Source organism: Musca vetustissima, unplaced genomic scaffold (genome assembly GCF_032173495.1).
Source record: "Musca vetustissima isolate MV318-11 ecotype Yass unplaced genomic scaffold, APGP_CSIRO_Mvet_v1 utg17733, whole genome shotgun sequence".
Taxonomy (NCBI): domain Eukaryota; kingdom Metazoa; phylum Arthropoda; class Insecta; order Diptera; family Muscidae; genus Musca; species Musca vetustissima.
Window position 1 is genome coordinate 8470 of NW_026879553.1, and position 272641 is coordinate 281110.

Below are 272641 nucleotides of genomic sequence, written 5' to 3' on the forward strand. Positions count from 1 at the left end.
GATGATGGTCGGAAGAATGCATCAGCTGATCGGTACAATTTGCATGCCCAATGATTGGAACCTCAGTATTCTGTGTCCCGTGCACAAACAAAGTGACAAGACAATATTGCCAACTACAGAAAAATAAGTCTGCTTCCCATCGCACAAAAAGTGTTATCCAACGTGCTATGTGAACGACTGAAGCCAATGGTCAATGACATTATTGGACCATACCAATACGGCTTCAGGCCTGGCAAATCCGCAATTGACAAGTTTTTCATTCTGCGCCAGATCCTGGAAAAGACCCACATAAAACACATAGACACATTTCACCTATTCGTCGACTATAAAGCCGCATTCGACAGCCCTATCCGTTCAGAGGTGTTTAAAGTCATGTCTATGCAGGATAGCTTTAACTGGCACAAGGTCGGTCAGCAGTTAAAGGTCGGAAAGGACATCTCGGAGCCCTTCAATACGGATCGACGATTCAGACAAGGTGTCATTTTGTCGTATGACCTATTTAACATAACCACCTATACGTCGACTATAAAGCCGCATTCGACGGCCCTATCCGTAATGCGTTTGGCATTACTGTTAAAATTAATACGGCTATGCAGGATAACTTTGAGTGGCACAAGGTCAACTGTTAAATTCAGAAAGGTTCTATCGGCGCCCTTCAATATCGAACGAGGATTCAGACAAGGCGACACTTTGTCGTGTGACCTTTTTAACATCCTGCTGGAAGAGGTTATACGAGATGCAAATATGAACACAAATGGTATTCTGTACACCAAACAGCATTTGTTACTCGCCTATGACATCGACATAATAGGTCGAACATTGCGAGCGATAACAGTAATTTTTGAATGAATTGAGAAGGAGTCTTCCAAAGTGGGACTGGCAGTAAATGGCGAGAAAACCAAGCTGATGGTAAGACGTCCAGTAGACTCGGAACAACTGTGAAACTTGAAAACTACAGATTCGAGGCAGTGAACGAATTTATATACATCGGTACTGCCATAAACAAAACTAATAACATCAGCTTTGAAATCCGTAGGAGAATAGTGTTGACCAACAAATGCTACTATGGTCTGAATAAGCAACTCAAAAGCAAGGTCACCTCTCGCCAGACGAAACTCACACATTCTACAAGACGTTGATATTACCCATAATGTTGTATGGATCTGAAGTATGGGTACTTGCTCAAGCAGATGAGACAGCTTTTGGAGAGCTTGAAAGAAAATTTATCCGGAAGATCTATGCGTCGATTGTAAATATCATAACCATGAGCTATACCATCTATTGTCGGACATCGACATTGTCAGACAGATCGAGCTGCAGCGACTACATTGGTTAGATCATGTTGTGAGAATGGATGAGGATTCCCCCTAGCTCAAAAGGCATATAAAACCGAGCCATGTGATGAGTTCACGCAGAAGGTCACAAATCCGATGGAAAGATCAAGTAGAAGACACACGTCGAAACAGAACGGTCTTTCAAATTGGATGAGGTCGGCACAAGACCGACGCGCTAGGGAATCTTTTTTAAGCTCGACTCGATGGAACACTTACTTAGCTGTCTTATGACAGAATGACTGCCACAAGGTAATGGTCCGAATCGATATTTGCTCTTCGTATCGATCGCACTTGATTTCAATTTCTCGTCTCAATTTGATTTCTCGTTGCTTGATCAGGAGAAATCCAGATGGCCTTGTGTATATCGAGATGCTTGAACCTGGTGCTGCTAACTACCATGTTTTTTGATGCCGCGAAGTTGATCCACCTCATGCCGTTGTCATGGAGGTTAAATTTTCCGACGGTGGAACCAAAAATATTGTATCACAAGCCAGCTAAATAGGGCGCGTTAATTCACAACAATACAAATTTTATTCCATTTCATTATCTTATTCGTATACATCTAACTTTATTGTAATTTTACATACTATTTAAATACCAATTATTACAACTAAGAAATTCATATTATGTTTACACATCCGTTATAATTCATATTATTTCATATAATTCATATATTTTCATATTATTAATTCAATTCACTAATCTGTCCTGTCAAGGTTGTCAGCTGTTGATTTTTATTTTGTCAATCTATCAAATGACATTTTATTGAATTGGATGAGAAAGGTGTTTCAGAGATTTCCGCAACTCATTTCAATGGAAACTGTTCCGAAATTGTTGTCCCATACTTTTCCTACTTGTTTTCCCACAAAAACATGAAGGCAAAAACAACAACAAAGGGAATTTTTTAAATGCCATCACACAACCTTTGTTGTGGTCATTCCCTATTTCATATTATTATTCTCTCATATATTTTTTATTGTTTACATATCGTACAAGTGAGAGAGTGAGAGAGAATAAGAATACAGCATGGGTTATGATACCCACATGCATATGTCCCTCCCATGTTGGGCCTATCTATGTCTCATCACATAAGTAATAACTGCAGTGATTACCCTAGTTCTGACATAGGCAATTATGTTAGTACAAGTGTGTACTTGTAAATGTCATCCCGCACACATACACATATGTCATTCATTGCAGGGGTTTGAGGATGTGGGGTGGTGGTGTAGGGAATTTGTATGTATGCATGCATGCATACATTGTCTATTGATTGTTTCCCTTTTTGTCGTGGAGACTCCTAAGGGTTGTTAGAAAAAAATATGTGACATATTTTCCCCTGTGTGAACATAGTCACATAGGATGTGTCATTTTTGTTTTGTACTTCGAATGTAATAAATATTTATTACTATTTAAATATGAGGGTTCTGGTTAATTGAATTATGGTAAAGCAAAGCAAAACATGTTAGCATTACTATGCGGGATTTTTCTCCCTCATCTCAGAAAAAGAAAAAATAAAAAACACTCACTCAAATAAATCATATGACAAACACGCTGGAATTTACCACAATAGAGGGAGAGAGAGAGAGTGAAAAACAACTATAGTTGGTTTTGAGAGTGATTATAATCACTCTCGCCACAATAACAGTAGACAACAGCAGCCCGCCTTTAGACATGTGGAAATGTCATCAATTCTGATGAAATTCAAACAAAAAGCCGAACACACAATGATTTATGCATGCACATTCATACATTGTGTTATGGCAATGCATGCAATGCATAAAAGAGAATTACAGGCGGACTCTCATTTTGCTCTCTCTTCAATAAACAATTTTTGGGATTTGTTTTTGTTTTTTATTTATCACTGAAAATTTAAGATTTCAATTTCATGAAGAGAATAAAATAAAATGCCCTTCAGAGAAGATAAATATTTATATGAGAGAGAGAGAGAGAGAGAGAGTATTTATTTCATTTTGAAGCAAAATAATGAAAGAAACCCGAAAAAAGAGACCCCCACAATGTCAGCAAACCCAAATAATAACCACAACAACAACAATACCAGCAACCGGTTGTACGTGAGTGTGAAAACAAAATATGGGGGAGAAATGTCAACATTTTTGTGATGAAAATGCAATGCAAAAACAACAACAAAAATATTGTTGTATAGTTACATAGTGTTCATCAGCATAAAAAATAATAATGACAAAAGGATGAAAATGTAAGAAACGGCTAAAGTCAAACCTTGTGTACCCTTTTCATCAGATGTTAAATACAAAGGAAGTCATTTAAGGGAATAAATGACATGTGAAAACTTGATGGAGTGAAGATTCAATGAAACAACAACAAAAATATATATTTGTATAGTTATATAAGGTGGAATCAGTTATGACATAGCCATAACGTCATATCAATCAGCTGATCGAACCAAACCTATGTATTCGATTAATAGTGACACTTCAGTCGAATAATTTGATTACCGTAGGTTTGGTTCGATCAGCCGATTGATTGGGTTTATGGTTATGTCATAACTAATTCTACATATATGGTTCATCAGCATGAAAAATAAAATACGAAACGGCAAAGTCGAACATTGTGTACCCTATCATAAGGGTAGGAAGGAAGCCATTAAATTCGATATGGAATAAAATAATTTAATCGATACTAATATATTGACTAATTCTGTGATGCCCTGTAATGGGGCAAAAAAGCCGGGCGCCAAAATGACTTTAATTTTAAATTATACTAGATTTCGGCCCCTAAACTTTCGGTGTACATTAAAGTTCCGTTCCGTTTACTACTTTTTAGTTTATTCAAAGAAAAATGCCGCTTTTTAGAAAAATGATCGGATGCTTACCTTATAAAATAGATAATGTGGCGTAAAAAAAAACATTATCAGTCAAATGGCCAAAATATGTTTTCGATTAATCGGAATTCGAGTTATAGATCCCTGATTAAGATACAAAGTCAGCTAGTAATACATCAAATAAGATGTTACATTACATTTACATATGCCAAGTATTTTTCGACATATTTTAATGGTTTTCTTATAAGAGGTGTTTTTTGTTGTATTCAAAGAAAAATTTTAGATATAGAGATAATTGATCGGATTTTTTGTACTGAAAATGAGGTAATGTTTGCCGTGAAAACGAAAATAATTTAAATATTTTAACAAAATGTAGTTCCTGAAAGCAGATCAATAAAATGTTTTATTGAATCGCAATTCGATATATAGATCCCTGTTGAAGCTACAAAGACAGCTGATCATGAGTCTAATCAGAAGTTAAACTACATTTACATATGTCAAAAATTTTCCAGGCATATTTAAAGAAGTGGATGCCAGGAGTCATAAACCGCACCAAAATAGTAACGTATTGAGAATCGAGAAACTTCTCAACAATCTCTTAACGTGTAATCAGCAAAGTGGAAAAGAGCCTCATAAGACAAATTTATTTTTTCATCAACAAAAACTCGATGATCCGACGGTTTGTGACCATATATTTTTTCAATACATTAGTCGGGATTTAATTTTCACATAAATCAAACTGAGATTTGTCCACCAATTTCAATATTGCTATCCGACATGGTGCTTTATGACGACCCGAACAATGAGAACCGTGACTGAATGATGTTAACCAGTTTTTGTAATGAATTTTAATAATTTCTATCGATTATTATTTCATTTTTAGTAAACTGCAAAATAAAACTTTAAAATTACCTTTTTTTGTTAAAAAAATTAAGTTTAAGTTAAAATTATTCTTTTTCCCCTTTGAAATAGTTTATTTTCGCTTTATTGATCTCTTATAATGTAGTCACATGTTGGATTATAGAACCCTACTACATCAATATAAAGCGCATTGGTCACACATCAAACTGTTGAACTATAATCAAAATATCTAATTGGATTTTTAAAAGCATCTCTAATGGGAAAGCGCATAAATTTTATTTATTAAAGTGGTCTGGTCACACACTGAACTTTAAGCTCACACACAATTGATTTTATTTCAATAAAGATTAAATGAATAGCTTCATTAATACAAACAGAAAATGGTATAGATAAATTTTGGGGAAAGTGATAAAAACTATAAGCTTTTTATTTTTCATAGTATTGTATTTAGTAAATCCCTCGGGTTTATATGGTCAATTACATTGCTTAAATGTTAATATTTTCCTCATAGAAGTGCATAGAAGTTTTCGTTAACCCAGTGGGTTTCATTTGTCAATTCCTTTGCATATATGTCAAATAAATCCTCATAAAGTAGGTTAACCCGGTAAAAAGTTCTAATGTATATGCAGTTTAATATTAACTCGACGAATAGTCTATTTTCGATTTATAGATCCATTTCAATGTAGTCATATGTTGGATTAAAGAACCCTATATCGTCAATATAAAGCGCATTGGTCACACATGAAACTGTTGAACTAATATATTTGGATTTTTAAAGTGGTCTGGGCGCACATTAAACATTAGTCTGGCATATAATTAATTTGATTGCAATAAAGATTGAATGAACTTAATCCATAAAAATTTTGGGGAAATAGAAAAACGCTTTTAGTAAATTTACATTGTATTGGATTTATTAAATATAGTGTGTTAAAACTTGAATTTTTTTATTTATTTTTTCTAGTCCTCGATTCCAATATAAATAACTATACCAATTAAATGTTAATGAATATAGACCACATTTTTAAGAAAAATGACGTTTCACAAAATTCTTATTTATCTATAACGCATATATTGAATTTATGTACATATGAGTAATAACATAACTTTGAATTGCAAACATTTTGATTAGTTGAACAAAAAATAACACTGACCGTCTGGTACGCAAAAAAGAACACACACAGCCAACCATTTTGCTCTACTCTTTATTTTCAATATTTGTTTTATTTTATTTATTTTTTGTGTGTTATTTCTTATCAGAGAAATGAAATGAAAACAGTTGCAAAAACAACAACAAAAATAATTTATTTATAAACGTCAATAAACTAAACACATAATGTGTGTATACAGAGAGAAATAATAATACAAACAAAAAAACCGCACACACAAAATGGTGTCTAAATTGAAAAAATAAAAACATGTGAATGTACATAGTAGTTTTGAATTGAATACCAACATATATTTATGAAAAATAAACAAAAACAAAAAAGAATTGAATTGAATTATGAAAAATAACAAAAACAATTAATGAAGATAAAAATTATTTGGCATATAACAAAAATAATTTCTGTAATATAGTAAGGGACAAATTTTGTTTGGGAGATTTTTAAAAGGCATATCAGTTATGTTAAGAAAGAACGAACGAGAGAAATGTCAATGACCAATTGTCAAATTATGTTGGTATGGCTACTTTTAAATTGTGTTATGTCGTCAAATATTAAAAAAATGAAAACTTATTTGACAATATAAATTATGTATTTCATTTCCCCTATCAAAAATCTTCTTAATATTTCGTATAAAATGTCATTAATCTAAATTCTCAGTTGTGCTGGAATTTAATTTTCACATAAATCAAGTTGAGATTTGTCCATCATCAACATGGTGCCTTATGACGACTCGAAAAATGCTTAAAGGATGAAACGCCATAAAAAGCCATTAGTCGATATTCTTAGATGTGCTGGGATTTATGATGACCCGAAAAATACTATAACTGTGCGTACTGTGACTGAATGATTTTCACCAGTTTTTTTAATGAATTTTAACCATTTGTATCGATTATTGTTTCATGTTTAGTAATGGCTTGGTTTCTACTTGTCAACTGTGAAAGAATAACATATTTGAGTTTACACTTTTTTTGGAAAATCTTCAATGTTTACCATGAAAAAATAATTATCAATTAAAATTATTCATTCTTTCCTTTTAAAATAGAATATAGTCTATTTTCGATTTATAGAGCCCTTATAATGTAGTCATATGTTAGATTGTAGAACCATATTGCATAAATACAAAGCACATTGGTGACACATCAAACTGTTGAACTATGAGAAAAATAGTTCTAATCGGATGTTATTATTAACGTGGTCTGGCCACAACTAGAACCTTAAAAATTACACATTTTTTTTAAATTACATTTTTTGAGAAATCTTATGTCTTTGTCATTAAAATAATAATTTCCAACTAAAGTTATTCTTTTTCCCGTTAAAAATAGAATATAGTCTATTTTCGATTTATAGAGCCCTTATAATGTAGTCATATGTTGGATTGTCGAACCCTATTGCATCAATATAAAGCGCATTGGTGACACATCAAACTGTTGAACTATGAGAAAAATATTCAATTAGATGTTAAAATACATCTCTAAGGGGAGAAACCGCAAATATTTTGATTATTATAGGGGTCTGGCCACACCTATAACTTTACGTCATTTATTTGACAATATAAATTAGGCATTTGCTTTCCCACAGTGGATTAATTTTCCGTATAAAAATCCAATGTAGGGGAAATGTGAATTTTTAAAAAGAACATCAGTTTACTATAAGGTTTATGTAAAAAAAGGAAAAGCGAGAGAAATGTCAAAATATGTTGGTATAGATAATTTTAATTCGTGCTATGTTGTCAAATATTAAAAAAAAAATTATATATAAAAAATTTTCGCAAACTTCATGTCATTTATTTGACAGTATGTAAAGAAAAGAAGGAGATAAATGTCAATGTCCAAATGGCAAATTATGGTGTTCTATACAAGTGATAAAAAAAATATAAACGGAATTCTGCAAAATTCTTGTATCTAACATCGGAATTTTATGAGTACATGTCATTTATTTGAGAACATAAATTAAGTATTAAAATAAAACGCGTTTCATTTAGTCTATAGAGTATATATACAGTATAAAACGATATGTACATTATAATTTTTCGCCGGGTTAACCTCCACTTTGAGGATTTTTTTTTTTTTTTGACATATATGCAAAGTAATTGACAAGTTGCCTATTGACAACCCACTAACCTAAATGTAAACCAATTTTTATACAAAAATTCAGCAAAAAACCATGGTACAATAAAAAGGTAGCCCATTTAGCTCAGCTGATGACTCGATTAACTGCCTACTTGTATTCGATGTGCAATGTTGCCAACCATGTAAAATATTATAAGCAACAATTTGACAGATGGTCGAGACAAAAACAAAGGTTTTTGTTTTGATACATCACCTTATCATTGCATCATGCAAAAAAAACAATTGATAAGTTGCTTCCCAAGTGGATCTATAGATTCCTAATAAAGGAATTAAAAAATACAGAATTTTTATAAAAAAACACAATATAACTAATTATTGCCCTCTATTCTTTTCTCTGTTTTTTAAGCAAAACACTTATTATATTACCATTCCAAGGCTAAAACTAATATCTCAGAGCAAAAATCTGTTAAATTTCCGCGTAAAAAGTCAAATAATCAATTGGTTCAAAAGTCAATCTATAGATTCCTATTTAAAGATGAAAGGTCATGTATTGTCTATACAACACAAAATAACTACATTTTCGATAAAAAAAACTAAGGATTTTTTTTATGAAATACCACAACAAAACTAATTCTTCTCTCTCTGGCTCTCTTCTCTGCTTTTTTGTTTGGCAAAAACATTTTTTACCGGACCAAAGCTAAATCAAAATTATAAGAGCAAAAATCTGTTAATTTTTCGCGTGAATAGCCAATTAGTAAGGTGTTTCAAAAGTCGATCTATAGATTCCTAATAAAGGGATGAAAAGTCATGTATTGTTTATACAAACCAAACTAACTAATGTTTCGATTAAGAAAATAGGATTTTTTTTATAAAAAACCACAACATAACAAATTCCTCTCTCTCTCTCTCTCTCTCTGGCAATCTTCTCAGTTTTTTTTTTTTTTTGGCAAAACATTTTTTTACCGGACCAAAGCAAAATCCAAAATAAAAAAGCCAGCCATCCAGTCAGGTCGTCTTTATTCGCCTAGTCATTGTTGTTGTCAACGTCTTTTTTTTGGGTCTTTGTGTCTTTGTTATTTTTCCATTTCTTTAAACATTTTTCTCACTTGGCGTGAGAGCTCTCCTCGCTATTACTATTACTCTATTGTTTAACTGAGCAATTTTTTCTTCCGATGTGTTGATTTTTTTTCGGCAGATTCTCAATTGAATTGTTTAAAAACCAAGAAGAAGAATAGGAGAAAATAAAATTCAGAGAACACTTTTTGTTATTATTATTTTCCTTCTGTTATTGTCGTTCATCAACTCATCGTTCGGAATTTTATTCGTCGTCTTCGTATAATGGCGTCGTTTGCAGTATTTTTTGTTGTTATTTTTTATTAAACAAAAAAATACAAGGTATCTAGAAAGTTAAACATCAACACTACGTAGTTGTTTGTTGACACTCAGCGGCGGCGGCAGCAAGCAATAACAATGACAACGACAACAATAACAAAATGTAAACAATAACAACAAAAGAAGAATTCTAAATATAATTGTTGTAATAAAGAATTACATTGTTAAATATTAATTGCCCCCCAGCTCCCCTCCAAACATTGGTTTACACAGGCACATACAGTTGTACAGCTGTCATATTACAGGTTAGCGTCAATTTTTTTGCAAATTGTATATTTTTTTTCTAATAACACAAAAAACGTCTTAGAAATCCAATACTCAAACACCAAAGAGAAACTTATGTTTTACATACAAACACACACAGACACACCAATTTTATAAAAAAAAACAAAAACAAAAAAGCGTTTGACAAGTTGCCAGATCAATGAACAAATTATATCAAGGTTAATTCAATCATTCGATTGACATTATCTGCCTGTCGTCGGTATAAGTGCGTTTTGTTGTGGTCATATGTCTCGGCGAGTGTGTGTGTATGTGTGCGTATGTATACCCAAAACAAAGTAAGCATAAAATATCAAGTTTATTTATATTTTTGTTTTATTTTTCTATTTGGGTTCACTACTGTAAATAAGAAAGGTTGAATTGGTTTATATTGAGTTTGATGTGTGACCATAGGGTTTTATAACTCGTTTAGGGATCAATAAAGTGATTTGTGGAGTTCGTCCTCGGACGGCTCACAAGAAAGACGTAAAAAAATTTTAAATGAGTACTACACGCCCACGGGCTTAAAAATAGATTTTTACAAAATGGCGGTTGTTAAGCGTTCGCTTAACTAACACGTGTGTTTTTAAATACGGATAACCTATAAATTACGAGTCGTTAATTTTCGTAAATTTAATAGCAAAAGAAGATGCTTTTCGCTACTATGTGACTCCTTCACAGTAGAAGAGTTCACTGATACACAAGGCTTAGAAGTCTGAACATTGTGGTCAAATTCTTAAAGAAGATCGAAGTCAACCTGCAAAACACAAACCACCATCTATGGATAAAGTCAAATTCGTAGCAAAGCTACATACGGATACATGGCACTAAACCTTCTATCCCTATAGAAAGTGGGCCAACCAAAATAATATATAAAAAAAAAAAAAAAGTGATTTGTGACCTTTTCTCAAAAGGGTTATATAGATCGTTGGTTAAAAGCCACAATGTGTTAAGAAGGCATTACACGATGTTAAGAGGGCATTACACGATGTTCAAAATTATGCGTTTTACAAACGATTTGCATTTTTTGACATATAATCAACGTAATTGGCATTTTAAATGGCGAAAATAATTAAAATTATTTTTTAGTATGAACATAAATCACACGTTCTTTTCCAAAAGCTAAAAAAGCGTGGATTTTAATAAAATCAGAGAAATGATCGAAGTTGACCGGCATGTTAACAGTCGTCACATCGCCCAGGAGCTAAAAATCGACATTGAACTATTTTAAACTATTTACACAAAGCTGCATTCAAAAAAAGGTCGATGTTTGGGTGCCACAAAAATTACCAGAAAAAATAGGATCGATCGCATTTCCATCTGCGAAGCCTTTGTCAAACGGAATTAAACGTATTGTGACGAGAGATGAGAAATGGATCACATACGATAACCCTGTGCTAAAACGAGGAGAGGGGTGAATCACCTCAAACGTTGGACAAACCAGGCCAAGAAGGATCTGCTATGCATTTGGTGGAACTGGAAAGGGATTATTTATTATGAGTTGCTTCCATATGACCCCAAACGCTAAATTCTGATCTCTACTGTCAACAACTGGACCGTTTGAAGGTAGCAATTGACCAGAAACGGCCAGAATTGTCCAACAGGAGAGGTGTCGTGTTCGACCAGGACAACGCTATGCCACACACATCAACAGTGACTCGCCAAAAACTTCGGTAGCTTGGTAGGGACTTATTAATGGATCCACCAAACAGTCCGGATTTGGCATCAAGCGATTATCATATTTTTCTTACATTGCAAAATTTCTTTAATGATAAACCTGTCGGACGGAGCCGACCATATGATACCCTACACAACTACCACGAAAATCTAACTTTCTGCGATTCTATTATCTGAGTCTGGACAATATCTCGCGATATTTGCAACCTCTAGACCGACTAGAGGTCAACAAATATTACTAATATTCAGCACAGTACTTCTTATTACTTGTCCAGATTCCCTTGTGATGTTCGGCTTAAAATTGAGTTATATAGAACGACTCGAAAAAAAAAACAAAACAATTAAGTTTTCGGTCCACTTGATCCCAATATTATTATCCTATCATCACCGAAAATTATGGACATTGTCCTTGACCATAACTGGAATCTCATGGAACAGTTCATAGCGATCAGCGCTATATTTCCGCCCTCCAGTAAGCACGTAAGCACCGATAAATATTTAAGTGTAACTCTCTCAGCCGAGTACATACGACAATATAATTGGTATCAATTTAAAGGAGAATCCCTCCTCCTGGATATACTATCAACTTCTGGATATACTATATACTATAGAATACAAATTTTGTCATTTTCTCATACAAAACTCAGGGTCCATTTGACACGCTAAATATTGACCGATCCTTCTTAAAAAAGGCATGCTTATTCCGTTCCCGTTAACCATGTAAAATTTAAAGATGTTCGGACCATAACTACGACCTGTGGAGCGCCCAGAAAATCAGAGAAAAATAAAGTTTTTGGTCCATTTCACCCCCTAAATATTAACTGATCTTTCCACAAAACAATGGGGGTGTTCATTGGCCAGAACCCATCCTACATGCAAAATTTCGTGAAGATTGGTCCATAACTGTGGCCTGTATCGTGTTTACAAATTATAATGGACAGACGGACGGACACACATGTCTAAATCGACTCAGCTAGTTGAGATATGACGATCGGTATACTTAAAGGTGGGGGGCTCTTGGGGCTGCACAAAGCTATAATACCCTGACAATATAGTAGTGTAGGGTAGTATAAAAATTGGTATCTAGAGAGTATTGTGAAAATCGAGGATCTCAACAACTTTTAACTAGACACAACTTAATCTTTGGTGCGATGTAAAAGCTCAACATCGATTTAATGCATCAAATATAGAATTCGAGGGGATATAGAGGACAAAGGGCCGCCACTTTAAATTGTGGTTAGACAAAATTTTATGAAATTTTCCTTACAAAAATAAGCCAAGGCACAGTCTGGACCTTCGATAAAGATACCGTACGATTACAGGTATTTTAAATGTCCACCTCATGTTGGAGGGTATAAAGACCTAAAGGGTCCATGGCGATTTCGTTAAACTATTTATTTTTTGTGATCTTTAATAAAATCAAATAAAAAATGTGTTAATTTTGCATATAAAGGACCAAATAATTAATTAGTCAAAAGTCGATCTACAAATTCCTAATAATGGGAGGAAAGTCTTTTAAATCATATTCACTTTATATGATGCAAAAAATAATTATTTGTTATTAAACAAAAAAAACAACATTTTTACATTTTCAAATTGTTAATAAAATCTTTTGCTCTCCTCTCTTTTAGCATTTTTCAAAAAAAAAAATTGTTAGCCAAAATACTTTTAACTCGACCAAACTAAAAGCCCCCATAAAACAACAACTAGACCTGACCAAAAACTAATAATAAAAAATATTCCTGAACAACGCGCGCATACACCAACAAACCATCCAGTTATCTCCCTCTCCCCCCTTCACAAAAAAACTCCAAATTATAGATCAAATAAAAAAACGGCAAACTTTTTTTTTAATGTCCAAATACCGATTAGATTAGAAAACGTTTTAATTTTCTTATGGCATTTCAATTTTATTCGGTGTTCACGCACGTGTTTTCAGTTTTCTGTTGTTTTTTTTATTCTTTTGTAGTTGTTCTAATTTCAGCTTATGTAAATCGTAAAGAACACCAAACAACAACACGAAATAGTGTCTGAAATATTTCTGTCTATATATTACTACGAGCAAAAATTCTAAAGACAACAACGACGACGACGACAAGTGGACGCAGCAGCAATGTGCTCAATTTACACACCACACCGAGGCAGGCGGCAAAGAGAATAAAGAATGATACAGGTTTTGGCCTTTCGGTGGCGGCCCCCCTCTTTCGCCCAGCAACAACAACAACTATGCAACTAACAAGAAATGTGGGGAGGGGGAGAGAAAGAGTTTTGACTTTAAAATACAGGTGGAGAGAGTAAAACAATTTGAGTAGTTTTTTTTTTGTTTTTTTGGCGTGTCATATGGTGATCAGTGTTCGCAAAAAAACGGTACACTATCGTAGTGTACCGTACCAGGAACACAAACACTAAAAAAATTTTAGCGTTTGTGTTCCGGTACACAAACATTAAAAAATATTTTAGTGTTACTGTTCCGGAGCACAACGAAATTCGAAGTGTACCGCTGTCGGAGCACTAAAAATCGTAGTGTACCGCGGTCGGAGCACTAAAAATCATAGTGTACCGCGGTCGGAACACTAAAAAATCGTAGCGTACCGCGGTCGGAACACTAAAAATCGTAGTGTTCCACTGGCCGGAACACTAAAAATCGTAGTGTTCCATTTGGCGGAACACTAAAAATCGTAGTGTTCCACTTGACGGAACACTTAAAATCGTAGTGTTCCATTTGTCGGAACACAAAAAGATGTATTTGTTATATTTTATTTTTTTATGAATAAAATTTATATTTTTATTGTTTTCCAATAGATTTAATAAATATAAAACTTTTTATTTTTTCTATATAACATAATAAATATTTTATAACTAAAAAAGGTCGTCTAGTGAAAATTCAATCAGAGGCCAACTCACAACTGAAAATTCCATAATCGATTGTGCTGATCGGAAAAATGTATTGCATAAGACTACCTGTGCAAAAATCATAAAAAGGAAGAATATTCCAATAATGGATATGTATATGAAATTCGTTGTTGATACGGTACCTGTGTGTGGTTTTGTAATATTTATCCCAAAATCATAAAAATATGTTTTCCATATCCGCGTAATTTGTACACTTTTTTTAATGAATAAACAGGTAATTATTATGTTGATTGTGTGACAATCACCAAATTTTGAATATTTTTGCTAAAATTTCCTAAAAGTATGAATCATAGATGGATGCAGGTATAATTGTTTTAGGAAATAATGTTTTCGTACTAACATTTTACAAGGAGATCTCCCAATATTATGGGAAACATCATGTTCGTTGTGTAAATCAATGAACATTTTATCCAAAGCTGAATAATTTTGTCACAAAAACTGGCCAAAATACCTATTTCTGATGGACATTTTCACTTTTGTAATTGCAAATAAAGTTATATTCAGTTTTATTTTTTTTTACTATTTTATCTCATTTTACCTAAAAAAAAAACAGACGTGTATGGTACACTACCAGTACAGTTCAAGTAAGTGGAACGCTACGATTTTTATTGTTCCGACCAGTGGAACACTAAGATTTTTAGTGTTCCGACCAGCGGAACACTAACATTTTTAGTGTTCCGACCAGTGGAACACAATGATTTTTAATGTACCGCAGTCGGTACACTACAATTTTTAGTGTACCACTGCCGGTACACTACGATTTTTAGTGTACCGCTGTCGGTACACTACGATTTTTTAGTGTACCGCAGCAGGTACGCTAAGATTTTCGTTGTGCTCCGGAACAGTAACGCTAAAAATATTTTTAGTGTTTGTGTACCGGTACAGTACGTTATTTTAGTGTACCTATCCACCTTGGTACGGTACAGAACACTATGGAACGGTACCATAATGTTTATTTTCGAACGCTGATGGTGATGTAAACAAGTTTTTTGTTATTAACACACAAACAAAAATACTATAATGAGAGAGCGTTCATCATAGACAGAATGCGAAAGAGAGCGAGAGCGAAAAAAGGTTAAGTTTGGCGTAAACAAAATGTGTGCTGATGATGATGATGCCAATCATTGCTTGCTTTAGCGGTACTTTTCGTAGTAGTTGTCATTCTTTCATTTGCATTGTGTATACAATCAGAAACAGAAATAAAAAGGGTTGCCAGATAGTGTGATTTATTGGGGGTTATTACATGAAAGGGTTTAATGTGTGCCAAAAGCCACGTGACTTGCACATGAATAAAGAGTTATATTTTCAATTTTATGAATATTTTTCTGATATAATAATGACAACTACAACACAAAATTGCAAGAATCGACTAATTTTTACAACGTTTTTCGATAACATAAAGGACAAATTTGTATTGTAGTAAAAAAATTTTACAATCTTGTATTCTACTCTAAAAACTAGACCTATATCGATAACTTTTGGCAGTAGGTTGTGTCACCCAATGAAAACCCAAAATACCACATTACATCCAATTCGATTGAAACACGTGCTCAAAATCCTCATAATGCCGAATAAAGGGGGTACCGTAATATGTTGGCTATACCCATGGGGGCTATACCAAATTGTGGATCGTTGTAAAATGCCAAAAGTCTATCGTAAACATTGCGAGCTCTATGATTTCAACAGCCAGACAGACGGACACACTGCCTTGAAACAGACACAGGGAAACAGCTTCAAGGACCATCACATAGCATTATTGATCCGTTGAAATAAAGAAATCACCGAAATAAGCGTAGGATTTTAAGAAAATAGGATGTCCGATCTGGCGCCCAACGATTACTTCCAAATATTTATTTGCTTTCTTAAAAAAACACACACACACACACAAAGAGCCAGCTTCAAGACATTTGAAAAAAAACACCGAAATGAAAGCCGCATTTGATGAAAATAGGATGTTAGATTTGGCGCCCAACGATTACTCTCAGATTTTCATTCACAGTCATTAAGAAACACACAACCGTTAAAATAAAGACTTCTCCATAATAACTGCCGCATTCGAAGAAAATAGGAAGTGGACCTTTTTCAGACCCTTGAAATAAAAAATGGCGTCCAACGCGAACTAACTAATTTTCATTTGCTGTTTTCAAAAACACACAAAAAAAATCTTCGGGTACCATTACGTAATGTTTTCAGACCGTTCGACATCGCAGAAATAACTGTTGCTTTTGAAAAAAAACTGGCGCCCAACGGTTACTTCCGCGCGCTCTTCCAAAAGTACATACAAAGAACAAAACAAAATAAAAAATGACAAGATAACTGCCGCATTTTAAGAAAATAGGAAATCAGATATGGCGCCAAAAGGTCACTTCCAAAATGTCATCTTTAGGAATTATTGCATTGGAATTATTGCCGCATTTAAAGAAAGTAGGAAATCAGATAAGTATACTCTTATTTGGTAGTTCTACAAATTAATGCTCCCTGAGGAAAAAAATGTTAAAGGTCTTAGCCGAACAGGTACTTTTTGTTGCTAGTTCTTAAAATAAGAAATTTTTCTGGAATATAATAGGTGTACAAATCTACTAGGATCACAAAAAATACCTAAAATGAAATGCATTGCGTAGAAAAAAATTAATACAGAACTGGCACCCAACATTCGGGTAAAATATTTATAAAATTCTGCATGAACTTCATTGCCAAAATTGTTTTTTAACGATAGTGGGAAGTTTTGAAGCCGAAAAAAGGATATTTTTTAACTTTTTTAGGCGATAGAAGCCTTTAAATGCCTTTTTTAGGCGATAGAAACTTAAAGGCCTTAAAATGCCTTTTTAGGCGATAAAAGCCTTTAAAGACCTTAAAATGCTGTTTTAGACCGCAGAAACTTAAAATGCCTTTCTTATGCGATAGAAGCCTTTAAAGGCCTTGAAATGCCTTTTTTAGGCGATAGAAGTCTTTATAGGTCTTAAAATGCCTTTTTTAGGCACAGAAACATAAAGTACCTTTATTATGCGATAGAAGCCTTTAAAGGCCTTAAAGTGCCTTTTTTAGGCGATAGAAGCCTTTAAAGGCCTTAAAATGCATCTTTAGACCATATTTATGTTTTTGATTATTAAGACATTTTATAAATGCATATAAAACATTGATAAAGTTATTAAAATAGTTTGGCCGACTGTCGATGTGAGCTACTGTATTTTTTTTTCATATATACGTATGACCATGTGTGACAATTAACATCATGGAATATGGCAACTCTATTGTTTTGTATCTCGCAGTTTCTCCGTTTGTTTTGTTTGTGTTTTTTTTTTTTGTTTTCTTCTGAAGAAGTTTGTTTGTTTATCTATCGCACTTGGGGGGCAGGATTATTATTAAAAATAAATGAACCGTAATGGAGAAGAGTGGTCGCTCTCTCTCTCCATGTTTCTCTCTTCAAATTGCTAAGTAGTGTGTGGCTCATCTTAAAGAGTTATGAGGCGATTTTTTTTGTTAGAAAATTGAAGAAAAATAATAAAAAAAATATAATGAAAAAACAAACATTTTTAATAGAATTAAAAAATTAAAAACTGGCAATTAAAAAATTATTTAAAAAAAATTGTTTCAATATTTGTGTCATTCTCTTTTGAAATGTAATTTGCTTTGCTTACATATTAACGAATGCTAATAACTATGACTAAGCTTATATTAAAATTGAAATTTTTTTATTTTTTTCTATATAACAAAATTCAAAAAAAAAAACACAACAACACATATATACATACATACTTCTTATTTAAATCCATAGTCTGTATTGATTTTTTTCTTTCCTGTGTTTAAATCTGCATTTAAATTATTTTATTATTTTTGATTTTTTTTTTTTTTGGTTGGTTTTGTATTAAACACACACTAACAACTACACAGAAGAAGAACAAACGTTCGACGTTGTTCTTATAGTATATGCCTGATGATTTGTGTTTTTGTTGTTGTATTAGCGCTTTCGCTTTGCCATGTATTTGTTTAAACAAATACAAAAAAAGAAAAAAATTATCATTCACTTTTTCCCCCTTCTCAGCTGCTTCTTGTTATGTGTATATTTTTAATAGGCAGCAGTGATTCAAAAACCACATGTTTTTTTCTTCGACGTCTACCATTGCCTTGGTATTTTACATAAATACATTTTCAATTTTATTTTTTTGTTAGAGTTTTTTTTAAAATTTTTCCAGTAATATATTTTTTTCAATTGATTAAAATTTTTTTCACTTTTGAAGGAAAACACGTTTTTTTTTGGTTTGACAAGACACTGAAATTTTCCTTGTTGTTGTTTTTTTATTACTTTTTCTGGAACATCATCCACACTGCACTGCACGGCACACACACTTTAAAACTTGTTCTCAAGGGGGTTTTTCTTTTTTTAATTTTTTATATGTAAAAAATATTTTCACAAAAAAAGTTTAAAAACACAAATTTTTAATTAAAAAAAATATTCAAAAAAGTGTGTTATTTTTTTAATTATTTTAAAATCATTTTAGTTTTTATTTTTGTTCAGGTTCTTCTTTAACTCAAGTGGGAGAGAGTACGGTGAAAACGTTGTTTTTGCAACAACGACGCCTTTTGTAATGATTATTGGGCTGTTGTGTTGTCGTCGTAGTCTTCGTCGTCGTGGTTTGTTTGGTTGAGAAAAATACAACAACAAAAACAACAGCAATAACAATAACAACAAAAACAATTTTCAATTCACATTCTGTCGGAGACGCCAAACAACAACGACGACGGCTACGGCATTTAGCGGCGATTGGATGGATGGTTGGATGGACGTATGACTGGTTGTTTGATTTAGTAGTAGTGCTTGTGCCTGTCTGTGCTTGTTTTTGTTATTATTGTCTGCTGGTCGGTGTGCTGTGCTGTGCATGACGGTATTGTTAATATTATGATGAGTTATATTTGAGATATGTATTTTGTTTTTGTTTGGGGACTATTGGGATTTTTCATTTGTGAGCGCTGAGTGGCTGGCTACTCTTTTCTTTAGTGTGTAGTGTTTTCTCTGTGTTTTGTTATTGTTCTGGTTGTGGCCCACAAACAACCAGCATGAACGAACACACAAAACAGCAGTAATCTCACTCGCATACCCCAAAAATAAACAACAAACTCTCCCACCCAAATACAATTCAATCATACTCTCTCTCACTCTCACTACGTCGTACGGTAAAAACAAATCGTCGAGCAGGAACAGGCAGAGCAGCGCTTCGTTTAACACAGTCGTAGACTCTACGAGGCGCTCTACGTCGTAGAGTCTACGATTTGTTTTTGCCGCTATATAACTCTCTCGGTCTCCCCCCACCCACCAAAAAAATAACACAACTATTCCATTCATCGACTATATGTGCATGTTTGTGTCTGTTTTGTTTACCACTGAGAGTAACATAAAAAGAAAAATGAAAAAAATAGTGCTACTATCTCTCTTCTTAGAGCTCTCACAAAATTCTTTCACACACACTCACACGCAGAGAGGACACAAACAAATCATCATAAACAAAACCAAACAAAAAATCCACGTTGTTTAGTGCAAAAAAATATATAAGTGAAGAAGAAGAAAACAAAACAAAAACGACAAGATAACATCTCATGTCTGCACATACGTCACACACACACACATTTGTTTATATGACAGTAATAGAAGGAGAATGCGGGTTTTTGGGGTTGCCACATACAGAGGAATTTAGAAAAGTAAAAACGAAAGAATAAAATGAATATTAAAGTATAATTTAATGGATTGAATATTTTTTAAATGGGAAATAATTGGTATACGATTTTTATATATACACTAGATTTACACTAGGCAAAAAAGTTGAGTTTATGAGATAATTAGGTAAGAAAAAAATTAAATAAAAAAACGTGTGGTTGGTATTTTCATACTGGCTAATAAGTATCATATGTTTTTTCTATATATAACCCAGGGTTTACACTAGGCAAGAAAGTTGAGTTAATATACTAATGGGCAAAAAATTAAAATATATATATATATATATATATATATATACAGTAGCGAGCAGAAGCGAGTACATGTCGATACCTTGGACACTTTTTACGTATAAAAATAAAAGTATAAAAGTAAATTCAAAATTTAAAAATGTAAATCTAAGATTTCTAAGAAAAAAATAAGGAAAACTAAATCAACTTCCATGAACTCACTTTTGCACGTTTGAAAAAAATTTCAGAATACGAATATTTTTTTTAACTTTTGCCGTAGTTTTATTTTTTTAATGTGTCATTTATGCAATTTGGCATATTTTTAACAAATTTTAGTACAATTTCGTTTGAAATATTCTTCCAATAATGTCAAAGTTCGTCTAAATTATTGGTACTGCTACCAATCAGTCCCACCTCCCTCTTTACGATTGGCCCGAAATTATCTTTCGAACAGAGGTCGGGACTTTGTGCTGGCCACTTCGTTAATTGAAAATTTTGCTTACAAAGATATTCTCTCACGAATTTGGACCTGAATTGTGAATCACCGTCCTGCACATAATTAAAATTAGTAGATTATTTTAGGTTCTGGAACGGAGCTATAGACAAGCAAAGTTAAGCCGATGTCGTAAAGGACACATGTTAACAATATTTTTATTTTGTTTTTGCGATTGGTATTATCATACGGGCTAATTAGTAACTCAGCGAAAGAATTCGTGACGTCATCGAGGACAAAGGGCAGCCACTTTACGATTTGGTTGGTAATGCAAAATTTCATGAAAAGAATATAGTTCTGAAAGCGTGCTCGTAGTGGCGCCCAACATTTTGCGATATGGTTAGTAAAGGAAAAAATCAGCAGTTGGGACACTCACTTTGCGATGGAAGATAACATATTTATAGTCCAGGGAGCGTGCACTTCGTAGAGGCGCCCAACTGTCCGACACTAGGAAATTCACTTTGTGATTATTAATAATTAACAATACTCATAGTCCTGAGATCGTGCTCGTAATGGCGCCCAACGCAACAAACGAATTTAAGAGGATATGGAGATGGTAGGACATTCATTCTGCAATTTGTTGCTAATGCAAAATTCCATGAATAAAATATAGTCCTAAAAGCCCGACGCGAGATGGCGCCCAACTGTCTGACACCTTGGTTAATAATGCAAAATATTCATAGTTTTCAGACCGTGCTTGTAATGGCGCCCAAAGCAACGAAAAAAAATTGTGAGGCATATGCGAGGACATAGGGCTGTCATTTTGCGATTTGATTAGTAATGAAAAAAAAATTATGAAAAAAATTTAGTCCTGAAACCTTGATCGTGGTGGCGCCCAACGAAATGAGGCTAACAAGGACTTATGCCAGTCATTTTGCGATTTGCTTGTTAATATAAAATTTCATGATGGCTCGCAACTGTCTGCAAAATGTTCATAGATATCGGACCATGCTTGTAATGGCGCCCAACGCAGCGAAGGAATTTGGTAGACATATACGAGGACATAGGGCAGTAATTTTGGGATTTGGTTAGTAATGAAAAAAAAATTCATGAACAAAAGTTAGTGCTGAAACCGTGATCGTGGTGGCGCCCAACGAGTTCTTGAGGCTATCAAGGACTTAGGTCAGTCATTTTGCTATTTGGTTAGTAATGAAAAAAAAACAATCATGAAAAAAAATTTAGTCCTGAAACCGTGATCATGGTGGGGCCCAACGAAACGAACGAGTTTTTGAGGCTATCGAGGACTTAGGTCAGTAATTTGGCGATTTGCTTGTTAATTTAAAATTTCATAATGGCTGGCAACTGTCTGACTCTTTGTGATGGTTAAGGATAATATTCATAGTATTAGGAAGATGATGATGGTGGTGGCGCCCAACTTAACGAAAGAATTTGTGTCGCTATTGAGGAAATAGTCAATAGATCGTGCTCCTAGTGGACCCCCAACTCAACGAACAATTCCCTTAACACTAGAAAGCCGAAGGCAGTCATTTTGACCGCTTTCCAATTTCAAGTACAAAAGCAACTGTGCATTTAATGACACTTTTTTTTTTAAAATTTGATGATTTTTTTATAATAAGCGTAATTCTATGAGGTACAAAAAGTCACAAAATTTAAAAAAAAAGTGTCATTAAATGCACAGTTGCTTTTGTACTTGAAATTGGAAAGCGGTCAAAATGACTGCCTTCGGCGTTCTAGTGTTAATTTATTTAATTTTTAATTAAATCAATTTTATCACATTTTTTCAGTACGGGAACACACCATATGTTTTCCCAAAGATCACTTTAAAATTCCTTCAATATTCCTGTGTTCTTTTTTAAAGACATGGCAACCTCTTATACTGATTTGTTTGTTTTTTCTTCGTCTAAAATTAAAATCTCAATTACAATTGTCACCAGAAAATATCTGTGACTTGCAACTTTTTCATTAATGTCATTGCTGTTATTGTTGTTACTGTCTCATTAAAAAACATTTAAATGTACAATATTTTTGTTTTCTGTATGTACCCATGTGTATTTTTGTTGTTGTTGTTGTAGTTTTGTTACTTTATTTGTGTTTATTATTATTGTATGCTTTCTTTTGTGTTACTGATTTGTAAACACAGTTTTGTGACTCACTTACGAACAATAAGAGTCTAAACGCAACCAGAGCGTCTAGAGTCAGCGACGGTCGTTTACAGTGTATTTCTTATAGGCAACGGGAAATCGCGACGGCTGACGTTCGCGTCCAGCGGCCTGACTCTAGAATAGATTTAATTCATTTTTGCTCAGCGTCATACTCAAATTTTCTCTCTTGCTCTCAATTGAGTTGCCATATTTTAGGTAAAAATCAGCAGTGCTACCAACATTTCAGTGCAAATTAATACCAAAACATATGGCAGTGCTGTTAAAAGAACAAATATTTTCAAAGATTGTGGACGTTTTTTAACGAATTAATAGTAAAATGGAAGAAAAATTGATCGAGGAAATAAAAAAATACGAAATTTTGTATAACTTGGAATCTCCTGATTACAAAAATACAATCAAAAAGGAAGAAATTTGGAAGAGCATTGCAGAAACTCTCAATATAAGAGGTAAATAATTAAATGTTTGTATTTTTCAATGAATCCTATAGCTTTTTGCTTACTTTAGTCGAAAATTGCAAATCAAGATGGAAGAATTTACGGGACACGTATAGGAAGAAAAAACAGAGGGAAATTGTAAGATCCGGCAGTGAAGCTAGCTTCGAACGTCCATGGAAATTCGCAGTTCAAATGCAATTCCTGGAGAACATCAAGAGCTCTAGAAGGTAAGCTATTAATTTTACGTATTTTATGTTATATACCTTCAACAATGAATTTTGTACGATTAGAACTATTGGAAATCTCACAAACGATGTTGGGACTGAACCGGAGGATATAGTAATCCTGGACGATGATTCTTCGCCGGCACCTTCGACACTACGTCCTCCAATACTACGACCACTAAGCAGTCTTCGGAATGACGTAGTGGAAAATGGAATCTGCGAAGTCTTGGAAGCAGCAAAGTCAGCTTTGGCGGCAAGTGCAGACAATTCTACAGAAAAGAGTAGCACTTGCCTAATGTTTGAATCTCTGGGGAAAACGATTGAGGAGTTAAACTTATCTCCGGATGATAAAGAAGAATTGGAAGATAAAATCTGGTGTTTCGTGAGGACGGAAATAAAATATTATAGAAACAAGAAATAAGTGTAGATATAATTTAATTTTTTTATTTATTATTATTAGGCTTAAGATAACATGAATTCAATTTGTTCTATTTTTTTTAAATACTTATTATATAATAAAAATAAAAAAGGCACTTAAAGGACAACATCTTGTTTTATACACTGGTAAATAAAAAGTTTTTCAAAGTATTCCTTAGGTTAAACACGAAGGAAGTAGATCGGTTAATCGGATTGGGTCTGTAAGAAAGCATTTCATTTCCTTGGGATCCATCATCGGCACTGCTATAATATTTTATATCATTATGAAAAATCAAAAAATTGTGTAACACAACTATAGCCAACACTATTTTGTCCACATTTTCCGGCGAAGAATGAATGGTGTTTCGTAATATCCTCCATCGATTGGCTAAAATTCCAAAACAAATTTCAATGCGGCATCTTGCTCTCGAGAGGGACTCATTAAATTTTCTTTTGTCGGGAGATAAATTGAGTCCAGGATATGGGCGCATTAAGTTTTCCAACAGAGGAAACGCATTGTCACCAACAAAATAGTATGGGAAATTTATTTCTGTTCCTGGTAAATTTTGCGCTATCGGAATGTTAAAATTCTTTTTAAGGATTTTTTGTCCGAATTCGCTCCGGGCAAAAACTCCTCCGTCACTTTGACTGCCGAAAGCCCCTACGTCGAGAAATGTTATCGCATACCTAGCATCACATGCAGCCATAAGAACGATGCTAAATGTTTTTTTATAATTGAAGAACAATGAACCGCTTCGTTGAGGAGACACTATATTAATGTGCTTCCCATCTATTGCCCCTAAACAATGGGTCATACCTGTTTCAACATAAAAACTGTTAGCAATCTGTTTCCATTCGTAAGTGTTTGGTGGAGCTACATATATCAAGTGTAACTCTTCCCAAATCGATTCACATGTCTGGTAGATAATATTTCTGACAGTGGTCAATCCCAATTTGTGCGACCAAGCCAAATATTGGAAGCTACATCCATGTGCTAAAAACCTGGTAAATATTCGAATGTAATTATTATGAGATTCTCATAAAAAAACGATTACTTACAATAGTGTCAATGACAAACGAACCTCCGGGGAAATTGCTTTTCTTTGAGAGTGTCTCTGCAGCCTCTCTTTAAGTAAGTTAAGAAGCAATTTGTATTTTGCTACACTCATCCGAGTGGCTTTGAAGAAATGTTCCTCATCCATTGACTGGATTTGTTTTAAACACGTATTGTAAAATCCCTGCTCATCTCGTGATAAATTTACACGCACCCACCATCTTCTTTTTGATCCCACACTCCTCTGAGCTTCTTTATAATAGCAATAAGCCGAACAAGCTATTGCTACTGCTCCAATAATTTTCCCCAAGTTCCTTGACATTATTGTTTATTAAATAATAAATTGAATTTGGTTTGCACAACGTATAATATTCTGTCACAAAATGAAAACAAATAATTGACATTTTGTGACGCTAGCCGCCAACTCTTTCGTTTGGTTTTCACGCCGGCGAAAAAGTATGACGCTGACTCGTGACTCTCTGGTTGCGTTTAGACTCTAACTCTTCATCGCTCTCTCTCTCTCCCGTTCATAAATTGTCATGCTTTTGCTCTCTATGGGGCTAGTTGATTGTATGGCCGTGTCTCTATATTTTTTAATTGCAAGTTTGTTCGTGTTTTTTGTTTTGCTTTTTTGTTTTTTTTTACAAATGAGTATGGGTATTTTTTTTTAATGTATCTTTAGGTTAGTGAGCTTTTCTTCTCTCGCCGTTGTTATTGTTGTTTAAAATTTGTTTTCTTTTTCCAACACACCAACACTCGGCACACACAGATGTGTTTTTTTCACGTCGAAATAAAGGTAACACTGAAAAAATAACAACAAAACCTAAATTTCCTTGTTGTTGTTGTTAGAACAAAATAAGAAAACAAACAAAACGAAAAAAAGAGAGGAAAAGTAGTGCGGCTCGCCGCCCAGTAGTGTCATTGTTGATCTGGGTGTTTTTCTTTATTGTTTTTTGTTTTGACATGTGAGTGTTTTGGTGTGTGAGTAGTGTGTGTATGTGCCCCTGTCTTTTTTTCTATTAACCAGCGGAGTTCTTATGCAATTAACACTTGCTTCCAATGGGCCGCCAAGGGTATAATTGGAGGGGTAGTTGTGGAGGGGCGATGTTAAATTCCCCTGTAACAAAATGTTCTAATAATACTGGTAAAAAAAATTGCCGCACACAAAAACGTTATTCCCTTTTTTGCATAGTGAGGGAATTAAATTCAATTTAAGACGTCATTGCGAACAGCGAGAGAAAAAGAGAGAATGAAAATAAAATAAATGTAGCACAATGTTTATTGTTGTTGTTGTTTTTTGCACCACAAATCTAGAAATTACCGGAATAATTTGTTTTTGTTTCGATTTAAAAAGTAATAGTTTTGTGTATGACAGCAATTTTTATGGTGGCCTGTTGCCCTAAGATGAGAGTTGCATCTTTGGCAAATGACAGTTAGTGCAACCTTAAATTAGAACGTACACGAGAGCCAGACACTATTACTAAGGTCACACAGTGAAAACGGGGATTCAATTTTAGTACTAGGTAAATGTGATATGGGATAATTTTATTTTTATTAAAAAAAAAATGCAATTTAAAAACTTCAAGGCCAAATTTAATTAAACATATTTATATAAAAGTTCATTTCAGTTATTGTTGATCCCCAACAGCTGATACTTCCTTCACGTGTTGTCAAATGCTATCTAAAGGCGTGTTTAGACCATAATTACTTAATCTTAATTCGTGAATCGAGTTACCAAATCCCATCTTTTTAGACTAGTACTAAAATATAATTTTTTCTAACAAGGGGGTGTTATCAAAAATGATCCGATAATTCGAAAGCTGCCACTTTTGGAGATTTTTTTGAAAACTAAAACATTTTTTGGTCGTCAAAGAAAAGCAATGGTCTTAGACTTATTAAGATTTGTAACATAAGACATGTAGTCGGTCGACTGTAGTTTATTGGGTCCATGAATAACATAAAAATATGATCCGAATGATCCATCAAAACATCACGTTGTCTGATGAGCCCCAATTCCATCTCAGTGGCTGCGTCAAAATCAAACAGTGCCACATTTGGGTCTCAAAAGACCCAAGAATTATTGTCGTATGAACGTATCAAGTTTGTTGCGGTTTTTGGCATGGCGAGTTCATTGGATTTTAACTTTTTGAAAATGAGCTAATATCCGCATTAAGAAAACCTCGAACGCGTGATCTCTTTGTGAGAAAAATATCACAAAAAACGGCCTCTACGTGACCCTGGTTTAGATCGACAGTTACGGCAAATGGATTGCACGCAATCTAAAGTGTCGGAGTTCGTTGGAATGTCCAGATAAATATGTTTACTTTGACCAAAATATTTTTCGATTGGCAATCGAAATCTTGTAACTTTCTTTATTTGGAGTCACGTGAAAGAAGAATCTAAGTAATCTTTGAGACCAGCATGACCTTAATGATGGAATTCCCGAGACTTTTAAGGAACTCAATGCCCTTTTACAGGAAAATTGGTCGGATTGCATTGTTTCAAGACCTTTAAAATGTAATTCGTGAGTCTATTGAAGATGATACTGATCGGTGCCACCATTGCGCTATTAAAGGAAAAAATTCCGTCTTTCGACTTGTAATCTTTCGAAGAGATGTTACCTCTCGAAGGTGGTGATCATATAAGACCAATAAGATCTCGCATTTGGGACCTCGTAAAGGGTAAAATCTACGTAAACATCATCTACAGTCGATTCACCGCACGAATTCGTAAGGCTATCGAGGTGGTTAATAACGCAAATAAGCATAGTTCTGGGAGCGTGTTCGAGGTGGCGTCCAACTTGACAAAAAAATTTGAGAATGTCGATCTAATGCATAGTGGCGCCCAACGCAACGAAATAATTCAGAGGCTATCGCGAATTGTAAGCTAGTCTTTTCAAGACAGTTGCTAGTGGAATAATTTAATTAAAAGACTAAGAATTTCAAGAAAAGAAAGGTGGCGCCCAACTCGACGAAACAATTCGTGACCTTATCCAGGAAATAGGGTTGCCAGTTTGCGATTTGGTTGGAAATGCAGAATTTCATGAAAATAATAGAGTTCTGAAAGCATGATCGTGGTGGCGTCCAACTCTCCGACAGTTGGGATATTACCTTTGTGATCGGTAATAACGTAAAATATAAATAGTCCTGAAAGCGTAGTCGTAGTGGCTCTCAACGAAAGAATTCGTGAGACTATCGGGGACATAGGACCGCCATTTTCGTACGGAACCGCAACTGGCGCCCAACTTAACGAAAGAAATTGAAATGCTATCGATGAAATAGGGCATAGATCTAGGAGCGTGCTCGTAATGGCGCCCAACTTAAATAATCTAATTCGTTAGAGTATCGAGGAGATAAGCAGCCATTTTTCGATTTGATTGGTAATACAAATTTTCGTGAAAATGATAAAGTTCTAAAAGCCTGATCGTGGTGGCGCCGAACTGTCTGGCACATGAAATGTGAATGGTTAAAAATGCAAAATACGCGTAATCCTGGGACAGTGCTAATGATGGCACCCAACTCAAGGAAAGACAGTTTTGTAAAAGTGTGATCGTAATGCCTCCCAACTCTGTCACTTTTTAATGGTTGATAATGGAAAATGCTTATAGTCTTGGCATCGTACAGGTGGCACCCAAATCAACGAAAAAATTTGTTCTGAAAGCGGGTCACCCAACTGTCTAATACTTTGTGATGGTTAATAATGCAAAATATTCATAGTCTTGGGACCGTATAGAAAATAGGGCATAGTCCAGGGAGCGTGCTCGTTGTGGCGCCCAAATAAACGAAAGAATTTGTGAGGTTATCCATCACATAGGGCAGCCATAGATGCTAGTTCAAAATGTCATGAAAATAATATGGCCCTGATATCGAGATCGAGGTGGCGCCCAACTGTTGGGATATCCACCTTGTGATGGTTAATAAATAACAATACACACAGGCCTTTCAGCGTGCTCATGGTGGCGACCAATTGAACCAAAGAATTCGTAGACATAGGGAGACATACATAATGAAAAGAATTTTGTCCTGAAAGCGCGATGACATAGGGAGACATTCATAATGAAAAGAATTTTGTCCTGAAAGCGCGATGGCGCCCAATTGTCTAAATGTTGGGATATTCACTTTGTGATGGTTAATAAAATATTTACTATCCAGTGAGTGTGCTCGTAGTGGCGCCCAATTGTCTGACACTAGGAAAATCACTTTGTGATGGCAAATAATTAGCAAAACGCATAGCCCTCCGAGCGTGCGCGTTGTTGCGCCCTACGCAACAAACGAATTCATGATGCTATCGAGATAATAGGACATTTCTTGCGATTTGGTTCTTGATGCAAAATTCCGTTAAAAAAAATGACCCTGAAAGCGCGTTCGTGATGGCGTCCAACTGTCTGACATTTTGTGATGGATAAGAATAATATTCATTATATTAGGAAGATGATGGTGGTGGCGCCCAACATATTACATCCTAGTTATGCAAAATAAGCATAGTCCTGTGAGCGTGCTCACAATGGCGCCCAATGAAAGAATTCCTGTAGCTATCGAGATAGAGGGACAGTCACTTTGCAATAAATCCTAATCCAAAAATTACTTGAAAATCCCAAAGCATGTTCAAATTGGCGCCCAATTGGCTGGCAATTGGTCTGTACCCGTACTGCAAAAATCTACTAATTTTTATTATTTTTTCCGATATCAGAAAGGAAAATTTTTTATTGTTGTAAAAAATAGACATTCTTGCAGGTTCTGGAACAGATCAAATATTTTTCATTCCAACGCAGGTTCTGAAACAGACCAAATATTTCTTATATTAAGGGCATACCACTTTTTTTAAGCTCGCAATTTAATTTGTCAACTCTTTCGATTTTATGTCAAATTAATGACGTATCTTGGCAAAAACTTCATAGATGCCAGATATGTAGGGCATTTTTGCATATATTAGAACGTAAAACGCCCATAAATTGGTGTTTTATGATCTTGATGACCTATTTTGGTAAACTTAGAGGTGAGTAGAAAGAGAGGGAGGGAGAGAGAGAGTTCCGAACGACTCTCTTCAAACTTCCCCAAACATTTTCGCATATTTTTAAATTGTTTGTTAGGATTTTTATTTATTCTTATTTTTTTTTGTTTAACAAATTGTACACAAGTTGCTGTTTAGTGTGTGTGTTTTTTTTTTTTTTTTTTTTGCAAAATCATAGTACATACATACAAACACATCCACTAATCAACAGAAAATAGCTAAAAGTAGTTTTCAAATATAACCATCTCCTCTATCTGCAAATAGTTCGTGTGTGTGTGTAGTTCTTTGCTTTTTTGTTTTGTTTAAAAATAAAACAATACCTCGGTCTCTCTAGCTCTCTCTCTCTCCCTCTCTGTGTTGCGTTTTTTTTTTTCTTAACGTTGGACGCCACTTTTTATGTTTTAACAAAATTGCGAATGTTATTTTTTTATTGATTGGGGATTTTCTTCTTTTTTTTGTTTTGGCTTTGTTGTTATTTTTATTTTGTTATTTGTTGGCGTTCAACAGCGCGCTTTCTTTCTTGGCGTTGTGTCTGTGTGTGTATGGACGCTAGTTTTTTTGTTAAAACGAAACACGTTATTTATTTTTTCATTTCGTTTGATTTGATTTTGTTTGCGTTCTTGTTAAAGCGTTACGCGAAGAATGCGTTTAGCGTCGTCGTCGCCATCATTTTGTTGTATAACTTTCATTTGTTTTGTTTTTGTTTTTTTTTTTCACTTCCACTAGCCGCGTCCATTGTACACATGCCGACACATTAAGTTTAATTGTAGCTGTCGTCGTCGTCGTCGTCGTTGTTGTTGCCATTGTCAAATTATATTTTTATCTTATCTTGCAAACAGTTGCGAACCTAATTAACCGCATTAATTTGTTGTGCGTTGCCGTTGTTGTTGTTGCAGTGGAATTTAAATGTATTTGGGCATTACCTTTTTGTTTCATCTACGACGACGGATCCCTCACATACCTAGCAAAAATTGCCAAATCAAGAAAAAAAATTAAAAAGAAATTTTTGAAATAGAAAGAGAAAAAATGCTCTGCAATTGATTAATTGTTTAATTTTCCCGCATATTAGTGTAAGGAACAGGACCTATACAACCTATATAGTGATATCAAAGCACCATGTGACAATCTAAATCACATGTTTTATGCAAAACCGGTTATACGTAAATATATCAATAAATAGTTAATATTAATAATTGCCCTGTGTAAACAATAGCAAATGTTGTTTTATAAACCATATGTTTCTTTAAATAATTAAACTGTTTGATTTATTCTCACTCACATGTTTTATGCAAAACCGGTTTTAAGCAAATATAAACTTAAATAGTTAATAATAATTGCCCTGTGTAAACAACAGCTAATGCTTATTTAATAAATCATATGTTTAATAAATTATTAAAATGCTTAATTTATACTCACTCACATGTTTTATGCAAAACCGGTTTTCAGTAAATATAAACTTAAATAGTTAAATATAATAGCCCTGTGTAAACAACAGTTAATGTTTTTTTTTATAAACCATATGTTTCTCTAATTATTTAAAATGTTCGATTTACACTCACTCACATATTTTATGCAAAACCGGTTTTAAGTAAATATAACCTTAAATAGTTAATAGTAATTGCCTTGTGTAAACAACAGCTAATATTGTTTTATAAACCATATGTTTCTTTAATTAATTAAAACGTTAGATTTATACTCAAAACACATTTTTATACAAAACTGGTTTGATGTAAATATAACCTTTAATAGTGAATAATTGTCCTGTGTAAACAACAGCTAATGTTTCTTAAACCACATGTTTCTTGAATTAATTCAAACGTTTGATTTGTTCTCCCCCACATGTTTTATGCAAACCCGATTTGATGTAAATATAACCTTAAATAGTCAATAACTGTCCTGTGTAAACAACAGCTGATGTTTTTTAAAAATCATATGTTTCTTCAATAAATAAAAAAAAGTTTGATTTATACTCATTCACATGCTTTATGCAATCCCGGTTTTAAGTAAATATACACGTATATAGTTAATAATAATTGCCCTGTGTAAACAACAGAAAATGTTTTTTATAAATCATATGTTTCTTTAATTCATTAAAATGTTTGATTTTTATATTCCCTCACATTTTTATGCAAACCCGGTTTGATGTAAATATAACCTTTAATAGTCAATAATTGTACTTAAAATGTTAATAATAATTGCCCTATGTAAACAACAGCTAATATTTTTTATAAATCATATGTTTCATTAATACATTTAAAACGTTGAAATGTCTTAAACGACACTGATATCAAAATTCATCGTTTTATATATCGATGACATTTATTTGACACATACTCAAGAAAGTTGACAATCTAAATCAAGTGCTTTATTCAAAACCAATTTGATGTAAATATAACCGTAAATAGTAATTAATTGTTCTGTGTAAACAACATTTAATATATATATATATATATTTTTATAAGCTATATTTTCCACATAGAGTCAAACTATACAGGTGGCCTAGGCACATGTCAAACTATATGTTTTTAAATAAATTGAAACGTTTGCCCTGTTTAAACAACAGCTAATGATAATTTTTCTTTATAAAACATATGTTTATTTATTAAATGAACCATTGACTTGTCTTAAATGACATATACAGTGATATCAAAATTCCTCGTTTCAAGTAGCTATGACATTTATTTGACATATACTCAAGGAAGTTGACAATCTAAAACACATGTTTTATGTAAAAAAAAAACGATTTGATGTAAATATAACCTTAAATTGTTAATATATGCCATATTTTTTTCGAAAAAGCCATAGCACAATGAATAGGTAGTCCATTTAGCGCAGCTGATATCTCGATTAACTGTCAAAGTGGGTAATTTCTACTTGAATTCGATGTGCAGTGTTGCCAACCATGTGATTATAAGGAAAAATTTGACAAATGATCGAGACAAAAACAAAGGTTTTTGTTTTGATACATCACCTAATTATTGCATCATGCAAAAAAACCTGCCTTTAATCACTACATTGTTTTGTCAAACTATATAGGAGGCCTGGGCATATGTCAAATTTGTGTAAGCCTTGTTGAAACAAAATACTTACTGACATCTTAATTAATTAAAACCGATTTTATGTAAATATAATCTTAAATAGTAAATCATTACCCTGTGTAAACAACATCTAAGCAAAATGTTCCTGAAAACCCCTAAAGGGGAAAAAACATAAGAGGACATTCAGGCTTGGCTTGTTTTATTGTTAAAGAATAAGGGCGTCCAAATTCAAGTTTGACTCTGATATTCCCTTATATTTACAATTCATACGAAGCCAACTTAACCGGGCAGGCCTGAATCCTCGTATTTGTTTCCCCCTTAACTTCAATCACAGCATTGTTCTGTCAAACAATATAGGCGGCCTATGCACATGCCAAATTTATGTAAACCTTGTTTAAGCGAAATACTTACTGACACTTTAATTACACCTTTTAATAGGGCTAATTAATAAGGTCACATGAGAAAGCGAAAATCAGCTGTTATTTCTTAAGAATAATTTCAAATATGTTGACTTTATTTACATTGTCATAATGTGAAACAATTCACAATAATGTAGTTTGAACAACAAACTTGAAAAGCAGCTGAAATGACCGATCGTAGGGTCTACTAATAAAGTTACCCAAGAAGTATTCGAAATCGGAGAACAGCTGTTATTTCTAATATTTTTAGTAAAAAAATAACTTTATTTACATATTCATAATGTAAAGTCAATTCACAATAATATATTTTGAGGGTAAACAAAAAAAAAAAAAAAAAACAGCTGATCTTCCTGGATGAACCAAGGCTTATTAATATGATCACCCACGAAGAAATCAGGATCGGAAAACAGCTGTTATTTATCAAGTTCATAATGTGAAATAATTTACAATAACTGATTTTGACAACCAACTTAGGAATCAGTTGATCTTCTTGGGTGACCTTATTAATAGGTTTTGCCTTTTACGAAGACACTGCACTTACATATGTATATACAGGGAATTTCTAATGGTCACAGTTCGCCTTCGGACGGCTCACAAGAAAGACACAAAGAGTTAATCACGCCTACGGTCCTAAAAAATTACAAAATGGCGCTGTGTTAAGATTTCGCAAAATATAAGAAAGTGGTTACAAACAAGTTAAAAAATTAGGACAAGGCTTCTATTACAGGTCTCTGTAGTCAGGTTTTTTGCACCAAGGCATGCCATATACCCTAACAATTTACACATACCTTTAATCATGATCTAAATACTAATCAACTGATGTTTGTTAGTATACTAATAAATTTTTAATTTGCGCCATAATTTTTAATTTGCAGTTTTAAAATGAAAAAAAATGTGAGAAATATGTATTCTTTCACCCAAAACCGCATTGCATCACATTAGTACTATGCTTTCGTTAATTATTTCAAATGAACCCTGCTGCAAGATGATTTAAAGTTGTACGATAAATCAATGGTCAATTTTGTCTGATTTAGAAAATAAATCCTGATTAAAACTTTAATCAAATCTTATAAATAAACCCGCATAAAATCTTTTCTTCGGATGTCTTGGTTTCTTTTTCGACTAGACCATGATCCATATTAGAGGCGAAATGATTTCACCCGAACTGTCAAATTTGACATAATCGTGTGAAAACGTTAACAAAAAATTTGACAGTTTGAGGGATTTTCTACCAAAATGGCCGATAATACTCGCCTCTAACACGACCTGTTCATTGGATCATGGACTAGACAACTAAATCCACTCGATCTCAAATGTCAATTCTATAGCGTATACGTCAAATATAATCCACTGACGTGACGTTAACGCAAATGAATTGACGTTTGAGATCGAGTGGATTTAGTAGTCTAAACGTAGCCTTACATATTGTGTAGATATTTTATTAAAATATTGTATTTGTTGATATCGTAGAAATTAATTTAAAACACTTTTTAGATTGGAATGGTGTAACTAGATCGGTTAATAATAAAAACACCCACTTGCTTTTGTACATTTCAAAATATAGTTGACAGATTTAGACTGCAATTTCAGAGTTGCATTTTCGCACGACACAATAAATAGGTACTCCATTTAGCACAGCTGACTATTCGATTAACTGTCAAAGGGCATAGTTTCTACTTGAATTCAACGTGCAATGTTGCCAATTATGAGAAATATAAAACGACATATACATCAAGAACTTTTTGCAGGGTTAACCTACTTTATGAGGATTTATATGACAAATATTCAATGGAATTGACCAATGGGTTAACAAAATCCGACACAATGTAAATATATTATTACTACATAAAATTTGACAGCTGGTTGAAATAAACAACACCATACTAAAACGGCATTTACATTAGAACCTTTTTCGGGGTTAACCTACATCATGAGGATTTATTTGACATTTAGACAATGGAATTGACAATTTAAACCCACTGGGTTAACAAAATCCGGTAAAATGTAAACGTACTACTAATGGTGTAATATTATAACAAGCTTACATTTATGAAAAATTCTATTAAAAAAATGCAAAAATTTTCAAATTTATGAAATAAATAAATTAAAAAAAATTAATTAATAGCGGATTTTGAAATGGGAATATATATTTTTATAATTATAACTATTCTTCAACAAAGTTTAAACAATATTAGAACTAGTTTATTTTTCTTTAAATACATTCTGTTGTTGTTGTTGTCATTATTTCTCTATTTGAAATGTGCAATGTGAGATTAAAAACCAAACAAAAAAGTAAATATCAAATTATGTGAGACACGCGCTTTTTGTTGTTGTTGTTGTTAAAGTTATAGGTCCAAGGTTGCAATGCGATTTCAAAGCCACATGTTTGCTATTATCGCAATATTTTATAGTAGCCAACACTGGTGTTGTTGTTGTTGTTGCTGTTGTCAACCTAAGATATACTATACACATGCCAGCAACAACAACAGCATATAAACGCACACCAGATATGCGTATATCTTACCGCATAGGTGATAGATATTTGTATATATACATATGTTTGTATGTGCATACATATTTGTTTATTCAATTCTTAGCATTTGGCCCAGTTTAAAGACGAAATAAAAAAACAAATGTAAAGATAACCGAAAAAAAGTTAATAAAATATAAACGAAAAAATAGTTTTATGGCTGTGTAGCTATGTTTTGGGGGGGAGAGAAAAAAAGAAAGGTGTGAGTTTTTTTTTTGAAATAAATATAACCCTTTTGATATTTATGTGATGGAGCTATTACATTGGTATTATCTTTGATTGTAATGAAAAAAATTTATTATTAACATTTTATTGTCAAAAAAAAAAAAAAAAAAAAAAAAATTATACGTACATTATCTATTTTTTTTTATAGGAAATATTTATTTATTTTTATTATTTTATTACTAATTATTTATTATTAATAATTTAAAATCATAAATATTTGTGTAAACGGCTGATAGACCAATCAGCTGATCGACGACACCATTACGTTACAATTACGTCTATGTAACTGCATAATTTGCTCTCTTGCTGTCATTCTCTTTCAATATGACCGTATGCATTACTCCTGTTTATACGATGGAGCTATTACATTAATATTATCTTTGATTGTAGAGAACATTTACATATACCAGTTTAAATCGACTATTTTAAATAGAACTCCAAAAACACACACTAATTGTTTACACATGCCTTTAATCATGATCGAAATGTCGATCAGCTGATATTTGTTAGTATACATACAAAATTATTAATTTGTGCCAAAAATATTTGTTTGCAAATTTGAAAATGAATAGAAAAATTACAACAATTATAATACGTTTACATGGTACCGGATTACGTTATTCCAGGGGATATAAATTGTCAATTCCATTGCATATATGTCAAATAAATTCTCATAAAGTAGGTTATCCCGGTACAAAGTTCAAATGTAAATGCCGTTTTAGAGCCTCCGAATCTTTCACTAACGGCAGATTAAAATTGCCTAGAACTAATATTCTGTCAGAGTCATCTATTTTCACAAGTTTCAGAGAACGATATTTACATTACAACTTTTTACCGAATTAACCTATTTTATGAAGATTTATTTGGCATATATTCAAAGGCATTGACAAATTAAACCCACTGGGGTTTTACGAACCACCCCACTGGGTTAACGAAATCGAGTACAATCTAAACGGTCACTTAGAGAATAATCGAGTTAATTTTGTGTTGAACCTTCTTTCATTGTGATAGCAAACATTGAGAAACATATTTAGTTTTTTTTTTCAGTCCTCTGAGGTAAATGAACTAAATGTTCAAATCTTTTCAGAAATTCCTTAACAAATGTATTAGCAGGCCAAAAATCGCTTGATATTAATAAAACATATTTTCTTGTTTATAACAACGTAAAAAGAAATTTCCATCTATTTTTGATTTTATGTAATAATTTATATCCTCAGCCGTGGTGTCTGGTGCAAACATTTACATGGTGAGAGTCATAGATATGGGTTTCTGACCGACTAGCACTACTAATACTCACAGGTTTTGGATTAATCACTTCATTTACATCTTTAGTGAGTTTCGTCTCAAGCCAAAATTCGCTTGATATTAATCTATAAAGCCTATTTTCTTTCTTTTATTACGATTTTAAGAGATTTATTACGATTTATTACGAGATATCTGGTGGAAACCTAGAAACAAATGCCATTTACATGATGAGAGTCATAGATATGGGTCTTTGGCCAGATTGATGGTAATTGCTAGTGTCAGCTAGGTAAGACGCATTAGATGTTGGTAGTGAAAATTCCCGAATTTTTAATTCCTTTCCAGACTAGCACTATCAATACTCAACCTTAGTGAGTACCGCGGGCGAATCGCTCGATGTTAATCTATAAAGCCTATTTTCTTTTATAACGATTTTAAGAAATTATCTACTTTCTGAGAATGCAGACCGAAACTTATAACAACTAAAGAAAAATACATTTCCATGGATTTTTTTGATTTTATGAAAGAATTTATAACCTTAGTCGAGGCATCTGGTGCAAATCTATAAACAAATACCATTTTTATGTTGGGAGACCATAGATGGTCTTTGGCCAGGTTGATGGTAATTGCTAGTGTCAGCTACATAAGACGCATTAGATGTTGGAAGTAATAATTGCCGTATTTTGAAGTCCTTCCAGACTAGTCGTTCTAATACTCACAGGTTTTGGATTAATCACTTCATTTCCATTCTGAGTTCCGGGGCCCAATGTGACGCAACTGAAGACTGGACACAATCTGTTTCACTTATATCTGTGATATTGACGAACGCTGCTTGTTGCACTGTATTCCCAAACATAAACTGTGGTTTTGCGACTAGGCACAATTTTATTGGAAGCCTTTTTTTCGCAGACCATTTTGGGTTTCTGACCAAAAGCAGATGGTGACGATACAAATTCATTATGCTCTTGGTACTTTTCAAACAAATTAGAAAAATTATCAAAACCGGTTTGATAACGATGTAAATTAATTCATCGAGTCTTAAAAGTCGGCTGAGCCTTTTCGCCAGGCTTTACAAAAAATACACGCCTTTGTTAGGTCTTAGAAAAATATATTTAAAAATCCATGCCTCTAAAGGCCTTAAAAATTATTTTTTAAAAGTCCATGCCTCCTTAAAGACCTTAAAAAGGCAGATGGTGACGATACAAATTCATCAAGCTGGCTTGGTACTTCTCAAACAAATTAGAAAAATGCTCAAAACCGGTTTGATAACGATGTAAATTACTTCATCGGGCCAATCTCCGTCTTAAAAGTCGGCTGAGCGTTTTCGACAGGCCTTAGAAAAAATCCACACGTTTTATATTTTTTAAAAATCCACGCCTCTTGTAAGGCCTTACAAAAATATTTTTTAAAAATCCACGCCTCTTGTAAGGCCTTACAAAAATATTTTTTAAAAATCCACGCCTCGTGTAAGACCTTAGATTATTTTAAATCCACGCCTGTTGTAAGGCCTTAGAAAAATATTTTTTAATCCATTTCTCTTGTAAGGTTTTAGAAAAATATTTTTTAAAAATTCATGCCATTTGTTAGGCCTTAGAAGAATATATAAGAAAAATCCGCGTTTCTTGTTAGGCCTTAGATTTTTTTATTATTTATAAATTTTTATTTAGTATAAAAAATGTTAAATCTTTTATTATTACTTTATTATCAATAAACATATCTTTTTTATAATAGAAAATAGTTATTGATTTTTTAAGTTCATCATTAATATTTAATATGTTATTAATAATTATAATTAATATTTAATATGTTATTAATAATTATTATTAATATTTATTTATTATTAGTAAATTTTTATTACTAATATTTATTATTAATAATAAATTTATTTCGAGGGGTGCCCACATACCAATCAGCTGATCGACATCACCATTACGTTACAATTACGTCTATGTAACTGCATAATTTGCATTACGCGCGCTTTCTCTGTCACTCTCTCTCTCTCTCCTGCGCTGGCATTCTCTTTAACGTATAACCGTATACATTACTCCATCACAAGACATTCTAATTTTAAACAAACGAAAAAAAGAACACAAATTTTTGGCATTTCACAATTTGGTCGCAGCAAAATATGGGACAATTGATGGTTGTTGTTGTTGCTGCTGTTGTTGTTATTGGCCACTGTTGTTACAAAAATCGCCACCATATTGCACATAGCTAACAACCAACCAACCAAACAACAACAAAAACTCACCAGAAAAGTAGCAGATGATCTGGTACAATAGAGCATAAAAAAGAAGAAGAAGCAGCAGCAGTCACAAAGATGGTATAACAACAACAACTCAAATCACCACCCGGCAACTAAAAAATCTGTATTTTTTCTTCATTTCAGGCATGCCGCCTCATGCATTTCACCGAGATGGGAGGTTATAACTATTTACCGCACCAAGGAAAAAAAGTAGCAACTTTGCCAAGCCAAATGAACAAAAGAAAAGACAGAAAGAAAAGCTAAGCAAAAAAAAGTCATCACACTGACGCTTTGGATGATGATGGTGGCGTTGGTTCGTGGTACATGATGTATGTACATGAACGTTGGCAGCATGGCAGGTTTATTTTTTTTTTGTGTTTTTGTGGGTCTCGTGGTTGAATGATTAGTATATTGTTGCTATTACACACATTCATTATATTTTGTTGTCGTTTTTTCAGTTTCGAGTGCAGGGGAGGTGAGACGTCCCAAAAAACTATAGCCCCACACTATCTGTATCTACAAGTCACGAGTCTATTATGTGTGATTATCATTAATTTAATGTATGCTAGAGGAATGAATACAATACAAATATGTACCTACATATATGACGAAAAACCCCATGTGTATATAGGTTGGTATTTTAAAGTTGTTCTTGTTAGCGGCCACTGCTGCTGCTGCTGCTTCTACCTCAATTACCGGCAACTATTGCGGTATCAACTTAAAACAAACACCAGCAGCAGAGACAACAACTATTTTTTATATATTTATTTATGTATGCATAATATAGAGCAACAAATGATTTTTTTTTTAATTCTAGAAACTTCGTGGAAAGCATGACCATTTAGGTCCTTAAAAAAGACTTCTACTAAAGAGGAAATGGATTTTTCGTCGCCTACTAAATTCTTGTGTCTCATAGCTCATCTTTAATGTGGGCTGAGTGAATCGAAGGACAATCAAAAAAGGCATCCGGAACAACAAATCCTTACAGTTGTTAACTCTGTGATCGCTTTCGTGGAGAGTATGACCATTTAGGTCCTTAAAAAAAGACTTCTACTAAAGAGGAAATGGATTTGTCGCCGCCCATTAAATGCGTCTACCTCATAGCTCATCTTCAATGTAGGTTAAGTGAATCGAAGGACCATCAAAAAGGCAAAAGGCATCCGGAACAACAAATCCCAACAATTGTTAACTCTGCGATCGCCTTAACTAGAATGGCGTCTTCTTTTATTCCATCTTCATTTCATTTGTTACCTTCAAAATTGTAAAGTCTAATTAATAATCGGTAATCATTTACATGGTTGAACGTTAAATGTGTTCGAATTAATGCAAAAGTAGTAAACAACATTTGGAGTAATGTTGGTGTCCATTGATGCTGCATTCATTGCCAAAAAATTCTCAGTTGACTTTTATAACTTTCTAAAAGACTTGCAATCGGAGCTTGGCTTGATGAAAAATAGGAATTTTCATCGTTATCAAAACGGTTTGAGAACTTTTTCAACTTTGTTTGAAAAATATCAACAGCTTGTTGCATTTGTTTCCTCATTGTCGAAAACTCTCAACCGACTTTTGTAACTTTGCCATCAAATCCGAAGCCGTCCTCAAGTGTAGAACAGCTCTGGAAGAACTAAACCATAGCTATCGGTTGTGTTGGGTACCAGGACATTGTGACATCTTGGGTAATGCAAGAGCGGACGAACTAGCTAGACGAGGATCTCAATCCACCGATCTAGAAACTGATGACTCACTTAAACCACCCATATGTCTTTTCTATAGGAACTTTGAGGCATTCTTTGACGAAAAAGCCCGCGAACTTTGGCACAACGAACCTAGGTGCAACGTGTCAAGATCAATCTGGCCGACTCTGTCTACCAAAAGAACGCACTCACTATTGAACCTGAACAAAGCTGAAATTAGAGTGATGACGGGAATCATCACTGGTCACTGCAACATCAGGGCCCTTACTAGTAAATGGGATCTTGACGCAACTGATTACTGTAGACTCTGTGTTGACGAGGAGGAGACGGAGACAATTGAGCATCTCCTGTGTCACTGCCCAGCCCTGGCTTACAGGCGACACAGACTAATGGGTGCTCATATTCTACCGGGTCTCAGCTTCTTCTCATCAACCGAACCTGCTCTAATCTACAGCATAATTAGAAACATAAAATGGTTAGGAGCACATAACATTGGCACGTAATGTTTTTTTCTGTCTGACTCATAGGACCATCGACCTTTCACTCATTCTTCACCCCCTTTAATCTACTACTCTTCTCTCCCCTACAGATCTGTCTTCTTGATCTCTTCTCTTCACTGTATCTTTTCTTGTGGATGATCACAACGGACCTAACCGGTCTCAGAGTGTTGCAGTCACACATGTGACTGCACATCCCCAAACCTAACCTAACCTTTGTAACTTCGTAAAAGACTTGCAATCGGAGGTTGGCTCGACGAAAAATAGGAATTTACATTTTTATGAAAAAGTTTTGAGAACTTTTCTAATTTGCTTGAAAAATACTAAGATCTTTATGAATTTGTATCGTCACCGTCAGGTTTCTGGGCAGAAAAGCAAAAAGCTATGCGAAAAAGGATCCTAATAAAATTGTGGCCGGTCGCAGTTTCTGTTGGGAATGCAGTACGACAATTAGCATCCGCCAATATCCCAGATATAAAGGAAACTGATTGTGTTCAGTTATATGTTAGTGTTGCGTCAAATTCGGCAGCGGAACTCACTAAGGATGTAAATGAAGTGATTAATCCAAAAGATGTGTGTATTAGTAATGCTAACCTGGAAAGGACTTCAAAATTCCAGAATCATCACTTCCAACATCTAATGCGTTTCCGTAGCTGACACTAGCAATTCCTTCCAACCTGGCCAAAGACCATCTATGGGCTCCCACCAGGAAAATGGTATTAGTTTCTAGGTTTACATCAGATAACTCGGCTTCTGATAAAGTTTTGCCTAGTCGCAAAATCACAGTTTCTGTTGGGAATACAGTAACACTATCAGGATCCGCCAATATCACATATATAACGAAAACTGATTGTGTCCAGTCATATGCTAGAGTTGCATTACACTCGGCAGCGGAACTTACTAAGGATGTAAATGAAGTGATTAATCCAAAAGATGTGTGTATTAGTAATGCTAATCTGGAAAGGACATCAAAATTCACTAAACATTACTTCCAACATCTAAACTGATTGTGTCCTATCATATGTTAATGTTGTGTCACACTTGGCCGCGGAACTCACTTAGCATGTAAATGAAGTGATTAATCCAAAAGCTGTGAGTATTAGTAGTGCTAGTCTGGAAAAGACTTCAACACCTAATCACGGAACTCGGGAATCATCACTTTCCTTATCTCATGTGCAATTCCCTTCAACCTAGCCAAAGGCCCATATCTATGACTTCCACCATGTAAATGTTATTTGTTTCTAGGTTTACACCAGATACCTCGGCTGAGGATATAAATTATTTCATAAAATCAAAAAAATCGATGTAAATTTCTTTTTACGTTGTTATAAGCTTCGGCCTCCATTCTCAGAAAGTAGATCTTTTAAAATCGTAATATAAGGAAATATATTTCATCGGTTAATATCGAGAAAGATTTGTTAAGGAATTTTATGGAAAGATCTGAAAATGTATCTCTGCCTTAGATTGCGAAAAAAAATCTAAATATTTTTCTTAATCTTTGCTATAACCATGTAAAAGGGGTAAACACAAAATTAATTCGATTATTTTCCGATAGCCTTGGTCTTAACTATGAAATTTTAGTATAATCTGAAACTTGGTTAAAAACATTCGTGTTAAATAGTGAAATTTTGGGTTCTAAATATCAAATAATTCGAAAAGTTGATGCCAAATGTGCCGCGCAATCTTCTCCTAGTGAGATCTAATTATGAGCTATGTAATACGCTTACATCTCTATGTGAAACGTAATGTAAGTGCAAAAGTGTCCAACTACTTATCCACCAGCAACAACTTCTTTCGGGATCTCAATCTAAAATTATCCACTGCAAAGTCTACTGTGCCACTTTTCACCGCCCATAATCCAAAAATCCTTGGCGTGATCTTCGATAATCCCTTTAATTTCTTCTCGCATTCCATCGACGTCAATCAGAAGGTGAAACCTAGGAATAATGTTCTGAAAGCTTTGGATGACATCTCACGAGTTGAGGATAACAGTGCGTTTGCATTGTACCGGATTCCATTATAGATATGTCAAATAAATTCTCATGAAGTAAGTTAATCCGGTAAAAAGTTCTAATGTAGATGCCGTTTAAAGAAACACTGATAACGATAAACAGGGTCGTCGATCGTTCCATCCTTAATTATGCCCGATCTGGACTTTTTTCCTTTGGTAAAACATAATGAAAATCCTTGCAAACTAAATAATACACTCCGAATTGCAACCAGGTGTGTCCAAATGACGAGTGTCGATCACCTCCATGATGAGACCAGAATGCTGTTAGTCTGGTAACGTAATGCGTTGTTAACTAGACAGTTCCTGATAACATGCTATCTGCCGTGTCAACCCAACCATTACCCAGTGATAGCGGATCCACCTCGTCAACACATCTGTAAAGACTTCAGGCGCTATGAAATATGAAGACAACCAAGACGCCATTTCATCGGGCTCCAACAGATCATCGATAGCTAACGCAATGGAATCCGTGCATCAACAGGCAGTCGCCGAAGCCTAAATTGACTACAAAGTCCTATACACACATCCTCCTACAATTTCGAACAGTAAGATGCTTCTTCCTAGGCAAATCCATTCAATTCTCGCACAACTAACAATTCTCAATAAGTATTTCATCATATTGCAAAACCTAAAAACACACACACTAAAATTGCATCACGAGAATTTTGCTTGTATATCTAAAATTAGCATAACATTTTTTTCATGACTGAAGAAGACAAAAAATATTTAAAGCAAAAGTCACGAGATTTAAATTAAAAATCCATTTAAAATATATTTGTAAAACAAAAAAATTAAGATTTACGTATGCATATTCCGTGATGTAGATATAATATATTTATATTTGTATATTTGTACATGCAATAAAAATTTAAATTTATAAAAAATAAACATCGGAAACATATAATATCAGCAATTTTTTCTACGAGTTTTTAACATTGAATGATTAAATTTCAGCATCCACTACAACGATAATTTCTTGTTTTTGCATATCAAAAAATAATAAAAGCGGGGTTTAAAATTCCATTCGCATCTATTATATTCTTCTATTAATCTTCTAAAGCTAGCGCCCAACGTTATATGGAAAGAAATTTTAATCAAATGATGAGATTAACCGCGAAACTAAGTTTTATTTTAAAGCCACAGGATAAATCGTCCTTCAAAAATTATTTTTTATATTGGCGCGCAACTGAGAAAAATGTTTCCTTGCATGAATACGTCATCGCCTTTCTGGCGCCCAATGGGTAAATTTTTTTCCTTGTATAAATATGTCATCGCCGAAACTTGGGCAAAAAGCAAATTTTGAAAACAAAAATTCTGCTTTAGTTTCCGAAATAGAAGGAAATATATCATCGAAGCGAATACAGTCCATTAAAAATTGATTTTATTTGCTTGCAATGTATTCCTTGGATTTGGCGACCAACGTCATATGGGAAGAAAATTTTATCAAATGATGGAATTATTCTTTAGATATGGCGCCCAACGTCATATGGGAAAAATGTCGTCAAATGTAGGGGTTAACCGCGAAACTGAGTTTTATTTTAAAACCAAGGCAAATTGTCCTCCAAAAATTATTCTGAAAACTGACGCCCAAATGGGAAATTTTTTACCGAAACATGTGCTTATTTTGTAAACAGTTTTACTTTTCGAGATAGGGGGAAATATATCGTCGAAGCAAACATCATTTATTAATAATTGTTTTGTTTGGCATCCAACGTATCCTTTAGATCTGGCGCCCAAATGGGAGGACTTTTTTCTTCGTATGAAAAGGCCCGAGAGAAACTGGAGTTTATTTTGCAGCCTTAATCGATTAAAAAAAACGAATTGACTTATAAGACATTGTCTAAACACACCTTTACTACACAATTTCTCTCCAAAAATGATGATGATTATTATTTATTTTTGCCTGACCATGTACACCTTGTCAGGCCAAAAGCCATTAGTACATTTACATTCATCTGAATTTAAATGTGGATTTAAATTGTCAATTTCTTTCCAAAAAATTATTCTTTTTTGCCTGACCATGTACTCTTGACATTTATAAACTAATAGTATATTTACATTGAACTGAATTTTTAATGAGGATTTATATTGTCAATGTCAAATAAATTTTAATGGAGGAAGTTAACAAATAGACGCAATATTCAAATTTGTCTACATTACTACTTTTAGTACAGTAACGCAGCGCAAAGACTAAAACGAAAACAGCTGATTGTCACATGCTAAATAGGGTAAAACATATGATTTGTTACCATATTGCAAGAATCGACTACATTTCATTACGATAATTTTTTTTCTTTATGATCAGAAAAATAGTAAAAATTAGTGGATATATACAGTACGGGAACGGACTTATAATTGTGAAAATTTAAACATCGAGTCGATTTATAAATCTTTTTCTTAATTTAATTAAAAACAAGTGAAAAAAGCGTTAAGTTCGACAGGGCAGATCTTTGGATACCCTCCACCATAGGTATACTGAAAGGTACTTGAAATGAAAATATAGGGAATATGCCAAAAAGTGGACCTATACCGACAGCTCTACAAACCGATTTAAATAAACCTTATATACCCCAAATATAAATTTCAAAGATTTTTGATCGGTATTTTACATAAAATCTGAAAACACCAAAACGTTGACCGATATTGATTACGCATAGTAGAGTGAAACATTTATATAAAATACTCAAAATACTGCAATTTAGAGTGCAAATTTATATGAGGCTATATCTAAAGGGGATTACATACCTAGGAATTAGCGAATGTTTGGGCTTATCATTATATGAGGGGCTATGCCTAATTAATGACCGAAATAGCTCAATTTCGAACCCAGGAGGTATCATTATATATGCCTAAATGCCGGCGATATATTTCATCATCGTTAGGTTCGAGTTTTTTTTATCACGATATCCTTAAAATGCGGAAAGATTACATCAGACGGCTAAATCTTGGATTTCCATACTTTGTAGGGTAAAAACTGTAAATTTCGAGTAACGAATAATACCCATATTATGGTAGACTAGGACAACACCAACACACAGAACAAATCAGATAACACAGAACAAATATAAAAAGGGGGTTATATGGGGTGAATTTTAATAATTTTTGTTATGGAGATTTGTTACCATATACGACTACAAAATACGTAATTACAACGAATTCGGTTGAAAATTGGAGATACCCTTATATGGGGGATAACAGAAAAAAATTGACCTATATTTATATTTTTTTAGTGGAAAGATTTGCTTCCCTTATAAGAACTTAAAGTACTAAATTACAGCCAATTCGATCGAAAACGAAAACAACCCCCAAAAAATTGAAAATTGGGAGTACTGTTATATGGAGGCTACCAGAAAAAGTGGTCCGATATTTATTTATTTGTTTATTTTTACTGGAGACATTTAGTACCCAATAAGAACCTAATGTACCAAATTTCAGCGAATTCGGTTAGAAAACGAGCTCAAGAACCCCAAAATATCGAAAATTGGGGGGTACCCTTATGCCTAAACGTGAACAGTTAAAGCCCATCTTCGAACTTGACCTGCCTGCAGACAAATTTTGGCGATCTCTCTCAATTCGTTTAGAGGATAGAGTGATTACAACAGACAGACGGACATGGCTATATCGTCATCGAATTTTACACTGATCACGATTATATATACTTTATAGGGGTAGGAAATGATTATATCGATGAGTTACAAACGGAATGACAAAATTGATGTACCCTCCATACTATGCAGGGTAATTTATATGCAGGGTAATTTATACTATTATAGTACGTTTACATTGGACCGGATTTATTAAATCCAGTAGATCTACATTGTCAATTCCATTAAATCAAATAAATCTTTATAGAGGAGGTTAACTCGTCAAAAAATTCTAATGTAAATGCCGTTTTACTGTGAAATAAATAAGGGAATGCAACACTGATTGAAAGAAGAATCAGCTGATTGTCACTTGGTAAATAGAAATCAAACATTTTTTCATAGGAATGTATTGAGGAAATTAAACATTTTTTTTATTTATTTCTTTTTTGATTCTCTTTTCGTTTTTCATGAGGAAAGCAGATTATTTTGTTCATGTTTTTTTTTCTTTTATGTTCTATTCTTGTTATGGTTTCCGGGTAAATATTTTGCATATCGATGAAACATGCCAGACACCTACACAAAACAGTATTTTTTTTATTAATTCATGAGTGTTCTTTTTTATAAAAGAAATTGAGGGGGAGAAGGCGATATTGAAAAAAAATTTTTTTTTTTGTTGCTCTCGAGAATGCATATTTTCAGATTTTCAAAAAATAAAAAAAATTTTTATTGCGTTTGTCATGTGTATATACAAAAATAAAATGCATATAAACTACAATGTATATATGTACGCTTTTTTCTGTGTGTAAACATTTGTTAGAAAATTAAGTTTCATTTACATTTTCTGTTTTGTTTTTGTTGTTGCCTTTTTTTATTTTAACTTCCTCATAATAATGGGGGTCATCATTGGTCAAACAAAAACAACAACAAAAGAAAATCGTGTTGGTACGGAAGTGTAGTAGGGCCACATTGACAGGCTATGATTTTGTTGTCATCGTTGTTGTTGTGTTTTGTTGTTGCTATGTTTATTTTTTCCCGTTATCTATCTACCTATTTTGTGTGTGTGTGTGTGTGGCTTGTTTACATCGGAAATTGGTATAACAAGAATTTAAGTGTATGCAATCGATTGTCATTGGCATACAGAAAAAAAGCGGGAAGAGGAGAAGGGTGCCTTAGACTAGACGACAATGTCATAACACAAAAGCCTTTATAAAGGTTGCTATAGATTGGATAATTTTTTTATGGAAAATATATAATTCAAGGATAAAAAAGCGAATTAATTGGAATTAATAATAATACGTAGAAATAACATAAAATGGGCTAAAATAAAAGGAAATGTTATAAAAATAGAATAATTAGAAAAAAATAAACTTAGAAAAATATTTAAATAGAAAAAAAATAAAAAAAATATATGAAAATATCAAAAAAATGAGGAGTACATTTATATGGTGAGTATTCTAAAAAGTGTAACCATAGTATAATAATTTTAGTAGGAAGATGTGTTAACCAATGAGAACTCAAAATACCAAATTACAGCGAATTCGGTTGAAAAAAATTCGCTCAAAAATCCCAAAATACCAAAAACTGGCCAATACTGATTTTTTTTTTTTTTTTTTTTTGTAAGAAGATGTGTTAACCAATGAGAACCCAAAATATCAAATTACAACCAACTCGGTTGATAAACGTGCTCAAACTCCCCTAAATATCGAAATTTGGGAGGTTAGGTTATATGGGGCCTACACGAAGAAGTGGACCCATATTCATAATTTCTCGTGGGAAGATTTGAAACCCAATAAGAACCCAAAATACCAAATTGCAACCAATTCGATTGATAAACGTGGCCAAATTTCCCAAAATATCGAAATTTGGGAGGTTCGGTTATATGGGAGCTATCGTAAAAAGTCGACAAATATTGATAAGTTTTAGTAGGAAGATGTGCTAACCAATGAGAACCCAAAATACAAAATTACAGGCAATTCGGATGGAAAACCTGCGTAAACTCCCCAAAATACCGAAATTTGGAAGGTTCGGTTACATGGGGACTATCCTAAAAAGTTGACCAATATTAATAATTTTTGGTAGGAAGATGTGTTACCCAATGAGAACCCAAAATACCAAATTACAGCCAATTCGGTTGGAAAAACATGCCCAAACACCCCAAAATATTGAAATTTGGGAGGTTCAGCTATATCGGGGCTATCGTAAAAACTGGGCATATGTTAATAATTTTTGGTAGGAAGATGAGTTAACCGATGAGAACCCAAAAACCAAATTACAACCAATTCGGTTGAAAAACGTGCCCAAACTTTCAAAAGTATCGAAATTTGGGAGGTTCGGTTATATGGGAGCTATCGTAAAAAGTGGACCAACATTGATAAGTTTTTGTATAAAGATGTGCCAACCAATAAGAATCCAAAATACCAAATTACAGCCAATTCGGTTTGAAAATGAGACCAAGCTCCATAAAATTACGAAATTTCGGAGTTACGATCATATGGGGGCTATACTAAAAAGTGGACTAATATTGACAATTTTTGGTAGCAAGATGTGTTACCCAATAACAACCCAAAATACCAAATTACATCCAATTCGGTTGAAAAACCTGCCCAAGCTCCCCAAAATACCGAAATTTGGGAGGTTCGGTTATATGGGGTCTATCCTAAAAAGTGGACCAATATTGATAATTTTTGGTAGATAAATGTCTTACCCAATGAGAACCCAAAATACCAAATTACAGCCAATTCGGTTGGAAAAACGTGCGCAAACTTCCCAAAATATCGAAATTTGGGAATATCGTTATATGTAAGCTACCGTAAAAATTGGACCAATTTTGATACTTTTTAGTAGGAAGATATGTCCACCAAGGTGAAGCCAAAATATAAAATTACAATTCGGTTGAAAAACTACCCCAAACTTCCCAAAATACCGATAGCCGGGAGGTACCGTTACAAGGGGGCTATCCTAAAATGTGGACCAATATTTATAATTTTTAGTAGGAAGATGTGTTACCCAGTGAGAACCCAAAATACCAAATTATAGCCAATTCGGTTGTAAAAAGTGCCAGAAATCCCCAAAATATGGAAATTTGGGAGGTCCGTTATATGGAGGCTACACGAAGAAGTCGACCAATATTAATAATTTTTAGTAGGAAGATACGCTAACCAATGAGAACCCAAAATACAAAATTACAGCCAATTTGGTTGAAAAATGTGCCCAAACTTCCCAAAACAGCGAAATTTGGGAGGTTCAGTTATATGGAGGCTATCCTAAAAAGTCGACCAATATTGATAATTTTTGGTAGGAAGATGTTTTAACCAATGAGAACCCAAAATACCAAATTACAGCCAATTTGGTTGAAAAACGTGCACAAATTAAAGAAATTTCGGAGGCTCGGGTATATGAGGGCTATCCTAAAAAGTTGACCAATATTGATACTTTTTGGTATATCAACAATTTATAAACCTGTCAAAGACATCTTTGACATGTCATATTCTAATTAACAAAAAAAAAAATATACTCATTATTTCATATTCCCAGCAACGAAAAGGAAATGAGAAATAAATTGACGCACTCACTCACACACACACCCACCCAAAATTCTTATCTAGAATAAATTAATACAAAAAAATGTAGGCAAATACCATCGGCTTTTTCATGTTCTACACATTTTTCAACGCATTATCTTGATGTTTAAATTAAAGGAAAAATATCTATTACTTTGATGGATTTTCAGCTGACCGAAAGATATATTTCCTAAAAAAAATTTCACTGTTTCGGCATTTTTTTCATTTCAATTTCAATTAATAGCACATTTTTGTTTGGCGTCTATTTAATTTTTTGAGGTGGCTAGGGTGTGTGTGTGTGAAATTATGACACATTCAATTATGTGTGTATTCGCGTTGTGACATTTACTCTACTTTAGAAAATAATAACAACAACAAGAAAATACCCAAACATATTTTACAGTGGCTACAAAAGGATTTTGATATAAATCGAGGTATATTTTGCGATATTAAAATTGTTTATAGGATATGGCGCCCAACGTAAGTGGGCGTATTTTTACATTTGAAATAAAATATCATGTTCCCAAAGGAAAGCCCCTGCAGATATTGAGGCCTCATGTCAATCAGGTGATTTTTGCGCCATTGAAATCGTTTAGGATATGGCGCCCAACGTTAGTGGGCGTACATTGATATTCGGAAAATATATTCAATTCTCAAGGAAATCTCACTCAGATATAGAGGACTAATGCCAGGCAGGCGATTTTTTTGCCATTTGAAATGATTTTGGATATGGCGCCCAACGAAAGAGGGATCCATATCCTATGTAATTTTATATTCGGAAAATACATTCTGACAAAGGAAATCTCTTTAAGATATATAGGTCAGGCAGGTGGTTTTTGCAACTATTTTATAAGTTTGGGATATGGTGCCCAACGTAAGTGGTTGTATATTTATATTCGGAACATATATCCTGTTCTCAATGAAATCTCCCACTGATATGGAGGACTCATGATGATTTTTGTGACATTCAAATGATTTAGAATATGGCGCCCAACGTAAGTGAGCGTATATATTCGAAAATAAATACTGTTCCCAAAGAAAATCCCCTTCAACGTTCTCAAGAAAATTCCCTTCAGATATAGAATGTCAGGCAAGCGTTTTCCCCTAAGTAAGTGGCCAACTATTTCAATAGTTTACGGATATGGCGCCCAACGACCATTTCCTTTCCTCAGATCTCTTATATCGGGAGTTTGACATTTTTCATTTCACATTTTTATAAAAAAAAAAAAACAATCGAGTCCCTGATAAATATGTCCCCTTCGTTAATTTATTTCAATATTAAAGGGTTTTGTAACATTCCGCAGATTTCCTCAATTTCACCTCGAACGTTTCGTCTCATATTCTCTTCAGTCTACCACATTTGGCACAGGGATATTGGACGAAATCCTTGAAAACCATTGCATTTTAAGAATGGCGCCCAACGACTACTAACTTTCAAGTTGGGTTAAAAAATGTGCCATATATTGGGATATTTTCTCTCCGCATTTGACATTTTCAGAAAATGAGAAAAAAGGACAGTTTGAAGGACGAAATCCCTGAAAAAGATCCCATTTAAAGAAATGGCGCCCAACGACTACCTCCTTTCCAATGGGTTAAAACGTGTGCTATGTATATATTAGGACATTTTTCCTTCCCATTTCATCAGTTTAAAGGACAAAAATCTTGAAAACGATCACACTTAAAAAATGGCGCCCAACTGTAACCCTCATATAAAGGAAGCTCCCATATAATATTTCGGTATTTTGGGGATTTTCGGCACGATTTTCAACCGAATTGCCTATAATTAGGTATTTTGAATTTAAATTGGGTAGCAATTATTCCTACCAAAAATTATTAATATTGGTTTCGTTAGCCCCCATATAACCGATCCTCCAACATTTTGATATTTTGGGAAATTTGGGCACGTTTTCCAACCAAATTGGCTGTAATTTGGTATTTTGGGTTCTCATTGGGTAAGGCATCTTCCTACCAAAAGTTATCAATATTGGTCCACTTTTTAGGATAAGCCCCATATAACCGAACCTCCAACATTTTGATATTTTGGGAAATTTGGGCACGTTTTCCAACCAAATTGGCTGTAATTTGGTATTTTGGGTTATTATTGGTTAACACATCTTCCTACCAAAAATTATCAATATTGGTCCACTTTTTAGGATAGCCCCCATATAACCGCACCTCCAATATTTTGATATTTTGGGAAATTTGGGCACGTTTTCAAACCAAATTGGCTGTAATTTGGTATTGTGGGTTCTCATTGGGTAAGGCATCTTTCTACCAAATATTATCAATATTGGTCCACTTTTTAGGATAGCCCCCATATAACCAATCCTCCAACATTTTGATATTTTGGGAAATTTGGGGACGTTTTCCAACCAAATTGGCTGTAATTTGGTATTTTGGGTTCTCATTGGGTAAGGCATCTTTCTACCAAAAATTATCAATATTGGTCCACTTTTTAGGATAGCCCCCATATAACCGAACCTCCAACATTTTGATATTTTGGGAAATTTGGGCACGTTTTCCAACCAAATTGGCTGCAATTTGGTATTTTGGGTTCTCAATGGGTAAGGCATCATTCTACCAAAAATTATCAACATTGGTCCAATTTTTAGGATAGCCCCCATATAACCAAACCTTCAAAATGTTGATATTTAGAGGAGTTTGGGTATGTTTTTCAACCGAATTAGCTGTAATTTGGTATTTTGGGTTCTCAAGGGGTAGCAAATCTCCCCGCCAAAAATTATCAATATTGTTCGATTTTTGTAGGATAGCCTCGTTATAACCGAACCTCCCAAATTTCGGTATTTTGCGGAGCTTGGGCATGTTTTTCAACCAAATTGACTGTAATTTGGTGTTATGGGTTATTATTGGGTAAGGCATCTTTCTAACAAAAAATATAAATATTGGTCCAATTTTTAGGATAGCCCCCATATAACCGAACCTCCAAAATGGTGATATTTTGGGAAATTTGGGCACGGTTTCTAACCAAATTGGCTGTAATTTGGTTTTTTGGGTTGTCATTGGTTAACACATCGTCCTACCAAAAATTATCAATATTGGTCTACTTTTTACGATAGCCCCCATATAACCGAACCTCCCAAATTTCGATATTTTGGGGAGTTTTGGCACGTTTTTCAACCGAATTGGCTGCAATTTGGTATTTCGGGTTCTCATTGGGTAAGGCATCTTTCTACCAAAAATTATCAATATTGGTAAACTTTTTAGGATAGCTCCCATATAACCGTACCCCCCAATATTCGGTATTTTGGGGAGCTTGGGCGCGTTTTTTAAGCGAATTGACTGTAATTTGGTATTTTGGTTTCTCATTGGGTAAGGCATCTTCCTACCAAAAATTATAAATATTGGTCAACTTTTTAGCATAGCCATTTAACCGAACCTCCCAAATTTCAGTATTTTGAAGAGTTTGGGCACATCTTTCCAACCGAATTGACTGTAATTTGGTATTTTGGGTCTTCATTCTTTCTACTGAAAATTTTCAATATTGGTGTTTTTTAATTAATTTTTTTTTTGCCCTGTGAGCCACTGTCCATAACAGATGTCATCATTTTTTAGATGGGGAGGGCAGGCCATGCCACAGTACCATCTAAATGTGTCACCACACTAGTAGATACAAACAAATTTTTTGTTTTTCTTTGAATAATAATTATTTGTTATTGTATTTTTCCCCAAATTTCACAAATTTAATTATTGTTGTACAACAAATTGCAAGGTGTGAAATGCGTTACTGTTCTAAGCTGTTATCTATTTACAGCTCACTTAACTCTTAATAATAAATTGTCAATTGCACTTGTACTTACATTTAAAGAATGAACGAAAAAACGGAAAACAATAATAGATGAATGTCCTCCTTTTGTTGTTGTTCTTGTTATTGTGTATTTTGTTTTACACAGTTGTTACTTTTTTTCTTTATTATTTATTTGTAAATTTGCCGTCTATCGTTGCACTTTTTTTGTTGTTGTTGTATATTTTTACTCTTGTGTAAACGTGTGTGTAGCCAAGCACACACAACCGTCAGTTTTATTGCACTTGTTTGGGTGTGTGTGTGTACAAAAAAAATTAAACAAAAAAGTTTCAATTGTAAGCTCCACTGTGTGGTGTTTTTGTTATTATTATTGTTTCTGTTTTTTTTTTTCTTATGGAGCTAGACAGCAGACGTCAGAATGTTGTACATGAGGTGTATATTTTTTGTGGGTTGGGGTCGGTTGTCTAAATATTGCACTTGTTTTCGTTTATTATTTTTGCTCAGTTTTGAATGCAATAGATTTGTGGCTTAACTTTTTCACTTATTATTTTGGTTTTTTTTTTTTTTTTTTTTTAACAAAAAAAATTTTGTTTAAACATTTTTAACCTAAAATTTTTATTTGTTCACATTTTATTGTAATTTAGTTACATTTTTTAATTAAACCACAAAAAAAATAAATTTGCAAAATCTCTTTTGCATTTTTCCACATTATTTTTTATTTCATATAATTTCAAAAAAAAATTAAAGTTTATATCATCCATTAAATTTTTTTTATTTTATTTTGAGAAAGAATTTTTGTTGTTTTTTATTATTCCTTTTTTTTTTTTTTGTTTGTTTGGGGCGAAGTAAAAACGCAACCGTATGCTAGCTTGTAAGGCACAAAACAGATTATAAATTACGCCGCCGCCGCCGCTGTCGTCAACAAAACAAAAACACAATGCCAAAACAAAATCAACAATAACAAAAACAAAAAGCTAACAACAAAAAGGCAATGTAGAAAAAATTCGCATCACATTAGTAGTTTGTCTGTTTTTTTTTTCTGTTGTATCGCTGAGAGAGGAAAATCGAGTTGAACAGAGAGAGAGAGAGTCAGAGAAAGGTATCAGTGTTGTCAATATGTCAATGAAATAATGTTTTTTCAACCAAATCAGCTGTAATTTAATATTTTGTGTTCTCACAGGGTAGGAAATGTTCCCACCAAAAATTATAAATATTGGGCCACTTTTTAGGGTTGCCACGGTGACCCAAAATATTCGGTATTTTTGGGATTTTTAGCACATTTTTTCAACCAAATTGGCTATGATTTAGTACATAGCATTCTCATTGGGTAGCAAATCTCCATACCAAAAATTATAAATATTGGTCAACTTTTTAGGGTAGCCCCCATATAAGGAGAGCACCTAAATTTCGGTATTGTGGGTATTTTTAGCACGTTTTTCAACCGACTTGGCTGTAATTTGGTATTCTGTGTTCTTATTGGGTACCAAATCTCCTCAATAAAAATTATACATATTGGTCCACTTTTTAGGATTGCCCCCATATAACGGTACCCTAATTATTATTCGATATTTTCGGAAGTTTGGGGACGTTTTTCAACCGAATTGGCTGTAATTTGGTATTTTGGGTTAATATTGGGTAACACATCTTCCTACCAAAAATTATCAATATTGGTCCACTGTTTAGGGTAGCCTCCATATATCGATACCCTCAATTATTAGGTATTTTGGGGTGTTTGGGCACGATTTTCAACCGAATTGGTTGCAATTGGGTATTTTGAACTCAAATTGGGTAGCAAATCTCGCTACCAAAAATGATCAATAATGGACAAGTTTTTATGATAACCCCCATATAGCGGTACCTCCAAATTTCGATATTTTGGGAAGTGTAGGCACATTTTTCAACCGAATTGGCTGTAATTTGGTATTTTGCATTTTAATTGGGTAGCATATCCCCATGCCAAAAATTATCAATATTGATCCAGTTTTTAGTATAGCTTCCATATAACGGTACCCTCAAATATTCGGTATTTTGGGGATTTTTGATACGTTTATAAACCGAATTGGCTGTAATTTGGTATGTTGCATTTTCATTGCTTGACACATCGTTCTACCAAAAATGATCAATATTGGTCCACTTTTTAGGGTAGCCCCCATACAAAGGTACACTCCTAATTGCGGTATTATGGGAAGTTTATGTCTGTTTTTCAACCGAATTGACTGTAATTTGATATTTTGGATTCTCACAAGGTAACACATCTTCCTACCAAAAATTAAAAATATATCTCCTTTTTTTATTGTAGCCCCCATATAACGGTAACTCACTGATTTCGATATTTTAGGGAGTTTAAGAACGTTTTTCAACATAATTGATTGTAATTTGGTATTTTGGGTTGTTATTGGGTGACACATCTTTCTACCAAAAATGATCAACATTGGTCCATTTTTTACTATGGCTCCCATATAGCTGAACCTCCCAAATTAAGGCATTTGGGGAGTTTGGGCATATTTTTACAACCAAGTTGGCTGTAAGTTGGTATTTTGAGTTCTCATTGGGTAGCAAATCTTCCTACCAAAAATTATCAATGTTGGTCCACTTTTTACGGTAGCGCCCATATAACCCAAACTGCCAAATTTCGGTATTTTGGAAAATTTGGCCACATTTTTCAACCGAATTGACTATAATTTGGTATTTTGAATTCTCCTTGGATTGCAAATTTCCACACCAAAAATCATCAATGTTTTGGATAGCCCCTATATGACGGTACCTTTCAAATTTCGATGTTCTGGGGAGTTTGGGGACATTTTCCAATCTAATTGGCTGTTATTTTTTGGTTTAAGTTTTCTTTGGATAGCAAATATTGCTATAAAAAATTATCAATATTGGTCCACATTTTACGATAGCCGCCATATTGGGGTCTTTGGACACGTTATCCAACCGATTTGGCTTTAATATAAAAAAAAATCCCTACAAAAAATATATACATTGGTTTATGTTTCGGGGTCTACCTCACAGGACGGTACCATACATTATTCGGTAGTTTCTATTTTTTATTTATTTTTGTTTTTAACTTAAGCCACCAATAAATTGCCTACGTTTATTCATCTATTTTTTGACTTTTTTTTTTTTTTTTTTTTTTGATACCGTTGATTAATTTCATCTAAAACAAATTAATTTCAGTTGACAACACTTAAATAAAAGTCAAACAAATTTGATTAAGAGATGAGAGAGAGTGAACACGCGGTGAAATTGATTCATTCTGCACGACACCTCATTGTGTTCGTCTTCGTAGTTGTTGTTGTCGGCGTCGAAGACAATAACAACAAATCAAACAAAAGAATCAAGTGTTGTACACAAAACAATTTTATTGTTGACAGGATATTTGCTATTACATTTTTTCTTTCGTTGAGATATGACATTTACTCATGTATTGTTGTCACTGTTCTCTGAGAATTCTTTTTGTAACAAAAAACAGTGTCAAAAAATTACATTTATAAACCAATGAAACAGTGGTTCAATAGGTGTCACATATTTGATAAATTTAGGTACATCACTTATAATAGAATATTTCATTATGAAAGGATGTACACACTATTTGTTTTGGTTGACAGTTTTGGTAAACATTTTACTTCTTTGATTGATCGTGACCGTTCATATTCGACATTCCCTGAAATATTTAACAACTCTCGGAAATTGGTACAAAAAACTAAAAGTCCAATCGGATCGTGTGTATATCCCTTTAGAATTCTCTAAATTCTTTTTAGATAAAATTTCACCTTGAAACACTGTATACTATACTCGTCGTTGTTGTTTTTATTGCATTCAAGATTCTGATGAAAACAATATCAGTCATTTGAGATACAACACAGAGATACGGCATAACTGTGAAACACGTTGTTTTTTGTTTGTTTTGTTTTTTTGTTTCTTCATTTCATTTCACCGCTAAATTCTTCAATTGAGAAACGAAGAGAGTTCATTGTCATCATGACAATGAGAGATGAACAGATGTTAAGGTACTCTCTCTCTTATTGGATGACATATTCATCCTTTCATCAGTCAAATAGTTGTCAATCGAAGCAGAGTTTGACATATTGGCCAAGGAAAATGTCATTGTTTATTCCCCAAATTACAAAAGAAAAATTGACCACACGGAGAGAAAATAGCATGCATACTTTTGTTATGTTCTGCTGCTGCTGCTACTGAGTGTTCTTACCTATACAACAACAACAACAATGAAGTGTATCTGTATGACGTCGTCTCCCCATTAAGTGCCGTACACACACGCACACACACACAACAAACGACCGAACAACAATAAAAACAATTCAATTTATGTATATTTAATTCTATTTTAAATGACGAAAGATGGAATAGAGATTTTCAATGATACTTACATATGTATGTACATATTTCATTAAAAGATTTCATTTGCATTAACGGATGTAAAATCTCCCGAAAAAAATCACCGAAAAAAAAAAACAGAAAAACAAATGAAATCAATAAATGGCGCACATACAACCTTCTATTTATTTAGGTAGGTTGTTTGGTTGGTCGGTAGGTAGACACACACTTGGCTTACTTCATTGTCACGCTGCTACACGCTAATACATTGATGGGCATTAAAATAGCATCAATAAATATAAAACAAATATTTTCTGTAATAAAATATTTTTTCTACAAGGAAAATTAGTCGATAACAAGTAACGATAGTAAATTTGTTCGATAACCAAATTTTTTGTAGCAGAATTGATCGATAAATATAAAAATTTTTGTGGAACGGCTCGATAACAAGTTTTGCTATAGTAAATTTATTCGATAACAAACTTTGCTGTAGCAAAATCGAACGATGACAAGAGTTTCATTAACAAAATTTTTTTGATAATCAAATTGTGTTGTGCCAAAATTACGTGAAAACATTCGATAACAAAGGTTTCTATAGCAACATTTATCGATAAGAAGTTTTTTATGGAAAAATACTTACTATATTGGCTTCAATTTGCTAAAATATATATTTTATTATGTATCGATAACATATTTTTCTGTTATCGAATAAATTTTCTGTAGCAAAATGGAACGATAATAAGATTTTCGTTAAAAAAATTGTGTGATAATCAAATTTTGTTGTGTCAAAATTACATGAAAGCTTTCCATAACAAGTGTTTCTGTAGCAAAATTGATCTATAAGAAGTTTTTTATGGGAAATATTTACTATATTGGCTTGAATTTGCTATAATAACATTTTTCATGTCTCGATAACAATTTTTATATAGCTAATATCTTCGATAACTAAATTTTCTGCAAGAAAATAGATCAATAACCAGATTTTCTCTATCAAAATTGTTCGACAATCAAATTTTGTTGTGTCAAAATTACGTGAAAGCGTTCGATAACAAGGGTTTCTATAGCAACATTTATCGATAAGAAGTTTTTTATGGAAAAAATTTACTATATTGGTTTGAATTTATTATAAAAAATGTGTTGATAACAAGTATTTTCTATAGCAAATTTATTCGATAACTAAATTTTCTATAGCAAAATGGATCGATTACCAGATTTTCTTTAACACCATTTTTCAATAATAAAATTTTTTTGTGCAGTAATTACGTGAAAATGTTCGATAAAATGTTTTTCTTTCTCTAAAAAAATTGTTCGATAACAATTTTATCGGTAAAATTGTCCAATAACTTGTTTTTCTTACAAAAATTTGTCGATAAAATCATGTTATTAACAAACATTTTCGATAACATGCTGTTTTAAAGAAAAATTTTTCGAGAAAATTTGATTTTTTTCTCTAGGAAAATTCTTCGATAATCAAATTTTATTGTGCAATAATTACGTGAAAGTGTTCGACAACATGTTTTTCTGTAGCAAAATAACAAGTTTTCTTACAAAAAATTTGTGCTAAAACAAATGGTCTGTTCCCGTACTGCAAGAATCTACGAGTTTTTACTATTTTTTTTCGATATAATAAAGGAAAAAGTGTTATCGTAGTAAAAAATATGATAGATCAAATTTTGTTGTGTCAAAATTACATGAAAGCTTTCCATAACAATGGGTTTCTGTGCAAAATGTTATCGATAAAAGGTTTTCCCACAGAGATATTGTTTAATAATATCTGCTTCCATAGAAATAATCTCCGATAACAAGATTTTCTAAAGAAGACATGATCGATAACATTTCTACAGAATAAAAAAAACGATTCGATAACAAAAAATTATGATCGATAACATGTTATTCTATGGAAAAATTCTTCGATAACAAGTTTATCGGCAATAAAAGTATTCAATATTCAACCTTTTTCGATAATAAGTTTTCCAATACAAAATGGTTGGATAATAAGTTTTTATATATCGAAAATAAATTTCGATTACAAGTTTTTCTACAGAAGAATTGCTTGATAACTAGTGTTCTGATGGAAAATTTTTCGATAACATGTTTTACTGAAATATAGTTTGAAAAAAAGTTCTCGTAATACTTTTCTTATAAAAATATCATGCTATTTAATGATCGATAACAATTGTTTTCCCTGAAAAATGTGTTCGATAATAAGTTTTTTTTTAACATCGTTCGAAATTTATTTGATAACAATTTTTTATAGAAAAATTTTGTCGACAATAGAAATAAAATAAAAATATTGTTCGATAACAATGTATTCTACTGAAATATTGTTCAATAACAATGTTTTCTATAGAAATGCTTTTCGATAACAAGGTTTTCTGTGAAATAATTGTTTGATAAAAATATCCTGCAGTAAAATTGTTCGATAACTAATTTCTTTATAGATATTTGTCCGATAAAAAATTCTTAGCAAAAAAATGACCGATAACAAGATTAAAATCGTTCGATATCATATGTTTCTGTATAATAAAGCGCATTTTTCGTTAGAAACATTTTCCGATAACAGATTTTTTTATAGGCCAATTGTTTGAAAAAAAGTGATTTTACATAAAAATTATGTCTTACTGTGATAAAATTATTCGATAACATGTTTTTCTATAGAAAAAATTGTCCGATAACAAGTTTTTTTATAGACTAATTGTAATCGGAAAAAGAAATCCATAAAAAACTTGTTATCAAATCTTTTTCTGTAAAATAATTTCTTATCAAATATTTGTGAACAATTTGAATTATAAAAATATTTTTATCGGGTTTTTTATACTTAAAGAAATTATTGTTATCGATTGATTTTTCAGTATAAAAAAGAACTTGTTATCGACTTATTCTTTAAACAAAATATTATTATACAAGTTCCCAATAGACAAAAATGTTATCGAACATTTAAGAATAATTGTTATCGAACAAGGTTTCTAAGGAAAAAATGGTCATCGAACTAGTTTTCTATATAGAATAAGGTTTTATGGACCTGACGTTTAATAGCAAGCTAAGCGGTGAAACAAAGTTTTCTTTCCCAAAAAATCGATAATTTTTTTCTTTTGATGAACCTTTAAATCTTTATCGATCATTTTTCCAAACGAAAACAATTTTTATATCGATAATTTTTTCGAACGAAAACCTTATTTTGAACATTGTTCTTGTACAATTTTTCTATACGATAAGATTTTTTCCTTTATGAGATAAAAAAAATAGTAAAAATTACTGGATTCTTGCAGTACGGGGACAAACTAATAGTTATCGAAAATGTTTTATAAAATTGTTAGTATAAATTAATTAGTATAGCTATCAAGTTTCTTTGATATAATTTCAGTCATTTTTTCTATTTCTCTATTCGTTTTAATTTTTCTTGGAATTTGGGGGCGGGTTTAAATCGTTATAATGGATAAATGTATTAATCAATAAAATAAATAAACAATTATGTGTGAAGTTTTGTTGGCATTGGCAATTAGCAAGGTGTAAATGAAACTGCTTAGAAATGTGTGTAGACACAAAAAAACTACATAGATTTAAAAATGGAGCATTTTTTTTTTGAAGCATAAAAATGGAAATGTGGAAATTTTTACAACAATTGTAAAAATATCAGGAAGAAGGAAATCATTTTTTTCATTTACAAAACCCAAAAAATTCCATAATTACAATTTGTGAATACTATGGAATAATGCATAAATAAACATATGTAGATACATTACCTGCATACATACAATTTCAAACGAGATCATATCACATGTGTATGTTAATTTATTTTCGAAGGTTGTTTTTGTCCATTTGATGGTTGATGGCCACCAAATTGAAAATCGCACTGGCGCTGAAAACTAATAAAAAATTCAAATATTCCCAGTTTCTTTCTTGTGAAACAATATTAGTTTTGTTAATAAATGCATTTATTTAAATATTTCATATATTGTGTAGAGGGGTATAAAACCATCCATATATTTTATAGAAAGAAAGTTTTTGCATATCGTAGAAATTAAAAACATTCAAATTAAAGTAAAATATTAGCACAAAACCGACATAATTTCAAGACAGAATAAAAATAGGTTTACACTATCACATAAAATATGATTATATGAATCTTCTCGATCTATTTCGTAAATCATTATAAATTCATTATTATTTTCCATACAAAAATGTGGTAAATCTTTTATTTCGATTTATTTTAAAACATAATCTGAATCACATTGCTAATGAAATGCAACACTGGTTTTGCCCAAAAAATACCAATTTTTTGAAGCAATACCAAAACTTGCAAGTGTTCTTAAAGAGTGTGCAGAATAATGAATGCATTTACCTGCGTTGCTGCATGTCAACAAACATCAGCTGACTGTCATTTTGATCTAAATAAGGTGTGTTTTCCTTTGTGATATCATATTAGTCATATATTAAAAATCTACTTACTACTTTTAACTGTATAACAAATTTTCCTTTATGATATCGAAAACAAAAGAAGAAATAGTATTTTCTTGCAGTACGCGATTTAAAACATAAAATGTTGGCATATTCTTTCATACAAACATTGTTCTTTAAGAAATCAATACGCCCCCTTTTTCTGCTGTTTATTCTATTCAATTTTATTCCATTAATATAACTTTTAAGTCAACTAAATTTGATATGTTGCCGTGTCGCCTAATAATTACTCAACTACAATCGATAACAAACATTTGTAGTCTAAGTTAACGGCGTTAAAATTGTTTGTCGTAAGTATAACAAGTAACGACGTTGAACTATCAACGGCACTGAGTTATTGGTAGACAACTGTCGATTACTAGATCCCTAACGAGTAATAGGGATATGTAATAAAGATATAAGGCTTTTCCGGATTAAATTATGATAACATTTGGAGCGTGTTTACACCACAAAATCCTGTACGATTTCAAACGTCAATTCAATTATTTTATGCTTCCCCTGTAATACTACAATTAAAACTCAAATACGCATTTCTGATTTATTGGAGGCCAATTGAAATATATTAAAATTTATTTGAAATTGCCCTATCTTGAATTATTGTTTCATGATATTATGAAACCAGTAAAATGTGTATATAAACAAATAACAGTTGTCAACTTTATATCACGTTAAAACTTTAGGGGATTTTCGGAACTTTGAATATCTTTATTTTGAATGTATCTTTAATTATACACTTTGGACGATGACATTCTGTATGAAACACTATATCATTTAAATGAACTACACGCAGAAATTTTTCAAGAAAATACAGGCCAGGATTTTTAAGGATTTTTTTTTCAGGGACCTTGAGGCGTGGATTTTAAAAGAAAGTGTTTTTCAATGTCCTTCAGGAAATCATTTTTTAAACAAAATAATTCAAAATTCAAATCACTACAGGCGTGAATTTTTAAAGAAATTAATTTTCACGAATCTTCAGGAAAGAATTTTAAGGAATCTATTTTTTACGAATATTCAGAAGTGAATTTTCAAACAAAATATTTTTTTCAAGCACCTGCAGGTGCGGAATTTAAAGAAAATATTTTTTTTCAGTGACCTTCAGAAGTCATATTTTGAAGAAAGCAATTTTTCAAGAACACACAGTTTTGGATTTTTTAAAGAAAATATTTTTCAGGGACCTTAAGGATAGCATATTGGAAGAAAATATTTTTTCTTCGATCTTGGATTTGTATTTTAAAGAAAGTATTTTTTATGGATCAGGTGTGATATTTGAAGAAAATATTTTTAAAAGACCTTCAGGGGTGAGATTTTACGAAAAAAAATCACAACTTTGGATCAAAGACCGCACCAAAAAGTGACTTTTTCTGGATGTAATGACCTCCCTTCACCTAAAATACGGCAATTTTGTTTATTAAAATATCCGTATAGGACGATTATGTACGCTTTTGAGTTTAAGCAGTTCTTGATTGCATGGCTGCTCTGAATGTTATACGACTGATAATTAATTTATGTTGGGTTCCAAGACATAGCAACAAAGTCCTGATTTAGATTAGGCGAGTTTAAATGCGGCAGTTCTTATCATTCTCTTTTGTACTGCGTCTATTGGCTATTTCATTGACAAAATCCGTTTGATCTATGGCGAGATAGTCGGCAACAGAAGATCAAGATAACCTAGTTCTTCGCTGTTGTCACATAATAAGGGGAGAGAGAGATTAAAATCATTGTGGGGATCATAAAACCTCACTTCAAGATTAGATCTCTCACTTCGAAATGGGACTCAAACGGAGAGGATTATTGTCGTATATGTGAAAACGAAGAGGAGCTAGAGACAATTGAACATATCCTCCGTAGGTAGGTTTTTATAAGTTTTAGGTGTTGTGAGACAAATATTCAACTGAGAAGAAAAAAATTGGTTTAACAATTTAGTTCCCATACTTTTGAAATCACGAAATGGTTAACCCATTATTATTTTTACCATAATTATTATTATGGTTCGTTTTTCTGCCATTGTTTCGGTAAAGGAACAATTGTGTGTTTACAAGAACTAGTTCCAAGGCTCTTTTCAGTGAATCGTTCATTTGAACTAGTACAGTGTGTTCGTGAACTGTACAACTCTATTGATTAGGCTAAAAGTCGATCTACATATCCCCTACGTAGAAAAACACGGAAAGCACGATAAGCAAAGCATTTGTAAAAATTCCCCGGATTCGAGTCAATTTGTTTACAACTCCTATCATATTCCATTGAAAAATAATCCTAAACTGTGAAATTTATAATTTACAACAACAAATATATCAAAAAAGAAGCAATTTGAAATAGAAATCCATTCAAGGTTTTCCCACAAAAATAAATACATATGTGTGTTGTGTATATGTCAAATAGTAGTGTCAGATGAAAAAGAAGAAGAAGCAGCAGCAGCACCAATAGAGAAGCGACGACGAAACGAAGAAAAAATTGCGCGAAAAACCATAGCAGACACAACAAAAATATGCTTGTACAAGAACAACAACAACAACGAGACAAATTTTCTTTCTTCATAGCAAAATAAAATAGGAAGAGAGATCATATTGTGAAGGAAAGGAGGGAGTACATAACAGTAAAAACAGAAGCCGAAAAAAATATAACAACAAACCAGTAAAAAAACAGCCATTAACTGTTATTGTAGTGTTGGTGTCATTTGCTTTGCTTGTATACAAAACAGACAGCCAGGCAAAAAAGGAAAACTAAACAAGTTTACATTCGTCGGATTTTTGCGCAAAGGAAACTTTCTTCTGGAAAGCTGTTTTATAATTACTTATCTAAAAGAAAAAAAAAATTTCTTTTTGGAAAAAATGTCAATTACGCTTTGCTAAATGGCCAACTGAATGCAAACCAAATCATGGTAAGTAATTATATATGTATATTTTCTTCTTATTGGCGTTTTTCTTTATATTATTTTTCCCTATTTTGAGGTACAACGAGGTCAATGTTGATAGAGCGAGAAACGAGATATTTTCATTATTTTTTTTTGCTTATGGCTTGGGGGTGTAAGAGGGTGTTCCCCAACTGTGTTTTGTGTTTTTTAATCTGTTGCCTTTTTAATGAAAACAAACAAACATTGCTTTGTTTTTATTTGATAATATAAATATATATATATTTGTATGCCTTACAGATAAAGTAATGCGAAACAATTCAGTCCATGCAAATACTTCAATCCCTTCTCTGTACTACAAGGAGGCCTTCTGATTTATTCCACTTCCATGCAAGGAGATAAAAGAAAACTATGAAAACATGTGAAGACCTTGATGGGCCTTATCAAATATAACTAAAATGTGAATAGCCCTACAATCTGTTATAAGTCTTTATATAGTCCGCCAATAATGGAATTTCTGTAGCAGACAAGATATATTATCTTGCCTAGTAACCAACTACATCACAGGTTAATATTTGAATATAGTAAATTAAATTATTGATAGTGAATCTTGATCTTATTATCTATCCTAGCGTGCAGGAAAACAAAGACCCCTACCAGTGCAATTTTTCCCCCCACACAAGGTTTTCAAAATAGATTTGCCTTTGTAGGTCATTTTAGCTGCTAAGTGGAAGTCCTTGTTGTCCTTGTTTAAAATGATTGCATGTGGTCTGCTCTCTACAATACCCATACTCTATAGGGGTACACACAGCGTACTAAGTACTTGTGTTTTTGTAACATGCAAAATGAAACAAGATAGACCCATAGTTATATTCAATGATGGCAATTTGGGTGGTGGTTGGGGGGAGCCGATAGTCAATGTATTTTTTGGTATTAATTCAGCTGATCCACCTTTAATAGCCAACAGCAATGAAACTTGACAAGGCTATTGGTGTTTGAATCTAGGGAGGGATACTACTAAAATTGGTAAGAATCAATTCAGATTTAGATATAGCTTTCATATATAAAATTTTCGATTTTTTGTAATAATTGAAGGCAAAGATAATGTCAGAAGATGTTAGAACAACACCAAAAAATGTCGGATCGAATCAAATCACAGAGGCCTGACATAAATTCCATATAAAGGGCAAATACGTTAGGTTACACTGTAGGAAAACTGCGAGAATGACATCTTATGGTATGCATTTTCGGGAAGGGTATCGAAAATGATTTTGTGTCAATATTTTTCAGAAGCTCTTTTTTGAATTAGCACTGTGGGGAAAGGGGAAATTCGTTTGGTCCCATTGTAGGAAAACGGCGAAGATTACATCTTTTTGGTTGCTATGCATTTCCAGATCGAAAATATATATTTTTCAGAAGCCCTAACCAATTTTAAATTTCCTCATTGCTCTGACTTAAATTCGATATAATTTAAATTTAGGTGCTAATGGGAAAATAGTTTAGGTCCCACCGTAGAATATCGACGAGGATTACAACTATTTGGTATGCATTTTCTGAAAGGGCATCGAAAATGTTACTAGGTCTATACTTTCCTGAAGCTCTAAACTATATTGAATTTTCACAGTGGCATGATTTAAATTCGATATAATTTAAATTTAAGTGCTACTAGGGAAAATAGTTCAGGTCCCACTGTAGAATATCAGGGTTACAAATTTATGGTGTGTATTTTCTAAAAGGCCATCGAAAATTCTACTAGGTCTACATTTTCCAGAAGCTCTAAACAAAATTGAATTTGCACAATGGCCTAACTTAAATTCGATATAGTTGAAATTTAAGTGCTAATGGGAAAATTGGTTAGGTCACACCGTAGGAGACAGGCGAGGATTGCGTGAAAATTTGGAGACCTTCAGGATGTGATTTTCAACGAAAATATTTTTTCGATGACCTTCAGACATAAATTTTTAAAGAAAATAATTTTTCAGGACCTTCCGCTGTAGATTTTTGTTAAAGAAAAAAATTTTTAGGGTCCTTCATGCGTATATTTTTAAAGAAAGCCTTTTACAGGACCTTCTGGAGTGAATTAAAAAAAAATATTTTTTTAAGAACTCACGGGCTTGGATCTCTTCTTTTTAGAAACTTTCAGTGTTGGATTTTTATAAAAATGGATTTTAAAGAAATATTTGTTTGCAACCTTTGGGAGTGGATTTTTAAAGAAAATATTCTTTTCAAGGGCCTTGAGGCGTTGGTTCTTAAAGAAAATATTATTTTCAATGGCCTTGAGGCGTGGACTTTTTAAAGAAAATATTCTTTTCAAGGGCCTTAAGGCGTGGATTTTTTTAAAAAAATATATTTTTTCAAGAACCTTCAGGCGTAGATTTGTATAGAAAATATTTTTTTCCAAGCACCTTCAGTGCAAGATTTTTAAGGAAAATATTTTTTTATATAATACAGAGGAGATTTAAAAAAACTAAAAAATTTTAAAGACCTTCAGGCGTAGATTTTTATAGAAAATATTTTTTTCAAGGACTTTCAGTCCAAGCTTCATTCGAAGATTTTATAGAAAATATTAATTTCAAGGACCTTCAAGCGTAGATTTTTGAAGAAAATATATATTTTTTTTTTCAAAAACCTTCAAGATTAGATTTAAGAAAAAAAAATGTTTTAAGACCTTTAGGTGTAGATTTTTATAGAAAATATTTTTTCAGAGACCTTCGGGTATGAATTTCAATTACCTTCAGACGTAGATTTTAATAGAAAATATTTTTTCATACGTAGATTTTTATAGAAAGTATTTTTTTCAAGAACCTTCAGTTGTGAATTTTTATAGGAAATATTTTCTCCTTCAGGTATGGATTTTTATAAAAAAATATTTTTTCATGGACTTTCAGTCAAAGATTTTTATAGAAAATATTTATTTCAATGACGTTCAGGAGATTTTTAAAAACATATTTTTTTAATGACCTTCAAGTTTAGATTTTTAAAGAAAATATTTTTTAGGGGCCCTTAAATTGCGGATTTTTAATGAAAAACATTTCAAGGCCTTTCAGGCTTAGACTTTTAAAGAAAATATTCATTTCACAAAACTTCAAGGGAAGATTAAAAAAACGTTTTTTTGAGGACCTTCAGTCATGGATTTGTAAAGAAAATATTTTTTTTAACCTTCAAGAGTAGACTTTGAAAAAACAAATTTGATTACATTCAGACGTAGATTTTTTAAACATATTTTTTTCAGGGACCTTTATTGGATTTCTTTAATTTTTCTTTATTATTTGCCGCCAATTTCTTTCTGTAATCTCATCTATGCTTTATTTTATTTATTTATTTTTTTCTTTTTTTATTGTTTCTTTTAGACACTGCCAAAAACCTTCACTTTGACTTCAAAAGAATTTAATAATTTTGATACAATGTCATTCGAAACATCAGCACAGGCAGCTTCATCATCAAACACCGGCAATCATGTTTCAACAATGAATGCACAACAACAACAATTAACACTTAATGCCGAACAAGAGATTCTAAACCCAAATGCAACAAGTACTTCTTCTTCAGGTCTACAATATTTGGATCAATTAAATCACAACAGCAACAACACAATGCTTTTTAATAATACAGACGCCGCAGCCGCTACTGGTGGTGCTGCCGCACAATTTTCTGAAAACGTTGATTTAATGGTGGAAAATGTTATGCCCGGTATATATTTGACAAAAAATTTCATATCATGGAAGAAGGAACAGTTACGGGCACATGGCTTCACCCATGTCATCATCATTGATAAACACATACAGGAGTTGTACTATCCCAATCAACAACCGGAAATTTTTAAACTTTGTCGCAATGACAGCTCGGCTGATAAGGGTCGTCATCATCATCACACAACAAGTGGCCTACATGATGATTATGAAGCCATCCCAGGAAGTGCTACGCTAAATTTTGGCAAAGATTTTGATGTTATTGATTTGAATTTTGGCGAAAAATCATATCTAACAACAGTGCTACCGAACTGTTATAGGGCTGTGAAATTTATTAACAAGGCGCTGCAATGTGGTGGCACAATCCTAGTAATCGACTGTAATGGTGGTGAACAGAAATGTCTAACCATCATTGTGGCCTATCTAATGTATAAACATAATATTAGTTTTAGGTGAGTTTTTGAAAAAATCCTTATTTGAAAAAAAAAATGATTTTTAAAAAAATTTTCCTTTTCAGTAATGCCTTTGCCCGCCTTAAAGAATTTTATAAAAAAGCCGATTTGGATCGCTTCTATACAAGTCAACTATATGAATATGAACCCATCCTGCAAGTACAACGTGCCCAATCCCGGGGCCACAGCTGTTCGCGGGAATTACATGCCGCCATACTGAAGCGCAAAAAGAATCATGAAGACGATGACAATGTGTTGGCGGCGGAACATCATCTGGAGCATGCAGCAGCAGCATATCCATTTGCCACAACAAATGCCCACACCCTATTGGATAATTGTAATCCCTTAAATCGTTTTGATAGCACTCAAATGGATATGAAATCCGAATCAGATGAGATGCCCCAAAGACCACCTGCTAAATCAACAAATCATCATAATTTTACACAATTTATGTCGAATACAACAACAACAAGAACAGTTGGTGGTTGGTATAATTGGGATGATTATGCCATGGAATAAATTTCCAAAAAAGAAAAAGAGAACAAATATTAAAGCTAAGTTCAAAAATGAATTGTTTAATTTTTTTGCAGATACCAAGTAAAAGCAAAAAGCACAGAGAAACGATTTAAAAACAATTGAATTAATAATTAAAATGCAGGTACTACAGATTAAAGAAATTATTAAAAAAAATAATTAAGAATTTTTTTACTTTAAAAAATATATATTAAGAAAAAAACATTTTTTTTAAATATATGTTTTTTATAAAAATATTTTTTTAATATCAATTTTTTTCAAGAAAAAGATATTTATAAAAAACATTTTTTAACAAAAATCTTTTTTTTGAGAAAAATATTTTTTTATTTTTTTCAAAAAAATATTTTTGTTAAAAAATGTTTTTTTAAAAAATTTTTCTTGAAACATTTTGTTATTAAAAAATATTTTATTTTTTTAATATTAAAGAAACATTTTTTTATAAATATTAAAAAATTTGTTTTAAAAAAAATGTTATTAATAAACAAAATTTTTTTGAGAAAAAATATTTTTAATGAAAATGTGTTTTTTAAAAAAAAATAATTTCTTTTGCTGTAGGCCCTGTATAAATAAAAAAAATCTAAATCAGAAATTGTAAATAATTTTTATTTTTATACAAGACAAAACAGTTTTTTGCTAAATATATTTTGCTATTCAACACAAACTGTTCCATATTAACGGAATGTGAAAGAACTTGGTTGATACTAAATGATTTTTACACAACAAATCCTATTGCAATAGTTGGCAACAAAAAGGGAACTCCTATTGAAAAACAAACAACAACAAAAATAAAATACTTTTAAACTTTAAAAATACGAAGGAACATTTCCATTAAAAAATTGAACTGAACTGAATTTTTTTTGACTTCGTTTTGGAAAACAAAAAATAATTTCATGGAAACTATTTGAATGTTAAACGTTCACTTTTCTTGAACACATGAATTAAATTAACGTTTTAAATTTAACGTTTTATTTTAGTTAATACTATTAATTATTAAGTGTTTCATTAGTTTGTAATCGAGACGGCATTAGTTTAAGATCGTTTTTTTTTTTCAAAATACTTATGCTGTAATTTTATTACTACAAATTATTTTTAATTTTTTCTTTTTTTACTTTTGTTTCTGAAAACACACACACATTTGATGTAAACCATATAGTTTATAATAATATCATTATTTGTTTAATTAGAAACAGTGTTCCATTTCTTTCATTGATCAATTACAATTTTCATCACTAGCGAACAATATATTGCCCATTTCATTTTTGCAGCATAATCTTAAGAGAGATTGATTTATTGTTTATGAAAAATAAAATCAGCAGCGAGAAATTGAAATTGTCAATAAAAAAATTATAATGCATCATTCGAATATATTTTACATACAACAGATATGTATTATGTATAAATAAATAAATGAATTTTTCTATATATGTTCTAAAAATTTTGTATTGTTTTTCATTGAAATTAATTTTGGAGGTGAGGTTATGTTAGATTGGCTTTAGAAAAACATTTGAAAACTATTTTTTTTTTTTGATTTTATAAAGAAAAATATATACCCAATTTGATACAGATATGTTCATGCTAAAATATTATAGCTACAGATTTATGTTGGTCGGTGACTAATAGTGTAATTTCATGTAGAATATTTCTTCTATTGACGTCACCCATCTAGAGTGTAGTATTATATGAAAAACATGACCATTTTGGAAATAATCAAATGTTTACCCAAAAATATAATTTTGGTTTGCTATAGCCAATTTGATATATTGATATATGATGTATATATGGATTTTTTGTTGTGAGATGACCTATAGTGAAATTTTATATATATATATATAATGTATTGTTGAAAATTTTGGTTCATTCTTAAAACCATACAAAATTGACCAAATATATTTGAATTTTGTATAACCTAATATGAATAGTGATTTTTTCATGATAAATATTATATCTACAGATTTATGTTGGTCGGTGACCCATAGTGGAATTTCATGTAGAATTTATCTTCTATTGACGTCACTCATCTAAAGTGTAGTATTATATGAAAAATATGTCCATTTTGGAAAAATCAATTTTTTGCCCTAAAATTTCTGTTTATTTTGGTTATACCCAACTTGATAATATATATTATATATACGGATATCTGTTATGAGGTGACCTATAGTGAAATTTTATGTAAAATTTTTCTTTCATTGACATAATCTACCTAGAATAATGTATTGTTGGAAATTTTGTCCCATTCTGAAAACCATATAAAACCGACCAAAATACTTGTACTTTGTATAACCTAACCTGAAAAGTGATTTTTTCATGATAAATATTACATATACAGATTCATGTTGTTCGGTGACCCATAGTGGAATTTCATGTAGAACACTTCCTCCATTGAAGTCACTCATTTAAAGTGTAGTATTATATGAAAAACATGTCCATTTTGGAAATAATCAAATTTTTACCCAAAAATACAACTTGGTTTGCCAATTTGTTAATTTATATTATATTGATATATATTATATATACGGATTTTTATTGTGTGGTGACCTATAGTGAAATGTTATCTTCCATTGACACATAAAATCAATTGTTAGTTAAATTTTATATAGTATATTTTTCCCATTGGCATCAGCCACCTAGAATAATGTATTGTTGTAAATTTTGGTCCATTCTTAAAATCATACCAAATTCACCAAAAATACTTGTATTTTGTATAACTTAATTTGTAGCGTGATTATTTCTTGATAACTATTATATCTACAGATTCATGTTGTTCGGTGACCCATAGTGGAATTTCATGTAGAATTTATCTTCCATTGAAGTCACTCATCTAAAGTGTAGTATTATATAAAAAATATGAACAATTTGGAAAAATCTAATTTTTACCCAAACACTTTTGTTTGTTTTTGTTATACCCAATTTGTTAATATATGTTATATTTATATATGCTATATATACGGATTTCTCTTGGGAGGTGATCTGTAGTGAAATTTTATGTAGAATATTTCTTCCATTGACATCATCTACCTAGAATAATTTATTTTTGTAGAGTTTGGTTCATTCCGAAAACAATACAAAAACCGGCCAAAATACTTGTATTTTGTATAACCTAATATGAATAGTGATTTTTCCAGTACAAATATTATATCTACAGATTTATGTCGGTGATCCATAGTGGGATTTTATGTAGAATTTATCTTCTATTGTAGTCACTCATCTAAATTGTAGTATTATATGAAAAACATGACCATTTTGGAAAAATCAATTTTTTGCCCTAAAATTTCTGTTTATTTTGGTTATACCCAATTTGTTAATATATATTATATTGGTATATGTTATATATACAGATTTCTGTTGTGAGGTGACCTATAGCGAAATTTTATGTAGAATATTTCTTCCATTGACATCATCCACCTAGAATAATGTATTGTTGGAAATTTCGTCCCATTCTGAAAACAATATAAAACCGACCAAAATACTTGTATTTTGTATAACCTAATATGAATAGTGATTTTTTCATGATAAATATTATATCTACAGATTTTTGTTGGTCGTTGACCCATAGTGTAATTTCATGTAGAATATTTTTTCTGTGGACGTCCTCCACCTAAAATTAAATATTATATGAAAAATTGGTACAATCAGGGAAAAACCATTTTTCCCAATAAATAAAAAAATAGTTTTTTTTTATTTATAAAACTTAAAATACATTTATTTTATTGTTTTTTTTTTAATAAAGAAAATTTGAGAATTCTTGTTTTTTTAGTAATACATTTTGCATAAATGAAGATGGATTAAAATATTTATTGAATCTTGGCTGGAATTTCAACACAAACAATATCTTCATTATTTTGATCTTTCAATTCCCATTTAACCATAACATTCACTTTGGGGTAGGCTTTCAAGACGGGCAGACTGGCGGTATATTCATAGGTTTCACCCTTATCCAAGGGGCATTTGAGACCGCTATCAACACAGGCATCAGGATTTTGCAGATGGAATGGCATTTCAACGCCCATCACCTTGCCATGGACAATGGTTTTAATTGCGGTAACATCCTCAGCTAAACAATGAAAAGAAAAAAATTATTAATTTTTATTATTTTTCTTCTTCTTCTTTTCAGATTCTCTCTCTCCTCCACTCACCCAATGAAAAGTCAATGGTAATGGACACCGTTGAATTGCGCTTCAATATACACTCATTTTTTGTTGTATCACAATCGGAGACAGTGACTTTTGTAAATTTGCCGGTTTTGGAGCCTATAAGAAAGAAGAAAAGAAAAACAAACGGAAAATATTAATTAAGCTTATTAACACGTTCATAGATATAAATCAAGAAGAAAAATCTACTAAAAGCGAACGGAAACAGTGCCAACAATTACTCACATCTTCATTGTTAAGAAGATTACGTGATCTATTTGCAAAAAATCATTAATTATTTAATTAATAGTAGTTCATTTTCTCACATGTACATACATACTGAAAATTTCGAAATTATATTAAGATAAATGCGAAATTATATTAAGATAAATTTGTTGAAATGTATTGTATTAGTATTTCCATTTATTTTGGAAAAACGAATTTTTCTTTTGAAATGTCTACCAAATTTGTTATCACTATTTTAATAATGTTATATTAAATTTAGAGGTTTCAGATAATCGGTGACCCATAGTAAAATTTAATGAAGAATATTTTTTTCATTGACAACTTTTTCTAAAATGAATAATTTGTGGAGATTTTGGTCCAAAATCTATAACAACTCAAATTTGTATAACCTAACTTTTTAAAAAATAATCACAAATAACATTTTAATGACATATATTTGATATATTGAGATTTTCCTTGGTCAGTGACCTATTGTGAAATTTTGTAAAGAATATATTTTCCATTGACAGCTATTGTCTAAAATCAAGAATTAAGGAAAAAATTGGTCATTTTGGGGAAAATGTACAAAAACGACCAACAAGATTGGATTCTTATATATCCCATTTTAAACAGATATTTTCATAATAAATATTATATTTACAGTTTTATGTTGTTCGGTGACCCATAGTGTAATTTCATGTAGAATATTTTTTCTATTGACGTCACTCATCTAAATTTTAGTATTATATGAAAAACATGTCCATTTTGGAAAAATCAATTATTTTGCCCAAAAATATACTTTTGTTTTGGTATAACCAATTTGTTACTATATATTATATTGATATATGTTATATATACGGATTTCTGTTGTGAGGTGACCTATAGTGACATTTTGTGGAGAATGTTTCTTCCATTGATATCACTCACTTAAAATCAAGAATTGTTGAAAATTTTGGTCCATTCTTAAAACCATATAAAATTGACCAAAAATACTTGTATTTTGTATAAGCTAATATGAATAGTGATTTTTTCATGATAAATATCACATCTACAGATTTATGTTGTTCGGTGACCCATAGTGGAATTTCATGTAGAATATTTCTTCTATTGAGGTCACTCATCTAAAGTGTAGTATTATATGAAAAACATGTCCATTCTGGAAAAATCAAATATTATACTTATGTGTTGATATAACTTATTTGTTGATATATATTATATTGATATGTCCGTATATATAGGATTTATGTTGTGTGGTGACCTATAGTGTAATTTTATGTAGAATATATCTTCCATTGACAGCATCGACCTAGAATAGTATTTTGATGTAAATTCTGGCCCATTCTCAATGAAGGTACTAAATCGACCAAAAATGCTTGTATTTTGTATAACCTAATTTATAGCGATATTCTCATGATAAATATTATATCTATAGATTTATGTTGGTCGGTGACCCACATTGGAATTTCATGTAGAATACTTCTTCCATTGATGTCACTCATCTAGAGCGTAGTATTATATGAAAAACGAGTTCATTTTGCAAAAATCAATTATTTTGCCCAAAAATATACTTTTTTTGGTATAACCAAAATTTGTTAATAAATATTATATTGATATGTGCTATATATATGGATTTCTATTGTGAGGTGACCTATAATGAAATTTCCTGTAGAACATTTTTTCCATTGACCTCATATATCTAAAATAAGGTTTTGTTCTAAATGTGGGTCCATTCTCAAATAATGTACTAAATCGGCCAAAAAATCATTGTATTTGTATATACCCAAATTTGAGATTTATATTTGTATGTTAAATATTATATTTACAGACTTTTGTTGTTCGGTGACCCATAGTGAAATTTCATGTAGATTTTTTCATCTATTGGCATCATCTATCTAAAACCAAGTATTATGTGAAAAAACAGGTCCATTTTTGATTAAGTATTTTTTTTTTTGCCAATGTAATACATTTAGTTTTTGGTATACCCAATTTATTATTAATATTATATAGTTAATTATTATATATAACGAGTTTTCTTGAAGGTAGACCTATAGTGAAATTTCCTGTAGAAGATTTCTTCCATTGTCACCATTCACCTATAATGAAGTGTTGTGATAAATTTTGATCAATTCTCAAAAATGTGTAAATAGAAGATTTGCATTTTTTAATACAACCTTAAATACTTTATAAAATTTCCATAGCTTTTCTTTTCACTAAATGTTTGTAGGAAAAAATAAACACACCTACAGACACACAATTGACCTCTTTTCAAATTGTTAATTCATTAATTTTATTTAAATAAAAAAACCTAGACTTAAGATTACATTCAATTAAATGACAATGAAATGTATCTTTAACGTATATTGGGGTGGTTCAAAAAAAAATAAATAATAATAATAAATAAATAAAATAAATATACATTAAATTATTTTTTGAGATCTTCTTAGAAGACAATAGATAATTTTTTTAAATAAATAGCAAGATGTGAATATTTTGTTTAGGTTAACTGGCCACACAAGTCGAAATACAATATTTTTACATATAGCCAGATGGTACATGTATTTTCTATTGATTGTAATTATTTTTCAATTTTTCCTTTTAAATTTTGAAGAGTTGGATCACTTTTTTAAGAACAAAATATTAATTTTGAAAACAAAATTATTTTAATAATTTAAATATTTAATTGACCAAAAATAATTATATTTTTATATACCAGAATTGATACTGATTTTTCATGATAAATATTATATTTACAGACTTCTGTTGGTCGGTGACCCATAGTGAAATTTCATGTAGAATATTCCTTCAATTGGCATCACATATCTAAAATCGAGTATTAAGTTAAAAATTGGCCTAATTTGATTTTATACCCAAAAATGATGATGATGTTCTTTTAAAAATTCAAAAAGTTTTACCAGTTTTGATCTTAAATTTCCTAATTTTTTTATTTTTTCTCTTACAGATCCACCAAAATTTCTATTCACTTTTTAATAAAAAAAAATCATTTATAATATTTACCACAATCGGTGAATTGTAAGGCCCTGCTGCTATCCAAGAATAATCCGGCAACTAGGAGAATGGTAATAATTCCAAATTGTTTCATTTCTTTTTTAATATTTTATTCTTTGTTTTTGTAGATAAATGCACACTTATTTCTGAGTAGTAGAATTACGTTATCGCGAACGTCTCAACACAACGAATGCTAATTTTTAAATGAAACGAAGTGAGTGAGGCTTGGAGGTTAGTCGTCAGTTGTAAAATCGTGATGAACAATGCAAAAAAATTCCGATATCGTTGTTTGTCAAAGCTAGAGAGAGAGAGAGAGCGAGAAATAATCTCTTGGTGTGTGTGTATGAGTTTATTTTTTAAACAAAATTAAATTAAATAAAGAATAAACAATATTCTACGTGTTTATGGACAATGGTCAGGAGATTTATGTTTATTTTTGGAGGCGAAGTCGAGTGGCATGCTGCTGTATTTGTCATCTGTATTAATTTGTTATTTATGTATGTATTCGTGTGCGTGTGGGTGTGTAAATGTTTGTGTCAACAATATGCATTTCCGTTTTGAGTGTGTTTTTTCTTTACTTTTTTCAATTCAATTAATAACACATTTACATGCCCATACATATATATACCTACCTACATTGCTATTAATAGTTTTATTCTTATTTTTTAATACCTTTTGTACGTCAGTCTATTGTTTGAATATTTTTATTCTTGTCTTCTGATTTTTTTTTTGTAATGCAATTGGTTTATCTTTCATTTTGTTGTTATTGTTATTTTTCTCACTTACTAATAAAAATACAACAACAACAATTACTACATATCAGTGACTCAAACAATGAATCGTATTCCACAATAAATATGCTATGTCGTCGGAATATATTCTTATCAAAAAAGGTTCTCAGTGACTTTCGATTGATAAGTAGTTGTCATTGTACGACAAACATTCTCCTTTTGTTTATTTTTTCTTTGTTTAGTTTAACTGACGATATGAAAAATAAAAAAACTATCTCATCAATGAAATTTGAAACCTCTGGCAATCGGATTTTTCGAAATCTTATCAACAAAAAAGAAAAACAAATAAATAAAAATGCAAAAGGCATTATCAAATAACAATAATAATCCAGCGATAATTAAAATCAACAGTCTTGCGATCATATCGATTTGAAATAAATAAATAAATAAACAAAAAATTCCTGTGCATTAAATTCCCCCACAATTCAAAATTAACAAAACAGTAATAGAAACACAATGTTTCTCATCTGGCAATGCTGTTTACATTGACAGTCAACGCATGCTATGTACCAATAGATGTCAGCTTTGTTTACAAAATAATTCACAATAAAATGAATAGAGTTGCCGCATTGACATGAATAATAAATAACATTAAGAGAGAATACTAATGCATGGTTTTCGTCCATGATGCAATAAAAAGGCGTTATATCAGAGCGAATTGGTATTAAAACAGCTGTTTTATTTTATAACGGAGACGATAACAAAATCTAAAGTGCATGTTTGTTTTAGGCTGGCAAGAACATGTAAACTTTAAAGGCTAGAAATTAAGGCGCGTCTAGACTACAGCTTTTATCCATTTCTACTTACATGATCGAAGTTGCAATGTAAAGGAAAGTCAGGGATATACTACATTCCCACCATTATGCGACGCATTTCGACGTTGGTTAAGCGGATCATCAGGCACTTTGGGCAATGTGTTTACAAACGTCGTTACTCGAACATTATTGCAAATTTATATCTACGAATTAATTTTATCCGTGTCAAGGCTCGGAAAAATGGCAGAAAAGGGATGTTCTGGTTCACACAAGATTTTTTGCAGAGCAGATTTTTTTTTTTGTAGTGTCTGACTTTTTTGAACGCTAAGACGCAAGTTATGCCTGTAATAAAGGTACTCTTCATTTCAAAAATCCAAATACAACTATGCTAAATTTGTACTTGAGCCTGTCAAATATGTACAACCAAGCATGCCAACAATATAAATGTTGTTGTTATTGTAAAATATTTTGTTTGTTTACTTTTTTAATTTATTCCAGAATAGAAAAATGAATTTATTTAGATAAGTTTAAGGGCCGGCCAAAGATTTGAAATTCAAAAAAAGTAGAGCAAATGGCCCTGATTTCATCGCTATATGTTTTTCTGTCGGAATCCGAGGTATCAGATATTAGCTTCCAAAGTTCCCTTGGCGCCAATATATTTCTTCGTTTGGAGGCGGTTGTGGAGATCCATCCATTGACGTAATCTGGATCTCATGGTACAACAAAGAAGGTAACCTTGCTCACAGCTGACTAAATTTTTTTTATTTTAACACCCCTCCATTGTCAAAATGATTTTGACATAACTTATGTATAAATATGTATGTATATGTGACAAATACATACATATATTTTTCAGTTACAAAAAAACATTTGTTTACAAATTGAAAACAATGTTTTTAAAATAATTTTGTTCAAAACAGTTTTCAAATAAGTGTGAAAGCTGCAAAAGGGAATTTTGTAACCAGGAGGACCACTGCCGAAATGTAAGCCTTTCAATAAGCATTAATCAGTTAATAATAACTTTAAATATTTTCAGATAGTATGAAATTATTGAAACAATGACGATTTTTATGGTACATATGCGGTTGATCCACACAATTAAATAAATGCTGAAAACATAAAAAATTCCTATGATAGTGAAATAAAATTAAAAACGCTGGTTTTTAGAAGTGCTCTGTATGTTGTATCAATGAAAAGATATTCTTATATAAAAGGGTTAGTGTTCTATCTGGAGGTATTCTTTTACACAGGTTCGGGTTTTCTTATAAGAGATCTGGTGGTCTTCTTATAGAGAAGATGCCTGATGGATGAGCTGGATGTCTTATAAAATAGCTGTAATTCTTCTTATAGTTCTGGAGGTCTTTTAAAAAAGCTGGAGGTTCTTTCAGAGTTAATATAGTTTAAACGGGATAAAGAAGATCTGGATGTATTTTTAAAGCTGGAAGTCGTATTTTTTTAATTTTATATACATATATATTTTTTTGGTATAACAATAGTTTGGTTCGAATTCACATGGCTTTGATCGAACATTGGGGCGGGTGTGAGGTTCACTTTTTGCCTTTCCAAAATGGATGCAAACAGTGCAAGCGGTGTGTTTGGCTTCAAAACCAGTTGATCGAAGGTGATAACCTCACCATCAGTCCCGAATTTTTTTCCGCAGTCTTAGAACAAATTTATTTTCACAGATTTAATGCAACTATCCTAAATAGGATATGCACAAAATTTGACATAGCTACAACCTTGCATTCGGGAGTACTTTCTTTCGGAAAACAGTACATTCTTTCGGAAAAATTAAAGTCCAATATCAAGAAAATCAAATGAAAATTAATTTTAAATTATTCTCTATATTCATTTTTATAAGAATCAAAAATAATTCTGATGGCAGAATTCGTACAATTTGAATTAAATAATTTGGACTGTATACACAAATTAGTACTGTACACAAATTTACCCCCTTCTCTAAATCGAAAAGCCCACAACTTTACCAAAATTTTGAATTTTTGTGATTTTTCTTTTGATATGTGTCGTCCATAATCAGGTCTTGACATATGAGATCCAAATAATATATACCTACTAACTGCATATTAAATATAAGCTCTAAAACAGTGCTGAATTCCTTCATATATAAGAAGTGATAATATTCTTATAGATAAAGCGAATGTCTTCTTGTTGATATGAAAATCTGGCAATACTGTTGAGATATCCTGAAGGTTGCATTTTCTGATATGCGAGAAATGCAACACTGTATTTTTATGTTCCTCTTTTACATCCTCTACTTCCTTCTTCTCGTTATAACCTCCGTGAAATAAAGATCTCTTCTGTCTAAGATAAATTGTATCTGGGTTTTATTTTCGCCATCACAACAGGTTATGGGCCCAGAGTCTGTGAGATCAATTTATCTTAGACTGCACATTGTTGAGAAGAAAGTTTGTTTAAAAAATAATGTCGGCTTCAACGAATTTCGTGATTGAAAAGTTGCTCGGGAGAGAAAACTACACAACGTGGGCCTTCGCTGTAAAAAATCTGCTACAGCATGAAGAATTGTGGGAAACCGTCCAAGGTAGTTACCCGGCAACTGGTTTAAATCCAAAAGTGGATATGAAGGCGAAAACAAAAATCATTTTGTTGGTGGACAAGGTGAACTATGTTCATATTGAGGATGCCGAGACATCAAAAGAGGTATGGGACAAGCTGAAGTCTGCCTTCCAAGATTCTGGACTTACGCGTAGAGTTGGGTTGTTGCGTCAGCTCATTACAACAAATTTTGCAACATGCGCAAGTGTTGAGGAGTACGTAAGTCAAATCGTATCTACGGCGCATAAGTTGAAAGAAGTTGACATGCCCGTGAGTGATGAATGGATAGGAACACTACTTTTAGCAGGGCTGCCTGAGGAGTACGCACCGATGATAATGGGTATCGAAAGTTCCGGTGTTAAAATTACTTGCGACTCCATCAAGACCAAACTACTTCAAGATGTTAAAAAGGCCAACGAGAGCGGTGATGCGGCGTTTTTTACAAGGAAGAAGAAGCAACAAAAGAAAAGAATGCGATGTTTTAATTGTAACCGCATTGGTCACATTGCAGCGGATTGTCACAGTAAAAAACAACCAGACAAAAAGGAGAGTGGTTTTTGCACAGTGTATGTGGCCAAAGCAACCAATGACAAAGAGTGGTTCATTGATTCTGGAGCGAGTTTGTACATGTGTATGCGGAAAGAGTGGTTCAGTGATATTCGGCAATCTACTGTGAAGGAAATTTTCGTGGCCAACAAAGAGAAACTGTCGGTTGAAGGTATTGGTGACATAAAGTTCAAACTCTTTGTGAATGGGAAAAAGATGGACATAACTTTTTACGACGTCCTTTATGTACCGAATCTGTCAGTGAACCTGCTATCAGTTAGCCAAATTATAAGCAGAGGTTATACAGTTCAGTTCCAGAATGACAAGTGTATGATAAAAAGAGGCAGAAAAGTGATAGCCACTGCCACACTTGAGAATAACATGTTTAAATTAGATGGAAACACTGAACAGAAGTGCATGGCAGCTATTACAGATCGTGTTATATGGCATTCTAGAATGGGTCATCTGAATTATGCAGACATGAACAAGACCAAGGAGCTTGTAAATGGAATTCAATTTAAAATGTCGCCCAATGAGAATTGTGTTTCATGTCTTAAAGGCAAAATGTCTCGGAAGCCATATAGACCATCAAATACCCGTACATCTGATATGCTTGAGCTCATACATTCGGACCTGTGTGGCCCGATGGAGGAATCGTCGATAAATGGAGCTAAGTATTTTTTGTGTTTTCTTGATGATTATACACGTAAAGTATTTGTATATTTTTTGAAGGCAAAAACGGAGGTAGCAGCATTGTTTGAGCAGTTTAAAGCCAGAGTGGAAAATGAAACTGGCAAACGAATTAAATGTTTACGTACGGACAACGGCACTGAATATTGCAACAAACAGCTCTCAGAATTATTAAAAAGATATGGCATACAACATCAAACCACCGTACCATACAGTCCACAGCAAAACGGCGTGGCTGAAAGAGCAAATCGCACAATAGTCGAAAAAGCGCGCTGTATGTTATTTCATTCTGGTTTGCCGAAGAAGTTTTGGGCCGAGGCTGTTGCAAATGCCGTTCATGTCATTAATCGCTCCGTTTCTGCCGCTATTGCAAAAAATATACCCCAAGAACTCTGGACCGGTAATAAAGTTGATTTGTCACATCTTCGAACATTTGGATGTCGAGCTATGGCGTATGTGCCGAAAGAAAAAAGACGAAAGTGGGATGCAAAATCCAAAGAATTAATCTTTACTGGCTACTGCGAAGAGACAAAAGGTTACCGTCTACTTGATCCCAATACTCTCATTCTCGTCAAAAGTCGTGATGTAATATTTTTAGAAAATGAATTCTGGCGAGATAAATTAAAGGCTGCGGAAGATAATTATTGTTTTTATAAAGAGAAACACTCAGCTGCTGTTGGTGATGGCACTGTTGATGATGGTACTGTTGGTGATGGCACTGTTGATGATGGTACTGTTGGTGATGGCACAATTAGTGATGGGACTTTTGGCGATGGCAACGTTGATGATGACGTATGGAATTACAGTGATGATTCACAAGATTTTGTCGAGTTTGATGAGACGATTACCAGTGATGATACAGATGTTCAACTGGTAAATCAACAAAATAGTGATGAAACTGTTAGACGTTCCTCACGAACACCAAAACCAATTAATATGAGTGATTATTATATGTATGCAGTGGAGGTTGGTGGTGTTGAAGATCCATTTACAATACATGATGCATTTAAAGACGTTGATGCCAAACAGTGGAAACAAGCAATGAAAAGTGAGTACCAGTCTTTAATGCAGAACAATACATGGACGTTAATGGACTTGCCGCAAGGAGTGAAGCCAATTAAAAATAAATGGGTGTTCAAAAGAAAGCGTGATGATTGTGGAAATGTGATCAAATTTAAAGCAAGATTGGTCATAAAGGGATGCTCTCAAAAGCCAGGGATTGATTTCCAGGAAATTTATTCGCCTGTGGTGCGCTACACATCTATACGCTACCTGTTGTCAATTGCAGCACAGTTTAACCTAGACATCGAACAAATGGATGCGGTTACAGCCTTTCTTCAAGGAGACTTAGATGAAGAAATATTTATGGAGCCACCGGAGGGTATTAAAGGCGATTTTAAAGGCAAGGTCTGCAAACTCAACAAGGCAATATATGGGCTTAAACAAGCAAGTCGCCAATGGAACAAAAAGTTAGACGCAGTTTTGAAAAGCTTGAATTTGCAGCAATCGGAGATGGACCCATGTATTTATTATAATATAAGTGGCACCAAAATATTTTTTATATCTGTATACGTCGATGACATATTGATTTTCTCCAATAATGATGAGTTTATGAAGGCAGTGAAGAAAGAGCTGCAGAGATCGTTGAGTATGAAAGATTTGGGTGTAGCAAAGAATTGTGTTGGTTTACATATAACCAGAAATAGAGAGAAAGGTGAAATATATGTTGACCAGACCATGCATGCCAATGAGTTTTTACGTCGTTTTAACATGGAAGAGTGCAAGCCTATTTCCACACCGTTTGATGTAAATGTAAAATTGAAGAAACCGGAGGCTGGATCAAGAAATCCAGACAATTTACCTTACCAAGAGGCCATAGGATGTTTACTCTACTTGGTGCAAGGATCTCGACCTGACCTGGCATATTCCGTCAACTATTTGAGTAAATTTAATGATTCCTTTGATAAAACACACTGGTCAGCCGTGAAAAGAGTTTTCAGATATTTGAAAGGGACCAAAAATGCTACATTGGTTTATAAGAAAAATGATAATGGTCTTCAGATAAGCGGTTTTTGTGACGCTGATTATGCAGGGGATATATCAGATAGACGATCATGCACTGGATTTGTTTTTATGCAGCAAGGTCCAATTAGTTGGAATAGTAAGAGGCAAGCCACAGTGGCCTTATCAACTACAGAAGCTGAGTACATGGCGATGTCTGCAGCAGTGCAAGAAGCAGAATGGCTTCGGCAGTTGCAAAAACAATTTTTTGGTCATCTTTGTAAAGATACGGTGCTGTTGCACTGCGACAATAAAAGTGCTATAAATTTAGCAAATACAGAAGCTTATCATGGGCGCACTAAACATATAGACGTGCGTCATCATTTTATACGAGACAAGATCGATGATGGATACATTGTTCTTCAATACGAAACGTCAGAAAATATGGTTGCAGATTTCTTAACGAAGCCTCTAACAAAGGACAAGCATGTGAGGTGTGCCAATATGTTGGGTCTATTTTTAGTATAGCCAGCTTTTAGTGGAGGTGTTGATATGAAAATCTGGCAATACTGTTGAGATATCCTGAAGGTTGCATTTTCTGATATGCGAGAAATGCAACACTGTATTTTTATGTTCCTCTTTTACATCCTCTACTTCCTTCTTCTCGTTATAACCTCCGTGAAATAAAGATCTCTTCTGTCTAAGATAAATTGTATCTGGGTTTTATTTTCGCCATCACAACACTTCTAATGAAATATCTGAAGGTCTCCTTATTTGAAAATTCTTATATCGGTTTCCCTCTCTGTTCCCAACGCTTTTTCGCTAATCGGCTTAATAGTTGATGTACTTCATTGAATATTTCTCTTGTCTTTTTCAAACGAACGAAATGAAACACAAACTAATTTTTTTTAAATGACATTCAATAACAACAACAACAACATTCATGTTGTATTTCACCTGCTCAGGTACAAAAAGCACACTGTTGTATTCAAATTTTCGAAATGAGACTACCTTTATTATTTTGCCATGATTTAGAGGTAACTCATACAAAAACGCATACTCGTTGAAAATAGCAAATTATCGTTGCATTAGGAAATTGAAGTAAATTGTAAACCAAAGGGCAACGAACCTCTTTTGCGATTTCTTTGATTTGATAATATATAATTTTTAACGCGTAATTTATGTCATGTCAATTAATAGCCGTTAAAGCCGTTCAGAAAAACATTACACTCGCAAACTATATTTTTTCCATCGTCTGCAGATTTGAGAATATAGCAAAGATAAATGTCAAACATTTCAAAAAATGCAGTTGTATTTTTTGTGGTTCCCTTTAAATTAATAGAAATTAATGTGTGGCCAGAACGCATTAAAAATATCTTCACCAAGACATCATTGTCAATGTGTTGGCAATGCCAGCACAACACAGCTCACATACCAAAACAAAGCTGTACAGCTTGTCAAAATCCGTACACGAAAATAAACAAACATTTTTGACAACTGTGTCTTCGTATTAAAAAAACATAAACATGTTGCCAGATTACGAAACGAAAAAAAATATATTTTATTTATATTTTTAATAAAAAAATTAATACAGATATAAATTAATATTATTGACATTAATTTGTAATTGTTTATTTGATTTTAATTTATTTTTTTTCTAGTAATTAATTATTTAATAAAATTCATACACCTTGTCCATTTTTTGCTTGTCAATTATTTCCCCCCTTTTGATGCAATGTCAATTTGTTAAAGCTGGCAACACTGTTGCCACGTCGTTTCTGCTGTCAAACATTTGTCGTGTCTTCGTTAATACAACAAATTGGCTTTCGCCTTCATTCATTCGTGTTACTTCTTGCTGCAACGAAACTAGGTGCGTGTTTGTGCATTTCCATTAGAAAGAAGAATTCTTTTTTTTATTAAATTAAACAAATAATTGTTGCTTTTTAAAGACAAGTGAAGAGTTATTATTTTCAAATAATAAACAAGTTGTTTACAAAAGCCAACAAATCCACGTAAATAGGCTTATAATTCTTTCTTGTTGCTGTTGTGTGTATTGTGAAGGAGGAGTAGGAGAAGGGGAAGGTGGTGAAAAGTGTGAAGAAATTACAAGTGAAATTTCAATTGAATAACTTTAATTATTGTATTTATGAATTAAGATACTTATTAAAAATGTTATTTGTTTAATTAGAATGCAAGCAATTACGGAAAATCTTTTATGAGCGAATTTTCATTGAAATGAAAATATTGTGTGAGCGTGACGTATGCCACGAAGACAAATCTCCACCGCGCCACCATCATCGTCATCTAATCATCACAACAAGTGATTATTGTACACATTTTACAACTGCTTTCCCCCCAGCTCAATGGAAATTAAATGAATTTTCTATTTCTTTCTATAATTTTCATGTAGGTCTTACTAATCGTTTTCTTTCTCTTTTACAGCTAAACAAACCTCCTAACTAACCCGCCATGGATAAAGTTGTGAAATTCTGTGAACCTGGCCGTGTCTTCGCCAAGGACTCCATCCGTTTGGTCAAACGTTGCACCAAACCCGATCGCAAAGAGTTCCAAAAGATTGCCATTGCCACCGCCATTGGTTTCTGCATTATGGGCTTCATTGGTTTCTTCGTTAAACTGATTCACATTCCCATCAACAACATCATTGTCGGTTCATAAGTCCCCAGCACATAGAAATGGATTTATGTTTTCTTTATTTAAAAAAATAACAACATACAACTTTCCAAGGCTGCATCAGCTTTTTGTTTTGTATCCCAAACAACATCAACAACAAAAATGCTAAATCCGTTTCATAAATGTCTCTTTTTTATGTTATAAGATTTTTATTTTTACTACTATTAAACATCCTTTAAAATACAACAAATATCTTCCGGGTTATTTTTTTTCGATAAAAGATTTAACATAGATCGTTCATAACTTTTTTTTTAATTAGTTAATACTATATTTTTTCGTAGTCTTAAGAAGTAGAGAGATTTATATGAATTTTTCATATCGAGAAAATATATACCAGGAAGTTTAATGACATTTCCCTATATTGTGAGAATTTTGTATTTTCTTCCACCATTTTTTTCCATTTTCTTTTAAGAAACTTTATTTTCATCCATTCAAGAAACAAAAAACAACAACAAACAACTCTTGTGTTTAATTTATAATTTTGTAAAAGATAATAAAATTCAAACAAAAAAATTTAAAAAATAATTATGTGACTTATTTATGGAGGAATGATGTGGAGATGGAGGGAAGATAAGTGTTGTGATAATGAAATTAGAATATAAAAACAAATTGATATGGATACCTCGGAAATTGTACCTCTGCTGATACTTTAGGAGAATGTAAAAGAATCTCTATCGGATTTATAAGAAAAAAAAAACGTAAATGCTTTTAATAAGTTATCCCAATACATCCATATTTGTGATTTAATGTAGTTTTGGTAAGCAATTAATTGATAAAATCCGATCGCTTCATATGAGGGACCGATTAATCCCACCTTCGACTTGATAAAAATATGGTACTATTTTTATGTACAGATTAAATCAAATCGGATATGCCATTTAAAAAATTCAAAAATGTTGACAAAAATATTTGGGACGTACCAGAAGTAGTGGACCGATAGATTCCATTTTCGGACATGGTAAAAATATTTGAATCAAAACGGATACTTCATTCGTATGATTTCGGACTTGAAATTTCTTAAAAAATTTAAAACTTTTTATTAAAAGAGTGGACCGAAAATTCCGTTTTTCAAACATTTAAAATATTAGATTAACCAAAATTTAATTCAGTTAAGAAACTCCGTTCGCATGATTTTAATAAAATTCATTTTCAGCAAAATTTTGATCATTTTGTTTTCGAGGCATCAGTTGAAGTGGACCGATTTTCACATTCCAATTTTCAACTTGATTTTAGTTTTCAGAGGTTAGATGAAAACAATTCCTCTCTTCGAGAGTTATTATGCGCCCCCAGATAGCAAGAAATACAGACAGACGAAATTTTGTAAATCGATTCCAAATTGTTAAGACCAAATCTGAAGATCTGAACCGACGAAAAAAAATTATTTCCTTCTATAGTTATCATGCGCAGCAGCTTGCAAGAGATATAGACAGACGAACAAAAATTTGTAAATCGACTCCAAATTGTCTTAAAAAAACTTCGATTTCGATGTGGCCCTTTTTGTCATAGCAAAATGTATAGAAATAAGGTCCAATCTGAAGATCTGAACCGATTTCGAAACGTGGCACACATCATTTTGAAGTCAATACGCTATGCCCAACATCGTGTAAATCGAAAGAAATATAGGGGCTTTGTTGCAACATTTATATAAAATCGAAAATATATATGGGACCTATATCTAAATCTGAAGCAATTTATACAAAACTTAACACACGTTATTCTAGACTCAATTCAATATGATATGGAAAATTTCGTCGCAATCGGCCAAACCTTCGAAGTTTGGTGCCCAACTTACATAAAATCTGCCAAACCTATATATGGGAGCTATATCGAAATCTTAACCGATTTCAACAAAAGTCAATCTGTACTTAATTCAGAACACTGGACATTTTTGTCGCATTCGAATCGTTCTTCGTCCAAATAAGTGAGCTGTGTCAAATTTCATCTTATTCGGATCATAAATGTTTACAATTTATAATAGAAAGACGGACGGACATGCATAAATCGATTTTTTTCGAGTAATACGGGTTTTAAACCTTGTTTTATATATATGGCATAATAATTTAAAGAGCGAAATTTTTAAAATAATAATTTTTTTTTATCAAATCATTGATTTTTAAAAATATTTTTTTTTTCGAGTCGAGGTTTTGATCTTTTTTTAGCAAAAAAAAAATCAATATAGTGAATGCATATTTTCGCGAATCATCGGTCTTTATAATAAAGATTATTTTAAACTATTTTTTATAATATTTCATTAATGGAGTGGATTTTTTCCCGAATCGTCAATCTTTTTAAAAGTATTTTTTTAATATCTTTTATAATATTTCATTTAAACAGCGAAATTTTAAAATATTTCTTTTTTTAAATCGTTGTTTTTTTTTTTTTGAATTGAATTTGTTACCGAATCGTTGTCGGTCTTTTATTACAATATTTTTTTTACGATTTCTCATAATAAAAATTTAAATAAATTTTCAAAAATATTTGAATTTCCTATACATTCTTAAATTTCCATTTTTAATTATTTTCTTAATGTTTTGTTTAAAAAAAAAGTCTAAATGAAAAGACAAATGATGGAATTTTATTATTACAAAATAAATATGTGCCTAAAAGTATGCAATTAAATTAATGAAAATGAATGATTCTTTACTATAAACGAATCAATAAAAATGAGAAAGAAAAAGTTTAAAATTTAATTGTCCTCCTAAAAATATGCAATAAAATCGACTTTTATAGAGGGACTAGCTCATATAAATTTAAAAACCCACTTTTATAGAGGAACTAATCTATAACAAATATCAATTTAAAAATCCTCATTTATAGAAGAACTATACTATAAAAATATCAATTTTAAAATCCTCATTTACAGAAGAACTATACTATAAAAAATATCAATTCAAAAATTCGCTTTCAAAGAGGGACTAGGGTATAAAAATATCAATTTAAAAATCTACATTTATAGAGGGACTAGCCTATAAAAATATCAATTTAAAATCCCCGTTTTGTAGAGGGACGATAATATAAAAAAATATCAATTTATATAAGTTTTTTAGATGTAAGAGTCTGCTTAGACATGTTTTTATATTTTTATATTGTTAATACTATTTATTGGCCTTTAAGGCTTTGGTATTATTTAATGGAAATAAATAAATAAAAAAATAAAATAAAATCCACTTATATGGATGGACAATTCCTTAAAAAATATCAATTAAAAAATCCCCGTTTTATAGAGGGACTATTCTATAAAAAATATCAATTTAAAAATCCACTTTTATAGAGGGACTAGCCTATAAAAATATCAATTGAAAAATCCACTTGTATACAGGGATTAGTCTATAAAAAATATCAATTTAGAGGGAATATACTATCAAAAATATCAATTTTAAAATTGAATTTTAAAGAGGAACTGTACTATAAAAATATCAATTTAAAAATCCACTTTTATAGAGGAACAATTCTATAAAAAATATCAATTTAAAAATCAACGTTTATAGAGGACTAGACCATAAAAAGGTAAATTTAAATCCCCATTTTGTAGAGGGACGATACTATAAAAAATATCAATTTAAAAATATACTTTTATAGAGGGACTAACCTATAAAAAATAAAAAATACACTTTTATAGAGGAACTATGCTATAAAAATATCAATTTAAAAATCCACGTTTATAGAGGGACTAGCCTATAAAAATACTAGCACTATTCTAAAACAATTTACAAAAGTATATTTGTAAATGATGTTGTCATAATAATAAAAATATTAAATAAAATAAAACATACAATTAAAAATATATTCTCGTTTATTATAATTTGTTTTCTTTTTTGTTTAATACTTAATAATTAAAACACATAAAAATTAAAAATATATATATTATATATGAGTAAATTCATAATAAACATTATTAGGTTCTCTTTCGATTTGCAATTTTTTTGTTTTGTTTTGATGGTGATGTTTTCGTTTATTTTTTTATTTTGTTTTTGCAACTAAAACTTAATCTATGGTATACATTTTGTTTGTTTGTTTTGTATGTGCATATACTAGTATAAATAATTATATGTCGCGTATGTGTAGGTATGTATGTTTGTAAATAAAATAATAAAAAAATAGTATGTTGTGTATGTGCTAGATTTCATGATTGGCCAAAAAAAGAGCACCAGCTCTTTTTTATATCTATTTTTATGTTATTTTGTAGTTATGATCTCATTAATGTGTAATTAAAAAATAAAATGATTTCAAATCACATTTTTAGTTATTTCACTGCTCCTTCTCCTCTCCCTTTCCCCTCCTCTTCCCCTTTTTTATTTGTTTACAATTCCTCAAAGAAGGCCACACGTGCTTTGGTCGAACCAGATTTTAATTTTTTCAATGTTGAATATTTTGTTTCGCCCGCCTTGAGTTGGGCCTCACTGAGTATATCCAAATTCGTTTGATTTTCCTCAATTTTCAGCAGCTCAATTTCGGAGCGCAGTGTTTGCAATTGATTTTGCACCTGTTTGTGTTTCTTTAGATACTCTAAACGGCTGCGTTCAATTTCATTGGTGATCTGTTCCATTTCGCTGTCGGTTAAAATGAATTCTTTGGTTTCAAATTCATTTTCCGAATCCTCATCGCGAGGTTCATCCAGCTGGCGCTGTTGCTCATGCAAATGATGGTGATGTTGATGATCCTCATCATTTAGATCATTGGTTGTTAAATCAACGGCAGCGGTGGAAGATTCATTAATGTCCGCCGTTGAACTGCTATTCGTCAGCGAGGGTGTACTAACGGAGGCGGTAATATTATTGGAAGAACTTGATGACGAGTTAACGGTAATTGTCGGCGGCAGCATACTATCTTGGGAATTTTTACGTCCCCGATTTAAAAAGTTCAGCAAACGGGCTGTTGCCTCCCGTTCGGCTAATTTGGCACATATCAATTCTTTGCGTAATTTTTCCGCCTCAGCTTCCCGTTTATCCTTTTCCATTGTTAGCTGATGAACGAAAAAATCCGCTTCCCTTATTTTCTTTTCCAAATCCATTTTTTCCCTTTCGATTTTCATTTGTCGTTCGCGCAGCCGATCCATTTCACTTTTAAAATGATTCGCTTTACATTCGGTCAACTGCATTTGTTCTTCGTTGACGCGACTCTTTTCGAAATACAGCTCTTTAGTTTCTTCGGAACGTCGTAGAGCATCGCTGGCGCAACGCATTTCCTCTTGCAGCCGCTCCAACTGGGCCTCTAACATATAGCGTTCCTGTTCGGCACGTTCACGCAGTTTCTTTTCGCGTAGGAATTTTTTTCGTTCCATTTGCCGGCGTTGTTTTTCCTCCTTTGCTTGGGCTTTCATTTGTTGTATTTCCATGGTGTCGGGTTTGCGACGTCGCATATATAGGTCGTGATTGCCTTTGCAGAGGTCTAGAATCTGCAAAAAATAAAATAATGAGAGGAAATTTATTTTAAAATCCTTAAAAATCATTCAATTAGAAATTCACTTTTATAGAGGGACAAGCCTACAAAAAAAAAAAAATAATTAAAAAATCCCCATTTATAGAGGGACTAACTAACCTATAAAAAATATCAATTTAAAAATCCACGTTAATAGAGGGACTAACCTCTAAAAAATATCAATTTAAAAATCGTCTTTTATAGAGGGACGATACTGCAAAAAATTGCAATTTAAAAATCGTCTTTTATAGAGGGATAATACTGCAAAAAATTGCAATTTAAAAATCTATTTTTTAGATGGGTTATACTATAAAAAATATCAATTTAAAAATACGATGCGATTGAATCGGTTGGGATTTTCCCTTTTTGCCAATCAACACCAAGTTTCTTTTTTTTTGCTATTTCCTTTCCTACTATTTTTCGCTGAAATCATTGACCTAGCTTTATTTTATGAGCATTGATTTGGTGCAGTGTCATTTGGTGTGTATGCGCGTGAAACTAACAAAAAGTTAATAAGTCAATTAAACGCTGATGACCTTGAAATGAGATAGTGATAAAGCATAAAAAGTAGTTCACATTATTTGAAACTAGAAAAAAAAAACAAAGAAGTTTTAAATATAAAATTTTAAACACGTTTTGTATTGAAATGAAAAACCTAATAAACACTTTTAAATAAATTGCTTGGTCCCTTCTCCTAAAGAATTATGGGGATTCATATGTAATTTCTACCTTTATGTGTATCTCTTTCTTACCATTTTATTAATATGCAAATCCTGTGAATAAAATATGAAACTGGAAACCTTGGCATCCACCAAACGTATGGTAAATTTTTTATCATCAAAACTAACATGGCGAATTTCATTCCATTGAAATGTTGTTTTCGGTGTTAATTTATTGTGATAATCGTAGATATTTAAACCCACTGCTGTTACACCCAGCCACAGCTTGGTTTTGTTCTTATTCTGCAAGAAAAAAAAAATAAATTTAAAAATCTAAAAAAAAATAAAATAAAACCACCTTACCGTAATAGGAAAATAATTAACACCATACATATCTAGATCTTGTGCTATTTTTAAATATTCCATTTCAACTTCATCGCGTGTCATTGGTTCATGGTCCATATACCTTTTTAGACGAAAAAAAAAAATATTTTATAAAAATTTGTTTTCCAATCACTCATTATTACCCACCATGTCTTAATGCGTTCCTCCCACATTTTTGGTGTCATTTGATATTGATCGGTGACCCCCTTTGGCAACAAATCCATACCCTGCAATTTACCATCCTGATATGTTTCAGCATCATATGGCCCGTATTGTACATGCACAGCATAGGAGGCCAACAGAACCGAGGCCTCGGGACGACAATAAATATCCATTGATAAAATACTTTGTTTAACTTGCAGGAAAAATAAATGCTGTGTGATCTCCTGTATCAGCTCTTCGCTAACATTTTCCGGAAAATATTTTGCATAGAAACTGAAAACATAAAAACCATTTGGTTGCTGTTTGATACGTTGATCTTTAACCTTCTTTTCCATTTTCAGCCAGGTGACATTATCCCGGGTATCGACATACTGCAAACCGAAATACCAATATTCTCTCAGACCAATTGTTCGACACACCAGATCAAAAAGATCCTGGCCACTGGCATTTTTCTCCAATTCAAATTCCAATTCCGAGTCGAATGTTATCACCTTGACGGGGAAGACTTTTTTGCTGCGAAACGCCCGCATTCTTCTTTTAATTAGACTTTCCTTCCTTCGTTTTTGTTATTTTCTTGTCTGTCTTTCTGTCTGTTGGTTTTGTGTTGTTGTTGCTTCAATTCATGTCGAAGTTCAATTATATGTTGGTGTTGTTGCCGTTGTTGATCGATACAAAAAATAATCCCATAACATAAATTGTGAACACTACACTAGCCCCCCTATTTCGATCCCTTTTTCGTTTGAACTAAAGGCACTTAAATTTGTAATTGCGTAACATTTATGGGAAATTAGCCGATCTATATCGTTTTTTGTTTAATATTTCTATTTTGTTTTGTAAAAGCAATTGCAAAAAATCAAAAATAAAAACAAAAACAAAACAAACAGAAAAATATTACATGGGGCTTTAAACGAACTGAAGACTAAAAATAAAATACTAATTAGAGCAACAACAAACGAACGAACTACTCCATGGGAGGTATTCTGTGAAAGGAACTATTGGAACTAGTTTTAACTAGTTCATTTTATTTGTCTTACTTGTCGTTGATTCTCGTCAGCATTCTGTAAATGTTGCCACATTGTCTGCTACGCATTGTCAATGATGGAAAAATGCAACGCAAGGCTATGGTTTCTTATTTCACAGAAAAAGTGCAAACAAATTCGACAAGTTGACAATTAAGATTGTCAATTCACTTGATTATATAAAAACGTCTATTTTCCTATAATTTCCTATATATATATCATGGTACAATTATAAAAGGTAACAGCAAATCCCAGCTGATTTGATTCCAATGTAATACTAGTGTCAATATGAATTTGACAAATTATGTTTTTAAAAATCACCCAACAGGAAAATTGGGAACGGATACAATTTGAAATTGTTCATTATTAAATGTGCTCCCGTATTCAATTTACTCAATCTGCCTGCTGGGAAAGTTTGAGGAAGCACATCTTTCTTCAAGAAATAACTCGCTATTCCCAGCATTTTCATATGTGTTACACATATATATGGCAATGGCTCAATTATAGGAAATATGTGGAAGCGATAGAAATATAAATTTGATAGATTTTCATTCATGTTTTTCAATTTTTATTTTGAGGATTCGAAAATATTTCATTTTCAAAATAAAAATAATTTGATGATAATTTGTTTATTTGTTTACATTTTTCTGTCAAATGAGTTGACACTAGTAGAACTTACAAAAACAAATTTCCATGTGGTTGTTGTATCGTTTTTTGTACAACAACACTTGCTGTTACCTTCTATTATTATACCATGTATATATATATATATATACATACATTGGTTGAAAAAATACAAATACTTTCCAGAATAATAGTACGTTTACATTTAAACGGGTTCCGTTAACCCAGTGGGTTTCGATTGTAAATTCCTTTGTATATATGTCAAATAAATCCTCATAGAGTAGGTGAACCCGGTAAAAAGTTGTAATGTATATGCCGTTTAAGTATCGTACAATTTCACAATGCAAAAGTGTGTAAAGGCGCATTTTTATAGCAAAAAAAGAAGAAATTCGTTTCCGAACTATTTTAGCTTCTTTAAAAGATAATCCCAGAAATACCGCCACCAAAATCAATGAAAATATAATATAGAAAGAATGGACTTCGTACATAAAAAGGTCCCGTGAGTACATAAAAAGACCACAAAATTCTGAGAAGTGGTCCTCTTTTACGAAGAAAGCAAGTTTTGCATTTTTGATCATTAAAGGGAAAGATTTACAATGGCTCAGGAGTGGAACTGTGCTAAAAAAATAAAACCTTTTTCAACAGTGAAACAGGGAGGAGGTGGGGTTATGGTATACATGGTTGCATGTCATGAAAATGCGTGGGAAATTTATCTTTTTAGTATCAAAAATTAAAAGACAATTTCATTGACAAAGTACACAGCAACTTAATCTAGGACAAAACTATTATTCACCTTAACTTATCCTGCCTTGTGCTATTTTAAAATGCGCTATGCATTCAAGCAACAAAAGATTTTAGAATAAATTGTTACGACCATCACTTAGTGGAAAGAATAAACAGCCTTATTATGGACATCAATTCACCGTGAATTTATTTCGCTCTTCCCTTTAAAAGTATTCTGAAACAGAACTCGCAGGGATTTTTTTTTTTTGCATTTTCACTTCCCCGTTATTCTGAATCTAGTAGCAAAGCGAAAAATCCGCTTTGTGAAAAAATTACTTATTCTGGATTACAGGGAGTGGGAAAATGTGATGGTATTTTGTGGGAAAATTTTTCGCTAATATTTTATTTGACATATATGCAAAGGAATTGAAAATTGAAACAATCTGGGTTAACGAAATCCGCTTAAATATAAACGTACTATAAAATACCATTGGAAATCCACGGAATGTATAAAGACAATAAGAAATATTTAAGCCGAGTTTGATGCAATTTGGAGGAGAAAAAAAGATGTCTCACCAGAAAAAATTATAAAATAATTGGTCACTTTAAGAATTTTGGGGAGATACAATATCGAAATCAACGTTTATTCATAAGGTTAACAGGTAGGCTTCATTGACTGTCAAATTTATTGCTTGAAGAAAAAATAAACAAAAAATATATTTGTTCGATCCCAAATATATGTGCACATTACTATCATTACGTTTCCCTGAAAGATATTTTGAGTTTTTACCCTGTTCTGGTTGGTATTTCGCGATTAAAAAGTTGGCAGCAAGAGAAGACAAAGGCATGAATTTGCCTTCCGGTTAACCTTCTTAATAAACTTTGATCGAAATTAAATAAAAAGGCGCACAATTATGTAGTGAATTAATAAACTGCGAATTAATTTAATTCAAGCGCAGATTTCTTCTTCGTATTATTAGACGTGTCTTTATATCCGTTCGATGTCATTTTTGTCATAAAAAAATTATTTTATTTGCAATCTGTTGTAATTGTTGCATCAAAACAATAAACAGCTGTTTCACATATCATTGTATGTTGCCATATTTTCAAACTCTAATTTATTTTTTTTAATTACAAAGCAATTTTACAGCGGATTGATATTTCACATTTTTGTTGTTATAAAGTTTAAATAACAATAAAACGTAACAATTTTTAATAAAAAATCAATATATAAAATATTGAAAAATATTACAAAATAAAATTAAAATGGTGCAACACACATTACAACTTAAATTACAATATGGCAACACGAATGTTTTTTTCCATTATCGAAATTTCGAATTCCCATTTCAAATTATTTGCTTCTCAGAATAAGGCGATATTTATTTTATATATTTATTTAATATATGACAGAAGAAGCCTCTACCTACAGAGATACTTTTTGTTATTCACCTACCTTATATTAATTTACCATGTCCCCTAATGGATTTTGGGAAGAAATCACACAGTCTAGGGAGAAATCTCACTTGTGAACATTTTTTGCTTTCACATTCTCTCTCTCGCCTTATTCTGAATGTATTTCTCCCTAGCGAATATCCAGCTAGGGAGAAATCTCACTTGTGAACATTTTTGCTTTCACATGTTCTCTCTATATCGTCTTATTCTGGAATGAATAGGGAGAGTCAAAATGTCATTTTTACACAAATAATATCCAACATTTAATGTAGTATCATTGGTATTTGATTTATTTGTATTTTTTAAATATTTATTACAATTAATATTAAAGATTTAACAAAATGAAATTAATAACTTATTATCGTATAGTTTTTTAGTATCTGTAGTGGCAAATCAAGCCAGCCAGTAAACAAATTAAATGCTATCCTATGGCTACAAACAAAACAAAATATATAATCGAATGCCAAAAAAATAATAATAGTAAGCAACTTTAAATCTGCCCAGAGGAATCTGAAATCTGATTTTTGTTTTCTTTAGTGAAGATGTATACAAAATTAATGTTTGTATGTTATAATAATAATTACGTTAGGAATGTATGTCTATAGTCAGTTTATTCCTCAAATGGATTTAAATTTGAATCATATTGAGATGAGGCCACATCATCTGGTTCATCATCAAAGGGATTTGTTGATTTAGGCGTGGAACGGACTTTCAAGTGATGTGGCTGGCTGATGTGTTGTTGCTGTGCTGAATTTGGTGGTGTAGAACTTTCAAATGGATTTCGATTTATTGCTGTCACCGAGGTTTTCATTTGTATTTCCATAATCTTTGCCGGTTTTGCGAAATCATTACCCAGCGTTTTAATACTTTGAATTTGTTGAAATTTATTTGGTGTTGGGAGATCTGCCATCTGCCTTTTTGATGAAAACACCCCAGTGGATAATTTTTGGGAAATATTTCGTATGGGCGTAGATGGTGCTGGATTGCTGCCATTACTGACCACAGATAAATCCGCCGACTTGGTATCCGCATATTTCTGTGAAATACTCAAACAAACCAAACAACCATTGATTTCCGAATATGATGACAAACATTCCCGATGATATGCATGCTGGCAGAGATAATACACGGACGGTGGCTTTAATAATTGTTTACAAATATCACATTTACTATTACGAAATTCCATGGGTTTTTGTTGATAATCCAAGAGCAGAGATTTGATTTGTTTAAGTTTCCGATCGGCAGCCAAGACATCTTGGAAATTATCAAATGCCAATTGTTTAAGGAAAATATCTTTGGGCAAGGCCTTATTTAGATGCGACAAATTAAAATGGGTGTTGGCGGATATCTTTTGCAGTATTGTCAGGGTGTATTGGGTATTGCAGTGTAGTGTCTTACTTAAAATATATTTAACAAATGCCGATGACTGGGCGGATTGTAAATTATCTTTACTCAAAGTTTGCATCCACATCAAGGAGTATTTATTGGTATCCAAATCAATGGCACTGGTGTCCATGGGCAAATCGAAACAACATTTTAAAAAGCTGCTGAAATTCAAAGCATTCAAACCAAATGTTTCATACATCATTTTAATGCCGGACAAATATTTATGGCTACGACATATGATGAAAATATCATTCAAACTCAGCTGGTGACCGTTTTCCTTAATGGTCTCCATTAGCGAGTGGGCATCCATGCCCGATGATTTCCATTTTTGTAATAGAATCTCAGCCCAAATGATATTTATGCTGGCATTTTTGCGATACTCAAAATCCAAGCTATCCAATACCTGCAGTACCAAATCCTTTTGGCTTAGCAGCAGGGGCAGAATAATTTTTATGAACAACTCAATGGAGGCTGGGATATCGAATTTCTGTGACAAAATGTGTTTCACCACATCCACTGTGTCCAAGGGATATTGTCGCACCAGCCAATTTCCATATTCTGCAAATACCTCCATGGCCTTATCCTCTTTGAGTTGAGAGAAATATTTACGTATATCCTTTTCCTGGCATAGCGAAGACGACTCCCCATCAAACATACCCATACCCATATTGTCACCATTTTGAAACATCTTATTCATATCTCTGGGTAATTCCAAACGGCGATCACAGTTCCTTAATAAATCATAATATTCCTGCGATGCCACCTCCGAGTCCATTAGACTCCTCAGGTATTGTATGAGGAATTCGTTATAGCGAAAATTCAACAACTTACTTATCACCCTGAACGGTGCCACCTGGCCAATCGTTTTGATGTACATATTTACCGATTCCCCAATATCACCGCGTTGCAGTAAATGATCGCCATAGTTAAGGAAAACATTGGCAGCCAAATCGGGATACATAATCTGGCCCTCGACCAATTTCAAGGCAATATCATAAAGATTTTTGTTGTACAACAACTGCAGCTTATAACGCAGCTCTTGGTCACGCAGGGTATATATCATGCCGTCTTTGGTGAAAATCAAACAATTATCAAAATCGGATGTTGGAAAGATGCACTCAATCTCGGCGAGTTCTTCATTAAGTACCATCATGTTATTTTCAATATTTATTATGACTAGTTGGCTGCTGCGCTTGCTGGAATTCGGCGAAGCCTTTACCACAATCAGATGTTTACCAAACCATTTGACAATTTGTTTACTCCCGTTAATGGCAAAACAAGGTCCCCTGCCCTCTATGGTATAACAGTAGAGAGCATCTTCTCGTGCCACCACAAAATATCGTTCCTCACTCGGCTCCCTTTTCGGTTTGAGGGCACAGCAACTCATTGGCGCCACCACATCATCAATGACAATTTTATTTTCCGTGTAATTACCATTTGCCAGAATGCTATAGCAAAACACCCCAGCATCGGAGCACACAAACATATTCAATTCTCCGCGATCCTTACGCAGAAACTCAATACCTTTAATGGATTTCGGACACACCTGCAGGGTTTTGAAATTCCCAGAAATGTCACGGGCCACAATTGATTTGTAAAGGAGTATGTGGCCCTTTTCCAAACCCGCTGCCAAATACAATTGATTATCCATATAATACGAATTCAGCACGGAAACCTTGCAGTGTCTCGGCAAGGCAGCACAGCTAACCGGTATCGCTGGTCTCCTTTTCAATAGCTTCGAAACACTATAGACTTTCAGCATACTTTCTGTGGGTGAAATTTCTTCATGTATGGTCAACAAATCGGAATCATCGGTAATGCAGCAATGATTTATGGCCGCATTGGAAGCCTGAAATGTAATGCATTCCCAATCGCTGAGGAAGACATAAACCATACCGTCGATAGTGCAAAAAATCTTGTATTGCATATTACTGCACTGGGCTGTAACCGAGTCACGTATGTTGACATATTTTGTGTGGACATTCAAGACTTCCAGCTTGAAGAAATTACACATCTTCCATTCGAGCACACCCATTATTGTTGTTTTGTGGACACTGTCAACTTTCCCGATAACTTCTATTGCTATTTCCTTTTACTGGTATTAAATTAAAGTTGCTGTAGAAAATAATTTCCACGTCCAGTTCGTGGAATGGTCACCAGGAAAAATAGTCTTTCTTTTCTTTTGCCTCAATGACTAAATCTCTGTGCCCTATTATCTTTTGTTTGTTTGTGTTTAGCAAAAAACAATAATGACCAATTAGCAAAGAATTCTGACAGTTCTGTCATTTAACGGTTTAATAGGGTTGCCGTGATATCAAAGAAATGAACAAAATATCAAAGAAGATGAAAAAGTGCTTTTACACGAGCTCTATTTTCGTATAAGAAACATAAGGAAATCAGCTGTTTTCAAAGAAACACATTGTCAAAGTAAATTTTTATTTCGTTTATAGGTGATTAACCCTTTGTGGCTTATGTTGCCCACAGGAAGCAAAATGTTTTAAAGCTTGTATTTAATATGTAGCTAGTATATATATATATATATATATATATTCTTTGGATTTCATACGTCAATACCCGAATATAGACAACACATATCAAAAGAAAAAAAATAATTTTTCCGTTGATTCAGTATTTGGTTTTCTTGATATTGGACTTATATTTTTCCCGAAAGCAAAGAAGTAGCGATGCCAAATTTTGTCCATATCCTATCTAGGATAGTTGCATTACATATGTGAACAAAAAATTGTTCTATGAAAAAATTCGGGACTCAAAAGGGTTAAAAACATCCCTTCAGATTTTTTAACACGTTGACGGACAGTTGCGTCTATAGGCGTGCATTTACCAGCGTACAAGTTGAAGCCTAGTGTCATGTTTTCGAATTTCACTTGTTTCTACTGTCCGTCAACGTGTTAATAGGACAGGATATATACACCTGCCAAAAAATATTCGTAAGCATTCATCATACAATTTCAAACTCAAAAAAATTGAGTGATTTGTTGAAGTTCCTTGCAGTAAACGATAAACCAGGATTCCCTACTAGGAAACTCTCTATGATGTCGTTATGAGAGGGAGTATAACAACTGATGTGAGTACTCCTCACCAACCGGTGACATGTAAACGATCCTAGCTTGGCCACAATTCAACGACTTTCAGGCAAACGTTTCCCGGATCCGTAGAGCACATATAGCAGATGGAATTTAACGAGAGAATCATGTGGTTGGAGATTCAAGATTGCATTCAAGTCTGTCGATCGCTGTACAATACTCATGCAAGGTGGCATTTTAGCCAACAGTATCTTTTTGTTGATACTGTTGGCTAAAATGCCACCTTGTCACCATACAAGGCAACCATATGTAAGAATGAGGAGTACAACCTTTACATACAGCCAGTGTATGATCTCTGGTTTTAGTCCCAAAATCAAAAAATGCGCTCAGTGATGCAGATTTATCTGAACAATGTTTTCGCTTGATGCTGTCTGTTTCTTGTTTTAATGGAGGGAGTCTGAATTGGAGTTCCCCCATCCCGTAAAACAATTCAATAGCGAACTTTGCGACAAGACCGCTGTTCCTTTCAAATGCGGTGAAGATTCTCTACTAGATTTTACTATTTTCCTCGATAGTATTTTCGATATCGTAGTAAAAAATAGTAGATTCTTGCAATACGGGAACATGCAAATACAAATTTATAATAATAATTTAATAGTTCTTATTTTTAATAACGATGTCATATTATTAAAAAAAATATTATTAAATAATAATATAAATATGCAAATGAATTGTAATAATTATATTAAATTTTAATTTCTATGTTCCAATATATTGTTTAGCCTCTTAAAAGCAAACTCCCACTCTCTCTCTCCCTCATTGAATTATTTTCTTGTGCTATGGCAACACTTTTTTCCTACAAAACAAAAACAAATGACAGCTGCTGCAATAACAAAATTGCCTGCTGCTTTTGTTGTTGTTCTTGTTGGGTATTGGCATAGAATAGAAAAAAGAACAGAGAAGCATGAACAAAACATATTCCTAAAATTATTCTTTTTTTTTGTTAACAAAAGAAAAATTAAATTGTGAAATACGTTTGGAAATCATTATGGCTGGATTAATTGACAAAAGGTAAGGAAGTGAAGAAATAAAATAAAAAATAATAAGAAAATAAATATAAATGTCTTTTGAATTTGTTCGCAGAAAACGCAGCAGGGAAGATGATGTCTCCTGCGATTCAACACCATTATCGAAACGCATCAATAATTTGCATTTATCCAATTTTGAAGAGGCTGCAGCTGGAGCAGCACCGGAGAACAACAACAATCATATACAGCAGGTATTGAATTGGTGCCACGGACGTGACGAAATTTAATATGTAGATATGTATAGGGAGTACATTTATTGAATGACAAACAGAGGTCCATATCTCGGGAAATATGGACTTCCTCCATGAAAGTCATATATTTTCGTCCGAAAAAAATCCGAGATGGTCCCATTTAAATCTCTAATTAAGAGGTTTACAATAACAATTATATCCGCGAATGTATATACCTTTACATTTTAAGATTCCAATACCTGACCTATCCAATGACTCGACATAAATTATGAAATTGAAATGGCTTACCACAGTGTAGTAGTACGTTTACATTTAACCGGATTTCGTTAACCCAGTGGATTTCAGTTGTCAATTCCTTTGCATATATGTCAAATAAATCCTCATAAAGTAGGTTAACCCGGCTAAAAAGTTCTAATGTATATGCCGTTTAGGATATCCTGCCAAAGACGAGTATATAAAATTAATTTTCTCTTCTTTCTCTCCACTTACAGCACATGTCTAAAGAAGCCATGAATATGCATCACCATCATCATCATGCCACAGCTGCTGCAACAAACAAACCTCATATGAATGGTGTACCAAATGTGGACACAAATAATGCCATGTACCATCCGGAATTAAATAAATCGGAAAATCCATTTTACTATGATAAAAATAAGCTATTACATGAACTACATTTGGAACGTATGAAACGGTGTACGGTTTAAAACCAGAAATACAAAACAACGCGAATGTCTCCAAAATATTTTTTGTTTAGAAACTCCTGGATTAGAGTATTATAAGTTTATTATTATTAATTTTATATTTAATAAGATATTCTGTCTTTCGTTTCAATTTGCATTTTTTTTTTTGTTTTGCATGCAAACACTCACACGCAACTACATTTATATTAATTGCCAAAAACAAAAACCTTTTGTATCTCATTATTTAATCATACTAAATTGAAATATAACTTTAATCTGTCTTTAGTTAAAAAAACAAATCTTACTTGTAAGAAATATATGTGATTAAAACAAATGAAAAATAAAACTAAAAAAATACATTATTATTTTTTGCCTATGGTTTTATTTCAATGTTCTTCCTTATTTGGAGGAATTGCAAGTAATGTGCTTTACATTTAATTTTCCCTATACTTCCAGTTTCACTTCTATAATATATACATTTTTCCTCTCTCTTTACCATTCCCCTTTTCCGATACTTAATATATTTATCCAATTCTCTGAATCACAATTTTATCAGTTTCCTGATCGAAAGCTGACCAAAATTCAAAAATTTTGTCTGTCGTTGGTCATGGTTCTCTCTTCATCGCTCGGCAGTGTTATGAATGAAAGATATTTTTGATCGCGTAGTCGAATTTTCCACCTGTCCGTAGGGGAAAGTTTTAATGTAATGGTCCCTAATGGTGAAGAGATCGAAATACTCCTCATTAATATATTTTTCCAATTTTCCGAAGGCTTGTGCCTTGTTGTTTTCAGAATATACAGTTTTATCAGTTGCTTGATCGAAAGCGGAAAAAAATGGTGTCTATCTATCTCTCCACCTTTTAATGGTTAATTTTTCCGATCGATATACTCATTAAAATATTTTTCCAATTCTCTGAAGTCTCGTCTCTGATCTAGAATTGTACTTTCTGCATACAAGGCATTTTTTTCAAAACTTCCGAAACGGACTTGGAACTCAAATCCCAATATAGCTTGATTTAGCAGTTAAATCGAGATAAAGTACGATAAAGACTTTTGTCTAAACGCTCCTTAAATATTAAGTTTGACAGCTAAAGGCGTGTTTAGACTACAGAGTGATAAAGTGTATTAAACGGCATTGGCAATTAAAACCCACTGGGTTAACGAAATCCGGTATAATGTAAACGTACTATTATGTCTATTTAATTGCTAAATCAAGATCAATTTACAATGATTTACCATATCATATTAAATTCACTCAATATCTCTATTTTTTGAAATCTAATCGAGATAATTTTGAATACAACCTTGCTTTTACTTCCGAAACATAGTGACTCTTCTTAAACTTGCTAGAAAATACGTTATAATTTAAAATAGTTGCATAATAAAATTTTGACAGCTGATCTGAGATTTTTATGTAAAATTGAGATTTTTACCAGAGCCTATAAACAATTTCACCCAGCTATTGAAAGTCAGATGTTTCTTTCTCAAGTCGACTGCCAAAAATTTGGACATTGTTTACGTTTTTATAATGAAAATCAATTCACAATAATGTATTTTGACAGCAAACTTGAGACAAATCAACTTTAAATCGTTTTAATACCGGTCTAAGCAGCTAGTATTTGGTAGCGTGATGATGCGTTCAATGCCACCATTTTTATCGATTTCTGATTGTCCAACAACCATGAACATTTTCGTGATTGCTTGATGAATCACGAACATGAATAGGCAATAAAAACTAATAATGTGTACACCGCTTAAAATTGCGTTTAGATTTATGAAATCCACTCAATCTCAAATATCTATTCCATTAATCTATTAATAAAATCACTCAGCAATCAAAATCGATCAAACCAATAGTAGTCTAAACGTGCTCTAAGACTTAGTTCAAGGTACACTTTAGAAGGTAGCCGCATCGGCAATTTATTATGACATATCAAAAATGCTTTGCAAAAACAAAACGATTAATAAGATTTTCTTACATTCAGATAATGTTAATAAATTTATTTCCGAAAAAAATTTCAATTATTAATTTCTAGTTTTCAATTTATTTCCCTATTAAATTACAGCATTAACATTTTTTGACATTTAATTGTATCAACAGCTGTGCTTTCTCCCCCTCTAACTAGTTCCATCGCTCTTTTCAGTGAATACCGTTTTCATTGCATTTGAACTAGTTCAATCGTTCATTTCAGTGAATATATGTGTGTGTCATTTGAACTAATCCATTCGTGAACTGTACAACTCTACTCGGTTCTCTGCATACGACGAATTGATTTGTGCCCAACCCAAAAAAATTTTTCTTGTTAAAAATGTAAGTAAATTAACAAGAATTCTGGATAGAATTGGTAAAAAAATTGTTAAAAAATAATAAAAAGTGCAAAAAGAATGTGAAGTGTATAAAGATAGCAAAACGCAATGAAAAAAACTTGTGATGCGGAAAAAGAGAAAATTCTAAAGTGAAAAAAAGTTGAGACATCTCGGTGAACGAATGAAGGAATAAGAAGAAGAAGCACAAAAAATACGACAAAAAAATGATGACAGCAGGCAGCAGCGTCATTGGCGGCCGCGGCGCCGCCGACGTTGTAGATAATCATCATGATGATAATGAAGTCGGCAAAACGAATCAAGTTAACAAAGAAAAGAATGGATGACGATGATGACGAGAATACTGAATTTGTTGTGTGTTTGATGAAAAAAAGAACGAATGAACGAGAAAAAAGAAGTGAAATGAAGTGGGGAAAAATGTCGCCTAAATAATTTTCTCCCCCTATATATATTTGCGTTATTTTGTATGTTCCTTTGTTCAAATTGATGGGAAGGAGTGCATAACAATAGAAAATGCTTGGAAAAAAGTGGATATTGCTTTATCCAGCCATCCATCTTCATCAGCTTTTTTTGGTTTATCCACCATCAGAACTTGCCAAAATGCTAGTAACCCACACATAATGCTGCCCATAATGATGATGTTGTTGTGTTTCTTGTTGTTGTTAGTTTAGCAGCAGCAATTGTTTGTTGTTCGCCCGTTTATTCGTTGGGTTTGTATGTATGTATGCTAGATATTTCAATTATTCTTGTGCTAAATTCCTAAAAACAAGTTTGGAAATCAGACTTTCAATCGCAATGCAATGTTGTGAACAAACAAACAGCAGCAAGCAGCTCCTCCCGCCGCTGCTTGCTTGCATACAACAAAAATATATAGATATTCCATTTATGGGTGTGTGTGTGTTTGTTTGTGTGGTCTGACTTTCCGCGAGTTGGGTATGAGACTGTAGGAGTGAGTGAGTGTGTTGCCCATATTAATCGGGTGGGAGTTGGTCGGTTGGTTGGCTGGTGTAAGGGGACGTGATGAACAACAATTGCCTGAAATCGTTAACTATGTTTTGTGAGTTGTAGTTGTTGCTTTTTCTTCTTCTTATTTTCAATTTGTCTCTTTGTGTTTGTTTTTTTGCTTCGATTGGCAGTTCTTTTTTTATATTTTTCTTATCATGTTATCACATTTAGTTTTCCCCCGGACATCGTGTACGGGCTGACTGTCTGACTGCTTGGTTGATTGCTGTGTTATGTTGACTCATAGTAAGATACGAACGACGAAGAAAAAAAGTAGTATCAACTGACAGCTAGGCTAACGATCGCAGTGCAAAAAAGGGCTGGAAAAAATATATTTTTTTTCTGTTGTCTCTCTCTCCATCCCTCATTGATTGATTTGCTGTGTGTGTGTGAGTGTGTGAACTCGCTGAATATTGGGGAGTTTTGTAGAAGAAACGAAGAAGAAGAAATACTAAAAAGAAAACAAACGCAAAAACTTGTGTATTCCATTGACGATCAATTGCGTTGTTGACAACTTCCGATATCTGAATTTCTTCATTTGCTGTTGCCTTCTTCTGCCTGTCTGTTCATAACTCTGTCTGCTGTCGACGCCACAGCTGGCTGCTTTTTCGTTTGCAATCAACAACAAGAACAACAAAAAAGTCTGTGTTGCAGTCGCGCCCTGTGTCATTAAAACGTAGCAATCACACCAACAAACACACAAATACATTAAAATCGTATGTATGTATGTTGCATCTCTGTTATGGATTATATACTTTAAAATGTACTGTTGTATGTAATCTTGTGTGTTGTGTCTCTGGTATTTTATGTGTAGGAGCCACCGCCACTGCCGTATTGTGAAACCCCCAAGTGTTGGATACTTCCAAAAGAAGACAAGTGTCGTATCTCTTTTGTGGTGTCTTCCTCCTTTTCGTATTCGTCATAATGACAAATAATGATGATGATGATGATTGCATGTAAAAGAGTGTAGAATTCAGGAAGGAAGCAAGGAAGCTAATCAGTCCTGAATTGAAGAATATTTAATGGGTGTCTTACAACTCAATTCCCTTTGTTGTGAAATGAATCCAAATACAGTGGTATTTTCTTTTTGTGGAACAACATTTTCTGACTTACGTCTTAGCTTCATAGGTCACGTGCTGTATATATTAATAGTCAAACGACATTCAAAACGGGTTATGAAATAATAGCGGGTCTTTAAAGGTTTTATTTTATGGTGTTCATAGAAAGGGGTAACAACTCTAGTAAAAACAATCAGATTTTTCAGAGGCAGATATTTTTACCCAAAGTATGGAGACACAATTTTTTTTCTTGGAGGACGTGCCCGGTTATTTGTCGCAGATGTTCAAGTACGGGTCTCATTTTAATGCGTAAGGAACTACATTTCCATTAATAGTCCGTTCATCGCTCCATCCAAATTAAGAACGTATTCTAATTCTGGTGACAGTAGAGATACCCAGCGATTTCGTGGAGTTATAATAAAGCCAACTGGCACGGCTTCACAAAATTCATTGAAGAATCCCTTAAGTCCTATACCGCCACCCGTATGTGCCAGAAAGGGTGACATGATGTTCCTCGAAACTCACTGTCCCGTCCAATGAATCGGTTGCAGTATTTAACCGATCTCCGGTACATATTCTTGGCAGCGATCTCCTTGGCGTTGACTTGTCTTGCAGTTCCTGGTACTGATGATTCATCCATCTTAACGACGAGAGTCTCAGCTTCGACAGCTATCTGCCTGAGAAGTCTCGCGACGTCTCTACAGGTCATGGAGTTCGGATCCTCAACCTCGCCAGGTTTAACACCCCGACTCATCATTTGGGAGGACTCACTTTGCTTCGGAGGAGACACCAGGATAGCTACCGTGTTCGTCACCGTAGTGCTAATCACTGTAGGGTCCATGAGTCGTCCCAGAGTTGATTGGGGCTGATTGTCCGCGACTATTTATTTGTTATTCACAGCAACGTTATCCACTGCAACGTCTACGACATACAAGGCCATCGGTCATTCCATTCATTCCGAATACATCATCCAGAATTTGAAAGCTAGAAATAAAGTTCTGAAAGTTTTGGCTGGCACCTCCTGGGGCAAGGATAAAAAAACGTTGGTAACGACATACAAGGCCATCGGTCATTCCATTCTTTATTATGCTGCCCCAATCTGGACTTCTTTCCTTAGTGACGACACACAATGGAGATCCTTGCAAACTATACAAAATAATGCTCAACGAATTGCAATCGGGTGAGTCCAGATGACCAGCGTCGATCACCTCCATGAGGAGACTAGGATGCTGCCACAAAACCAGGATGCGGTCATAATGTGTTGTTGATTAGACAGTTCTCTCGACCATGCTATCTGCCGTGTCATCCCAAACATAACACAGTAATGGCTGATCAACCTCCGCGACTCATCTGTTAGGACTTCAGGCTATATCGTAAAGGCATCCAAATGGCATTCCATCAAACGTCAACAGATCGTCAATAGCGAACGCAATGATATCCGTGCATCAACAGGCGGTCTCCGAAACCATAAATGGCTACACATGCAACAAAGACCTGCTCCAACATCCCATTGCAATTTCGAACAATAAAAGGCTTCTTCCAAAGCAAACCTGTCTGGCGCAACTGAGATACGGGCAATGTAGCAATATTCTCAATTCGTATGGAACCTTGGGGTTTGAGGTCCTTTATCATGGATACTTTGAAATCATTTAATTTATTTGGATATGTGTTTATCGCCCAAAATGGACTTCCATAAACACATTACTTCTTCGAAAGTTTGGAAAATGTTAATGGCGCCCAACATAAAATCATTTCATTGGAATATTTCAGAATAGAGAATACTCAAATTATTGAAATTCTATTCATAATAATTAGACACTCAGATATTCAGCAAATTAGATGAGGTACAAATAGTCGCCTCGATTTTAATAACAGGAGCCATGAGGAGCACACCACAAGCAGCTATGAACGCAATGCTGAACTTAAAGCCTCTGGGCCTCAGCATTAACTTTCAGGCCGCACGTAGCGCCCTAAGGCTGCATGAACAAAACCTCTGGCGAAGTTGTACCTTTGGGCATGGTTGTATCTTGAACGAATCTGGTATGACATTGTATCAAGACGTAAAACTAAGCGACTATATATCACCAGTCCTGAGATTTGACGATGTAGATGTCGTTATTCCTAGTAGAGCAGACGAATTAGCTAGACGAGGATCTAAATCTACAGATCTATCAATTGATGACTCAATCAAACCACTCATATGTCATCTTTACCGGAACTTTGATGCGTTCTTCGACAAAAGAGCCTATGAAAGTTGGCACAACGAACCTAGGTGTAATGTGTCAAGATCTATTTGGCCGAACCTGTCTACCAAAAGGACACACTCACTGTTGAACCTGAGCAAAGCCGAAATAAGAGTAATGACAGGAATCATTACTGGTCATTGCAATATCAGGGCCTTTATTAGTAAATGGGATCTTGATTCAATTGATTACTGTAGACTCTGCGTTGACGAGGAGGAGACGTTGACAATTGAGCAATTGTCACTGTCCAGCCCTGGCTTACAGGCGGCACAGGCTAGTGGGTGCTAATTTTCCACCGAGTCTTAGCTTCTTCTCAACAACCGAATCTGCTCTAATCTACAGCATAATTAGAAACCTAAAGTGGTTGGGAAAGTGCAACCTTGACATGTAATATATCTTCTGTCTGATCTCTATAGCCATCGAAACTATTTCCACCTACTTCCTAATACTTCTAGTTAGATTCTTATCCTTTAAAGGGAGTATTCCATATTTATATCCATATTCCTTCTTCGAACGTTTGAACACTGAAAATGGCGCCCAACATAAATTAATGTCATTGGAATATTTCAGATTAGAGAACACACAGATCGATTCTATTCTAGGGAAAGTCAGGAAGAAATGATAAAGATTCAACTCTTTAAAACAATACCTCCTTCTATATAAAAATAAAGGGAGGGAGTATTTCATATTTTTATATTCCACTTTACCGCAAACGTTTTTTAAAAGGTGTAATATTCTATGGAGTCTACAATCGCACCATTGAAATAGGACAACGAAATAAAATGAATGATAAAATTCACATTTGTTGTAAAGAAGAAGAAAAAAAAACACCCCCATCCATTTACTTCACAGCAGGACACCATTGTCTTTGTCGCTAAGACAGCATGTACTACAAACTTGAAAACATGTTCCCCCTCTCTTTTGAAAAATGCAATACAATTTTGAAATAAAATTTACATAATTAACACAATTTACAATTTTGTATATGACACACCTTATGATTTCAAAAGAAAATTCTAAGGGAAAGGAGGGAGTGTTGATTTGCAATTACAATTTTAATTCAAGAGGTTTTCCTGAGTTTATTTTTAACACAAAATAATTAATAATCTTATTTTTTATTTCCAGCTTAAACTAACACAAAACAATGCAGACCATCAAGTGTGTTGTTGTTGGCGACGGTGCTGTGGGTAAAACCTGCCTACTCATTTCATATACCACCAATAAATTCCCCTCGGAATATGTACCGACAGTATTCGATAATTATGCTGTAACGGTTATGATCGGTGGCGAACCCTATACATTGGGTCTCTTCGATACAGCTGGCCAAGAAGATTACGATCGTTTGCGTCCATTGTCATATCCACAAACAGATGTATTTTTGGTGTGTTTCTCAGTCGTTAGTCCTAGTTCATTTGAAAATGTCAAAGAAAAGGTAAGTAGAGAAAAATTTTTGCGAATTGAATACATTTATTTATAGGTTAATTTCAAAAGGGGTTAACTGTCCAAAGATGGCCTTTCCAAGAAACCTTTCTATAAAATAAAGGCAGAAGGACCAAGCATAGAATTAATTGGGATGTATATAAACAGTCTTGGGCATGCTTTAGTGAGTCAATTGAAGGAGTTAACGAAGCATTTAGATTTCGAAATGTATCTAAGGACCCCAAAATCCAAAGGCAGTATATATCAAGTTTCAAGGGGTTATCTATCAAGTTTTCAATACTTTCGTTTGGTTCAATGACATATAATGCCATTGGTCGTTCCATCCTTAGTTATGGTGCCCCAGTCTGGACTTCTTTCTTTAGCGACGACACACAATGGAGATTCTTGTAAACAAAACAAAATAATGCACCACGAATTGCAACCGACTGTGTGTCCAGATGACGAGCATCGATCACCTCAATGAGGAGACCATAATGTGTTGTTGACTAGACTGTTCCTGCGGTCTCGCTATCTACCGTGTCATCCCAACCATCACACAATGATGGTAGATGCACCTCCGCTACACATCCGTCAAAACTGCCGGCGCTATCGTGGTAGCATCCAAGACGTCATTCAATCGAACGTCAACAGATTGTCGATAGCGAACGCGATGAAATCCGTGCATCAAACCATAAATGGCTACAAATGCATCAAAGACCTACTCCAGCAGCGAGAGGCTTCTTCCTGGGCAAATCCGTTCGATACTAGCACAACTATGGTCCGGGTACAGCATTATTCTCAATTCCGTTGTCATCCCAACCATCACACAGTGATGGCAGATGCACCTCCGCGAGACATCCGCCAGAAATTCAGGTGCTATCTTGATGGCATCTGTCATTCCATCGAACGTCAACAGATCGTCGATAGCGGACGCGATAAAATCCCTGCATCAATTGGCGGTTTCCGCAGCCATAAATGGCTACAAATGCAACAAAGTCCTACTCCAACATCCTCTTGCAATTTCGAACAGTGAGAGGGTTCTTCCAAGGCAAAACCCGTTCGATACTGGCAGTAATGTTCTCAATATCGTATCGAAAGCGCATTGTTGTCCCCGGAAACCTAAATAGGTGTCCCTCCTGCCAGCAAAGTCCTCACGACACACACCATCTATTCAATTGTCCCGTTCGAGCCTAAAAGTCTATTGCCTATAGACCCATGACTAAAGCCAATTCAGGTGGCATAGTGTCTCCGGCTACCCTCTTAAAATCCGAATTCCTGTGGGGACGAGGAGAAGACGGGACGATAGAGGATTTTCTGTGCCACTGTCCAGTTGTGACCTGTAGAAATCATAGATTAGTTGGTGTTCACTTTGTTCAAGGGATCCTCTTTAAATATGAAATATTTTAAGAAGTTTTTCTATGCAGAAAAAAACCCTTCTCAGAGGGTCTTCTAACCACAAAACACCTCAATGTGAAGTCGTCTCTTTATAAAGTGTTTTTTACAAAATACCCATTGAGTGGTCTTCTCTTTATAAATAGGACGAGGAGAAGACGGAGACGATCGAGCATCTTCAGTTCTGTCTTGCAGACGGCATAGAATAGTGAATGTTCACTTTCGTCAAGGGTACTTGCATTAAATATAATAGAACCCAAGAGAAGGGGGTTTTCCTGCATAGAAAACCCTCTGCTATGCAGGAAAACCCATTCTCGGGGGTATTTTAACCTCAAAAGATACGAAAGAACATGGGTACACTATTATTAGCGATCTCTACAAAAAATGACTCCATAGAGACATATCTATAGATGACCTCAGTATGGGGTCTTCAATCTAGCAAGACGCTGCGATTTGGAAGACAGCGGAATTGATAAAACATCTGGATCTTTGTGGATAGCCAAACGGCTCCTGAAGCCATCAAATGGTGTAGCATCAAGTCTGAGATCGTCATTGGGTGTAGAACAGCTTTGGAAACACTACCTAACAGCTATTGACTATGCTGGGTACCAGGAAGTCATCTTCAAAACATTCATAGAAGTCCCTCCAAAGAGACTTATATGATCTCAGTATAGAATCGTCCATATATACAGTTCTTTTTACAAAATGTCCTTTGAATGGCCTTCTTTTCATATATAGGACCATAGGCACTTTTTTATATAGAGTACCCCTTAAGAAGCTCTCCAAAACATTCATCGAAGACCCTCTTAAAATTACTCCAAAGAGATTTAGATGACCTCAGTATGGAGAGTAGGTCTTTTTTATAAATACGGCCATAGGCACTTTTTTATGTAGAAGTCCCCTTGAGAACCTCCTCAAAACATCCATAGAAGACCTTAAAATTACTCCAAAGAAACTTACATTATTTCTGTACAGAATTTTCTTTTTTTACAAAATGCCTCTTGAGTAGGTATTTTTTATTAATAGGACCATAGGTACTTTTTTATATAGAAGACCCCTTAAGAACCTCTTCAAAACATCCATAGAAGACCTCATTAAAATTACTCCGTAGAGACTTAAATGACCTCAGTAAAGTTTTTTTTATAAAATACCTCTTGAGAAGGTCTTTTTTATAAATAGGATCATAGGCACTCTTTTATATAGAAGAGAAAATTGGGTAATATTCTCCTCCAGAGAAATTGTGGCACCCATTGTGGGGCATTTGCCAAAATATTTTTTTAATAACAGTCGAAATCTATTACAACTACAACTTTAACCGGTATGGATATTTAAAGGTTAGAGAAATTTTTGGCACCCAACGTGGTTCTTCTAAAAATATTTTCTAATTTAATTTCCATTAAAGAAGAATTATATTATATATAAAAATATTTTCTTATTTAATTTCCATTAAAGAAGAATTATGGCGCCCAACAAGGGATTAATGGCGACTCTATTCAGTCACCAAAGTCCATTAAGAGGAAAATGATCGATATTTCGTGTTGCTTCTAAAAGGGATTATGGCGCCCAATCAAAATATCATTAAATATCTTCAATGGCGAGAGCCCTCTAAAGAAAATCAAAAAGTTGTTTTTTTATTATTTTAAATTAATTTAAAAATTAAAATTTTGTTCTATATTTTTTAGTGGGTACCCGAAATCCAGCATCATGCCCAAAAGACACCCTTCTTGTTGGTGGGAACGCAAATCGATTTGCGCGACGAGACCAGTACATTGGAAAAATTGGCCAAGAACAAACAAAAACCCATTGGCATTGAAATGGGCGAGAAATTGGCCAAGGAATTGAAGGCAGTTAAATATGTGGAATGCTCTGCCTTGACACAGGTAAGTTTCAGAATAAAAAATGTAACCCCAGAAATACTAATCCCACTTTTTTCTTTTTCTCTTTGGTCTTTTGCAGAAAGGTCTTAAAAATGTTTTCGATGAGGCAATTTTGGCTGCATTGGAACCACCAGAACCCGCCAAGAAAAAGCGATGCAGATTCTTATAATTTTGTGTATGTGTATTATAATTTATGAAACAACAGCAACAAAACACAAGAAAGTTTTACATACACGCAATCAATAATTTCTAAAAAAAAACAAAAAGAAGAAGAAGAAAAAACACAACACTGCAACAAAAACAACATTGAACTATTGGATTTATATAAAAAACAAAAACAATGAAAGAGAAAAATATATATTTGGCAAAAAAGCGTCATAAGTTTAAATTTAAAATTTAAAAGCGAAAAATACTAAATTAAACAAACAATGAAAACTAACCACAACAACAAGAAGAAAACGAAACTCGGATTTCTAGCTTAGTCACTGCAGCAAAAAACAAAAACAAAAAACCCAAGGAACCAGCAATAAATTAAAACACAATTTAATATAACAAAAACATTTTTTGCATACATACATATATTGATCAATATTTGATATGGTCCTAAAATTCTATTAGAAAAAGAGTTTATATATGATGAAGAAAAAAACAACAACAAAACAACACCAACAATAATAACATTTAAAAATAATGTTAAAACTATTTTTTAGTAATACAAAAACAAAAGAAGAAGATGAAAAAAAATATTGAAGTTTGTCGTCGTAAAAACAACAACACATATACCACACCAACAACAACTATTACTACTACAACTACTGATGGCAGTAACAACAATAATAATTTATCTAAAACAACAAATAAATATTAATTGAATTTTGATTTGATTTATTTGAAAATAATAAAACATAAACGCAACAGAGTTTAACTAAAAATACAAAAACAAAAACCAACAACAACTAATGTTATTTGTCATTGTCAAAGAAGAAAAAAGAAACAACACACACAGTAAATCGAAGCTATCTTCCTTGTTTTTTTTTTCGTTCAAGCTCATATAAAACAACCAGCTGATTTGCTATGACATTTATCATATATCTACAGCTGTAGATATTTGTTTCTCTCCTTCTCCCACTCTCTTAACAATACCCACATAAACATGTTTCGTTTTGTCATTCATTTACAGTTTTTTTCTACTTGACGCTAGCGCTTTGGTGTGACAAGTTTTAAAGCGCCCACAACATTGTTTTTTTATTAATTCTTCATTCATTCAAATAAATACCCCAAACAAGTGCATAAAATAGCAGAAAACAAAAAACATAAAAATTGAAAAAAAAACAAAAACCACAACATCAACATCAAGAGACAAAAATGATTCTAGTTCGTCTTACTTGAACTAATGCATTTTTTATTTAAAATAAAAACAAAACAAAAAAAATTATATTAATATATACAATATTAATCATTAATAATATATTAAACGATAAAACAAAAAGCAAAACAAAAAAACATATTTTTATATATACAAATTATCAATTTTTACATTATATTTTTAGTTTCTTAGACATTGTAACTATTGATTTCAGATATTATAATAAAATAAAAAAACAAAACAGAAAAAAAACAATTATGAAAAAGTGAAACAATAAAATTTCTTAAATTATAAATAATAATAAAAAAATAAAAACAAAAAAACAAATACAAAATTGTCAAGTTCAAACGGGCCCAGACCACGTGGTGTGCATTTAAAATCAGGACATTTTTTCTAATTCTTTTAAGTATAGAACAAGTGTTGGGCAATTTAAAACATAATTTTTAATTATTTTCAGTATAAAGCAATTATGGCGCCCAACATGAGATGACAAAACAATATTTTTACAATTATTTTTATAATAAACAAATGTGGAGCAGTAGTTTTGTGTAAAAAAATTCAATTTTTTTACAATTTTTTTTTATCATAGTTACATTGAATGAAAATTAGACAATATTTCTACTCCAGAGAAAATGTGGCTATAAATGTCGAGTTCCAGTCTTATTATAGGCCAAATACAATTTTTATAATTATTTCCATTATAGAACAATAATGGCGCCCAACATGGAGTCCGTAAAATAAAATTTCTAATTATTTTCATAGTCGATGAAGAGGAAATTGAACGATATTTCAATGCTAGAGAAATTTTGGCGCCCAACGTGGTGTTAATAAAAATATTTTCTAATTTAATTTCCATTGAAGAAGAAGAAGAATTGGCGCCCAATAAGATATTAATGGCGCCAATATATACGCGGAAAAGACGATGAATAGGAATTTGAATGATATTTCAAGGCTAGAGAAATGTTGGCGCCCAACGTGGTGCTTGCAAAAATATTTTCTAATTATTTCCATTATACAAAATTATAACGCCAATATGAGATCATAAAACAATATTTTTTATGATAAAACAAATTATGGCGCAAATGGCATATGTTTTCGAATAATTTTGTGAATGATAAATTAAATTTTTTCGTCTATCTCCTCCTCTGGGTATCACGACGTAAGACCAAAAAAAAACGCTCAAGAGGAGGTGGCCAAAGTGGGACAATTAAAACATATTTTCTAATTATTTCCATTATACAACAATTATAACGCCCAAAATGAGATCACAAGACAATAATTTCCAATTACTTTTATGATATAAAATAAAAATTATGGCGCCCAATGTGACGCAAATGACATATATATTTTTTTCAATTACAGTCGAAATCTATTGCACCCGGTAAAATTAGTCCCCCATAAATGACGAGTTCCGGTCTTATTATAAGCGAATACTGTCTTTATAACCGGTATATCGTTAACATAAACGCAGTCTTTATAAACGATTTCGTTTGTATTTCCATTATAGAACAATAATGGCGCCAAACATAGAGTCCGTAAAATAAAATGTCTAATTACTTTAATTGTATAACAATTAATGGACCGTATATACACGCGGAAAACTCGATGAAGAGAAAATTTCTATGCTAGAGAAATTTTGGCGCCCAACGTGGTTTTTCTAAAAATATTTTCTAATTATTTTCATTAAAAAAAGAACTATGGCGCTCAACAAGAGATCATTAAATATTTTGTAATAATTTTTATTGTATAATGGCGCCCAATGTAGGGTATCTATATATATTTTCAAATTATTTACTGAAAGAAAATTTTTACATTACGATATTTCAATGCTAGAGACAATTTTACGCCCAATGTGGTGTTTCTAAAAATATATATTATTTCCATTAGAGAAGAACTATGGCGCCCAACAGGATATTAAATATTTTTATGATATAAAAGTAATGGCGCCCAATGTGGGGCACCAAAAAAAAATTCGAATAATTCCCTGAAAGAAAACAATGGACATAATTTCCGAAAATACAGCTAAAAATTTCAAAGTTCTGAAAATGGATGGCTAGCCTATTTGGGGGTCAAAACATGGACTTATATTGATAATTTTCTGGATATATGAATGTCTGCTATCAAGAATCCTTTATACCAAATTACAGCCACATTGGCGAAAAATGTCGCCTTCAAATATCGAAAATAGATCGGAGCTATAACAAATCATAAACCGATATTGATCGTTTTTGTGTATGAAGATTTGACACTCAATGGCAACCTGAAAAATTAACTTAAAGCCATTTTGGTTTGAAAAACGATTACAAAATGACGAAAATAGTGGGTACCATAAATGGGATCTACCCGGAACTTGGTCCAATATTGATAATTTTTGATAGTGAGATTTTCTACTCAATGAGGAACCAAAACAAATAAATTTACAGTCAATAAAATACCGAAATTTAGAATAGAGTGTTATATGGCGGGCTACCCTAAAAAGTTGACCAATATTGATAATTTAAAGTAAGAATATATTTCCTGCTCAGTCATAATTCAAAAATCAAATTATAGATGATTGAAGTACGTACTAAAAAGCTCTCCATTTGCGAATTTTGGGAGGTAACGTTACATGTGGACCTACTCAAAAAAGTGGACCGATATATCCCATTTTCAGTATATCTTAAATAGTGGAATGTGGTGAAAAATATCTGCCTATTATATCCAACTGTCGAACTGGACCCAAACAAATGGTATTGGGAAAATAAACCTCTGAAGACAGAAATGATATTCTTCTCTAGGAAACGTAGTTGAAGTGACTTGAAACATCGCTCTCGAGCTAAAAACCTCGGTACAATTCTCCTCCCCATACCATGTTATGGATGTCATGTATGGTGGCAGGCGATTGGTAATGGAACACTCTTGGTCAAAATAATCACTGTAAAACCATCAGCATCGCTCCTTATATTTGTATCGCTCAGAAGTACACCTCTACTTAATCCATCGACCCCTTATTAATGCAAAAATTTCCTCTATCCTTAAAACGGCATACACATTAGAACTTTTTTCCGGGTTAACCTACTTTATGAGGATTTATTTGACATATATTAAAATATATTGTTTTTTAATTCACTGCCTAAGATATGGTCCTCAAAATGTTCACGTACGTCAAATTTTCTGATTGTTTTTTTTTTTTCATTTTATACAATTTAAACATTTGGAAATTTAATATAAAATATATTCCCATTATATTCTGTTCAAGCAATATACGATTACAACACATTTCCTACGTTACGTCTTCAGTAACAGCTACTTTCTCAATTTATCATGACATTTAACAGTCCAACACCCGTTACGTTACGTATTCACTAATTCATAGTACAGAACAGCACACAGCTGTCCACCAATCAGCTGTTTTAATAAGAATTTTTCTATTGCCAGTGTTACAGTTGAGTTGTGTGCGAAAAAAACCAAATTTTTCTATGAAAAATGTTATTAAATCGGCAAACAATTAAATTAAATAATACCCTACAATGGCTACCAATAATTGTAAAAAGAAATTTAACCGTAATGGGTATTGAAACATCTTGTGATGATACCGGTATTGCTATAATTCGCCGAGAACATGAAAACAATACTGTGTTGGCTAATGTTATGAATTCTCAGCAAAGTTTTCACATAAGGTAACACAGAGATTTGAGTTTTTAAATTTACCGTTAATATTTGAAATAATTTTAAAAGAAAAAATTTCCGTTATTAAATACTTTATCCTCGTTTATCTAGATATGGCGGCATTATTCCACCACGTGCCCAAGATTTACATAGATCGAAAATAGCTGATGTTTATGAACGTTGTTTGGAAGAGGCAAAAGTTAAACCGGAAGAAATTGATGCCATTGCTGTGACCACAAGACCAGGTAAAAATGATCCGCAAAATTCATGGAAAAATGAATGGGTAGAGAAAAGGATCTTTCCAAGGAGTCGTCGAACTATAGGAGACCAATTGACATCGAAGGAGCCTTCAACAATGTGAAGCTGGAGGCTATCCATTCTGCTCTCGATACTTTAGGCATCCCCTCCCTCCTAACCGATTCGATTGTTAGAATGCTGGAAAGTACAATTATCAATTTGTCCATTGTAGAGAGTGCCATGAGGAAATCTGACAACATAGGCACACCACAAGGGTCAACATAAAACGGAATGAGATAGTCGATGAGCTTGCTCGAGGGGGTTCATAGTCGTCGATTGTGGGATCTGTACAATCTCGAATTGGCTACTTTATTGACAAAATCAGTTTGAGCTACTGCGAGGTAGTCGGCAACAGATGGTCAACTGAACCTGGATGCAGTATTTTAAAAACTATCTGGCCAGAATAGTAAGAGGGAGATTATAGAAGACATCTTCAAGGGTCTTCCATCTATAGAATACCTCTTCCAGGGGCCGCCTATCTATAGACTACCTTTCAATGGGTCTTCTATGTATAGAAGATATCTTCAAATGGTCTTCTAGCTGTAGAAGACCTCTTCAGAGGACCTTCTCTCTAAAGAAGGCCTCTTTAAGGGACCTTCTATGTATTCAAGACATTTCAAGGGGTGGCCTATCTATGGAAGACCTCTTCAAGGGATGGCCTATCTATAGAAGACCTCTTCAAGGGATGACCTATCTTTAGAATACCTCTTCAAAAGGTCTTCATAATTTATAATAGGGTTTTCTATCTATCAAGGGGGTTTCTATCTTTACAAGGCTTCTTCAAGGAGTCTTCAAGCTATAGAAAACCTCTTTCAGGATCTTCTATCTAGAGAAGACCCCTTCTAGGGGTCTTCCATCTAGAGAATACCACTTCTAGGGTTCTTCTATCTACAGAAGACGTCTTTCAGGGCCTTCTACCTAGAGAAAGCCTCTTCAAGAGGGTTCCTATCTATTGAATACCTCTTCAAGCCGTCTTCTATATATAGAAGACCTGTTCAAGGTTCTTCTACCTATAGTAGACATTTTCAAGGTGTCTTCAAGCTATGGATGACATCTTCAAATAGAATTATGTCTATAAAAGACCTCATAAAGTGCTCTTCTATCTATGGAAGACCTCCTCAAGCGGTGTCCTATCTATAGAAGGCCTCTTCATGGTGTCTTCAAGCTATAGAAGACCTCTTCAAGGTATAGAAGATCTTTTCAAGTGGTCTTCTATTTATAGAGCACCTTCAATGGGCCTCCTATCTATAGAAGACCTCTTCAAGATTTTTTTTTTGTCTAGGGAAGACCTCTTTAATAGATTTTCTTTCCTTAGTAGACCTCTTTAAAAGGTCTTCTATCCTTAGTAGACCTCTTTAATAGGTCTTCTATAATTAGAGGACCTCTTCAATAGGTCTTCTATAGTTAGAAGATCTCTTTAATAGATCTTCTATTATTAGAAGTCATGTTATAGAAGACCCATTCAAGGGGTATTATATTTATAGGAGACCCATTTGAAGGCTCTTTTATTTATTGGATGCCTCTTTAAATAACCTTCACTTTATAAAAGACCTGTGAAGAGTAGTTATTTTATTTTGAGTACCTTTCAGATCTATTCTATTTATAGGAGACCCCTTCAATGATATTTTACCTATAGAAGACCCCTTTGAAGGTCTTATACCTATAGAAGACCGCTTTAATGGGTCTTCTATAATAAAAATACCTCTTTGAGCCGCCTTATATTTATAAAAGACATCTTCATTGAGATTTTTTCTCTCTATAGAGGTCCTTCTCAGACTGTACCAAAAATTTTTATAGATTGTTTTCCGAATTTTATCAACTCTCCTGTTTTTTTTTTTCAGGTTTACCTCTAAGTCTTATGGTGGGTTTGCGTTTTGCCCGCTATATAGCCCGAACGTATAACAAACCTCTGGTACCGGTACATCATATGAAAGCACATGCCCTGCAGGCACGCATGGAACACCCCATACCTTATCCGTTTTTATGTCTACTCATCAGTGGTGGTCATTCACAATTGTGTTTTATTAAGGGGCCAGAAGAGTTTCTACTGCTGGGCGAAACACTCGATGATGCACCCGGCGAGGCATTTGATAAAATTGCCCGACGTTTGAGGTTGTATATTAATCCCGCGTATCGTAATTGGAATGGTGGACAAATTGTGGAGCATGCCGCTAAATTGGCAGAAAATCCTCGGGCATTTGAATTTCCTTTACCCTTGGCACGAATGCGGGATTGTAATTTTAGTTTTGCTGGCATTAAAAATAATTCATTTCGGGCCATTAAACGGCAGGAGAGGATTGAGGGTAAGTGGGGTATTGATTTTTTAAGGATAATTGGAAAATTTACTTGGTGTATGTACTTTTGTAGGCTGTACCCCCGACTCGGTGATAAGCAATTATGCTGACTTTTGTGCGGGTTTGTTAAATGCCATATCCCGCCATCTAATGAATCGTACCCAAAGGGCTTTGGAATTTTGCCTAGAACGTAAATTGTTTGCAACGGATTCGCCGCGATCGTTGGTGGTTTCCGGAGGTGTGGCCAACAATGATACCATTTTTCAGGATATTAGCCATTTAGCTGAACAATACGATTGCAAAACATATCGACCATCGAAAAAATATTGTTCCGATAATGGTGTAATGATAGCCTGGAATGCCATAGAACAAATAATGCATGACAAAGAGCGGTGTTTAAGATATGATTATTATAATGTGGATATACAAGGCAAGGCGGGATTGGGTACTTCGTTGCTGCAAGAAGTTGTGGCCGCGGATATTAAATGTAAATGGATAAAGGCGCCATTGCGGAAAGGGGAGGAAGAAAGATAATTGGATTTTTTTAGAATTTGTTTTTATTTTTTCTTTTTGTTTTCATTTATGAGGACAGACATTAAAAACATGTTGTTTATTGTTATACCACAAACATGAATGGAACAGTGTAGATTTCCGTTTTTTCTCGATTTTTGTTATTTTTATAAAATATAATAATAAATATTATTTAATAATAATATAATAATGATAATAATAATATTGGAACTATGCTGCAAAAGGAATTTTGCATTACTAATAAAACATAAAATGGGATGTCTCTAGACTTAACAACTAATAGAAAACTCCGCCCGCCGCTCCGGTTCCCTCCCCTCAACGTTCATAATACACCCGATAGTATAAAGTTTTTGAACGCCATATACTATAGCTGTTATCAAATTTCAACAAATAAACACCCTCTCCCGGATAGCTATGGGAGCCCACATAGACCTCATTAAAACATTCACGACGATAAATGGGTACAATTATGGATATGGGTGGTTTTATCGAACTACTTGTATTGGCCAAATTACTGCGTTCATTTGCCACTGAACCATATTCCAAATCCTCATTGGTGGAGAGATAATCTTCATCGAGAAATTCATCATCATCATCACTGTCGCTGACATGCACCGTAACCTCTTGGCTTACCGGTTTACTCCATTCGAAATAGATGCCAAAGCCAATGTCATAATTATCTGTGGCAAATTCCCAAAATATTGATTTGCCATTGAGGTTGGTTGGAACGCGTACCTATAGAAAAACAAAATTTAAATAAAAATTCTCCATTAACAAAAAATCGGATAAAAATAAATATGGGGGATATATCTAAATCTGAACCGATTTTCACGAAACTTTACACACATTATTCTAGACCTAATTCAGTACTATATACCAAATTTCGTGCATATCAAATGAAATTTCGGACGAAAATATATATGAGAGCTATATCGAAATCCGAATCGATTTTCATGAAACTTAACGCACATCATTCTACACCTAATTCAGTACGCTTTGTCAAATTTCGTGCAAATCGAAAGAAATTTTGGGGCATTGGTGCTCCATTAACATAAAATCGGACGAAAATATATATGGAAGTTATATCGAAATCCGAACCGATTTTCACGAAACTTTACACACATCATTCTAGACCTAATTCAGTACGATATGCCAAATTTTGTGCAAATCGAAACCGAAAATATATAGAGGGCTTTGGGCCCCACTTACATAAATCGCAAATGGAAAGAAATTTCGAAAAAATATATATGGGAGATATATCTAGATCTGAACGGATTTTCACGAAGCTTAGCACACATCATTCTAGACCTAATTCAGTACGCTGTGCCAAATTTTGTGCAAATCGAAAGATATATAGGGGTTTTGGTGCTCCATTAACATAAAATCGGACGAAAATATGAGAGCTACATCTAAATCTGAATTGATTTTTCCGAAACTTAACACACATCATACATTTCAATATGGTGTGCCAAATTTCGTGCAAATCGAAACCTATATAGGGGCTTTGGTGCTCCACTTACATAAAATCGAACGAAAATATATATGGGAGCTATATCTAAATCTGAACGGATTTTAACGAAGCTTAGCACACATCATTCGAGACCAAATTCAGTACGTTGTGCCAAATTTCGTGCAAAATGAAAGATATATAGGGGCTTTGGTGCCCCATTAATAACAGAAAATCGTACGAAAAAGTATATGGGAGCTATATCGAAATCTGAACCGATTTTCTCCAATTTCAATAGGATTTGTCCTTCAGTGAAATAAGTGATCTGTGCCAAATTTCATTTTATTCGGATCAAAAATCCAATATGCACTTTGTTTACAATTAAACCTGCACAGACGGACATTCATAAATCGACTCAGAAAGTGATATAAACAATAAAAGCCAAAAGATTGCGACTTACAGTAACCGTATCACCATGACCAATTGTGATAACACCATCCCCATCTCCAGCCGAGACTTCAGCCTTAAATTCTTCAATATCTGGTCGGGTCCATATTTTAGCCGGTTGTATCAAGACATAATCATCATCATCGCTGTTGTGATTTTGCAACTGTTGTAAATTTTCATCGTGCAGTTGATGCTGCTGCTGTTGCTGAGTATCATCGATTGACAATTTGGCTAAATCTTTATTTAAGGCATCATCGGATGTGTGTACCAAACCACCACCATTGCCAATATCATGTGGAACTGTTGTCATGGAACTGTTGTTATTATTGTGGGTTGTTGTCATTGTTGCAGTCATCGTTTCCCCAGCCACATTGTGATTTTGCATATGTAGCTGTTGCATATACTGATGATAGTGTTCCTGTTGCAGTTGATGTATTAGTACCGCCTGTTGTTCGGGATTACCGGGAAATTGTTTTTCAGCATAGGTCTGAAAAAGGCAAAGGAAAAAAAATTATTTAAAATTTTTTCTAATGGAAATCCTAATAAAAAAGTATTTTTAAAAAATCCACGCCTTGGGCTAGACATTGAAAAAATTTTTTAAAAAAATCTAAAAAAAAATTCAAAAATTTTTTCAGGTCATTTAAAAATCCACACCATGGGCTAAGGCATTGAAAAAATATTTTCAAATAAACGCCTTGGGCTAGGCATTGAATTTTTTTTAATCCATCCTAAAAATTTCAACATTTTCGTCAGGTCTTTGGCACGCGGCAATAAGTAGAGGTATCGGTCTACATTCTTTAATGTTAGAGAAAAATTATTGGATAATGGCCTACTCCGGCTTAAGGTAATATCCATTATGTGGCGATATTTTCGACTTCCCACTGAAATGGTTATTATGCAAATTTTTTATTTATTTTCTCGTCTTTTTTCGTTCAACTTCCAACTTATCAGGCAATTGTATTTAAAATTGTGTGACCTCGATTTGATATCGACTTCCTTTCAATGTTATCACTGTCTTGTTAAAGGGGTTTCCATCCAAATGTGTGTGTAGAAAGAAGCGTGCCCGACCGCAGAATACATTTGTGTAAAAAAGTACTCGTACATTTTCGAGAAGGCAAAAAAATATAAAGCCTTTTCTTTTTCCCAAAAAGTACGATTTTCCCAATGAGAAATTGTACTAAAAATTACCCATTCCCATATGTATGTAGATGAATGAAGACCGAATACAATTGTGTCAAAAAGTAATCGTGCATTTCCTTTTTTCCAAAAGTACAATTTTCCCCAATGAGAAATTGTACTAAAAATTATTCACTACCATAACAGGTGTTCTAAAAAGTGCATACTTCATTAAGTGTACTAAAAAGTACACCTTTATGTATTAAAGTATACAAAAAATATACTTTGTATAATAGGGTGTACTGAAAAGGATTAGGTTGTACTAAAAAAATATTAAAATAGACGGTTTGTTTTATAAAGAGTACTAAACTTACTAATTGTACTAAAAATTACCTATTTACATTAAGAATGAGTACTAAATAGGTACCCATTTAGGTATGGAAGTATATAAAAAATACATTTTGTATAATAGGATGTTCTAAAATGTAGGATTTTTGCAGTACAGTGGATTGAAACTAAGTACTAAAATTGCTAATTGTACTAAAAATTACCCACGTGCATTTCTCATTGAGAAAGGGTACTTTTTATCTATTGAAGTGTACAAAAAAGTACGCTATGTATAATAGGGTGTACTAAAAATAGGATTTGTGTAGTACAACGTATTAAAATGGGCTCTGCATTTTAATGCACTAAACTTCATAATTGTACTAAAAATTAATGTAGTTAGGCCTTTTAGAAAGTACGTTTTGTTTAATACGTTGTTGTATAGTGTACTAAAAATAATATTTGAGTAAAAAAGTGTACGTTTTACAAAAAAAAGGTAAACATTTTCCTAACAAATTGTACTAAAAATGTTTAAAGCAGCGTATTTCTTAATCAGAAAGAGTACTAAAAAGGTATCCTATAGGTATTGAAGTATAAAAAAATTTCACATTGTAATAATTCATTGTAATAAAAATTTCACATTGTAATATGGAGTACTAAAGAGTTGGCCTTGTGTAATATTGTGTACAAAAAAGTACGTATTGTGTAATACAACAGTGTACTAAAATGAGATTTATATAGCAAAATGTACTAAAAAGGTATATTTTGTATAATTAATATTACATAAAAAAGAGCGGTTTGTACTAAAAAAGAATATAAATTGTATTATGTATAGTACTAAAAAGTAAGAATTGTAAAAAAAAGTGAACTACGATAGGGGAAGTCGACCCATCTGTCGGCAGGGGTGCGAAAATGTGGCTTAGGAACGTTCTGACAATAACTACCCTTTTGTATAATTAAGTATGTAACCCACCCCCTTCCGTATAATAAGTTGTACTAAAATACACTTTAAACTTTAAGAGTATTCTAAGATATAAGATTTATGTAACAAAATGTACTAAAAAGTGCAGACTGTATAATAAACTTTACCAAAAAAGTACAACTGATATTACAAAGTTTACTAAAAAGTCAAAATTTTATAAAACATTGTACCAAACAATACGATTTTAAAGAAGGAAAGTCGCCCCATCTGTCGGCAGCGTTGGAACGTTGGGATAAAAATGTACCCTTTGTATAATAAAGTATATTACCATCGGTATAAAATTTATATTATAAAATGTTCTAAAAATGAGATTTAGGTAACAAAATGTACCAAAAAAGTTAGAGTTTCTATAATAAAATATACAAAAAAGTACTGCGTATAACATAAAATATGCCTTTTCATAGCCCAAGTTACTCTTTGTATTATAAAGTGTACTAAAATACCATTTGATGTGTACTAAAACACATTTTGAATTGTACTAAAAATGTCGTTCACAAAAAAATACTAAAAAATACGATTTCTGCAATATACTGTACGAAATAAAATGTACTAAAATTAATTTTAATAGAATAGGCTACACCAAACGTATAAGGCATACTAAAATGTACTCTCTGAGTTAAAAATAATCCTATGAGGCACGTTTTGCATTATGAAGTTCAAAAATGCACACCCTTGCACAATGAAATATACTAAAAAGTACTTTTTTACAAAGGTACCATTGTAGTATATGTAGTATATCCCCAAATGCAATTTCCCCGCCTCTAACATTTATCCTTAAATACTTGCCCTTAAGTCCTGTCTAATTTCTCAAAACACCCTCATATCTCGATCTCCTATATGGAATTTAAATGTACCTATACATACTTTTACTAACTACTGTATTTAACAAAAATCAAAACCCCTAACACAATACAACCACAACAAACCACACTTGTCTACAATACCAAAAAAACCGGGTTACCTATAAATAATTAATGTCAAATGTCCTTTGGTGTGTCAACTTTAATTGACCCAATTCAAGGTAAAAAAAAACACACACACAAACACACTCAAAATCTAAGGTAAACAAATCATAATTAAACACATATGTACATACATACAATTAAGATTCACCTATCCCACTCTATCCCCCTGTTTATTTTATTTATTTTTTTTTCAATAACTGGATGGACACGTATACTCATTGCACATACACACACATACACCCTATCGCCACCATACATACCTTAAACTGTTGATATGTTTGTTTATTCAGTGCATCCTGCAGTTGTCTACGTTGCATTTCCTCCTTATAACCCTCTTCCAGTAATTCTTGCTGCTCCCGTTCTTTACGTTCCTTTTCTTGTTTCTCCTTTTCCATACGTTTCAATTCTTCTTTCAACGTTTCATCACGATTTTTTCGTACCGCTTCCACATATGGCCGGAATGCACTACACATTGTATCCAGCAAATCAATAAAACCTTCCATGGCCTGTTCACGGCTAATATCACCCAACATTTGCCAATGCATACGACGATCTTTGCCAATGACATCGAGTACACCCAATTCGGGTGCTGTCTTGGGATCGAAGGGACCACATTGTTGTTGTTGTTTAAATGCAATCAACTTTAGATTATCCTCATAGGAGAGATGCAAAGCCTTTCCAGAGTTTTCTATATGTGTGTATAGAGTTGATTGTTGGTTGGTGTTGTTGTGGCAGGTGGTGTGAGGGGGGCACAGTTGGCAAAAAGAAATGAAAACAAAACATAAACGAAGAACAGACAGTCAGCATAAAAGTTGAGATAAAACCAAAAGTATGTGTTGTTTTACTTACGTTTGTAAAATTGCAAAGCCATTCGATATAGCTCCACCAATGGGAAACCCCATTTTTCCAATTCATCTACATTTTTATCCATATTTTATGTGTTTTATTTAAATTCGTTTAGAACAGTCGCTGTTTTCCTTGTTGGCCTGCTTTTTTTCCTTAGTTGATACAATTAACGATCTTGTGAGCTCTGGAGGCTAAGCTTTAGGGATTTGTAGACCGTATATTATGTGGCTTTAAAAATATTAGGGCGTAATTACACAGAATGTTTTTTATGGTAAATTATCATTTAATTGTCCTGGAATACGGCGTTTACATTTTACCGGATTTCGTTAACCTAGTGGGTTTAAATTATCAATTTCATTGTATATACGTCAAATAAATCTTCATAGAGTAGGTTAACCCGGTAAAAAGTTCTAATGTAAACGCCGTATTAGTTTTCATTTGGCGAAGGAAAAAACAAACAAATATATTGCAAAAATAATAAATTATATTTATTGCAATTGAAATTAACGTTTGAGATCGAATGGGTTTAGTAGTCTAAACGCGCTCTTAATCTATGAAACCCACTCGATCTCAAATGTCAATTTCAAGGTCTATTAATAAAGTCACACAGGAATATCAGCAGCTAAACAGCTGTTAAGCTTAAAACTTCATATACATTAGAACATTTTTTTCCTGGTTAACATACTTTATGAGGATTTATTTGACATATATACAATGGAATTGACAATTGAAGCCCACTGGGTTAACGAAATCCGGGACATTGTAAATATACTATAAGTAAGTTGTATAAACAGATTTAGAAAGTAAGTAATTGTTTTAAATATATATTCTCTGCAACGTTTTTTGTTGTAATCGATGGCGGATACGTATACCCCTTGTAAAATAATACAAATTAGGATAACTTGAGGCGAATGAAAAAAAAAAACAACCCTGTAGGATGTGGCTTCTTCTGTCAAATATAAAATTAAATTAACTGTTGCCATATTTCAGAAGAGAATACCGCGAAATGTTTGTTTCATCGTTAACAAAGTAATTACTTTATTTTTATAATACACACACATACACAAAATATGTACTTTATAGTACGTTTACATTTAACCGGATTTCGTTAACCCAGTGGGTTTCAATTGTCAATTCCTTTGCATATATGTCAAATAAATTCTCATAAAGTAGGTTAACCCGGTAAAAAGTTCTAATGTATATGCTGTTTTAATCTGAATTGTGACTTAAGAAATAGCAGCTGTTTCTATTTTCTACTGTTTTCTGTTGACCTGTTTAATGGGCCCTGGTACAATTCTTCTACATTCTTCTATCCCTGGTAAAATTCTTCTACAGCTGTTTTTTCTCAAGTCTAATGTCAAACAAATTAGACTTTGTTTACGTCTTCATAATGGAAGTCAATTCACAATGATGGAATTTGACAGCAAAATTGAGAAACAGCTGGTCTCCCTGATCGACCTTATTTATAGGCCTCTGACTTGAGAAAAAACAGCTGACTTTCGCTTGCTGGATGTCATGGCCTATAAATAAGGTCACCAAGGGAGACCAGCTGATTATCGATACCTCTCAAGTTTGCTGTCAAAATGCATTATTATGAATTGACTTCCATTATGAAAACGTAAACAAAGTAGAAATTTTTGACATTAGACTTGAGAAAAAACAGCTGTTTTCCGATTTCTATTGATATTTTCTTCCGATAATAATAGATCTTGCTGGATGTCCTTATTAATAGATTTGCACAGGCGGTGATACATTCCTAGTAATGGCATGGTTTCTGAATTTTTTAGTTATAGGTTTGAAAAAAAAAACATTTCCATGAGATTTTTCAAATAGCTTGCCCTTTACAAACACAAACTCGAACAATTTTAACTTTGATTAAATATTTATTAATAATTATGCATATAATTATATAGGTTTTGAATAACATTTTATTATTATTAGATTATGGTAACACAAAACATCTAGTTTTGGGTTAACACAAGAATGTATTTCATATTTATTTTGGGGGGAGGTGATTATATTATTATGTATTTTTTTGCTTTCAGAACAAATACTCCCGTGGGCTAAATAATTTTTTTATTGCATCATTTCGGTTCAGCCATTTGCGACCATTTGAACAGCAAGAAGGAATGTTAACTTCTCTATTAAAATTTCAACTTAAAATAAAAGTATAATTTCGAATTAATTTTTGTTTGTTTAAATAGAAAATAATACGTTTTGTATTTGAAATCATTTTATGAAGAGGACAAAAAGAAAAAAAAAAACAAAATACTTTTTTTTAAAGCTTGGATTTGTGCTTGAGGGAAAGTGTAAAGGGGGTTTTGCTTACAAACTTATTAACCAAAATCGTTTTGGAGTTCATGTTATTATTCGCTATAAATTACTTCTTTTTTTGTTCTTAATAAATTTAAGGGGAACGTATGATAGCTTCATAGGCAGCAAATATCATTGGTGCCACTTCCACGGAACGTGATTTTAAGCTCAATGTGGCATCAGGATTACCGGGTTGTAATTTCAGTTCGAGCAATACCCAAATATTGTTGGTCAGCTTCAATGACTGATAGAGCATATCTTGACCCTCAACGTTACGCTTGGCAATGGTGAAAACATTATTGGTGGTCATTTTCGAGGCAATGCCGTCGGTGGTGCCAATAACACCACTCAATGAATATTGAACTTCATTGGCGGCGGGTATTTCTTTCCAGGTGTTGAGGAACACACGCTTGTCCAGCTGACCATCTTCGGCGAATAGGACATTGCCATGAATCAAACAGGCAAAATAGAAAATGTCGATATTGTTTTTAACAGCCACCTGTAAATTGTTCAGGGGTTCCATGCGCTGTACTGGACCTTGGGTACCCAAATTTAGGGTTACTTCGGTCGATTGATTGGGAGGTAAGGGGGCAACTTGTAGAGGCTGGGCGGGTACCAAACCAAAACTGTTCTTGTTCAATTGTATGGCAAAACCGCTCATGGGTTGCATGGCTTTGTTGGTGAATTTCATGTCCATGAAAATTTCACCATTGCGTCGAGAGAATGAACCTTGGATTTCCAAACCTTTGCCCTTTTCCGCTGGTAACCAAACAATTTTGGGAATTTGTACACCCACATTTAAGGCGGCGCCACCAAGGCCAAATATGTCACCCAAAAGGCTGCTGGCACCGGCCGATGCGGTTTCAGCAGGGGGACCACCGAGCTGCAAGACAAAACAAAAAAATGAAATTGAAATAAATGGCTTTGGTTTCAAATTTTCCACTGAAAAAAACTTACCAAAATATCCAAACCACCACCCAATAAATCAACACCCATGCCTGTGGGTGCAGCTGCTGGCATAGATGGTGCATTTATGTCCATGGAGAGTAAATCACCAATAAGCGATTCTTGATTGGGTATAACCATGGCCTCTCCACCAGCTCCTGCTGCACCGGCATCACCACCTTCACCACTAGCTGCAGCCCTGTTGGGTAATGATTTACGTACACCAGCCCCACGACCTTCAACAAAGGCTGTGGGTGGTTTGTGATAAACACTAGCCAAGGAGCTAATGTGACAGATGAGTTCATCCAACAATGTGGGTTCCAACAAATCAGTTTCTTCCGAAATCAATGGCTTATCGGCCAATACCACTTCCTTGGCGGCAGCGGGATCAGTTGACAATAGACGCCAGTAAATAAAACCACGATCACGTAAATCAGGATTATCCGAATCTTGGGTGGCCAATGACAAAACATGTTGCACGAGCTCTTGTGTATCTGAAGGACGTTTCAAGAACAGCTTCACCACAGCGGTAAGTAATTGCAGCTGAACTTGAGCATTTTCATCTTGGAAACCTTCCAAGAAACTATCCAACAATTCATCGGCATTGTCAATACGTTCGGCATATTCACCAATAATCCAAACCATGGATGCTCTGGCTTCGGGTTCATCCAAAGTGTCCAAGTTTTCACACAATGTGCTGATGATGCTTTCATACTTGTTGGGATATTTACGGAAAATGTCCTTGATGACAACAATGGCCTCTTGGACCACATAGTTGACTTTGGTTTGGATGAGTTCCAGCAGAGTGGAGACACAACGTTCGGCAGAGGCCTCAACCTGGGAGAGAAATAGGAAAATGATAATAAAAAAATAAAATCTTAAGAGTTTTAAATCCTACCTTAATGGCACAACGTCCAATGGCCCGTACCGCCTTCCTTACAAAATCCACATCAACTTCGGTGGCATATTCCTTAAGTTCACTCAGTACTTGAGCAATATTACTTTGATTGGCCAAACGAATCATAATATCCAGCTTCTCCAATTTCACATAAATCGGATCGTTGTATTTCACAAAGAACACTTTCATTTCATGTTTCAAAATATCGGGACGTTTTTGTACAATTAAATTGATGTTACGCAAGGCTACGTATTGTACCTCTGGCTCCGATGAGAGCAGAGTAACCAATGGTGGTGCCAATTTCTTGGTCAAGGTGGCACAAAAATCTCCATCATTTGAAAGCATTTCCAAGAGTTTCATTAAAACTTTAACGGCACTCAAGACCACAGCAGCATTGGCATGGGCCAAACGTGGTGTAATACGTTCACATATGGATTGGGCTTCACGTTCATCCTTGGGACTGTAGTTGGCCAAGGAATCCAAAATAAACACCTGACCCCATTCGGTACATTCATTGAGAGCGGTAAGCAATTTATTGATGGTGGCCGAATTCATTTCCACCAACGGCTGTCCCGATTGACTGGATTCGTTAATTTCACTCAAGGCAGCCACGGCGTTTGCCACAACCATGGGATTCGAATCGGATAACAGATCTTTCAATTGATCCAAAAATCCTTGATCCTCCACCATTGAGGCGGAAATGTCATACAGCTTGGCAACACACACAGCGGCTGTTTTGCGTACATAGGGATCTTCATCTTTCAAACATTTACGCAATGGTTCACACAGATATTCGGTAATTTTATCAACACGAATACAACCCATTGTGCGTACAGCCAATGCACGTATCAATGGATTCGAATCTTCACAATCCTTAACGAAGGTGTTGACAGCCATAATGGCAGCATCCGGTTGAGATTTAGCATAATTCATCAGATACAAGTAGACCAATTTTTTCAGTTCTAAATTATCGGTTTGCATACAATTTACAACATCGGGGAAGAGGACAGAGACATCTTTGCCAACGGTCATACTGGCAATGACCTAGATTGGAATGAAAAAGCAATATTAGAATTATTCGTAATATATAAATATTAGAACTTACCTTCTTGACAGCTTCTTTTTTCTTTTCCTTTTTGTCATTATTCAATTCAGATTTTAATTCGAAAATTTCACCCTTTTTGGTGGTGGAAAAATATTTGGAGTCGGTCATCTTTATGCTGGTGTATTACTAATGGGGAAACAGAAGAAATAATTAGTAAAAAAATATTAATACATAAGGAAATAGAAATCGAGACGAGGAGCAACTAATTTTGTAAAATGCACCCACTTCAATGTAGAAATGGGAACCTATATAAAACAATTAACCGATATTTGATTTTGAAAAATGTCCTTTCCATAGCTATCTAGAACAATTTTGTCAGCTTCCAAAAAATCCTTGTGTATATCCCTATTTAAATGTCCTCTGCAGTAAATTCAATATACTTTCAGAGGTATAGGCACAGAAATTTCTAATTTTTATGACAAAACGAAAAAAAAGGTTTCATATACCCCAATAATACACACACATACACAGCAATACCCCGCAAGCCATTATATATTCACACCAATCAATTTTCTCCAAGCCCAGCAAAAATATTTTTATTCCTTATCATCCAAAGACCAACGAAATCTTTTCATCGGGGGGGTTATTGAACGTCGTTTGATATATATTCAAACAAATTGTGTTAATTAAAAAGCGAAATACCAATGCATTTCCCATAGACTTCCATGGAAAAAGTAGTTTGCGGGGCGTATACATGTCTCATCTTGTTCGGCTGATGGGTTCTTATCACAAAAAATTACAAATTCATTTTTACCAATTAGTTCGTCATTTTCCACTGTAATTTTTATATTTTCCAATTCCTTATCCCTTATATTATATTTTTCTTTTATTTTTAGTAGAAATTACCTTAATATTAGTACGAATTTTATGAATTGAATTTGTTTAGATGACGAATAAAGATTTTTTCACGTCAATTTAGTTGTAGGTATCACTAGATCGACTTTTGTTCTTCATTCAATACAGTTCAGTGGTGCTATTCACTATGAAATGATAACGCGTTGTGCTATACGCTGTGAATTGACACCACAGCTCTGTGAAATCTCATGCTCAACCGTTATGCGGTGTACACACTAGCATTTTTGAATGGCACTCTTGCCCAAATTTTGCTTGCTTGACAGTGTGGCCTCACATGTTTGTCATTCATCAGGCAACCACAAAAATATTTATGGTTGTTGGACAGTCAGTAATCGATAAAAGAGTTGACAGTCAAAAATGATAGTGTGTACACCGCTTTATGCTGTGCACTTTGTTCATTTGAATTGATTTCGTTGGTTTTTTAAATGTAAAAACCCGATTTCAGGTGTAAATTGACATTGTCATTATATATCTTTCTAGTAACAGCACACTTACACATTAAAACGGTATTTACATTAGAACATTAACTGGGTTAACATATTCAATGAATATTTATTTGACATGTATAGAATGAAATTTACAATTGAAACCCACTGGGTTTATTAAATCCGGATAAATGTAAACGTACTATAACTTATGATGCCATAATATGCATTATCTTCAATTATTTATAAAATTATGATATCTTTATCATGCCAAATGACATCTAAAAATGTTGGTTCCAACAAATCATTTTTTTCCGAAATTAATTATTTATTAGCCAATAACACTTTCTTGGTGATGGCGAGATAAGTTGGCAATAGAAGCCAGTAAATAAAACCACGATCACGTAAATCGGGATTATTCGAATCTTGGGTGGCCAATGACAAAACATGTTGCAGCTGTTGGGTATCTGAAGGACATAAATGAAAAGGTTATGATTTCTTTTCAAAATCGAATAGGAAATACCATGCATTTTTTTATCCATAAAAAAGCAACTACTTCCTGGCGAATGGGATAAAAAGTCATTTTCATTTCAAGGTTATTATTTCTTCTCAAAATTGAATAGGAAATACCATGATGCAATAATAAGGTGATGTATCACAACAAAAATCTTTGTATTTGTCTCGACCATCTGTCAAATTTTTCCTTATAATATTTTACATGGTTGGAAGCATTGCATATAGAATTCAAGTATAAATTACACACTTTGACAGTTAATCAAGACATCAGCTGCTGTAAATGGACTACCTATTCTTTGTGCCATGGGAAATACCATGCATTTTTTTCATCCTGACGAATGGGTAAAAAGTCATTTTCATTTTAATTAAATTCGAATTTATTTCAATATAATAGTACGTTTACATTTAACCGAATTTCATTAACCCAGTGGGTTTCAATTGTCAATTCCTTTGCATATATGTCAAATAAATTCTCATAAAGTAGGTTAACCCGGTAAAAAGTTCTAATGTACATGCCGTTTAAATTGAATTTAGTTGACATGGTATTCAAAGCTATATCAAAAAATATATATTTTGATTTGATAGAACAAGCCATCTTGAGATTACAATAGGACGATTCAAGAAAAATTATACCACAGCGGTAAGTAATTGTAATTGAACTTTTGCATTTTCATCTTGGAAACTTTTCAAGAAATTGTACTCAATAATTTTTAGAAATTGTTGCTGGATGTTTTTGTTATACGCAACAGCTGTCTTACTGAGTATATGCAAATTCTTATAAGAAAAATTTACCCAGTAATGTATTTTCCATTAACATCAGGTGATATTTAATCAGCTGTTTGATTAGCAGATGCTAAAAATATAAAACTTGCGAGCAATAAATAATTTTTTGTAATTATAAATTCAATAAAAAATATTTAAACGCGCCTAAAGAGGTGATAACAATTTGGCACCAAATGTTGTGATTAAACACTTTGCGACTTTTTTTGTGGCCTCGATTAAAAACCTCAATTAGAGACTTTGCAAGGTTATCGTGAATGTAGAGCAGCCACATAGGGATTTGGTAAAGCACGATTTCATAAAAAGGTTAGTGTGATGAAGAGTGCTCGATTTTGGATTTTAAAACCAAAAAACCCTTTACTGGAAACATACATAAATTATTAATAATATGACATCACTACAGAGTTGTATTTTTTGTTCAAACTAAAGGTACGTTTAAATTTACGAAATCCACTCGATCTCAAATGTCAATTCCATTGCTTATACGTCAAATATAATACACTGGAATTGTCATTTGAGATCGAGTGGATTTATTAGTCTAAACATAGCCGAATTATACTATTTTAAAGGAACTAAAATGAAAGGAACTCAATTCTTGCTGTATCAAAATGGTTTATGCACAATATGTATAATTTCTTCCGAATATTTATTCATGGTATAATGCTGCCTCTCAAGTTTGCTGTCAAAATCCATTATTGTGAATTGACTTCTATTATAAAAACGTAAACAAAGTCTAAATTGTTGACATTTGACTTAAGAAAAAACAGCTGGTTTCGCTAGCTGGTCGACATTATTTATAGATTGTGGGTAGGCTATAGCAACTTACAAATTACAATTTTTCTAGCTGTGGCTTGTCATGTCAAAGCCATATACAAAATGTTTGAATGTATGTGTGATGTTTTCAAAAATATAAAAACATATGTCTTTTGCAAGATCCATAGGGAAAAAATTTAAATTTTGTTGGATGAATCGGTATCAACATTTTCTTTCCCCTTCGATATTTATTACAATATAAATCTTTATTACAATATAAAAAATATGCCAAATGATCAATGACTTGTTGCATTTGTATTTATTTATGCTGGCACACGGCACATCATGTGCTGACATCATGTGCTGACATAACAAGCCTCAAGACAGAGGTGTATTTTCTATTTGTTGACAATAGCTACCATACCTTGTTTTTACCACCTAAGATGTATTTACCCACTTTTCTCAAATAAAACACCACTGTTCGCATTTCTTTCATATTTTTAACAAACAAATGCTTTATTTCAATTAAATGTTTATAGTTTTTTTGGTTTTATTTTATTTTGTTTTATCTATTTTTCTTAATATCATGTTGAAGTAGTTCATTTTATTTTATAAAAACCAATAGGAAAAATACTTTTGTTTTTGTTGTTATTTATATATATGTGTGTGTATTTAATTTTAGTAAATTGATTCATAAATAACAATAAAAAATACATAAATAAATTTTTATATTTATCGAAAATACAATATTTAGTCAGAGTAGATATATATTTAGTTGGTTGTGTATTTATTACTGAACTCACCTTATACGTTTGTGGTTGTAATTGGTAAAATATCAGGCTACGTTTATATCTGTCAGTTTTTGGAATTATAATTTTGAAAAAAAATAGTATAAACATTGTTTTAATGATTTTTACATTGTTTACCAAAGTCACCCAAGAATCAATCGAGACCAGAAAACAGCTGTTTTTGCTCCGGTTAAATGTCAAAAATTTGCAGGTTATTTTCCAAGGTCTATTAATAAAGTCATCCAGGGAGACCCGCTGTATACCAGATGCCTCTCAAGTTTGCTGTCAAAATGCATTATTGTGAATTGACTTCCATTATGAAAACGTAAACAAAGTCCAAATTTTTGACATTAGACTTGGGAAAAAACAGCTGACTTTCGCTAGCAGGGTGACCTTATTAATAGATCGTGTTATTTTCGTTTTTATATTGTAAAGTCTATTCACAATAATGACAGGAAATTTCAGAAGCATATGATTTGCAGCTGATCTTCCTGGACCTTGATATTGACAGTCATAAACGTATCTGAATATTTTTTTTCATTCTGATTGGAATCTTTTATAAATGGTACTCTGTTTTTGTTGTTGCTTTTTAATTTCATAGGACATTTGCTGTGTATCTGTGTTTTTAGTTTTGATTAAGGTACATTTTTATTTTTAAATAATCAAATAATTCCATTTGAAATTCCATAAAATAAATCAGTCTTTTGAAAACAATTAAAATAACACGCTGAGTACTGCTGGTTTGCATTATTTTTATTACATTCTGTTTATTTTTTTTTTTGCTTGGTAGAGTATTTTGTCAAAAATAAAACTTTATAGTTTATTGCTGATATGAACGCACCGTGATTTACAACAAATATATTTATATACATGTGAATGAGATTTGCTTTATGGCAATACTGCATTTTTTTGACATATAAAAAGATGTAAACACAGCTTAAAAGTACGTTCAGATTTACGAAATCTCCACTCGATCTTAAATGTCAATTCCCTGGCGTATATGTCAAATATAATCCACTGGATTTGTGAATATGATTAAGGTGACAATACGCTATGGAATTGACATTTGAAACCGAGCGCTCTAAGATAAAAGTCTAAGATCTATTATAAGGTCACCTAGCTAGCGAAAGTCAGCTGTGCTTTCGCAAGTCTAATGTCCAAAAATTTGTTTACGTTTTCATAACGGAAGTCAATTCACAATAATTGATTTTGACATCAAACTTGAGAGGCAGCTGATATCCAGCTGGTCTCCCTAAATCAAGATCTATTAATAAGATCACCAAGGTAGCAATCGAAATCGGAAAACAGCTGTTTTTTCTCAAGTTTAATGTCAAAAATTTCGAGTTTGTTTACGTTTTCATAATGGGAGTCAATTCACTATAATGCATTTTGACAGAAAACTTGAGTGGCGCAAATATACAGCTGGTCTCCCTGGATGAACTTATTTATAGGCCATGCCCTAGATGAACTTAAAGATCGTTTACATTAAACCGGATTTGGTTAACCCAGTGGGCTTAAATTTTCAATTCCTTTGAATATATGCCAAATAAATCCTCATAAAGTAGGCTACCCGGTAAAAAGTTCTAATGTAAATGCCGTATTATTGTCAACAATCAAAGTTTAAAGGTATGTTCACACAGGTCGTGTTGAAACAATATGTAATTTTACCATTTTAATTTCCTTTCTATGACCGTGTTCAGATTACGAAACCCACTCGATATCAAATGTCAATTCCATAGCGTTTAGGTCCTTTAAATAATATTTATGAATCCAGTGAATTTTATTTGACGTCCATTGTATACTAATGTGTATGGAAACCATATTTAAGATCGTGTGAATTTTTTAAGGCTACGTTTACATTTAACCGGATTTCGTTAACCCAATAGGTTTCAATTGTCAATTTCTTTGCATATATGTCAAATAAATCCTCATAAAGTAGGTTAACCCGGTAAAAAGTTCTATGTATATAATTTGATATATTTCAAATAAATGATTTTTAATTGTGAATCATCGATTTAAAACATGTAAATTTATAGTACGTTTACTTTTAACCGGATTTCGTTAACCCAGTGGGTTTCAATTGTCATATATGTCAAATAAATCCTCATAAATTAGGTTAACCCGGTAAAAAGTTCTAATGTATATGCCGTTTTACTCTGCAAATTTAAGTCATGACTTTTAACGCGTGTCACATTTTAATAGTCATTAAATATAGCTGTATGGCGACACATCAAAGTAACATGATACGGTTCTAAATCATCATTTAATATAATATAAATATACTCATGTTGTTGGCGGTTCAGCAAATTTTCGTTTTCTTACACATTTCATTAAGCTATCATCCAAATATGATCAAATATATAGGAATTTCATTAAATGTCACTTTGACATTTTCTGCTAATGTCACATTGTTTTCTGTTTTTTAAATTTTCATTAGTGATGTATGTATAACTATTTCTTTGTTTATTGGTGGAAGATTGTTACAGGGCTGATTTTTTGTTGTTATTTAAACTGTTGTCGTTTTGTTTAATTACACAATAAAACTTTAAATATTACTGTATTTATTTAGTTCTTACTTCTTTCGGTTTATTTTTAAAATTTGTATCTAAAATATTGCAGTATTCTTTTTTCTTGATTTGTTGTCTGTAGATATGTTTATTTGTAGTATTAGTATTTATTTGCATAGTAGTTGGTAGTTTAGCAAATTTTTTGGGTGGGTGTCTGATAACTAAACAATTGTTATCAGCTGATCGTTCTATTGAGAATGTGTGAAGGAGGGGGTTTTATGAGCGTTTTTGTTTGTTTGTTTCTGTTTGGATTAAAAGAAACATTTAATGTGAGAAAAAATATTGTGTATTTACAAAAAAAGTTTATTTGTTACAAGGTGCATATCTAATTTTTGTGTTTTAATAAAATAAATTAAAAATAAAATTCTAACTATTCAAGTGTAAGGTGGTTAAAAATGTTTCTAAAAGGTCGTTTACATTAAACCGGATTTGGTTAACCCAGTGGGTTTAAGTTTTCAATTCCTTTGAATATATGCCAAATAAATCCTCATAAAGTAGGTTAACCCGGTAAAAAGTTCTAATGTAAATGCCGTATAATATTGTTTTGTGTAAACATGTCACATAATATGGTTCTTACACTGTTTGTCAAATGTCAATTAAATAAAATCCACTATGTAAGGATTTACTTAGCGTTTACATATGTATAGAAGTACATTTACATATATGATTTTAAACCGACTCGATTAAATAAAACCAGATATACACCCTACATGTACGTTTAGATTTACGAAAGCCATTCGATCCCAAATGTCACTTCCATTGCTCATACGTCAAATATAATCCACTGGATTTGTGAGCAGGATTAACGTGACGTATACGCAATGGAATTGACATTTGAGATCGAATGGATTTAGTAGTCTAAACGTAGCCTAACTGTTTACACATACCTTTAATCATGTCAATCAGCTGATATTTCCATGCATGAGTTCGTTTACTTTTCCACTAAAAATTATTCCCTAACATCATTATTTAAATCGTCATAATTTCCAATACAACACTGCATTTCCACCACAAAAATAAGCATCATTTCTCCTAAAACTCTCCGCTTAAAATACGTAAAAACTCTAAAATAGTAGCCTAATAGTACATTCACATTGTACTGGATTATGAAAATCCAGTGGTTTTAAATTGTCAATTTCATTGCATATTTATCAAAGTATAACCTACTTAACTACCCTGCCAAAAGTTCTAATGTACATACCGTTTAATAAATCCTCATAGAGGAGGTAAACTCAGCAAAATTTTATAATGTAAATGACGTTTAATAAAAAATGAAGAGCAAATCCTATTAGAATTGTAAAAATATTGACAAACAAAAATTGTGAAATCTGAGAAATGTGTATGTATACGTAAACAAATAACAGCTGGCTGGCAATTTTATATAATTTAGGATTTAGTATTTCAATTTAGAAATCGAGTCGATTTAGATGGCATAGTCTCTACGGGCCTCTGTTTAATATTAACATTCATTAAAGAAAATATGTAACAAATCGCATTGTCTAAAACCACCTTAACTTGATAACTACAAAAAATTAAAATCGACAACTTGACCTATTAATAAGGTCACCCAAAAAGCGAAAAACAGATGTTAGTTCTCAATTTAAATGTCAAATATGTGGACGTTGTTTACTTTTTCATAAGGTGATATAATTCACAATAATGAATTTTGACAGCTAACTAGAGAATCAGCTGATCTTTCTGCATGAACTTATTAATAGGTCTTGATTGCCAACATAATTGTATTAAGATCTTATAATAAGGTCATGCAGAGAGATCAGCTGGATATCAGCTGCTTCTTAAGTTTGCTGTCAAAATGCATTACAATGTCAACATTTTTTACATTAGATTTGAGAAAAAAAACGTCTGACATTCGCTTGCTGGATGACCTTATTAATAGATGTCGGATTGTAAAATAAATAATAATTAGTTTTTTGTTATATAATCACTAGGTGAGTTTTGTTTCCTCTTCTTTTTATTTTTTATTTATTTATATATTTTTTGAGTCAAATGTCAACATTTCATTTCGTGTTTTGGGGTTGGTTTTTTTTTCTTTGGTATAAGTTGCAAATAGTTTCTCTTTTTTCTGTTGATTTCAAATATTTGGTTTTATTTAAAATTGTTTAGCATAAAATATTGTTGTTTTCTCGTTTTTTGTATAAGTATATATAAGTATGTATATATATTAATATTTTTTTTTTTTTTTTTGGGTGTTTAATGTAAAACAGTATTTAATTTTTAATTTGTTAAATGTATAATAGTAATAATAATAAATAACAACAAATGATTAATGCTTTGTTTTGTTTCTTTTTTTAAGATTTTGTATTTAATATTGATTTTTTTTATTAACACATAAAATATACAAATTTAAATACAATGGATGTTTTACGTTCATCTTTTTATGTTATGTTTTTTGAGATTCACTCTAAGGGTATGTTTACATTCGAACTCCCTAATATTTGATCACTATATTATTGTGATTTACGTTTTCATAATGGAAGTCTATTCACAATAATGGATTTTCACAGCAAAATTAGAAACAACTGATATTTGCAGCTGACCTCTGATCTGGATGGCCTTATTAATAGGCCTTGTTTCACATATTCTCATACAATAGACGTGCAACAACTATTCACTGTAATGAAATCCTTATAACAGGTGCATATGTAAACAGCAATGGCATGATACATTTTAGGAACATTTATACCGTGCGCGTTTTAAGATAAATCATCATTTAAGTTGTAATTGCTATGTATATGTATGTAAATTATGATTTCCTTAGAACGCATAGGGTGTAAATGTGTCCTTAGCTACCACGCTACTACGTTTACATTGTGTCGGATTTCGTTAATCCGGTGGGTTTAAATTATCAATTCCATTATATATATATGCCAAATAAATCCTTATGAAGTAGGTTAACCCGGTAAAAAGTTCTATTGTAAACAACGTTGAAGTCTAATTAAAGTGAAATTAATTAAAACGCAACAGCTTGTAGATATTTATATGACGTAACAAACCTCTATATAGAGAGTTGATTTTTATTATATTAATCTCAAGATATCCTGTCTTGTATTATTGTATCATACATTAACTTGAAGTTTGCTCGAATGTAAACATGACCTTAAAGTACTTTTACATATATCCTATTATCGTGATAATCTGTTGATCATGATCTATGATACAGTAGGTTATCACTATAAGAGGGGTAGAGTAAACGTACACTGGATTGAAATATTTTGGTTTTTTAGTCCCTAATCACTTAAGGGGGAGATACATACGAGGATTCCCGGCTTGGCCTTTTAAGTTGACTTTGTATGAAATGTCAATTTATAAAGGAATATCAGAGTCAAGCATAATTTTCGACGCCATTCTCCTTTATTCTTTTACAATAAAATACGCCAACTAACCACGCCAAGCTCGAAGTCCTCTTATGTTATTTCCCTCCTTATTGCGGGGAGTCACATACGAGGAATTCAGGCATGACATGATAGTTAGGATTGTATAATGTAAAATAATTGAGATGTCACAATTCAAACTTCAGGATTGGCATGTTAAGTTGGCTTCTTTTATTGTAAAAGAAAAAAGGAGAATGTATTTTTCCCTTCAGATATGTCTTTATAAAAAATATATATCATACAATGTATCTTAAAAAAAGCATGCCTCAAATGTGTCTATGTGTCTCCCTGTGACTAAAAAATATATCCAAAAACAAAACATATACTTATTTTTTATCTGATTGATTTATTTTTGATTAATTAAAATATTATGAAGAACAAATGTACAATTAGCAAAGATTAGAAATGTATGTGTTTGGTTTTTTAATATAATATACAATTATTAGTAAGTTATTTTTTAAATTATATAAATACTTGGGTTATAATAAAAATACTTTTTATACAGTTAGATATAAAAAATAAATAAATGGATGTTATTTTTTTTTTATTAAAGAAGAAGATGAAGAGAAAAAATATGTATATAATAATATTTTATTTATATTTCAAAATAACATTTACATATTTAATAAAAATGTAATAGTAATTTGTTTGGTAACATTTTGTAAAACAACAAAGGGATTTTTTTGAATATATATTACATAGATTTTAACATTTTGAATTCCTTTCTGGGTGATTTTATTAAGATAAATTGGACAAGTTTTATTCTCGATTTAAAAAAAAAATCCACTACACAAAGACTGGCAACACGTTTTTCAATTTAGTAGTCTAAACGCGCCCTAGGATTTGATCCCTCTATTAAAGCGGTGTACACACTATCATTTTTGACTGTCAGTTTTTTATCGATTACTGACTGTCCAACAACCATAAATATTTTTGTGGTTGCCTGATGAATGACAAACATGTGAGGCCACACTATCAAACAAGCAAAATTTGGGCAAGAGTGTCATTCAAAAATGCTAGTGTGTACACCGCATAAGAAATCGTATCGATTTAGAAAGCATAGTCTATACGTGCCTTAAATTATTCCGGATAAAAAAAACGGCATCCGTCAAAAGAAAAAAACTAAGTCTGCTTTTCCACAGGCAAATTTTTATTTGGCAAATACTAAGTTTGTAGGCGAGAGGGGTGCGAGGAAGAAAAACAAAAATTTGCCTGTTCACAATTTGCCGTACACGCAAATTCTGCTTTCTGCTCTGTTCGTTGAAAACAATTTTGTTGACATTTCCTTTTGAACCTATTCGCTTTACTGACACACGGCCGGCTTTTGTTTACAAACCTGTTGCTTTAATTTGTGCAAGTGAAATTTAATTTTTAATTTTTGCAATTTATATAATAAAATATATAAAAAATAAATAAAATATTAAAAAAAAAATCTTTAAAATGAATACCCTTTTGACTTTTATTTTCTTTCTTTTGTATTTTGATTCGCAAATTTGGCAAAGAGAAATTTGCTAATGGAAAAGCAAGCGAAAATTTCAAAAGAGAAAACAAAAAATTTGCCAAATAAAAATCTGCCTGTGGAAAAGCAGACTAATTAAAAATGAAGGGACATTTAAAATTTTTTAGAAACTTTCTGAACATTGTATGGATTTCATAGTTGAATTTTTATACTATTTAATTGACGCAGTTATAGTACATTTACATTATACTGGATTTAGTAAATCCATTACATCCAAATTGTCAATTCCATAGAATCTCTCATTTGCTGCAAAACCGGAACTAATCAAAAATCGTGAGTCAATGGTGCAGAATTGTTCGATATATCGGACTTTATGTTCTGCAAAAAATTTAACAGAAGAATTTCATAGATTTTTCACGATACATTATGAAATGTATCGTTTCAGACGATATTCTCTAAATCGACTTAAAAAACCATATCCTAAAATATATGTTAACCTTTATACATATTTCGATATGATTTAAGTGCCGGTCAGTTGATGAATCGGTTACTAATCGGTTTTACATTATTGCATTACACTACGTACTAAATTTACACCAGATTTTAAAAGAGTCACTCTAGAAGAAAAAAAAAACGTATTTTTTCTTAAGTTTAATGTTAAAAACAGGCTGCGCAAAAATTCGCTCGCGAATGATTCAAAATACGTTCTTTTCGCTTTGGGCTTTACCAAATGAGCACACACATAACAAACGAGTGAGAGCACACAACAACGATCATTCGTTTCGTTTGGTGGTTGAAATTCTTTCTGACATTCGCTTAAGAATGAAAACGAACATTCGCGAATGCTCGCGAATTCTCAGACCAGCAACAAGTATATCATCAAACGTTCGTGAACTCAATACTTGTTGAGGATGTGTTTTGCTATTTCATACATGCTCACACATTCTGCTACACACACACATTCATTCGCTGTTCGCGAGCATTCGCTGTTCGCGAGCATTCGCGAACATTTGTTTTTTGAGTTTTTCGAAAGAATGCTATTCGGCAACAAATACTCGCGAAAGAACGAATCGACGACGATTGCAGCGAAATTTTATCGTTTGTAAATTTTTCGTACAATGCGAACATTTGCGAGAGATTGCAAATGCTTGTTCATTTTTTGTAACTTTTTATTATTCGCGATAAATTGAAAACATTTGAATTCTCGCCATGAGCATTCGTGAGAAAGGGCGTATTTTAATCATTCTCCGCACCCTGGCTAAAAATTTGGACGTTGTTTACGTTTTAGAGTCTAAACGCAACCATAGAGTCTAGAGTCAGCGACAGTCGTTTGCCGTGTGTTTCTTATAGGCAACGGGAAATCGCGACGGCTGACGTTCGCGTCTAGCGACATGACGCTAGAATAGATTTTATTCATTTTTGCTCAGCGTTATACTCAAAATTTCTCTCTTGCTCTCAATTGAGTTGCCATATTTTAGGTAAAAATCAACAGTGCTACCAAATTTCAATCAGAATTTATATCAAAACATATGGCAGTACTGTTAAAAAAAAAAAAATATTTTCAAAGATTGTGGATGTTTTTTAATGAATTATTAATAAAATGGAAGAAAAATAATTTTTTCAATAATTTTATCCAAATTCCTTGACATTATTGTTTATTAAATAATAAATTGATTTTGGTTTGCACAACATAAAATTTTCTGTCAGAAAATGAAAACAAACAATTGACATTTTGTGCTAACGCTAACTCTTTCGTTTGGTTTTCACGCCGGCGAAAAAGTATGACGCTGACTCGTGACTCTCTGGTTGCGTTTAGACTCTTAAAGATGGAAGTCAATTCACAATAACGCGTTTCAATAGCAAACTTGAGAAACATCTGTTTTGCAGGTGATATTCCTGGATAACCGTACTAATAGGCTTAGATATGAATATTAATTCTAAAATACTTGATACTTTTCAGATTTGTGTTTTGCTCAGCTGAAGGCATGTATAAACAGGGGTGTATTTGATATCGATTTACACTTATAGTGCGTTTACATTATACCGGATTTTATTAATCCTGTGGGTTTAAATTATCAATTCCATTTTATATATGTCAAATAAATCCTCATATAGTAGATTAACCCAGTAAAATGTTCTAATGTAAACTCGGTATTAACATTAAAAATGGTGAACTAATAGAGATACAAAAAAAAAATCAATTCAGAAATTACAAAAATTAATTGAAAAATTTGCCGCAGAAATTTTGAAACAAGTCTCATTCAGTCTGAAATCTGCATTGTTTTCATTTAAAATGGAGCGAAAATTGCTATCAAAATTATGAATAATCTTGATTGAAAAATTTCACTCAGAAATTATGAAACCCGGGGAATGTATGTATACGTAAACAAGTAACAGCTGACAAATCATCTTTACAGCATGTTTATACTAGTCTAAAAAGCTAGAATTTGATAACTCGATTTAATAAAATGAAACAAAAAAGAATTTCTGTCAAATAAAATATTTACAAAATTGGTGAACAATTTCAAAATCTGTGTAATATAAAACAAAAAAAAATCCCTTTATCGCTTTTTTTGTTTATCAATTACAGCCTGTTTTTGTAAAATTCCAAACGAACGAATTCGAGTGACTTACGACCAAACTCCTTGGTTTTGAAAAATATGTCATTTATTTTTGTTTTGAATCATAAAAAAATTATAAACATAAATAAAGGTTTGGTCGTAAGTCACTCGAATTCGTTCGTTTGGAATTTTACAAAAACAGGCTGTTAATATCGATTAAGTTATTAAATTGTAAATTGTATAATAATATTATTTAACTATGTATGTATATATAATAATATTAATAATAATTTGTTTATGTTTTTAGTCAATTATACATTTAAAAATGACTTTTTTGTTGTATAATTTTTTTCATTTTCTTTTTGGGGGGATTATTTATAAGTTTATGTATATGTATGTATATTTATATATTAATAAGTGTATAATATGTAAAAATTGTTCAAATTTGAATGTTATGAAAAGAAGAAAAAATAACAAGAAACGAAACAATTTTTAGGTCATATTGATTAGATTTATTTTGTAGACATTTAGGAAACAATGTTAAAGTAATTTTGTGTGTTTTAAAATGTGAAGTTTTGTTTGTTTGTTTGTTTGTTTTGGCTCAGCCAAATATGATGATATTTCAAAAATGTTTGTATATATATGACCTAATGTATATATTTTATTTTTAATTTTAAGTTTTTGGGGGTTATTAATAAACTAATTTTTTTCATGTATATACATTTATAAATACATAGTATATGTATAAGTTTATATATGTGTTGGGATTTTTTTTTTTGGTTTTTAAATAAACTAAATAATTTAAATATTTACATTAAAAAATGAATTTAAATTAATAAAATATCATTAACACAATAATATCTTTTATATTTTTTAGGATTTTTTTTAATTTGTTTTTAACTTTTAAATAATTCTAAGCATTGCTCTCACATTGTTAGGTTATTTTTTTTTGTTTGTTCCTTTAATTTATATTATGTGTTTCAGGATTGAGGGGAGGATTGAGTGGCAAATGGAATTTATTTTGTTCCTTTTTTATATTTTGTTGTTTTTATTTATTTTTTTAATAATACTTAAAACAAAGGTGATTTTATTCTGGATTTTAATCATCCCACGTTGGAAACTCTGTTTCATCCACAAACATACTAAATGTTCCCGAATTACCAGCGGTCTGACCAATTCCCGGATTTCTTGCACTTGTTGTATTGTGTGTATTGGTTGCTGCTGGATTTGGTTTAGAGTTCTTTTGCGGTTTTGTGGAATAGTTTGTTGATTGTTCTGGAAGAGAAAAATAATAATAAAAAAAATTAATAAACATTTCAAATATTTGATAAATAGTTTTTCTGTAACAATTTTATATTATATCAGGTTTACATTGTACCGAATTTCGTTAACCCAAATGGTTTAAATTGCCAATTCCATTGTATATATGTCAAATAAATCCTCATAAAGTAGGTTAACCCGGTAAAAAGTTCTAATGTACAAGGAGTTTTACCGGGTTAACCCACTTCATGAGGATTTATTTGACATATATACAATGAAATTGACGATTTAAACACACTGGGTTTACGAAATCCGGTATAATGTAAACATACTATTAAAATCAAAATATATTTGGATTATTTTTTCGATCTAGTTATCCCTGGCAATTAATAGTTTTTGGCTACATTTACACACCACGTCATTTGCAGAAATTATTCAACAACATATTTTTGAAGCTACCACAAGGCGTGATTTTTTTAATAAAATATTTCATAAAGCTACATAGACGGTGTGACCGCAGCTTATGCTACTTTCTGCAAAACCAGTCAAAACCAGTCAAAAATTAGTACAAAACCAGTGTTGCATTTTATAAGTACTGTGATTTAAATCATGCTTTAAGAAAAATTGTGATCTAATACTAAATTATCTAATCTAATACTTTTAATTAATTTCCAAACAAAATTGCAATTCACAATATTGTACAAACAGTTGATCTTACATATTACACGGGAAGATCAGCTGCTTCTCAAGTTTTCAGTCACATTAAGCGGTGTACACACTATCACTTTTTGAATGACACTCAGTCTAAATTTTGCTGCTTTGATAGAGTGGTCTCTCATGTTCGTTATTCATCAGGCAACCACGAAAATATTCAGGGTTTTTGGATAGTCAGTAATCAATAAAAAAGTTGTTGGCATTTTTTTGTTCTGTCAATATTGAAGAGTTTGTAGTTTTGTGGGTGAAGGAATAATGGTTGAGTACATGGTACAATTATAAAAGGTAACAGCAAGTCCCATCTGATTTGATTCCAACGTAATACTAGTGTCAATATGAATTTGACAACTTATGTCTTTAAAAATCACCCAACAGGAAAATTGGGAACGCATACAATTTGTAATTGTTCTTTATTAAATGTGCTCCCGTATTCAACTTACTCAATCTGCCTGCTGGGAAAGTTTGAGGAAGCAAATCTTTCTTCAAGGAACAACTCGCTATTCCCTGCATTTTCATATGTGTTACACATATATATGGCAATGGCTCAATTATAGGAAAGATGTGGAAGCGATAGAAATATAAATTTGAAAGATTTTCATTCATGTTTTTCAATTTTTATTTTGAGGATTCGAAAATATTTCATTTTCAAAATAAAAATAATTTGATGATAATTTGTTTGTTTGTTTACATTTTTCTGTCAAATGAGTTGACACTAGTAGAACTTACAACAACAAATTTCCATGTGGTTGTTGTATCGTTGTTTGTACAACAACACTTGCTGTTACCTTCTATTATTATACCATGGGTTGAGTATAAAAATTGCAAAATTTGTAAGATACGCAATTTTTTTAGGTCCCGGAACGGAAAATATTTTTATTATAGATCTGTTCCCGTTCTTTCAAAAAAGGAAAGACTTGATGCCAAGAAACAGACTACACAAACCTGAAACTAACACATAAAATAGAAAAAAACTTACTACTTGTCTATATTCTTTATTTGTTTGTCAACACTTGGTTCTTTAATTCATTTTTAGCAAAGAAAATAATGAAATATGTGTGTGGGCAAACGTTGACGATTTTATTTCGATCTAGTTATCCCTGACAATTACTAGAATTAAGGTAGAATTAGTTAAGACTAATCAAGATCTATTAATAAGGTCACCCAGCTAGCGAAAGTCAGCTGTTTTTCTTAAGTCTAATGTCAAAAATATGGCTTTTCTTTACATTTTCGTAATGAAAGGCAATTCACAATAATGGATTTTGACAGCAAACTTTAGTGGCATTTGATATCCAGCTGGTCTCCTTGTCCAACCTTATTTATAGGCCTTGGACATAACCATAAAGCAATATCAATCAGCTGATTGAACCAAACCTATGAAAATCAATGTATTCGATTAATAGTTATATAACAGTCGAATACATTGATTTCCATAGGTTTGGTTCGATCATCTGATTGACATTAATAAGATAATCCAGGGAGACCAGCTGAATTTCAGCTGCCTGGCAAGTTTGCTGTCAAAATACATTATTGTGAATCGAATTCCATTATGAATGAATTCCATTTGGAATAGATCTTGGTCTTATGGCTTTATGGTTATGTCATAACTTCTACTTTTTTACTTTTACTACGTAAAATTTGTTTTCTCACAAAATATGAGCAAAGAACGCAATTTTTGTTTTTATGATACGTTTACATTTAACCGTATTTCGTTAACCCAGTGGGTTTCAATTGTCAATTCCTTTGCATATATGTCAAATAAATTCTCATAAAGTAGGTTAAGTTTGGCTGCGATTTTTGCTAGTTATTGGCGTAAAAGGAACGTTTTTCTAGCACAAATTGCAAAAGTAGTACAATATTATACTATATCGCAGGATGGGGAAGACAACCTATAATTCCCTGCGTGTGAAATTGTTTTAACTTGTTTACACGAAATTCATTCAATGTTTTTTTTATAAAACGTGAAATTTAGATAGTCTAGTATCATCGTAAACGGTGTAATGTATGGTGATAGTGTGGAGGTTAGGTCTTTCTTTGTTTTATAGGGATCTATAGACACATTCTTATATATGTTTTTATTTTACTTTGACAACATTCAGTTTTCAAAATTTAAATAGAAAAACTTGTGGAAAAAATTTCTAGTTTATTTATATTTATTAATATATAATATTAATTTAATATTAAGTATATAAGTTTTAACAACCATATTCACATCTGGAGAGCGATGTGCAACTTAAGAAAATATAAATTTTGAAATTGTTGAAAATATGAAATTGAAACCCACTGGGTTAACGAAATCCGGTTAAATGTAAACGTACTATAACCCGCCAACACTACTATATATATGTTTATTTTATTACTTACTTGTTGTATTTTTTGTATTTGTTGTTGCTGTTGTATTATCTTTACTGGCCCATACTGGTTCATGATTTTGGTTCATAAAGGAAGGTTGATCCCATACGGCTTTCTCTTCAACATTGGTATTTTTACTCTGTAATATTAGAACAAAAAAATAATAATTATAATTTAGAATCAAAACATTATACTTTATTTACAATAAATGTTAGTTAATAAAATGTGTGATTTGAATTGTCGATTTCGAGGTAGGTATGTCAAATACATGACATATTTTTTACGAAACTGATGTAAGCACGACCTTATGCAACATTAAAAATCAATGAGAAAAATGGACTTAAAGTGCCTTTAGATTTACGAAATCCACTGCATTTGTGACAGAATTTATGTGACGTGTACGCTATGAAATGGACGTTTGAAATCGTGTGGATTTAGTAGCCTAAACGAGAATTTAGACTATGAAATTCTTTCGATCTCAAATGTCAATTCCAAGGCCTACTAATAAAGTCGACCCAAGAAGATCAGCTGCAAATCAAAATGCATTTTTGTGATAGGATTTCCATTAAGAAAAAAACAGCTGTTTTCCCTTCCAGGCTGACCTTAGTATCAATTCCATAGCGTATACGTCAAATATAATCCACTGCATTTGTGACAGCATTTTCTTGACGTATTGACGTTTGAAATCGTGTGAATTTAGTAGTCTATGCGCAATCTTAGACTATGAAATCCACTCGATCTCAAATGTCAAATACAAGGCGTTAAAAAAACGCCCAGGAAGATCAGCTTCTGTCAAAATGCATTATTTCGATTAGATTTCAATTAGGGGAAAACAGCTGTTTTTCCCTTTTGTCCGACCTTTTTAATAGGCCATGGCCAAGATCTATTAATAAGGTCACCCAGCTAGCGAAAGTCAGCTGTTTATTCTCAAGTCTAATGTCAAAAATGTTGATTTTTTTTTACGTTTTCAAAACGGAAGTCAATTCACAATAATGAATTTTGACAGCAAATTTGAGAGGTAGCTGATATTCAGCTGGTCTCCCCGGATGACCTTCTTAATATACCATGGCGGTGGCCAATTCCATGGCACAATATATAGGTAGCCCATTTAGCGCAGCTGATGCCTCGATTAACTGTCAAAGTGAGATTAACTGTATGACAGCAAACTTGATAGGTAGCTAATATTCAGTTGGTTTCTCTGTTTTACCTTATTAATAGACCTTGGCCATGGTCAATTTCACGACACAATAAATAGGTACTCCATCCATAATGTACGTAATTTCTACTTGAATACGTTGTATAATGTTGCCAACCATATGAAATATAAAGAAACATTTGACAGATGTTCGATACAAAAACAAGAGTTTTTGTTTTGATACATCAACTTATTATTGCATCATGATCAATTTTTTCGTATACGTCAATTAAATTCTATTCACAAAATCCGGTCCAGATTTTATTTGACATATAAGCTATGGGTACTGCCCATGGCACAATAGATAGGAAGTTCATTTAGCGCAGCTGATACCTGTGTGGATTTTTTACCGGAATTCGTTGTGCAATGTTGCCAACCATATGAAATATTATAAGGAAAAATTTGACAGATGGTCGAGACAAAAACAAAGGTTTTTCTTTCATAAAATACCTTCTTTAGCTATTTGAGATCTTTAAATGACTGCTTTCATAAAATACCTTCTTTAGCACTAGGGCGTATTTACATAGAATGCATTTTACGATAAATCATTATTTAACTTGTCATTTCAATTCTTTATTGTGAAAGCGTAAAAAACGTCAAATATTTTGACAATACACTTAAGAGGCGAAACAGCTGTTTCCTGGTTGACCTTTTTATTAGGTCATGGTCAATTCCAAATATATTCCATTCACAAAACCGGGTACAGATTTTATGTTACACTTTTTATAAGCTACGGTACTGTCATTTGAGATGGAGTAAATTTCGTAAATCTAAACGTACTTTAATTGACTGCTTTCATAAAACACTTAGTGCTATACAGGGCGTATGTACACAGAAAGGCATTTTACGATAAATCATAATTTTACTTGTCATTTCAAGTTTGCTGTCAAAAAATAATATTGTGAAAGCGTAAAAACGCCCAAATTTTTAACATTTTACCTAAGTGTGAAAAACAGCTGTTTCTTGGGTAACTTTTTTAGTAGGTCATAGTCAATTCCATATCGTATATGTCAAGTAAATTCTAAACAGAAAATCCAGGCCAGATTATTTTTGACATATAAGTTATAGTATGTATTGCCATTTTGAGTTTGAATAGACAATATGTAGCACTAGGGCGTATTTACACCGGCTCTGTTTTATTTTAAAGTATCATCATTTAAATTGCCATACTTACATAATCTTTATCCACCCGCAATTCCATTTCATCGCTTGGCTGCTCCAAACTACTGTGTGTAATGCCATAATAGAAATATACCACCAAGCCCAGGGTCATCCAAATGGTAAATCTAACTAAGGTTAAGATGCTTAACTTAAATATTAAATAGATATTGACGGCAACGGCAATTGCCGGAATAAATGGAAGTCCAGGTGTGAGGAACGCAAGTGCATATCTAAAAAGAGAGACAGAGAGAATTGCAAAAACACACACAGAGAGAAGAGAGAGAGAAAGAGATAGAAAGGAAGAAAAAGAATAGCAGTTGAAGAAAAAAAAACAACAACAGTTTGTGATTAGTGATATTTGCTGGATGATTCCCAAAAAATAGTTATTGGGAATTAAACAATTTTGCATTGACAGGATAATCCGTTTAGTTTACCTATTCTGTGGTTGTCTCGAGATAATTAATAATATCACAAATATGCCGATAATTAAAATGAAATAAATGAATGCTGCGAAACCACCGGACCAGCCAATGGCCGCAAACAGATCCAAGAAGAATATGAGACCGAACATGAGGCCAACAAGCTTGGTCACATACATGCCTGCATGTTGTTGGAGGGGGTGCGCACACAAAAAATTTCGAATTTTGAAAACACAAAAACAAAATTTAGTTTTACTTTAGAGAATTTGTCACTTTTTGGTAATAATATAAAAAATACAATAAGATTCTTTGGACCAACTTACCACTTTCCGTGGTGGCTTGTCCAGGATTTATCCATGGGAAGAAACCCGGACACAGGTACGAATATTCATGGATTTTGCGTGAGACAAAATTCAGGCCCATTGTATCAAAGGCATTGGCTTGACCCGTCGGCCCTGTGGGTGCTCCATGTACAGCGCCATAGAATTTATTTTCCGAACGATCGGATACCAAAAATTGATCATCACGACCCATAAAACCATCGGGACTTTCATCAATGAAAGAATCATCCGAGTCAGACATGCCACGTGTTACACGTTTGATGGTTAGCTTATTGGATTCCATAACTTCGGCGGTAGTGGCTCGAGGATCACCGGTAGCTCCCGTGGTAATGGGTGTTCGCAGTTGGGCCGGCAGCAGTTCAATCAGAGATGTACTATGTGGCTGATAGCGTAATATTAAAACACAGGTGGATACCAAAGTGTAGGCCAGCAATGTGCCAATGGACATCATTTCGACAAGGATTTCCAGGCGTACAGATAGGGCCACCAGGGCTGCAGCAATACCGCTGCCAATTGTGGCCAAACCGGGAACATTGGTGCGTTGCCACAACTGGGAAAGTTGTCTGGGGGAAAGTGAGAGGGAAATTATTATTTTCTGTAGGGAGTGGAAAAAAATCTCTTTGACCCACCTAAATATCAAACCATCCTGGGCCATGGCATAAATCACCCTTGGCATGGGAAACATGGAACCAAACATGGCCACCGACAGTCCCGCAGTGGCACCAATTGCCACAATTGCCCTACACTTGGGTGCATTAACATATGTCCACATTTGTACCAAAGCAGCACCGGTATTGATGTGATCATAGGGCACAACCAGCGTCAGAACCAAACTCACGGTCACATAGGCCAACAGGACAATGACCAATGAACCCAATATTGCTTTTGGTATACTTTTCTGGGGATTGTGGGCCTCCTCGCCCGTTGTGGCGATTATATCGAAACCAATAAATGCATAAAAACATGTGGCAGCACCGGAAAATACCTGGAAAGGGAAAGAGGAGGAATTTAAATCTATTTTTATAATTTTATGGAAAAAATCAAAACCTACCCCACTCCACCCGTATGGCAAAAATCCCTGATGCTCCGTCCATGTACTGGAATCCACATAGAAAAGGCCAGCGGTCATAACAAATACCCAGGTGGCCAAATTAATGGCATTTAAGGTATGATTGAATATCACTGATTTACTGGCGCCCAACGCTAATACCACAGTCATCATTAGCGTTATGCCAAAGGCTATAAAATCCGGGGGTTTACCTTTAAAAAAATTAAAAAAGAAAACTTTATTTTGGAAGATTTTACTTCGCTAATCAGGATTTGAGATTTTCAGGCCAGGAAATAGGGAATTTTTTGAAAGTTAGATTAAAGAAAATATGCCGATTTATAATATTAGCACCTTAATCTAGAACTCATTCTCCTCACTTTTTTTTTTTTGAATTGAAAATTATTTCCCTTTGAGTTTTTTTTTTTTAATTTCAAAATACTCACCAAATATGGTACCCACTGTATCACTAATTGTGCTTGATATAGCACCACCAGTAAGTGAATCAAAACTGGAGCTTAACGCACATGCACAGGCACTTGTTCCTGTAAAAAACCATAATAATTTTCATTGGAAACGTTTTCAAAATGGTTAACCCCTTTAATATTTAATTGGGCCTCGAAGTACTGTAAGTGCTTAGGCGTTACCACTCACCTATTAAATATTCCAATATCATATTCCAACCAATAACAAATGCAACAAATTCACCAACAGCAACATATGAATACATATACGCCGAACCGGATGTATGCGGCACACGTACACCAAATTCAGCATAACAGGCGCCTTTAAACGAAAAAATAGAGTGGGGAAAAATAAAAATATTAAAAATATGTAAAATTAGTAAATTGTGTGAATTTAAAGTTTCCTAGATCCATAAAATTGAATATTGGTTTTAAAACTTCTAAAAGAATCTACAACTTCTTTAGAGACTACAACATCTAAATACTCCTCAACTTCTGAATAGAATTCTGATACATACGAGAGCAGTTCGGAAAGTTCTTAGCCTAGCACAAAAAGCGTGGTATAAACAGAAAAAAGTTAAGTGTTTTGGAAACTTCCACCTCTGCTATGAACACATGTTTGTTTCGAATTGGCAACTCTTTCATATAGAAACAGGTGTTCAAAAAAGACGCATCCGACATTTTTTTTACAATGAAATCACGCATTTCTAATTTTTCCATTGTAAAAAATTGCGGATGCTTCTTTTTTGAACACCTATTGCCAGATCGAAACAAACATGTGTTCATAACAGAGATGGAAGTTCTAAAACACTTAACGTCATTTGCATCACAGAAACATGGCGCAAAATGTCCGACAACTAAATATGTCTACAAGTATACTTGGTTTTCAGATCATATCAGAGAATGCCGCGGTAGAATCTTAACACTAAAATATTATTAAAATTTCTTGATAATATATAATTTTAAGTGATTATTTATACTCTTTCGAGTCGACCTTGATAATCTAAGTTTTGCAATGAAAAGGAAAGCCAGGAGAAGAACCTACGCACCCACCATTATGCGACGCGTTTCGCCGTTGGTTAAGCGGCTCATCAGGCATATTGGGCTATGTGGCTTTACAAATGTCATACGTTGATACCTTGTATTAATTCCGCCCTGATGCGAAACTCAAATTTGTCAAAGTTCGACATTTGTCTTCATTCTAGGAACAGTCCTTTTCAAAGCAGATTTTTGTTGTAGCGATGGATAATTAATCCACACACTTACAATTGCTTCCATGGTATACACATGTTTTTGCGCAATCGTTTTGGAAGTGTGTTGATGGCTCAGAACGTTAAGTGGTCTTGGCAACATTTGTGTTGCTCCGAGTCCGACTCGACTCGAAAGAGTATAAATAATCACTTAAAATTACTTTCAAATGATAACTGCCCTTACAAGGCAAAATTTAAATAACAAAAGATAATATATAATATTAAAATGCCTTAGTATTAAATGCCTTGAAGATTAATAGTACGTTTACATTGTACCATATTTAGTTAACCCAGTGGTTTTCAATTGCCAATTCCGTTGCCTATTTGTCAAAATAATCCTCACAAAGTAGGTTAACCCTGCAAAAAATTATAATATAAATGCTGTTTAAATTTAGCACAGTTTAAGACCAAAGAATAAAAAGAAGGCGAGAAGAAAACATCGAACTTTCTGTTATTATTGTCAAACGTTTTTCTCATGGTTGGCAACATTGCAAACATTGAATTCATGTAGAAACTAGGCATTTTGACAGTACCTATTTATTGTGTCATGTTAGGTACTACTTAACCCTTTCAGTGTTTTTTCGAATATATTCGACATTTAAAAGTACTCTCTTTCTTTGCGATTTTTCGATTATCCTATGTACCGTTACTATCGATGTTTTTATTTTTGCTGAAAGACAGGCGAAACAGGCCGAGTGTTAAAATGACAGTTGTTAGTTTTTATAAACTATGTCCCTTTATATGATTTTAAATGCAAAATTTTAGATTTTTATTCCAAACAAAAATTTTTATTGACACTGAAAGGGTTAATCTAATCCAAGATGCAATAATAATGTGATGAATTAAAACAGAAACATATATTTTTATTCGACCATCTGTCAAATTTTATCTAGTAATATTTCTCATGGTTGGCAACATTGTACGTCGAATTTAAGTAGAAACCATGGTTTAATAATAAGGTGATGTATCAAAACAAAAACCTTTGCCTCGACTATCTTTCAAATTTTCCTAATAATATTTCACATGGTTGCCAACATTACCCATCGAATTCAAGTTGAAATTACCCACATTGACAATTATTTGAGTCATTAGCTGCTCTAAATGGACTACCTATTTTTTGTACCAATAATAAGGTGATGTATCAAAAGAAAATCCTTTGCCTCGACTATCTGTTAAATTTTCCTTATAATATTTCACATGGTTGCCAACATTACCCATCGAATTCAAGTAGAAATTACCCACTTTGACAGTTATTCGAGTCATCAGCTGTTCTGAATGGACTACCTATATTATGTACCTACCTATATTATATAACCGTATAGTCAGCTGCTCTAAATGGATTATCCATGATGCTATAATAAAATGATGTAGCAAAACAAAAACATTCGTTTTTGTCTCGACCTTCTGTCAATTTTTGTTTATAATATTGCACATGACTGGCAACATTGCCCATCTGATTCAAGTAGAAACCGACAAGCATGTGCGTTCGATCGGTGTGAAGCTCCTAGCCCACACACGTCAAACGGATCCACTAAACTTCATTTATATATTTATTTTTGAAGCGTGAAGATGGACCGCGATAGTGATGACGAAAAAAAAAACGAAATATTTTTATTTTATATAAATGTATTAAATATTATTTATTTGTCACACAGTAGAATATGTGTAAAAACATCAAAAAATCTTCCAAATACATATGTATTGCATTTGTCCACTGATCCGCACTCCACGAAATTTCTCAACAAATGAGAAAATATCCACACACCAGGCCACAGACGTCAAACATGTGCGCGTCGCACAACGAAAAATTAAAAAATTTTAATTTCTTTCGATCGGTGTGCTTCGATTCACACCGATCGAACGCACATGTTTGACGTGTGTGGGCCGCTTTAATTTGATAATCAGCTGAGTTAATGGGGTACCTATTTATTGTGTCATGCAGTGGTGTATGTATATGTCAAAAACAAACAGCTGACTCGACTCAAAGTACGTGTAGACGTTTAAGACGAATTCTAGAATCATGTTAATAGAGTTGAAGATTCAAATCGTATATGATAGCTGTTCATAACTTCGAAATTAGGCACTTATATTATACGAATTTTGAATTTTTGAATTTGGGGGACCCCCCCCATTCTCGATTTTTTATTTTTACGATTTTAAATGGGCTGGTAAATGAATACCAATGCTTGTTTAGATTTGTAACTTTGCACATATATATTTGAAGATTTAAAAAGGAAGAAAAATAATTTACAAAAAATTTTTGTTGTTGTTTTGTTGTTGTTTTTTGTGATCAAAGAAAAGTCCTTATTTTTGATGGCGGGCATGATAACTCCTCACTGGAACATCGGAATCCGAAAATTCCAACGGTGTTAGAAAGAGTACATGTCTGGCTCTCGTATGAACTAGGATTATTGACTTCGCACAACAATTAACAAAATGGCGGAACTTTGAAATTTTTTTTGGAAAATCGCCTATTTTTGACCACAAACTTGGTTAAAAGGTAAGGAAGATCTTCACCGATTGGCTTTATCCTAGTTCATACGAGAGCTATACACTCCCAGAGAAACGTGTCAAAATTTGGGACCGATTGGATTATTAGTTTTTGAGTTATCGTGCCCGCCATTCGTTTTGAGAAAAACGCGTTTAAAGTTTGAGAGGCCCTTTAGCCGTCACTTGATGCTGACACAATAAATCGGCTATATCTTCAAGAGTTCTTCAGATTTTCACTTAATTCTAGGGACATTCTAGAATTAGAGTAGATTCGAATTAAATCCAAAAATTTTTTTGACACCGAGAATGGGGGGGTCCCCTTAAAATAAATGGTCTATAAATAGTTCCATTCCAGATCCTTAAAGAATCTACTAATTTTACAAGTTTTGCAACTTTTTACTCGAAAACCGTTCCTGAACCCACAAAACAAAACATTGACCCAAATTTAAGAGAGCACAATACAAAATGGCGTTCTCTTTGTAATCTTTTTACTCGAGAAATTTGGCCGAGTAAAAATGGTAATGGTTCTGATTGGCTGTTATGTTGATTTTGAAGTATTGCCATCTAATTTTGACATATATACTAGATTTGCGTTCCTGAACTTTTCAAATTATTTTGTACTCTGAGAGCAATTTTGAAATGTTTCCCTTTTACTAGATTTACTATTAAAAAAGTACTGGAACAGACCAAATGTTTCACCATATGTGGCTTTAAAAGTATTAAACTCCTTGTACATTAGAACTTTTTACCGGGTTAACCTACATTATGAGGATTTATTTGACATATATGCAAAGGAAATGACAATTGAAACCCACTGGGTTAACGAAATCCGGTTAAATGTAAATGTACTGTTATACTCAAAATTCTAATAGGATTCATATCCATTAGGTCAAAACTTTGCCTTCTAATTGGACTCTTTTTCTAAATGAAGGTACAAAATCATCCTTAAAAGCTTGTTTAGTCTATTAAATCCACTCGATTTCAAATGTCAATTCCATAGCGTATACTTCACCTTAATCTCGTTCACAAATCAAGAGGATTATATTTGACGCATACGATATGGAATTGGCATTTGAGATCGTGTGGATTTTGTAAATCTAAACGTACTTTAAAACAATTTTTTTAGATCGATGTAAAAATGTCTAGCTTTTTAGACTAGTATATGGTCTGTCAACTATATAAAGTTGACAGTCAGCTGTTATTTGCATGCTTTATTTTGCATTCTCATTTCAATGGTTTTATAATTTCTGTGGCAATTTTTTCATTCAATATTTAATTCATAATTCTAATAAGAATTGTTCACCATTAGGAGAAAGAAAATATAGAAACATAACGCGTGTTCAGACTTTACTTTCTAAATCGATGAATGAAATCCCAGCTGTTTTGACCAGTATTAAAACGAATTAAAGGCGATAGTCAGATGTTATTTGTTTATGTATACATACTCATTTCATAATGGTTTCATGATTTTAGTGACAATTTTTCAGTCAATATTTTCATAATTCTAATAGGAATTGCTGTTCGCTTGCTAAAAAAAATGTGACCATTTTTCAATCGATGTATAAAATCATAGCTGTTTAGACCAGTATTTAGACGGTATACAATTGCTAGTCAGCTGTTATTTGTTTATTTATATATAGAGATTTCATGATGGTTTCATAATTCATTTTGCAGTCAATATTTTCCTAGGCCTATTAAATCGATTCGATTTCTAATTCGAGCTATTTTGAGTACTACTGAAACATTATAAAGTTTAACAGTCAGCTGTTATTTTGATATTGATATCATAATGGTTTCCCTATTGCAAAACAATTTATAAGAATATAGTTATTTTAAATACATGGCATAATTATTTTATGTATGTCGACTGGCAAATTTTAAATCAATGTATAAACAAAATATATTTTCTAAAGCTGAACATTGCTCTCAAGATTTAACCATGGTTGTTACATCTTATTTTTTTAAGTTTTAGAGTCAGGGAACTTCAAAATATTTATAAATATAAATTATTTAGCAATTTTTGCCACTGAACACATGATATGCGTACATTTCAAAGGAAGATATTTTCATTTAAATTTTGAAAGCTGAATACTGTCAAAGGCAAATTTATGAAAAAACACAGCTCGATTTAGGAATTAAATCGAGATGTACATTATTACGACAATAGGTTATAGTCTAAACGTGTCTATATGTAAATAAACACATGATTTCAATAAATTACCTTGATTATGTGTCAAATAAATACAGCGTTACTTTTACCTAATCAGCTGATTACAAATATTGATTATACGTCAAACTAATGACGCAATTAAACACATTGTTCAGATGACAATGTGTAAAGCTAAGGTCACACTACGCAAATATTTGACTCAAATGTCTATTTTTTGTTTGCTCAAAAAAATGTCAAATTTGCACACTCTTGATTTTGTGTTCACATTACACTCAAATATTTGAGATGTGCATTCTAAATAGTACAATATATCATACCCCTACGGAATCCGCTTATATTTCATAAACGAGAATCTAGCCCAAAGGGCCTAGAAATTAGATCCCATTTGATAATAAAATTCGGATTGTACCAAATGGGGCGGGACCTTTGTATGGATAATATGTCAAAACTCCATGTTTGTCTAGACCATATGTCGAGATTTGAAAATTGTATGTAACGAGATAATTTACCATCTGAGATCCCGAAATACAAAATAAAGGTTTTTACTTAATATAAATCCCAAATGCAAACCACGGCTACATCGCTTGAAAATATGTTTAAAACCTACAACAGATCGAAAACCGGGCTTTGTCATTATATCGCAGCTACATATATACAAATGTTGACCTATGTTGAACATTGCGAGGCGGTGTCTTCCCCAAAAAGAATTCGAAATGCCAATATTAAGCTTATTCGGTTTGAAAGCGCACCTAGGGCCTGAAATTATGTTTTTCACTAATAAAAATGCCATATTTGATTGGATAAAGTGTCAAAAATGTTCTGTTTTCAAACAAAATGACGAAATTCCAACAATATAAACGCCAACACAATGAATTCATCAGCTGTTATTTTCCATTGTTTGCCCGTACAAAAATATTGTAAGAGCAAATAAATGTTTGCCCAAAAATAAGGCAAATATTTGCTAGTCGGCGTTCACGTTGGGGGCACTTTACGCAAACTTTTGTTTACTGTCAAATAATTTTGTTTGCCAAAAATCAGCTGTTTTTGTGTTTGCCATTGAAAATATTTTGTGGTCATATTATGGCAAAGAAACATTTGACACTTATCGTCAAATATTTGCCTAGTGTGACCCTACCTTAAGACGTTTACATTTATCGCGTTTTATCAAAAGTTTTTTTTTTTTAAATAATAACATTGATTGTCAATTCTCTTGATAATATGTCAAATAAATTAAATCACGTAATTTAGGTGTGTTGTTTATATTAAGATTTAATTTATAAATAAATTATAAATATTATTTTACAATAACAAGGATATATTCCTTTACAATTATAAAGTATTTTTTCCCTGCTCGTCTAAAAAAGTACCAACTTTTTTTTATAGATTTCGAAACAAATGTAAAATAAACAAATCATGACAACTTGCTGTTTATAAAATAAAAAAATATATATAAAACCAAAATTAGAATAGCTTACCTGAAAATATACTAGCTATTGCTGCAATAACAAAACTAATTACCACACCAGGACCGGCTATATTCTTGGCCACCATACCGGCAACTAAATACATGCCAGTGCCGCAACAGGAACCAATGCCCAACGATGTGAGATCCAGTGTATTTAGGCATTTCTGAAAGAAAGGGGGAGAGAGGAAGGGGAATAAATAAGTTGTTTAATATATGTGTTTGTATGTGTTTAATGAACAGGGGTTCCAATCTCAATTTGCATTCAACCACTGGCGATTAGCTAAATGTCCCTTGGTAAATCAATGGAGTCGTTGAAAACCCAGTGGGAAGCTAAATGGTCGTTATGTGTTTGTGTGGGACTTTAATGTATAGGGAGCACTAGTTCGATTTTAGGAAAGGAAGTGGGAGAAGAAAAAACGATAGGAGGAAAAAGGGAAAGTTTAAATCATGATGCAATAATAAGGTGATGTATCAAAGCCTTTGTTTTTGTCCCGATTATCTTTCAAATTTTTCCATATAATATTTCAAATGGTTGGCAACACTGCCCAACGAAATCAAATAGAAATTACCCACTTTGACAGTTAATTAAGACATCAGCTGCGCTAAATGGACTACCTATTCATTGTGCCATGGTTTAAATAAAGGACATAAATTGAGACCTCATATAAATTAAGGCGAGTATACACTACCAGTTTGGGCATTTAAGCTTTTTTTATTGATTACTAATGTTGGCGTACCGATACCGAGATGCAGTGAAACCTCAAAAATAAAGAAAAGAAAAACGAAAGATAGTTTAGTAAATTTTTTCAATCTTTATTGTAAAGTTGATGGGTTTCGTGAGAAACAAGACTTTACCTTAGCGTGCGTTACCAACGATAGCGAGAATGTATGTTTAATCAACGAGAGTTAGAAATCAAGTGATGTTGCGATGGGCAAGAAAGCTACAGCAAGGCCGTGATCAACAACTACGACTACAGCATTGGAAAGCGCCTCTTTGCATCCGAACTAAGCGAATGTGGCTTCCAGGAGATATAGTAGAAGAGAGCGAACTCTCCCCTGCAATCTGAACTAGGCGAATGAGGCTTCTGGAAGATATGCAGAGAAGATTTCCTCATTGGGCTCCGTAGAGCGGTCAATTAAAGTTGTTAATTGTAATGCTGTAGAAGGGAAAACAATATATCGTACATATACATTGCCGTAAGCAATGTATCGAACTTATACAACTAATTCGGAGAAGGATTGTGATGGCCAACAGATGGTACTATGGTCTGAGTAAGCAACTCAAAAGAAAGGCCACCTTCCGCCAGATCCAACTCACACTCTACAAGACGCTGATGCTACCCGTGATATTATATGGATCTGAAGCATAGGTCCTTACGCAAGCAGATGAGGCAGCTCTTGGAGTGTTTGAGAGAAACATTATCCGAAAGATCTATAGGCCGATCTGCGTTGAATGAACCATGAGCTATACCAGCTATTCTAGGACATCGGCATTGTTAGACGTATTGATATGCAGCGACTACGTTGGCTAGGTCCTTTTGTGAGAATGGATGAAGATGCCCCAGCCCAAAAGTTATATAAAAGCGAACCAGCTGATGGCTCACGCAGAAGAGGAAGGTCACGAATAAGATGGAAAGATCAAGTGGAAGACAACATTGCCGAAACTGGAAAACCTGCGCAAAAGTACCGACGCGCCTAGAATTTTTTTTAAGCTCGGCTTATGAAGCGAAAGTTCTGCACAACCCAGCTAAGTAAGTAAGTATTTGTCCAATTACCGTGGATTCTTGATGAATGATGGAAATTTGAAAATTTGGGTCGAACTGTCATTCAAAATTGATAGTGTGTAACCCGCTTAAGGGATATGATTTCCAATTTATAGTACATTTACATTGTTCGGGATTTAGTAAGTCGATTGCATACATCATAATGGTGATGTATCAAAGTGTATACATAAGGTGATGTATCAAAACAAAAACACATGTTTTTTATCCGATGATCTGTCAGTTTTTATCTAGTAATATGTTTTAGGGTCGGCAACATTGCACTTTGACAGTTAATCGGTTAGTCAGCTGAGCTAAATGGAGTACCTATTTATTGTGTCAGGGCATATATGTCAAACAAATCATCATAGAGGAGATATACCCGATAAAATGTTATAATGTAGGTTACTATAGTTCGATTTTAAGGCAGGAGTTGGTAAAAGAAAACAAAAAAACCAATGAAAGGAAGTAAAATGTTATAATCATGGCTCAATAAATAGAGTCCATTTAGCGCAGGTGATGTCTCGATTAATTGTCAAAGTGCGTAATTTGAATTCGATGTGCAATGTTGCCAACCATGTGAAATATTATAAGGAAAAATTTGACAGATGGTTGAGAAAGTTTTTTTGTTTTGATACATCACCGTACGATGACCTGTTTAAACGCCATAAAATGGAATAATGTAGGGATGACTAGTTTCATGTTATAAGCCAGTGGTTTCGGTTTGGATTGTCACTTTAATTCCTTGTTTCAGTTTTATCAACTTCATACAATACTTCCTGTATCGCAATGGGTTTTAATTTCCCTCAATACTTACTGTTAATTTTGGTTTTGATGGTTGTGTTGTCCCGTCCTGCAATTGTTTAACATCTTTGGTACGTATTAATTTTGGCAGCAGCGTTGATGTTGAAACTCCGGGTGGCAAGGGAACTTTGAATTTGACCTGAAAATATAAAAAAATAATCAAGAACAAATAGATTTATTAGTAAACAGTGGGTGAAAGAGGTATGTGTGAACACATCGTAATAAATAAATATAAACATTTACAACTGTGTATATATGTATACAATAAAATATCGACATTCTGTGGGAGGTCTTATATAGCTATTATTATGATGGAAATCATGTATGTCACAACCCCGCAAAAAGGCGTAACATTTTTATACAAAATATTACATATGCGTACATTTGTTTATACAGTACATATTTGCAAATTGTCAATGGTATTGTTGATGTGCCAATAAATTGTCATTTATTTGTTTATACAGTATTTAAAAATTATCAATGATAACATTCCCATAAATTATCATTTAAATATCAAACATTGAAAACAATGATATGTTTCACATTAATTAAAAAAAAATGTTGATTTTAATTGACACATATGCAATAATATTGACATTTGAAATGTCACATTTTAATACAAAAATAAATTCCATGTAAACAGAGTATAAATTTTGTATTAATTCCTAAATGACAAACGATTTTTAAGTAGGTTTGATTAAAAAGGCAGCCCATAATTGACAGGTTGACAGGAACAGATACATGATACAATAAATAGGTACTCCATTTAGCACAGCTGACTATTCGAATAACTGTCAAAGGGAATAATTTCTACTTGAATTCGAGGACAAAAAAAACAGATGTTTTTGTTTTGATACATCGCATTATTGCATCATGATAAAATGCTATCGATTTCAGTCAATTTGTCCGGTAGCACAAGAAACAATCCTCGTCCCCGATATATGGAATGCTGCAGTTACGGTGAAATGCTTAAGATCGTGGCACAATAAATAGGTAGTCCATTTAGTGCAGGTGACGATTCATTTAACTGTCAAATTGACTAATTTCTACTTGAATTCGACGTGCAATGTTGCCAACCATGAGAAATATTACTAGATACAATTTGACAGATGGTCGAATTAAAAAACAGATGTTTTAGTTTTGATAAGTCACCTTATTATTGTATCATGTGTACGTTGAACTTCCCAAATAGCTGTTCTGATAATAGCGAATATGATCCCCATAGATCTCATGGTGGAAAGCGATGGATATACTCTAAGGGCAGAAATTATGAGAAAATGACAAACAAAATGGGAAATAGCAGGGAAGACAGACCGCAAAGATGTGGGAAGATGGACGTGCAGGAGAACCCTATTGCATAGCTTCTATCAGAAATGGGAACGATGGGTAGACCCAGAAGAGCAGAAACCACGGGTATTTTGGAGAGAGAGAGAGAGAGAGAGAGATGCTTCAAACTTTCCTGAAAACGATGGGTAGAAACTATAATGGGAAAACGAAAGAAATGTTGTGGGAATATGGACGAGTATGAAACACATAGACGCCGATTATTAATAATTAAACATGGTCTATTAGATATACCTCGACATACATTTTGAGGACAAGGTGTTTAAAAAGCTATCAATAAATGTAAAGGTTCCTTGATGTATTATAAAAAAAGTTCTGAAAAAAATGATGTGGACAGATAAAAAACTGCGGTCTTTCTATGTCAGCTATAAAGATGAAGGCTGAAAAAAGGAGGCCACAGCTAAATTTCGGGTTAACTCCCTCTATTATGATTTATTTGACACATATATTCAATGGAATTGATTTATTAATTTCAAATGGAGAACAATATGTAGAAGCTATTGGCCTATCGGCATGACCTAAAAGAATAAGCAGTAAAGCAGACATCAGTAGTAGATTCTACGATCAATCTGCTAAAAATTACAACGGAAGAAGTGAATTCGCATTTTACGGATATAAAGTGCAAAATGAGAATATCAGTGCCACAATTAACGAGAAGTATTTCGTTTATAGGGAATCTATTTTGTTCTTTATAATTACAAAGGAGATACGCGAGCGTATAACAGAATGTGACGAGTTGCAAATCATTGATGTATTGCTGGACGTCAATAATGATCAAGTACTCCCTGTGCTCCTTAGCCACAGTCAATTGCAGCCAAAGATAAAGCAGATTCGCAATTCGCTGCCCAAGAAGTATGTTTTAAACGGTAAAAGTACTGGAACTGAACTGAAGGAGGTCCTGCCCTTAACGAAAGGCCATGGAATGTTTGTGGGTAATCAGTTGGTGAACAACTTGAAAATAGCTCTTTTAAATCTTTTTTACAGTGTAATTCCAATCCAGCACGACTATGATAGCGAGGATAAAGACGCCGTATATATTGTGGTCAATTTTAAATTAAACTCGTTCCACGAGGGCAAATGTACATTAGACGAGGAAATTGTGTGCGAGGAGAATCATCCACGGAGAGATGCTTCTCTGAGGCCATCCAGTTAAAATGTATCAATGATGAGAACAACCCATATTTTATGCAGCTAAGACTCTAAGAAGAAAACTGGTTGTTCAAGATATTTGCTAACACAATAACAGCTCATATGAAATGTTCGGACAAGCAGCAAACATTATTGGAGGTTCCACAGCAAGGCATTTTACATCGAGAATCTGATTTTACGGCGATGATAGATAAGATAGTATTGAAAGACCTGAGTCCAACGGAAACAGAGAGCATAAAATCACTGGGAAATGTACTGGTAAATCATCATGAAGAGATCAACTAACTAAAGAAGGTCGTAGATAACTTAAAGAAGGAAAAGACATTTTACATCGAGAACCACACTGTACAGCGAGGATAGATAGGATAACATGGAAATACCTGAGTCCAACGGAAACATAAAGTATAAAACCACTAGGAAATGTACTGGCCAATCATCATGAAGAGATCAACTAACTAAAGAGGGTCGTATATAACTTAAAGAAGGAAAACATAAAATTAAGAGGTTTGGAATTCCACAGCAAGGCATTTTACAATAAGAAACAGACTGTACGGCGAGGATAGGTAAGACAACACTGAAAGACCTGAGTCCAACGGAAACAGAGAGCATAAAACCACTAAGAAATGCACTGGGCAATCATCGTGAACAGATCAAGAAGGTCGTGGATAACATAAAGAATTAACATAGAATTAAGAGACTTGAAATTCCATTTTTTGTCTGGCTAATACGGCTTCAGACCTGGCAAATACACCATTGACCAGATTTTCACACTGCGTCAAATTCTGGAAAATACCCAAGAAAAACGCATCGACACATTTCACCTATTCGTCGATTATAAAACCGCATTCGACAGCTCTATCCCTTTAAAGGTGCCTGCGTTCGTCATGCCCGCAAAATTAATACGGATATGCAGCGTTACTTTAAATAGTACAAAGTCAACAGTTAAAGTCGGAAAAGACTTCTCGGAGCACTTTAATTCCGACCGATGATTCTGACAAGATAACAGTTTGTCGTGTGACCTTTTTAACATCCTGCTGGGAATACGAGAGGCAGCGTTACTTTAAATGGCACAAAGTCAGCAGATAAAGTCGGAAAATACCTCTCGAAGCACTTTAATTCCGAACGAAGATTCTGACAAGGTAACAGCTTGTCGTGTGACCTTTTTAACATCCTGCTGGAAATACGAGATGGAAAGATGAACAGAAATGACACGCTGTACACCAAACAACACATGTTACACGCCTACGCTGATGACATCGACATAATGAGTCGAATATTGCGAGCGGTAACAGCCACCTTTGAACAAATTGAGGAGTAGTCTGCCAAAGTGGGACTGACAGTAAACGGCGAGAAGACCAAGCTGACCTCCAGTAATTTCGGACCAATTGTGGAACATTAAAAATCAGATTCGAGGTAGTCAAAGATGTTATATACCTTGGTACCGCCATAAGCAAATAATATCATCAGTTTTGAAATTCGGAGGAGAATAGTGTTGGTCAACCGATGCTACTGTGGTCTAAGTAACCAGTTTAGAAACAAGGCCACTTTCCACCAGACCAAACTCACACTCTACAAGACGCTGATATTTCCCGTGCTGTTGCATGGATCTGAAGCAGGGGTCGAACATTGCGAGCTGGTCGAAAAGCCACCTTTGAACAAATTGATAATTAGTCTGCCAAAGTGGGACTGACAGTAAATGGCGAGAAAACCAAGCTGATGGTATCAACGCACAAGACGTCCAGTAGACTCGGACCAACTGTGGAACTTTAAAACTACAACTTCAAGGTAGTGAACGATTTTATATGCCTCGGTACCGCCATAAATAAAACTAATGACATCCGGAGGAGAATAGTGTTGGCAAACAGATGCTACTATGGTCTGAGTAAGCAATTCAAGAACAAGGCCAACTCACGCCAAACTCACTTTCTACAAGACGCTAATATTACCCGTGCTGTTGTATGGATCTGAAGCATGGGTAGTTGCGCAAGAAGATGAGGCAGCTCTTGGAGTGTTTGAGAGAAACATTCGCTGAAAGATCTATGCGCCGATCTGAGTTGATGGTGAATATCGCCGTCGAATGAACCATGAGCTATATTATCTATTCTCGGACATCGGCATTGTCAGACTATCGAGTTATACGTTGGCTAGGTTAGGTACGCAAAAGACCGATGCGCCTGGAAATCTATTATAAGGCCGGCTTATGGAACAAACGTTCTGTAATAAGCCAGCTAAGTAAGTAAGTAAGGAAGCACAGCACGGAACTTTACATCTAGAATCAGACTGTACAGCGAGGATAAATACGATTACATTGAAAGACCTGAGTCCAATGGAAAAAGAGAGCATAAAACCACTTGAAAATGTACTGGTTAATCATTGTAAAGAGATCAACCAACTAAAGATGGTCGTGGATAACTCAAAGAAGGAAAACATAGAATTAAGAGGCTTGGAATTCCACAGCAAGGCATTTTACATCTAGAACCAGACTGTACGGCGAGGTTAGATAAGATAACATTGAAAGACCTGAGTCCAACGGAAACAGAGAGCATAAAATCACTAGGAAATGTACTGGGCAATCAACATGAAGAGATCAACCAACTAAAGATGGTCGGGGATAACTTAAAGAAGGAAAACATAGAATTAAGAGGCTTGGAATTCCACAGCAAGGCATTTTACATCTAGAGCCAGACTGTAAGGTGAGGATAGATAAGATGACATTGAAAGAGCTGAGTTTAACGGAAAAAGAGAGCATAAAACCACTAGGAAATGTACTGGTCAATCATCATGAAGAGATCAACCAACTAAAGAAGGTCGTAGCTAACTTATAGAAGGAAAACATAGAATTAAGAGGCTTGAAATTCCACAGCAAGGCATTTTACATCTAGAACCAGACTGTACGACGAGGATAGATAAGGTAACATTGTAAGAACTGAGTCCAACGATAAAAGAGAGCATAAAATCGTGTTTAGACTACTAAATCCACTCGATTCTAAAATGTCAATTTCAATTGACATTTGAGATCAAGTGGATTTCGTAAATCTAAACGACCTCCTAAGGTGTGTTTTATAAAATTAATTTACATAAATTTTGCTTGATGGAACATGCACTTATTTTCTCTATTTTCTTCCGTAAGTCTCAATTTCTCCAACCGTTCATTTAAATTCGTTTCCAACTGACCTACCGCCTTAATAAACCTCTCAAATAACTGTTGCTTTAAATTCCTGTTTCTGACAGCTTTATTGTTTTCGATGTGATGCCTGTCAATGGCACCGTCAAAGATGATGACATGCCTAAGATTGTGATAGCAATTATGATTTTTCATTTCCTTCCCATTTCACTTTTCACAAGTTTCCCATTGTTTTCCGCACATTCTTCTTCTTTACGCATTCTAAGCATTGTTCCCTTTATAGAAAATCATTGGACTTAAGTGTTTGACGGAGGTCTTCCTTCCCTTTAAAAGATATCGGCAGCTTCTGCTGTTCATCTGGAGGTATTGATTTGTTTTTTTTTTTGGGTTTCCCTTTTCTGTAGGCCTTCCATGATTTTTTGTTTTCCTGTTCCACGTAGTTAATATTGGAGTGTCAGTTATGCCATAATAATGATGATGATGATGGGGTACTTGTTGCAAATATCAATTTACAGAATACACAATGCTAGTGGATGTATTTCGTCGTGCCAGCCATAATATCATCTCCCACGCAGCAGAAGGAATTTTCATCTTGTTCCTCTGCTTCTTCGTCTGCTTTTCATTTTGTGTGGTGCGTGGGTTTTTCTAGTTATGTGTGTTCTGACTAGTAGATCTACATATATTGATGATTTCAATTAATTTTCAAGCACTTATTCACTCACTCATTCGCCGTTCATTCACTTGTTCGCCCCCCCTATTCACTTGGTGAATAGGGCTCACGAGTTTCCTCACAGCTGCCTGATTGCTTTTGCGAAACGATTAAGCATCTCTATTGAATGCCATAAAAGTTAGCTCCAAACAAACAATTGGCCATGAGTATTCCAAGTGCCAGGAGAGTATTGATTCTATTCATAATATTGCCTGCTGCTGCTTGTTGTTGTTTGCTTTTTTTTTTGTTCTAATATTATTTTTCCAATGTTGATTTATTTATTTATTTGAATGATTGATCATTTAAGTTGAAATGTTTGCGATTTATTTTTTCTTCTTAGAAATAGGGGGAAATAAATGGGGATATAGAAAAAGAGAAGCCAAAACGGGGGATAGGAGGAAAATCAAGGATATTAATATTAAGGCCATTAGCATTTCCTTTGAATTGGAATTCCGATTAAAATTCAACCTGACAGTAAATAGTAGAAAAAATATTCTTCCACATTATCATGATAAAACTACTGTCTAAACGGGCCTATAGTGTTGTAATATTGTGAACTAGTTCCTTTTTTGAACTAGAACTCATCACCCAGAATGTTTTCTATATTTACTAATTTTTAAGCAATTCTTCTGTCGGATTGGAAGAGAATTGTTGATTACAATTCATGGAAACCTAGAATTTGGTCGGAGCAAAAAAAAAAAAAAAAAAAAAACAAAAATGGCAGCAGAGTTAAGATCAGCCCAAGAGCAAATTGGCAATCTGCAATCGGTATTGGAGGATAAGGTATTGGAGAGAAATAAAGCATTTTTGTCTATGCAAAAAATTCGAGGAAATGTGGCGGAGTTATGGGCAAAGAATATGAAGCTAGAAGAGGTCCTGAAAACAACGGAAGACGCGTAAAGATTGCCGTGAAGAAAGGTTGCAGTCGTTGCATGCAAAGGATAAAGAGACTCAAAACAAATGCCGCGATTTAGAAAATCAAGTTCACGAACTTAAAATGGGAATTGGTAATGGCTGAAGAGAAAGCTCTGGCAGCAGTAAAATCATGGCAAATAGAAAAAATATACTTTTGGAAGAATTGGCTGTTTCGGAGAAGTCACATCAAGGAGCAGAGGTCGAACGTGACGAGTTGGCCAGGCGAAAGGTAGCCAATTCCGGTAAGGAGCTACAAATGATAAGTGAAAGTCTGCCTTTAAAATCTTAAGTTATGGAATATTGTTACGGGCAAAGGAAATGAAGCTAGAAGAGGTCCTGAAAACTGCAGAAGATACCAACGATTGCCTTGAAGAAAGGTTGCAGTCGTTGCATGCAAAGGTTAAAGAGACTCAAAATAAATATTGGGGCTTAAAAAATCAAGTTCAAAGGTGAATTTGTGGCGGCTGAAGAGAAAGCCGGGGCAGCAGGAAATAGAAGAAAATATACGTATAGAAAAATTGGTTTCTTCTTCGGATAAGGAATGTCAAGCAGCAGAGGTCGAACGTGACGAGTTGTCTAGGCTAATGGTTGCCATTGCCAGTAAGGAGCTGCAATTCAGAAAAAACGATACATTTGGAAGAACTGACACCTTCGGAGAAGACACGTCAATCAGCAGAGGCCGAAAGTCGTTGCACGCAAGGGATAAAGAGAATAAACAAATAATTGCCGCGATTTAGATAATCAAGTTCACGAACTTAAAATGGGAATTGGTGATGGTTGAAGAGAAAGCTCAGGCAGCAGTAAAATTTTGGGAAATAGAAGGAAATATACGTTTAGAAGAACTGGGTTCTTCGGAGAAGTCACATCAAGGAGCAGAGGTCGAACGTGACGAGTTGACCAGACTAATTATCGCCAATGCCAGTAAGGAGCTACAAATGGCAAGTGAGAGCCCACCTTTTAAAATCGATAATTCACAAAAATTTGTTAGAGCTGAGAGGGTGTGAGTAAAAAAGGAGAGAATGTGACCAATAAGAAGAAATCAATTATAAAACGTGGTCTGGATCGAAAGATGAGGCCGGAGAAGAAAGTAAACGAGAAATCAGATCAACATCGCGGAGTAATTCTGTAGGATAATTCTTCCTGAGATTGGTGATGCCGGCGGACATAGAAGGCCGGTGTCAAAATTTTTTAGATTTAATTCGAATCTACTTTAATTCTCTTAATAGACAAAGTTGCATGGAGCGGCATAAAGAAAGGAGGCCAGAGTACGGACAAAGGTGGCGACCACTCGAGGAAGGAAGATTATAGTGTCAAAAAGAATAAATATGTTTCCGACTAGAAGAGAGCGGCCAACGAGGATGAGCAGCCAGAAAAAACGGTTATATTATCGCTATGTAGAGGTTTGCGGATGGTTCGTTTTCGAACATGAAGTCGGCGGGAGAATGTCAATAGGAAGAGAGAGGGATGATGATGCCGTCTAAAATTGGTGCTATAAATGTAACATAAGGAATTAAAACGCCGCCAAAAATGAAAGAATATGTTGCCGATTTCAAGGAGCCACAGGTTCTTCTGAAAATATTTTTTAAAAATCCATTTAAAATTTTGGCCAGGCTCTGCTGGAAATATTTTTAAAAAATCCAAGCCTTTGGCTACAGTTTCTTTAGAAAATATTCATTGTTAAAATAATTTAAACAGATTTGTGTAAAACAGAAGATTTGATCGTTGGAGTGTTTAAAGTTAAGATTCTAAATTCCCACATGCAACGCTGATAAGACTGTTGGTTTTGAGATTTTATGACGCACACGATGGGAAATTCAATTATTAGAACAAATAGTTTATTAATAGGCATTTTATGTTTGAGATTAGGCTAAGTAGTACCTAAGGATAAATATTTTAGAAATCCCCTCCTTCTAGTTTACGGGGTTTTCAGAAAATATTCCACGTTTTTTGTCTACAGATTCTTCAGAAAATATTTTTTTAAAAATCCACGGTTTTTGGTCTACAGGTTCTTCAGAAAATATTTCACACTTTTTGGCCTACAGGTTCTTCAGAAAATATTCTTTAAAAATCAACGTCTTTTGGACCACAGGTTCTATAGAAAATATTCTTTAAAATCCACTCCTTTTCGTCAAGAGGTTATTCTGGAAATATTCTTTAAAAATCCATACCTTTTGGCCTACAGTTTCTTTTGAAAATGTTCTTTAAAAATCCACATCTTTTGGTCTACAGGTTCCTCTGAAAAAATTATTTAAAAATCCACTCCTTTGGCCTACAGGCTACTCTGAAAAGATTTTATTTAGAAATCGACGCCTTTTTATCTGCTGGTTTCTCTGGAAATATTCTTTATAAATCCACGCCTTTTGGCCAACAGGTTCCTCTGAAAATATTCTTTAAAAGTCAATGCCTTATGGCCTACAAGTTCTACAGAAAATATTCGTTAAAAATCCACGCCTTAGGAAGAAATAAAAGCTTGAAAATGGTATAGCCTGGAATATGAAGCGGTCGGCAAAATATATTGAGAAGCCAAAGGGGGAAGTTTTTAACCAAGAAGCTGAAGACGACAATTGCCAATGGTTCAGTCTGGAAGAAGAAGAAGAAGTAAATGCCTTGCTGTGTGGCTCTTGTGTAAAGGAGAGAAAATTTAGTTAAACAGGGATCTAGTTTTGTGTACAGTCCATGTAAGACCATTTGTTTGTATACGAAAATAAGATAGGGATTTTCTATTGTCAAGTGTGATATATTTTGTTTAGATTATGGAGTGCGAGCTTGCTTGCCACATGTGAGATAAATAAATGCATCACGATTTAAAGGCTCTCCCTACAACATAATTAAAGAAGCAACGTTAATATCCCACTTTGATTGATCTACAATAACAAACTTGCATATTCCATTTATTAGGTTATAGAATACTTCCCTAATAAACGGATTATCCAATTTCGTTATTATAGATCCCTTAGTTTTTATTTAAAGCCTCCTTGATTCCCCATCTCCCTTTACAATTGCTCTATGCGAGAACTTTCTAATATACAACTCTGTTCACACACTCATGGGGGATAAAGCTTTTAGGGATTTAGAGATCTAACTTCTATTGACCATAAAACCACAACAAAAGAATGGGAAAATACCATTTATCCTAAGACTTTATGCCCTGAATATAAATTGTACTCTCTATAGACTGAAGGATGTAGAATCATAGACACAGAATGCAAAAATCAATGTCTTTAAATATGTATGTGTGAAGAGACTATTAATGGCAAAATTTATATCTTACAATTTGCCATGGCAATCATCCCGTTTGGATAGGCACAAAAAACAAAGTCATAAAAAATTGCCCATAAAATATTTCTTATGGTCAATTTGTATTGTAGACACTTTCCGTTCCATTAGGAAGGGATGGTAAGGGGAGGAGGACAACAAATATACGTTAAATATTTTGATTTTAATACCATTTTTTTATATTCCCAAAAAATTGGTCAATTACAAAAAAGTGACACTGGTAAAGGGACAGTGTTTTGGTAGCCAAAAAAATATCAAATATTCTTTAAAAATCCACCCATTTTGGCCTACAGAATCTTCTGGAAATATTCTTTAAAAATCCAAGCCGTTTGTCTTACAGCTTCTACAGAAAATATGTTTTAAGTACCATGCCTTTTGGACTGTGGGTTATTAAGGAAATATTCTTTAAAAAACCACGCAATAGACTCTTTAGAAAATATTCTTTAAAAATCCCCCTCTTCGGCTCTGGCCTACAGGTTTTTCAGAAAATATTCTTTAAAAATCCACGCCCTTGGATCCTTAGGAAAATATTCTTTAAAATTCCACTACTTTTGGCCTATAGGTTCTACAGAAAATATTCTTTAAAAATCCATGCGTTTTGGGCTAAAGGTTCTACTGAAAATATTCTTTGTCCTACAGAATCTTCTGGAAATATTCTTCAGGAAAAATACTTTAAAAATCCACCCCTGTTGGCTTACAGGTTCTTTAGAAAATATTTTTTTAAAAATCCACGCCTTTTGGCCTACAGATTCTATAGAAAATATTCCTAAACCATTTATTCCTTTTGGGCTACAGAATCATTAGAAAATATTCTTTAAAAATCTTCGCCTTTTGTCCTACAGGTTCTACAGAAAATATTCCTAAACAATCCATGTCTTTCGGGCTACAGGTTCTTTAGAAAATATTCTTTAAAAATCCACGTCTTGTGGCCTACAGGTTCTTCCGGAAATATTCTCTAAAAATTCACGCCTTGTCGGCTTCAGGTTCTTTAAGAATCCAGGGATTTGGCCTATAGGTTCTACAGAAAAAGTTATTTGGAATCCACGACTTTTGGCCTAAAGGTCCTGCCGAACATATTCTTTAAAAAATTACGTTGCTGTAATTTAGCAATTCGGGTTCTTGGAGAGCTGAAAAAACGACCTTTAGACAACATTTGTGATATCAGTCGATAATAGGACATCGCCGGCATTGAAAGGTGCTGCCCCATTTTCGTTTTTAACCGAATTTTCTCATCAAAGTGACCATAATTGGGCATATCGGATTATGAGTTAAGGCAAGACTAATTTCCAGAAATGACATAAAATATCCCTTATTCAAGTGTCCCGTTTAATTTTTCGAAGATGAAGGTCCAAACCCTAGCTTTCCAACCTGAGTATCTGACCATAGACTTTAATAAAAATACAAGGTTTGCAAGGAAACCTTAAAGGATATTTTATCTATATTTTTGAAAAGAAAGGTAGGGCTTCTCTACATTTTTTCCATAATTTGAACATAAATTGAAGGTTAATACATTTTGGAATATTTTTTGTATGATTCTCAACAATATGTCAGAACATCTTCTTCACATAAATTGCAAGGATAACAAGGAATTTTATTAAGATGTACCACCAAAAATTAAAAAAAAAAGAATAGGTTTCCGCATATTTTTTATAATTTGATTAAAACTTCGCCTAAAATGTGCTGCTAGAGGTTAAATATGTTCTACAAAAATGTTCTCCTAAATATCCTTATAGATATATTTGAACATATCCTTTACCAAAATTCAAGGATAATAAGAAAAAAATCTAGGAATACCTCATTAATATTAAAACGGGGGGTTTCCGAAAGAAATGACCAAAAAGTTCCCTACAGCATGCAGATAAAGGTTTAATATGTTCTACAGAAATGTTCCTCGTAGCATTCCAAACAATATTTCTGATCATTTCCAAACATTTATTATAAAGATTACATGGAACCTTAAAAGAATACCTTGTCGATATTTAATATAGCCGGGTTTCGGTAAATGGCCAAAAAGGTTCCCCAAATTGGGTCGTTAGAGGGTTAATATGTTTTGCAAAAATATTCATCATAGTATCCCCAACAATATTTTTGAACACGTCCTTGACATAAAATGTAAGGATTACAAGGAATCTTATAAGGATACCTTGGCAATATATAAAAACCAGTACCTGTTTTCATAAATTGACCAAAAAATTCCCTAAAAAGAGCCGATAGAGGGTTAATATGTTCGACAAAAATTTTTCTTATAGTATTATGAACAATATCTCAGATCATATCCTTTATTTTATAAAGAGGGTACCACTTTTATGAAATTATCAATAACCCTGTTAGAGGGTTAATATGTTCTACAGAAATCTTCTTCATAGTATTCTCAGTAACATCTCTTAACACATCCCTTACCTATATTTTAAGGATAACAAGGAATCTTACAAGATCGTTTCATCAATATTTAAAAAGGAGTATTTCGGTAAATTTTTCCATAACTAGGCCAAAAAGTTCTCTGTAATGAGTAAGGGCGTGTTCTGTAATATTTCAGAACACGCCCTTAACATAAAATGTAAGAATTACAAGGAATCTTATAAGGATACCTCGTCAATATTTAAAAAAATAAGGTTTCAGCACATTTTCCCCTAAATTGATCAAAAAGTTCCCTAAAATGGGCCGATAGAGGGTTAATGTGGTTTACAAAAATATTCGTCATAGCATTCCCAACAATATTCCTGAACATGATCTTAACGTAAAATGTAAGGATTACAAGGAGTCTTATATGGATACCTCGTCAATTTTTTAAAAAGCCGGGTTCCAGTACATGTTGCCATTAATTGGCCAAAAAGTTACGTAAAATGTTCCGATAGAGGGTTAATATGTTCCACAAATTAGTTTCTCATAGTATTCCCAACAATATTTCTGAACATATCCATGGCATAAAATGTAGGGATAACATTTATAACATAATATGTGCTTCACCTAGATTGTGTGGATAATTATCAATCTTATTATGAAGAATTAAAAAAATTGGATTGAGTCTGGCCTTTTTCCATAAATTGGCCCAAAAATGCCCTAAAATGGGTCGTTAGAGGGTTAATATGTTCTTGAAAAATCTTCCTCATAGCATTCTCAGGAATATCTCGGAATATATCCTTAAGCTAAAATGCAAGGATCATACGGAATTTTATGTGGACTTGCCGTTGTATAGAAAATTTCAACTCTTTAAAATAAAAAAATAATGACCCATTAACAGTGCCACTAGAGGGTTAATATAATTTACAAAAATATTGTTTTTAGTATTCTTAATAACATTTCAGAACATATCATATAAGGATTCATGTCCTTTTAATGTAATTTGTATTAATTTCCCGTTTTATTCAAATTTTATTTTTTTTTTTAAATTGCCCCACTGTCCTTTGAAATGCCTCCCAACAAAAGAATAGAAATTTGAAAATTTTTAATTTATAAAATTTATGACATTTCCCTCGCATATCATCACGAATAAATCAACAATTACTCATATCATCAAGAATGTCCTACATTTTGCTTTTATTAACTGCAATAATTGTGGGGCTGCAAAGAAATTTTCGCAATGGTGCCTCTCTTTCTCAGGCTCGCACACTCCTCTCTCCCTTCTACTAAATTCTTGATTATTTCTAGAAGAAAAAAAAAAAAAAAAAAAAAGAAACTGAAATGCACAGAGTCGACATGCCACAAGTTGTTGTCTGTTTCCTGGCAATGCCACTGGCAGTAGTTGTTGTTGTTTTTGTAGTAATAGTAGTCGTCGTAGTCGTCCTCGTGCTCCTAGTAAAACTTAATGATGTTTGGCGTTTGCCAGAGTCATGTCATTACCAGTTTGGCCCCAATGTCATTTGTCTGACAAAAAAGAAGAAGGCGTCTCTTTGTTTGTTGATGGTGTTGTTGTTGCTGTTTTTTGTTTTTCATAGCCTCTTCGTTCCCTCTCGCCACGAAACTAAAATGGAAATGACATCGTCAACGATTATAATGACGAAGATGACGACAACAAATGACAACGAGGAGGTCGTGATGGTTTGGCAGGGGTGTGAGTAAAAAGGGGAGGGGTGAGGAGAAGAGTAGAATGGTGTTATTATCTGAGTATATGTATGTGTTTGTGTGAGTGTGTCTTGTGGTTACATTATACCTCTGCTAACTGTCATATCAAATCAAAAGTCTTAACATCCCATGCCACCCCTCTACCCTCAATAGTTGTGTTGTGTTTGTATTTGTTATGCCAAACAAATGAATGAAGTGAATGACTGGTTGGCTGACTGGTTGTGTAAATAAAACACTTGACTTATACAGGCCGTATAAGAGTGGACTCTTCTTCAGGCTCTTCTGCCGCACACATGACAATAGACATGGTATTATGATTATGACGAAATGAAATCCTTTTGCCACTGAGGAATTTTTTCTTTATGCTACAAAAAAAAAAAAAAAAAAAAAAAAAAAAAAACCACAACGACAACAACAATTAAATATTTTTATTGTTGTTGCTCTTTTGTACCCTCTACTAGAATAAATTGTTTTCACAATTTATGTTTTTGTTTTTTTTTTTGCTTGAATAAAAGTGGTTTAAAGAGGTGCTGGAGGGCCTTTGACGTTATTGTTGTTGTTGTTGGCGTGGACTTTTAATTGAAATATCTGTGCCACTATTTGTTTTCTACAACTGTTGTGGTTGTCGGTTTACAATCTGAAATATGATTAGCCTTTTTTCACAGCTTATAGCACATTTCTAAAAAGGGGTCAAATGCCAAAGGCTGCTTGCCTACTTGGCGGAATAGTATTGACAGTTTTCTTTTGCCGTTTTAATTTAAATGCGTGGTAAGTTGTTTGAAAATCCATACATATATAAATAAAAAAATTAATTAAAAACCAAGGAGCGGAGCAGTATAGTCGGACGGGGTCGACCATACGACACCCTACACAACTACCACGGGACTCTAACTTTTTGCGGATTTTTATTCCGAGCCTAGGCAATATTTCGTAATATTTGCCCGATTAGAGAACAACAGTTCTTCCTTACACTGACATATTTTCCGAATATTTCTAATAATCGGTACATGTCCATATTCCATTCCCCGTGGGTTGTGTTGCGATGTTCGTCTTATAATTGTGGCCTATATATCGACTTGAAAAATAAACACAAAAAATTAAGTTTTCGGTCCACTTTATCCCAATATTATTATCTGATCATCACCGAAAATTATAGGCGTTAGCCTTGACCATAACTGAAACCTCATGAAACATTTCAAAGCGATCAGCGCTATATTTCCGCGCTCTAGTGTGTTAATGGGTTACTAAATAATATTTGAATACGTAAGCACCTGTAAATATTTAAGTGCAACTCCCACATCTGAGTACATACGTCAATATAATTGGTGTCAATTTGGAGGTCAACCACTCCTCTTGGATATACTGTCAACTTCTCGGGTCTATGTCCTTCAGGGGCAAATATATACGCCATAGAATAAAAATTTTGTAATTTTTCACACAAAAGTCAGGCTCCATTTGACCCGCTAAATATTGACCAATCTTTATCAAAACCGGCATGCTTATTCTTTAGCCCCATGTAAAATTTCGCAGTGTTTGGGCTATAATTGCGGCCTCTAGAGCGACTAGAAAAACCGACAAAAATAAAGTTTTTGGTCCATTTCATCCCCTAAATATTAACTGATCTTTTCCAAAAACAATAGGGGTCTTCATTGGCCAGAACCCATCCTACATTCAAAATTTCGTGAAGATTGGTCCATAACTGTGGCCTGTATCGTGTTTACAAGTTATAATGGACAGACGGACGGACACACATGTCTAGGCCGACTCAGCTAGTCGAGATATGACGATCGGTATACTTAAAGGTGGGTCTAGGACCAATATTTCGCGGCGTTACAAACTTTTGGGGCTGCACAAAGCTATAATACCCTGACAACATAGTTGTGTAGGGTTTAAAAATTGACCTCTTGGGCGTATGAGAAATATCGAAGCGATAATTGTAAAGCATACGCAGGGTAGCTCGCAATTGGAAAGGCAGTATACGATATAAATATGAATTATTTTTATACCCTCCACCATAGTATTTTGTCATTCCGTTTGTAACTCATCGAAATAATAATTTCCGACCCTATAAAGTATATATATTCTTGATCAGCGTAAAATTCTATGACGGTATAGCCATGTCCGTCTGTCTGTCTGTTGTAATCACTCTAGCGTCTAAACGAATTGAGATAGATCGCCAACATTTTGCATAGAGTCGTCTTAGGTCTGCAGGCAGGTCAAGTTCAAAGATGGGCTTTATCGGTCCACATTTAGGCATAGCTCCCATATAAGGGTACCCCCCAATGTTCGGTGTTTTAAGGTTCTTGATCTCGTTTTTCAACCGGATTCGCTGAATTTTGGTACTTTGAGTTCTTATTGGGTAGCATATTTTGGGTCCATATTTTCGGATAGCCCCTATATAAGGGTACCCCCAATTTTGCGGTATTGTTGGGGGTTTGATCGCATTTTTCGACCGAATTCGCTGAAATTCGGTCTTTAAGTTCTTATTGGGTAGCAAGTCTCTACAAATATAAATAATAAATAAATATAGGTCATTTTTTTCGGGTAGCCCCCATATAAGGGTACCCCCCAATTTTCGGTATTTTAGGGTTCTTGAATTCGCTGAATTTGGGTACTTTGAGTTCTTATTGGGTAGGAAATCTCCCCACCAAAAATTTTACATCGAATTGGCTGTAATTTAGTATTTTGAGTTCTTAATAGGTTCCAAATCACCCCACAAAAAATTATAAATATAGGTCCACTTTTTCTGGTAGCCCCCATATAACGGTACCTCCTAATTTTCAGTATTTTGGGGTTCTTGAGCGCATTTTTCAACCGAATTCTCTGAAATTTGAAACATTGGGTTCTTATTTGGTCCCAAATATCTAAACTAAAAATTATAAATATCAGTCCACTTTTTCTGGTAGCCCCCATATTACGGTGCCCCAAATTTCCGTATTGGCTGTTATTTAGAAGTTTGAGTTCAAATTTCTCCACAAAAAATTATAAATATAGGTCAATTTTTTCGGGTAGCCCCCATATAAGGGTACCCCAATTTTCGATATTTTGAGGTTCTTGAGGGTGTTTTTCAAACGATTTTGCTGCAATTTGGTATTTTGTAGTCGTTTATGGTAAAAAATCTCCCCTCCAAAAATTATTGATATACACCCCTTTTTAGGGGTAGTCACCATATAATCCCCTTTTATATATTAAAATAGTTATATGATTTGTTCCGTGTGTTGCGGTTGGGTAGTCGTTACGGGGAATAGTCAATTTTTACCCTACAAAGACTATTTAGCCATCTGTTGTAAGCATTCCGTCTTCTAAAGATATTGTGATAAAAAAAAACTCAAACATGAATATAATGAAAAATATCGGCAGGCATTTAGGCATCTCCTCAATATAGTGATACCTCCTGAAGGAAAGAATTGAGATAAACAATTAAAATATTGGGTTCAAAATTGGCATATACCGGTCATTAATTAGGCATAGCCCTCATATAACGATATCCCCAAATATTCACTATTTCCTACACTATGTAATCAATATTGGTCCCCCTTTAGGCATAGCCTCATATTACTTTGTAATCTAAATTACAGTAGTTTGAGGATTTTATACTCTAACATGCGTTATCAGTAACAGTTCACTTTTGGATCTTACAGATTTTAGGAAAAATCCCCATTAAAAATTGCTAAAGTTTGTATTTGGTGTACATAATGGTTTACATAAATCGGTTTGTAGAATTATCGGTATATGCCCACTTTTTGGTATGCTCCCTATATTTTCATTGCATGTATCTGTCAGTATAACTGTGGTGGAGGGTATCCAAAGTTCGGCCCGGCCGAACTTGACGCGTTTTCACTTGTTTTAAATTTTAAAAGAATATACAGTGAACTCTCGATAATATGAACATCAAATACAGTGAACTCTAATGTGAACTAATTAATGTTTTTTTTTCGATTTTCGATTCGACCCGTTTATTTACCGCTAATTCCCTGATTTTTTCAATAATTTAATCTGAGTTAGAGTGTTCACATTATCGAGAGTTCACTACACACATATATTATGTTAAATGTAGGGATTTTTAAAAGCATTCAATATAAAAAATTAAAAATATTATTTCTACAATTCAAGCCATTTTTTACCAAGTTGCCCTTTATACCCTCAGAATGTACGGCTAGAGGGTCAAGGTGGTCTAAAAAATATTCCTCACAGTATTCCTAGTAATATCTCTGATCATAGCCATTACCAAAAATGCAAGGATAACAAGGAATGTGACAAGGACTTCCCATCAATATTTTTGAAAAGTATACCTTTCTCCATAAATGGGACAAAAAGTTCCCTGTAATGTGTAGCTAGAGGTTTAATGTATTCTACGAAAATGATCCTTGTAGAATTTTCTACAATAGTTCAGAGCTTATACTTCATCCGACTTGCAAGGATAACAAGGAATCTGGTAAGAAACATCAAAAAACAAAATAAAATAAAATAAAAAAATAAAAAATGAGGATTTTAGTAATTTTTTTAAATTGTGTCTAAATTGTACTTATAACATGACGTTAGAGGGTTAATATGTTCTAGAAAAATATTCCTCACAGTATTCTTAATAATATCTCTGAACATATCCTTCATCAAAAATGTAAGGATAACAAGGAATCTTACAAAAGCTTCTTATAAATATTGAAAAAATGAGGGTTTGGGCACTATTTTCGAAAAAATGAACAAAAAGTTCCCTGTAATGTGTAGCTAGAGGGTTAAGATGTTCTAGAAAATGTTCCTCGCGGCACTCCCAACAATATTTCTCAACATGTCCATAAGCTAAAATGTAAGGAATACAGGGAATTTTATAACGATACATCATCCATATTTAGAAAAAGAAGGTTTCCCGTATATGTTTCCATAAATTGGTCAAAAAGTCACCCAAAGTGGGTCGATAAAGGGTTAATTAGTTCTACAAAAATTTTCTTTGTAGTATTTGCAACATTAGATGAGAACATATATTCCACCTAAGTTTCAAGGATAACAAGGAATCTTATTAGAAATATCAAAAAAAAAAAAAAAAAATACTAAAATGAGGATTTCGCTAAATTTTTAATTTTTTTACATAAATGGTAATTATAACTTGCAGTTAGAGGGTTAATATGTTCCACAAACATATTCCTCATAGTATTCATAACAATATCTCTGAACATAACCTTCATACAAAATTTAAGTATAGCAAGGAAACTTACAAAGACTTCTCAATCCATATTTTTGAAAGGGGTGTGTTTCGCCAGCTTTTTTCATAAATTGGACAAAAAGTCGCCTATAGTGTGTAGCTAGAGTGTTAATATGTTCCACAAAAATGTTCCTCGCAGCATTTCCAACAACATTTCTGAACATGTCCATAAGCTAAAATGTAAGAATTGCAAGGAATTTCATAACGATACATCATCCATATTTAGAAAATAAGCGTTCCTGCACTTTTTCCATAATTTGATGAAAAAGTCGGCTATAGTGTGTAGCTAGAGAGTTAATATGTTCCACAAAAATGTTTCTCGCAGCATTGCCAACAATATTTCTGAACATACCTATAACCTAAAATGTAAGGATTGCAAGGAATTTTATAACGATGCATCATCCATATTTAGAAAATAACGGTTCCTGCACTTTTTCCATAATTTTGATGAAAAAGCCGGCTATAGTGTGTAGCGAAAGGGTTAATATGTTCTACAAAAATGTTCCTCGCAATATTGCTAACAATGTTTCTGAACATACTCATAACCTAAAATGTAAGGATTGCACGAATTTTATAAGGATACATCATCTAAATATAAAAAATATAAGTTCCTGTACATATTTCCATAAATTGGTCAAAAAGTCACCTAAAATATGCCGATAGAGGATTAATATGTTCTACAGAAATGTTCCCCGTAATATTCTAAATAACATCTCTGAACATATCCTTTACCAAAAATGCCAGTATAACAAGGAATCTTACAACGACTTTTTATCAATACTTTTGAAAGGGGAGTGTTTCGCTAGCTTTTTCTATAAATTTGCCCATATCTTGCCTAAAATATGCCGATAGAGGGTTAATATGTTCTACAAAAATGTTGCTCGTGGTATTCTGGATAAAATGTCCGGACATAACCTTTTCCAAAAATGTAAGTATAATAATAAATCTTAATCTTCATCAAGGAAATTGAGGGTTTCAGCACTTTTTCCATATTTTTATAAAAAAGTCGTCTATAATGTAGCTAGAGGGTTAATAAGTTCTATAAAGAACTTAGTAGTAGTATTAGTATTCCTAATAATATTTCTGAACATATCCGTAACATATAAGGATACTTCGTTAGTATATTAAAAAGCCGGGTTTCAGTACAAATTTCCAAACCAGAAATTATCAATGTTGGTCTATGTTTCGGGGTAGGCCCTAGAGAACAAAATTATGTGGACGTCGGGCACGTTTTTCCATCAAATTAACTATAATTTGAAACTTTTTATTTTAATGGTGTGTCAAATGTCCCAACTAAAAATTGGTAATACCTGTACTGTCAAGTTGAAAGTTTGCACATAGTCCTCATAATTAAAGTACTGCTCCATCTCCTTTACTTTGAAGATTTTATGCGCATTCTCGGGGTTCTTGTTCCATTTTCTTTGCGTCCTTTTAAGGTTTGGAACATTTTTCCGCCGAAGTGGCCGTAATTTAAAAATATGTTTGCCGAACTTTTTCGAGGTAGGTCCATCTATTCACATAACTCCATTATAATGTGGAACGCGACCCATTTTCGATACTCTGAAGTGGCTATAATTTGGCATTCTGGATTCACCGTGAATAAAAAACTCCTTTCCAGAAAGTTTCCAATTTAGGCTCATGATTTCTACATCACTCCCATACAAAGGATGCCCTTATCTGGTATTTCATTCCCCACCATTTTTTGAATCTGGGTTTCGTGAAGTATTAACATTTTTTGAGAAAATGTTAATACACTCCACATGGTGCAGGGTATACAAATACTGACCGGCCGAACTTGAAGATTTTTACTGGTTTACAGATATACAGTCACATTTTTAATCATTGGAAAATCAAACTCATAGCGTGAAACATAGGGACATTTTAATGCGTCATATTGAAATCGAAATAATACCCAAAATGTTAACTAATTCCCGAAAAAAACAAAAATGCTAAAAAAATGCTAGGTGCTAGATCAATTTTTTCGGTGCTAAACGAGTTTGAAAAGTGCTAAATTGCTAGCACTAAAAGTGCTAAATTGGCAACACTGGTGACGATATAAGGTTAATATGTTCTACAAAAATATTCCTCGTAGTCTTTATAATAAAATCTCAGAACACTTCCTTCGCCAAAATTATAATATTTTTAGGATTCATCACCAAAAAATTTTTAAAAAGGAGGGTTTGGACACTCATTTCGAAAAATGTCCAAAAAAATGTTAAAATGTTCCAAAAAAAGTTTTCCACTTAGAATACCAAATAGATATTTTTATAGAAGGAGGGTCCAAAAATTATGTTTATCGAAATCTATGATTTTTTGGCATTCTATATAGAAATACTTCTTAAGATCCTTCTCATACATTATCAAAAAATAACTATCCTAGAGGACTACAAAGTTTCGCTATTTGAAGACCAGTTAAATAATCTCATAGAAAAAAGGGGTGATCAAATATTGCAAACAGAGGAGAACCCTTCCAATTTTCTATAAGAATGCGAAATGAGCCCAAAACGACTCTTTGTCCTTAAGATCGTCTGTTAAGACTTCTTGGCATGTATATTGTCTATAAAAACTTCTTAGCATTAAGGTCATCTATTGAGACTGATTGACCTTAAGATCGACCTTTAAAATTCTCTGGTTCACAAGTGTTTCAGTAGGTTTTCAGTAGGTTTCTAAATTCCTCTAGTCTATAACGACATTCTTACCACTTTTAGCTATCCAATAAAAGTTCCCTAGTATAGGACACGCCTATAAAATCTGTCTAAATTTCAGGTCGATCTCGTCGACCTCGTCAAAGTTTATTAAAACTATGAAAACTCCCTGACTTCCAGCTTTTCCCTAAGCTCAATTTCGTGTAAAAATACCCTCTGGTCTATAAAGACCTTCTAACCTTTAACTCTTCGAAAAAATACCAATGGGTCTCCAGTTCATCTATGAAAATTAAGTATCTCTGACTTCGAACTAACCTGCAAATGCCTTAGACTCGTCTATAATGACTATCTGACCTCCAACTCTTCAGTTAACTAACTCGTCTATAAAGACTTCCGAACCTGCAAATGCCTATAGAGACTACCATGCCTTCCAATCGTCTATAACTAATCTCTGGTCTCCAGCTCGTCGGTTTATTCTTGTCTCCGGATGTTCTGTACAGTTTCCGTTTTCTTCCTTGCAGTTAATCTCTCTGGGCTTCAGTTGGCTTATAAATATCATGGCAACTGCGTTTCGTCTATAAAGACACCCTGACCTTTAATTTATCTATAACAACACTCTAATCTGTAGGTCGTCTAATAAAACTCGTTGGCTTTGGCTTGCCTCAGCTTGCCTCAGTTCATTCTTGCCCCTCAGATATTCAGTAAAGTTTCCCTCCATATCTACAGCTGATCTCCTTTGGCTTCAGTTGGGCTATAAATACTACACCGGCTCCAGTCTATCTACAAAATCTCTGGCCTTGACTTTTTCTTAAAAATTCTCTGGTCTTCAGATCCCCTACAAATACTCTGGGATTTACCTTATCCTTAAAGATTCCCTGGGCTTCAGTCCCCCATTTAAAGACTCATTAGCATTCAGCTGTTCTAAAAATATTACCCCGGCTTTGTCTGTACAGACATCGTAGACTTTAATCTGCGTTTAAAGACTTCAAATTGTCTATAAGGACTTATTGCGAAAAATATAGGTAGGTTTGAAGTCCAAAGGGGTCTGTATAGGCCTATAAAAACTCTGGTCTTGGCTTTTTCTTAAAAATCTCTGATCTTCAGCTGCCATATAAGGACTCTGGGTTTCACCTAATCTTTAAGGAATCCCCCTATAAAGGCTCATTAGTATTCAGTTGTTCTCCAAGAGCTTCAGTCGTTCTAAAAATATTTCCCCAGCTTTGTCTGTACAGGCATCTTGTCTATAAGGACTTATTGCAAAAACAAGTAATTTTAGACAAGTTGAAGTATTTTTGGTAGGTTGAAATCCCAGGAATCTGTATAGGTCGGGTCGATAAAGAGGTTTTGGCAATCAGATCAACTGCGTAAATATTTTCCCGACTCAGCTCGTCTATAATTATACCCTACACAACTATGTTGTCAGGGTATTATAGCTTTGTGCAGCCCCAAAAGTTTGTAACGCCGCGAAATATTGGTCCTAGACATGTGTGTCTGTCCGTCTGTCCATTATAATTTGTAAAAACGATACAGGCCACAGTTATGGACCAATCTTCACCAAATTTTGCTGGTAGGATGGGTTCTGGCCAATGAAGACCCCTATTGTTTTTGGTTAAGATAGGTTAATATTTAGGGGAGGAAATGGACCAAAAACTTTATTTTTGTCGGTTTTTCTGGTCGCTCCAGAGGTCGCAATTATGGCCCAAACACCGCAAATTTTTGCATAGAGAAGGGGATCGGGCCAAAGAATAAGCATGCCAGTTTTGATAAAGTTTGGTCAATATTTAGCGGGTTTAATGGACCCTAACTTTTGTGTGAAAAATTATTAAATTTGTATTGAATAGCATATAGATTTGCCCCTAAAGGACATAGACCCGAAAAGTTTTTGGTATATCCAAGGGCAGTGGTTGACCTTTAAATTTTAATGGGATGTGGAAGTTACACTTAAATATTTACAGGCACTTATGTATTCAGATATTATTAAGTATCCCTTAACCACACTAGAGGGCGGAAATACTTAATTTGTTGTGTTTTTTCGAGTCCATCTATAAGCTCCAATGGGAATAAGAAGATCACAACACAAGGGAAGGGAATCTTGACAAGTAATTAGAAGGGCTGTACTGAACATAAGTTATAATTGTCGGCCTCTAGTTGGTCCAGATGGTTCAAATATCGCGAAATATTGCCCAAGCTCTGAATATAGATCCACAGAAAGTTAGTTTTTCGTGGATATTGTGTAGGGTATCATATGGTCGGCCCCGTCTGACTATACTGCTCCGCTCACTGGTTATATTTTCAAAAAACTCCACGCCAGTTTGCAGTCTCTGGAAAAATATTTTTAAACATTTTAGTCCTGTCTGTGATCTCCAAAGGATTATTTTTAAACAAAAAAATCCACGTCTGACTGCAATCTATAGAAAAAATATTTTTAAAAAATCCACGTTTGTCTGTAGTCTCTAGGCTCCCAAACTTTCATCTTACTTGATTGTAGATTACCAGGCCTTCAGCCTCTCTACAATACAAACTTCTAGCCTCTTATGCTCTGGTCTCCCTAAGTACTTCCTTCTTATATGTCCTCTCTCAAAAATCCTTTTTTTTAGGCTCAACTTGTTGATTTGACAATTTGTGGCTTTTACAAAGTGAATCCTTCACTTTTATTGAAAGAAGGACTTTCAAATAGTCGCCGAAGTGAAAGGACCTCCACTTCCGATTGCAACAATAATAACAGAACTTGTGGATTCACATATGTATGTGTGTTAAGTTTAACACTTGTAAACATTTTTTCACGCTCATAAACACACACACTCTCTCTCCCTCTCTCTCTATCTTTCACATTCCTTACCCACAAGTACCACTCATATCACACATTCTTTATTTTATATAGAATGTGCCTCTAGTTATCCTGTATCCTGAAAAAATGTCCTACAAAACTTTTGTTGTTCTTTGTGCACTTCTCAAGTAAATCCTGCCTGACTGCCAGGCTGCCTTCTGTTTTTCCTATTATTTTTTTCTCGTTTTCTTTTCATCTGATATGTCATTGAAAGTTAAGAGAAGTGACAACAACAAAAAAACCGAACAAATTCAACACTTTTGGTGTTGGTATTACATTGTAAATGTGTGTGTGTAAATGAATAAGTGTGAGGATGTGTGTGTGTTTTTTTTTTTTCAAATTATGAATATCATTCCTGTTCGCTGGCTCAACCCTTTAATTCAGTTGTTTTTTTTTTTTGCGCACACTACTGACATTCCATTTCCCGTTTTTTTTATGAAATTTGTTCACTTCCTTTTTCCAGTTAACAAAAAAAAAAAGAAGAAAAAAAAAACGATAAAAAACAACAACTAATATGTCCTTTGGATGCGGAAAAGAGAGACGTAGGGGCTGACAGTTTTTCTGTGATTAATCTTTGCTCTACATCTGCTGCTGCGGCTGTTGTTCTTGTTCTGGTTGCTGCAAGAATGGAAGGACATTTTTTTTTTTTGCATTTACATAACATTTACACAGATGGCCATGTCCGTTTCAAAATCGCAAATTGCAATTGGATCATTTAACAAGTGAAGGACAATAATTTGTTGTTGACGTGCTGAAGGGCCAGGGAGTCTTCATAGACGAGCTGAAGGTCCAGGGAATCTTTATAGACGAGCTGAAGGTTCAGGGAGTCTTCATAGACGAGCTGAAGGGCCAGGGTGTCTTTATAGACGAGCAGAAGGGCCAGGGATTCTTCATAGACGAGCTGAAGCGCCAGGGAGTCTTCATAGACGAGCTGAAGCGCCAGGGAGTCTTCATTGACGAGCTGAAGGACAGGGAGTCTTCATAGACGAGCTGAAGGTCAGTGAAGTCTTCAAAGACGAGCTGAAGGGACATGTAGTCTTCATAGAGGATCTGAAGGGCCAGGGAGTCTTCATAGACGAGCTGAAGGGCCAGGGAGTCTTTATAGACGAGCTGAAGGACCAGGGAGTCTTCATTGACGAGCTGAATGTCAGGAAGCGAGCAAACGGTCAGGGAGTCTTCACAGACGAGCTGAAGGGCCAGAGAGTCTTTATAGACGAGCTGAAGGGCCAGATAGTCTTTATAGACGAGCTGAAGGGCCAGAGAGTCTTTATAGACGAGCTGAAGGACCAGGGAATCTTTATAGACGAACTGAAGGGCCAGGGAGTCTTCATAAGCGAGAAAGTTTATGGAGTCTTCATAGACGAGCTGAGGTACCAGGGGGTTTTCATAAGCGGGCAAAAAGTCAGGGAGTCTTTATAGACGAGCTGATGGTCAGGGAGTCTTCATAGACGATCTGAAGGGCCAGGGAGTCTTCATAGACGAGCTGAAGGGCCAGGGAGTCTTCATAGATGAGCTGAAGGTTCAGATAGTCTTGAAAGATGAGCTGAAGGTCAGGAAGTCTTCTTAGACGAGCTGAAGCTCAGGGAGTCTTTATAGACGAGCTGAAGGCCCAGGTAGTCTTCATAGACGATCTGAAGGGCCAGGGAGTCTTCATAGATGAGCTGTGGGTTCAGGGAAACTTCATAGACGAGCTGAAGGTTCAGGAAGTCTATATAGACGAGCTGAAGTTCAGGGAGACTTCATAGACGAGCTGAAGGTTCAGATAGTCTTCATAGACGAGCTGAAGTTCAGGGAGACTTCATAGACGAGCTGAAGGTTCAGATAGTCTTCAAAGATGAGCTGAAGGTCAGGGAGTCTTCTTAGACGAGCTGAAGCTCAAAGAGTCTTTATAGACGAGCTGAAGGTACTGAGGTCTTCAAAGTCGAGTCGAAGGTCAGGGTGTTTTTATAGACTGAGCTGAGGGTTAGGGAGTCTTAATGGAGGACCTGAAATTCAGAGAGTCTCCATAGACGAGCTGAAGGTCAGGTAGGCTTCATAGAAGAGCTGAAGGTTCATGAAGTCTTCATAGACGAACTGAGGTTCAGGAAGTCGAGCGTAAGGTCTGGAAGTCTTTATAGAAGAGTTGATGGCCAAGGACTTTTCATAGACGATATGAAGACGAGCTGAAGATTTAGGAGTGCTCGTAGACTAAGCAAAGGTCTGGGAGTGTTCATAGACGACCTGAAGGTTCAGGGAGTCTTAACAGCAAGCTGAAGGTCAGGGATTCTTCATAGACGAACAGAAAGCTGAAGGCCAGAGAGACCTCATAGGCGAGCTGAAGGCAAGAAGAGCAGAATGTTGAGAAGTGTGAAGTGAGCTAAAAGTCAGGGAGTATTTAGAGAAGAACTGATGGCTGAAATTTGAGCTTTGAGCTGAAATTCGGAGAGTCATTGTAGACAAGCCGAAGGTTTAGGGCAGGCAATCTTTACAGACGAGCTGGATGGTCTGGAAGTCTACATAGGCGAGTTGAAGGTTAGGGAGTCCTCATTAAAAAGCTGAAGGATCCCTGGCCATAGACGATCAAAAGTTCAGCGAGTCTTCATAGACAAGCTGAAGGTTAGGGAGTCTTCATAGACGAAGTGAAGATGAGCTGAAGGGTCAGGGAGTCTTCATAGACGAACTGAAGACAGGGAGACTTCATAGACGAAGTGAAGAGAAGCTGAAGGTTAAGGAGTCTTTATAGGCGAGCTGAAGGTCGTGGATCTTCATAGATGAAGTGAAGACGAACTACGGACCAGAGAATCTTTATAAACAAGCTGAAGGTCTGGGAGGCTTCATGGACATCGCTGTAGGCCAGTAAACCTTCATAGACAAGTTCAAGGTCTGGAAGTCTTCATAGATGAAATGAAGGTTAGTTCATGGTTGTAACAATTTTCTATTTTTAACAACCCTCCTTTTTATGTTCATCTGAACACCATATGCTCATCTCTGTCACTCCCTCTCCACCTCCCTCTCTTTCTGTTTTCTCCCGAATATCTCCCTCCAAAACCCGCCCCTCCAAACAACATTGTCACAAAGTACATTTTCCAAATTAAATTTCCTTTTTCGTTTTGGATATACCTAAAAATATTTATGCTGTCATTACATTAGAATGGTTAGATGTAGGATTGGAGGGGAGCGCAGGGTTCGGAGACTTTTCATTGACAATCGTTGTTGTTGTCTTAGCCGTACTTTCGTCCTTGGCCCTGAATAAATGAAATGACAACTTGCTTGCTCGGGTGGATGGATAATTTTACTGCAGCAAAGAAAATTGTATTTGTCTTTCATGACGTTTGCTATCTCTCCTCTTTCTCTCTCTCTCCCGCAATGGACTGCTCCACCTCCGCTGCTCCGAATGGTTACGACGCGTAATAATAACTGCAATCCTCTAATTGCATTATATTTCATTTTGTCCATTTAGTCTTCTGTTTTACTAATAAAAATTATTAAAAATTATTTAATAAACTTGGCGTAGCGAAAAAGGGAAAATAAAATTGCACGCACAAACACAGATACAAAATTTGTTAACAGGACAACGAACAGAATTAATAAAAAATTGTATTTATTTCTTCAATGTAAAAAGTAAATGCCAGGAAGCCTATAAAGACATTTTTAAGGCTTGGGAGTCTTCATAGGCAAACTGGAGGTCAGGGGATTGATTGAAGGCTTTAAAGGCAAATCGAAGGCTTTCAAAGCAATATTAAGGTCAGGGAATATTTACAGGTTCGTTGAAGGCCACAGTCTTAATAGACGAGCTGAAGGTCAGGGAGTCTTCATAGATGAACTGAATTTTGTACAGGATCCGAAGACCAGGGGGTCTTTATTGATTATCTTGGAGTTTGTAAGTAGTTATGGATGAGGTAAGGGCTATGGAGTATTTATATTCAAATTAAAAGCTAGAGAATCTAATAAATGATCTGAATGTTGTTTTCATAGAGTAGCTGAAGATCAGGGAGGTATCATGGACAAAGAGGTCTTTATACCGGAGAGTCTTTAAAAGTGAACCAGTAAGTTTTCATGGACGAGCTGAAGGTCAGGGAGCCATTACAGACGATCTAAAGGTCTCGGAGTCTTCATGGACGAGCTGAAGGTCAGGGAGTCTTCACAGACGATGTGAAGGTCTAGGAGTCTTTAAAACGAGCGGCTATACACCAACTAAAGACCAGGTCGTCTTTCTAAATGAACTAAATACCAATGAGTTTTCATAGACGCGCTGAAGTTCGGGGAGACTTCATAGACGAGCTGAAGGTCAGGCAGTCTTCGTAGATGAGCTGAAGGTTCAGGGAGCCTTCAAAGACGATTTGAAGGTCTGGTAGTCTTTGAAACGAGCGGCTATACTCTAATTAAAGGACAGAGAGTCTTTCTAAATGAACTAAGGACCAATGAGTTTTCATAGACGAGCTGAAGGTCAAGGAGTCTTCATTGATGATAATAAGTCTCTGAGCCTTTGTAAATAAGAGCTGAAAGCCAGTGAGTGTTTATTGACGAGCTTACATCCGTGAAGTCATTATAGACGAGGTGAGGGATATTTTTGAAGCCGAATTAGTCTTTCTAACAGAACTGAAGGCCGTGACATTTTTATAAATTAATTGAGGGCCGTGAAGATTTTATAGAAGTTTATTTTATAGTTGAAGGCTAGAAAAATTTTATGGACAAACTGAATGCATTGGTGCCTTAATAGATGAACAGAAGGCTACGGGGGCCTCTACAGGCGATTGGAGGTCCAGAGAGTCTTCATAAGAACTGAATTTTTTATAGACGATATAGTTCTTCTGTCATAGCTTATCTATTATTCTCTCGTCTGTATAGCTTTCTGTTTGCCTATAAATATTCCAAGGCCTTCAGGTTGTTCATAAATACAACCCAGACTTCTGGTCCTCTACAAAGACTTCCAATGTCTGCTTAGAAAAGCTGAATGTATGGAAGCCGAGATGAAGGTCAGGAAATCTTAACAGGTGAGTCGAAGTTGTTATAGATGAGCTGAGGAACAAGTAGTCGTTTTGTCTACGATTTACAAGCCTAGAAGTCTTGATATAGAAAAGCTGAAGGTCTGGAAATCTTTATAGACGAGGTGCAGATTAGAAAATTTTACGAGGTAAATGTGAGGAAATCTCATGTGCCGGGAGTTCTTATCTACAAGCTATAGGCCAGATAGTCTACATAGATGTGTGAAAGTGTGAAAATCTGCTCATGCCCAGTGAGCCTTCATAAACGAAATATAAAACTGTTTTTAGGCCAACTGAAGGTCAGGTGAGGTTTTTAGTTGAAAGGAGAGCTGAAGCCCTAGGAGTTTTTGGAGACGAGCTGAGGACCAGATATCCTTTATACAACAGAGAGATTTTTTCGACAAGCTGGAACACCAGGAAGTCTTTATACACGAACTGAAGGCCAGTGAGCCTTCATAGACGAATTGAAGGTGTGAAAATCTCTATAGACATTACCCTGAAACTCAAAAGCAGACATAGACAGTTTTGTGTAGTCATTGAAAAGAAAATCTTCCAAGTGGCGCCCAACGTTAAGTTGCAGAAATCATATTTTCGGAAATCATGCTCGAAAAGAAGCTCGAAATAGTGGCGCCCAACATAGAAATCGAAATAGTAAATATTTATAAAAAGTGGCGCCCAACTTTTAAATTGTACATCATTATTAAGGGACCTAAAGTTGTGGGAGAAACCCTAAAAATCCAATAAATTTCTTTACTGCCAATATTTAAAATAATCAGTCGGAATCATTATAGACGCCAGAGTTTTAATGGACCATCTAAAGGTCAGGGAGTTTTTTGTTCATATTCTAATAAAGAGACCGATTCGTTTTCCAGAAGAAGATCATTTGGTAATTTAAGGAGATTGTAATGTGAGAACCTGAACAATCTAATTAGAGCCGATACGTTTAAAAAAACGTTCCCAAACTTCCCCAAAATACCGAATAAGGAGGCAAACCTTTATGTGGGGTCTACCAGAAAACTTGGGCAAATATTGATAATTTTTGGTAGGTAGATTTTCTACTCAACGATAGGTAGGTAGATTTTCTACTTTCAATAAGAACCCAAAACACCAAATACTCTTTCTAATCCGAAGAGGCCATATAAAAGTCGACCAAGGCGATCGGCCGAGAATATCGCTGCCGTACGAGCCAGTGTTGAGAGGTCCCCAAGAACATCCCAAAAACGCCGTTCTCAGCAGTTGGGCATGGCTCGGTTCACTTTACAACGGATTATTCGCATTGATTTGCATTTGTTCCCGTACAAAATTCAATTGACGCAAAGAATGTTGCCTGCGGACAAGCCTCGTCGATTGGAATGGGCCCAAAGAGTCATCGAAATGGCCGAAGATGACGAGCAATTTTGGAACCAATTTATCATGTCCGATAAAGCCCATTTCACATTGAATGGGACCGTAAATAAGCAAAATTGCCATTTTTACGCCACTGAAAATCCTCAGGAGATTCAAGAAGAGTCTCTTCATGACGAAAAAGTCACAATTTGGTGCGGCGTTAGTGCGAAAACGGTCATTGGGCCGTTTTTCTTCTTCTTCTTTCTTTTATCACGACATGATGACCAATTTTGTGATGCCAATTATTCGTCGAAAGTGTATGAGGCAGTTCTGGTTTCAACAAGATGGCGCTCCACCGCACACAAGTCGCATAAAAATCGATTTTCTGAAAAATTTGTTTCCGGGCCGTTTGATGTGGAAAAGTGGTGATTTGGACTGGCCAACGCGTTCGCCCGATTTGACGCCGCCTGACTTCTTCTTCTTGTGGGGATATTTGAAGTCAAAGTTTTACGTTAACAAGCCAAGGACCGTAGAAGAGCTCAAGGACAACATTCGTGAAGAAATAGCCGCTATTCCGGCCGAAATCTTGGCAAAAACGATGGAAAATGCAGCAAAAAGGGCACAATACGTCATCAACGCCAGAGGCGGCCATTTGAGAGATATCATATTGTCAAAAATTGATGTAAACAAATCTACTTGGAACAAATTAAATGATTAACATTGCCAACCGCCAAATTTTTATTTTTTTCTTTGATTTTTTTAAAAATATGGGCAACCCTGTAGGTTTGTATAGTTCACAAAGTACAACCAGTTCAAATGTAGTATTCACTGTAATGAGCAAATCAATTAGTGTAATAAACCAATATCTATTCATAAGGTCACCAGGCAAGCGAATGTCAGCTGTTTTTGCTCAAGTTTAATGTGAAAAAAATTTGGAACTTGTTTACGTTCTCATAATGGAAGTCAATTCACAATAGTGGATTTTGACAACAAACTTGAGAGACAGCTGGTTTCCATGGATGACCTTATTAATATAACTTGTTAATAATCGATTTCTTCTCAAACTTAAAATTATCTATTTAAATTTTAAGAAAATATTTTATTCATAGAATATTTTTAATTTCCATACCAAAAAATTTTAAACAAAAACAACAAGTCTACTCCACAAAAATCTATTATAAGACTTTTGACCCTGTAATCACCGCTGCGACGTCATTCTGTATTAAATTATTCACCATTGTAAGTGATTTTATATATAAAAGAACTATCAAGAAGAATAACAACAACAATAATACTTCACCATTTCCCGGAGAAAGGGGTCACTGAAGGCATTTGAACGCATAGAATACCCTGAGCATGTTAGACGCCGACGTTGGACAAGTCAACTAAGTCAACAGTAAATTCTGTAACTGTAATTTTCTTGTTTGTTTAGTTTATTGAAAAATGGAATAGAATCCCTCAGGACCATTAAAAGGGGAGGTATTTTGAAATGTGACAAACTAAATTGTAATGCAATGTTGTTATTATTATTATTTCAATTTCTTTCTATTTAAATTAATTTTTGCTCATATTTAATTCACGAGGAATGGGGTAGAGGTTTGGGTTTTTATTATTAATAGACAACTTGTGTTTAGAATTGTGAGTTCGGAAAATAGGAAAAGCTTAGTACTGCCGTATGTATACTTAACAGGAGAAGGCAAGAAGAAAATGAAGTTTTTTGTAAAAATTTAACATGTTAGCTGACGTGAGTGGAATAGACTTGGATTTCTATAATCACCACCATAACAAAGACAATCTTTGAAATGGCGCCCAACGTTATGTTGAAGAAAATTTATTTCTCTAGAATATCATGCTAATCACTTCATATGTTCTACAAAAAGAAAGATCTAATAAGAAGAGAAAAAAGTGTGAAATAATGGCGCACAACATGAACAAACAAATAGTTTAAATATGTGGCGTCCAATTACAAAATCAAGAAAACAAACCAAACTAGGGTGAGTAACCTCCCGCCAACTCTAAATTAGAAATCATCATATGTTATCAGATAGCCTGCCCTTCTAAAGCAGAGTTTAAATTTCCCAAAATCTTTCTTAAAACCGGGCAAGAGGGCATACTACAAAGCTGCTCAATATAAAATACACATACACAGACAATTTTATGTAGTGATAGAAAAAAAAGTAGTGGTAGTGGCGCCCAACGGAAACATATGAAGGAAACATATTTTTCTAGCAAATTGTAATCACTTCACATTATAATAAGAAATTGTTAAAGTAGAGAAAAAAGTTTGCAATGGTGGCGCCCAACATTCAAATTGAAACAAAAATAATAAATATTAAAAAAAAAAATGGCGCCCAAAATCAGAATTATAACTCATTATGAAAGGTTAGTAGGAAAATAAACCTAAAGTTGTGTAATTTTTTATTTTGGATTCTAATTGAGTCGATAATCTCCCTACCAGAAATTATCGATGTTGGCCTATGTTTCTGAATAGCCACCATAGAGCGGTACAACCATTATTTGGTATTTTGGATGTTTTGGCAACTTTTCTTCAACCTAGCTACATGTAATTTTATATTAGGGATTCTCAGTAAGCAGAAAATCTCCCTTCCAAAAATTATTAATATTGGCCCATGTTTCGGTGTTGCATCCATATAAGTACAGCCCATTTTTATGTATTTTGAGAGTCTTAGACATGCTTTTCAAACTAATTTGCTGTAGTTTGGCATTTTGGGTGCTCACTGGTTAAAAATCTTCCCACTAAAAATTGATAAATTGGATGCAGATTTTTGGTTAGGTCCAATATAACACTACATCCCAAATGTCGGAGTTTGGACACGTCTTTCAACCCACTTGGCAGTAATTTGATGTTTTTGAATCTCATTGAGTAAAAGATCACCCGAACAAAAATTATCAGCATTGGCCCAAGTTTCCAGATAGCCCTCATATAATGCTAACCCAATAATATTCGGTATTTTGAGGGGTTTGGGTACCAAAAATTATCAATATCGGTCAATGTTTTGATATAGCTCCCACATAACGGTACCGACCCATTTTCGATATTTTGAAATGTTTAACATCATTTTTTTACCGATGTGGCTGCAGTTTGGCATAAAGAGTCGTTGGTAAAAAATTACCAATATTGGTCCATGTTTGGACATATCTGACATATTAATGTGGAGCCCAATTGTCGGTATTTTGAAGATTTTAGCTGAATTTTCCCATTAAGTAGTTGAAAAATTGGGTTTCCAAGATATTTTTGCCTGAATATGGTCTATATAGGTCCAAGTTTTCGTATAGCCCCCCCCCCCCCCATAAAGGTTCCCTACCATTTCCGAAATAATTTAGGTTTTAGCTGCATTCCAGAACAGCTGATGCATTTACTTTCACACTAATTCATGTACTCATTACAGTGAATACTTGAATTGAACTGGTTGTACTTTGTGAACTATACAGAACTAGTTATGTCTGTTAATTACCACAGAATGGTGAAATGGAAATAACAGATATCCACAGTAACCTCCTATTCGGAGGTTATTAACTATGTTGTCAGGGTATTATAGCTTTGTGCAGTTCCAAGTGTTTGTAAAGCCGCGAAATATTGGTCCTAGACCCACCTTTAAGTATACCGATGATTTGTAAACACGATATAGGCCACAGCTATGGAACAATGTTCACGAAATTTTGCATGTAGGATGGGTTTGGCGCAATGAAGACACCTATTGTTTTTGGTAAAGATCGGTTAATATTTAGGGGAAGAAATGGACCAAATACTTAATTTTTGTCGGGTTTTCTGGTGGAGAAGGGGATTGGGCCAAAGAAAAAGCATGATGGTTTTGATAAAGATCAGTCAATATTTAGCGGGTCAAATGGACCCTGACTTTTGTGTGAAAAATGACAAAATTTGTATTCTATAGCATATATATTTACCCCTGAATGACATAGACCCGAGAAGTTGATATTATATCCAAGAGGAGTGGTTGACCTTTAAATTAATACCAATTATATTGTTGTATGTGCTCGGATGTGGGAGTTACACCTAAATATTTACAGGTATCTCCGTATATTATTTAGTAACCCATTATCACTCTGGAGCGCGGAACTATAGCGCTGATCGCTTTGAAATGTTCCAGTTATGGTCAAGGACAACGCCTATAATTTTCGGTGATGATCAGATAATAATTTTGGAATGAGGTGGACCGAAAACTTAATTTTTTGTGTTATTTTCGAGTCGATATATAGACCACAAATGAAAGCCGAACATCACAACACAACCCACGGTGAAGGGAATCTGGACAATAGCTGTACTGAATACTCGTAATATTCGGAAAATATGTCAGTGTGAGGAAGAGGTGTTGTTTACCTCTAATCGGGCAAGAGGATGCCAATATCACGAAATATTGCCCAGGCTCAGAATAAACATCCGCGTGGTAGTTGTGTAAGGTATCGTATGGTCGACCCCGTCCGACTATACTGCTCCGCTCACTGGTTAAATAATTGTTTCAAGTTCCTATGTTAGCCCTAGATTAAAAAAAAATTCTTGAACCTATAACAGGCGTAGATTTTTTTAATAATTATATATATAAGGCCCTGGCATAGTTTTTTTTAATAATTATTTTCAAGGCCCTATATAAGACCCTGGCATAGGCGTTTAAAATAATTTTTTAAGACCCTCTATAAAGCGTAGATTTTTTAAAATAATTTTTTCCAGAGCATATATATAAGACGTAGATTTTTTAAATATTTTTTCAAGACCCTATATAAGGCGTAGATTTCTCAAAACAATTTTTTAAGATCATATATAGGGTTTTTAAATAATTTTTTCAGACTTGAATAAATTATTTTTAAAAAATCTAGTTTAAAAATAATTTATTCAAGACCTTATATAAGGGGTAGATTTTTTAACTAATATTTTTCCACAGCCTATATAAGACGTTGATTTTTTTAATATTTTTTTCAAGGCCTTATGTAAGGCGTACGTTTTTGAATTTTTAAAGAAAATAAAATATATTACAACCTTTTTTTCATATAAATCTTTTTGATGACAGAACAGCTGATGCATTTATTTTCACAGTATTTGATTGGCTCCTTATGGTGAATAGTTCAATTGAACTGGTTGTACTTTGTGAACTACACAAAACTAGTTAGTTGACTCCATATTCAAATGTTGTTTATTTCATCGCGCCCTCTTTCAAACTTTGAATTTAAATTTAAAAAAATCGCCGTTTTTTCGTCTTCTTCTTCTCCTCATAATATTATGCAAACCATTTTTTATGTCGGGTTAGAAATTCTCAATGATAATGATATGGAAAATGATTACCAAATAAACGAAGCATTTTTTATTTTGGAATTCCTTGTAGTCTCGATGTCATTAATATGTAAATAGAATTGTGGTCTGGCCGCCTTTTGGAATAATAATAGCCCACACATACACATGGTGGGCTGACAATAGAGTCAATCTAAACAGCCAGCACGCCACGCCGAACACTGATGACAAGGGCAAAACTTGCATACATATTTTCACGATTGACCTTTTCTGCGAAGAATGCTTCGAACAAAAAAAATGGAAGGCAAACAAAAAAAGGCATTCTGCAAAATTTAAAAACTTTAGCACACATGTGAATGCTATCATCATCATCAGTTATGGAGCAACAAAACAAATCTATGTGTGTGGGAGTAAATTTAAATAAAAAAGAAATTTTCATCTAAAAGGGGGAAAAGAAAAAAAATGAAGACATAACAAGAATATTCAATTGCTGGAAATGTCTTTAAGGAAAATAAAAATACGCCTAAGGCCCACGACTGCTTTGTGTTCTGGGCGATGGACAGCATTTTTGCGAAATGTAATTCCAAAGTACAATCAATGAATATCCAATGTCAAAATTTGTGTGTGGTTTTTTCGAAGTTTTTTTTTTTGTTTTGAAATGTAAACACAGCTGTTAAAATATGAATGAAGGGCTGCGAAACGTGAGAACGAAGCAACAATTGTTGTTGTTTTTTTTTTCTTTTAAGAAAAATAAAAACGAAAAACGTGTTTTATGTTGAGAAAGTCGAACTTTTTATACCCTTCACCACAGGGTGAGCCTTCAAAATTCCAAAAATCGAACTTCAATAAATTCGAAGTCACCCAATTGGGTTTGTTTCTTAAATGATGTTCACCTATAGCGGTTCAGTCGCCTTCTTAGGCTGACTGTGACAGACTAATGGTGTTTATTTTTTCAGACTAATTGTGAACCAGACGATGTTAGACATTGGTTTAAAAAAATAAAATCTAAATAACTAAAGCATCTTCCTTCTTTAAATGACAGACGGCTAGATCTGAGCTTTTTGCTATATACGATCGGTCGCCGAAAATCAGTCTATAACAAATTCGGTTCATACAAAACATTTTGTACCAGAAGTTCAGTTTCCACATTCGATAGGCTGCAAGTGATTCGCTTGATTCAGCTCGTATAAATTCTATACTTATATGAAGTTCAGTAGCAGAGGTTTAGTTTCGGAATTCGGCAGGTCAAAAAAAAAAAACAGTAAGGAAAGTAGTAAAGTCGGACGGGGCCGACTATATGATACCCTTCACCACTATGGATATATTAAACAGGACTATTAACATGAAATTGGATGAAATAAAATATGTGATATTTATCTAAATGTGAATCTACCTATTCTAGAAAACGCAACTACGTAATTCTATGCTCAATTTTGTACGTTGTGCAAAATTTGATGTCAACCTGACTAGCATGAAGAGTTTGATGTCCAATTTACTTAAAATCGGGCGAAAATATATATGGAAGCTCTATCCAAATATATCGAAAGATATATAGGGACTTTGGTGCACCATTTACATGAAATCGGACGAAACTATATCTGAATCTGGGCCGATTTTCTCGAAACTGGGCAGACATCATTCTAGGCTCAATTCAGTACGTTATGCCAAATTTCCTGCAAATCGAAAGATATATAGGGACTTTGGGGCACCATTAACATGAAATCGGACGAAACTATATATGGGAGCTATATCTAAATCTGGACCGATTTTCGCGAAACTGGGCAGACATCATTCTAGCCTCAATTCAGTACGTTATGCCAAATTTCATGCAAATCGAAAGATATATAAGGACTTTGGTACACCATTTACCTTAAATCGGAGGAAGATATATACGGGAGCTATATCTAAATCTGAACCGATTTTCACGAAACTTTGCACACATCATTCTAGACTTAATTCAGTGCGCTATGCAAATTTCGTGCAAATCGAAAGATATATAGGGACTTTGGTACGCCATTTACCAAAAATCGGCCGAAACTATATATGGGAGCTATATCTAAATCTGAACCGATTTTCACGAAACTTGGCACACATCATTCTACACCTATATGATTAAGCTGTACCAAATTTCGTGCAAATCGAAAAATATATAGGGGCCGTTTACATTAAATCGGTTAAATATATATATGGGAGCTATATCTAAATCTGAACCGATTTTTCCCAATTTCAATAGGGTTCGTCCTTGGGCCAAATAAGTGACCTATGCTAAATTTCATCCAATTCGGATTATAAATGCGACCTGTACTTTGTTTACAATTTTACATCGACAGACAGACGGACGGACGGACATGCATAAATCGACTCAGAAAGTGATTCTATGCATATTCTCAAAAGGAACCATGTGTCTATCTCGTTTCCTTTTGCCTATTACAAACATATGCACAAAGACATAATACCCTGTACCACAGAGTGGTGAAGGGTATAAAAAGCTAAGCTGTGATGATGTTCAGCAACATAGGATAAAAGTACGCATTCGGTCAGCCACCATGGCTGAGCGTGGGCAGTTGTCTAACAAAATAACCGATCTCTCACATCCGAAAACAAATCCTTAGATTGTGCTCAGCAGCATATGATTAGAAAGTAAGAACTGAATCTAATGCAGATGAGCGTTGGGCGCCATATAATCAATGAAATCCAAATTTAATGTTTAGAGTATGTTCATAGCAGTATAGTTTTGACATCGTATTCAAAATCCAACCGTTGGGCGCCAAAAATTAAATATTTACATAAACCAAGGCAAACAAATAATTTTAATTTGCCACATATTGTATAGCCGAATATAAGCGGCCTTATGGACTAGAAACGATATTCTGAAAGTTTATGCGGGGAAAAAGGCTCTGCTATATAGGATCTATTATTATAAAAAATTGTCGTTTAATAAAAAATCAATGGCAAAATATCAACACAGCACTACAAAAATAAATTATTAAAAATCTGTGGTCATACGAAAAAAAAACTTCAGTCAATCCCACCCAAGAAGTCGTCAGAGTATCAGACAATCATCAGAGTAGGAACAGTATATGTTTCCCCTGCTGTTTTTTGTTAACCTGAAACCAAAATGTACCCAGAGACTGTTCTTTTTGCTTTCATTAAAGTATTTCAAAAATGGCGCCCAACATCATAGCTTGAAATAGTGGCGCCCTAAAAAAGTACAAGTACTCACATGTTATATGATAACGGCGCCCAAGATAAAAATTGGAATCAAAATGTAAAAGTAAATATTTAAAAAAATCGCGCCCAACATCAAAGCTGGAAATTGTGGCGCCCAACAAGTACAAAAAAAGTAAATATTAAAAAAAAAATCAAGAAAACAAATCTAAAGTCTTGCGAAAACCTCAGTTAGTTCAATAAAAGATGCCAGTGTGGCATCGAACATGGAAAACATGCGAAGTGGCGCCCAACGTTAAGTTGAAATATGTTCTTCAATATGCACGATTTAAAGTAGAGAAAAAAAACAGTAAATAGTTAAAACTATAGTCGGACGGTGCGACCTCCTCCTTCAGCAGTAAATAAATACGCCATAGTCTACAATTTTTGGGTCAGACAAACAGGCATGCTTATTCTTTGGCTTGATCCCCTTTCACCATGTAAAATTTCGATGTTCGGGCTATAATTGCCACCAAAACACCGACAATAATTAAGAATTCGGTCCATTTCATTTCCTAAATATTAACCGATCTTTACCAAAAACAATGGTGGTAAAAATAGGGGCAAAATCTCTTCCATAACTGTGACATGTATCATGTTTACAAATTATAATGTTCAGACGGACACACATGTCTAGATCAACTCAGAGATATGACGATCGGTATACTTAAAGGTGCATCTAGGACCAATATTTCGCGGCGTTACAAACTCTTGTGGCTGTACAAAGCTATAAAACCCTGAAAACAATGTTGTGTAGGGTATAAAAAGTGGTTCCCAACTTCAAAGCATGAAATAGTGGCGCCCAACATGCACATAAAAAGAGCAAATATTTAAAAAAGGGCGCTCAACAAAGAAAACAAATCTAAAGACGTGCGAATAACCTTTGGCAACACCTGACAAAAATTCATTATGGTATCAGGAAAATATTCGAAGTGGCGCCCAACATTAAGTTGAAACATGTTCCACAATAAGAAAGATTTAAAAGTACATAGAGAAGGTTGAAATAGTGGCGCCCAACATGCACAAACAAAAAACAGTAAATAGTTTAAAAAAGTGGCGCCCAACTACAAAATCGTACTTCACCATTTAAGTTTATTAAAAAACACAAACCTTATCTGGTGCGACAATAAATATTTATGTTATCAGATAGCCTGCCATTCTACAACAGAGTTTGGATTTCCCAAAATCTTCCATAACCTGACAAGAGGGCATACTACACAGCAACTCAATGCAGAACACATACAGACAATTTTAAGTGGCCATAGAAAAAATATCTTCAATATGGCGCCCAACGTTAAACTGATTTAAACTGTTTTATTTTTTTAGAAAATTATGGTAAATACTTCATTTGTTCTATAATAAGGGTGGAAAAAGAAGCTTGAAATAGCGACGCCCAACATGCACAAACAAAAGGCCACTTTTAAAAAATGGCGCCCAACATCAAAATTGTACCTCATTATTGAAGATTAACAAAAACCTAACCTAAAGTCGTGTAAGATACGTCAATAAACCCTTCAGAAGAAGTAAGAGGGTTTCGCAAAATCGTCCATATCCTGACAAGAGGGCATACTACAAAAAATATATTCATAGTGGCGCCCAACGTTAAGTTGAAGAATATTGATTTCTCTCATGCTAAATATTTCATATGTTCTATAATAAGAGTGGACAAAGAAACTTGAAATAGTTGCGCCCAACATGCACAAAAAACAGTAATTAGTTTAAAAAAGTGGCGCCCAACTTCAAAATTGTACCTCATTCTTAAAGATTACCAAAAAACAAACCGGAAATCGTGAAAGAAACCTCAAGTAAACCTTTACAAGAAGTAATTTTATTTAGCGAGAGCTCCTCCAAACACCTTGTTAACAAAACTACACAATGTAGAACATACACAGACAGTTTTGCGTAGCCATAGAAATGAAAATCTTCGAAATGGCGCCCAACGTTACGATGAAGAAAACATATTTCTCTAGAAAATCAAGCGAATCTCTTCACATATTCTATAATAAGAAATTATTACCATAAAGAGAAAAAACTTTGAGAAAGTGCCACTCAACCTTACAAATTGAAACCCAAATAGTAAATATTTAAAAAATGGCGCCCAACTTCGGAACTTGTAATATTGGCGCCCAACATGCACAAACGAAAAAGGAAAATATTAAAAAATGGGGCCTAACCAAGAAAACAAGAACCCTCGACACCACCATACAAGAAGTATCGGAGAGCCTACCCTTTATAAATCAGGGTTTAGGTTTGTCAAAATCTTCCCTAACCTAACAGGAAGGCATACTACAAAGATACTCAATGTAGACGGCACACATACAATTTAAGTAGCCAGAGAAAAGAAAATTTTTGTAGTGGCGCCCAACGTTATGCTGTAGAAAACCTATTTCTTTGGAAAATCATGCTAAATAGTTCATATGTTCTAAAATAAGGGTGGAAAAAGAAGGTTGCAAAAGTGGCGCCCAACATGAAAACAGAAGCAGAGTTAAGGTTTCCCAAAATCTTCCTTAATTTGACAAAAGGGCATAGTACAATGTAGCATACACACGGACATTATTAAATAGTCATTGGAAAGACAAACTTCAAAATGGCGCACAACGTTAAATTGAAGATAACTTATTTCTCGAGAAAATCGTGTTGAACATGCTCATGTCCTACAGTGAAGAATAAAGGTTGAAATAGTGGCGCCCAACATTAGAAATTAAAACACAAGTAGTAAATAAAAAAAAAAATGGCGCCCAATATCAAAATTATAGTTCATTATTAAAAAAAATATAAAAAAATATTATCGTGAAGAAAGAAGCCTGAAACGGTGGCGCCCAACATACAAATTGAAACACAAATAGCAAATATTCAAGAAATGGCGCCCAACATCAAAAATTCAACCCATTATTAAATAGTACCAGGAAAACAAACCGATGATTGTGTGAGAACCCTTAAAGATCCGATTAATTTCTTTACTGCCAATATTTAATCTTGAGTTCCCAACATTTTTGACATCGTACCGACATGTAAATGACCATGTCGGAATCAAGTGAAGCAAACACATGAAATCCTCTTCTTCTGGCAAACTGAACATTTTCGGCCGAAGATTATTATCCGCTCTTGTAGCTTAAAATTGACATGCTGATATGTCAACGATATGATATTTAACATGTAAGGGTTGCCATTATGGTTTCAAAAACAAACAAAAAAAAAACAACAACAACAACAAAATAAATCCCGCTCGCCCACATCAAATTCTAAAGAAAATGGTCTCCTACTTTTTCAGCCAAGGTTCACATAGCACATATCTTACCTCAGAGCATGACTGTGGTAAGGCCAAAACAAATGGTGACAAAGCCCCCAGGGTAGCTTGACAACAAAATACTGCCAAACAACAGCAACAACAACAACATTGGCTAACCTAATCATCCTTGGAAATAATGGCATTACCGGGAAATATGAAACGAAATCAAAAATGTTCTTTAAGCAACACAATGCAGGAGACATTGTGTTGCGATTTTTTATTTTTATCTATTCGGCCTTTAGTCGGTGTGGCCGACTCGATGGTTGGTTGGTTGCGTGGTTGGACGTTTATCCTTTGCCTTAACAATGTGTGGGGGTTTTCATTTTTCTGATGGCATTCGCCTTTTTCACATCTTACAAAATCTCGTTAAACTCCCACACACACACCACATGGCGGGGAGGGAGGGAAGGAAGGAAAGGGGAAAGATCAAAACGACCTTTGTAACAAAAGCAACAGCAACATTCAAAAAAAGGAAAAAAAGTGCTTGGAAAAAACAAAACGGGAAAACTTCGAGTAGAGAGAGAGAGAGGAAGAGAGAGAAAGGAGAAAAAAGTCACTTAGAGGCCACACAATGTTAGGCATAAAATTCAAATGCTATGGTTATCCTTGGCCAAGGATTCATAGATACGAATGTACATACATATACATGTCATATCCTCCTCCTCCTCCCCCCAACTCTTATCTACCGGTTGTCTAGTGATTGTGCATGTCGTTCACGTACTGTGTTGAAATGTTTTGATATATTATTCAGCATTGAAATTGCCATGCATGAATTTCAAAAAAAAAAAAGAAAAAAATCTATACGAAGTTATCCCCATTTTTGTTGCTTTTGGTTCGGGTGATAAACTTATCCTGAAGGCAAGCAAGCAAAACATGTGAAACACATTAGGGAATGTTAAGACGAGTGAATAAAGGGGAGAAAAAAGAGAAAAATGCCATAAAGTTATTACAAGCACAGAAAAGTGAATATCTTCAAATAGTGGCGCCCAACATACAAATTCGGTTTCCCAAAAAGCAAATTACTTTATGAAATGGTGCCCAATTGCAGGAATTTTAATTCACTAGAAAAATTTGCCATGAAAAAGAAAATATTCCATGCGGCGCCCAACGTGAAATTACATCAAGAAGTGTATTTCAATAGAAAAGATTGCCATAGAACAGAAAATAGAAAAGTGGCGCCCAACGTTAAGTTGATGAAGCCATATTTCAAATTAAAAGAAATCCAATAACTTTAAGAAGTGGCGCCCAACTTCGAGAATTTTATATCAAGCAACGGCTCTGATTGGCTTTAACATGGCGAAGTCGAGGCTTATCTTAGTACCTCTTTCATCTCAATTGTGGACACTGACCCCCCCGCGGTGTCACCTGGGGTAGCTATTTTCATCACCCGATGAAATAGTGAGCTAATATGTGCCGCGAGTTCACCCATAAGAACTATAAAAAATTGGTTGAAGCGTCGGGTTAGTTGTCGGAAAACCGAACCTACTATGAAAAAACAAAGAAAAAGGAAACCAAACCCCCTAATGTTGACGACCCCCGCAAATGTATAAAGGACCACGATCTGCGAATCTGCACTTGGAATGTGCGCACGTTGTACAGAACAGGCGCAGTGTTCGCTTTGACGGATGTACTCAAGAAGTGCAAAGCCGATATTATTGCCTTACAGGAAATCCGATGGAATGGGACTGGCGTAAGTAAATCAGATGATTACGACCTGTATTATAGCTGCCATGAAACGAGACGTGAATTTGGCTGCGGATTTATGGTTAACAGTAGAATAAAAGACCTCGTCACCAGATTCACTCCAGTAGATGAGCGAATTGCTATAATCCGTATAAAAGCGAAGTTCTTCTACATAAGTCTCATTTGCGCCCATGCTCCGACCGAAGATAAAGATGAACAGACCAAAGCCATATTTTACGAGTGCCTAGATAGAGCATATGATCGGTGCCCTGGCCATGACATTAAAATTCTGCTAGGCGATTTTAATGCAAAAATCGGTGTTCCCATGAAGAAACATCCGATAACGGCATGAGGTTGAATGACTTCGCGGCAGCAAAAAACATGGTAGTTAGCAGCACCAGATTCCAGATCTCGATATTCACAAGGCCACTTGAATTTCTCCCGATCGAACAACGAGAAATCAAATTGATCATGTTGTGATAGACGGAAGACATTCATCCAGTGTTTTAGACGTCCGATTGATCCGAGGAGCGAATATCGATTCGGATCACTACCTTGTACCAGCCAAGGTTCGCACTCGTCTTAGTGTTGCAGCAAAGGTGCGATCTAACACAACACGGAAACTCGACGTCGAAAAGCTGCAAATACATCAAGTAGCCGAGGCATACTCCGCTCAACTTACCCACCTGCTTGACGAAAGCACTTCTTGACTGGTAGTCATATGCTGGTCAGGAGCATGCACCAGCTGATTAGTATAATTTGGCTAGAGGAATGCATGCCAAATGATTGGAGCCTTAGCATCCTGTGTCCCGTGCACAAAAAAGGAGACAAGACGAATTGTGCCAACTTTAGAGGAATTAATCTTCATCCCATCGCATATAAAGTGCTATCCAGTGTGCTGTGTGAACGACTGAAGCCAATGGTCAATGAAATATTTGGACCATACCAATTCGGCTTCAGACCTGGCAAATCCACTATTGACCAGATTTTAACTCTGCGCCAAATCCTGGAAAAAGACCCACGAAAAACACATCGACACATACCACCTATTCATCGACTATAAAGCCGCATTCGACAGCCCCATCCGTTCAGAGGTGTTTAAAGCCATGTCTACATTCGGCATTCCTGCAAAATTAATACGGCTATGCAGGATAACTTTAAGTGGCACAAGGCCAGCAGTTAAAGTCGGAATGGACCTATCGGAGCCCTTCAATACCGAACGAGGATTCATACAAGGTGATAGTTTGTCGTGTGATCTTGCTGGAAAAGGTCATAAGAAAGGCAAAAGTGAACATAAATGTCACTCTGTACACCAAACGGCATATGTTACCCACCTACGCCGATGACATCGATATAATGGGTCGAACATTGCGAGCGGTAACAGCCACCTTTGAACAAATTGAGAAGGAGTCTGCGAATGTGGGAAAGGCGAAAAGCCCAAGCTCATGGTATCAACGCGCAAGACGTCCAGTAGACTCGGACCAACTGTGCAACTTGAGAACTACAGCTTCGAGGCAGTTAAAGATTTCATATACCTTGATACCGCCATATATAAAACGAATGACATCAGTTTTGAAATTCGGAGAAGGATTGTGATGGCCAACAGATGCTACTATGGTCTAAGTAAGCAGTTTAGAAACAAGGCCACCTCCTGCCAGACCAATCTCATACTTTACAAGACGCTGATACTACCCATGCTGTTATATGGATCTGAAACATGGGTACAGATGAGACAGCTCTTGGGTTGTTTGAAAGAAAAATTCTCCGAAAGATCTACGAGCCGATCTGCGTTGACGGTGAATATCGACGTCGTATGAACCACGAGCTTTACAATTTATACGCGGACATGGTCATAGTCAGTCGTATTGAGCAGCAACGACTACGGTGGCTAGGTCATGTTGTGCGATTGAATGAGAATGCCCCAGCTCAAAAGGCATATAAAAGCGAGCCTAGTGATGACTCCCGTAGAAGGGAAAGCCCACGAATTAGAAGGAAAGACCAAGTAGAAAACAACATCTTAAAAGAAGCTGGCGACCAGCAAACAAATTGAAACGCAAAAAAATACTTAGTTTGAAAAGGTGGCGCCCAACATTAAACTTGTATTTCACTACAAATTATTACATTAAATCTAAGGTCGTACGAAAACCCTCAGTAAACTCTATAAAGAAGTCGTCAGAGTATCAGTCGGTCCACCTGATTGCAATATTCGAAGTGGCGCCCAACGTTAAGCTAAAGTAACCTTATTTCTCTAGAAAATCATACTAGTCACTTCAGATTTTCTATATTAAGGAATATAATAATGGGGAAAAAGAAGCTGGCGCCCAGCATGAAAGACACAAAAGTACATAGTTTCAAAAAGTGGCGCCCAACATCAAATTTATGTTTCACTTACTTAAAATCTAAGGTCATGCGAAAAAACTCAGTCAATCTTACATATGAAGTCGTCAGGGTATCAGACAGTCCACCCGGCTGCAAGTGAATATTCGAAGTGGCGCCCAATCATAAGTTAAATATATTTTTTTTTGAAAATCAAGCCAGTCACTTCACTTCAAAAAGAAGATTGAAATGTGGCGCCAAGATTTTTGGCTTAACTTGTAGTTCTTCACGAAAAAACTTCGTTAGCCTCAAAATAGAGCATATTACAAAGCTACTCAATGTAGAACATACACACAAAAAGTTTTGTGTAGCCATAGAAAAGAAAATATTCAAAATGGCGCCCAACTAGAAACTCATGCTGAATACTTAACATGTTTAATAGAAAGAAAATATTCGAAGTGGCGCCCAACGTTAACCTAAAGAATATTTACTTCTTAAGAAAATCCAAAAGTGGCGCCCAACATCAAAATTGTACGTTATAATTTAAGGTTACCAGGAAAACAAACCCAAACAACCTGTCCTTCTGATGAAGATTTTTGATTACATTGGCAATTCTTCCAGAAAAAACTTCGTTCATATGTTAAAGTGGCGCCCAACAACGGTACCATCAAATAATCGGTATTTTCGTATTATTTGCACGTTTTTGTCCGAATTGGCTGTAATTTTGTAGATTGAGTTTTCATTGGCAGACACATTTTTCTACCAAAAATCAACATCGCTCAAATTTTAAAGGTAATCCCAAATATTCGGAATTTTGCGGATCTTTGGCACTTTGTTGTACCCAATTGGCTGTAATTTGACCTGTTGAGTTTTCACAGGATGACACATCTTCCCACCAAAAATTATCAATATTGGTCAACTTTTCATGGTAGCTCCCATATATTGGTACCCCCAAACGTTCGGTATTTCGGTGATTTGGGGCACGTTATTGAACCGAGTTGTGTGTAATTTGGTAGTTAGAGTTTTCATGGGATGACACATCTTCCTACTATATATATTCCTTCCTATTCCTATCAATATTGAGCAAATTTTCATGGTAGCCCCCATACATCGGTACCTCCAAATATTCGGTATTTTGCGGATTTTTGGCAGTTTTATGTACCGATTTGGCTGTAATTTGAGTTTTCATTGGATGGAACATCTTCCTACCAAAAACACACATTTTCCTATAAATATTGGTGAACTTTTCACGGTAGCCCCCATATATCGGTTCTGCCAAATATTCGGTATTTTGGGGATTTTTGGCACTTTGTTGTACCGAATTGGCTGTAATTTGGTAGTTTGAGTTTTCATTGCATGACAAATCTTCCTACCAAAAATTATCAATATTTGTCAACTTTTCAATGTAGCCCCCATATATCGGTACCCCCAAATATTCGGTATTTAGCGGATTTTGGGCACGTTTTTAAAGCGTATTGGCTGTAATTTGGTAGTTTGAGCTTTCATTGGAAGACACATCGTCCTATCAAAAATTGTCAATACTGGTCAACTTTTCACGTTAGCCCCCATATATCGGAACCCCAAATATTCGTTATATTGCGGATTTTGGCACGTTTTTTAGTCGAATTGCCTGTAATTTGGTACTTTGAGTTCTCATTGAGCAGCAAAGCTCCCTACCAAAATATTTCGAAATCGGTCTACTTTTTAGGATAGCACCTTATATAATGTTACGCCCAAATAATCGGTATTTTGCGGATTTTTGGGATGTTTTTAACCGAATTAGCTGCAATATGATTGTAATTGGGTGTCAAATCGTCCTTTCAAAAAATTTGCCACGGAATAGAGCACCATTTATGAAGATTCCTTGACACAGTTCCTATTTGCATATTTAAGAATTTCGAAAATCATATTTCCCAAATACCTAATTCAACATAATTACGAATTATATTATTAATATATTTTTCAAAATATGTCTGGGAATTTCATGGAGCTAGAAAAAAATATTTCTTATGTTGTTGGACCATAAGAAATATTTTTTTCTAGGTCTATGAAATTACATTAGAAGGCCATTTAGATTATCTCCTCCATGAGCTTTCACAGCATCCTCATAATCAGTGACTTTTGCCTGACATCTATAAACATTTTCAATGCATTTGGATATCTTGCAGTGTGTGTTCAGCTACTCGGCTATCATCACATGAGGATAATGACGAAGATGAGGAGATTCTGCTGCTGCTGACGATGCTGGCCAATAACTAAATCCATTTTAAGTATGTACACCACTTCAAAAAAAAAAAACACTAGGACTTGACTGGCAACGAGGCATTACCACTGCCATTAGCAGTACAAAAAAAAAAACAACAACAGCAGCATCATCACATCCACAAGAGTATCCCAAGTGAGAGCTAGCGGAGGAGCATTCGAACGAGAGCCGGAGCGAAAATATAAAATATAATTTCAAATAATCGCAATGTACTCCGTTTTTGTCGTAATTGCCTGGCACAGAGGGCTTTTTATTTGTGTTGTAGTTAATTTCTGTGTGTGTGAGTGTGCGTGTGACTCTGTGTGCAAATGGCTAACATTATAATTTAATTAGGCCATTTTATGTGTGTTTGCTTTTCCTAGTGACTAGAGAGAATGTAATGCAGAACAATAAAATGAATGAATAGAACAAAGAGACATAAAAAAATGAGTATGGAATAGAGCAAACGAACTGTGAATGGTCATTGGGGAATTTGCTTTTATTTTTTGTTGTGTATTTTGTTTGTTATTGCAGTGTTATAATGACAGTAATTGTAAATGTGTGATTATTATTTGAGGTTATGTACGCTATGCATTTGGGGTGTTTAAATTGAAAGGTCGAGGGATTTAAGAATTCACGCAAAAAAATTGGCAAGCGTATGAATGTGACAGAGAAACAAAGTGGAAGTCGTTATTAATAAAGAATTGGAAGTAAATGGCGCCCAACGTCAAAAATACAGAAAATAAAAATAATCTAGTTAAAACGTAATTAACTTTGGGCGAGTCGATCTTTTTGTATCAGCCACCACATGGCGTGCATTCCAAAGACTTTAAAATAGGTCGGAATCTGTATAATTATTGTATAATGTGATTCAAAATTTGAAGAAATAATGTTAAAAATTAAAGACTCACTCGTATTGGAGAACTGGGGGTAGGAACTTCAACATATCGAACATTTGGATAGTGGAATATTTTAAAACATTAACCCATTGGTTAATGGAGAGAAAATTTTTATTTACTAGAAATCCGATATGTCAATTTGTATCCACTTCGATGACCAAAATACTGAAAATGGGGTGGGACTTTTCTATGGGGACTATGTCAAAACATGTCATAAGGTTTTTCGCTAGTCAAGAACCCGACTTACAGAGAACCCAAAATTCTAGGATCTTCATGAAAAATCCTCCAATTACCGAATATTTGGGGGTACATTTATATAGGAGCTATACCAAAAATCAGACCGATATTGATAATTTTTGGTGGGGAGATTTTCTACCCAATGAAAACTCAAAGTATCAAATAACGGTAATTTCGGTCACAAAACTAAAAAAAGTAGACCGTTATCGATAATGAAAACTCGAAGTACTGCCTATTCGTTCAAAACCTGTGTGCTAAGTTTCGTGAAAATCGTTTCAGATATAGATATAGCTCCCATATATATTTTCGTCCGATTTATGGTAAATTGGGCACCAAAGTCCCTAAATAGCTTTCGATTTGCACGAAATTTGGCACAGCGTAATGAATCAGGTCTAGAATGATGTGTGTTAAATTTCGTGAAAATCGGTTCAGATTTAGATATAGCTCCCATATATATTTTCATCCGATTTAATATAAATGGTCCACCAAAGTACCTATATATCTTTCGATTTGCACGAAATTTTGCACAACGTACTGAATTTAGCCTAGAACGACGTGTGCTAAATTTCGTGAAAATCGGTTCAGATTTAGATATAGCTCACATATATATTTTCGTCCGATTTAAGGTAAATGGTGCACCAAAGTGACTAAATAGTTTTCGATTTGCACGAAATTCGGTATATCCTACTGAATTAAGTCTAGAATGATGTGTGCTAAGTTTCTTGAAAACCGGCTCAGATTTAGATATAGCTCCCATATATATTTTCGTCCGATTTAACGTAAATGGTGTACCAAAGTCCCTATTTATCATCCGATTTACACGAAATTTGGCACAGCGTAATTAATTAGGTCTAGAATGACGTGTGTTAAATTTCGTGAAAATCGGTTTAGATTTAGATATAGCTCCCATATATATTTTCGTCCGATTTAACGTAAATGGTGCACCAAAGTTCTTATATATCTTTCGATTTGCACGAAATTTGGCGCAGCCTAATGATTCAGGTCTAGAATGATGTGTGTTAAATTGCGTGAAAATCGGTTCAGTTTTATATATAGCTCTCATATATATTTTCGTCTGATTTAATGTAAACGGTCCTTATATGTCTTTCGAATTGCACGAGATTTGGCACAGTGTAATGAATTAGCTATAGAATGATGTGTGCAAAGTTTCGTGAAAATCGGTTCAGATTTAGATATAGCTCTCATATATATTTTCGTCCGATTTAAGGTAAATGGTGCACCAAAGTCCCTAAATAGCTTTCGATTTGCACGAAATTTGGCACAGAGTACTGAATTAGGTCCAGAACGAAGTGTGCAAAGTTTCGTGAAAATCGGTTCAGATTTAGATATAGCTCCCATATATATTTTCTTCCAATTTAAGGTAAATGGTGCACCAAAGTACCTATATATCTTTCGATTTGCACGAAATTTTGCACAACGTACTGAATTTAGCCTAGAACGACGTGTGCTAAGTTTCGTGAAAATCCGTTCAGATTTAGATATAGCTCCCATATATATTTTCGTCCGATTTAGCGTAAATGGTGCACCAAAGTCCCTAAATATCTTTCGATTTGCACGAAATTTGGGACAGCGTACTGAATGGAGCCTAGAATAATGTGTGCTAAGTTTCGTGAAAATCGGTTCAGATTTAAATATAGCTCCCATATATATTTTCGTCCGTTTTAATGTAAATGGTGCACCAAAGTCCCTATATACCTCTCGATTTGCACGAAATTTTGCACAGCGTACTGAATTGAGTCTAGAATGATGTGTGTTAAATTTCGTGAAAATCGGTTCAGATTTAGATATAGCTCCCATATATATTTTCGTCCGATTTTATGTAAATGGAGCACCAAAATCCCTAAATAGCTTTCGATTTGCACGAAATTTGACAGAGCGTACTGAATTGAGTTCTAGAATGATGTGTGCAAATTTTCGTAAAAATCGGTTCAGATTTAGATATAGCTCCCATATATATATATATATATATTTTTAAATTTTGTATCAATTTTGCTATAAATCATTTTCCATAAATTTGTCCCATGGTACGCAGACGATTCTAAATCTGCCCGAATTGAATTAAATTTATCATAGATTGTAGAAAGACATGAGCATGCTCCTTCGAGGGAACATTGACATACAATTGTATGGATACATATGTACAATATACCCAAGTGGTGAAGGATGTATCATATAGTCGGCCCCGTCCGACTTTACTACTTTTCTTACTGGTTTTTCACTTATCAATTGCATTTTCCAATCAGTTGAATGGTCCACAGTGTTGCGTTACTATGAACAATCAAAAAGTGTTGCATACTTTTAGGCGTTCTGTTAGGAATTGCTCTTTACGAGCAAACATTTAATTTTCTTTGTGATTTATCAAATAATTGAACGAATTAAATTGAAATTATTTAATAAATATTAAAAATTTAATAAATTTATATTGTAATTATTTGAAATTTAATTAATTACCTATTAAAATAAATCAATAAATAAATAAATAAAAGAAAAAAGTAATTGCCACTTTAATAATATTTCTTGTAATTATCTATCCAGTTTTTTGTTCTTGAATTTGTCAATTAACTCTGGCAAAAATTAATCATAATATAATTAAACAACAATAATAAACACCATATTGTAAATTACAAAAAATAAAGAACACAAACACACACACACACACATTTCCCTCCATTAAATAGTCATTTAATATGGCATTCAAAAAAAAAAAACAAAACAAACAACAACAAACCACATAATTTATTTGTAATCACAATGAAGAAAAGATAAACAAACAAACAACAACAACAATAAAGCCCGAAAAGCTCATTCATTATCTTTGTTAAATATTCGTTGGCTTTCCGGCAAATATTCGTATTCGAAAAAATTTTGCAGGATATAATGCAGATTGATGTATTGCTGTTTTTCTGTTTTTCTGAGAGGGGAGGGGGTGGTTTGTTTATGATTTATTTATTATGTTGTGGTTGGTTGTTGTTTTTCTATTCAAAATTCAAACATAAATAAATGAAAATTATGTTTATTAGGATTTTTTGGTTATTTCGTTAATACCACGAAAATTACAAAACGAAATCCCTATTATTTATGGGCCTTATTCAGAAGGATTTTTGTATAGATGTATACAGGCAATTGTTGGAGTTTGAAATTTACACATAAAACATTTTTTGAAATCAAAATCTCTTTATCAGTGTGATTTCAAAATATGTTATTATTGGATATGTGATTGGATTTAGTATGAAAAATATTTTTGAATTTTTACGTTGGGCGCCATATCTACCGTCTACATAGATATGTATATATATGTGCCGCATTGTTAAGCTTTGTAATCTTCTCTTCATTCAGGTTAATGAAGTCTTAGAGAAGAACCATTGTAAGGACCCAATTCTCACCCAGAAGCCCACTGGAGTGTCTAATACCTTAACAATTTCGTGTGTAGGGTTGGGTAGGATTTCTCGTACGGTCCTTCAATAGAATGTGGACTTGTTGTGTATAGCCAACTATCCTTGACATGATGTACTGGGGAAACATAATTTTTATATTGGGCGCCACTTTTCAAAAATGGGCTGTAATTTTACCTTTTGGGTCCTCATAGAGTAGAAAATCTCCCTACCAAAAAGTATCATTTCCGGGTAGCCCCCATATAATTATACCCCTCAATTTTCGGTATTTTTAACTTGAGTTTTCAGGTTCTTATGGATTGTCATATATTGAAAAATATTATCAATTTGGCGAAGTTGTTAAAAAATATTTTTTTTTTCAAAATCCACGCCTTGGCTGAATCTTTAAAAAATATTTTTCAAAATCCACGCCTTGGCGGTATCTTTAAAAAATATTTTTTTTTTCAAATTTTACGACTTGGCGGAATCTTTAAAAAATAATTTTTTTTCTTTAAAAAATATTTTTCAAAATCCACGCCTTGTCTGAATCTTTAAAAAATATTTTTCAAAATCCACGCCTTGTCTGAATCTTTAAAAAATATTTTTCAAAATCCACGCCTTGTCTGAATCTTTAAAAAATATTTTTCAAAATCCACGCCTTGTCTGAATCTTTAAAAAATATTTTTCAAAATCCACGCCTTGTCTGAATCTTTAAAAAATATTTTTCAAAATCCACGCCTTGTCTGAATCTTTAAAAAATATTTTTCAAAATCCACGCCTTGTCTGAATCTTTAAAAAAATATTTTTCAAAATCCACGCCTTGTCTGAATCTTTAAAAAATATTTTTCAAAATCCACGCCTTGTCTGAATCTTTAAAAAATATTTTTCAAAATCCACGCCTTGGCGGAATTGTTAAAAAATATTTTTTTAAAAATCCACGCCTTGGCGGAATTGTTAAAAAATATTTTTTTAAAAATCCACGCCTTGGCGGAATTGTTAAAAAAATATTTTTTTAAAAATCCACGCCTTGACGGAATTGTTAAAAAATAGTTTCTTTAAAAATCCACGCCTTGGCGGAATTGTTAAAAAATAGTTTCTTTAAAAATCCACGCCTTGGCGGAATTGTTAAAAAATATTTTTTTAAAAATCCACGCCTTGGCGGAATTAAAAAAAATATTTTTTAAAAATCCACGCCTTGGCGGAATTAAAAAAAATATATTTTTTAAAAATCCACGCCTTGACGGAATCGTTAAAAAATATTTTTTTAAAAATCCACGCCTTGGCGGAATTGTTAAAAAATATTTTTTTTAAAGTCCACGCCTTAGCGGAATTGTCAAAAAATATTTTTTTAAAAATCCACGCCTTGGCGGAATTGTTAAAAATATTTTTTTAAAAATCCACGCCTTGGCGGAATTGTTAAAAAATATTTTTTTAAAAATCCACGCCTTGGCGGAATTGTTAAAAAATATTTTTTTAAAAATCCACGCCTTGGCGGAATTGTTAAAAAATATTTTTTTTAAATCCACGCCTTGGCAGAATCCTTGGAAAATATTTCTTTTTAAAATCCACGCCTTGGCGGAATTAAAAAAAAATATTTTTAATAAAAATCCACGACTTGTCGGAATTAAAAAAAAATATTTTTAATAAAAATCTACGACTTGTCGGAATTAAAAAAATTATATTTTTTAAAAATCCACGACTTGGCGGAATTAAAAAAAAAAAAATTAAATCCACGCCTTGGCAGAATTAAAAAAAAAAAATTAAATCCACGCCTTGGCAGAATTAAAAAAAATATTTTTTAAAAATCCACGCCTTGGCGGAATTAAAAAAAAATATTTTAAAAATCCACGCTTCTGGAGGATCTTTAAAAATTGTCTAAAAATTATCAACGTCGATTTATGTTTATGTCAAGTCCTTCTTATAAAGGTCCCAACCGATTTATAAAAAATTGCAATCTACTCCAGGCATCCAATTTTTTTCCTATTCTGCCAAATGTTTCTGATTTTTTTTAGCTCACTTGCTTTTTTCCCATTGACTTGATGTCAAGATTTCATAAGGAACTCCATACACATATGGTGCTGGTTGGTGGTATTTGAAAAATTCCAGCAAAATGCAAATATACACACATATTTATGTGTGATTTTTTATGCAAATGTACACAGATGTTTGTATTAGAAGAGTAAGGGTGTCATGTTGTGTGTGTACGTATGTGTGTAGATATTCACAATTTTTGTTTTCCTTTTCATTTTTTTGTTTTCAAACACTAAACGGTATGAAAACATCGAAAAGTACATCCAACGCAATTAAACGCACACACATAAATAGCAAGGCTATGATATACAAGCACACACACACATACACACCAAAGCACAATATGGAATAAAGAAAAAAGCACAGCCAGAAAAACAACATCATCATTGTTGCCAACAATAACGACAACGATGAGCAAGTTAAAACATGTTATACGAAGTTAGAATCGTGTTTATTTTATCTGTATCCACTGGGCTGTGTATGTGTGTGTGTGTGTGAAAGCAGCAGCAGCGTCAACAACAACAAAAACACAACGTCACGCTTCATCTCCTTTAAATTGTAGAGGCTCTTTAGGCCAGCCACACCATTCAACCAACCAGCCAAACAATCTTCTTTGCCTGCGAACCATAGAACAGCAAAAACAAAAAAACCAAATGGAACGCATAATAAATCAACATAAACAAACTCTCATGCATAACAACAACAACACTAAACAAACACCCACGCTTTGTTGTTTGGGTTGTTTGTATAGAGGCGTTGGTGGGGTGGCATAGTCAAGCTGCTCTTGTTTCTCTACAAATATCAACGACACACACACACACGTCTCCCCACAAGCCCTGCCTGTCTCCATCAACAGAAAATAAAACCCAATTGTGCGTATACTTGTTATTATTATCATCACTCATACAGCACATGGCACACAAAAACAATTTTATATGTATGTGTGTGTGTTATCATATAACTCGCACACAACACCCGTTCTCTGTTAACTACTCGTTCGTTCGTTCTCGTTGAAGAAGACGAACACGAGCGAACGAACGAACGCACGACACACTCACATTCATTTGGTTAGGCATAAAACATTAATGCTACAAGCAACAACTACATAATGCCGTTACCGTTCAACTCAGTCTCTCTCTCCCCTCTAATACTCTCATCACTTATATAGTCTTGCTCCCTGCCTTTTCCTCCATTGTTACCCTAATAACAAAACCAAACAGCAACAGCATAAACATGTGGCCTTAGGCTTTTCTCGTTGCTGTGTGTAAGGGAGAGACACATTGCCTCTCATCTCTGTAGAGTTATTGTTGTTGTTTTAAGTTATTCCGTTTGTTGTTGCTGTTGTTGTTTGGCTTGGTTTGCCTTGATTATTACTGTTGCTGGTGTTAAAAGCAAGCAAAACGTTTCTTAAACCATTTAAACAAAAAAAAAGGAATTTTTGTGCTAAACGTTTGGTTTCCTTTATTTAGTTTCCATTTGCCATTCATCCATGGTTATCATCCATGGCAGGGTGAGAGGGTATTTCCTTGTTTGAGTGTGTGAATGTGTGTGCGTGTTATATTCTGTAGTCGTTTGAAGTAAACCGTAACCAAGTCGCCTTTCAAATGAATAGTTCAATTGATACAGAGGTAATACTACTATCGGTAATAGAAAGGAAGTCTGTTCGATTTTTTTGTTGAAAGAAGGCAAAAGGATTCTAAAGACAAGGATTAAAAAAGGATAAATATAGAAAAAGATTAAATTCCTTGAAGAAATAATTTTTTTTTAAACGCTAAGATTCTCTTGACAGGTATTTAAAGAAGTATAAATATAGACTGGATGGCCCATTAAAAAAATCTCTTTGAAAAAAATAAATTTATTTTAAAGTTGTTAAAAAAATTTAGGTCCGGTTTCAAAAATCAAATAGCCTCCAAGGGTCTGCTAACATTTTAAAAATCCTCCACCCCAGTCTAAATAAAATTTCCCATTCCACTTGCAACACCTTGAAATATTCACCAGAGACCACAAGAAATTCGAAATCTCTTCAAGGGCCCGGCGAAATATGGTCGCTATAAGCGATATGTCCTACCAAATGATATCAAATGAAGGGCAGAACTTTGGTCGGGACTTTCGATACAGTCCGCATAACCGATATATCCTTATAAACCATGTCTTTATCAACGATTTCGACTACATATATTTTTTTGATTCGATATTTTTGATCAGAATGAAATGCTATATCGATGTCGACATGTCCTTCCGTCCGCTAGTTTGTTTAAATCACGATAGAGCTCGTAATATTGACGCTAGAACTATGAAAATTTGCACATACCTTGTTATTACTCCTGGGATGGTTGGTATTTGAAAATTGTCACATATCAGTCCACTTTGAAGGATAGCCCCCATAGAGCGGAACTCCCCAATATTCGGAATTTTGAGGTTTTTGGACAAGTTTTAGAAACCAATTTAGCTGAAATTTTATATTTTTGATTCGAATTCGGAAGAAAATGTCTCTACCAAAAATGGTCAATATTGACCGATGTTTCGGGTTAGCTCCCATATAACGCTACATCCAAAATTTCAGTATTTTGAGGGTTTTGGGTACATTTTTAAAGCAAATTGGCTGTAATTTGGTATTTTTGATTCGCATTGAGTAGAAAATCGCTCTACCAAAATTCATCATAACTGGTCGAAGTTTTCGGGTAGCCCTCATATAGCGCTACCCCCCATTTTCGGTATTTTGAGGCCTTCGGTCACATGTTTTCAAGCAAATTGTCTGTAAATTGGAATTTTGGATTCTCATTGAGTAGAAAATCTCTCTACCTAAAATTATCTAAATTGGACCATGTTCCAGGGTAGCCCCCATAGTGCGTTATCTCCCAAAATTCGGTATTTTGAAGTTTTTGGGCACGTTTTTAACTGAATTGTCTGCAGTTCGGTGTGTTGTGTTCTCGTTGGGTAGAAATCTTTCCTACCAAAAATTATCAATCTTGGTCTAAGATTCCGGTTAACTACCACAGAGCGGGACCACGAATTATTCGGCATTGTGAGGAGTTTGGGCACAATTTTTCAAGTTGACTGTAATTTGGTATTTTGTGTTCTAAATTGCTAGAAAATCTCCTTACCAAAATTTATCAATATTGGCCGATGTTTCCGAGTAGCTCCCAGAGAACGGTAACCCGAATTATTCGGCATTGGTGTGAGGTTTGGGTACATTTTTCAACCAAATTGGTTATAATTTGCTGTTTTGGATTCTCATTGAATAGAGAATCGCACTACCAAAATTTATCAATATTGATCGAAGTTTCCGGGTAGCTCCCATGCAGAGGTAACCCTCATTATTCAGAATTTTGGGGGCTTTTGGGCACTTTTTCAACCCAATAAGCTGTAATTTGATATTTTAAGTTCTAATTGGATAGAAAATCTCCCTACCAAAATTGACCAATATTGGTCGAAGTTTGCAGGTAGCCTCCACAGAGCGGCACCCTGCGATTTTCGATATTTTAGGGCTTTTGAACTCCATTTTCAATCAAATTGGCCGAAATTTGGTGTTTTGGATTCTCATTGAGTAGAAAATGGATCAACCAAAAATTATCAATATTGGCCCAAGTTTCCGGGTAGACCTCATATAACGCTACATCTCAAATTTCGGTACTTTGAGGGGTTTGAGACCGTTTTGCAGCGGAGTTAGCTGTAATTTGATGTTTTGGGTTGTCATAAGTTAGTAAATCTCCTCACAAAAAATTAATTCTATTGGCCCCTGTTTCGAAGTAGTCCCCATATAACGATATCTTCCCATTTTCGGTATTTTAAGAATTTCTGGCACGTTTTTAACCGAATTGACTGTAATTCGGTATTTTGGGTTGTCATAGGTTAACAAATCTCCTTGCCAAAAATTATTAATATCGATCGACTTTTGGGTGTAGTCTCCATACAAGGGTACCCTCCGATTTTCGGTATTTTGGGAAAGCTTTTCAATCGAATTGGCTGCAATTTGGTATTTTGGGTTCTCACCTGGTAGCAAAACTCCCCACCAAAAATTATCGATATCGCTTCACTTTTAGGCGTAGTCCCCATATAACACTACCCTCCGATTTTCGGCATTTTAAGAATTTCCGGCACGTTTTCCAACCAAATTGTCTGTAATTTTATATTTTAAGTTCTCAATGAGTTGCAAATCTCCTTACCAAAATCAACATCAATATCGATTCACTTTTGGGTGTAGTCCCCATATAACGGTACCTTCCGATTTTTAATATTTTTAGAATTTCCGGTATGTTTTTCAAGCGAATTGATTGTAACTTGGTATTTTGTGTTCTCATTGTTTATAAAATTTCCTTACCAAAAATTATTAATATCGATTCACTTTTGGGTGTAGTCCCCATATAACGGAACCTCCCGATTTTCGGAATTTTGAGGACTTTCTGCAAGTTTTTCAACAGATTTGGCAGTAATTTGACATTTTGAGTTCTCATTAAGTACCAAATCTCCTTACCAAAAATTATCAATATTGCTTCACTTTTAGGTGTAGACGCCATATAAGGGTACGTTCCGATTTTCGGTATTTTGAGGATTTTGGTCGCGTTTTTCAACCGAGTTGGCTGCAATTTGATATTTTGTCTTCTCATTGGCTAGCAAAACTTCTTACCGAAAATTGTCAATATCGGTCTTCTTTTAGATATAGCCCCTATATAACGGTACTCTCCGATTTTCGGTATTTTAAGAATTTATTAAATTTTTTCTACCGAATTGACTGTAATTTGATATTTTGGGTTCTCACTGGTTGGTAACAAATATCCCCACCGAAAATTATCAATATCGATTTACTTTCGATTCACTACACCTAATGGTACTTCAGAATGGTACCTTCAGATTTTCAGAATATGGAGGAATTTCGAAACAGATTTTAACCTAATTGACTTTAGTTGGATATTTTGTATTCTAATAATAATAAGTCTCCCTACCAAAATTCCTCAATATTGGTCTACTTTTAAGGGTAGCTCCCATATAACGATAATTTCCGATTTTCGGTATTTTGAGAATTTCGGACACCCTTTTCAACCGATTTGGTTGTAATTCGGTATTTTGAGTTCTCATGGGGTAACAATTCTTCCCACCAAAAATTATCAATATCGATCCAGTTTTGGGTATAGTTACCATATACCATCCGCTACCTTCCGATTTTCGATATTTTATGAATTTCCGACACAGATGCAATTTTCAACCGATTTCACTGTTATTTGATATTTTGAGTTCTCATAGGGTAACAATTCTTCCCACCAAAAATTATCAATATCGATCCACTTTTGGGTGTAGTCCCCATATAACGGTATCTTCCGATTTTCGGTATTTCATGAATTCTGTCACATGTTTCAACCAAATTCGCTGTAATTCGATATTCTGGGTTCTCATTGGCTAGCAAATCTCCCCACCAAAAATTATCAATATCGATTCAGTTTTGGATGTAGTCCCTATATAGCGGAATTTCAGAATTTTTGAGGATTTCCGGATGATTTATTTAACCAAATTGGCTGTAATTTGATATTTTGGCTTCTCATTGGGTACCAAGTCTCCCCACAAAAAGTGATATATATCGGTGTACTTTTGAGTGCAGTCCCCATATAACGCTACCCTCCGATTTTCGATATTTTAAGAATTTCCGGCACGTTTTTCAATCGATTTGATTGTATTTTTATATTTTTGGTTTTCATGGATTACCAAATCTCCCCACCAAAAATTATCAATATCGCTTCACTTTTGGATGCAGTTCCCATATAGAAGTATCCTCCGATTTTCGATATTTTAAGAATTTCTGGCACCTTTTTACAACCGAATTGGCTGTAATTCGGTATTTTGAGTTCTCATTGGGTAACAATTCTACCCACCAAATATTGTCAATATCGATCCTCTTTTGGGTATAGTTCCCAAAAAACCGATCCTTCCGATTTTCTGTATTCCGGCACGTTTTTCAATCGATTTGATTGTATTTTTATATTTTTGGTTTTCATGGATTACAAAATCTCCCCCACCAAAAATTATCAATATCGCTTAACTTTTGGGTGCAGTTCCCATATAGAAGTATCCTCCGATTTTCGATATTTTAAGAATTTCGGACACCCTTTTCAACCAATTTGGCTGTAATTCGGTATTTTGAGATCTCATGGGGTAACAATTCTTCCCACCAAAAATTATCAATATCGATCCACTTTTGGGTATAGTCCCCAAAAAACCGATCCTTCCGATTTTCGGTATTCCGGCACATTTTTCAATCGATTTGATTGTATTTTTATATTTTTGGTTTTCATGGGTTACCAAATCTCCCCACCAAAAATTATCAATATCGCTTCACTTTTGGATGCAGTTCCCATATAGAAGTATCCTCCGATTTTCGATATTTTAAGAATTGCTGGCACCTTTTTACAACCGAATTGGCTGTAATTCGGTATTTTGAGTTCTCATTGGGTGACAATTCTTCCCACCAAAAATTATCAATATCCATTCACTTTTGGGTATAGTCCCCATATAACGCTACCCTCCGATTTTCGATATTTTACGAATTTCAGGCACGTTTTTCAGCCCAATTAGCTGTAATTTAATATTTTGAGTTCTCATTGAGTACCAAATCTCCCTACCAAAAATTATGCATATCGCTTCACTATTGGGTATAGTTCTCAAAGAACGATACCTTCCGATTTTCGGTATTCCGAGGATATTGGGTACATTTTTTTCAATCGAAATGCCTGTTATTTTATTTTTAGAGTTCTCGTTGAGTACTAAATCTCCCTACCAAAAATTATGCATATCGCTTCAATATTTGGTATAGTCCTCAAAGAACGATACCTTCCGATTGTCGGTATTCTGAAGTTTTTGGCCATTTTTTTTTTCAATCGAGTTGACTGTAATTTGATTTTTTTTATTTTCGATATTGACATTTTGTAATGTTGACATTATGCCAAATATGACCTTTGGCCAACTACATACCATGGCCATTACATACCACTTCTCATACCCACCACCTCCCTCTCCACCTCCCCCTCCTCCTACTCTTCACATATGGTAATCAATTTAATGTTTCATATTTTCAACACCTTTTTTTAACAATTTCATTATTGGCTGGGACACAAATGTGGGGAGTTTTCAACGAGGAGAGGTGTAAATGGGATAAAGAAGAAAAGGAAGAGGGGTCTCCCTCAAACATGTAAACCAATTTGTAAATTGTTGTAGCTGTTGTTGTTGTTCGTATTGTCATTTCTATGTAATTATGGGCCATCAAATTAATTACAAGCATTGTAATTAATTTTTTTTTTAGTAGTGGTCATTAGTTTCCTCTTTGGAGAAACTAATTACACACAAACACACAAACAAATGCAGGCACACACACAAACAAATACAGGCGCTCACACACACACACACACACACATGAAGTGTTATTAAAGCACAGGCGGGCGAACCACCGCACGCGTGCACTCTCGCGAGAGTAAATATCACTATTCTCCCACACACACACATCCAACCGAACCAATTGAAAAACCATTGACACACACACACACACAAAGACATGTGCGTAAAAACAGAATTTTGTACGCTCTGCCCGTGCCTGTATTAAAGCAATAAAGAAAGCCTAGTGATTTGTTATAAGCTTTTGCTTGAATTTGCTTGCATTTTCGTTAATGTGTTTTGGGGGGAAGCGAGGAAATTCGAATCTCAAAAGGGTACCATACCCCTTTTCCTCTTTATATTCCACTAATTATTTCGTTTCGGAACAAAAATCGATATCCAACTAAAAAAAGTAACGAAAAAATTTTGTTGTTGAAAAAACACGTGTCAATATTAAAATAAGTTGCAACACGTGCCTCGTCCGTCCATAGCTACACGTATAAGGAACACACACACACATTTCTTAATTAGAAGCAATAGAATATTTAATTGTTGTAGGTGTAATATAGGGTATTACTACTGGGTGGAAAATGTTCCTAGAAAAATATTAAATATTGAGCCACTTTTTACGTTAGGCCCCATATATTCGGTATTTTCGGAATGGTGAAAAAAAATTGAAACGACTTGGCTGTAATTTTGGTATTTTGGGTTCTCACTGGGTATCAACTTTCCATACCAAAAAATTTCAAAATTGGCCAATGTTTCGGGGTACCCCCTATTGAGCGGAGATCCCTATTATTCGGTATTTTTGCGAGTTTGGGTATATTTTTCAACCAAATTGGCTGTAATTTAATATCTTAGGTTCCCACTGGGTAGAAAATCTCCTTACCAAAAATTATCAATATTGATCCACTTTTTTTCGGGTAGCCTCCATACAACGGAACCACCTAATGTTCCGTATTTTCGGGACGGTGAATTTTTTTTTAGCTGACTTGGCTGTAATTTAGTTTTTTTTTTTGGTTCTCATTAGGTGTCAAATCTCCCTACCAAAAATTTCCAATATTTGTCCAAGTTTCCGGGTATCCCTCGTTGAGCGATAGCTCCTATTATTCGGTATTTTTGGGAGTTTGGGTATATTTTTTCAACCAAATTGGCTGTAATTTAATATCTTAGGTTCCCACTGGGTAGAAAATCTCCTTACCAAAAATTATCAACATTGATCCACTTTTTGGGGTAGACCCCATACAAAGGTACCTCCTTAAATTCGGTACTTTGGGGATGTTCGGCACGTTTTTTCTTTTAACCGAATTGGCTATAATTTAGTATTTTGGGTTCTCACTGGGTATCGAATTTTCCTGCCAAAAAAATTCAAAATTGGCCAATGTTTCGGGGTAGCCCTCATTGAGCGGTACTCCCTATTATTCGGTATTTTGGGGAGCTTGAGCACGTTTTTCAACCAAATTAGCTTTAATTTGGTATTTTAGGTTCTCAGTGGGTAAAGAATGTTCTCACAAAAAATTATTAATAATGGCCCATGTTTCGGGTTAGCCCCCATACAGAAGTACCACCTAATATTTGATATTTGCTGATTTTTGGCAAGTTTTTTAACCGAATTGGCTGCAATTTCGTATTTCAGGTTCTCATTGGGTACCAAACCTCCATACCAAAAATTATCGAAATCGGTATACTTTTTAGGATGGGGGCTATCCGGAACCGGAACCGATTATTATTACGTATTTTGCGAATTTTTGGCACGTTTTGAAGCTGAATGGGCATTAATTAGGTACATTGACTTTCCATTAGGTAGCAAATCTCCCAATCAAAAAAAAATCGATATCGCTCTATTTTTTTATGATAGTACCCATATAACGGAACACCCCATTATTCGGTATTTTGGGGAGCTTGGGCACATTTTTCAAACTTAATCAGCTATAATTTGGTATTTTGGGTTCTCACTGGCTAAAGAATGTTCTCACTAAAAATTATTAATATTGGCCCATGTTTCAGGGTAGCACCCATACAAAGGTACCCCCTTATATTCAGCATTTTGCGGAATTTTCTCATGTTTTTTAATCGAATAAGCTGTAATTTGGTATTTTGAGTTCATATTGGGTAACAAATCTCCATACCAAAAATTATCGAAATTAGTCTACATCTTCGGATAGCCCCCATATAACGGTACCTTCCGATTTTCGGTATTTTGAGGATTTTTGGCACGTTTATTAAGCGAATAAGCCGTAATTTGGTATTTTTGGTTCCCACTGGGTAAAAAATCTCCCAAATCAAAAATTATCGATATCGCTCTATTTTTTATGATAGTCCCCATATAACGGTCCACCCCATTATTCGGTATTTTGGGGAGCTTGGGCATATTTTTCAACTTAATCAGCTGTAATTTGGTATTTTGGGTTCTCACTGGCTAGAGAATGCTCTCACAAAAAATTACTAATATTGGCCCATGTTTCGGGGTAGCCCCCATACAAGGGAACCCCTTAATATTCGATATTTTTGGGATGGTGGGCACGTTTTTCAACCGAATTGGCTGTAATTTATTATTTTAAGTTCTCATTGGGTAGAAAACACTCATACCAAAAATTATCGATTTTTTTTCTACTTTTTAGAATATCCCCCATATAACCCTACCCTCCGAATTTCGATATTTTGCGAATTTTTGACACGTTTTTCAACCGAATTGGCTGTAAATAAGTAATTTGGGTTCCCATTGGGTAGCAAATCTCCCAAATCAAAAATTATCGATATCGCTCTATTTTTTATGATAGTCCCCATAGAACGGAACACCCCATTATTCGGTATTTTGGGGAGCTTGGGCATATTTTTCAACTTAATCAGCTGTAATTTGGTATTTTGGGTTTCCACTGGCTTAAGAATTCTCTCAGAAAAAAAATATTAATTATCGAAATTTGTCTACATCATCGGATAGCCCCCATATAACGGTACCCTCCGAATTTCAGTATTTTGCTGATTTTTTGAACACTATTTAAGCGATTTGGCTGTAATTTGGTATTTTGGGTTCTCATTGGATATTAAATCTCCATACCAAAAATTATCAAAATCGGTGGACTTTTGAAGATAGCAACCATATAACGGTACCCTCCGAATTTCGATATTTTGCAGATTTTTGGCTAGTTTTTTAAGCAAATTGGTTGCAATTTTGTATTTTGAGTTCTCACTGGGTAATACATCTTCCTACCAAAAATTATCAATATAGGTCTATTTTTTAGTGTAGCTCCCATATAACGACACCTTCCGATTTTCGGTATTTAGAGAATTTTTGGCACATTTGTTAAGCGAATTGGCTATAATTTCGTATTTAGGTTTCTTATTTGACTAGCAAATCTCCATACCAAAAATTATGGAAATTGGTCTACTTTCTCGGATAACCCCCATACAAAGGTACCCTCAGATATTTTCGATATTTGCGCATTTGTGGCACGTTTTTTAACCGAATGGACTGTAATTTGGTATTTTGGGTTCTCATTGGCTAGCAAATCTCAATACCAAAAATTACCGAAATTAGTTGACTTTTTAGTATAGTCCGCATATAACTTTACCCCCAAATATTCGATATTTTGCGGATTTTTGGAACCTATGGGCAGGGTGGTCCCGCTACTGAAGCCGGGCAAGGATGCCAGCAAAGGTGAATCGGACAGGCCGATTTCACTTTTGTCGCCAGTAGCGAAGACCCTTGAGGCTTTACTCCTCCCCAGCATTAGAGAAAGCTATCCAGTTGCGGATCATCAACATGGATTCCGTAAGCAACACAGTACAACAACAGCGTTGCACGCCATTTGCACGCATATAAGTAGAGGACTTAACCAGAACCGGCCGTGCGATAGAACAGTGTTGGTAGCGCTTGACCTATCAAAAGCCTTTGGTATGCAGATGATTGTCAACCATGACACGCTGTTTGAGAACATAGAGAACACTTCCCTCTGGCCGAGTTTGAAACGTTGGATAATCAACTATATGTGTGGACGCCAGTCGTACGTGGAGTTCCGGAACAAGAAGTTAAACAGGAAGTTCCCCAGGGTGGAGTGATTTCTCCGGAACTGTTTAACCTCTACCTTTCCGGTATTCCACGCCCTCCGGACGGCATTGAAATCGTTACGTATGCAGATGATTTTACGATTATGACCTCGGGTCTCATTGTTGAAGACATGTGTGTGAGGTTGAACGCCTATCTCATCCATTTAGCAGCCTTCTTCAAAGCGAGGAATATGAAAATATCCGCATCGAAGTCGTCAGCCACACTATTCACCACATGGACTGCGGAGATGAGAATGCCGTTGAATGTGCAGGTCGAGGGGCATACAATTCCGACCACCAACTACCCCAAAATATTCGGGGTCACATTCGACAGCATGTTCAAATCGCCCGCGCAAACCACAGCTATCTGCGATAAGCTGAAAAGTAGGAACAAAGTCCTCAAGTCGCTTGCTGGCAGCACTTGGGGCGCAGATAAGGAAACCTTGTTGACCTCTTACAAAGCGATAGGTCGGTCTGTGGCTAGCTATGCGGTTCCAGTGTGGTCTGCGAATTCCAGTGATACGCAATGGAGAAATATTCATACCTGTCAGAATGCCGCCCTGAGGACAGCGACAGGGTGCCTCCTCATGACACCAGTGGACCATCTTCATGAGGAGACGAAGATCCTTCCCGTACGTCAGCATAGCAATATGCTTTCGTTGCAGTACCTGCTCGGGTGTTTCAGGGACGATCATCCCAACCATTATATGGTGGATAGGACTCCCCTACCCAGGCGTGCCAGGAAGGATCTGCATGATTTAGAGAGAGAGGTCCAACGATAAAAAAGGGAGCCTCTAGATCAAGTTGCCTATCGAGCAGGTCTGAATGGCATTCATACAGATGCAGTAGCCGCAGCGCTGAACGGTTACAAAGTGAATGCCGTCCTCGGAGCTCACCCCCCACCCATAGCAGCTGAAGAACGTCAGCTGCCCAGACAAACCGAGAGTAGTTTTGGCTCAGTTACGTTCTGGATGGTGCAGTCGGCAAAATTCGTATTGGGCACAGATTGATGACCAGGTGTAGGATGTCTGCCCAGCATGTGGTACAGGCCCTCATACCACACTGCACTTGTTCAATTGCCCAGCCAAACCTACTCACCTCACTCCGGAAGATCTGTGGTTACAGCCCGTGGAGGTAGCTGCATTTCTAAATCTGGAAACAGAACTGGAGGAAACTTAACAGAAAACATACAATTCATATAAACTGCTACAACAACAACCATCGGTCAACTTTTTGAGATAGTTCCCATATAAGGGTACAACCAAATATTCGGTATTTTGCGGATTTTTGCATTATTTTCAATTGAATTTTCGGATAGCGCCCACATAATAGTACCCTTCGAATTTCGATATATTGCGATTTTAGCCACGTTTCTTAACCGAATGGACTGTAATTTGGTATTTTGGGTTCTCATTGGGTAATACATCTTCCTACCAAAAATTAACGAAATCGGTCGACTTTTTAGTATAGGCCCCATATAACGGTACTCTCCGAATTTCGGTATTTTGAGAGTTTTTGGCACATTTTTTAAGCGAATTGGCTGTAATTTGGTATTTTGGGTTCTCATTGGATAGTAAATCCCCATACCAAAAATTATTAAAATCGGTATACTTTTTAGGATAGCCCCCATACAACGGTACCTTCCGATTTCCAGTATTATGAGGATTTTTGGTACGTTCTTTAATCGATTTGCCTGTAATTTGGTATTTTGGGTTTTCATTAGGCAGCAGATCTGTCTACCAAAAATTATCCATATCGATCAGCTTTTTAGGATAGCCTCCATATAACGACACCTTTCGATTTTCGCTATTTTGAGAATTTTTGGCACATTTGTTAATCGAATTGGCTATAATTTGGTATTTAGTTTTCTTATTAGGTAGCAAATCTCCGTGCCAAAAATTAAAGCTATCGGTCTTCACTTTAGGATAGGCCCCATATAAGAGTAGCCTCTGAATTTCGATATATTGCGATTTTTTGCACATTTTTAAATCGAATTGTCTGCAATTTGGTATTTTGGGTTCTCATTGGGTAGCAAATCTCCATACCAAAAATTATCAATATCGGTGCACGTTTTGATATAGCCCCCATATAACAGTACCCTCCGAATTTCGATATATTGCGATTTTAGGCACATTTGTTAATCGAATTGTCTTTAATTTGGTATTTTGGGTTCTCATTAGGTAGTACATCTTCCCACCAAATATGATCGAAATCGGTCGACTTTTTAATATAACGGTACCACCAAATATTCGGTATTTTGCGGATTTTTGACACGTTTTCTAATCGAATTGGTTGGAATTTGGTATTTTGTGTTCAACTTGGTTAGAAAATCTACATACCAGAAATTTTCAATTTGTTTTACGATAGCCCCCTTACAATAGTACCCCAAAATATTCGGTGCTTTGCGGATTTTTTGCAAATTTTTTGTTAAATTACATCCAATTTGGTTCTGGTTGGGTGCCAAGTTTGCCTATCAAAAATTTACCGTGGAATAAGGCGCCATTTCTAATGGTCCTGCAATGTCCAACTCATGGTGTTGGGTATAAAAAGTTCGGCCCCTCCGAAGTTAATGACATTTTTCCTTTTTTTTTTTGTAACTATTTTTGACTTCATTCAAAGAAAAATAGAACCTGAACACCATTAAATATGCTGATGATAATGATGAGGGCTATGAAATTCCGTTGCTATTTTCGAGAAGCCAATAGCCTGGTGGGATAATTTTGAGACGTATTTTTGTTTCACTTTTTTTTGGATACTATCACAAGAGAGCGTGTCGAAAAGAGAGCCACATGAAAATGAAGAGAAAACAAGCAGCTACAAGGTTTTTAATGAAATGTTTCTATCCCCCTCCATCCCCTCTTTCCCATTCCCCCTCAAAAAAATTGTTGATTTCGGGAAAAAGGAGACACAAGAGATACAAAGCAGAGGACTTTCATTTTATTAAAATGTGTGTATGTATGTGTGTGTGTGTGTAAGGATAGCCATTAATGAAGCTAAATTTGGCATATACACACACATACATACACACACGTATTATTAATAAATTTTTTAAATAACCCAAAACAAGGTTTATTTTGAAAAAAAAATGCAGGCAGGGTTGTATTTTTTTTTATTGCCTTGTTTAGTTGTTGTTTTTATTTTTATTATTTTTCTTTGTTGTTTTTTTTTTTTGTATTAATAATAAAAAAATGTTTGGTATCTAATTACCCTTTCCAAAACGCCTAACAGCTCTGAAGGTTTCATGTTTATCCACGGTGTTGGCCTAAGCCTCTGAGCAAAAAAATTTCCTTGGTATACAACAACGGCAACAAAAGCAGCAACAGCAATTGACGGCTGTCAATTGAGGATGGTTTGATGGCAATGATGATGATAATGACAACAATGGCCTTTGAACGTTTTTTTTTTTTTTTTTGTTTTTTTTTACACTTTACAATTTTTTTTTTTCAATTTTATTCTTTGGTTTTAATTATCACTGATTTTAAATGGGGTTGGGAGGAGACACACATACACTAGGTTAATATTCTCACACCCTCCTAGGGAAATATTCAACAGTTACTTTTTTTCTATTTCTTTTGGGCAGTAAATTTTAAATTTTTTCTCTTTTGGATTCAACATTTAATTTTAATTTTTTTTAATTCATTTTTTTTCCACTTTTCTTTAATTATACATTTTTTTTTGCTCAAAAGTAACCACAACTTTAAATGGACACACAATTTTTCTTTTACACTTCTCCACCTTTGCGATTAGATTTTCTAGCTTATTTTCTTTTTCAAATCAAATTTTCAAGATATTGCTTTATTTGGTTTTTTATTCAATTCTTTTTCTTTCCAAATTTATAATAAATTCTTTTCTTAATTTTCCCCATAAAAAAATCCTGTATACGTTTGTTTCTTGCTATTTTTTTTCTCTTCAAACCGTTTTTATTTTATTTTTTTCTATTTTCCGTTTTTTTTTATTTTTTCCTTCGTTTGGCTACTGCTGAAAATTTTCACGTTTAACTTTGCCGAAGTGAAAAAAATGAATGGTTGCAATTTTCCGTGTGTATAACTTCAAAAAATTGGTTAAGTTTAGTTCTTCCTTCCTACGGCTGGCCTAATGTCAAACACTCACTCATTCATTTACTCACAGCGAAGCACACACACACACAAACTCTCTCTGTGTGGCGCGCACACACTCACACACAGCCGGAGCTAAGCACAGGGATATTTGAAGAAGAAGAAGAACGAAACAGAAAAACAACTACCTTGAATGAGAGTCTGTGCGTAAACTTTCCACAAAAAGCTACTCTCCAACTAGTTGTCGTTGTTTTTGTTGTTGTTACTGGTAGTATTTGTGTTATAGTAGTATTCCTGGCAAACAAAAAACATCCCCACAAAGAACAAAAAAACAACAACAAAACACACACACAACACTTAACCTTCTTCCCCCCACACCCCTTCTCCCTCCCACCAACCAACACACACATCCACACAAACATCATTATTATCATCATTACCATCAACGACGACTGCTTGTTAACTTCGTTAACATCAACGACTTCAACGCGAAGCTCTTAATGTTAACTGCATGGTTGGTTTGTTGGGTAAAGGGAGAGACTAATGGAGAGCGAAAGGAAAAGAGAGAATGAGAAAGAGAATGTTACATATGTTGATAGTAACAGTGATAGTGGGTGGCATATGGTGAGATTGTATTGATGCTGCCAACATTTCGTTTACGTTTAAATCGCCAAAAAAAAACAGAAATCCTATCAGAGATGGGAGACAGACATTATAAAAATGGACCGTTATAGAAAATTGCCGGCAAAAAATGTGCCTCCGAAAATGTATCTCTGAATACCACATTACAGCCAATAAAATGGAAGAATGCACATAAAAAAATTTAAAATCCTGACAATTTGGTCGGAATAAAAATCCAAAATTTTGTGCTTAAAATCATATGAAGGTACAGAGTTTAGAAAAAAGCAAATATTATTTTAACCCTCGGACAGTTTTGTCTGTCTTTCGGCAAAAACAAAGACATCAATTGTAACGGTACATAGAATAACCGAAAAATTGCAAAGGAAGAGAGTAATTTTAAATGTAGAATATATTCGACAAAAATACTGAAAGAGTTAATAAAACATGGACATATATTGAAAATTTTTCTATATATATGTAAGTCGGTCCAAAAATTATTTTATACCAAATGGGAAAATGCCATCAAAGCCTTCAAAATACCGAAAATGGATTGGTATCGTTATATGGCAGCTATACCAAAATTTAAGGCGATATTGATATTTTTGGTAGGAAGATTCGACACCCTATGAGCAAAAAAAAAAAACAAATTAGAGTCAAATCGTTTGAAAAACGAGCCCAAACTCCCCAAAATACGGAATAATAAATAAAACCGAAATTTGGGATGTAATCTTATATATGCTAAAAAGTAGACCGATATCGAAAATTTTTTGTAGAGAGATATGTTACCCAATGAGAATCTCAAATGCCAAATTACAGCCAATTCGGTGAAAAAACGTTCCCATACCTCCCAAAAAAAAACCTGATATTTGGGGTACCGTTGTATGGAAGCTATCCTAAAAAGTAGACCGATATCGACAATTTTTGGTGGGGAGATTTACTTGCCTATGATAACTCTGAATACCAAATTACAGCCAATTCGATTATAAAACGTGCCCAAACTCCACAAATTTCTTAATAATAGGAGGTACCGCTTTATGGGGTTATATCTTGAAAAATATACCAATATTGACCATTTTCGGCAGGGACATTTCTGACTCCTACATTACAGCCAATTCTATTGAAATACCTAATATTTGGGTATACCATCATATGGGTTTAAAAAGTGCGGTTAATACCTGTAAAACCCGAAAATGGGGCGGTACCGACCCATACCAAAACTTAGACCGATATTGTTAATTTTTGGTAGATAAAATAGGAGATAAAATAGGTGTAGAGCAGGCACGGGCAGAGCGTAAAAAATTCTGTTCTCACGCACTTGTCTTTGTGTGTGTGTGTCAATGGTTTTTCAATTGGTTCAGTTGAATGTGTGTGAGAGAATTGTGATATTTACTCTCGCGAGAGTGCACACGTGCGGTGGTTCGCCCGACTGTGGTGTAGAGAGTAGATGCACTTCCAGTTTGGCCCAATTCCGAGATTACAATGAAAGGGATCCGTTGCCTCGTACTGCTACAGCGCACTTCCCAGCGAGTCATCGCTCACAACATCGCCCTCAGTCTCCTCAACAGCTACCCAATATGCAGCATTTAAAGTTGCAATTCCTGATTCTGCATCTTTTCTGCAATTCAATAGGAACGGCCTTCGAGGGTGAAAAAGTTAAGATAGTGGAATTTATGAATTGGAATTGAAGTATTGATCGCGGCGGTGCAGACGTTCACAACGTTCTGAGGAAGAATCGCAACAAAAGTGGAGGTGGGGGCTTATCATTTCTTTATTCACCACTACATACCTACCACGCTTGAGTTAGACTCTAGTTACCCGTATGGGGGTAACAGTTATATGTAGTATAGCTATGAAGTGCGTAATTTTGTTAACATTAGCTTTCCAATTGAGGACAATAACTGTCTGGTACCAGGGGCATGAATTGCGGTATTCCGTCCTAGGTAATGATCAGAGGGGAACAACGCTGGTAGAGCAAATTTATTGTTTTACGTTTTGCATGGTAAATGAGGATACTGCCACCAAATAAGGGGAAAGCGTCACAGTTCGCTAGATATATCCCGGTTTCAAAAACCGATCCCGTCATTTCAATGAAATCAGACCACCTAAACCATTATTGACTCTATCAATAGTCCTGATTCCATATCCTCTGAACGACACATTTTCTTAATAATAGGAAAATCTCGCATGGTGGTCTCGCTAATAAAGTCAGGCAAGAATGCCAGCAAAGTTGAATTTTACTGGCCGATCTCACTTTTTCCACCAGTAGCGAAGATTCTTGAGGCATTACTCATACGCAGCAGTAGGGAAAGCTGTGCAAAGCTCTCAAGTTGCGGATCATAAGCATGGCTTCCATAAGCACCATAGCATAACATGAATGTTGCACGCCATCTCCACAGACATGAGTATGTATGAGTTTAGGACTAAACCAGAACCTACTGTGTCACAGAACAGTGTTGGTAGCGCTTGACATTTCGTACCGTCGATCACAGATATAGGGCATCAGGAATACCTGCCAAATTGAAACGTTGAACAATCGATTGCATGTGTGGACGCCAGAAGTAAAATGACGCATGGAGTTCCGCATTGTGACATCTCCGAAGGTATTCCACCTCTACCTTTTCGGTAGTCTACGACCTCCCAGTCGACATTGAGACAGTTGCGCATGTAGATGATAACATTGAACGTCTATCTCTACGATTTTCACACGAGGAATATGAAAATATACGCCTAGAAATCTTCGGTCACATTGTTCACCACTTGAACTACGGAGATGAATTGAATATGCAGATCGAGGGACATACAACTTCGACTACCAATTAACCAAAATTCTTGGAGTCACATTCGATAGCATCTTCGATAAGTTGAAAAGTAGGAACAAGGGTCTTAAGTCGCTTGCCACCAGTACTTGGGGCGCAGGTATTGTTGTACTGTTACTAAATGTAGAAGTATTCAGACCTGAGAACTTCATCAGGGAGTATTCAGACCTGAGAACTTCATCAGGGAAAGGAGACGAAGATCCGTCAGCATAGCAATAAGCTTCCGTTGCAGTACCTTCTTGGATGCTTCAGAGAGAATCATCCCAAATCCTCATATGGGGTATAGAACTCTCCTCCACCCGTTCAGGCATGGAAGAACATCAGCTGTCCACCATGCAAACCAGAATGTTTTAGCCTTAATTTGCAGAATCATTAATCAATACAGGTCTATGTCTGACATAGCGTTCATTTAAGGATGGCGCCCAATTGTTAGTATTTGAACGGTTTATCAGAATTTTTGTCTGTAATTTGTGTGTTACGGAAAATTGCCCAAGGTTCGATTTAACACCCACATAAAAGTCCCGCCATCTCTTTTTATTATTTTGTTAACCGAATTTTATAATCGAAGTTGCTGCGATTTGTCATATATAGCTTGTTTTAAAATAACCCTCATACACATGTTCCGTTTAATTCTTGTCATTTTGAAGTTCCTGAAAATCGCCACAATCGCCAAATATTTTATTCAGCAAATAAATCATCACAATTATATTAAAAATCCACCTTGTTGACATTTTGGTGTTAATAGTCTCTACGCGTTGGTGTATTATTTGATTTACTCTCCATAGACAAGTCTCGCTCTCACTCCTTCTATCTTTCTCTCTCTCTCTCTCTCTCTAAAGGCAAAAGGTTAATTTCAATTTGAGTAACATTTGTTTAATGTCAACTTCCTTAGCTTTCTTACTTCGTTTATTTACTTTCTGTCAAAAGTTTAAGCTTTTAAGTGCGCAAACTCTCTGAAGAACAGCAACTTTCTCTATGTATAACTTTCATACTCTCTCTCTCATTTATTACCTTGATTGGGAGATACCATAATAAAAAACTTACTCTTCCCGCTTTTTGTTCATCTATTTTACTACCAAACAAAAAAGTCAATGTCATTCGGCAAGTTAAAAACGTTCATTAACTATATTTGGCAGGGTTGCCAAATGTAGAATATTAAAAAAAATATTCCAAAACTGTGTAATTATTATCTTTTAAATTTCGGCATTCAACTTAGTTAGCTTGCGCAGTCGGAATATAAAATATTCCGAAAATCGTTTCTATCGCCTCAGGAACTATGATGAATTTTGGAACATTTTTTTTTAAATACACAAATAATAATAAGCGTATCTGGACTTATTCGGAAAATGAGTATTTAGCACGAAGAACTTTCAGTCTTCAACTTTAAACATTTCATATTTTAAACATTCAGCTTTGGTGAATTGTATTTTTGGCTATATTTTAAATTTATTACAGTTAAATAGGATTTATGTTGAAATGAAACCAATTCGGCTTAGCTGAATGTAGTTTTCTACTCAGCTACGGCAAAGGTGGCTAACATCAAAAATAAAAAATAGTATATTTTTTTGGGATGTTCGAAAATCTACAAACAATATAAAAAAGCTACGATTTTTACCATAAACATTTTATTTTTGTACTATTCAGCCCAGCTGAATTGTATTCAGCAGCTATGTTTAGAGTATATTTGTCCAATATCATATTAAGGTAGGGTATTTGGTTAAAATCAAGCCAATTCAGCTCAGCTGAATTGTATTTAGCAGTTGATTTTTAAAATAGTTTTGTCATATATCACAAAAATAGGGTATTGCTTAAAGTGAAGCAAATTCCGCTTAGCTGAATTCACTATTTTGCAATTCAGCAAAGCTCAATGGTACTAATTTCAAGAAAAAAAAACAAATTTTCTAAAATGCTGAATTATAAAACTCCATAAGTTTCAACCCAAAAAAATTAATTATTTAGCTGAATTGCATTCAGCAGTTAGTTTTTGATAATATTTTGGCTTATGTAATTGTTACAATGGGGGTTTGTTTATATTAAATCAATTCAGAGTAGCTGAATGAAGTTTTAGGGAATGTAGCTGAGATGATTTTTGGTTTTTAGAGCATTTTTGTCATATATCATATTAAAGTAGGATGTTGATTGAAATGTAACCAAATTCAGCCTATCTGAATTCACCATTTTTGAATTCAGCAAAGTTTACTTTAACTAATTACAAGAAAAATCGATTTTTCTAATATATTTTGTGTAATATAAAATTCTTAGATAAATTCAGCAAAGCTGAATTATGAAACTCTGTAAGTTTTACCCTGAAAAATGAATATATTTAGCTGAATTGAATTCAGTAGCTGATTTTTTTCATAACATTGGGCTTATGTTATAGTCAAAATTGGTTTCTTGTTCATATAAAATCAATTCAGCATAGCTGAATGACATTTTTTGCAATTCAACTGTATTCAGCAGCTGATTTTTAGAGTATTCTTGTTATATATAATATTAGAGTAGGATATTGATTGAAATTTAACAAAATTCAGCCAGCTGAATTCACTATTTCGCAATTCAGCAAAGTTTACTTTTACGGATACTTTGCCTTTGGCTTATGTAATTTTTAAAATTGTTTTTTTTGTTCATATTAAATCAATTCAACGTAGCTGAATGAAGTTTTTTTGCAATTCAACTGAGCTGAATTATAATAAAATTTATAGAAATATAAATTTTGAATCCGAGTATTGAGTTTTTTCTTTTTAAAATACTCTCAAATTTTAATAGATCTTCAAACAACATTTTCCTCCATTCCATTATACGGCAACTCTAATTACTCCAGTATTACTACGGATGTAGACATTCCCCAAATAGTTGTTGCTTCCTAAATTAATGCTCTCTCTTTCACACTTCTTCTCTCTCTATTTTTCTCTCAAAGACAAAAAACGGATTTTCTGCTCTCAAACAAAATTACTTTTCTTTTTGAAAGCTTTAATTCTCACTCTCTCTTGTTCTCTTCCTGTACGTTGGGAAAATGAAACTCTCAAAAGTAAATCACATTGTAAGCTCCCTTAGATGAGGAAGCGGCGAGCGTCCTTAAAATGTCACACAATTCAAATTCCTTTGGTGTCATTTCTACTTCTTATTTTCTTTCTTTCTCTGCAGACTGACTTTATTTTAGCTTTTATTCCTTTATTTGTCCTTTGTATCTTTTTCCCTGTTCTTTTTTAAATGTTTGTTTCGTAAACACCTGTTATCATCACATGTTTGTTTTTGGGTACGTAAAGAATAGCATTACGATTTTCGTCCTTTCACTTTCGTCAGCGAACGAAGTACAAGAATTCACATTGTTGAGAATTACGTGAAGTTAATTTTGGATGAATAGCCGATGTAGGGATATTTTTGTTTAATCACAAAACAAAAAAAAAGCGAACAAATATTGTGGGAGTTGGAATCTGTGAGTGGAGAACTTGTGTATCTGTGTGGGTGGGTGTTGTTTGTAGATAGGAATAGGCGTCGATTTAAAACAAATATATATTTTTTTCAAGTATTATATGTTCGTGTAGTGCCGATTTGCACTGTTAAATATTAAAAAAAATTTTAAAAATCCATGCAAATTTTTTACAAAAAAAAATGTTATGAAATTTTTACTACAAAGGATATAGGCAATTTCGATGCAATGCATGCCCAAAATAACGAAGTACCCTTATATGGGAGCTAACTTGTTCATATCCCTTTTCTATTATTGCAGGATTATTGTGTGTTCATAAAACTAAACACATATTATGCGGTCTTCTAAAAATATATGGCCCCTTATTGGCATATTTTCATTGTCAACTTTGCAATAGGGTTGAACGTACCCCCACCACCCTTTTATTCCCCCTCACAGCTTGTTTTTTGTATGTCCTCTAAATGCCATGTTAGCCATTTAGCCGCGCTTTAAGCTTTATTGTTTAACCTTTTAAATGCTAATTTTTTTCTGACGTTATTGCGGTTTTGTGTTTACCCGGCTAGTTATGCACAGAAGAGTTTTTTTCTTCCTGCCCGTCGAAGCGTTTTACCTTTAAGCTATTTTCATGTAATAGCTTCTGGCATGCACAATTTTTGTCTGAAGTGTAGTTGGTACAGTAGATATCGGATATAAGCACATCTCATATAAGAAAAAATCGCATATAAGAAAGATTATCAAAAACACCGAGTTTATACTTTCTTATATCCGATAATTCCATATAAGAAAAAAAACGGATATAAGAGAGAAATCTCCGGCTTTTTTGAGTTTCTTATATCCGATATCTACTGTACCCAACATCTACTTACATGTAGTGTGGTGTTGTTTATCGGTTTCTCCCTAGGCATAAGTTTGGTAAGAAAGAGGGAAAACTGCAGGAAATGCGTAGTTGGACCCTTAATTGTCCGGAAAATACGAAATTATATGCTTCCTATTGCTAGTGGCAATAAATTTGGGGTCAGTTCACCTAGTTATTGGTATTTATGATGAAAAATAATATAAATTCTGAAAGAAATGAACCTGATAAGAATCTAGCAAAGATAGATACACATTTTCTATTATTCGGAAAAAAAATAAAAAATCCACGCCTTTAAATTTATCTTTATCTTTATAAATAGAAGTCAGGGACGAACTGAGAATATTGTGTAAATTTCCTAGCAAAATAATCAATTCCGTCTGCTAATTTCCTTCCTTGGTTAAAAATTAAAATAACTATGTTCTTATCTTCTATCGAGCCTTCCCGTAATAATTTTTGTGTTCCTTCCAACCCCCTCATTGTTCCAAAGGATCTTGAGGGTTTCTGCGGCCCATGATCTCAGTTCTAGACATGTTGTCCAAAAAAATGTACATATTCTATGCGAAGTGATTGGTTCTATTTCCAATTCGTTGTGTTGTAGCTAATCTCTAGAGATAGACGTGTGGCAATTAACGTTTATAAAAATATGTAGCATACTTTTAGGCAGTAATTATAAATTAACATTTTCTTTTATCCTCCACCATAAGATAGCTTAGACGTGGATTTAAAAAAAAATATTTTTTCCAAATATCCATAGGCGTGAATTTATTAAATAGTTGGTCGCCTCGATTTTTATACCCTTAACCACACTGTTGTACAGGTGGTACATATGTTTGTAACAGGTCCCTATATATCCTTCGATTTGCACGAAATAGCATTCTGAATTAAGCTTAAAACGACGTATGTTAAATTTTCTGAAAATCGGTCCAGATTTAGATATAGCTCCCATATATAGTTTCGTCCGATTAAAGGTAAATGGTGCACCAAAGTCCCTGAAAATCATTCGATTTGCACCAATTTCGGAATATCGTACTGAATTAAGTCTAGAATGATGAGTGCTAAGTTTCGTGAAAATCGGTTCAGATTTAGATATAGCTCCCATATATATTTTCGTCCGATTTAAGGTAAATGGTGCACCAAAGTCCCTGCAAATCTTTTTATTTGCACGAATTTTGACATTGCGTACTAAATTAAGTGTAGAATAATGTGTGCGCAGTTTGGCGAAAATTGGTTCAGATTTAGATATAGCTCCCATATATAGTTTCGCCCGATTTTAGGTAAATGGTGCACTAAAGTCCCTATATTTCTTTCGATCTGCACGAAATTTGGCACAGTGTACAGAAATAAACCTAGAATGATGTGTGCTAAGTTCCGTGAAAATCGGTTCAGATTTAGATATGGCTCCCATATATAGTTTCGTCCGATTTCATGTAAATGGTGCACCAAAGTCCCTATCTTTCGATTTGCACGAAATTTGCTATAACGTACTGAATTGAGCCCAGAGTGATGTCTGCCAAGTTTTGTGAAAATCGGTTCAGATTTACATATAGCTCCCATATATATTTTCGTCCGATTTAAGGTAAATGGTGCACTAAAGATCCATAGCTACGCCGATTGACACAACGTTCTGAAGTTATTATAAATTAATCTATGACAAGTTTCCTTGAAATCGGTTCAGATATAGATATAGCATATATGTAAGGGCTTAGAAAATATTTTCAAAATATCCACGACTCTTGTAAGGCCATAGAAAAATATTCGTTAAACCAGAGAGCGGAGCAGTATAGTCAGACGGGGCCGACCATACGATACCCTACACAACTAGCACAGAACTCTATCATTCTGCGGATTGTGATTCCGAGCCTGGGTAATATTTCGTGATAGTTGCATCCTCTTGCCCGACATATTTTCCGAATATTATCAATATTCAGTACAGCCCATATAATTAATTCACCGTGGGTTGTGTTATGATGTCCGGCTTATAATTGTGGCCTATAGATCGACTCGAAAAACACACAAAAAATACGTTTTCCACTTCATCCCAAAATTATAATCTGATCATCAGCGAAAATTATAGGCGTTGTCCTTGACCATACCTGGATCCTCATAGGAAATTTCAAAGCGATCAGCGCTATATTTCCGCCCTCTAGTGTGGCAATGGTTTACTAAATAATATCTGAATACGTAAGCACCTGTAAATATTTACGTGTAACGCCCACATCCGAGTACATCGACAATGTAATTGGTATCAATTTTAAGGCCAACCACTCCTCTTGGATATATTGTCAACTTCTTGGGTCTATGTTTTCACACAAAAGTCAGGGTCCATTTGACCCGCTAAATGTTGACCGATCTTTATCAAAACAAGCATGCTTATTCTTTGACCCACTCACCTTCTCGATGTTTGGGTCATAATTGCGACCAGAAAATCAGACAAAAAAGTTTTTAGTCCATTTCATCCTCTAAATATTAACCGATCTTTACTGAAAACAATAGGGGTCCTCATTCGCCCGAACCCATCCCACATGCAAAATTTCGTGAAGATTGGTCCATAACTGTGGCCTATATCGTGTTTACAAATTATAATATCTAGATCGATTCAACTAGTCGAAAGATGACGATCGGTATACTTAAAGGTGGGTCTAGGACCAATATTTCGCGGCGTAAAAAACTCTTGGGTCTGCACAAAGCTATAATACCCTGACAACATACTTGTGTAGGGTATACAAATAAGGACTACATGGCGATCTATAGGCCTTTAGCTCTCCTATTATAATTTCCTGGTCCTCAACCCGTCTATTATGGTTCACTGGCTATTAATTTGTCAAAAAATACAACCGGGCTTCTACAAAATTCGCTGTCCTGTAGGTACGTCTACAAAGATTTTCCGACCTTCAGCTTGTCTATTGGAACGCCATGGCATTCACCTTTACCAAAAAAACGGGTCTAATGTTGGCCTATAAAAATCACATGGACTTCAAATTGCCTATAAAGACTACCACAACAGCATCTCCCATCTGGCCCCCATATATGATCCCTATATGTCTCGTCTATTTGTATATAGAGATTCCCTTCAGCTCGTCTATAAAGACTCCTTGCAGCTCGTCTATTAAAGACTGTCTTCAGCTCGTCTAAGAAAGACTCCCCTCAGATCGTATATGACAGAATCTTTTCTTCACGTCTATGAGAGACTCCCTTCAACTAATCGATGATATACTCCCTTCAGCACTCCGATAGAGCCCCTCTACAACTGGTCTATAAAGACTCCCTTCAGCTCGTCTATAAAGACTCCCTTCAGCTCGTCTATAAAGACTCCCTTCAGCTCGTCTATAAAGACTCCCTTCAGCTCGTCTATAAAGACTCCCTTCAGCTCGTCTATAAACCGTCCCTTCAGTTCTTCTTGAAACACTCCCTTCAGCTCGTCTATGAAAGACTCCCCTCAGATCGTCTATGAAATACTCTCTTCAGCTCGTCTATGAAAGACTCTCTTCAGCTCGTCTATGAAAGACTCTCTTCAGCTCGTCTATAAAGACTACCGTCAGCTCGTCTATGAAAGACTCTCTTCAGCTCGTCTATGAAAGACTCTCTTCAGCTCGTCTATGAAAGACTCCCTTCAGCTCGTCTAGGAAAGACTCCCTTCAGCTCGTCTATGAAAGACTCCCTTCAGCTCGTCTATGAAAGACTCCCTTCAGCTCGCCTATAAAGACTCCCCTCAGATCGTATATGACAGAATCTTTTCTTCACGTCTATGAGAGACTCCCTTTAACTAATCGATGAAATACTCCCTTCAGCACTCCGATAGAGCCTCTCTACAACTGGTCTATAAAGACTCCCTTCAGCTCGTCTATAAAGACTCCCTTCAGCTCGTCTATAAAGACTCCCTTCAGCTCGTCTATAAAGACTCCCTTCAGCTCGTCTATAAAGACTCCCTTCAGCTCGTCTATAAAGACTCCCTTCAGCTCGTCTATAAACCCTCCCTTCAGCTCGTCTATAAAGACTCCCTTCAGCTCGTCTATAAAGACTCCCGTCAGCTCGTCTATAAAGACTCCCTTCAGCTCGTCTATAAAGACTCCCCTCAGATCGTATATGACAGAATCTTTTCTTCACGTCTATGAGAGACTCCCTTTAACCAATCGATGAAATACTCCCTTCAGCACTCCGATAGAGCCTCTCTACAACTGGTCTATAAAGACTCCCTTCAGTTCGTCTATGAAAGACTCCCTTCAGCTCGTCTATGAAAGACTCCCTTCAGCTCGTCTATGAAAGACTCCCTTCAGCTCGTCTATGAAAGACTCCCTTCAGCTCGTCTATGAAAGACCCCTTTAGCTCGTCTAGGAAAGACTCCCTTCAGCTCGTCTATGAAAGACTCGCCTCAGATCGTCTATGAAAGACTCTCTTCAGCTCGTCTATGAAAGACTCTCTTCAGCTCGTCTATGAAAGACTCTTTTCAGCTCGTCTATGAAAGACTCTCTTCAGCTCGTCTATGAAAGACTCTCTTCAGCTCGTCTATGAAAGACTCTCTTCAGCTCGTCTATGAAAGACTTCCTTCAGCTCGTCTATGAAAGACTCCCTTCAGCTCGTCTATGAAAGACCCCTTTAGCTCGTCTAGGAAAGACTCCCTTCAGCTCGTCTATGAAAGACTCGCCTCAGATCGTCTATGAAAGACTCTCTTCAGCTCGTCTATGAAAGACTCTCTTCAGCTCGTCTATGAAAGACTCCCTTCAGCTCGTCTATGAAAGACTCCCTTCAGCTCGTCTATGAAAGACCCCTTTAGCTCGTCTAGGAAAGACTCCCTTCAGCTCGTCTATGAAAGACTCGCCTCAGATCGTCTATGAAAGACTCTCTTCAGCTCGTCTATGAAAGACTCTCTTCAGCTCGTCTATGAAAGACTCTTTTCAGCTCGTCTATGAAAGACTCTCTTCAGCTCGTCTATGAAAGACTCTCTTCAGCTCGTCTATGAAAGACTCTCTTCAGCTCGTCTATGAAAGACTTCCTTCAGCTCGTCTATGAAAGACTCCCTTCAGCTCGTCTATGAAAGACCCCTTTAGCTCGTCTAGGAAAGACTCCCTTCAGCTCGTCTATGAAAGACTCGCCTCAGATCGTCTATGAAAGACTCTCTTCAGCTCGTCTATGAAAGACTCTCTTCAGCTCGTCTATGAAAGTCTCCCTTCAGCTCGTCTATGAAAGACCCCTTTAGGTCGTCTATGAAAGACTCCCCTCAGATCGTCTATGAAAGACTCCCTTCAGCTCGTCTATGAAAGACTCCCTTCAGCTCGTCTATGAAAGACTCCCTTCAGCTCGTCTATGAAAGACTCCCTTCAGCTCGTCTATGAAAGACTCCCTTCAGCTCGTCTATGAAAGACTCCCTTCAGCTCGTCTATGAAAGACTCCCTTCAGCTCGTCTATGAAAGACTCCCTTCAGCTCGTCTATGAAAGACTCCCTTCAGCTCGTCTATGAAAGACTCCCTTCAGCTCGTCTATGAAAGACTCGCCTCAGATCGTCTATGAAAGACTCTCTTCAGCTCGTCTATGAAAGACTCTCTTCAGCTCGTCTATGAAAGTCTCCCTTCAGCTCGTCTATGAAAGACCCCTTTAGGTCGTCTATGAAAGACTCCCCTCAGATCGTCTATGAAAGACTCCCTTCAGCTCGTCTATGAAAGACTCCCTTCAGCTCGTCTATGAAAGACTCCCTTCAGCTCGTCTATGAAAGACTCCCTTCAGCTCGTCTATGAAAGACTCCCTTCAGCTCGTCTATGAAAGACTCCCTTCAGCTCGTCTATGAAAGACTCCCTTCAGCTCGTCTATGAAAGACTCCCTTCAGCTCGTCTATGAAAGACTCCCTTCAGCTCGTCTATGAAAGACTCCCTTCAGCTCGTCTATGAAAGACTCCCTTCAGCTCGTCTATGAAAGACTCCCTTCAGCTCGTCTATGAAAGACTCCCTTCAGCTCGTCTATGAAAGACTCCCTTCAGCTCGTCTATAAAGACTCCCCTCAGCTTGCCTATGAAAGACTCTTCTTCACGTCCATGAAATACTCCCTTCAGTTAGTCGATGAAAGAATCCCTCTAGCACCCTCTGGAAAGATCCCCTTAGCTGGACCATAGAGCATCTCTTCAGCTCGTCTATGGAAACTCCCATCAGTTCGATTATGGAGCCTACCTTCTTCTCCTTAATGGAGTCATCTTCCATTCCGTCTATAAAGACGTAAAGGTAGTGTTCATAGACGGGATCCTAAGAACTTTCCAGATATCACCAAGCCATTCAAATACCATTCATATAACTTCGATTTTCTGTATAGCGTTTGCTAAACATCACTATAGAATCGTACACCATCGTCTGTTTTTTGTTGTTATTGTTTTTTTTTTTTTCTTCTTAAATTTTTATTTTCATCTACGAGCATTGTTCTGATTCTCGCCTCGATGTTTGGTTATATTTTTTTTTTCAAACCATATGGGTGAAATGGAAAATCGACTGGGGACTGACTGTACTGTAAAGGCGAACAACGGACGGTTGGATCGATGGATGGATGTTGGTTGCTTGTATGGGCATGTGAGTGTGTGTTCGTACCGATGTGTATCTATATTTCATCTTGAAAATAAAACAACAACAACAGCAACCAAAAATGAAATATGTGTAGATCGGGAGTTATTTTTAGAATCTGAATATATCGACGATACGAGTGTATGCTCGTATGGCCCATACGTCTGTTCTTTTGGGTACCACCATTTAGCCTGTGAATAATAAACAAATGTACGCTCGTACAAAAGTGTACAGATGTATGTCTGCCTGTCTGCAGGCTAATGCTTATTGAGTTCTTTTAAAAAAAAAAGAATAAAAACAAAGAAACAGAATTTTAAAATCTGTCCGACTGTTGGTCGCCACTCTGACGATTGTTAGTTAGGCGTGAGGTGGGGTGGTCGTTTCTTTGTCTGAGATGTTGGTTGCATGATACCCAGTTGGGATGAATGAGTTCATTGCGAAATAATAATGGTTGTGAGATTCATTGATTGACCTTTAGGGACGACCTTCAGCTCGTCTGTGAGTCCTCACTAGGATCGTTTATAAAGATATCCACCTGGTAGTCTATAACAACACCATCTTGGTCATCTGTTAAGACACCATCCTACTCGTCTATAAAGACTCCATTATTTTCTTCTAAATTCCATCTTACTCCTTTCAGCTCCGCATTAAGTTCGTCTATTGAGCCTTAGGGTTCCTCCAATAATCGTAATATGTCCCAAAATCCTAATCCCAAAATCATAGGACATCCTATTATGTTCCATAATTTCATTATCTCATACATCCCGTTATATTCTCCTTGTTGCATGCCTCCGATTCCTCCCTCCTCTTCTCAATTGTGCAACAACATCGACATCTACACCCGACCAGATCATTGACATTTTAACTGTACCGCACAGCCAGCAGTCATCATCACGAAAATTGTCTTAAGGAAACATATGGCCACCATAGATCACCAAAAACCAACAACAACAAGAACAACAATAACAACGTTATAGGAGTACATCACTCTGCTTGAAACAGATTTTCGTAATGCAGATCACTTGTCAACATAAATTACCTCGATGTTATTTTTGTTGTCGTTGTTACAGATGTTTACACTCGAGAAAAAAGTTAGCATAAGGGAGTCTTCTGGCTAGCTGAGAACAGTCCTTATAGACGAGTTGAAAGAATTCTCTTTAGACGAGCTGAAGGATGGCTTCATAGCTACAGGGAGACTCTATAGGCGAGATAAAGGTAGCCTCTATAGATGAGATGAAGGGAGCCTCTATAAGCAAGCTCTATAGACGAGTGAATGGTGACTCTTTAGACGAGCTGATGGGAGGCTATATAGACTAGCTGAAAGGAATCTCTGTAGAAGAGCTAAAGGGTATTTTCTATAGACAAGCTGAAGAGAGTATTTCTAGGCCAGTGGATGGGAGTCTTTTAGAAGAATGAAGGGAGTCTCTATATGCGATCTGAAGGCAGGCTCTATAGACTTGATAAAGGTAGTCTTTATTGGCGATTTGATGGAAGTCTTTCATAGAAAGCATGAAGGGAGTCTTTATGGATAAACAAATGGGATACTCTATAGACGGGCTGAAGATAGTCTTTGTAGACGAGCTGACGGGAGTCTTTCATAGACGAGCTCAAGAGAATTTCTCATATATGAGCTGGAGGAAGGCTTTAAAGGGATCTGAAGGGAGACTTTCATAGAAGAGCTGAAGTGAGTCCCTGAAAGCAGTCTCTATAGACGTTCTGAAGGGAGTCTTTATTGGCGAGCAGAAGAGAGTCCCTTTAGATGAGCTGAGAGGAGTCCTTACAGACGACCTGAAAGGGGTTTTTATAGACGAGCTGATAGTAGACAATAATATTTATAGGCCAGATTAAGGGTGCTACAATTTCAGGTAGACTCATAGGCTACGTTTTCTATATTTTGAAGGTCTGAGATATATTTTCCAATGGAAATGACTCTAATTTAATAATCTGCATTCTTTGCAGGAAATATTCAAAATAGGTTAATGTTTAGACATGGCGCCCAAATGAAGATTCCGCCTATTTTTGGCATTGGCGCGACATCGATTTTTATATGTTTAAGTCCCGAGACATATTTTCCAATGGAAATTACCCCAATTTAATAAGCTAGGTTCTTTGCAGAAAATATGACATGGCCATGTTTTGACATGGCGCCCAAATGAAGTTTCCCCTTTTTTTGGCATTCTGATGGTTTCAAGCACTTTTTCCCAATGAAGTGGTTGTAATTTGGCATTTGGGGTTCTTGGAGGCTAACGAAAGTGCCGCTTCATTTTCTATATTTTGTAGGTATTCGGCTTACTGTCCAATAGAAATTGCTGTAATTTCATAAACTGGTTTCTTGAAAGGTAAAATTTATCCTTGCAAACATTTATCGTTTCGATATAACCTCTGTATGAAGGTTCCGCCCATTTTTTGCTGTTTTGAAGGTTTTAACCACATTTTCTCCCGGAAGTATCTGTAAGAAGGACCCAATAAATACTTAAAGTAAAACTGAAGTCTGTCTCCATAGACAAGTTAAAGGGAGACTCTATGGAAGAGCAGAAGGGAGTCTCTATAAAAGAATGAAAAGCAGTCTCTATTTAGTTGGGTGCCATGTCAACATATGGAGCAATATTTAGTTGGGCGCCATTTTAAAACACGAAGCTATATTGATTTTTTTTTTTTTTTAGGAAGATTTTGCACCTACTGAAAACCCCAAATATTAAATAAGGGGCAATTCATTTGGAAAACCTGCCGAAAATCTACAATATCGGTACCCTCCGATTTTCGGTATTTTGAGAATTTCGGGCACGTTTATCAACTGAGTTGATTGTAATTTAATATTTTAGTTACTCATTGGGTAGTAAACCTTCCTACCAAAAATTAAACATATCGGTTAAAATTTAGATATAGCCCCATATTACTCCGATTTTCAGTATTTTGGGGAGATTTGGGAAAAATTTTCAACCGAATTGGTTGTAATTCGGTATTTTGGGTTCTCATTGGGTGAAAAATCTTACTACCAAAAATTACGCATATCGGTTAACTTTTAGATATAAATCACATACAACGATATCCTCCGATTTTCGATATTTTGAGGATTTTGGATCAATTTTCGAATCGAATTGACTGTAATTTCATATTTTGGTTATCCATTGAGTAACATTTTATCTTACCGAAAATTATTAATATCGGTTAAGTTTTAGGTATAGCGCCCATATAGCGACACCCTCCAATTTTCGATATTTTGGGAAGTTTGGACAGGGGTTTCAACCGAATTGGTTGTAATTCGGTATTTTGGGTTCTCATTGGGTGACAACTCATCCTACCAAAAATTATTAATATCGGTTAACTTTTAGGTGTGACCCCCACGTAGCGGTACACTCCGATTTTCAGTATTTTGGGGCAGTTTGTACAGGGTTTTCAAACCGAAGTGGTTGTAATTTGGTATTTTATGTTCTCATTGGGTAACAAATCCTTCTACCAACAGTTACCCATATCGGTTAACATGTAGGCATAACCCCACATGTAGCGATACCCTCCGTTTTTCGATATTTTGAGGATTTTGAAGGAGTTTGGGTAGGATTTTCATCCGAATTGACTGCAATTTGGTATTTTGGGTTCTCATTGAGTGAAAAATCTTCCTACCAAAAATCATCAATATCGATTAATATTTAGGTAATACCCCCATGTTGCGGTACTCTACGACTTTCAGTATTTTGGGGAGTTTGGACATGGTTTTCAACCTAAGTGGTTGTAATTTGGTATTTTAAGTTCTCATTGGGTGACAAATCTTCGTACCAAAAATTTTCAATATCGTCACTTTTAGGTGTAGCCCCCATAGAACGGTACCCTCCTATTTTCAGTATTTTGGGGAGTTTGAATAGGATTTTCATCCGAATTGGTTGTAAATCGGTATTTTAAGTTCTCATAAGGTGACAAATCTTCCTACCAAAAATCATAAATACCGCCTAACTTTTAGGTGTAGTTCCCATATAACGGTACAATCCGATTTTCAATATTTTGAGGATTTTGGACACGCTCTTCAACCGAATTGGCTGTAATTTGGTATTTTGGTTTTCTATTGGGTTGAAAATTATTCTACCAAAAATCATAAACATCGTACCACTTTTAGGTGCTGCCTCCATATAACGGTACCCTCCGATTTTCTATATTTTGAGGATTTTGGACACGCTTTTCAACCGAATTGGCTGTAATTTGGTATTTTGGTTACTCATAGGGTGGCAAATATTCCTACCAAAAATCATCAATACCAGTTAACTTTTAAGTAGAGTACCCATATAACGGTACCCTCCGATTTTCGGTTTTTTGTGGATTTTGGGCACGTTTTTCAACCGAATTGGCTATAATTCCGTAGTGTGGTTTCCTATTAGATGACAAATATTCCTACCAAAAATCATCAATATAGCTTCACTTTCTGGTGTAGCCCCCATATAACGGTACCCTCCGATTTTCGATATTTTGAGAATTTTGTTTACATTTTTCAACCGAATTGGTTGTATTTTGGGTTCTCATTTGGTGACAAATCTGCGTACCGAAAATTATCTATATCAGTTTGCTTTTAGGTATAGCCCCCATAGAACGGTACCCTCCGATTCTCAGTATTTTTGGAGAGTTTGGATAGGATTTTCATCCGAATTGGTTGTAAATTGGCATTTTAAGTTCTCATAAGGTGACAAATCTTCCTACCAAAAATCATCAATATCGCTTAACATTTAGGAGTAGTTCCCATATAACGGTACAATCCGATTTTCAATATTTTGAGGATTTTGGATACGCTTTTCAACTGAATTGACTGTATTTTGGTATTTTGGTTTCCTATTGGGTGACAAATATTCCTACCAAAAATGTTCAATATCGGTTAACATTCAGGCATAACCCCCATGTAGCGGTACCTTCCGATTTTCAGTATTTTGAGGAGTTTGGACAGGGTTTTCAACCTAAGTGGTTGTAATTTGGAATTTCGGCTACTCATTGTGTGACAAATCTCCCAACCAAAAATCATCAATACTTTTAGGCGCAACCTCCATATAACGGTACCCTCCGATTATCGATATTTTGTGGATTTTTATTTTGGTTAATCATTTGGTGACAAATCTTCCTACAAAAAATATCAATATCGGTAAACTATAAGGTATAGCACCCATTAAACGGCAGGTTCTGAAATTCGGTATTTTGGGAGTTTATTCGGTCCTATTTAATTGGGCGCCATGTCAAAATATGGAGAGATATTGAACAAATTTTAGTATATTCTAGAAGGGAGCCGCACAAAAACCAACTGACAGTTGATGTTCGAAATTCAAGACAAAAATATTTCGAGCTAGGAACTTCCTTTACAAAAAAGAACGCTGTCAATTAGCCAACAGCTGTATCCTCCAAATCATCTTCAGTGTCACAAACAAAACTCCTTGTTTTCCTTTCAAGTGACTTCCTTTCTTTTTTCCTTCATTCCGATTTTCTGTGATGCATAACCTTGCATCCATCCTCACATAAATTATATCCTGTCCCGAAACTCTAAAAATTCCAAAGACAATTTTCCAAAACCTAACCTTCTGACAAACGAAAAGAAAAAATAAATTAATACGCTGTAAGTGGAGCTGTTGTTCGATTTCCTAATGGATTTAGTCAGGCATAAATCACAAATAGATACATAGGCACATACATACTTACATATGTATGTATGCATATTACGACATGCATACTATATAGTTAATCCCAAACCGAGACACACACACCTTTATACATACACACACACACACTCTCGAACTCACACCAGATCGATCTTATTTTTAGATCAGGGTGAACTTTAATGACCTCCTTCTTTCACACTCATGTCTATTCCCTAAAAACAAATGCACACACACACACACACCCATACATATATTACATACAAACGTACATGCATACTCGTACTTAGGTGCCATCAAATCGTAACACGGTATGCATTTTGTCGACTAAAGCAACAGCTACCATTCTCAAAATGGTCATGGACATGGACATAGACCTCAGTCACACCTCTATGCGTTAGTTTTAAAATATGCTATGCGTCCATGCTACGCTCTGCTGTTCTCTGTCAGTCGACGTCTCAGCAACATAACAATGCTCTGCTGCAGCGGAATAAATCAATTTCGAAATAAATTTGAAAAAATAAATTTCTTAATGAAAAGCCGAATCGACGGCTAGTTCTTGCGACTAACTGCACAGCAGATCTCATTTGAATTGAAAATTGAAAAAATGGGTGTAATTTTAGGCGATCCAGGGCAATATTTTGAATAATTAGGTGATCGTAGATTTTAAATGATATGGGTATCAAGGTTTGGTTTTAGCATAGATGGCAATGGATTTTTCAACCGAATTGGCTGTTAATTGGTATTTTGGTTAGCCATAGGGTGGCAAATCTTCCAACCAAAAATTATCCATATAGGTCCATGTTTTGAAATGGCGCCCAATTAAAGGTGCCGCTTCACTTTCTATATTTTGAAGGAATGTCTCAGACCTTAAAAATATATGGAAATTGCTGTAATTCCATAAACTGGTTTCTGGAAGGGGTGAAAATTATCCTTGCAAAAATTGACTATATATATCCATGTTCCGACATAGCCCCCATCATATAAAGGTTCCGCCCCAAATTTCGTTGTTTTGAATGTTTTAACCGCAGTTACTCACCGAAGTGGCTGTACGAAGGATCCAACAAATACAAATACGAGGTGAGAGGACGAGGGAGTCTCTATAGACGAGCTCGATGGAGTCTCTATAAAAGAGTTGAAGGCAGTCTCTATTTAGTTGGGCGCCATTTCAAAACATGAAGCGATATTGAAAATCTTTTGGTAGAAAGATTTTTTTCATCTACTGAGAACCCAAAATATTAAATAAGAGGCAATTCATTTAGAAAATGTAGCGAAAATCCACAAATTACGGAAACATGGGAGTTGACCCCTATATAACGATTTTCAGTATTTTGAGGAGTTTGGCTAATATTTTCAACCGAATTGGCTGTAATTTGGTATTAAGGGTTCTCGTTGGGTAACAGATCTTCCTACCAAAAATATTCAATATCGCTTCACATTTAGGTGTAGCTCCCACATAAAGGTACCCTCCGATTTTCGACGTTTTGAAGATTTTAGACATGTTTTTCAATCGAATTGATTGTAATTTGATATTTTGGCTACTCATTATGTACCAAATCTTTCTGCCACAAATTATCAATATCACTTCACTTTTAAGTATAGTCCTCATATAACGGTACCCTCCGATTATCGGTATTTTTAGGAGTTTGGGTAGTGTTTTCAGCCGAATTGAATATAATTTGGTATTTTGGTTACTCATTGCGTACCAAATCTCCCTACCAAAAATTATCCATAACGATTAATATTTAGGCATAACCCCCATGTAGCGGTACCCTCCGAATTTCGAAATTTTGAGTATTTGGAACATGTTTTTTTTTAACCAAATTATCTGTAATTGGATATTTTGCTTTCCTATTGGGTACCAAATCTTCCTACCAAAAATTATCAATATCGCTTTACTTTTAGGTGTAGCCCCCATATAACGCTACCCTCCGATTTTCGGTATTTTTAGAAGTTTGGGCAGTGTTTTCACTGCGAATTGAATAAAATTTGGTATTTTGGTTACTCATTGGGTACCAAATGATCCTACCATAAGTTATCAATATCAGTAAATATTTAGACATAACCTCCATGTAGCGGTACCTTCCGATTTTCGTTCGATATTTTTGGAGTTTGGGCACTTTTTTTCCACCGAATTGGTTGTAATTTGGAATTTTGGTTACTCATTGGATGACATATCTCATTCTACCAAAAAATTATCAAAATTGGTTAATATTTAGGCATAACCCCCATGTAGCGATACCCTCCGATTTTCGAAATTTTGAGTATTTGGAACATGTTTTTTAACCAAATTGTCTGTAATTGGATATTTTGCTTTCCTATTGGGTATCAAATCTTCCTACCAAAAATTATCAATATCGCTTTACTTTTAGGTGTAACCCCCATATAACGCTACCTTCCGATTTTCGGTATTTTGAAAACTTTGGGCAGTGTTTTCAGCCGAATTGAATATAATTTGGTATTTTGGGTACTCATTGGGTACCAAATCTTCCTACCAACAAATTATCAATATCAGTTAATATTTAGGCATAAGCTCCATGTAGCTGTACCCTCCGATTTTCGATATTTTAGGAGTTTGGGCACATTTTTCAACCGAATTGGCTGTAATAAGACATTTTGGTTGCTTATTTGATGACAAATCATTCTACAAAAAAATTATCAAAATCGGTTAACATTTAGGCATAACCCCCATGTAGAAGTACCTTCCGATTATCAATATTTTTAAGATTTTGAACAGGTTTTTTAACCAAATTGCTTATAATTTGATATTTTGGTTATGTATTGGGTACAAAATCGTCCTACCAAAAATTAACAAATATCGCTTCACTTTTATGTATAGCCCTTTAATAACGGTACCTTCCGATTATCGATATATTGGGTAGTTTGGGCAGTGTTTCCAACCGTATTGACTTTAATTTGATATTTTGGCCTTTTTTTGGGGTGACAAATCATCCGAACAAAAATAATCAGTATCGATTAATATTTAGACATAATCCCCATGTATCGGTAACTTCCGATTTTCGGTATTTTGAAGATATTGGACAAGTTTTTCAATCGAATTGGCTATAATTTGATATTTTGGTTGCTCATTAGTTGGTAAATCATCCTACCAAATATTATCAATATCGGTTAACATTTAGGTATATCCTCCATATAAAGGTACACTCCGATTTACGATATTTAGAGGATTTTAAACGCGTTTCTTCAAGCGAATTCGTTGTAATTTGGTATTTTGGGTTCTTGCTGGGTAACACATCTTCCTACCAAAAATTATCAATATCGTTTCACTTTTAGGTGTGGACCCCATACAACGGTACCCTCCGATTTACGATATTTTAGGGATTTTGAACACATTTTTCAACCGAATTGGATAAAAGTTGGTATATTTGATTCTCATTGGTTAGAAAATCTTCCTGCCAAAAATTATCCATATCGGTTAACTTTTTGGTATAGCCCCCATAAATCCTACCTGCCAATATTTGATATTTTGAGGAGTTTAGGCAGGTTTATCAACCGAATTCATTGTGATTTTATATTTTGGATTTTCATTGGGTAGAAAATCTCCCTACCCAGCCATTGAGTAGAAAAAAAAATACCTACCAATATTAACATTATCCCATGTTTCCGGGTAGCCCTCATATAATGGAGCCCCCAATTATTCGGCATTTAGCAGCTTTTAAGCGCGTTTTCATCCAATTTGCCTGCAATTAAATTTTTCAGATTCTGATGCAGTGTCAAATCATACATACAAACAATTGTCAATATCGGTTTACATTTTGGCTTGGCTCCTACCCGACCTACTTTTCGGTATTTTGAAGGCTTTAGACGCAATTTCCCTCCGATGTGACTGTAATTCTGAATAAAGGGTTATTGAAGGTTGGCACAGATATATAAAGAAAAATATTAATATACATCGGTCCATGTTCTGACATAGCCGCAATATACGGCTGGCGCGCAGTTGTATGTACTAAAACCTTCAAAGAACAAACAATTGGGCGCCAGATTTTCCCCAGTGTAGTGGATGTAATTTTGCATTTCGAGACATTGTAGGATAAAATACATTTTTTGATATAGTCTCCACATAAACGTCTCATCCCATTTTCCGATATTTTACGTTTCAGCAGCATTTATGTTTGATATAGCTCCCACTAAAGGTCTCGTCTCATTTTCGGATTTTTTAAGTTTTAGCAGCGAAATTTGGAATTGTCCGAATTTTTGAAATTTAGCAATTTTGTGTTGACATCGCCTCCATAAAAGGTTCCGGTATTTTTTGAAAGTTTTAGACGAACTGTTTTAGAGAAGTTGCTATAATTTGGCAATTTGAAGCGAAAAAACAATATCTGTTTAGATAATTTTCGATATCACTCGATATTTTAATATAGCCCCCAATAGAAAGGACCTTGCCTTCTTTTCGTTATTATTAAATTTTTAACCAATATTTTCTCAGCAAAGTGACTATAATTTGGCATATCGGTTTTCGGGTGAATAGAAAAAACTTTTTTCACGAAGTTATTCATTGTTCTTTTTTTCTTTAAAATAGTCCCCTCAACCCAAATGTCCTTTTTAAATTTCGGTATGTTGAAGTTCCTACCCCAACCTAACTGTAATTTGAAACATATTTTCTAGAGTATCAACCACCTACTATGCAATAAAATTCACCCGTGCCGAACTTTTTATACCCTCCACCACGAGATACGCATTCAAAACACCTTAACCAGGGCCGAAAACTTTCTATGGGGACCAAAAGTTCTTGGCCTACTTAATTAGTTTTGAATGCCCACCTCGTGGTGAAGGGTATGAAAAATTTACCCCAGCCGGCCATAATGACGTTTTTATATGTTTTTCTAATAAAAATGAATTTTCTATTTTTTATTGTAATTTTCAATACTAGTAAAAAAACTGATTTTCAGAATTTTCGAAATACAATAAAAAAAATAAAAAATAGAACCAATAAAAAAGTGACTAAAAGCCAATGTTTCAGCGTTAATGGTTGTATACTACACCATATAAACACTCTCATACTTATATACAGACGTGTGAGTAACCAAAACAAGCACACAACTCTCTTCATATATATAAATATTTATTTTTAACGAGTTACTCTCGTTAAAAAAACACAAATTTTCTTGTATTTTTTACTATTTCACACGAAGCAAGTCAAGCAGCCAAAATAGCCTGCTGGCCTGCCTCCCCCCTAGAGAGTGAGAGAGCTACGAATGAACATATCAACGATTGTTGATATTTTGTGTTTGGTTGTTAAGGCATTAAACGATGACTACTCTTGCCATACCAACAAAACAATGTTGTCTTGCCGTCGTCATCTTTGTCGTTGTTCTTATTGCTGTCATTTGTTGCCCAATATAAGTATATCAGGCACGGGCAGAGCATAAAAAATTCTGTTCTCACGCACTTGTCTTTGTGTGTGTGTCAATGGTTTTTCAATTGGTTCAGTTGAATGTGTGTGAGAGAATAGTGATACTTACTCTCGCGAGAGTGCACGCGTGCGGTGCTTCGCCCGACTGTGAAGTATATTGAACATTGTTGCTGTTATCCCCGTTATCCAATTGATTGTCACAACTAAAGATCAGAGTGACAGGGAGAGAGCGACATAGTGAGAGATGTTTGTTAGCTCTGTTTTGGGCCCTTTTTCCATACACTTCCTTCCTCTCTGCCGTGCTCAACATAGACAACGGTTCACTAGACGTACGAACGTCGTACGTACGTACACACACATTGTAGACGTCGGCGTTTGTCGTCGCTGCCGTTCGCCTCTGATGACTGAACGTACCAACAATCATGAATGCAGGCATGCATTTGCTCGTACACACACATGTGGTGTGAAAAAATCCTATGTCAATGTAAATTACTTGACTTGGTTGGGCGGTTAGTTGCACGGCGTTTTTTTTGAACAGTGATGGGCCAAAGTATTTGCAGAGCATGCACACACATGTTAACCACATGATTCTATTTGTTTTTATTGAGGTTTAATAGGTGGTATTATTTACAATTATGATATTTTGCTTTATTTTATTTTGAAAATCGGGTTTGACATTGTTGAACAATGGCTGTAGATAATTTATTTTGTGGGTTTTGGAAAGGAAACCCACTGGATGTGAAATTATATATGTAATAATAATAGTGTATGCTAAAGAAAATAATAAAATAAAAATGGTTTGGTGTCCTAATGAATACATATTCAAATAATCTTTCATATAGCATTGTTTTGATTTAGTATTTCATTGGTAGAAAAATAATCGAAGTTCTTTTGATTTTGCTGAAGGGGAATCTCAATTAGTTCCAGGGCTTAATTTGGAATATAGAAGAGGAGGAATTGCTTTAATTTGTTTGGTATTTTATTTATATGTATATTATTTTGTCTCTTATTCAGTTTCAGGATTTAATGTAGAATATAAAAGATGTTTTTAATGTTTTTTAGCTGAAATTACTGCTCAAACCTTAAAAAATCCGAAAACGAGGCGAGAACTTGTACATAAAATATTCCACAAAAAATGTGTTTACCTTCTAATACCTTAGAATTTCCAGCCACTGCAAAGGGGAAAAGAGGATAAAATCTTAAAAATATTGACAATTGTGCTGGACTTTCAAATGGGTGCAATTTTAAACCATGGAACCCTAATGATATTTTTTGCGCAGATATATCCCAGCCTCCAAACCCCCGAAATGACATATTTGAGTCTTTTTCGGTTGGAAAATGCGAAACATTATATTGAGCGGAAACATTAAATGGGGGATATGCCAAATCATGGTCATATAATGATAATTTCTTGGCCAGATGCATATTGACATCCAAAAACCCGAAATAACAAATTTAAAGCCACTGCGTATGTAAAAATGCAACTAAAACTATCAAAATAAATAAATTTCGGCGGGTCCCCTATATGGAGGCTATGTCAAAACATGGACCTATATTTTGTTAATTTTCGATATATATTTTTGGCAGCCTTCAAGTACCCCTTATACCACATTGCAGCCATTGCGGTGGTAAAATGCGGCTAAAATCTTAAAAATACCGAAAATGGTTCGGTACTGCTATATGAGAACTATACCAAAAGGTAAACGGATATTTATAATTTTTGGTGGGAAGATTTAAAATCCCATGACAACCTGAAAAAATCAAATTACAGCCAATTTGATAAAAAAAATGTCCCCAAAATACCGACAAATATGCGGTACGGCTCTATGGAGGCTATCCTAAAAAGTGAACCAATATCGATATTTTTGCCAGAAATATTTGCTACCAAATGTGATACCATATACATATAATATAAAATTACAGCAAATTATGTTGAAAAACGTCCTCAAACTCCTTAAAATACAGAAATTTGGGATATACCGTCATATGGAACCTAGCCTAAAAAGTGGACCGATATCGATAATTGTTAGTAGGGAGATTTGCTACCTAACGAGAATGAAAAATACAAAATTCTAGCCAATAATGTTGAAACCTGTACCCAATCTGCACAAAATATGGACATTTGGGAGATACCGTTATATGGGACCTAGCCTAAAAAGTGGACCAATATTAAACCAAATTGGTTGTAATCTGGTTTTTTGGGTTCTCATTGGATAACACATCGATTTTAGATTCGCTTTGGGTGTGAAATCTTCATACCAAAAAGTATCAATATTGACTCAAGTTTTCGGATAGCTCCCACATAATCGTACCCTCCAATATTCGGTATTTTGCAACCTAACTCGCCCCAATTTAGCATTATGCGTTCTCATTAGATGACAAATCTTCGCACCAAAAATTATCAATATTGGTCCATGTTTTCGGATAGCTCCCATATAACCGTAGCCCCTAATATTCGATATTTTGATGGTCGTGGGTACCGAATTGGCTGTATTTTGAGGAGTACGGACACGTTTTTTAACAGAGTTGGCTCTAATTTTGTATTTCGGATTCTCATGCAATCTTCGTACTAAAAATTATTAATATTGGTCCAGGTTTCCGAGTCGAACCCCTATATCCTCAACTCCTAAATTTCGCACATTTTTTAACCTAATTGGCTGAAATTTTGTACTTTGGGTTCTCATTAGATGTGAGACCTTTGTACCAAAAATTATCAACGTTGGCCCAGCTTTTCAGGTAGCTCCCATATAACCGTACCCTTTATATATACGGTATTTTGAGAGGTTTGGGCACATTTTTCAACGGAATTTGTTGTAATTTGATATTTTGGGTTCTCAATAGATATGAAATATTCGTACCAAAAATTATCACTACCGACTCAAGTTTTCGTGTAGCTCCCATATGACCATACCCTTCAAATATTCGATATTTTTAGGGTTTTGTGCACAATTTTTTAACGGAATTGGTTGTAATTTTTATAGTCTGGGTTCTCATTGAGTAGAAAATGTCTCTACCAAAAATTATGAATATTGCTGCAATTTTCCGTAACTTCCATATTTTGTTATTTTGAGGAGTTTGGGCACGCCTTTCAACCGAATTGGTTCTAATTTGATATTTGAGATTCTTATGGGCTGTCAAATCTTCCTTCAAAAATAATCAATATACATTTTGGTATAGCCGGTCCCATATTCGGTATTTTGAAGGCTTTTCCCCTCGATATGGCTGTAATTTGTTATAAAGGCCTCTTGAAGGCTGACATAGATATATACAGAAAATTATCAATACATATCCATGTTTTGACATAGCCCTCCAAATAAGGGTGGCGCCCAATTGTGAGTATTTTCAAGGTTTTAGCCGCATTTTCCAATTGTAATCGCTGTAATTTGGCTTTTTGGGATATTGGAGGGTAAAACCTGTTTTTTTCCCAAAAAAAATGCTATTTATAATCCAAGTTCCGATATAGCACCCACATAAATGTCGTGTTTCGGGCTTTTTTATCATCCAAAAAGGCGTTTTACCCTCCAACGCCTCGGAATTATAAATTTCAAGCCACTACAATGGGAATATGTGGTCAAAAATCTTCAAAATATCAAAAAATCTGCTGGAACTTCATATGGGGCATATGCCAAAAAATGGACCTTAAAAGAAAATATTTTGCGCAAATTTATGTCAGCCTCAAAAATCCCGAAATGCCAAATTTCAGCCTCTTTCGGTGAGAAAATACTAGGTTTTAACAGCATTTTCCCACGGAATTTTAGAAATAGTTTTCTTATTTTACAAAATGTCCATTCGAAGGTCGCGTGTTTTCCTTCGAAGTTGCGCCAATTTTCCAAACCGTTGTTTTTTTTTTTTTTTTTTTTTGGAGAGCGACAAAAAATCATATTTTAGAAATTTTCAATAAAAATCTCTTTTTTGCTAACAATCCAGATCGTTATCTGCTGCTACCACCAATTATGAATACCTAATTTCCAACTGTATGCATACTTCCCTGCACCACTGTATAGATTGTTAATTTGACTAGAATATCCGATTGGGATGTGAATGGGGTTAAAAATACGACGTGCCGTGCACGGCAATCTCTCCTCCTTCTCATACACACAAAACAGTGAGTGGAGCCAACGCGATATACAATGCAGTGACATTCTACGGAGAATAACACAAAAAAAAAAACAATAAACGGACTATTTTAAAATGGTGAGAGAGAGAGAGGCATACACACAACAGTCTCCATTTCCCCATAACGGTACTCATGCAAAACATACCAATGTGAGAAAATCGTGTTTTGTTTTTGTTTTGTTTACAAAGGAAGGGGAAAGAGCGTCGAGAGTAATACGTGCTGTCTATGGCAGGCACGGGCAGAGCATAAAAAATTCTGTTCTCACGCACTTGTCTTTGTGTGTGTGTCAATGGTTTTTCAATTGGTTCAGTTGAATGTGTGTGAGAGAATAGTGATACTTACTCTCGCGAGAGTGCACGCGTGCGGTGCTTCGCCCGACTGTGGTCTATGGACAATTTCTTTTTATTATGGATGGGAGAGATTGTCGGTTTGTCGGTGGGGGGCTTGTTTTACTAACCGAATTACTACACACATGATGATTAGCTAGCTAGACTGGCGAAGTATAGCTTCGCTAGAAAAGAGTAAATGTTATATGAGTTTGTTTCATCATGTTTTGTTTTTGTGATGTTGATATGTAGCAGAGTGTGTTTGTGTGTGTGGCAGCCTGGTGGGCCGTTCGTTGTTGGTTGGATGGCAAAGAAATAAAGGCTACAGCCCAGGCTGTTTAACATTTTAACGATCAACAAAGATCAACGTCGTTGAATGGGTACATGGTTTGTTGTTGTTGTTTTTTTTCTTTCAGTGTAGAACACATGTGGACGCATCGCACTTTACTATGCAGATGATATAAACAACAACAAAAACCAAAACGACGACAATAACACATGCCGAGAGTGAGAGTAAAGTGTTTACGAATGTGGGGTATGGTATGGTTCGGTATGGTATGGCAGACATTAACGGTACATGGTATGATTTTTTGGTGTTGCTATTATTATTTTTTTATTTATTATTATTGTTGTAGTTGCTGTTCTTGTTGATGTTCGTATGCTTGTTCTTGTTTTGCTATGATTTTGAAATAAAAATCGTCGGTACAGAAAAAAACAAAACAAAAACAGTTTGTAATACTATTTTTAAAACTTAGCGCAATGTTCGTAAACATGTAGATACGTTCGACTGGCGGCTAAGAAAGAAGATGAACGGTACAGATGGGTGGATGGATGGCTGGTTGGCTACTTGAGATTGAGTGTATGCATGAGTGTGTGTGTGCATGAGAGTGCCTGAAATGAACAGTTTTGTGTTGTTTTTTTTAACAACACATGGACGACGATATAGCACTTTGCTCCCAAAATGAAAGCAACAACCATAATATGAAATCGAAATTCACTACAACTGCCAACAACAACAAAAACGACGACAGAAATAAAAGTAGAATATTGAAACAAACTGAATTCAGAAAAAAAATAATGAAAATAAAAACAGAAAAACAAAAAACATTTAGAACACCAAAAATAAAAATTTAAACGTAAAAAGAAAAACAGCTACCAACCAACTAAATACCAAGTAGTAGTCATTGGGACAGTGGGTGTATAGAGGAAAAATTTTTAAATTCTGAAAATAAAAAATGAGGTTCCTTAATATAAGCGGACTGATATCGATATTTTTAGAAGGGGTGGCCGGTAGTACAAAATGAAAAATTCGCGGTTGTAAACATAAATTTACAGTGGAAAAAATTCATTTCGGGGGGAGCCCGGGGGGCCCGGGGCCCTGCGTACGTCCCTGTCCCCCATATAACCGATCCCTGCAATGTTCGGTATTTTGAGGCTTTTGTGCACTTTTTTCCAACCGAATTGGTTGAAATTCAGAATTTTGGGTTTTCATTGAGTAAAAAATGTCCTTTCCAAAAATGATCACTAAAGGCCCAAGATTCCGAATAGCCCCCAAATAAGCGTACAACCCAATATTTTCGGTTTTTGGGCACGAATGGGCTGTTATTTGTTATTTTGGATTCTCATCGAGGGAGATTTTCTCCCTACCAAAAATTATCAAAATCGTCCCAATATTTCAGGTAGACCCCATATAAGGCTACATACCAAATTTCCGTATAAGTTTCAACCAAATTGGCTGTAATTTGGTATTTTTGGTTCTCGTGGAGTAGAAAATCTCCCTACCAAAAATTATCAAATTTGACCAAAGTTTTCAGGTAGCCCGGCATATAACTGAACCCGGCAATATTCGGTGTTTTGAAGGGTTTGGCTGTTTTCGAATTTTTGATTCTCATTGGATAGTAAATCTTCCTACCAAAAAAATATCGGTATTGGCTTACGGACTTTCAGATAGCCCCCATATAACCGTACTCCTGAATATTCGGTATTTGAGGATTGTGGGCGCAGTTTTTAACCAAATGTGTTGTAATTTAGTATT

At 34.3% G+C, this 272641-nt stretch overlaps 10 protein-coding genes across 10 annotated transcripts; 4 read left to right on the forward strand and 6 right to left on the reverse strand.

Annotated features, from left to right (window-relative positions):
* Positions 1–75050: 75050 nt before the first annotated feature.
* LOC133324463 (NPC intracellular cholesterol transporter 2 homolog a-like) lies at positions 75051–78741 on the reverse strand. Its single transcript, XM_061533297.1, has 3 exons — positions 78657–78741; positions 75423–75536; positions 75051–75340 (listed from the first exon to the last, which is right to left on the reverse strand). Exons 1-3 carry the CDS (start codon positions 78739–78741, stop codon positions 75081–75083), a joined length of 459 nt encoding a protein of 152 aa, XP_061389281.1. The 3' UTR covers positions 75051–75080.
* Positions 78742–88442: 9701 nt separating this feature from the next.
* On the forward strand, positions 88443–88683 carry LOC133324471 (protein transport protein Sec61 gamma-2 subunit). Its single transcript, XM_061533304.1, has one exon. It carries the CDS (start codon positions 88474–88476, stop codon positions 88678–88680), a length of 207 nt encoding a protein of 68 aa, XP_061389288.1. The 5' UTR covers positions 88443–88473; the 3' UTR covers positions 88681–88683.
* A 4311-nt stretch (positions 88684–92994) lies between these two features.
* On the reverse strand, positions 92995–95848 carry LOC133324462 (moesin/ezrin/radixin homolog 2). Its single transcript, XM_061533296.1, has 4 exons — positions 95304–95848; positions 95136–95238; positions 94866–95075; positions 92995–94090 (listed from the first exon to the last, which is right to left on the reverse strand). The coding sequence occupies exons 1-4, from the start codon at positions 95846–95848 to the stop codon at positions 92996–92998; spliced, it is 1953 nt and encodes a 650-aa protein (XP_061389280.1). The 3' UTR covers position 92995.
* A 3901-nt stretch (positions 95849–99749) lies between these two features.
* On the reverse strand, positions 99750–102560 carry LOC133324465 (vacuolar protein sorting-associated protein 11 homolog). The gene has a single exon (XM_061533298.1). The coding sequence runs from the start codon at positions 102558–102560 to the stop codon at positions 99750–99752; it is 2811 nt and encodes a 936-aa protein (XP_061389282.1).
* A 2057-nt stretch (positions 102561–104617) lies between these two features.
* Positions 104618–105556, forward strand: LOC133324466 (uncharacterized). The gene is made up of 3 exons (XM_061533299.1): positions 104618–104640; positions 104713–104848; positions 105340–105556. Exons 1-3 carry the CDS (start codon positions 104618–104620, stop codon positions 105553–105555), a joined length of 375 nt encoding a protein of 124 aa, XP_061389283.1. The 3' UTR covers position 105556.
* A 7728-nt stretch (positions 105557–113284) lies between these two features.
* LOC133324472 (cdc42 homolog) lies at positions 113285–117063 on the forward strand. Its single transcript, XM_061533305.1, has 3 exons — positions 113285–113591; positions 116653–116850; positions 116927–117063. Exons 1-3 carry the CDS (start codon positions 113304–113306, stop codon positions 117014–117016), a joined length of 576 nt encoding a protein of 191 aa, XP_061389289.1. The 5' UTR covers positions 113285–113303; the 3' UTR covers positions 117017–117063.
* Positions 117064–121344: 4281 nt separating this feature from the next.
* On the forward strand, positions 121345–124986 carry LOC133324467 (probable tRNA N6-adenosine threonylcarbamoyltransferase, mitochondrial). Its single transcript, XM_061533300.1, has 5 exons — positions 121345–121352; positions 121747–121872; positions 121973–122106; positions 124000–124461; positions 124526–124986. Exons 1-5 carry the CDS (start codon positions 121345–121347, stop codon positions 124984–124986), a joined length of 1191 nt encoding a protein of 396 aa, XP_061389284.1.
* Positions 124987–125297: 311 nt separating this feature from the next.
* On the reverse strand, positions 125298–131198 carry LOC133324470 (Golgi resident protein GCP60). Its single transcript, XM_061533303.1, has 5 exons — positions 131114–131198; positions 130525–130952; positions 127157–127364; positions 126891–127108; positions 125298–125718 (listed from the first exon to the last, which is right to left on the reverse strand). Exons 1-5 carry the CDS (start codon positions 131193–131195, stop codon positions 125299–125301), a joined length of 1356 nt encoding a protein of 451 aa, XP_061389287.1. The 5' UTR covers positions 131196–131198; the 3' UTR covers position 125298.
* Positions 131199–133508: 2310 nt separating this feature from the next.
* Positions 133509–137280, reverse strand: LOC133324473 (AP-1 complex subunit beta-1). Its single transcript, XM_061533306.1, has 5 exons — positions 137218–137280; positions 136372–136497; positions 135267–136310; positions 134381–135205; positions 133509–134306 (listed from the first exon to the last, which is right to left on the reverse strand). Exons 2-5 carry the CDS (start codon positions 136477–136479, stop codon positions 133518–133520), a joined length of 2766 nt encoding a protein of 921 aa, XP_061389290.1. The 5' UTR covers positions 136480–136497; positions 137218–137280; the 3' UTR covers positions 133509–133517.
* A 695-nt stretch (positions 137281–137975) lies between these two features.
* On the reverse strand, positions 137976–240122 carry LOC133324468 (cationic amino acid transporter 2). The gene is made up of 14 exons (XM_061533302.1): positions 240062–240122; positions 169368–169493; positions 166801–166954; positions 159606–159737; positions 159398–159496; positions 158958–159166; positions 158536–158891; positions 157889–158469; positions 157581–157746; positions 157160–157376; positions 154831–154929; positions 151629–151742; positions 138960–139020; positions 137976–138118 (listed from the first exon to the last, which is right to left on the reverse strand). Exons 1-14 carry the CDS (start codon positions 240095–240097, stop codon positions 137976–137978), a joined length of 2493 nt encoding a protein of 830 aa, XP_061389286.1. The 5' UTR covers positions 240098–240122.
* Positions 240123–272641: the final 32519 nt, after the last annotated feature.

Coding starts and splice junctions, on each gene's coding strand:
- LOC133324463 (XM_061533297.1), bottom strand. CDS start 78,741: ATGAAACAATTTGGAATTATTACCATTCTCCTAGTTGCCGGATTATTC. Junction 75,537..78,656: donor CTTACAATTCACCGATTGTG/GTAAATATTATA, acceptor TCTTTCTTATAG/GCTCCAAAACCGGCAAATTT. Junction 75,341..75,422: donor TACCATTGACTTTTCATTGG/GTGAGTGGAGGA, acceptor TTCATTGTTTAG/CTGAGGATGTTACCGCAATT.
- LOC133324471 (XM_061533304.1), top strand. CDS start 88,474: ATGGATAAAGTTGTGAAATTCTGTGAACCTGGCCGTGTCTTCGCCAAG.
- LOC133324462 (XM_061533296.1), bottom strand. CDS start 95,848: ATGCGGGCGTTTCGCAGCAAAAAAGTCTTCCCCGTCAAGGTGATAACA. Junction 95,239..95,303: donor GAGGAACGCATTAAGACATG/GTGGGTAATAAT, acceptor TCGTCTAAAAAG/GTATATGGACCATGAACCAA. Junction 95,076..95,135: donor TTAATTATTTTCCTATTACG/GTAAGGTGGTTT, acceptor TTTTTCTTGCAG/AATAAGAACAAAACCAAGCT.
- LOC133324465 (XM_061533298.1), bottom strand. CDS start 102,560: ATGGGTGTGCTCGAATGGAAGATGTGTAATTTCTTCAAGCTGGAAGTC.
- LOC133324466 (XM_061533299.1), top strand. CDS start 104,618: ATGGCTGGATTAATTGACAAAAG. Junction 104,641..104,712: donor GCTGGATTAATTGACAAAAG/GTAAGGAAGTGA, acceptor ATTTGTTCGCAG/AAAACGCAGCAGGGAAGATG. Junction 104,849..105,339: donor ACAACAATCATATACAGCAG/GTATTGAATTGG, acceptor CTCCACTTACAG/CACATGTCTAAAGAAGCCAT.
- LOC133324472 (XM_061533305.1), top strand. CDS start 113,304: ATGCAGACCATCAAGTGTGTTGTTGTTGGCGACGGTGCTGTGGGTAAA. Junction 113,592..116,652: donor TTGAAAATGTCAAAGAAAAG/GTAAGTAGAGAA, acceptor TATATTTTTTAG/TGGGTACCCGAAATCCAGCA. Junction 116,851..116,926: donor AATGCTCTGCCTTGACACAG/GTAAGTTTCAGA, acceptor GGTCTTTTGCAG/AAAGGTCTTAAAAATGTTTT.
- LOC133324467 (XM_061533300.1), top strand. Junction 121,873..121,972: donor CAGCAAAGTTTTCACATAAG/GTAACACAGAGA, acceptor TCGTTTATCTAG/ATATGGCGGCATTATTCCAC. Junction 124,462..124,525: donor ACGGCAGGAGAGGATTGAGG/GTAAGTGGGGTA, acceptor GTACTTTTGTAG/GCTGTACCCCCGACTCGGTG.
- LOC133324470 (XM_061533303.1), bottom strand. CDS start 131,195: ATGGATAAAAATGTAGATGAATTGGAAAAATGGGGTTTCCCATTGGTG. Junction 127,365..130,524: donor AAACATATCAACAGTTTAAG/GTATGTATGGTG, acceptor TGCCTTTTTCAG/ACCTATGCTGAAAAACAATT. Junction 127,109..127,156: donor TCCACATGATATTGGCAATG/GTGGTGGTTTGG, acceptor ATAAAGATTTAG/CCAAATTGTCAATCGATGAT.
- LOC133324473 (XM_061533306.1), bottom strand. CDS start 136,479: ATGACCGACTCCAAATATTTTTCCACCACCAAAAAGGGTGAAATTTTC. Junction 136,311..136,371: donor AAAAAGAAGCTGTCAAGAAG/GTAAGTTCTAAT, acceptor ATTCCAATCTAG/GTCATTGCCAGTATGACCGT. Junction 135,206..135,266: donor TTGGACGTTGTGCCATTAAG/GTAGGATTTAAA, acceptor TTTCTCTCCCAG/GTTGAGGCCTCTGCCGAACG.
- LOC133324468 (XM_061533302.1), bottom strand. CDS start 240,097: ATGAAACCTTCAGAGCTGTTAGGCGTTTTGGAAAGG. Junction 159,738..166,800: donor AATAGCTAGTATATTTTCAG/GTAAGCTATTCT, acceptor TTTCGTTTAAAG/GCGCCTGTTATGCTGAATTT. Junction 139,021..151,628: donor GGGAATTGGTCAGACCGCTG/GTAATTCGGGAA, acceptor TTATATTTTTAG/CATCTGCTAATCAAACAGCT.